General features: G+C 43.3%; 4 protein-coding genes and 2 pseudogenes across 13 annotated transcripts; 4 read left to right on the top strand and 2 right to left on the bottom strand.

Moving 5' to 3' along the window:
* The first annotated feature begins 22,861 nt into the window (after window positions 1-22,861).
* LOC118604467 lies at window positions 22,862-22,955 on the top strand (annotated as a pseudogene).
* Window positions 22,956-44,566: 21,611 nt separating this feature from the next.
* CHST3 (carbohydrate sulfotransferase 3) lies at window positions 44,567-81,978 on the top strand. 4 transcript variants are annotated; one of them, XM_016162315.2, is made up of 4 exons: window positions 44,567-45,157; window positions 48,993-49,081; window positions 74,246-74,469; window positions 75,666-81,978. In XM_016162315.2, exons 3-4 carry the CDS (start codon window positions 74,330-74,332, stop codon window positions 76,942-76,944), a joined length of 1,419 nt encoding a protein of 472 aa, XP_016017801.1. In that variant the 5' UTR covers window positions 44,567-45,157; window positions 48,993-49,081; window positions 74,246-74,329; the 3' UTR covers window positions 76,945-81,978. The 4 variants fall into 4 exon arrangements, with proteins under 4 accessions (XP_016017801.1, XP_016017803.1, XP_016017805.1 ...); XM_016162317.2 differs by lacking the exon at window positions 48,993-49,081; XM_016162319.2 differs by lacking the exons at window positions 44,567-45,157; window positions 48,993-49,081 and adding an exon at window positions 67,870-68,378.
* Window positions 81,979-118,593: 36,615 nt separating this feature from the next.
* SPOCK2 (SPARC (osteonectin), cwcv and kazal like domains proteoglycan 2) lies at window positions 118,594-144,975 on the bottom strand. The gene is made up of 11 exons (XM_016162311.2): window positions 144,497-144,975; window positions 130,678-130,686; window positions 130,257-130,302; window positions 129,883-129,997; window positions 128,284-128,398; window positions 126,477-126,591; window positions 125,976-126,095; window positions 125,298-125,516; window positions 123,795-123,857; window positions 122,199-122,336; window positions 118,594-122,053 (listed from the first exon to the last, which is right to left on the bottom strand). The coding sequence occupies exons 1-11, from the start codon at window positions 144,683-144,685 to the stop codon at window positions 121,908-121,910; spliced, it is 1,275 nt and encodes a 424-aa protein (XP_016017797.1). The 5' UTR covers window positions 144,686-144,975; the 3' UTR covers window positions 118,594-121,907.
* A 6,593-nt stretch (window positions 144,976-151,568) lies between these two features.
* On the bottom strand, window positions 151,569-237,317 carry ASCC1 (activating signal cointegrator 1 complex subunit 1). Of its 6 annotated transcripts, none has more exons than XM_016162297.2 (10): window positions 233,248-233,338; window positions 231,589-231,730; window positions 230,338-230,437; window positions 226,660-226,757; window positions 222,174-222,352; window positions 201,487-201,623; window positions 194,341-194,460; window positions 175,025-175,149; window positions 170,918-171,003; window positions 151,569-152,091 (listed from the first exon to the last, which is right to left on the bottom strand). In XM_016162297.2, the coding sequence occupies exons 2-10, from the start codon at window positions 231,698-231,700 to the stop codon at window positions 151,975-151,977; spliced, it is 1,074 nt and encodes a 357-aa protein (XP_016017783.2). In that variant the 5' UTR covers window positions 231,701-231,730; window positions 233,248-233,338; the 3' UTR covers window positions 151,569-151,974. The 6 variants fall into 6 exon arrangements, with proteins under 6 accessions (XP_016017783.2, XP_016017785.2, XP_016017787.2 ...); XM_016162299.2 differs by lacking the exon at window positions 233,248-233,338 and adding an exon at window positions 233,033-233,138; XM_016162301.2 differs by lacking the exon at window positions 233,248-233,338 and adding an exon at window positions 232,947-233,043.
* Window positions 219,603-219,721, top strand: LOC118604763 (annotated as a pseudogene).
* On the top strand, window positions 233,077-243,585 carry ANAPC16 (anaphase promoting complex subunit 16). Of its 2 annotated transcripts, XM_016162305.2 has the most exons (5): window positions 233,108-233,179; window positions 233,527-233,576; window positions 237,237-237,405; window positions 241,983-242,057; window positions 242,755-243,585. In XM_016162305.2, the coding sequence occupies exons 3-5, from the start codon at window positions 237,264-237,266 to the stop codon at window positions 242,868-242,870; spliced, it is 333 nt and encodes a 110-aa protein (XP_016017791.1). In that variant the 5' UTR covers window positions 233,108-233,179; window positions 233,527-233,576; window positions 237,237-237,263; the 3' UTR covers window positions 242,871-243,585. The 2 variants fall into 2 exon arrangements, with proteins under 2 accessions (XP_016017789.1, XP_016017791.1); XM_016162303.2 differs by lacking the exon at window positions 233,527-233,576 and having other exon boundaries at window positions 233,077-233,179.
* Window positions 243,586-258,808: the final 15,223 nt, after the last annotated feature.

The following is a 258,808-nucleotide window of genomic DNA, read 5'->3' as shown; positions in this document are numbered from 1 at the left end:
AGGGTAAATGAACTCATTAGGCTTCAGCTAGAAAAAAAAAAGGTACTTATTCCAGGGTCTTAGGGTTTGCAAACCATAAATACAACTAGGCAATATCAGAGTATTTCAAACAAGAAAGAAAAGCTGAGCATACATAATAAAAATTATGTCTTTGAGAAGAATCAGTCTTGACATCTTAGCTTCTAGATTAGTCTGAGATAGTAATCCCCTAGAAAACCAATGGTCTGGATGATGGGTATCTAGTCCTTAAGGGCATAATTAGAGGGCTATCTGGAGGTTTGATGTATATTTAGGCATTGACACAGGACTGGAAAGTCCAGTATTTTAAGTTCCCAGGCTACTTACAAAAATAGAATTGTTTCCTCATACCTCAACTTGCTTGATTTCAGTAATTTAGCAGCTTAGCTATAATGACTCCATTTTATTTCTTCAGTCTATTCCTCACAATAATCAAAGCCTCGCCACCTCCCGACACCCCTACTTCAAGGTTTGGCAGCATGTCACCTCCTGGGAAGACTCCCTGCTTCCCCTAGCTTCAAGCATCTTTTCCTTCCTCCAACTTCTAGAGCACTCTCAAGCCCTTGGCCAAGCCTGGAGGGTAAACAATAAAGAAGATGATATTGGACCAAATAGTTCCTGAAACCCGAAAGGAAAACAAAAACTGGGTTATAAGCAAGTTAATCACATTAGCAAAGCTTCCTTATGGGCTTGGAATTTAGGGGAGGGATAGATAGAAGAATCGAAAAGGCAAACTAGCATCGTATAGTAATAACAACAACAATAACAATGACGATTGGCATTAATGGACTGCCTGTTGTATGCCAGGCTCTCTGCTGTTTAATCTACAAACATGATCTGAAATTTTTAAATCAAAGATCGATTATTCCCATTTTACAGGTAATGAAACTGAGTCTCAGGGAAGTTGGCTTGCCTAGGATAGTCCTGATCCTGGCAGAACCAGGATTTAAGCCCTAGACAGCTTGGGGCCAATATCTACCCCACCCTGCCTCCATTTAGGATGGCCAGAATTGCTCATGGGTGCCCTGGCTGGGACACTCACCCTGATGCCCAAGGCAGGCAAATGTTAACTATGAAGATGCACCACAGCCATCAGGGCCTGATGCCATCAAACAATCATGGTCTGTGTTCAAGTTCCGCTTGCCCTGATTGCAGGGGGGAAATGCACTTTTGGTTAGGCATATTATTCTGTCCATGGGACAGGGCTTTTCCACAAGGTAAAGACTGTTGGTGTGGTTCATGTATTGGACTGTTAAGTGTGGTGGCTGAAAAATGACTGCTAGAAATTTATTGTTTGCAGGCAATTATTGCTTGGCTATAGCCCATGGGAACAAAGCTATCGCCATGGGAATGTAGGCTATCACCCATAGGAACATAACATTCTAACAATAAGCTTTCTGCTCCTGTACCCTTGCTTACACACCCGACCTGTGTGTCGACAGGTAGTGAATAGAAGAAAAATAGACCTTTGTGTTCAGACAGAATGAAGAATGGGATTTGGGGCTTAAAAACCCTGTACCTCTACATTTCGGGGCTGCTTAATTTGGGGTCTGTGTACCCCTGGCAGAGCCAGTTGGCTGAATGAAGAGTGTGTTTCCTACAACTCACTGAGTTCTGGTGGTCTGTGTGTCTTTCAGGCTGGCGGCTACGACAAAGTTTGTTCTTGAATCTCATCCACTCTAGGCTCTGAAAACATTAAACTTCTCACTCAGCCAGGTGGACTAAGACCCTTGGACCACCATAACATCATCAAGATTTTGACAGCCTATGAAGCCAACTGGAAAGAGCTGTGTCCATGGAAGAAATCGTTGTGACCCTTGGAGACATAAGCCTATTTCAAGGTCAAATTTGCCCATTCAATCACAAATTCAACAAAACCATATTTGTGGCCAGCCCTGGGCCAGGCACTGGGTATATTATGGCACGAATGTCTTTCTGTCCCCAGGAAGTCACAGTCTGGGTGGGGATCCAGATAAGTGAACACTTGCCTTTTCTGAAAGGAGACAATGGCTGAAGATTTCTGAGCACTCTGTTTTCCCTTCTTCTCCATGGAGGATTATAAAGGTACGATCCTCAAGACACTTTCAAATTTGAGATCCAAATCCTTCACCCAGGGGACCCATGCAATGCATGACTCCTTCAGGGGCTCTCCAAGGGCACAACATATAAAACTCAGCCTTATACTACCCAAAACAATCTATAGATTCAATCTCTATCAAAATACCAATGGCATTTTTCAGAGATCTAGAACAAATAATCCTAAAACTTGTATGGAACCATAAAAGACCCCGGATAGCCACAGCAATCCTGAGAAAGAACAACAAAGTTGGAGGTATCACAGTACCTGATATCAAACTATACTACAAGGTTACAGTGATCAAAACAGCATGGTACTGGCATAAAAACAGATACATTGATCAATGAAACAGAAATAAAGCCATGCCTATATGCTCACTTAATACATGACAAAGGAGGCAAGAATATATAATGGGGTAAAGACAGTTTCTTCAATAAAAGGTGCTGAGAAAATTGGACAAATACATATGTAAAAAAAGAAACCAGACCACCTTCTTACACTGTATACAAGAATAGACTTGAAATGGATTAAAGAGTCAAATGTTAAGCCCTGAAACCATAAAACTTCTAGAAGAAAACAGGCAGTAATCTCTCTGATATTATTTTCAGACATATTTCCTTGGGCAAGGGAAACAAAAGCAAAAATAAATGGGACTACATCAAACAAAAAATTTTTGCACAGCAAAGGAAACCATCAACAAAATGAAAAGAGAACCTATGGAATGGGAGAAAATATTTGCTTATGATACATCTGATAAAAGGTTAATATCCAAAATATATAAGGACCGCATACAACTCAAGAACAAAAAAACAATCCAATTAAAAAATGGGCAGAAGACCTAAACAGATATTTCTCCAAAGAGGAAATAGAGATGGCCAACAGACATATGAAAAAATGTTCAAGGTCACTAAAAATCAGAGAAATGCAAATTAAAACCACAATGAGATATCACCTCATACCTGTCAGAATGGCTATCATCAATAAATCAAAGAAAAAGTGTTGTTGAGGATGTGAAGAAAAGGGAACCCTCATACACTGTTGGTGGGATTGCAAATTGGTACAGCCACTGTGGAAAACAATATGGAGAGTTCTCAAAAAATTAAAAATAGATATACCTTTTGACTCAGCAATTGCACTTCTGAGTATTCATGCAAAGAAAACCAAAACAATAATTCATAAACATCTGTGCATCCCTACCTTAATGGCAGTACAATTTACAATAGCCAAGATACGAAAGCAACCTAAATGCCCATCAGCAGATGATTGGATAAAGAAGTTATGGTTCATATATGCAATGAAATATTACTCAGTCATTAAAAAAATGAAATCCTACAATTTTCAATGACATGGATGGGCCTAGAGATTATTATGCTGAGTGAAATAAGTCAGACAGAGAAGGATAAATGCCATACGATTTCACTTATATGTAGAATCTAAGAAACAAAAAAAAACAAACTAATCAAAAACAGACTCACAAATATAGAAGACAATCTGGTGATGGCCAGAGGGAAGAGGGACTGGGCGGCTGGGAGAATGGGGTGAAGGCTTAAAGAAGTACAAATTAGTAGTTGATAGATGGTCACAGGGATGGGGAGCGAGGCAGAAGGAACGCAGTCAGCATTAATATGTTGGCTAGGTGGAGGGCCAGGGGATGGAGGGAGCAATTGGGGGGGATCATTTTATAAACTATATAAATGTCTAACCAATGTACTATATACTCAAAACTGAAAAACAAACAAACAAACAAACTTCAATCTTGCCCAAAATCTCTGAGAGTACACTACTGCTTCTAAGGCCCTGTACTTCCCCAGTCCATAGATGATTTCCTTTAAATAAAGGGCATCAAACTCATTACTAAATTGTATTCATTTTTTCATTTGACAATTCTCAACGGACCCCTGCCCCACAGCCTTTGAGTGGGTGCCAGCCCTTCCTTAGAGCTGGGAACATTGGGTGAACGGGACCATCTTCCCCCTTTAAACCCGGTCACACAAAACTAGAGGAACAGTCAAAAGATCAGTCATGGCCACAGGGTGGAACTGGAATAGAGAGATGCATAGCACAGAGGGTTTTTAGGGCAGTGAAACTATTCTGTATAATATTGTAATGGTGAATACAAGACCTTAAGGGAGTTTGGAACTGGCCTCCCCAAGACTTGCTACTTTGACATGTGGAGTATTTTGAGCCAAAGGCAACAGAGACCCTGTAGGCTTAAAATAAATTTTTATCACTCCCTTAAAGAATTTAAATTGGGGCCCTTGCCCATAATAAGAGTTATCAACAGAAATAACTTTTTAAGACCCGTCTAGAGGGCAGAGTAAACATCTAATTACTGAAAGTCTGTTCTCATCATTCTGAGAGTGGCCTTCTTCCCCTCTGAAGCCTCAGGCGCCTTGCCTCTCATCCTTAGCTCAGAATGCCATATACAGCTCATTTTAACTTTCTGTCTCTGAACCTCTCGTGTATGTGGGGTCTCAGACTCATGTCTGTGGGGTTCCCACACATACATATGTTATTAAACTTGGTTATTTTCTCTCATTAATCTGCCTCATGTCGATTTTGTTATTATACCCATTGAGAGAAACTCAAGGGTAAAGGGAAGATTTTTTCTCCTCCACAACATCTGCATTTGTCAAAACTACAACACAAAGAATGAACCCTAATGTAAATTATGGACTTTAGCTAATAATAGTATATCAAAACAGGTTCATTAAATGTAACAAATATACTACAGTAAAGCAAGATGGTAATAATAGGGAAAGTGGGGAGAGGAGGGAAGGGCACATGGGAACTCCATCGCCTATTCAATTTTCTGTAAAAATTCAACTGCTCTAAAAAATAAATTCTGTTAATTAAAACAAAACACCCAGCCCCAGAAACCAGACCTTAAAAGGCCTCCAGGATTCGGGTGCCACTGATGCCCGATTTGCCCCGGAAGTAAATAAAAACATTGTGACTCTGCAGACACACTGAGGCCTCCAGTGGCTCTTACAACACTAAAGCCATGTTAAAATATGTGACAATATAAAGGGGGAAATCAAAGTACAGAGATATATTATATCTCTGTATTATATTATATGCTCCATTTGTGTTAAAAGAAAAAAACACTTGTACATATTTTACTATAATTGCATAGAATATCTCTGGAATGATTTAGGGCAGGTAGAAGGAAAATTTTTTTACTAAACTTCCTTTAGAATTTACTTAGAAACCATGTAAAGGCATTTCCCATTTTAAAAAAATAAAGAAGGTTAAAACTATTATAAAGTGGCCAATATCATTAATTATCAGATGAGAGGATCAACATCATTGGTTACAAGGGAAATGCAAATAAAAATCACAATGAGAGACCCTTTCACACCCACTAGAATGGCTATTACCAAAAAGACAGATAATAACAAGAATTGGCAAGGATGTGAATAAACTGGACCCCTTTTACACTGTTGGTAGGAATGTAAAATGGTGCAGCCATTGTGGAAAACAGGCAGGCAATTCATCAAAGGTTAAACATAGAGTTACCATAAGATCCTAGGTATATACTCATTGGAATTGGAATTGTAAACATACATCCACGTGAAAATGTGTACATGAATGTTTATAGCAGCATTATTCATAGTAGCCCCAAAGTAGAAACGACCCAGATGTCCACTACCTGATGAACAGATGAACAAATGTGGTATACCCATACAATATTATTTAGCAATACAAAGGACTGAAATACAGACACATGTTACAACATGGGTGAACTTTGAGAACATTTTGTTAAGTGAAAGAAACAAGCTAAAAAAAAAAGCCATATATTGTATGGTTCCATTTATATGAAACATCCAGAATAGGAAAATCCATAGAAAATAATGATTGCCAGAGGCTGAAGGGGATGGAAGATTTAGGGGTAACAGCCAAGGAGTGCAGGGTCTCTTTGTGGGAAAAGGTAATGATGTCCTAAAGTTGTTCTCAAGTTGGTTGTGGTGATTGTTGTATAATTCTGTAAATGTACTAAAAGCCAGTGAATTATACACTATAAATATGTAAGGTGTACGGTATGTGAAAGAAAGCTAGTCTATCTTTTAAAAAATATTTTTTAAAATAGTTTTCTTCAAAAAGATTTTTTTTTTTTTAAGAAAAAAGGAACGCCTAAACAATCTAGGCCCTAAAATGTCTAGAGGAAGAGCTACCAGGGTCCAAATCCCAGGTCTATTGCTTGCTGTACAAACTTTGAGCTCTTGAACATCTTACCAAGCCTCAGCGTCCTCCTCCAGAAAATGAGGAGAATAAATGGACCTTCGTGGTCCAGCATTGTGAGATTTAGAGGGGATCAGACATGTGAGGCGCCCAGCACAGGCCCCGTGCCTGTTAGTCAGCACTGCGTAGACAGGAACCATGATCATGAGACATCATCGGTGAAGGATAGTGTGAGTTTTTTGCTTCCCTCTTATTTATTAAGACTAGGAGAAGGTTTCACCAAGTGGTCAAAGAAAGTGGGGAAATTGCCCTCGAGGCTGCGTGTTTCAGGGGACAGCTGTTCTCCTACCCCTTCTACCCTCCCCGGGCCTATATCTGTTCCACAATTTTGGATTCTCTCTGCAGCTAGAGCCACAATCCCCCCAAAAAATGTAACCATCCTTCAGTCCCATCACCACGGTTACCTCATCCCCTTGGTGGCGGCAGGGCGAGGGGCTCTGCAGTGGCTAGAGTGGCAGTAATGTCAATGCTGGGGAAGGAGAGAGATCCCAGCCCAATGCCACTAACCCTCCCACACCAGCTGCTGGAGGGCTTGCTCTGCCAGGTGTGGTCTGGGGCTTTTGCTTCCTCTGGTCTCCCCACAACTGACAGGTGCTCTTGCAGCCCCCCAATCAAGCCAGCAAGTACTAAGAGAGTGTGACAACATCCGGAGTCAAGATCGTGGGAGCCTGCCCCTGCTTCCTCAAGGGGTTTCACTTGGCCTAGGAGGTTGTGGCCCACAGAAACGGCCTTGATAGGAGTCAGGGAGTCTGGTTCCTGCTTCCTTTTCCTCACAATTGAACAACGGGACTTTGGGGAAGGTACTGCGCCTCTCCAGCTGTGCTGGCCCCACCACCGATGGGATGAGGAGAGGCTGGGTGCAGGCTGTTCAGGCCCTATCCAGCTCTCAACACCCATGGTGACATAGTGGTTCAGAGGCCCTGGGCACCCTGGATAGTTGTGTTTCCGGTGTCACTGGGCCACCTGAGCCATCTCTGACCCTGGAAAGAGTAAAGGGAAGGGCTGTGACCCTACTGTGTGCTGGGCTTTGAGCCCTCTGCACGCTCCATCTCATTGAAACTTCCCTGGCATGGGAGCCAAGTGTAACTAGGAAGGCACGCTCATCCAGGCCCTGAGGTGGGAGAGCCTGGGTTCATATCCCAGCTCCACTATGGACTAGCTCAGTGACCTGGGAGCGGTATTTAAGCTGTCTGTGCCTTGTTTCTTCATTGGTAAAATGGGACTAATGATAGTACCTTCTTAGTAGAGTTGTTGTGAGGGTTAAATAATACACGTAGTGCGATTAAAACAGTGACTGGCACATGTTAAATGCACAATGCGATTGACCTATTTCCATTTTGTAAGGAACCCGGGGCTCAGAGAAGCGAGGTAACTTGACCAAGGACATACAGCTAGGAAATGGTGGGGCCAGGCTTTTAGCACAGGTCTGTCTGACTCTGAAGCCTGTGTTCTTTCTACCACCCAGTACTTGGCTCCTTATAAAAATCCTGAGATGAGCAGAGTGGTGGATGCTGCTGGCTTCAGGAATGGCATTAAAAATAATAATAATAACAGGCTTCCCCCTGCCCCATTACCAAAACAGTATATATATAGTCACTGTCAACTAATGAGAGTAGAATGCGGAAAAGCAAAAAAAGAGGGAGGTAAAAATCCTTTTTCCTCTAGGGCTTTAAAAAAATCTTATCTCCCGAGAACTGTGAAAAAAAACCTTCACTCACCTTAAGCAAGGCCTCAATTAGAGGGGCTCAGAGGAGATATTGCCAGTGCCTACACTTCTCGGGGCAAATACAGGCCCTCCTGGGCCCTCTTCCACTCACACCCAGGGCCTTCGAGTCCTCACCTGGGATCACAGCCTCGAGGAAGTATACTGCAAGTCACAGCCTGCAGCTGCCTGGGTCACACACTCCTTTCCTAGAAGTCAGATGGCCAAGAAGACCTGGAGTCATATGCTGAGCCACGAATACAAACCCAAAATGTCTCCATGCCAAAAATCACTTTCAGAATATGAGTAATAATTAAAACTACCCTCATGCTTGGTTTCTGGTCTTAGGCCATCAGCTTCTCACTGGAGCCCTGGCTGGGGCCCTCGTGTAGCAAGCACAGTACAGGGCTAAGGAGACCCTGAGACACCAACACCAGTTAAAATCGAATTTACTGTCCCTTAGAGAGGCCCCTAGGCCTTCTGGTACAGAAAGTGAAACTGATGCTCCAAGTGGTGAGGGATTCCTCCGAGGTCACCCAGCAAGGAGCTAGAATGGGGGCAGAACCCGTTTCCTGACTCCCTAGACAACACTTTTTCCACTGCTTTGGCCTTTTGTCCTAGAGATAACCTGCTACGAAGATTGATTTGGGGTTTCGTTTAATCTCTAAGGCCTAAGGAAGGTTGCCCAAGGAAAGAGGAGGAATGACCGTGAAGTTTGGTTTTGGACAAGGCCTCAGAGCAGGGCAAGAAGACGACGCGTGGCAGTAGCAGCTGGAATTTCTGGGAAAGGCTTAATCTGCACAGGCAAGTCAGGGCCTGCAGGCGTGTTGGAGGTGGGTGCCCCAAGAGTCAGCTGATTTGGCTTTACCTCTCAATTTCCCTTCCCCATTCAGGACGAAGCTGGATTCTGGCCTTCTGTGGGCCTTCAGAGAGGTAAGATGTGGCTAGGTCCTACAACCTACAGTAGAAACACCATCTAATTTGTCATTCTGACCAGCACACTTTTGATCAGAGATTTCTGTCCACCCCACCTATCTAGATTCCTGAGCTTCATGTTGGGTTAGAGGATCAGTCTGCGTCGGGGTTAAGGACTCACTGGGCATGAGGTCCACACCTGATGGGATATAGAAGCTGCTGTGAAATCTCGGGCCCAGTGCAGAGTACCGCACAGCCATGAAACCTAGAAAAGTGGAACCGAAACAATCAAAGCTGAAAGGGCTTTTCAAGATTGCTCTCTAGACCAATCGGGTTATTGCCCTTATCATGCAAATGGGGAACCAGTGGCTCAAAGAGGCCAAGGGCCTTGCCCAAGGTCACTTCCCAGAAGATCAGGGATTCAGACCCAGATTCCCAACTCAACCCACTGTGCACTAGGCTATCCAGATCCCCTGCACCCGAAACCCTCTTTTGTCCCCATCCCCACAATGCATGCCTGTCCAGAAGCTGTTGCACAGCAGGTATAGGCACTGGCAATAGTGTGGCATTGGGAGCCCCAACGAGGTCGTTCCATGCATCATGGGGGATGTGCTCACCTGTGGATTGAGGAAGATTTCATTAAAGGAGGGTGATGTTGAAGCTGTGTGGCAAAAGATGGGTAAGGAGTTTGTCAGGCTGGGAAAAGAGTACAGCCGTTGCAGGCATTCATATCCATATTTCTTTGGTCCTTCATTTATTCACTCAGCCATTCCTCAGATAATGCTTATCTGTGGCCCAAACCAGATCCAAACTGTCCCCACTTCTCCTGTGTTTCTGGAGAATGTTTCCAGAGCACCTGTTATGTGCCAGGCCCTGACCTAGACAGCTGGAGATACAGCAAGATGAGCCCTGCCTTTCACACACTGACATTCAATAGGCTAGACAGGAAGTACACATATGTTAGAAGGTCAGGGATAATGCCAAGGGCAAAACGGCAACAGGGTGACAGATAGGGTGGTAGTGGAAGCCATTTCGGTTGCTGTGGCTGGGGAGGAGACACCAGAAGGAATATCTGGGGGAGGAACTAAGGGCAACAGGAATGAGCTGGGTGCATTTGAGGAGGAGTGGGGAAAAAAAATGCCCCTGGAAATTTTTGAGCATGCCAACAGTGTAATACGATCAACATTTCAAAAGCTAACTTCAATAAGAAAATGATCTTCACATTTTTTTCCACGGGCAACCTTTAAAACATATTTAAAAATTTTTGATCATAAATTTAAACTTGCAAATAATGCATTCTGTGTTTTGCTGTATGTAGTAGATGTTTTTAAAATATTTTGTCACCTAAACTTGGAGCTGCAGAGTTAGTTCTTTTGATTTAAAAAGAATGTCTGCCACATCATGCTCAGTCACTGCAGTCAGCCAAGACAGATTTGCTTTATTGTCAGAAAGCATCTGACTTCACTTTTTAAATTCAAATAAGCATGTGTCACCATGACAACTTTTTCGTGTCTGAGCTCTAAATACTGTGAGATTGTAGGAAAATTAGTTTTTTCGAGGCTCAGCGAGCACTGCCCTCATTCCTGCCCTCACTGATGTTTCCTCTCAAACTGCCCCTTTGTTGGGTACAGAGAAGTTTCATGGGGCGATGCCCACAGAGGACTTGGGAGTGTGAGAGGTGTGCCTTTCCTGAGTGGCGTGGGAGAAAACATCCAGGAACAGGACGGAGGGACCTCAGCTGCATAAACGTTTCTATGTATCTGAGGTGTGTGGGTGTGGACGACTTTAAGAGAGAGTTTTGTGAAGTCTGCACTGATGCACCCACATTCCTGACATGAAGGATGGAGAAGTGAGTGGACTGAGACCATCCTGTAGGACAAGTGAATGGATTGAGACCATCCTGTAGGATGCGAGGTGGCCTGGGTGAGGTGGTAGCGGTGGGGGTGATGTGAGGTGGCTTTGTTGAGGAAATATTTGGCTGCCCCTGTGTTCTGGAGTCTGGCACATTTCTTTGGAAAGGTGACTGCACCCAGGCCTGGTGCAAAGAGCAAAGGTCTAGGAACTTAAGGCCCAATCCCACTACTAAGTGGCTAAGTGACCTTGACAAGTCACTGAACCTCTTTGGGGCTTATTTGTCAAGTTATCCTGGCCTAGCCTGTCAAGGAGCCGTAAAGGTGAGCTGGTGAGGGGACAGCTTTGGAGGGGCCAGCATACTGGGCTCCTGGTAAACCGCCATCCAGCTGCAGGGTGTAGAGTCCTGTAGGCTCACGTGTGGAGAATCAAGGACTCAGGAGTTCAGCTTGGCTGCCTGTCACTCCCGGCACTGTCTGAGCTTCTCACGGCCCAAGCTTCCCACTCAAGGGCATTTCCTTAACCAGTAATATTGCTTGATTATGATCAAATGACCCAATTTATAGGTTCAGAGGAGAGGCAGAAAGCAAAAGCTGCCAACAGGCACCACAAGCCATGGCACAGCCCTAGTCAACCTGTTTCTCCCTCACAGTAGCACCTCTGGCCTCAGTTTCCCCTCTTGAAGCCCTGCTATGTGCCAGGCTGACCTCCGAAGGCATGGTGTTGAGGTTCTCATGAGGAGAATTTAGACCTACTAGATACCTAAGGCCCTACTGTGTGCAGAGCCTACCTGCCCACGGGGGCTGCAGGTCTGGGAAGTCAAACACACACACACACACACACACATGCACGCACGCACGCACGCATGCGCGCATGCACACACACACAAGAGGCACATAGCAGCCAGGGTAAGAAATAAAATTTAAAACCCAATGTCCTGTAATTCTGTGTCCCATAGTCAGCTCTGGGCAACTTAACACCTCACCTTTACTCAGTCTCCAGAAACTCACCTTCACCTCTGGATTCATAACAGGATGGAACAGGGACCTTTGGGGACAGGACTCTAGAAAGACAGAGTAGAGTAGAAACAGTTCTATCTAGTTTTGGCCACAGATAAGTGTTATCAGTCCTTGAAAGGCCCTGAGGTGGCTGACTCCCTGAGCAGTCAGGTAGGTGTCACCCAGTGAACTTCTGGAAGGAAACTCCAGGATGGGTCCTAAGGCCAGAAGGAGGCCAATCTTTGCCCGGGCCTGTGCTTCTATCTGCAACAATCCTCTCACTATCTGGAAGCCACTGGGTTTAGGGACACAACTCACTGGGAGAGCGAGACCTGGTGCCCCAAGATCCGTGTGGGCCCACAACAGTGTCTAGCATGAAGGAGCTCAACATTTTTTGGTTCAATGATGAGACTTGGCAAAATTAGAAAGATTTGCCTGAACAGAAAGTCGTAGAGACAGGATTTGAACCCAGGTCTCCAGGCTGATTGTACAGAGCTGGGCCCACCATACTTCATACCACCACACTCAGCTGCCTTGTTGTAGCTCAGTAATTTTCTCTGTCCCCAGGACCAACAGTCAACGCTTGATTTTCCTCCCTTCATCTCTCATTGTTCTCCACTTTTTGCCCCTGTGCCCACAACCTGCAATACCTATCTTTCTCTCCAACCTCCCTGTTCACCTGCTCCATTCAGCCAAGCTCAGACATTCACACATAATCATGCCGTGCTCCCATCTCATCTCTGCTCACGCCATCTCTCACCGGGGGGCCTTTCCTCCCTCTGCTCATCTTGAGTCTTGCTCAGTCTGCAAAGCCCATTCTTACCCCCGCCTCTTCCAGGAAATCTCTTCTCATCATTGCAGCCCCACTGGGCTCCTACAGCATGCTCAAGGTCTATCTACACTTTCAGAGGCTTTCATTTCGAAACACCTGCTGCTCTTATGCCCTCTACCTTGTCCCCCAGTATTTATTGAGCACCTATTATATGCTGAGAATTGTTTTGGATAAAATGCATACAAGGCTCAGTAAGACAGACACCATCTCTGCCCTTGAGAGGCTGCAGTTTGATAAGACAACTTATAAGAGAAGGGGCAAAGCCCGTGACGGGCATGTGGTCAGATTTAAAGAGATGGGCTGCCTCAGAAACATGTAGGATCACCCAGTCCAGAAAAGGACAGTCCTGAAAGGCTTCTGGGAGAAGGCAGATCTAAGCTGGGAACCAAGGATAAGTAAAAATTAGCCTGGCGAAGGGTCTACCAAGCAAAGTTTCCAAGAACACCAGGTGGAAGGAGGGGGAGGGCTCCAGGCAGAGGTGGCAGATCATACAGAGTTCTACAGGCTGAGGCCATCGGGACTTGAATGAAAGGAACCTGGGAGGCTAGGATAGTCCTACTGCCTCCCTCAACGTGGGACTCTGCAAGGCAGAAACCAGGGCCTGGACTTCTCTGTTCCTTGTCGTTTCTCAGAGTGCACCAGGCCAGGCATGCTGTTAACCTCAGTTGAAAATGTAACTAAATGTATAATCTAATAAACAAATGCATGCACACATACATGAGCGAATGAACTCTTGAATTCTAGTGCTGTTTCCTTGAGCCGTCAGTAAGGACCTTTTTGGTTGCTGGGTAGGCCAAGGAAGAGGAAGGTCATTTGCACCTTCCCTATATTGATTTGCAAGAAAGGGAGAAACAGAACTGTCTCTAAGCCATCAAGCCCCTGCTCTTTCCCCTGGAAGAGGATGGCCTGGAGAGAAGCACCCAGGAATGGAAGATAGGGCACCTTCCTCTCAGTGTAAGGCAATGGCCAGTGGAGCTAGGGAAGGCACCAGGACACTTCTCTTACAAAGCAAGAGAGCATTTCCCACCAGATCCAGGAGGAAATGTAGAAGAAAAGGTTTGGTGCTATCCTAGAGAAGAAAGAAAATAATAGTACCAAACCATGCCTGACCTCTGGAAGCCATGGTCAGGTACATCATCTTTTGAGCAACATGAGAAGGAAGGCAGGAACTAGAGAAGGAAAATGGAGGCCCAGGGAAGTCAAGAGATTCTCCCCAAGCCATACAGCCAGTCACGGGGCCAGCCATGATTTGAACCCACAGTATCCTGCTCTGTCCACTAAAGCATAAGAGGGAGGACAGAAGAGGGAAAAATTGAGTCTATTTGCAAGGAGAAGATTCAGAAAAGGGACTGGCCTTATTAGAAAAATGAAATGGGAAGTTACCTCTCAAGGACAAGTCCTGCACAGCCAGTTTTAGTGGAGACAGGCTCTATTCTTTCAGAGAGCAATTTGCAAGAAGTGCCAGGGACTTAAAAGTATTCCTACTCTTTAACCCAGTAATTTTCCTACTACTGGGAATGCAGCCTAAGACCTCAGGTCAAGAAAGCATTATGTATAAAGATGCTTATCACAGCATCAGGCGCAATAGTAGCAGGTCAGAGCTGTTCCAAATATCTGACAACAAGAAAAGTATTTTAAAAATCGAAGCAATACTTACATTAGATGTAAGGTGGAGAAAAAAGAGGATGTGAAATTATTTATACCGAGTGACAACAGCTTTCTAAACAAGGCAAAGGAGAAAAACTGGAAGCGAATGAGCCAAAATGGCACTGCAGCGGCCTTTGTGGGATAGAAGCAAAGGGGATGTGGGTTCTTTATTCTGCTTTTCTGTATTTCCCCTAATAAATATGTATTACTTATAATTTTTTCTTTTAAAAAATGGAAAATATTTTAAACTTTTTATTATAAAACTAATACGTTCTGATAGTAAAAAGATTTTTTTAACAGCATGTGTATGAAAGTAAAAAGTGATCATAGATACAGAGAATGAATTGATGATTGCCAGATGGGAAGGGGGTTGAGGGAATGGGTGAAAAAGACGAAAAGGATTATAAATTACCAGTTATAAAAATAGTCACCAAGTGGGGTGGCTCCATAGTGTAGTGGTTAGCACATCTGCTTTACACGCAGAAGATTCTGGGTTCATGCCCCAGGTGGAGCCATGGACCATACTCCGGGTGCACCAGGCCCCTCGAGTATGCTAGGGGTGCCAGGCTCCAGGGGCGCCAGGCCCCATAGGCCAAGGGTGGAATTGGGGGGTGGTTAAAAGGAGATGGGAAAAGAATAGTCACCAGGTTATAAAGTACAACATAGGGAATATATAGTCAATAACGATTTAATAACTATATTTGGTGTCAGACTAGACTTATTGGGGTGATCACATTGTAAGGTATATAAAGTCTAATTACTTTGTCGTACACCTGATACTAATATAACATTGTATGGCAACTGTAATCAAAATTAAATTTTAAAAAATTTTAAAGAAAGTAAAAAGTGAAAAACCTCTGTAATTCCACTGCCTAAAGATATCCAGTGTTAGTAGTTAATATCCTCTTGGTCATAGACACACACATAAATACAAACACACAAACATATACATATACGTACATATAGCATACATGCACACACATATACAGACATACACACATGTACATATACACATATATACCTACATACAGACATACGCATGCATGCATGTGTATTCATTCGCAAATATACATGCATAGTTACTTTTATGCAAAAATGGGACCATATCCAAACACTGTTTTGGAACTTGCTTTTTTTCATGTAATATATCCATTTCTCCATATCGATGCACTTAGATCAGCTCCATCCTTTTTGATGGATGCTTAATATTCCATGATGGGTTGCAGAACTGTTTTTGTTTGTTTGTTTGTTTCTTTAGTGAACAAATCCTTTATCTCTGGATCTTTATGCTATTTCCGATTATTTTAATCATAACAAATAACTGCAATGACCCCATTTTACATATATCTTGGCACCTGCATTTTTTATAGAAGAGGATTTGCTGGAGCAAACAGAATACATTTTTTAAATGCTTTTGATTGATATTACCAAATTCCTTCTAGAAGACTGTATAGGTACCAATTTAAAAGGGGTACCTATTTCCAAACATTCTGGTGGCATTAAGCATCTCGTTTTTGCCAATGGTATGGGTGGGGAGATGTTTCATTGTTGGTTTAGTTTGTGCCTCTTAAAATTTTGGTGAGATTCCTTCATACACATTTGCCCATCTTTTGGATTTCATCTTTTGTGAAGTGCCTATTTATTTATATCTTTTGATTATTTATATATTAGAGATATGTTTCCTTAATAACTGCAACAGTAGTATAAATCTTAATTTGAGAACAAGAAAACATATCCTTTTTTATCCCATGATCTTCGAATTCAAAGGCAGAGAAACTTGTAAAAGGCTGTACACTAGAAGAGTAGCCTGAGGGGCAGAGCCTGGGAGTAGGCAGCTAGAGTCCAGAGTCATCCACCCTCCCACAGGGCAATCCTAACCTGCTGTGAGCGCTCATGGAGTGCACCCACTCAGGGTTCTCCCAGCCTCCACATCCTCCTTCAGGGTCAGTGGCTTTCAAAATCTTAAAGTGAAACTGCCCCCCTGACCCCATGACCACACAGTACTTCTCAATCCTGGCTGTACTTTAGAAAAATCTGAGGAACTTTTAAAAAAATGCTCATTCCCAGTGCCTACCCCAGAGGTCTTAATTCAATGTTTTAAAAAGCTGTCGAGTGACTCTTATGTGCAGCCAGGGGTGAGGACACAAAGCAGGGCTGCTCTGACTAAACTGAGACAGAGCCACAAACTCTGCTCAGTGCCCACCCTAGTCAAGGCAGCTCCCGTGGGGCCTCCAAGAATCTGCGGCGGAGTCTTTGAGGCATCAACTCCACAACTGTAGAATGGAACACTATGTTGCTATCAAGAATAACAAGATAGCCTACGTATATCAATTGGGAAAATTTCCAGCCAGAATTTTTAAGTGAGAAAGATAAGTTACTAAACAGTGTGTGTTGTGTATGGTCCCTGTGTTTTAAAAAGGCCTATTTACATGCAGTTTACAAAATTATATGCACGTTTGCACATGCATGCAAAAATTCTTTATGTACATCAAACTTCAGTACACTTATCAAAATTTATGCTTATGCATTTATTTGTTTTCCCACTTATTTGTCAACCTCCCTTCAACTGGACAATAAGCTCCTGGGAAGCAGGAACTTCATTTTTCATTAACAGAACTTTAGAGTCCAGAACATTTCTTAGCACAGGGTGGGTACTCAGGAAACATTTGTTAAAAGAAAGACCAACAGAGAAAGATAAAGGAGAGAGGAAAAAGAAAAATAAAGAGGAAAAAAGAAACAAGGAAAACTTCTTGGAAGAACAGAAGGAAAGGGGAAATGAGTTGGAATTTATCTTCTATGACTTTGTTGACTAAAAAATACTATTACTGTAAAATAAAGCAAAGAGACAGAAAACTTTATGGTTCCAAAGTATGGCTTAACTAATTACTACCAGGTGACACCAGGGAGACCAAACTATCCTCCATAAGCAGCACTCTTGGCCCGACTCTTACTCTTAAGCGCACAAAGATTGTGTTAACAGCAAATCTGCCGTTGGGGCCGGAAGGAGGTATTGGGAGCTCTCAGTGATGCTTCTCCCGCCGTCCAGGCCTACTTCCCTCCGCTGACACCCACCTTCCCTACGCATCTTGCCCAAGAGCAGTCGGGCCCTATGGCAAAAGTCCTCATCCGCTTTCGAAATGCAATTTTATGCAACCCTTGGCAGAGAGAGCTTCAGGCCTCCCAAGAAAGAGAAGCGACAGAGGATCAGAAACCGTGCGCTGAGTGATTTCGGGCGCAGGGGCGTCCATCTGGAAGGAGGCTGGGGCGGCCCCGGGCCTAGCAGAGCGGGGGCGGGGGTGCAGAGGCTGCCCCGGCCGGCAGACCCCGCCGCTGAGGTGACTCGGTGGGCGCGTCCCCGGTGGGGTTGAGCTGAGCGCGCACGGACGGTGGAGCCGGAGCTCCCTGTACCTGCACGCGTCCACACGGGGTGCCAACGAGTCCCGGGGTGGCGGGGTGCTAGGAAAGCTCTGAGAGTGGTCCCCTTGGGGATGGGTGCGGGAGTCTAAATGGAAGGGGAGTCAGTAGGAAGAATCGGTTTTCACTTTCCCCTTTCTAGAATGTTTGTTGGTTGCTTTTAAGATCACACACACACCTCCTCTCTGTCCTCCTTTGGGGCCACCTCCTCCAAGAAGCCTCCTCTCTCTCCCAGTTCAACAGGAATTCCCTCGCCTCAGACCTTCTACCTCCGAAGCAGTATCAACCATAACATGCTGCTGCTGCCTGGGAAACCCTGGGAAAGTGCTCCCTTATCCTGGGCCTCATTTGTCAGAAGGGTACAGAACTGGGAATGCTGAGGGCTGAGACCTCTCCTGGCACGTTGGCAACATCTTCCACCTGAGAGAAGAAAGAGCGTAGAGGCCTGGATTCCACCCCAACCTCTGCCTTTCCCCCTATCAGGCCTGCCACCGACCTGCTGATCCTCTGGGCAAGTCACCCTTTTATGGGGTCTCTTTCCTCAGCCCTAAAAGGAGTTAGAGAAGCTCAGGAATGCTACGCTAATGATGTCAGTAATGATAAATGAGACCTGCCCCAGGTTTCTGACCACATTTGAAGGAAGCAGCTTTGTTTCCAAGCCCCAGCTCCTCCCCTGCTCCCCCTATGCCCAGTCTCCTCCCTCCCTCTTTACCCTTGCCCCCAATCCAGTCCTCCTATTGGAAAGTATCTCCTAGGACAGTTCCTTTGGTGGGGGGGACTGAGGGAGATTTCTAAATTAAGAGGAAGTCAGTTAGTCAGCTGGAGCTCCAGACCTGCAGCCACTGAGTCTTTCTCCTGAAGGATGGATTTGACCTGCACGCTTTTAAAGGAATTATGTTTGGTTTTCATAAATAATTTCAATTAGCAACATTTACGATAATGAAATTACACATAGATTTCGTGGTGATTTCCTGTGGGGTCCCAGTCACTCAGCTGAGCCCTTGGATGTGTCCACATCCAGCCCTATGTGAGTCCCTATGGGCCTTTGAAACCAGGATTTCTCCTTGAAGGGAAAAAAATGCACAGTATTGTAGCATAGGTTAGCACAGTAGAGGAAGGATTTTGGAGTCAGGAACCTGGAGATTCTGCAGACAAAAAATCCTACAAAGGCAAAGGTTAGTCTTGCCCAGAAACTGTCACATTGGACTCCTTCTTTCTCCATCATTACAATGGTCGAGCAGACTAGTTTGAGGATCCCTGTGGACCTAGCATTTTAGACATTTTAGGGCCGTGTACTTCATGTATGATGATTTCTTGTTTGGTCCTCGCATGGAGGGTGCACTCCTCAGGCAGGTGGTCTGTGCCCATTATCCTGGAGTCCTTAGGGCCCTGCCCTGCATCCTGACTCCCTCTCTTTGGCCCTCTTCCTTCCTTCCCTCCTGAACCTGTCCCTGCCTCTGCAATCCATTTCTCCCTCCTCCAGTAGCTCCGTCTCTTGCCTTGGTAACCCCTGCCCCCGCTCTGTATACCAACCCCACGGACCCCACTTCCTTCAGGGGCGGCTTTTCACACAACTTCTCTTTCTTCACACTGGCTGGGCGCCACACGTGGCAACACTGGGCCTTGTCCCTCTTGGGGTGGAGGTGAGGCCTGCATTCTGCCACCTGAGCCTCCCACAGCCCCCTAAACTTTATGGCCTTGTTCTCTGAGCTGCCCCTGCCATGTCCCATAGCTCGTCTCCTCCTGGTTTATCCCCCACCAAAATTTCTTTCCAGATCCACTGGGATCACCCACACCTTCTGACATACTCCATTCACTGGCCTCATCCATCAGTTTCCTGAATATGATTAATCACCATCACTGGCCCTGTGTTAGGCCTATGAGGACTCAAGAGAAAGCAAGAGCTGTCCTGCCCTCTGTGAGCTCACAGCTCTATTGGAATGTAAAATGGTGCAGTGGCAGTGGAGAAAAGTCTGGCAGTTTCTCAAACTGCTGAAGACAGAGTTAAGAAGAAACAAAGGCATACATCCACCATAAAAATCTATTCACAAATGTTCATAGCAGCATTATTCATAATAGCCCAAAGTAGAAACAGCCCAAATGTCCTCCAACCCACGAATGCCTAAATAAAATGAAATGTATGATGATAGCCATACAATGTAATATGGTTTTGCAATAAAAAGCAATGAGAGACCGATACATGCTACAACATTGATAAACCTTAAAAACATGTGCTAAGGGACAGAAGCCAGTCACAGAACACCATATACTGTGTAATTCCATGTATATGAAATATCTAAGACAAACAAATCTATGGAGACAGAAATCAGGTTAGTGGTTTGCCTAGGGATGGGGTGGTGGGAAATGGGGGAGTAACAGTTAAGGGATGAAGGTTTCTTTTTGGAGTCATCAAAGTATTCTAAAATTAGGTTGCAGTGATGGTCGCATAACTCTATGAATATACTGAAAATATCAAATTGTATGTTTTTAATGGGTGAAGTATACGGTATATGAATTATAGTCCAATAAAGCTGTTTTAAAATAATCTACAGTATTTTTTAAAAACTGGGTTTGGATGGGTAAAGTACTGGGTGGGATAGTGTTGAGAACCCTGCCCTCTGTTGGCCACTTCCAGCATAGCATCAGGGAGGCAAGGAAGCTGGTACTGGCTAACCTGAAACTGACCACGAGAGGGCAGAAGAACACAAAATTTGTTGCACTGACCCTTGTGGCTACCCTGCTCATCTTCTGAAGCCTCACATCCAGCCAGGTACCCAGGAACTGGAGCAGGGGCCAAGGAAGAAGAGCCAGGCTGGGACAGGAATAACCTTATAGAGTTTCCCACAGTAATGATTCCCAAAGTGCCCTTATTAGCAGACTAAACTATCTTCTCTGGCTTCCTCATAAGCCCATAGCAGCCTTAGGGAGGAGCACCTCAAATCCCTAAACCCGGAGGAGCTGAGGAGGATGTAGAACTGGGCATTTGCAACCCAGAAAGTTGTTGGATGCCAACTCTGACCACTGCTGTGCTTGGCTCTAGGAAAACATTACGTATATAAAACTTTTAGTCCCTAGCTAGGTGCTTAATAAAACTATTCACTCATTTAGTCAAGAAAAGATGTTTGAACACCTACAACATGCTAGGCACTGTACTAGTCACTGAGACGGCAGTGATGAGAAAGAGAGGTCCAGGCCTTGCTCACATGGGCCTTCTAATCTAGTGGAGGAGCTGGACAAGGAACAAAACTTCACACACACACACACACACACACACACACCAAACTTTGTTTGGGATGGTGAAAGAGCACTTGAGAAAGGGGTCTTATTTATCCTGAGAATGAAGAAAGCAATATAAAGGTGTAGGAGCCTATCTGGGGATCGCGGGGGAAGGGGAGTTTCAGGCCAAAGAAACAACCTGTGCAAAAGTCTGGAGGTAGGATAAGGCTTGGTGACCTCCAGGAACTGAATGAGGCCAGTTTGTTTGGAATATTATTCAGCCATAAAGAGGAATGAAGCACCCATACATGCTACAACATGGATGAAGCTCAAAAAAATTATGCCAAGTGAAAGAAGTCAGTCACAAAAGGTTACATACTGTATGACTTCGTTTATATGAAATATCCAGGGTAGGCAAATCCATAAAAAAAGAAAGTAGATTAGTAGTTGTCAGGGGCTGGGGGAGGAAGACATTATATAAATCATAGACTGAGTGCCCTTTGGGTTCCCCACGTCTTTGAGTACCTCTTAGCCTTCCTATTGCTTCTTATCTGATGTATCATGCCACGTCAACATGCTCCTATTGCTATCTTTCTTACAGAGGGATGTACAGAACTGAACCCAACTTTCCCAGTATGGCCTGAGACGAGGGCCAGAGAGCGTCTGTCACTTCCTTTATTCTTTGCTCTGTGCTCCTGTTAATGCTGCCAGCATACCCATCTGGAAGACACATCACACTGCTAACTGGTCAGAGCTGACACTAATTCAAGCCCTTAAACCCTTTCTTCTCATATTTGCAGTCAACCCTATCAGCCCTGTCCTGCTGAGCTGATTTTATGAAGATTTTGGACCTACTTTGTTCACCCTGGGCCAGTGAAGAGCAGATGGTCTAGTTCTAGAATGGGTCTGACCCTCACCTGTGTGATCTTGGACAAATAACTGATGCCTTCTGGGATGGCCAAATAACCACCAAGTTCAGAGGGCCTGAGTTAAAGTCCAACTCAGCCTCTCACTTGCTATGTGACTTTGGGCAAATGACTTCATCTTCCTGAACCTCAGTTTCCCCATCTGTAAAACACAATATAATAGTGCTCACCCCACTAGTGTCAGGAGTGAATGAAATACTGGGTGTAAGTCGAGCACACATGCCCACAGGGAACTGGAATCCAGTTCTACTCCTGGCTCAGTGATTTTGAATGACCTTGGGTAAGCTGAGTCACTGCTCAGAGTCAGATGATGGATAAAGATCATGCGTGCATTCAACAAACACTTCTGGGGATCCCACTGTGGCCCAGGCCTGGGTAGGTACGCCAAGAGCAGGACTTGGGATCTGTCTTAAGGTTTCCCGTCTGACGGTGAGTCTGGACACACACATGGACAGGTGGTTATGCTGTCACCACCTGAGGGATCTAGAAAGGCTCAGAAACCAAATCCTGAGGACCCAGCTGCAAACTCTTTGGTTGCCAGTTCTTTCTCAAGGCCATAATCTACTGCTGAGGCCAGAGCAGGTGGACGGCATTGTCCAGCAAGCCTGGGGAGGAAGGAGACTGCACAGATGCCCTCCACTCATGGCCATCCCTGCAGGTGGCTCTGGGAACAAATCCCCCTAATACTTTTGAAATTATTGTCATTTGCTCCTTTTTCTTGAATATGACCACGAGGGGGAACTATGTGTCTGTTGCAAATTGGCATACTTGACCCTCCCCCCCACCCCACTTCTCCCTTCCCTTTCTCCCTCTTCCTCTCTCCCTTTCATTTGCAGAACTCTTCATGCATTTCTTTCCAAAGCAGCAACCCTATGAATTAGTTAGCTTGGGTCAGGCAGGTGAAAAACCACAATATTGATTCAGTGTTCATTGTTGGAAACAAGAAAAGAAGGAAAGAAATGCCACCATACTCCTGCTTCTCAGAGAGAATCACTGAGCATATTTTTGAAGATACCCTTCTAGATCCTTTTGCAGTTCATAAGCATGATGACTGTGTGTTCACACTCCTGTGTGAGATGTGTCTCCCTCAGCACATTAGCACATTACCCGTCGGATGTAAAAAATATATACATCCTTCTAGTTTTTTTCTTCGTATGTGTTTCATTTTTGAAATTGATATATATCTTTATGCAATGGGGTCATATTGTATATACTGTTCTATAATATTACCTTTGCAATCCATGTCATTCCCATGTAAAGATAGAGAAACTGAGGCAGAGTGTCCATCCAGTGACTGCCAGGGGGCAGAGTGGGGCACGGATCCTCTGTTCTTGTCCAGGACTCTTAACTTTGAGGACCATGTGGACCATGCTCCATGGGGGCCTTGGAGCAGTTTCTAGGCCCAGCTGGAGAGGAACGGGCAGAGGAAGGCCTGGTTTCCCTCTGGATGGCCTCCCACAGCCGCTCTCCAGAGTGTGCAGGACCCAGAGTCCTGGGCCAGCCTTGCAGAGTAGCCAAGATCTAGGTCCCCTGGGAGAACCTCCTAGGCCCACACTCACCCCTTCCTAGACACATGCCCTCTCAGGCTGCTAATGGGGGCCTGGACAAAATGCAAAGTGAGATTACTTATTTGAGATTTTTCTTATTTCTTGAGGTAGGACTGTATTGCTATAAATTTCCCTCTTAGGACTGCTTTCACTGTGCCCATAGATTTTGAGTTATTGTGTTTTCATTTTCATTTGTCTCAAGGTATCTTTTGATTTATTCCTTGATCTCATTGCTAATCCATTCATTGTCTAGCAGCATTACACTAAGGCAAGCAGCGGTCTTCCTCAGGCCTGCAGACACTGTTATTTGTTCTAGAACAACTGCAGCTCAGGCAGTGCTGGTTACTCATCACTGGAATTGTTGCCGGAGGTGCTGTGAGCCCAGCCCTACTGATTGTTGCTAAAAGAACCTCCTGCTGGGAGAGCCGGCTGGGGCTGGTTACCCAGACGCTAATATGCCTTCAGCAATTCGAGAGTTGGCTGGGGTCGGGTAAAGCTAGCAGATTTCACCAGGCCCATACAGATCAGATTTGGTGCCAGTGCTAAGCCTGCAGCCCTGAGCAAAACTCTCAAATCACAGGAAGGCTAGCCACTGCTTGCCTTGGGCATGCAGATACCCCTCATGATTTGTTCAAGAGATACTCCTGCTCTCACCTTGAAGCCACACAACTCAACCTTTTCCTGTATGTCTCTGGCACCTCCCAAGCTGCTGTCCCTCCACTGGAGTCTAGGGTGAGCCCCTGCAAGAGAATGAGTCTGTGCTTGGGCATTTTAAGAGGACGGCTGGATTTCCAGCTTCTTTCCGTCTTACCTGGACTGTCGGAATCCCCACTGATTTTCACAGCCAGATTTTGTGGGGACTCCTCTTCCTGGCTACAAGGCTATAGTAATCAAAACAGCATGGTACTAGCATAAAAACAGATGCATAGATCAATGGAACAGAATAGAGAGCACAGAAATAAATCCACACTTATTTGGTCACTTAATCTATGACAAAGGAGGCAAGAATATACAATGGGGTAAGTCTCTTCAATAAATGATGTTGGGAAAAATGGACAGATGCTTGCAAAAAAATGAAACTAGACCACCTTATTACAGCACATACAGGAATAAACTCAAAATGGATTAAAGACTTAAATGTAAGACTCCGAACATTAAAACTCTTAGAAGAAAATATAGACATTGCTCTTGGTAATATTTTTTCTGATATATTTTCTTGGACAAGAGAAATGAAAGAAAAAAAAATGGGACTATATCTGTTGTGACGTGTTTAAATCTAAGACCCACGGAGCCAATTGAGATTAATTATGAGTCTTTATTAGCCAGCCTGGCCGGCAACTGACTCTCCCCACTAGAGAATCAGCCCCAAGCTTCCAGAGGAGGCAGCTTATTGTAATGGCTGAAAAATGACTGCTAGAAATTTATTACTTGCAGGGAAATTACTGCTTGGCTATGCCCATGGGAACATAGCTATGTCCATGGGAACATAAGCTGTCACCCATAGGAACATAACATTCTAAACAAGCTTTCTGCTTCTGTACCCCAGCTTGCGCACCTGACCTGTAAGTTGACAGGTAGTGAATAGAAGAAAGATAGCCCTCTGTGTTTAGACAGAACGAAGAATGGGATTTGGGGCTTAAAAACCCTGTACCTCTACATTTCGGGGCTGCTTAATTTGGGGTTTGCGTACCCCTGGCAGACCCAGCTGGCCGAATAAAGAGTGTTTCCTATAACTCACTGAGTTCCGGTGGTCCGTGTGTCTTCCGGGGGGGCTGGCGGCTACAATATCATAAAGCCCAAAACTACATTAAACAAGCAAGGAGGTTTACAGAAGCAGAAGTTAGCCATTAGCATATCTTTGCACAGGATAACTACACCCTTAACATTAGCATATCTTTGCACAGGATAGCTCCTAGAGCTACACCTTGGTTAAACATTAAACGAGCAAGCAGAAGTTGGCTACTTGAAAAATTTCCCCCCTTAACATATCAAAATAGAAAGCTTTGCAAGCAAAGAAAACCATCAACAAAACAAAACAAAAAAATCCAATTTAAATATGAGCAGAAGACCTGAATAGGTATATCTCTAAAGAGGACATACAGATGGCCAATAGACATATGAAAAGATGCTCAGGGTCGCTAATCATCAGAGAAATTCAAATTAAGACCACAGTGAGATATCACCTCACACCTGTCAGAATGCCTGTCATCAAAAAACCAAAAAAACAACAAATGTTGACAAGGATGTGGAGAAGAGGGAACCCTCATGAGCTCTTGGTGGGATTGCAAATTAATACAACCACTATGGAAAACAGATTGGAAATTCCACATAAAATTAAAAATAGAACTACCACATGACCCAGCAATTGCACTTCTGGGTATTTATTCAAAGAAAATCAGAACACTAAATCGAAAAGATATATGCACCCCTATGTTCACTGCAGTGCCATTTACAATAGCCAAGATATGGAAGCAACCTAAGTGCCATCAATAGATGATTGGATAAAGAAAATGTGGGTACATATATATATTGGAAATTACTCAGCCATAAAACATGAAATCTTACCATTTGCAATGACACTGACAGACCTAGAGAGTATTATGCTAAGTGAAATAAGTCAGACAGAAAAAGACAAATACCATGTGTGGAATCTAAAAGACAAAATAAATGAGCAAACAAAATGAAAACAGACTTATAGATACAGAGAACTGGTGATTGCTAGATGGGCGGGAGCTGGGGAGTAAGGCTGAGTGAAAAAGGTGAAGAAATTAAGAAGCACAAATTGGTAGTTACAAAATAGTCATGGGGATGTGAAGTACAGCACAGAGAATATAGTCGAAAATATTGTAATAACTTTATTAGTGTCAGGTGGGTACTAATCACTTTGTAAATTATATAAATGTCTGATTGCCATGCTCTATACCTGAAACTAATATAAAATAATATTAAAAAAAGAAAATTAACAAATTTCGTGACAGAGTTTAAGAAAAGAAAATATGTTCACACACACACACAAATTTTTTTTGAGGGTATCTTGTGTACATTACCAGTTCTTTCTTGGAATACATTCCTAACAATGGGATTATTGGGTATAAGGCATGCCTCTATGCCCCGCCCCATTTTTATTTTTTGCATTTTCTGAGTCTCTACCATAAGCAAAAGCAAAAATAAAAGTTTTCCACCACTTGTGGCCCAGCCACCCAGTTCTCCTTCCTGGAGGCAAATAATGTTTACAGTTTCTGGGAAATTCTTTCCCGGAGCAATCATGCTTCTGTATAAAGAAATCGGTATTCCTCCCCAGCCAATTTTTCACACAAATGATAGCCTACTACGCACACTATTCTGCCCTCCTAGCACATTTTAAAAGCCAAGATCCTTAAGAAAAATAAAACAACACACTATAAGTCTACAAACAAGCCTCAAAATATTGTCACAAATTTTTTTTTTTAAATCAGACCCCAAAGATGGAAGAAAAGTAAAATAACTAGTATTAGAGTTTTAAAGACTCTTTCTTGCCCAAATTGTCTCTGAACATGTGGTTCTCAGCCAGCTAGACAGTAAAGACCAGCAGTTGCTGCAGAGCTGGGGTGCAAAGGCCTCCCTTGGTAGGGCCAGCCCTCTGGCTAACTCTGCAGAGGGCGTGGCTTCCTGGTATGCTGTTTGGCTGCAGAGCTACTATATGCAGAAGGGAGTGTGGCCCTGCCAAGACCACGTCTATAGTTGTCCCAGTTCTCCCAGAGGAGATGCCACCCCTCCCTCCCGACCTCGGCCTAGGAATATTTTTATCCATCCCAATCGCTAGTTAGCAGGGTAGCCATGTAATTTGGGAGCTGGCCACTACTAGATTATAATTCCAGCAGACAGTCAGACCTCAGGATGGCCCCTTCGACTTGTACTTTGGTGATGCTTTGTGGCCGGAAGTCTCTTCTGCAAGCTATGGTCAGGACTTTGTGCAGTGGAATCAAAAGTGGGGCGTGGAAGAAGCTGGGGTCTCTGCACTTTCCGCACCCTCCTCAATTTCACCATTAAGTCGGTCTTGGCCATCTTGGAAATACATGTGTGCCTTCTCTTCTCAAAAGAGATGGGCTGGTGCTGAGTATGGGGCTGGCTTTACAGGCAAGGCTGGAAGAGCCACACTGCAGGGTCACTCTGGTGTGGAGTGGCCTTTGATAAAGTGCATCCCATCCCAGCCTGGTGTACATTCCCTTGTAGGTGTTCTGACTTTCCTCGCCATCAGTGACGTGGTCGCATTCTCTCCTGCCTCAAAGAAGACTCCAGGGGCCCTCTGTGTGCCTGTCACGTTACTTTGCTAAAACTCTACCTGCATCATGCCATTCCAAAGGTGTCCACAAAAGAAACTCAACTCCTCAGGAAGAAGGAATGTGATGTTATTGAGGGCTTAGAGAGGACCCGACACAGTTAAGGTAGTTTTGCATGGGGTAGATTTTCATTTATTTAATGAGTATTTATGCATCAATATGCACAGAAACCTTAACAAACGGAATAAAAAAAAAAGATTTCATAATAAAATAAAATCAGAAACTGGATGAACTCACTTGTACTCCTTCCCTGACACACATCATTGGCAATGAGTCTTTGGCTAAGAAACAGGTCATTTTCCCCGGCATCATTTACTCTGGATGGTTAAGGTTTTTGCAGCATTATCTGATCCTCACAGCTTCCTTGGGAGGTGGACATGCTTCATTCCAAGTCATAGATAAGGAAACTGAGGCTCATATTTGGGCCAGGAGCTTTGCTCAGGCCAGCGTCCCTTCTCCGAGCACGTATTTTATAGTATTTGCCCACGAGAATCCTTTGCTATCCCTTGCCCTGGATTGTATTCCTTCATAGCACTAAGCTCTACCTGATATGCTTACATGGCACACCATACCACACTCCATTGCATTCCATTATGTTATTTGATTGTTCATGGCCTGTGTCTCTCACTAGACTAAAGGCCCTTGAGAACAAGGAGCTGGTCTGTTTCGATCACAGCTGCGGCTCAGCCTCTAGAACAGGGATGGCCCATTGGGGGTGCTCAACAAGTTTGGCAGAATAAATTCAGGGGCAAAGCCCAGAGTCAGTCCCAGGTCTAGCTAATTCCAAAGTGGGTGCTTTTTCCATGCCACCATCCCGCCAAAAGCTCAGCGAGTGAGGTTCCATGATGGACAGAGCCAGCTGGAGGCTGAGCTCAGAGTTTGAACCCAGGTGTTCCAGTCACATGCTGTCTTCTTGCCAACCACCCATTCTCCTTCCTCCCACCTCCTGCCTAGAAAGTTTCAAGCAAAGGGATTTGAGGGGATGGTGAGTACCTGGAGTATTTCTGAGCATGGCAGCAGAGCCTGTTCAAAGTGCTCCATCAAGGAGGAGTTATTAATCTAGCCACCCCCAGTATAACATATCCCCCTACACACAGCCAACGAGGCAGACCCTTGGCCAACTTGGATCCAAGGCAGGTGTCCTGCTGCCAGACCTATAATAAGAGTCAAACGGGCCTTTGTGTTCTTCAGCAGCCCCTGGCGGGAATTCTGGTCACCATGGAAACCAATGCCTTTGGCTTCCTTCTGATGACATCTTTGGACAGCGTCCCATCAGCTCACAAGCCCCTGATGCCCAAGCTTGCTCTGGGGAGAGATTCCAAATGGGCTGAGGCCTCCAGGACTTCAAGGCTGACCTGTTGACTTAGTTTCTGGTCAAGATCCCAAGAAAGGAGAACAGGCATCGACTCATTTGGCAGAGAGGTGTGGGTAGCTGGACCCCTTAAGGCTGAGAAACAGAGTCCTGCAGCATTGTTGGTCCAGAGCACAAGGGGGCTCCAGCATCAGCTGGTCCAATACATCCTTATTGTCCAGACAGAGAGAATGAGGCTCAAAAAAGAAAAGGAACTTGCCCAAGGTCACGCAGGAGGTGTGTCAAGGTAGGAAGCGGCAGGCCTTGGAGATGGTCTTAGGTTAGATTCCCTTACGTGGGCCTGAGTTTAGGATTCGCGTAACTTGTAGTTATTTGGGATTGGTATCCCGGGAAAGCTAGCCAGGTGGGGGAGGGGGAACAGAAGCCAAGCAAGAGAGTGATGGCAAACCTAGTACCACAGGAAGTGGGGGGACCCAGTCCTGCATGGATCTGTGATGTGGGTCACACCTCACAGTTGTCCCAATCAGTCAGAGTCTACGGCTCCACCGGTGCCAGCTGTTGTTGAAGGACTGCCCTGGGAGGATGTGAATTCCCAGGCACTGCCAGGGCTCCTGTGTGAGCAGGGGCCAGGCAGGCTCTGGCAGCCCAGGGCATCCTTCGAGGGAAGCACACCAGGAGAGGATGTGCCCAGAAAGGAAAAGGGATCGGGGGTGGGGAAGGAGGAGGAGAGAGGAGGATCTTTCTTGTCTGCTCCAGGGAAGAAAACTGATGCTCAGAGAAAGCAAGTGACTCAAGGTCACATAGCTACTGTGTGGCAGAGCCAGGGCTGGGACCAATTCCCCTGGCTCCAAGTCCAGTGAGTTTTCCACTTAACCAGATGTTTCTCCCACCTCAAACTGTTGGGAAAAAAGATATCAAAGTCAGAGACGGGGGAGAGGAGAGAGACTGAACGCTAAGAGAAGGTGGGCAGTGTCTGGACAAGTCATTGGCATGTGTGGCTCCCACTGCTGGACTGGCCTTGCACACAGGAGGCCCTCTAGATGTGCACCTCTGAGATCGTTGCTAGAAGGCTGGGGGTGGAGGCTTCATCTACGTACATCAGACCACTGGGTACACAGGAGTCAGGGGGGCAGGAGGAAGGGGAGTGGAGCCCTGCACTGTCAGCTCCTTCCCTGTTTCACATCCCCAGAGCTGGGAAGGTGCCCAGGGTCATGGCACCCACGCCCCTGATCTGCAAAAAGGGAAACTGAGGCCTCGAGAGTTAGTGGACACTCAAAGCTACAGAGATCACGAGAGAGCCTGGCCTGCAGAGTCCAATTAGGTCACCCTTCCCTGTGGCCCCCAACACTGGACACTCGCTGGTTATTTGTCAAAGTAGTTAATACGAGTCAAAGAGAGTTACCTGCTCCTCCCCTTCCCCCTGTCCACCAGGCCCTGCCGAGGCTCAGGCTTGTTCATCTCTCTTTTGGCCAGCACAGAGCCCAAGGGCCTTCTAGCATCCAGTCCAGCCCCTTCCCTGCCCACGGAATGACTGCGACCCTCTCACTGAACTCTTCACTGGCTCCTTTTAGCACACACGCCCCTCCTTAGGGCACGCGGCCGTCTGTCTCTCAGGCACACCCCATCACGCTGCCCCCTCCGAGGAGTGACCGAATGCCCACTAGGCTGTTAGCTGCAAAGCCCCTTCTCTTCCCTGTCTTACTTTCAGTTTCTCTCCACCTCATAGTCCAATGCTTGGCACCTAGAAGATACTGGTCAAATATGTGATGACTACAGGGCCAGCTTCATGGGTGTGTGTTCTGTGCAGCCTCATAGAACCTGCGGCTTAGAAGTGCCCTGTAACTGGCTTAATGTTCTGCTGCTGCTCTCGACAGTCTTACTAATTTGTGAACAAGTGCTGCCGCATTTTTATTTTTCACTGAGCACCGCAAATTATGTAGTCAGTCTTGGATGGATAAATAAACAAGTGCCTCAGGGCCTTTGCACATGCTATTTCCTCTGTCCCAAAGGTCCTGCCCCCTCTTCACCAAAGACGCCTACTCAAACCTTGTTTAGTCAGGGTCCTGGCAATCTTAGCGGGCTTTTGTAGGAAGACAGAGGATTAGGAGGGTAGGAGTGTAGGGTAGGATTAGAAGAGCCAGCATGGGGAAGCACCCAAAGACTGGCATAGGCAGGAAACTTTGAGAGCTCAGGGACAAGAAGAAGAGGCGGTGCTACTGGAGCCAGTGAGAGCTAGAACCAGGGAGGAGAGGCCACCAGTGGGACTGCAGCGGTAAAGCATCCACCAATATCTCTCCTCCCAAGTTTGAGTTTCCATCTCCTGCCAGTGGCTCCCATAGGTTGAGCCCAACTCCTAGTCAATAGAGGTCCACCTCTTGGGGCACAGAGCAAGCTGAGAAGGGCAGAGAATGAATGGGGGGTGGGGGAGGAGGGGGCAAATGGAATCACCATAAAACATGTTAAGCATCTTTCCCCTGAAAAATCTTTCGTGACAACCCGATGATAAAGGGATATTCCCTCCTCTGTCTCTCTCACATAATAATAGTAGTAATAAGTACTACCATACTGTGCCAGGCACTATGCTAAGTACCTATGCCACAGAGTCTGCTATTGGCCCATCTTACAGACGAGGAAACTAAGACTCAGAAAGGTCACACGGCCAGCAGGTGGCACAGCTGGCATCTGAGCTATCTCGCCTCGTTCTGTTATCTTGCTCTGGAATATTTTCTCCATGTCTGTCTTCCCACTAACATGCAAGCTCCCCAGGGACGGTATATCGGTTTTACCCCTGTCTCCCCAGCACCGAGGACAGGGCTGGACATGTAACGGGTGCCTGGCAAATACTTGTTGAATAATGAATGAATGGTTAATTAAAAATTGCAAAGCTGTTTTCCAATATAGATTATTTCTTTTCTCTCCTTTTTTCCTACCCTTGACTTCTCCCTCGTAATTAAGCCTATCTCAGTTGCCCTATTTCCCTCACACCCCCAAAGGTTTTGGAATCCCTGGGCCCACTAAGGATGGAGGTACAGGGTCATTGCTCCCAGAAGGCAGCTTAATATAATAGCTAAGAATGCACTCTTCAGAACTAGAAACCATGGGTTCGAATCCTGGCTCTGCTGTTAATTAGTTGAGCGACCTCTGTATCAATTTTCTTACTTGTAAAATGGGGATAATAATGTTGATGGTGATGGTGATATTAATGATGATCGTGTATCAAACACCCCTTAGGCATGCCTCCAGATGCTCTTGGCCTCTGCTATTATTCATTCTCACCACTGTGGTGGCAACTAGCTCTGGGTAGACTACGACCAGCTTCGCTAGTGTACGACCTCATAGCACATGGCCTCCAGTCCTGGGGCTTCTCTGAGATCATCAAAGTACAGGATGCCACAGGGCCCTGCTTGGTATCTACTCCTGCATAACCAAGAAGTGGGGAAAGGGGTGGCTAAGGCCCCTTGGGGTGGACATTGGCCAATGGGAGACAGGAGCTGATGGATAAATTCTTCCTCCTTTCCCTCCCTGGTTCAACTGTCCTGAGGTGCATTTTCAGTCTCTATTTCATATCCCCAGAGGACAGAGCATTCATTCAACTGCACCCGGTGGAGGCCTGTTGGACTGCATACCTGCCTTCCCTGCTTCACTCCTTTTCCCTCCCTCCCGTCCCGTGGGGTCACTCTTCCTAATCAAGCAGTAAGCATCAGCCCTTGGCCTCTGGCGTTGCTTTTCACAAAACCAAGCAACGTAACCATTATCCTCATCTAGGTGTTCGTGAGAAGGTGAAATAAGCCCCTTAATGTAAAGTGCTTAGATTCGGGTCTGGCACCAGTGGGCCTTCTGTCTTATCACTTCTGGGCTCCTCCATCTCTCTCTTGCCCCCCATCCAATCAATCAGGCCCCAGTCACTCTGTCTCCTAAATAAACCTTGGCTAACTAGGTCCACCTCTGTCCATCCCCACCACCACTACCTCATCCAGGCCACCACCAGCTCCTCGCCTGGCCCCTGACTGGGTGCTAACTCCAGGCTTCCCCCTGCCAACCCTTCCTCTAGTCGGCCTCTACAGCGACCTTCTTAAAGTGCAAATCTGGCCGTGCCACTCTCCTGCTCTAAACCCTGCCACATCTCCCCACTGCTCCTTAAGGTGTGTTTGAACTCAGTGTGGCAGAGACACATCTCTCCAGGATCTAATCTGACCATGCCCACCCACCACCTCAAAGCAGCAGCTCTTCCTTCCCCTCAGTTCTTCTGCATCATCTCTCTACCTGGAATGGTCTCTGCCTTCCTGTCAATCACATACAAAATAGAATGAATAGTATAAATAAGTCCAATGTACCCATCACCCAGCTTCGACGATTATCAATACCTAGACAATCATGTTTCATCTACACTCCCACCCACTCCTTCCTCCTCTTCAGATTATTTAGAAGGAAACCCCAATCATCATGCATATCATTTCGTCTATAACTACTTTACTACGTACCTTTACAAGATAAGAACTCTTTTTAAAAAAAAAAACAAAAAAGTACACAATACCATTATCACATCTATATAGTTTCTTAAATCACCAAATGTGTCATCAGAGTTCACATTTCACCAGCTATAATTTTTAAAAAATAAGTTTCGTTTGGATCAGGGTCCACATAAAGTCCACACATTGTGTTTGAGTAATATGCCTTAAATTTCTTTCTTTTTCTTCAATTTTTTAAAATTTATGTTTTCTTTCCATCTCTTTTTTCCTTACAATTTTTATTTGGTTGTTTTTGAAAAGCTTGAGTCTTTTGCTCGGAGAATTTTCCATAGTTTGGATTATGTTGTATCTCCTTAAATTAGTAGTTAGATTAGAGGCTTGAACAAATTCAAGTTTATTTTCCCCACCCCGACCTCTTCTCCTGCTTCTTCTTTTTAGCAAAACTCTTTAATAGGTGATATTTTATTCTTCCATCAGGAGATGCACAATGTCCAAAGATCCCTTTTTTTGTGATATTAGCAGCCACAGATGATCATTGCCTGATTTTTTTTAACTCACTATGGATGCAAAATGGTGCTATTTTAATTCTACGATTTCTCCTTTGTGTATTAGCTGGGATATTTCACAAGACTTCATGTCAATAATTCACCAATCTTCTTGGTTTTCTGAAATCTGTTATCGAGAATGGGTTCAAGGGAACAATATTTCTAGGGTTTTTCCATGTTCATAACAGTTTGACTTTTATACTTGAAAGTCAGTTTCACTCGGTATAACATTCTTGGTTTACAGTTCCTGAAATATGTCATTATATTATCGTAGGGCACAAAGTATTGCTGTTGAAAAGTCAGATGACAATTTGTTCTGCCTTCCTTATAAGTGATTTGGTCTTTTTACTTGAATTATTTCTTCTTCTTCTTCTTCTTCTTCTTCTTCTTCTTCTTCTTCTTCTTCTTCTTCTTCTTCTTCTTCTTCTTTTTTTTTTTTAAATTCAATAGTTTTCCTAGACTTAAGTCTCAGGGTTTATTTACCTCTTTAATATGAAATTTCAGGCCATTCTCTCTGTGAGAAACATTCCCTTGAATTATAGTTTTGGGTATTTGTTCTATTCCATGGTTTTGGTTTTCTTCAGGGTTCTTCATGGATTTCTATTACATGTGTGTTGAATCTTCCTTTGGATCTATCATTTACTCCTAAATCTTTTTATCTCTTTATTTTATTTCTATGTGTTAAAATACTCTCATTCCCATTTTATGTTTCTCTTAAATATTACCTGTGTGGTTATTCTCTCTTCTGTTCCTTCTCATCTTCATTTCTGAAATGGTTTCTCATTCTTTCACATTTAGTTATTTTCTGACTTTTATCATCACTCTTTTCAAAACTTCCCTCCCCCCACCATCACCTCACTTCTGAGTTTACCTAATTTTTATTTATGTTGCTTCATAACTTCTATTAGTTTTTAAATTTCTCTCATTTTGTTTTGAAATATCTTGTTACAGTTTACATCTCTTGTGGACATAACTTCTGGCATGCTATTATTATATGTAGGAATGTTATTTTTCTACTTATTTTCCCTTTTCTTATAATTTGATGTAGGATTCAGCCTTGATACTTTTCTGGTGCTTCTTTTTAAAGTAAGATGAATTTTCCAGTACTCTAGGAGACAGGGTGAGTAAGGATAGTTTTCTAGCTTCATGGATCTTGGGCTCCTGATTATGTTGAGTCTACACAGTGATTGTTCTAATTCTATTGCTACATAACAAATCACCCCACATATAACACATAAAACAACAGTCATTTTATTGTTTTCACAGATTTTGTAGGTCGGACATCCTAAAAGAACACAATGAAGATGGCATATCACAATGCTTGGTTCCTTAGCTGGAAGGCTGAGTGCAGGTGATGACAGCTAAGGGTTGGGGTCATCTGAAGGCTTGTATATCTGGTGAAGGATGCTGGCTGTCTGATAGAACACCTGCATGTGATCTCTCCATGTAGCTTATCAGGCTTCCTCACAGCATGGTGATCGATTTCCAAGAGCAAGCATCTTTTTAAAAAAAGTGGGTATACATGGCATTTGAACAGTCTTGGAGGTCACATGGCCTTTATTTCTACTATACTCTATTGGTTAAACCAATCACAAAGTTCCAATATTTAAAGGGACAAACATCAAGGCCACATTGTAAAAAAAGCATGTGAGTAAAGTAGTAGGTTACAAAATAAATACTCAGAAGTCAGTGGAATTTTTATACACCAATGATGAACTTTCAGAAAGAGAAATTAAGAAAACAATCCCATTTACAATTGCATTGAAAACTATAAAATACCTGGGAATCAAATTAACCAAGAAGGTAAAAGCCTTGTTTTCAGAAAATTAAAGTTATTTAAAAAAAGAAATTAAAGAAGATACAAATAAATGGAAGTATATGCCTTGTTCACAGGTAGGAAGAATCAACGTCATTAACATGACCATACTACCCAAAGCGATCTATGGATTCAATGGAATTCCTATCAAAATACCAATGGCATTTTTCAGAGAGCTAGAACAAATAATCTTAAAATTTATATGGAACCATAAAAGACCCTGGATAGCCATGGCAATCTTGAGAAAGAAGACCAAAGTTGGAGGTATCACACTACCTGATATCAAACTATACTACAAGCCTATATTAATCAAAACAGCATGGTATTGGCATAAAAACAGATACACTGATCAATGGAACAGAATAGAGAACCCAGAAATAAATCCATGCCTATATGCTCACTTAATATATGACAAAGAGGTAAGAATATACAATGCAGTAAAGACAGTCTCTTCAATAAATAGCATTGGGAAAATTGGATAGATACATGCAAAGAAGAAGAAGGAAGAGGAGAAGGAGGAGGAGGAGAAGGAGGAGGAGGAGAAGAGGAGGAGGAGGAGGAGGAGGAGGAGGAGGGGAGGAGAAGAAGAAGAAGAAGAAGAAGAAAGAAGAAGAAGAAGAAGAAGAAGGAGAAGGAGAAGGAGAAGGAGAAGGAGAAGGAGAAGGAGAAGGAGAAGGAGAAGGAGAAGCAGCAGCAGCAGCAGCAGCAGCTGGACTATCTTCTTACACTGTATATAAGAATAGCCTCAAAATAGATTAAAGACTTAAATATAAGACCCAAAATCAGAAAACTTTTAGAAGAAAACATAAGCAGTTAACTCTCTGATATTACTAACAGGAATTTCTTTTGAGATATATCTCCCCGGGCAAGGGAAACAAAAGAAAAAATAAACACATGGGACTCCATCAAACTAAAAAGTTTTTGTACAGCAAAGAAAACCATCAACAAAACAAAAAGACAACAGACAGATTGGGAGAAGATATTCACAAATAACACATCTGATAAGGGGTTAATATCCAAAATATATAAAGAAGTCATACAACTCAACAACAACAACAACAAATAAACAATCCAATTAAAAAAGAGGCAGAAGACCTGAACAGATACTTCTCCAATGAGGAAATACAGATGGCTAATAAACATATGAAAAGATGCTCAAGGTCACTAATCATCAGAGAAATGCAAATTAAAACCACAGTGAGATATCACCTCATACCTGTCAGAATGGCTACTATGGATAAATCAAAAAATAAATGTTGGTGAGGATGCGGAGAAAAGGGAACCCTAATACACTGTTGGTGGGATTGCAAATTGGTACAGCCACTATGGAAAACAGTATAAAGTTTCACAAAAACTTAAAAATGGATATACCTTTTGACCCAGCAATTGCACTTCTGGGTATTTATCCAAAGAAAACCAAAACAATAATTCATAAAGATCTATGCACTCCAATATTCATGGTAGCACAATTTACAATAGTCAAGATATGAAAGCAACCTAAATGCCTATCAACAGATGATTGGATAAAGAAGTTATGGTTCATATATACAATGGAATATTACTCAGTCATTAAAAAAAAATGAAATCCTACTATTTGCAAAGACATGGATGGGCCTAGAGGTTATTATGCTGAGTGAAATAAGTCAGACAGAGAAAGATAAGTACTATATGATTTCACTTATATGCAATATCTAAGGAACAAAAAGAACAAACTAATCAAAAATGGACTCACAAATATAGTGGACAATTTGGGGACAGCCAGAGGGGAGGAGGCTTGGGAGGCAGGGAGAATGGGGTGAAGGCTTAAAGAAATACAAGGCAGTAGTTGATAGATGGTTACAGGGATGGGGAGCACAGCATAAGGAATGCAGTTAGCATTAATATGTTGGCTAGGTGGAGGGCCAGGGGAAGGAGGGAACAATTGGGGGATAGTTTTATGAACTATATAGATGTCTAAACAATGTACTGTATACTTGAAATTAATTAAAATAAATTTAAATATAAAAGAGCATGTGAGATGAAGAGACAATTTCTTTTCTCCTCTTTAATCCCCCCCACCCCACTTCCACCCCTGACCCATGGGTATTGCCATTTACCCTTAAGTACTGGATTTCTGAAGCAGGGTATACACTCCTATATGCTCGCGGGGTACACCCGGTGCTAGGTGAACCCGGGAACTGGTGCACCTGGGGCCTGGCATACCCGGGGTATAATCCATGACTCCACTTGGGGCTCAAACTCAGGACCTTCTGTGTGCAAAGCAGATTTTCTGACCACTACACTATAGAGTCACCTTTGAAGAGATCATTTTTACAGCCATCTTTGCAAAATTAAATCTTCATTAATGATTATATATATTTACATAGATATACATGTGCATATGTAATACATGTGTACACATGCACACACACACACACACACACACAGACATGGCTTTGTACTTGCTGAGATTCCTTGATTCTTCATGCTACAACCCCACTTTTATCTAGAGCTTCTCTTTATCCCTAGTATGCCTCTTATGATCAGTTTGGACTCTATTTTCGAATTCTCAGTGTGAGACTTTGTCAGGAAAGGGAGCATCAGTCTATTAATTTCAAGAATTTATAGGAAAAGCAGAAGTGTGTTTATAGGGCCCAGATGGCTCCAGCACCATCAGACTTCATTGCACAGTGGTCCCTTGTCACTCACATGCAAATTGGATTTTGAAAAAATTCTTTTCTAGATTCAGCTGCCATTGCATTGGCCTGCCGTACTTTTGAGTACTAGTTGGTGATTGGGGGAGGGAGGGGGTTACCTGTTGTCAGGACTATCAGAAGTCCAGTCGTCTTCCTTCTACCTCCTCCCACACAGATACTGCTATCACATGAGTCTAGTAACTGCCTGTGGTTTGTCCCCAACTCATCTGTATTTTGGGCTTGCGGGTTTAACTTGTCATCCAGTTTTGCTGTAGATGTTATCTGTGGATCTTCTGATTTTTTCTTATCCTAGTTGTTTTGTCGTTGGTGTCGTTTTGGAGGTAGGGGAGTATTAGTCTATTAGAGCTGTCATAACAAAATACCACTGGCTGAGTGGCTTAAACACCAGAAATTTATTTTCTCACAGTTTGAGGGGCTGGAAGTCCAAGATTAAGGTGCTGTCAGGGTTGTTTTGGGGTGAGAACTTTCTTCCTGGTTTGCAAACAGCCACCTTCTCACTGTGTCCTCACAGGGCCTTTCCTCTGTGAGCACACAGAGAGCGAGCGAGATCTCTGATTTCTCTTCCCCTTCTAAAGACACCAAGCTTGTTGGATTAGGGCCCCATGCCTCATTAAACCTAAATTACATTCTTAAAGGCCCTGTCTCTAACTACAGTCACTTTGGGGGTTATGCCTTCAACATACGAATTTTGGGAGGACACAGTTTAGTCCATAATAGGGGAGCTTGGGGAAGAGGCAAAAACTACAGTCTGCCATCTCCCCAGAATAAGAGAGGCTTTGGCTGCAGTCCACAAAAGCCAGTTACCCAGGACAGGGAGCAGAGTGCAGACGGGTGAGAAGTGCTCTGGGGAGGTGAGGGGAAGATACCTAGCACATGACAAAGGCCCTCTGTGGCTGGGCTCCTGCCTACATCTCACCAATTCCCTCTGACATCCGACGCCTTCCCCATCACACTCTGGGGACAACAGATTCTCAATTTCCCTGAACATATCATCCTGTTTCTGGTCTCTGCCTTTGCTCACACAGTTGTAAGTACCTATAATGTCCTTCCTGGCTTCCCTACCCACCTCCTCTGTTTCAATCAACAATGCCTATGTATTTTATCCTTTAGCATTTACCTCAGCAATCTCAATTTCTAGAAAGTCTGCAGGGAGCCACCTCTATTTTCCCATAGTGTGCATGAGTGCACACGCACACACCCATGCCATACACCTACACATCCTCATTGCACTTACTGTACTGCATTGTAATTCTGTGATTATGAGTCCCCCTACTAGACTGTGAGCACCCTGAAGGCAAGTCCTGTGCCCCATCACCTGTGGCAGACTGGATGCCCTGCTCTTAATTCTTCCTTCCCCTTGTCACAGAATTCGCTGTCTATGCCATTGCCATGGCTTCATGGTGGGTAGAATAGACTTCTCTGCCTTAATGCCTCTAGGTTTGGCATGGAATTTGCTTTGGTCAGTGCTGTCGACAGAGGTTTTAAATGTGCTTGGGTGGTTTGACTTGTCTCTTATACTCCTGTAATCTACCTTGAGAAGAAGGTGTCCCAGGTAGCCACTGGTCCAAGTAGAATATGGGGATGTGAAGAGTAGACCTGAACCCAACCCTAAGGCTGGATGAAAGCCCAGCCAACCTGTGGCTTGAAACAGAATCCTTGCTGACCCACCAACCTGTGAATGAGGGAAATAAATACTTGTTGTTTTAGGCCACTAAGACTTGGAGGATGTTTGTTTTGCAGCATTATCGTAGCAACAGCTGACTATGACATCATTCATCCTTGTGTTCCCAAGCCCAGCACAGTCCTGGGCCAAAAAATGTTTGTTGAACAAAGGAGCAAATAAATTTTTTGGTTCAATACTTTTGAAATATGAGTCTGTTCACATTGCCATACCTCTTGAGACCTCTGCTACCTCCTCTTTTCAAAGGGGACAATAATGGTTTTTTTGCAGGGTTAAATGAAATAAGATGAGTAAAACTCTTGATACTTTGTGCTAAGTGACATTTTTCTTTCCCCCTCTCCACCCCTTGACATCTTAAGCGAGCTCTTAGGTTAAAATGATCAGAGGGCAGAGGAAGCTGAGATGGTGTGGGGCAATAGGGAGAGGGAGGAGCTTATTCTAGGCTCTTGAGCCTCTGGGCTCTTTAACTCCAGCTGAGGGAACCTCTTTATATTCTTCCTCTTCTCTTCCTCCTTTGCCCCCAGGATTCTTCCCTGAGTTATTGCCAACCAGTTCTTCCTGGCCCAGAACAGAGGATTTGCCTCAGACCCCAAGAATGCCCAGCATGCAGCTGGACTGCCTTAAGAGGATACACAGCTTACACTTTTTCTTGGAAGCCAGCCGCTCTGTAAGAAATCTGACTGCTCTGAAACTACCATGCTGTGAGGAAGCCAAACTAGCCACATGGGGAGAGTAAGGCCGTGTTGAGTTAGGAAGCACGAAGGTACCTCACATGGGAGTAAAGTCTTCTAGGACTTTCCCGCCTAGCCCAATTGCCAGCTGAAGGCAGCACAGTCAGTGGCTGACGCCACATGGAACAGAGGAGTCTTCCAGATGAGTGCAGTCAATCCACAAAATTGTGAGAAATAATACAGTTTTGTTGTTTTAAGTCATTAAGTTTTGAGGTGGTTTGTTATATAACAGATAAACTAATAGATAAGTGAAACTTACATATTACATATAATATGTATATTTTCTATTATTTCTGAACCATTTGAGAGTAAGTGGCAGAAATTATGACTGTAAATATTCAACGTTTATCTCTAATGAACCAACATCATCTTACAAAACAGTACAGTTACCAAATTCAGGAAATTTAAATGACACAATATTATTATTCATTCGGTCTCTATATTTTGTCACTTATCTAAATAATATCTTTCACAGTAATATTTTCTTTAGCTCCAGGACCTAGTTCAGGATTATACATTGTATTTAGTGGTTGTATTCGTTCTATGTAGCTGCATAACAAGTCACCCCAAAACTTAGTGGCTCGAAACAACCTTTATCATCTCACAGTTCCTGTGGGTCAGAATCTGGATGTGGCTTAACTGGGCTCTTTGACTTATGGTCCCCTAAAGCCGCAATTGAGATGTTGGCCAGGGCAACAGTGATCTCAAGTTCAAATGGAGCAGGATCTGCAGTCAGGCTCACTCAGTGATCGTTGGCTGGATCTGAATTACCGCAGACTATTGTTTTGGCCTAAGGGCCTCAGTTTCCTGCTGGTCGTTCGTTAGAAGTCTCCCTTCCTCAGTTCCTTGAAAAATGGCTCTTTCCAGAGTGCAGTTCATAATTTAACAATTTATTTAGTCAGACTAAGAGGGTTGAGAAGAGCCAGAGAAAGAATGCTAGCAAGATAGAAGTCACAGTCTTCTGTAACCTAAATTAGTATTTCGTAACCTCAAAAGTGACATCCTATCATCTCTACCGTATTATTTATTACAAGCAGGTCACCAGGTCCAGGCTCACTCCAAAGGAAGGGATTACACAGGATGTGAACACCAGGAGTGGGGGTGTCACTGAGGACCATTTTAGAGTCTGCCTACCATAGCACTCAGGTCTCTTTAGTCTCTTCTAATTTAAAATGGCCTTTTTCTTTGTCTTCCATGTCATCGACATTTTAAATGTTGTAGGCCAATTATTTTGTAAATGTCCCTTAGTTTGTCTGATATTTTCTCATGATTAGATTCAGGTGATGTATTTAGGGGCAGGAATACTCAACATTGTGTCCTTCTCAGCGTATTACATTAGAAGGCACATAATGAAGTTGTATTCTATTCTTAGTGAACTTAACTTGGATGGCTTGATTAAAATGGTGCTCGGGCTCCTACATTCTTAACCGCTCTGCAATTCTGACTCTGGACTGCAAAGTTCTTTCAATTTTTCAAACAGGGTAAAAACAAACAAACTGAGACCTATTCTCTTGGCAGAGCAATTGTGGGGAAACTATTTTAGGATAAAAATTACCAATGTCTTGGACCAGACCTTTACCCTATGCCTCTCAGAGACACTCGCTGAAGGCCCAAGTATTGGCTGTCATGCCAGCCTGAAGCTTTCATACCCTTTTCTTTCAATTGTTCATCCCTTCACCTAGAAAAGCCCTATTTGACCTCTATTATCTTTTCTACCTGCAGAACTCAGCTCACTTCATATACCCAGGCCTGGAGTCTTCAGCTCCAGAAGTAAGGCCGCAGCATTGCACAATTCCAGGGGCCAAGAGTCACATCACATTCCATGTGCCTGGTGCTCCCCGGAGTTGTGCAAGCCTATGGTCTTGTTCTGGAGACGCCCACTCCATCTCAGTGCCCAGCCCCAGCCTCATCTCACACAGCACATTGTACTACAATTTATTTAGACATAGGTCTATCTTCTCCAGACAGAAGGTAGAAATAAGACTTGTTTACCTCTGTGGGCCCCAGTGCTCAACATGTGTCCAACAAGTATTTGGTGAACACGGGAATTTCCTAGTGACCACTTGTGATCCTCCTTCCCACACCCACCTCAGTAGCAGAGAGTCACAATCTCTGTAATCTGATGGAGATACAGAGTTCTAGGTTTTGGCCTTTGTATACCCTGAGATATGTCACCAAGTTCTGGCAATAAGATCCAAGATTCCACATGTCCCACAGGATGGTCTCCCTTATAAGGCCAGCAGGTACAGTTATTTAACTGTAAATGTAGCTTTGTGACAGATTTGTGACACTGAATAATAGACTCTCCCTTCTGAGAAAAGGTGATGGAGTCTGGAGAAACCCATGTGTGAAGATACTGGCTTTGAAAACCTGTTGAAGGGCATGCAGACTGATTACAGTGCAGAGGCCAGCCTCCTGTTGATGAGAAGCGAGGGTTGCCGGGAGATTCAGAAGAGGCAGAGAGGGGATTCAGGTGAGCTGGGGTCTGAATTCTCACTAAATCTCTAGTTGCCTGTAGCAGGTCACAGAACTGTTAATAATAGAACAGAAGCACTCAGTCAGGTTTTTCTGCTACGAGACCCAAGGTCTCACCTTACAAGCTGGATCACTTGGCTCAGGCTCCCTCCAGTCCACCGCCTAGTGGAAGCTTGGGCTGGTCTGGACCCAGATGACCAGGGACCTCTGACTTGCCCAAACTGTGAATGAAGATCAGCTCCGGGGAAGGCAGAAATCATGCTAAATTCTATTTGGGTTTCTCATGGACAAATGTGGAGAATGACAGCAGGGGGCCAAGTGCAAATGATGAATTTTTGCTTTTTTGTATTTTCCTGTTTCTCCTTTACAGAAAATGACTTATTGTGTCTAAACCTGATTCCCATTAAATGTCAGGACCACTGTCTCAGAGAGGTCTGAATTAGCTCACACTACTAAGTGCTGAGGGACTCAGGAGAAAAGCATGGCAAGCCGGAAATCTAACCCTAGGTGTGGCATCTCTGGGATTCAGGCAAGTAAGAGGAAGGCTCCAATTTCGAATGCTTTATTGTGCTCCTGGCAAAGCCAGCCTCGTACCCCAAAGCCCAGCTGGGCACTGCCCCAAGCGCGGGAGGCAACTGTGTCCCCACTCAACCAACAGCCCCCTGGCCCAAGGTGCTAGCTGCCGGGGAGGGTCCAGCTGGTCCACGTGAACCCTACTTCCTTCTCACTTCCCTGGTCTTGCATTCCAGGAGCCCTGGACTGGCCATGCGAGGAGCAAAAGGGCCAGCCAGTGGTGACCTGTGACTGCCCAGAGAGGGGGTGTTGTAGTCTTTGTAAGCCTGGGTGACCATCATCCGGACCACCAGTCCCCCTTTGGGGGGAGGATTTCCCCCACCCCCGGGGCAGAGATGGCGGAGAACACAACCAGAGGGGTGTGCCTAAGGAGGAACAAGATGAGAGGCCAGTAACTGCCCTAGGGGCTCCAACAGAGTGATGCTGCGACCGTCTCCACGCGGCATCTCCCCTACCTACCCACCCAGGGCCCAGGAGCTCCTCCCAGACTCTCTGCGGGGAGGGGGGAATCCGAGTGGCCCCAAGTGAGATCCCGGGGAGGGGCGGGCAGAGGTGTAGCGCCCGGAACAAAGGCCCATAGAGGGGTCCCGGAGAGCACGGCTCCCCGGGGGCGGCCGCCTCCCCCTCCCCCTCAGCTCCTCCCTCTCCTCCCCTCCCTTCACCCGGAGGCCGGGCCGGCGCGTATCCCGCGCTGCACCAAGTTTGCCAACGGTTCCCAAGTTACGGGCGCGCAGGGGTGGGAGCTGGGTGGGGTGAGGAAGAAGAAGAGGAGGAGGAAGAGGAGGAGGAGGAGGAGGAGGAAGACTCCCCGGGCGTTTTGGACACCGCTCAGGAATCCACAGCCGCCGCGAGCCGCTCGCCGGCTCGGGCCCGAACGGGGACGGCGCCAGGCAGCACCGAGTGCTCGCTCGCCCGCTGCGCAGGACTGCGCCCGCCTGGCGCCTCTTCCCGCCCGGCGTGCGAACCCGCTGGGCCGGCCCGCGCCTCCCTCCCTCTACTCTCCCCGCCGCCGTCCCCGGGGAGGGCGCAGAGCCGGGCCGTGAGGGAGCTGGTTCTGCCGAGAGGAAGGCAAAGTTGTGAGCGGATGCTGCCGGCGCGGCACCCGAGCAGCGGAGAGTCGGATCCGCCCCCGCCGGAGGAGGCTCGGCGCCTGGGGTAAGTTGGGCGCTGTCGTCCTGGAATCGCCTCCGGGACCCGGAGGAGGCCGCCCAGCTGTGCGTCTCCACCTTCCCTGTCCCGGCGCACGCACCAAACTTTGGAGGAAGAGGGGGCGAAACGCAGGGAGGGAGGGAGAGATCCTGGCTCGGGGGAAACTCCACGCAGGCACCCACAACCCCCAGACCCACTGCACCCAGAGTCACAACTGCCAGGTACACACGCAGCTCATCATCACTCAAGCCACAGACACAGCGCACGCTCTCTGAGAACGCGCCACTCAGCCCAGGCACACGCTGAAGACCGAAATTTACAATCCCAAGCGCGGGGACGTGGATCTTTACGCCAAACGTGTCCTCCTGCCCTTAAATAAATCCAGGTCTTTGTCTGCTGCCTCTGCAGACCTCCAGTGAGGAGCCCCCAAAGAGTGACGGGCAGGTGAGGGGGCTGGCTGCCTTGTCTTTGGGAAATCGTGGCCAAGACCCCGAGGCCGAAAAGTGGGGAGGGGAATGTAGACATTGCAGTCGGTTCTCGGGGTTCATCAGGAGCAAGTCTGGTGTGGAAAATCGGTGTCTGGGTGATGTGTCTGGGTGTTCGCAGCCCTTCCGGAGGCGAGGCCGGGAGAGAGGAGGGAGTGATTCATAAACTCAGACCTGGCATGCTGGGGTCTATGAGCAGAGTGGAAAAGGCTGGCAGGCCGGTGCTGAGCTGGACAGCTGGGAGGTGGCAGTGACAGGGCCTGTGAGGGAAGCAGAGACCCTTCCCCCAGCGGATGTGCTTCCTCAGAGCGACTTCCAGGGGGACTAGCTGAGGAGATTCCAGGCCTGGGTGTGGAAGTGTAAAACGGGGTGGGGGAGGTTTAAGATTCCAAGGTCGCAGAGAAACCACAGTGATTCTGAAGCCTTAGCGTTATTTTCATTGTATCTGAAGTTGTGTTTGGGGAAGTGGCCCATGCAGCTTGCTCCGATGTGCCCTGTGGGCTGGCATCTGGGACTTGAGTTTCATCATTGGCCTCTGCTCCCCTAAGAAAGGCAGCAGAAAAGTAGAAAAGTCTCCATTTTTGCAGCTGGCTCAGTTAGGGGTGGTGTGGGGCGTTTTTTCCTGGCTTCTGCTGGCCTGGCTGGAGATGGGTCTTGTGAAGGGTCTGGAAGCTGTATTCTCCAGCAGGGGCTTGGCACCATAGGCAGCAGGTGAAGGGGCAGTCGCATTCCCTGCACTGAACATGGAGTGGGGGTGGGGGGGGGGAGGGCTCCGTGCCACTTGGCATGAGCTTTCCAGAAGAGCAACACCATCTCATGTTCTTGGAGCTGGGATTGCAAGCAGACTTGAGAATGACTCCCTACTGGCATGAGATTGGGAACATGCAAGATGTGGGGGCCGTGTAATTGCAAAGAAGTGGGTCATTTCCCACCCTGTCCCTTTGTGACTAGGTTTAGTGTGCAATTCAAACTTCTAAATTATCTTCATGCTGAAATTAGCAAAGCATGTGGGCAGCACCCAGGCCTGTGGTCCCAAATGAGAGAGGGAATGATCTGAGCTTGGCTACCGCCAAGTTCAGGTGGAATGCTACAGCCAGTACTTTCTCAATATCACTTTTCACTTTAATTATGTCTTCTGTGACTCGAGAGCTCTACCTACATTTTCTCATTAAGCCCTTACATACCTATGAGGTTACCATTTTATAAATTAGGAAGCCGAGGCTCAGGAAAGTTAAATAGTATAACTTTTTCAAGGTCATATGCCTGGTGAGGGACAAAGCCAAGATCTGAACCCAGATGTCAGACTCTGGACCCAGATGTCAGACTCTGGACCCATGCTGCCTTCACTATGTCAGGCTGTCTCTAAGGTCTCTACTGGTTCTCCATGGCAACGAGGAGGCGACCCTGATGCACTTACTAATGTGGTCCTAGGGCCTCTGACTACAGTCCTCTTTTTCCACATACTGTTCCCAGCCTGGGTTACCATGGGCCATGGGAATCAAAGGCTGGGTGGCACCAGGCTGCTGGAGTCTTCCATGTGGACTGAAGTCAGGAAGCGGGGAGTTTGGGAACGATTACAGGGAGATGTTGCAGTAATTCCAGTGAGAGATGATTTGCTGCTTATCTGAGAAGTGGGGACAAAGCTGCCACTTGTGACCCTATAAGTCACAAGTTTGGATTTGGGAGAAATTGCCAAGTAAACATCCTCAAATGGATGACTGTAACCCTTTCCCTTTTCGGCCCTCTCCAGGATAGAAATCTATTATGTAGGAAAATCAACACCTGCTACCTCCTGTCATCACTTACCTGGTGAAATTAAAGGGACATGTAATGGCTGTCCTTCCCACCCCTGCACCACGTGCCCTGGAAAGCTGGACTCCTCTTCGGTGTCAGATCCTCAGGAGAGCTGGGGCAGAGGGGTGGGAAGGATGATAACCACAAGGCTCACCTGGTCCCCAGCTTATGCTTTTTCACACATGCCTCACAGAGGGACAGTGGTTATCATCTCTACAGATGAGGAAATGAGGCTCAGAGAGGTGCAGTGGATGCCCAAGGTCCTGAAGCTAAGGAATTGCAAGGACACTCCTGCAGGCACTTAGGGGCAGCCAGCCGTGTTTTCAGTCTAGTTGGTATTCTATACCCCTGAAGGGCTGAGAGAGATTGCCCCTGTTGAATCAGGGTCCTCACTACTCTGCCCACTCCCACCTCAGCTCCAAGAACCTCTGATATACATGTCCATAGTACGGGAAGAGTTGGCAACCTGAAACGAAGAACAGTACCCAGAAGGCCCAGCCTGCCTTCCACAGGAAGCCCATCTGGGTGTGTCTTAGTGCCCAAGTTCCTCTCCCCGCTCCAGTGCAGAGTGAACATGCTGTCCAGGATGGAAGTTGGGAGACTAAGTATGGAGAGAAGCTGCCCCCGCCCAAGGGACAATGGCTATTCATCTTTGTGTATATTTATATACCTGTCTCCATCCTGATATCTGACACATGGGAGTACTAGAGAATGTTGGCAGATGGTGGGTGAAGGCCAGGGATGGGCAGCTTTGAGTCCCTCTGCTGGGAAGTCACAAAACAGGGAACATTAGCCATGAGGAAACATTCAGAGAGGTCTCTGCCCTTCGTGAAGTCACACAGGAGGAAAGGAAAACAGTTCTCCTTTTCATTCCTTCAACAGAAATATAGGTCTTTTTTTTCCTCTTCTGATGCCTAAACAAATGATAAAATGCTGCTTGTCTTGCCCTGAGCATGTGGATTTCACAGCTGAGTGTGGCGTGGTCCCTGCCTGACTGGACAGTTTGTTCTGTGCTTGGAGGTGAACATACTCAGCCTTCGTCTCCATTGCCTCAAATTTGGCTGGTTGCTCCTGCAACCCCTTCTCCTAGCATGGAGTGGGGGACAGGGAGACCGTGGGAGCCCTGACCACCAGCAACTTCATGTATCCATCCTCCCTAACCCTCCCTCTCTATGCCTCTCCTCTCCCTTCATGCCCCTGCACCCTGCCTCCCTCCCACAAAGATGGCTGTGCGCTGAGGGACTGTGGGATTTTTGGGGCCCTGGGAAATTTATCTCTGGGGTTCTGAGAACTCTCTGAAAAGGATTTGGAGGAAAAGTGTGGAAAATAAATAAGCCAATTCCCAGCTCAGCGTCTCTTGAATACCACAAATAAACAACCATCTCAGAGGCCAGCCTGGAAGCTCTGTTTTGGCCTCCCCTCCCATGGCTACACCTGGCTCACTGGCCGCCTTCTCTAGCTCCCTCCTTCCCGCCCCCTCCTAGTCCAGCCCCTTCTCCTTGACTTTGAGAGCTTCAAAAGGCAGGAAACACACCCACCATTGGTCTGTCCTTGTGCTGCAGGACACTGGCACCCTAACTAACGGCTGGGGCAGAGGAGCCTGTGGGAGAAAAGACCTCCGGGGGTTGCAGCTCAGCTCCGTTCCATCTGAGTAAGTCTCTTAGCCTTGCCCTGCTCAGCAAGACAGAGGGTAGTCTCTAGGTTGGTGAGTTTGACTTTAATGACGGAGAATGGTGGAGGCTTTTCCCGGTTTTGTGGCATCTGACGAAGCTTTGCATCTTAAACACCGCTGTAGAGTGGATGAACCAAAGTTAATTTTTTCCTGTCGTGTCCCTCCAAGGTGGGGCTAACATGGGAAGAAACCCACAAAAACCATACATTTACATTGTATGGCTTTCTGGACTAACTAGAATGTCAAGGTTCTTTGCTTTTGACCAGAGTCAGATCAGCTTAGGCCTCATCAGCTTAGGGCACAGGGGTGTGAGTTCAAGAAGCTTGAACATTATGTCTATTGGGTTAGAAGCAAATTCATGATAACTTAATAACTTCAATTAATTTAGTTGACCCACTCTAAAACCCAGCACCCCATGAGAAGGGAAGAACAAGGGCTCTGGGGTGGGGGCAGTTCCCCGGCAGGGTCGGGAGATGAGGGTCTCTCTCCCTGACCCAGGGAGTGGTTGAGAGGCCTTCTTATTGTATGTGGCTGTGCCAAGCTGGGTCAGCAAACTGAAACTTCTCAGATCTGGGGAGTGGGCACTGCCAGAATGCTCTGGATGCTGCCTCCTGGTGGGGAGTCCCTTTGGCTTGCTGCTGTCAGGCAGCTTAGAGGGAACTTAGTGGGTGAGCCCCATAGCTTGGGAGAGAGGCGGTCCACCCACATACTCACAGGTCATCACATACATTGTCATGGGCCGAAATGCATACACACTCAGATATATCCCACAGCCACATTACACACTGAAACATTTGTAGGCACAAGTACATGCACACATACAGATATACAAACATGGGGACACACTCATTCTGAAAGGCAAATTATGTAATGATTAAGAGCACAGAATGCCCACAGTACTGCTTAGTGGCTGTATGACCTTGGGTGAGTTACTTAACCTTTCTGAGCTTTAGTTTCCTAATCGATAAGAGGGGGGTGGTAATAGGTCATACATGATAGGGCTGTAAATGAATTGATATCTGTGACCTTAGATGATGTATCCGTACATAGTGAGAGCTAACCTTCCAACAGAAGCTCTGTTTCCTAAGAAGCCTCCACAACGTAGATGGTTGAAAGCCCCTTCTACAGGTTGATCTGCTTTCCATTCGCCCTGTGCGCGCATGTCTGTTCACACGTGCAGTGCTCGTGCCTGTGCCTGCAAGTCCACTCAGCTACCTGAGATTTAGCCCCTGGGCCTCTCCTACTCTCCTCCTTCCCTCTTCTCCCTTCCTCTCCAGCTGCCTTACCATCTGCAGGATTCTGGAAAGTGCTAAAGTGTCTGAGCCAAAGCAATGCTATCTGAGGAAATATTTTGAAAACAAACCGAGCCACCCCTTGGCTGAGACGGCACCGATTTTCAGCAAAGAATTTCACAACTCTGACCACGCAGGCGGGGCTTTGGGGTGGCCCATGGCCCTTCTCTGGAAAAGGCCTGTTGCTACAGGGTTAAGGATAGATATGCCTGAAGAGGCCTGAGATTAGAACCTAGAATCTGTGAGTTAGAGTCAGGAAGGGGTAGTTCTCCTCTCAGGGAACCAAGAACCGAAACACCTCAACCACAAAGGTCAGACACCCTGTCTTATTTTTATTCTGAAAGATGCTATTTCTCTTTTACTTTTCCTCATCCTCTTGCATCTGGTGCAGGTGCCTGGGGGTAGGGTACACAGGAAATAATGGTGATAACAACCAGCAGGCACAGTATCATACTTCACACCTTTCCTGCCTGTGCTCATTGAGTTCTCACAGAAAGTTCCTGAGGTAGGTATTGCTGTTATTACCATTTTACAGATGGGCACACAGAACCAGACAGGCAAAATAGTTGCCAGCTTCCCACAGCCAATAAGTGCAAAGCCAAGTCTGAGCCCTGCAGCCCCGCTCCAGAGTCAGTAATCTTAACTGTGCCACGATACTACCTGTGTGTGTCTTTCCTACTGTGGCTGCAGCCCAAGATGCTAAATGGGACACAAGAACTTTTTTATTTTTGTTTTTTATTTCATAACTGTGGCCAGGGCATGCCACTAGTTCGGGCCAGGAAGTTCTGGGGAGACAGGCTTCAGGTGAAGCCACAGCCCCTGTGGGTACTGCGAGTGGATGTTTGAGCCTCGCCTTTCCCAGGCTGACCTAAGAAGGGTATTTCTGAGGGTGCAGCAGCCTCTTTTGCAAGGCCATCTGCTGACTGCCCTTCCCCCTTGGCAATGACTCGGTCTCGGGAAGTGGCGTAGATGGCAGCAGAAAGGATTTAAATTAACAAGAAGGAACTGGGAGATTGGGGACTCTGTCTCCCTGACGGCCATTCCAGTAAGACAGAAACCCCACCCTGGAGTAAGCACTGAGTTCTTCGGGACACCTAATGTCTTCTATGGGCCCTGTGATCTTCCAGTGAATTTTATTCCCCAGCCTCCTCTTTCACCAGCCCTCACCTTGTACTAGGTGTTCCGAGTTTCAAATTGTCCTCATGTCCCATCTGTACGTGTCCTGCTCCCTGTAGCCTTTCCAGCTGCTGAGAACACTCTCTGCTTCCGTCTTTTCTTGTGGCCAGCTCCCATTCATCCTCAGGCCTCAGCTTGGATGTCACCTTCTGGTAGCCTAGGTCAGCGGCCCTCCCGTGGCTGCCTGCTGGGAGTGATCTGTGCCTGGGCAGAGGTAGTAGCAGTCATGGTGAGTGGGAGGAGACAGCTGGCCTGTGGATGCTGAGCTAGAAGCCTGAGGATGGGCCTGAAACTCTGAGAGGCCCCTGTGAATTAGGCGGGCTGGTGGGTGGTTACACCATGGGCCCCACTACTCAACCCCACCAGCAAGTCCTTGTCAGTTCTGTTGCCTGGGCGGATGGACAAATATTCAGCCTCTCCAGAGTTGGCCTTGACCCCCAGGCGATGGAGGCCTCCTGTGCCCGGGCCCTTTCCCCTAAGCAGAGACAAAGAAGTCCAGCTGTCAGGCTGCCTCCACGGGGACAGTTCCAGCTGCAGCCCTTGAGCCGTCCTCGCAGAAGTAGTGGGGCCCTGAGTGCTGCATTCTTCTCCACTCCACCTGGGGCGCACGCATGAGGGTGCCCTGGCCAGGGCATCGTCTGTCCAGGCACTGTGTACCTGCTCATGCCTGACACTGCAGGGTGGGCTGGGGGTAGCAGAAGGCACCTCCAGGCTGGAAGAGGAGAGGAGACCAGCGCAGATAACTACCTTGGATTCAACAGTGATGAGCCCACAAAGGTGGACATGAGGGAGGGAAAGACTTCATGGGCAGGTGGATATTCCAGCGCAAGAGGGAACCTAGGCAAAAGCACAGGGATGGGCAAGTTCGGATCAAGTGCAGAGATGAGGAGGAGTCCAATTAGAACGAACTATAATTTATAGGATGCACAGAGAGAGAGAGATGAGGCAGGAAGGGTCGTGGTTACATATGCGGGCTCTAGAGCCCGGCTGCCTGCATGGAAACACTGCTCCCCACTTACTGACTGTGTGACCATGACCAAATTGCTTAACCTCTCTGTGCCTAACTTTTCTCATCTGTAATATGGAGCTACTAATAGTACCCAACACATGAGGTTGATGGGAGAATAAAATGTGTTTCTATACAAGTGTTTAGAGCAGTGCCTTGTACACAGTGAACATCAAGAAGAGAGAGTAAGTAAACTGAGGTCAGATCGTAGAGGCCCTTGAATGTTGTACTGTCCATTTGCTAAGCACCTACTATGTGCCAAGTGCTTTACAGACATTCTCAGTAAGCCCCACACAACCCAGCAAGATTGTTAGCAATGCATCTGTTTTACGGATGAGGAAACTGAGGCTCAGAGAGGCAGAGCAACCCGCCTAAGGTCACTCAGCCAAGAGGACTCAGGGGTAGTAATAAAACCCAGGTCTGTCTGGAACTTAGGTCTTCCCCCAGTGTGGAGATTGGACACGACAGAGGCAGCATGGGGATGTGCCCTGGGCTGGGGTCACAGTGAGGAGCAGAGCATGAATGCTGCAGCCATGGTTCCCTGGGACGGGGAGGCAGGAGGTGACAGGAGGAGAGGTGCTGGGCAAGCCTGGAGGGCAAGGAGACGGGAGGCTCTGCGGCCACAGCGCACAGCTCACCATTCACAGCCCAGGCGCAAGCCACTGAGTCATTCTGGGAAAACATGACATCACCGAGCCTTGCTGTCTGCTGCCTACCTGTCGGTCTGCCCTCTGTAGTTCTGTTGGTGATCTGGTGCCCAAAGTCCTACAAGGGCACTCCCCAGGTGACAAGGCCAGATCTGCTCCCCGGCTTCCTGTCTTGGGTTCTCCTCCCCAACCGCCGTCTCCCACTGTCCTTCCCTTCCCCACCCAACCTGGGGCCCCCCACTTCACCCCAACACATAAACCCTTCTGAGGCAAGAGCTTCCAGGAGTGGTGATGAGCACAGAGATCTTCCAGAGGCCTCCACACCAGGCCTCTGACTGGAATTCCGGGCGGGGAGGGGACAGCTTTGAGAATGATGCCTGTTATTCTCTTGGAATCATTTTTAAAAAGGAAAGCCTGTTTGAGCTGTGTACCCAGCACTAGGCCTCTGCCTTTCTGGAAGGCACTGTTTAATATCTGAGAGCTCTTTATGTACTAAGCATTCACAGGCTGAGTGATTTATGTGCATCAATCTGATGGCATGAGGTAGCCCCATTTTTCAGATGCCAACACTGAGGCCCAGAGAGGTTAGGTGACTTTTCCAAGGTCACACAGCCTTTGAATTCAAACCCTTGGCTGTTCAATGCCAGACATATCTATGCTCTTAACCACTCTACCATCCAGTTGAAATGAAACTACCCGAGACTTACAGGAGGTGGAGTGTACTGAACCTGTGCCTGCCAGATGGTGTGCTGTAGACAGGAACTGCCAGAAAGTTTTCATCTTAGAGTGTGGGTCACTTACCAGAACCTTTGGAGATTATGGTTCCATTAGGAGGTGGCAGAGAGAGCTCAGTTCCTTGGCCATGCAAATCCAGCTCTTATGGCCTTTAGAGTGAGACTCTCCCCTGCAGAAGGAACACAGGGGCTCAGGGGGCGCCTGTCCTGCTTTTGGTGGGCCAGACCTGGAAAAAGGAGTGTGAGTCAAGCAAGGGGCCGAGTGCCAGCTTCCTCAGCCCAGTCTGTTGGCACAGGATGCCAGTCTGCCTCAGCTACGGCCGCAGCTCCCCTCCCTCCTGTGCTGTCCACCCCGCAGCAGCCCAGAGAAGGGCCCAGTGACCAGGCCTACACTGAGTCTCTGGGCGTGATTATCCCCATTTTTCAAGTGAGGATACTGAGGCTTACTTAGGTTTTCTGGCTCTCCTGAACTCCCTGGACCGGAAAGGGGAGGAACTGAGACTCACATCTTTCGTCTTTCCGTCTTTCCGCAGAGAGACAGGAGGGTGGAGTTAGCCTGCCCTCTGACCTCTAGTGGTGCGGGCTGGCTCTGTTTTCAGACTTGCATTTCTGATTCAGTCTACTCTCATGAGTCCCTGTTTTCCCTGGCAAGTGACCCTCTGGGGTGAGAGAAAAACTGATTTCCATTGGGCCATGAGTCATCATTTTTCGAGGAGCAGTTCTGATGCCATAGGGGCCCTACCCAGGCTTCAGTTGGGGGTTGCAGGACATGTTTCTTCTCCACCCCCCTCTTCCTGCTTGAGTGCCAATGCCACCCTGATCCTGGAAGGGCCTGGAAACAAAGGGCCTCCACGAGATGCCTGGCCTCTGTGATTACCCAGATGTGACAGATCACCTTGCTCTCAGTGGACAGGTGCCAGACTCCCAGAGGTCTGCAGGGTCTGCAGCCTTCGTGGGTCCCTCATCCCCTTTAATGCCCAGGTTCACGTGGTTAACATGATTCCAGTTGCCCTCCCCAGAATATCTAAGAATAACCTAGGATTCCACGGTCTGCAGGGCAGCTCCCCCTCACACTGCCCGCCTTAGCCCACATGTCCCCTCGGGCTTTGGGGGTCGCCTTTTCTCCCTCCACAGTAGGGTGTGGACCCGAACCAGTTACTACCCACCTCATCAGTCCCAGGCCCAGTCACTACAGTAATAATTTCTATAGAATTGTTGCTTTTCTCTCAGAGAAAGTAGACAGTTAAATTTGGCTGTATGATCATTTTTGCTTTTCATTGCCCCTAAATTTTCTTTTCTGGCTTTGCCTCTGCTTAAATTCGGAGGCTTATTAAAATGACTTGTCCAAAATGGGAGAGTCTCACCTCAAAAGAACTGGCACCTGCATCTATTTTATTAGTTTAAGTTTTGTAAAATAAGTAATACATACCCATAGTATAAAATTAGAAAGGTACAAAAGATACATGGTAAAATCTCTTTCTCACACCTGCCCCAGACACCCAGGTCTCTCCACAAAGGCAACTAGTGTTATTCGTTTTTTGTATTTAACCTGCTTTTAAATTGTCCAGTTTTAAAACAACTAAAATCACACTTGCTGAGCTTCCTGTTTTACCACTTGTCAAACTGAGGCACGACTGGAAAACAGCGGCATAGGAAATGACACAGGCTCCCTGCAGAGTCTAGCTCTGCCCAGGATGGTTAGTGTACCCACTGCCGGGTCATTGCTGAGTGTTGCTCTCCCCAGGTTTTGCCAGCTACTCTCATCCCAGCCCCTACCTTCAGCAGTCACCGTTGACTCCACCCACATGACAAAGAGGACACAACCAGGGCCCCCACATCCCTCCTGCCCTGTAGTCCCAGCAGGCTCCTCAGCTACCATGCGTAGCATTCTCCAGGCTCTTGGTTAACCCTGTGCTCCTGACTGCTCCTGCATTTCCCCCTCTTGTCTGGCTGGGCAGGTGCCTTCATCTGGGGACTGTGGTGTCGGCCTGGCCACGGTGATCTGACCAGACAATACTGCGTCTTGGCCAGTATTCAGGGTCTTCTGAGTGTGACCAGAGGCCTCCCCTGCTCCCCTCCTCTTTCTTCCTCCTCCCTTTCCTCCCCTCCCCACCTCTCCTTGCCTCTCTTCCTTCTTGCATCCTTCCCTCCTTCCTACTTTCTTTATAAATTTGGTGCTGTACATACAGCAAACATTAACTCTGATACAAAGTGGAAAGTGATAAGAATGGCCTAAGGTAGAAAAACAAATAGTGCCAGGAGAACAACGTGCTTGAGATTTGGCATCAGCAGATGCTGCACTTCAAGTCTCAGCTTGCGTCTCTAGCGGGTGACCTTGGGCAAGTGGCTTAGCTTCTTGGAACCTCCCTTTCTCAACTGTATAATGACAAGGAGGGTGATGGTAAGGATCCAGGCTGCAAACAGGGCTGGCGTGAGAACCTGGAGGTACAAAAGGGCTAAGGAGGAGTGGGTGACGGGTGTGTGGGGGTAGAGCGGGTGGGAGACGGTGGTGCTGTTCCTTTGGGGGATTATGTCTGTGGACACTTGATCAAAGATGACTCTGAGGACATGGGGGATCTGCCCTCATCCTTAGGTAGAATGCCTTCCCTTTTCTGTATTTCCACAGAGATAGACCTTTAGCTTTGTATTTTTTGAAGTAGCGACTTTACTGTTTTTATAATAATGATAGACTTCATTCAAAATTCAAAGAAATGGTCAAAAACAGAGAAGAAAGCAACAAAACACTCTTTTGTCCCATCACTCAGATACAACCGGTTAGTCGTTTGGTCCACATACAACCCTATGTATATATACATAGAGTTGGGGGTAGCAGTAGAGGAGCAGAAGGTTTTATAAATGTGGAGAAAATGCACAGTTTAACTTTAGGCAAACATTGTAAAGAGGCTGTCTGCCCCCAAAGTAGATCCTCACATCTGTTCGCCGCCTACATGAGTACATCGCAGGGGCAAGGGAACTCTCACACCATGACCCTTAAAAGCTCCTGATTCAGACACATTACAGAAGAGGAGTTTGTTGAAATTAGTACATTCCAGCTTGAGAACAGTGGCTTTCAATCTTTTTGTATTGTTTAATCAAAACCTCAGACAGAGACACATAACTGAAACAAAAGTCTTATGAAACCCATATGTGTCCTTAATACACATGATGCACTCTGATATTTTCTGTTTTACACAATTGTGTTCTATTCTTTTACAAAAGCTTGTCCAACCTACCAAATGGTTGTACAACCTGAAGTTTGAAAAATATCGCTCTAGAACAGTGATTTTCAAACTTTAGCATGCATCGGACTCACCTGCAAGCCTGTTGTGCCCACTCCCAGAGACTTATTGATGTCGGGGGAGAGGCCTGAGAATGTGTATTTCTAGTTCCCAGGTGCTGCTGCTGGCCCAGGACCCTACTTTGAGATCTCACCCTCCTCGAACATTTTAAAAGTAATGTACTCCTTTGGCAGAGACTACCAGAGGATCGCTTTATTCAACAGATGAGAATTGTTGATGGCTAGCATAAGTGTGGATTTCTGACATTTTTGAGGATTCTGGTCAGGCACTGTTTTGGGAATCTTAGACCCAACCCTCCTGAAATCCAGCTCACACTATTAATATCAAGTGCTTAATGTAGAAAAAGTCTGCTAAGCAAAGAGACATTGATGCCCGGCCCTGGTTGAATTACCTGCCTCTTAAACCCCAAATCCACAAAACATAAAACTCTCCCAGTCCTTTTGAAAGCACTGTTCTTCCATAGGCAATGAAAGTGCCATTTACCACATGGATTTCACCTTAGTGTTTTTTAAAGGGAAGAAGGTAGATCAAGCGTGATCACCCCATGGGGAAAGCTGTCCGCCTGGCTCTGGTTGGGGTCCGGTGCGTTTCATTGGCTGTTTCTGGATTCCCAGCTTTAACTGGAACCTCTTCCAGGCATTGTAGCTGAGTGCTCATATCAGCACCCCCAGCTTTCCAGCCTGCTAACTTATGTTCTAAGCTTCCTCTGCGCCTCCAACCAGCCCCCACCCCTTATCCTCCCCCTTCATAGCCTGGGGGCCCCCACGGCCCCCTCCCCAGCCTCATAGTGCTCCAGAAGCCAGCCCTCAGCTGGGAGCAGCCTCATGAGGGAGGGAAGTGTTAAATGGGCACAGAGCCCCTCTGTTCCATTAACAATGGCCCGTTGATGACTGGATTCTGCCCAGTCGGCCCCCTTGACTGGACTTTGGGGAGGAGGAAGGACTCCAGCCCCCTAGGCAGCCATTTCTGGGTGTGAGGTTGATTTGGAGGCCTCAGCCTCTGTGTGCCCACAGAACCTCATTCTTCAGGCCCTGATGCAGCAGTGAGAAACCCTCTCGACCGTCCCACCCCACCCCAGGGGCAGTTTGGGGCCCCAAGAGTGATTCAGTTCAGTCTAATCCAACAAACATCTATTGAGCAGCTCCTGGGCACTGAGGTTCAGTGCTAAGTAGCTGTGGGGAATAAGAATAATTGCCAACATGAATTCAGTGCCGATTACAGTCAACCCCACCTGTGGCTGCCCAACAGAGTCACTAGGGAGCTTGTAAAAATTCCAATGCATAGACATCCCCAACCCCCTGAATCTTCAGGAGTGAGCCTCAGGAACTGATATTTTATAAACTCTCTCAAAGAGACTGTCATGCCCAGCTGCAATTAAGCATTCCCTGGCCTCCCGTCAGTTAGATACCTCGCTAAGCATTCGCCTGTAGTATTCCACTTCATGAGGTGGGTGCCTGTGGGAGGCTGAACAGCGGCCCTCCAAAGATGTCCATATATGAACCCCCTACACCTGCAGATATGTTATCTCACACAATAGAAGGGAGTTTGCAGTGTGATGAAGGATTTTGAGATAAAGTTACTCTGGATTAACCAGTGGGCCCAAGGTAATCACAAGGGTCCTTGTAAGAGAGAGATTTACTACAGAAGAGGTCAGAGTAATAATACATCAAGAAAAAGACTCAATCAGTCATTGCTGACTTCAAAGATGGAGGAAGGGGTCATGAGCCATGGAAAGCAGGCAGCCTCTAGAAGCTGGAAAAGGCAAGGAAGCAGATTCTCCCCTAGAGCCTTTAGAAGGAGCACAGGCCTTTCGACACCTTGGTTTTAGGTCAACGAGACTGATCTTGGACTTCTAACATTCAGAACTATAAGATAATGTTCTTTTAAGCCATGGAGTTTACGGTAATGTGTGACAACAGCCTTAGGAAACTAATGTGGGGCTACTAATAATCCTGTTTTACAGATGAGGCACAGAGAGGTTGGGCAGTCGCCTGGGGTCACACAGCTAGCAAGTGGTAGAGCTAGAACAGGAAGAACTTGGGTGTGTCTGACCCATTAATCAGTGCTCTCTCCGCCTCACTGCTCTGCCCCGCCTTGCAGCCAGACAGATGTCAGTTCAAATCCCAGCCCCGTTACATTCTCTCTTGTTCTTTGCAGGGTAGGAGCTAAGGAGACCAACTGGAAAGCTAGGGTGGTCAGATTGTCCCCAGCTGGAATGCCACTTGGAGGAGTTTGAACTTGATTCTGGAGGAAGGGAGCCCACAGGGTGCTGGCCTGTTCTCCTCCCCTGAGTTTCATGGTGCTGTCTTTCAGGCCCGCGCAGTCTCTGGGATCTGGCCTACTGCAGCAACCCAGCTGCCCTGCGGAACTGCAGGGTTGGGGCCAAGAGCAGCATTCTACTCCCTGTCTTCCACAGCCAGTGACAGCTGCTTATCTGAGACAGGCAATGGGCTTTTATTTCTTATCTAGGGCAGGCAGTGGGCAGCGGCCTTGTGCCTCCAAAGCATGTTTCTTTAAGACACTCCAAAAACCTTGTATTTGAGGCCATGTGTGTCTCCTAGAGTGTGAGACAAAGAGGTCTAGAAAGTTGTCCAAAGTTGTACAGCAAGCTGGTGACAGACAGATCCTTGCAGACCAGTTTCTGGCCAGAACTCTGTGCTGCCCACTGCTGTACAGCTCCCACCTTTTGGCTAAATCTGCTTGCTCAGTGATACAACATAGTGGTTGAATTCATGAATTCTGGAGCCAGACTGCCTGCATTCAAACCCCAATTCTACCTCCTAACTGAAGACGATTTGTTTGGCCTCTGCTTGCCTTATATGGCAGTGTCGGTTATTATCTGTTATTATCTGTACCTTCCTCACGGGGTTGTTCTAAGGACTGAATACATGTATGTGTGTTTGGAACAGTGCCTGGTTCATTATAAGTGTTAACTTCTGTTATTACTCAGTTTCCTTAGGGCAGAGGCTGTGTCTTTCCCTCCCTCTATTCCCGGTGCCTCTTCCCATGCTTGGCCCAGAGCAAGGGCTCAGCAAATGAATTTGCTTGTTCAATGTGAGCTTTTATCATCCAGAGATTCACTAGGTACTTTCTCAAATGTTTTCACTTTTTAAAAACTCCGCCTAAGTGCTTCAAACCCTTCTTCTTCCTGCCGGGGAGCTGCAGAATTTCTACCAAGCACACTGAAGCTTGCTTTGCCTCCTGGTAGGTCCATGAGCACTTCAAATATGGCCCCAGGTCTCACCGACCCATGAATGCCAATGTTGGCAGTTAACATAGCTGCCTAGGTCACCTCCACTCCACGACTATGCCTGACTGACCTGCTGAGGTCTCTCAGGGATTTCTGGGCAGCTCTGCTTGGGCACCGAGTCTTGTGTGGCCTCACGTGGACTCCATGGCTGCTCCCAGCTACTCTCTGACTGGAGGTCCCACCAGGTCTTCCAGCTAAGGGTTCAGATATCTTGTCATTCCCTCCAGGATCCTGTCCCCTCTTTCTCTTTCCCCTACTGTAAGGATGGGGCTTTTTCATCAAGTTCTGCTTCCCCAGTTAGCCTCCCCATTCAAAAAGCCTCCAAGCCTATCCTTATACATAGACCCCAGGAAAGTCACCAGTCCATGTTTCTACAAAACACCAAACTCAGTTCCAGTTTTTATTCAACTAGTTCACTCTTTTGCCCTAGGAAGACCATTTTGCTCACCTCTAGCTCCATTTTCCAAAGATGTCTTTAAACCCTACCTATTGTTGTGGAGGGCAGTTTTTTTTTTCTTTCAAATTAACCTTTTTTATTGTTGTTTCAAGATTATTACAGATATACATGCAGTTTTAAGAAATAATACAAAGAGATCCCATGAACCCATTACTCAGCTTCCCCGGCGATAACATCTTACAAACTCTAGTACAATATCACAATCAGGATATTGATATTGACACTGATACATTCAAGATATACCATTTCCAGCACCACAAAGATCTCTCATACTGCCCTTTTATAGCTATATCCACTACCGTCCTGCCTTACCCTTTCCTTAACTCTTGTGATACTGATCTTTTTCTCAGAATTTGGTCATTTCAAGAATGTTATAAAAGTGGAATCATGTAGTATATAACCTTTTGAGACTTTTTTTTTTTAATCACTCAACTTCATATCCCCGAAATTCATCCAAGTTGCTGTGTGCATCAACGACTCGTGCCTTTTTAACTGCTGGGTAGTATCCCATATTGTGAAATACCTGTTCCTGTCAGAGCTCCTACAACCCCTGTGATTTCCTAAGTGATAAGAGGACTGGGCACATCTCTCATTCTAATGAAGGGACGCTGGGTGGGCTCCTGGAATGGGGGGCGCACTGGTCACCAGAAATATCAAGCCATGATTAGAAGCTTGGAATTTTCAGTGTCCCCTGGCTTCTCCAGAGAGAGGAGAGGGACTGGAAATGGACTTAATAATTGATCATGCCTACACGGGGAAGCCACCATAAAATCCCAATAGTATGGAATTCAGAGAACTTCCAGGTGGATGAACACGTCCACATTGGGAGGGTGGTGCACCCCAACTCCAAGAGACAGAAGCTTCTGTGCTCAGGGCCCTCCCAAACCTCGCCATATGTATCTTTTCATCTGGCTGTTCATCATATCCTTTAATAAACAGGTAAACATAAGTAATTGTTTCCCTGAGTTGTGAGTACTATAGCAGATTAGTCAAACGTGAGAAGGTCGTTGGAACCTCTCCAATCCCTGGGATCTAATGGCTAGTTTGTCAGAAGCACAGTTGCTAACCTGAGCTTGTGACTGACCCCTTCAGTGGGGGAAGGGCAGTTTTATGGGACTCAACCCTAAACCTGTGTCTGACATTCTCTCTGGGTAGTACCAAAATTGCATCAAAGCCTAGGACACCCTACAATTTGTTGGAGACTTACTTGTTATTGGGGAAAAGCCCCATTACTTGGTGACCAGAAGTAGTGTTCTGTGAAAAGTAAAGGAGACACACAGGAAAGAAACACACAGTGGGGAAGAACTGAGTTTTTCCCTACACAGGAAGGAAAACAACTGATTTTTTTTTTTCCTTTACACCACGGTACAGGGGAGCAAGTTTTAAATGGACTGCTCAAATACGGGCCTAGAAACTCCCCAAGCACTTATGTCCCGAGTAAAACAAGGAACACAGACCTGTTCATCCGGCATATCTGTCCTCCTGTGGGTGGAGCTAGTATCCACACAGGCACACTCCCGCTCTCAGAGAGACCCTCAGGCACTGCTTGTTAAAGAAACTAGGTGCTGTAAGGCAGGGCTCCTATCTTTGCCAATTCTACTTAGAATTACCTGGGGAGATTTAAACAATCATACCCAAGCCATACCCAGACCAATTCAGTCATAATCTTTGAGGGTGGGACCCAGGCCTCAGTAATTTCTGAAACTCCCTAGGTGATTCTCACATGCTGTCAGGATAGAAAAGCTGACTCAGCAAATGCACCACACCCACACTACCCCTCTAGCATTGGCAGACATCACCCACCAGGCAATCACGACGTTCTTCCTCTGGATATCCACCTTTCCAAATACAACGCTACAGACAGTCACTTCCAATTGATCAGCCTTGGCCTAGGCTGGGAACCCTGAAGCTTTGGCATTGGCCATGTCCAGGCCACAGTTTGACCTCAGTTCTCATCATAGTGCTCCAGGCTACCAATACCAATCTATTGGTTTTGGCCCATGGGATGAAAATTATTTGTTGTCCTCAGCTTAACAGCATTTTTTTGGTACAAATCTGGTATAGCCACCATCTTTGTCAAGTTCTCTCTTGCTTATGTTGGGTTAAGTTCATCACAAAGCTTCTTAGACTCGTCATTAAAGTAAATATTAAGCCCTAACTGCACAGTTAAGTCCTCACTTAACATTGTCAATAGGTTCTTGGAAGCTGCAACTTTAAGCAAAATGACATAACAAAATTGATTTCACCATAGGTTAATTGATATAAACAAGAGTTAAATTAAAAAAAAAAATGAATTAAGTGCCTACAGCATCTCTCTGGTCACAATAACATCACCAAACTTCTAAATAAAGACCCAAAACACTTCTAATATTAAACATTGGAATAAATGTGAGCTATCCGTATGTTTAAGAAAGATACATAAAAACAAATAAGATAATTATTTTCCAACCTGCTTATGCCAGTTCAGGGTCACGGGTGGTAGCGCCTATCCCCTGAGCTCAGGGTACAAGGCCGGGCCCCACCCTGGATAAGACACGCTTTGTCATGGGGTGTATTCACACCCACACACCCACACTCAGACTGGGCAACTGAGACACACTAGCTCACCCCACGTGTGCATCTCTGGCATATGGGAGGAAACTGGAGGACTCAGAGAAAACCCATAGACTTGGGAAGAACATGCAAACTCCACACAGTGGCCCCGCCAGGAATTGTTTTTTTTCTTTCTTCTTAATATTATGACAAAAAGATGTTGGATGAAATGACATTATTCAAGAACCTGCTGTACAGGGCAGCGAACTGGGACACGACTCCACGCACTCTTTTTCCAGTTTATTTTATAACCACTTCCTTTTATTTGGAAAAGGTTATAGATAAACATGGTAACAAATTCAAATGATACAAGAGGGTATTAGTGAAAAGTGGGTCCCTTTCTCCACCCGTTTCCCACTTCCCTCAACTACTCTTACCAATTTCTTATTTCTCTCTCTAGAAAGACTCTAAGTGTGCCCAGCATTCGTGTGTATCCACCCTGATTTTTACGCAGATGGCAGTACACCACACGCACTCTTGCCCGTTGCTTGTATCACTCATATCTTGAACCATATTTAATATTGTCCCACCGTATAGTGCTGTCTCTTTCTTTTTAACCATTGCAGAGTATTACACCGATAAACGTACCATCATCTAACTAGTGTTTTCCTTCTTTTTTTTTTTTTTTTTGCCTATTCACGGATGTTAAGGTTATTTTTAGTCTTTTACAATTATAAACCGTTTACTGTTATATGTTTCCTTGTAACGGTGTAAGTGTATCTGCAAGATTAATTCCTAGAATTAGATTTCTAGAGTCTCCATGGGGTCAAAGAGTGTGCATATTTAAAATTCTGATGGTTTTGCCAAGTTGTCCTTCAAAATGGACCCTCCCATCAACATAATGAGAAACCTGTGTATTGGGCCAGAACAGGTTATCCTGCAGTAACAATTCAACCCCTACGTTTCAGTGGCTTAGCACAACAAAGGCTTGTTTTATGCTTGCATCCCTTCTGATGCAGGTTGGGTGGCTCTTGAAGCAGCAGCTCAGGATCTGGGCTGCTTCCTTCTTGTACTAGCCAGTTGGCACACATGGCCTCCAGCGTTGCCGCAGTAAGAGAAGAGAGAGCCAGAGGAATGTGTAGGATCATTTTAAGGACCAGGCCGTGAAGTGGCTTACATCACTTTAAGGTATATCCCACTGATCAGAACCTGGTCATTCCCAACCTAACTGCAAGGAAGCCTGGAGAAGGTGGAGGGCATGTGGGCACTTGAGCACCAAGTCTCTGCCAGTTGTTTCCCTATACTTCCCTACACAGTATAGCATAGAACATTTTGTTCTTCAATCTAATATGTGGGAAAATGGCACCACATATGGTTCCGATTTGTCCTTATATGCTTTCTTTAGGCAGTTGGCCTCAACCTTTTTCTGCTCCAATACCCATAGCAGTTTGTGTTCACACTCAAGACACACTCCAGTGTACTTGCCCAAATTTTCCCAAAACCCAAAAAAACATTTTGCGGGGAAGCCTGAAGACTTTAAATTTTGGCTGTTGTTCATAAAAACACATAAAGGCATGTGAGTAATAATATAAAATTAGCCATGTGAAGATCTTTGCCAGCTGTGGTGTGGAATGGATTGGCAGGAGTTCTGTGTAATTTCCTAGGCTCTCTGCAACTCCACCTTCACTCTCGTTCCTGAAAGCACAAGCCAAGCGAGGGAGAAAGGTGGGATTGTAAGAACCTTGAGTTCATAGCAGGTCTCTTCAAAAAGAATATCCCTTCAGCAAATTTCGATGCTTTAACTATGCTTAGTAACCTCACTACTATTATAAGCTGTGGTGTTTTGTTCGGTAAAGGGCTTTATGGGCTAAATTAAAGGCTTGGAGAATGGATGTACATGGCATATGTGCTTAAATGGAGGGTTTATGTAAGAGGAGACTTGGAATTTGGGCTGACATTGAGTGGTAGTAACAGAGGTTAGAATGCCAAACTAGGGGTGGTGAGCCACTAAGGATCCTGTAAAGTTGGGAGGGCAAATCAGTTTTCTCTCACATGCCAACTCTAATGGATCGGCACTGCACTGAGAAGGCTTATGAGGCTACATCTAGTCTCAGCTGAAGAAAGGAGGATGATTGATTAGTGATGTCTGCTTCAGGCACAGAACTGCTGAGTGGTGAAATGCGTGCCATGTATTTGCCATTCCTGTGCTGAAGGTTGATGAGTGAGGGAAGCTATGAGAGTCAGGGTGATAAAGCTGGACAGAGCCATTACTGATCTGGGAGACAGGAGGCCTTTGAGTGTTGTCACCACCCAGTCGTATGCCATTGCCCTCCTCTCTGAGTCTGGATTTCTATAGATGAAAAATGAGGAAGGATGGATTAGAAAATTTCCAAGCCCTTTCCAGTCCTGACATTCTGCAGTTTTAGGGCAAGAGCCACGATTTTCATGATTAATGGGGAGATGTACAGGACAGATTTCTCCTGGACCTTTTGGAAAGGAATACCCCCTCGGACTTACACAGTCTGAGGCAAGTTCAATTAAAGTTGGAAAGCCAAGCTGCTTTGCATGAGGCTACTGGCCTGAGCCACTGCTGTCAACATGATTTTGTCCTGGGAGCAAAATCCACCAGTCCCCTGGCATTCTGCTTGTCCTCAGACTGACAGTTCTGAAGCCTCAGTACACATCCTTCACAACAGTCAGAGTAGAGAAGGCCACTCTGCAAGGGTCCATTGTGGGCCCATGTGAAATTTGTGAGCAGCTCTGGCCTGCAGGGAAGTTGGAGAGAGTGCATTTTTGAAGGTTCTGCCTGTGGTGTTCATGTCTCCATCTCTCTCTGGCTGCTGCGCTGCCTCAGGAATACAGGTGGTTGCAGTGCCTGAGACAAGGAAAGTCTGAGTGTCTATCTCCAGATAAGGCTAAGAGTCCAGGATGAGATGCCCAGGGCCAAATTCCATCCATAAATGTGTGTGGTTCCTCTGCCTGAGGGACATTCTCAGCTGGTGGTCAGGTTAGGTTATCACTTTTCCTTCTTAGTATTTTTAGGGGACTGACACCCTCCCCCCATTCCAACACTCAGCACAAGTGTACAAGCCACAGATTTCGCTGGATCTGTAAAGACAGGGCCATCCGTTTCTTTCTAGTCCCTACTCACCACATCTTCAACTTGGATTAAGCACTTCACTGGCACTGCCTCCTTGAATTCCTTGTGACCACTGAGTTTATAATAAATGCCATAAATGTTCCCATTTGCAGATGAGGAAATCACTCAGGTTTAAGTTCTTTTCCCAGCGTCACAGGGCTTCAAAGACAATAAATAAAAGCAAGGAAGTCAAGTACCCACAGCTGCAGAGAGAATCACTATTAACTTATTTGGACTTTTCCAGAGTGTCTCTCTGTCTCTCTCTGTCTCTCTGTCTCTGTCTCTGTCTCTCTCTCTCTATATATATGTATATATAATGTGCGTGTATGTATGTATGTACGTGTGTGTGTGTACATGCACATTTTTTGACTAAATGGAATTCTAGGTTAGATATGGGTGTGTCCTTTTTCAGAGAGGCATCGTATTGTGAACGTCTTTCTGTGCAAGAAATTAAATTTATGCCAACATTTTTTTATTAATAGCGAATTAATTAAGCACCTTCTATGTATCCAATAAAACACTAGCACTGGGGAAGAGATGACCAACCTATAGGAAACCACCGCAAACTCTTCTACACAGTGTATGAATTCATTCACTTCACAAATATTATTGAGCTCTGCCATGTGCCAGGCGCTGTGCCAGGCACTGTGGGCACAGTGGAGAATAAAACTGCTGTCCAAGAGAAGACTCAGGGATCCTCCTAGAGTCTTCTGTTCCCCTACTTCCCCCATCCATTAGGCACCGTTTATATTTTTTACTATGGAAAACATACATATCATAAAATTTACTATTTTAACCATTTTTAAGAGTACAGTTCAGTGACTTAAGTACATTTATATCGTGCAACCATCGCTACCATCCATCTCCAGAACTTTTTCTTCTTTCCAAACTGACACTCTGTCCCTATTAAAATCTAATGCCCCCTGCCCCCTCCCCCTCCCCCACCCCAGGCAACTACCCTCTACTTTCTGTCTCTATAAATTTGGCTCCCCTAGGCACCTCATGTAAGTGGAATCATATAGTATTTGTCCTTTTGTGCCTTGCTTATGTCACTTGGGGTGCTGCCCTCAAGGCTTATGCCTGTTGTGTATGTCATAGGCATTGAATTGGCTTTCTTAACGTCTTACATGTCTATCCTTCCACTTTGCCTCTCTGCTACCACTTACTCAGGACGCTTTCTCTCTCCTGGACCACTGCAGAAAGAACTGACAGGTCTCCCAGCCTCCAGTCCTGCCCTAATCCAATGCCTTTTCTACACCATTTCCAAAGTGATCTTAGATTTCTATGTTTCAGATTAGATTTTAAAACTTATTAAAGTGATACATGTGCATGGTCATTAAAAATTCATACAAGTATGAAAAGGCATAAAATGAAAAAAAAATCATCACTTAATAGTTCATTTTTGTAGCTGTGCAGCATTTTTAACCCCTGTGTGATTCGTATTCATTGTTCCCATGCACTGCAATTACTCAGCCAGCCCTATCTAGTGGGACACTTGAGTTGCTTCTCACACTTGGATTTCCAGGGCTGGGTGCACATCTTTGGACATAAATCTTGGCCCACATCCAGGTCAGTTCCGAATGAGCCAGCAGTCTCCTCACCGGGCTGCCCAGCTTCATGGTTATGGCCGTCATGGACACCAGCTCCCATTGCAGCGCCTGACCAGTCAGGTGTGTAGCAAAGCCCAGAGTGGTGGGTCAGCTCCGGACTAGCCCAGAGCCTGGGATTCAGCGTCAGAGGCATGGTAAGTGCCTTTGCTGACTGGGAGGCCTGAAATTGTTCTCTTGGGCCCCATATTCTGTACAGCTGTCAGCTTTGGGATTTACACAGGATGTGTTGTTCACACAGCTGAGCTGGCCCTGATAAAGAAACTGTGTCAAATAGGGGTAGAGGGTGTGTTCCCCCACATCTCTGTACAGTAAAACAGGGCTGAGGAGCAGCTGGGGTCCCTCCTGGCCAGGACTAGCTCCCTGAGAGTCTCTGGTAACCCCATCCCCACCAGGCTGGCCCTCAGCCCCAAGGTCCACTGCTGCACAGGTAACACACACCTTCGCCTTTGGCTGTTTCTATTCTATCTTGGCTAAGGTTGGACAGGTGTCCATAGGAAGGTGCAGATGAGTTTGTTCTGAGAGAGGAAGCTGGAGCCCTGGGGTGTGAAGGTGCTTGGGGAGGAATGACGCTGAGCTGCACAGGGGAGCATCAGCCAGGCATTCATTCACTTCCTCATTCCATTCCTTCTCTTCTTCCTTTATTCACTGGTTTATCCAACATCCTCTAAGCATTTACTCTCCTGTCAGATACTCAGCCCAAGATATTGGAGGCTTTGGTCCTTTCCAAGCTCTGGATATTGCCACGTGAAATAGAACTTAGCCTGACAGGCTACTGGACAGACTTCTGCATTTCCCAAGCAAAGATCATCTACATCAAAGGCAGGCCCAGAATTTGAGTTCCTTCTTCCTGCCCTGCCTGTCTCTATTATCCAGAGGATTCAGAGACAACTCACGGAAACCCTCCTGAGCTCTCTCCTCCTTGGTGTTTGGTTACATGGCATGATTGGGGCAGCCTCCGGGCCACACAGGGCTATAGCCCATGGGTTGGTTCAGAGTTTTTGCACCATGGGCTTCCCTGCTGCCATCTCTGCCCAGGGAGCCTCCTCCCTCTCAACTCTGGCCCGCCCTCAGCCCCTCTTCTCTCGGTGGCTCCTCCTCCTGCCTGGTGGAAAGACTGTGTGAGCAGGGCCTGCAACAGCTGAGGCCCCAGTCTCCTCTAAGCTCTTGGCCCTGAGCAAGTGAGGGGAGTGGAGTTTTGCAGCCTGATGCAATGTCTGGCAGGGCCCATCCCTTATCAGAGCTCCATTCACAGCAGACTCTGGGACCTCGTCTCCCCCAGGCAGAAGCAGAGGTGGGCTGCAGTCCATTTAGGGCCTCAGTGGAAGGCCTGGGGAAGCAGAGGGCCTGGCTGGGAGCCATCCAAGTAGAAAACTGTTGTCTTGTGAGGGCCCCTTGCCAGGTCATGAGGGAGGCCTGATCAGAAAGGCGCCCCCTGAGGGGATAGCAAGGTAGGATGCCTGTGCTTGGCGTTTAGGGCCTCAGCTCACAGCCCACTTTCTTTCTAGTGTTCTCTCACTAAGATTTGGCTGAGGTGCCTTTGGCTGTCTTCTGTTCTCCCGGTTGTTAGCACACAGCTGTAGAGGCTTGGGCTGAAAGCCCCAAAGCTCAGTTTCTTCATCCTCAAACCGGCACCCAAGATTGTTATAATTCAAGAGACTGATGTATGTGAAGCCCCAAGCATGACGTTTTGCCCATAGTACACATTCACAGCATACACCCATAGTAAATGCCTATAGTACACATTCAGTACATGCTTATATTACACACTCAGGCATATACTCATAATACACGCCCGTAGCACATGCTCACAGCACACACACACACACACACACATGGTTCCCTCATATAAGGAACAACTGCTTTTTTTCTTCATATTTTCCACGAACTTAGAATTATAAAGTATCTCACACTGGGCTAAATGCTTTGAGAAAGACATCCTTCAATTCATCCAACAAGTACTACGGCGCACCTGCTCTGTGCCTGGTGTACAGAGTAGGGGACTAGGATTCTGGGCGCAGAATATAAAGGTAAAGGGGATTGACGACACTGTCCTCTCCTGGAGCTGCCATTCCAGTGGCTGAAATAACAGTGGCAATAAACAAGTACCTTTCTAACAAGGAAGGAACTAAAGCGGGGTGCCCAGAGGGAAAATGACGGAGGAGGATAGATGGTCAGCGTTAGGTCAGTGGAGACAAAACTCCAGAGGAAAGGCCATTTGAGCTGAGCGCTGGGTGTAAGTAGGCCAACGGCAGCTGTCCCACCACCTGCTACATCTAGGCAGAGCTGCACTGGCGTGTGCCCCTGGCTTTCCTCACGCATCGGCCCAGGCACGCTGGAAATATGACCTCCTCTGGCATCCTGGCAGGGGGATGCCACTTTTTTCCTTTGGCTGTCACGTCATTGCTGGGTGTTGGGGGGGAGGACAGGTATCGAGTACTCCCCTGGGAAGTGGCATCCACCAAGAGGAGGAAGAGATTTTTCATTTTTCCCATGAGCTAAGCAAGGGGGAAGGACTGGCCTGTGCACCATGGGTTTTGGGAGGGGGGTAGTATAAAGCATATGTGAAGGTAATATGAAGGCACCCCGGACACCATTTGTGTCACAGACGTCACAGACCCACTTCTTGCAGAGGGCCTCATGTAGGGCAGGTTCTGCCTGAAAGTTTGCTGGGTTACCCCCATCCCAGCCCTGTCTTCCTCCCTCATGATCCTTTGACCTCCTGGCACCTGTGACCCTCTCTTGGTGACCTCTCCCATTCCGCCCGGGACCTCTAAACCTCCCTCATCTGCTGCCCACCCACCCCCACCCACTGGGCTTCCAAAGCTAAACCTAGGGGCATCCTGCCTGGGGCAAACCGAAGGAGCCAACAGCCTGCCTGTGTTTCCTGTCACGGAGTTTTCACTTGCTTCTTCCTTTTAGGGTAATGCCAGGAGAGTTCTTAGGAATCCTGTATGATGGAGGGTGGTGGGGGAAAGGGGTGAAGCTGGGAGGGCAGCTTAAAAATAAAACAGTGCCTGGAAGGGAGAGGAGAAGGTTTAGGAGCTTTGTCATCAGGGCAACCAAACTTCTAAATCTTACCAAAGATGTTATTCCCTGAAGGGAGAGGACAGCAAAGGCAACTTCCTGCACCCAGCCCTGCCTTTTTTTCTCCTCTCTAGTATTTAATGAATGCTTACCATGCACCAGATACTGTTCCTCACAGCAATCTTATGCAGTAGGTACTATCTTTTTCATGCTACAGGTGAAGAAATTGAGGCCCAGAGAAGTTAAGTCATTTATGCAGGGTTACACAGCATGGTAGACACTCAGGAAGGACTAGAACCCAGGACTTTTGGTCCCAGCTTCTGGTCTCTTCTTCCCTCACACCATCAGACCAAGGCAAATCTCAGCCAACTGCCCAGAGGGTAGAAAGTCAGGATTTCAACTCTTGTGTTCTGCAGACTCAGAGTTGGATCTCACCCTTCCGCCAGGACAGGCGGCTTTGCACCCCACCATGGGCTAAACGAGGTGCGTAAGGAACGTGGTCCTGTCCATTATTCTACAAACTCATGCCAACAGCCAGCCAGGCACTGAACCAGACATCAGCTTTGAGAGGTTCACTCACCAGTGATTTGTTGGGCAGCTGGTATATGCTGGGTGTTATTCTAGATGCTAGTCCCGACATTGAGGGGGGGGGGGGGACTTGCAGTCCAGGAAAGAAAGACAGACAGACCATCAGCTGGAAAGCCCTACCATATGTGCTACAGTGGGGGTCATTGGGGAGCATTAAGAGGCTAGAATGTTTTGGATCTGGGCCCCTGCTAGAGGAACCTTGGGCAAGTTACTTAACCTCTCTGAGCTTCCTTTTCCTGTTGTGTAAATGGAGGTGGTTGCTACCTAATAGGGTTTTTGTGAGGAATCGATGAGGAAATGCAAATCAAGTGCTAGCGTAGCACCTGGCACAGAGTAGTAAGCACTCAATAAACTTCAGCTACCCGTATCATTCCAGTTGGCCCTTCCAACCAGAGTGTAAACCCCAAGGGCAAGGACCAGGTCTGCCTGTTCAATGCTGTATCCCCAGTGCCTAGATAAGAGGCTGGCACACAGTAGCCTCTCAGGAAATATTTGTTGAATTAGTGCATGGGAAAAGGCCCGGAAGAAATTGAAAGAAAGAAAGCAAGAAAATTCCAGTTGCCCTAGCGCTGGCCTTGCAGTCCTGTTCCCTCCTGGGCCCCTCTTCACCAACTTACACTCAGGAAGCACCCCTAGTATCCCATCAGGGAAAGCTACCTACTGCCCCACCTCCTCTCTGCCCTGCACAGCTGGGGACTTCCATTTGGCTGCCAGGCTATATATCTCCTCACATGTGGAAACTCTGCCTCACTACTTTCCCCTAAAGACAGATTTTCTGGCTGTCCCTGAAGCTAATTCCATTGTGTGACAATGGTGCAGCATTGAGACACAACTTCTTGCTCTCCTATTTCCCCATATCAACACTAGCTGCTTTCCTTAGGAAAACCTATCTTTTCCAGAGAGAGGGATGGTTCTGGGTGCCTTGCACAAAGCCACAATAAGATTTTTCCAAACTTGGAGCAGATTCTGTCCCATGTGTGAGGGTCCTTATGGAGAAAGGGACAGATTTGCAGAAGAGGCGGAAGAGGGATTTATGCTGGAATCTGGGGCTCATGGTGCAGGACAGGTGTGTGACAGAAAGAAATGGTGATTCAGGCTCCATTGGGTGATGTATTTGCTCCAGCTTTTAAAAATATACACACCCTCCATTGAGGGTCATTTATTCCTTTACTCATTCTGTCAGTTAGCAACCATGCATGAGTGTCTCCTGTGTGCCTGGGCCAGTGCTAAAGGATAATGAGGGTCCCAAACTCCCCATCCTCCATGAAGAGATGATCAGCACTAAACAAATCATTTCAAGGAGGTTTGTTTTATGATAAAGTCTCAGGTGCTAATGGGAATCTTTGTACAGTGATGGGGCTGGTGAGCCCTAACCTGTCTCGAGGGAGGCTGCCCCAGGAACCTGAGACCTGAAAGTCAAGGCCATGTGAAGGATTTTGTTAGAATATATGTGCTATGATGGATTTTTTTCCTTAATTATTTTTTAAAAAATTAACGCATGGTAAAATTTCTAACAGTGCACAGTGTTACACAACAAATACAAGACTCACCCCACTCTTCTCTCCTAATTTCCTGGCCCTTTATTACAAGGCCTTGTGTTTCCCCGCAGTCACAGTCCTTTGTATTACATATCTATATTTTTCTCTCACTGAAAAAATTTTTTTCAAATGGGATCATACTACATCAGAGGTTCTCAACCTGGGGTGATTTTGCACCTGTCCAGGGGACATTTGACAATGTCTAGAGATATTTTTGATTGTCACATCTCAGCAGAGGGGATGCTAGTGGCATCTAATGAGTAGAGGTCAAAGATGCTGTCAAAGATCCTACAATGACAGGACAGCTTCCACAACACAGAATTATCTGGTCCAAAATGTCAATAGTGTTGAGATTAAGAAACCCTGTCCTATGTAAGCACACTGTGTCTGCAGCTTGTTTTACATACATAATTGCTATTTACAAATAGAAAGATAGATGATGATGATGATTATGATGATGATACATGATAGATAGATGATAGATAGACGACAGACAGACAGACATGATAGATTATTCACATCAGCATTTATAGACCCTCCTCCATGATTTTTTATTTAGGTGTTTGCAGTCTTTTCCTATTGCAAACATCTGTACTGCAAGGAACATTCCTCTCCCTTGAGTCAAGTGTGAGGTCAAAGGATAAATTGATGGAAGTGGCATGGATGAATCAGAGGGTCATTAGCATTTTAAATGACCTGATTTCAAGTCTCTTTGTTTTAGAGTCCATTATGGTAGTGGGTATGGGATTCTGGCTGCTAAGCTAGACCAGGATCCTCAAAGGTCTGGTGGGAAAGCTCCTCTTTGTTCTCATCTACAAACAAGGATGTCCTGACTCCCCATCTCTCCACAGGAGAGGGTGTCCCCCACCTGAAGACAACCAGCCAGGTCCTGAGTGATGTCCCCAAGCTGAGTGCCCACGGCCCCACCCTTCCCCATGGAGAAAGGACTCGCTTTGCCCCAGGAGTGCCGGGACTTTCTGCACAGCCTAAGGATGAGGAGCAAATATGCCCTTTTCCTGGTTTTCGTGGTGGTGGTTTTTGTCTTCATTGAAAAGGAAAATAAAATCATCTCGAGGTGAGGGATGCAAGCACGAGTCTTCCTTATGAAGGAGGTATGGGAAGCAGAGAAGCAGCTGTATGGCTGTCTGGACCTGCAAAGGCAATCTTTCAACCAGTGATCATCTATGCATATGTCCTCAGTGATGAGATTTGGGCCCTGGACTCAGGCAACCGTAGTTCTGACCCTTTCTAGCTGTGATAGCTTAGGCATATCACTTCACTTTTCTGTCTTAAGTTCCTCGTTCCTAAAATGTGGCTAATGATGGGGCCTTCCTTATAAAGGTTAACTAAGAAGATGCAAAAGCTTTTAGCCCAGTGCTTTGGCACATAGTTGGTGTCCAGTGCTTGCTGGCTGTGGTTAATATTATTAATTAACGTCCTGGCCTAAAATGATGCCTCAACTTAATAGCACATCCTGTATGCCAATCCAAAGTCATGGATGAGGGTGAGCCCATGGAAAGGCAGGGCCCCTGATACAGATACCCTGGTGGGCAGGGATGCCATGTGCAAGTTGCATATTACTCAACTCCGAGGGTGTACACTCACGTAAGCTACTGGGAATACTACCCTCTAGAGCTGGCAGTGTATGGCTGTGTGCAGTAGCCCTACTAGTGGGCCAGCTACACACAGAAAGATTTCTTAGACCTGCTTTCTCAGGCACAACGCCTGCAAGAAAGCATCAGCCAAGATGGATAGGACTTGGGCTGTGTAGCAGGCATCGAGTCAGTGCCCTTCCTGGGTTCCTTAGCATGGACTGTTCCTGTTTGTGCCTATGGGATCCTACTGCAAGTCCCTGCCACTATCCACTTAACAGTGTACTCTCCACCTGCACATTGGCAAGCCACAGTACAGAGGAGTAAATGCCTATGGGAGCAGCCCTCAGCCAAGGCCAGCTGGGCTCTACCCTTAGCAGGAGAAAATCCTGAGATGTGTTCTACACGTCTCCCAGGGTCCCGAAGTCGGAGTGATTTGCCCACGGGGATAGCTTGCTCATCCCTCATGAACTTCTTTTCCTCTACACCTCACTTCCTATCCTTTTACCAGCTCTTCCTATGATCATTTCCCAAATCAACTACTTACCCTCAAATCTTTGCCTCAGAGTCATCTGGTGGAACCCAACTGAGACAGGCTTTGGGTGATCAGCCTGTGAGGCTGCACAGAGGATGGAGTCCCCAGCCAGTCACTGAACCTGGTCTCCCTTTGTCATCACAGGGTCTCAGACAAGCTGAAGCAGATCCCTCAGTCCCTGGTAGATGTCAATAGCACCGACCCAGCCCTGGACTTGGCGGAGAACGCATCCCTCTTGTCCCTGAGTGAGCTTGATTCAGCCTTCACGCAGCTGCAGAGGCGCCTGCGAAATGTCAGTCTGCAGCTGGGCATGGAGCCAGAGGAGGAGGCCGAGCAGGAGAAGGAGGAGCAGCCACCGCCACCAGCTAAGGCCGGGCCCCGGCGCCACGTGCTCCTCATGGCCACCACCCGTACGGGCTCCTCGTTTGTGGGCGAGTTCTTCAACCAGCAGGGCAACATCTTCTACCTCTTCGAGCCGCTGTGGCACATTGAGCGCATGGTGTCCTTCGAGCCAGGAGGCGCCAATGCAGCAGCCTCGGCCCTGGTCTACCGGGACGTGCTCAAGCAGCTCTTCCTGTGCGACCTGTATGTCTTGGAGCCTTTCATCAGCCCGGTGCCCGAGGACCACCTGACCCAGTTTATGTTCCGCCGGGGCTCCAGCCGCTCCCTCTGTGAGGATCCCGTGTGCACGCCCTTCGTCAAGAAGGTCTTTGAGAAGTACCACTGCAAGAACCGCCGCTGCGGCCCCCTCAACGTGACGCTGGCTGCCGAGGCCTGCCGTCGCAAGGAGCACATGGCCCTCAAGGCCGTCCGCATCCGGCAGCTGGAGTTCCTGCAACCGCTGGCGGAGGACCCCCGGCTGGACCTGCGCGTCATCCAACTGGTGCGTGACCCCCGGGCCGTGCTGGCATCCCGCATGGTGGCCTTCGCCGGCAAGTATGAGACCTGGAAGAAGTGGCTAGCGGAAGGACAGGACCAGCTGAGAGAAGAGGAGGTGCAGCGACTGAGGGGCAACTGTGAGAGCATCCGCCTGTCTGCGGAGCTGGGCCTGCAGCAGCCGGCCTGGCTGCGGGGCCGCTACTTGCTGGTGCGCTATGAAGACGTGGCCCGCAGGCCCCTGCAGAAGGCCCGGGAGATGTACCACTTCGCAGGCATCCCCCTGACCCCGCAGGTGGAGGACTGGATCCAGAAGAACACCCAGGCGGCCCGGGACGGCAGCGGTATCTACTCCACGCAGAAGAACTCCTCAGAGCAGTTCGAGAAGTGGCGCTTCAGCATGCCCTTCAAGCTGGCGCAGGTGGTGCAGGCCGCCTGCGGCCCCGCCATGCACCTCTTTGGCTACAAATTGGCACGGGATGCCGCCTCGCTCACCAATCGCTCTGTCAGCCTGCTGGAGGAGCGTGGCACCTTCTGGGTCACGTAGGGAGCCCGGGTCACGTGCACCCCTCCTCGTGAAAGTCCCGCCCTGCCTTCCTCACACCCAGGCCAGCGGTGCGGCTGCGGCCCTCGCAGAGGAAGGTGGGAAGCCGTGCAGTGAGCAGGCCGCCCCTCCGCTGTAGAAGTAGCCCCCAGCCACATAGCTTCCCCACCGCAGCTGTGGGCTGGGGTTTCTTGCTGAGAACAGGACAGTGCCCTGTCCCTTTAAGAGCCATCAAAACCAGACATAGGGAGCAGCAGTTTCCTGAGCAGGCCCAGGCCTGTCCTGGCCTAGTGACAGCGCCCCTCCCCCCCTTTCTCTTTCTCTGTCTGTCTCTCTCTCTCTGTCTCTCACTCTCTGTCTCTGTCTCTGTCTCTCTCTCTCTGTGTGTGTGTGTGTCTCTCTCTGTCTCTCTCTGTCTCTCTCTCTCTCTCACACACATACACACACACACACTTGAAACACACATAAATGCCCATAAACCCTGTGGGACAGAGTCCAAATATTTAAAAATCAGAAGGATCTGTGGACATCAACTAGTCACAGTTGCATCTCCCACAGTGCTTCAGTGTTAACCTTTCAGTCTCCGGATTTCTACACAATCTAGTGTGGATTCTGGTTGGGTCCCTGGGGGAGGACTAGGACAGCCCAGGGTGTTAGAGGATGGCAGCTGAGGCTTACCAACCAAGAACAATAGAATAGTTTTATAAATGGCATAACTGTGCTAGTTGCTGATGAAATCAGCTCCATATAGAACTACAGAACACAAAGGTATAAAGACAAATTTCTATATGTACACTACACACACTGAAAAACATCATAAACACACAACTCCACATACATGCATATAAATACACAGACAAGCTCCCTCATTGCTTTATGCCCACAGGGTTTACAGGTTTTCTCTTTATCATGCACCTTATGAGGAGTCTTTAATTATTTGGGGGCAGAGGAAGAAAACAGTCATAGGCCACAACCTCGTTGCCCAACCAGGTTTAGGATGAATGGTGGACACAGAACTTCCGAGTCCTACGCTTCTGCCTGTCTTGGAGTCACATGACTACCTCCTCTGGCCCATTTATATCCTCACTGTTGGCAGGCAGGATGTTTTGAAATGGCGTGGCCCACCCTCACGTGTCTGCAGCGCAAAGGCCCCATCCCAGTTTGGCTGGTGTCCTAGAGCATGTCTATATTTGAAGGCTGCCTGGGGCCTGATGGGCAGAAGCAGCTGTGGTCCCTGGAAGCAAAAGGCAGTGCATGGGTCCTGCACTTGCAGCCAGGCCTCTGTGGGGCAGGTCCTGGAAGACATTCCAGAGTGCTCTTTGGGGAGAAGGAAGTCACATCAGGATAGCCCCTCCCCTGAGAAGACAGGGGAACGAGATCGGCCTCCTGGTTGGTCACTACGGTTATGTGGTTAGTGTCTGGAATTCCTCCTTTAGGGCTCTGGGAAGAGAATTGCTCAACTCAGGATGGACTGGGTGTTTTATTTGTTGTTGTTGTTTTTTAGGTTATTTATGATTTGGTGTTTTGTGGCTGTGTTTTCGGTTTTGTTTCTGCAGGAGTGCAGCTTGGAAGCAATCTGTGCTTGAGGGGCTGAGGGGGTTCTGGGAGGACCAGCAGGGAGCTCTCTGCTAAAGGGAGAGGAGGAAAAGGAAGAGCCTTACCCCAGAAGAATCAGAGCCTAGGTGGCCATGTGGCAACCCACATGCCCCATGGGCTTTTCTGTTTGAACCCCATGTGGAACAAATCTCAGCAACCACCAATGTTCTTTGCTGCGTGTCCAGAAACAGCATAGATTAGCAGCCCTCCCCTGAGACGAGGCCGGATTTGAACATTTCTCCCAGGCCCAATCACATTTTCTGGGGGCCCATGGGCCTATAACCAAGCAGCAAATTGTACCCAAAATAGAAGTCTTTCCCCACTCCCAGCCCAACCCAGGGAGCAAAACTCAGTACCACCTTAGAACTTGCAGGGAGCTGTCACAGTTCACTAAGGCTGTTTCTGATTTCCTGGACAACCTCTCTGTCAGATCCGTCCCATTGTCAAACCCGGAGGGCTGAGTTTTGGTTTGAGTAATGTGGACACAAGGGAAATATGGGATCTAAACCCAGCTGGTGTTGCTATGGGGAAGGAAGGGGTGTGCCCTGGCTGGAAACCACCTTTTGAAAAGGTGAGGATGGTAGCCATCTTGTGGGGTCTATTATAATCACTGTATTTGAGCTGCCGGGTCTCCATCACCATGGATTTCAGCCATTCGAGGAGGTCTCCACTTTGTTTTTCAGTTCAAGAATAAGTTATGCAGGGGGTTGGCTCTAAGTTGGGGTCTAAAGGAATTCCAGCTCTGAAAACTGGACTCTGGGGCAGAGTGGGGCCAGGATTTTTCTGGCAGGCCCAGAAGTGTTGGCAGTTCTTCCCCAGCCCCTGCCCTGCTCCCTGTACTATTCCCCATGTGGCTACCCTATCCAGGGTTCTTCCTGGAGCCTTCTGAGTATGGACAGCAGACTTCTGCCTTCCATCCTATGTCCAGAGCCAAGGCCTCCATCCCTGAGCTCTGAGGACTGTACCAAGAATGGACCTTTGGGACCTCTCAGGACATTGACAATTTGTATATTGCAAGCTGACTTAATTTATTTATTTTATGAAAAAGAAGAGACAGAAAATACCTTATTATTTGCAGGGACTCAAAGCTGTACCCAAATCAAGAAAGACAAACATAATAATAGAAACCATTCACTCACTCCACACACACAAGGATACTCCCAAGATGACTCAGAATACAAGAGGGGACTAAACCAAGAGCTCTGGAGTTGAGATGGCCCCAAGCTATTGTTTAAGGAATCTCCTTCCTTTCCTCTTGTTGGTTTGAAGATGCAAAAGTAAGGCCTTTTCTTCTGTGTGATCTTTACCCACATATCTGAAGGAGGACCCAAGTTAAGTGAGTCTTGCCTCAGGGCTCAGCAATACTCGGGTTTAGAGGACAGGGTAGGGGTGACTACTGACTTTACACCCTGTAGGACCGGGTTGGAGTCATCTTTGGGATTTTCAGCATGGAGCTGGGCTGGGAAAAATGGTCCAGCTGGGGACTAATGCCGCCTTTTCCAGCAAGGCCAGCCCTGGTTTCTCTGCTGCTGCTGCTGCTGCTGCTGCTGGTGCACCAGGAGCCTTCCCCTCCACAGCACCCACCTGCCTCGAGACAGAGGGAGCAGTTGATGCCTCAGCTCCACAGCTGCCAGCTTCCCCGGAACAAGAGGGCCATTCAGCAATGAGTGTTTACTCATTTTCTTCTTGAAGAAGACCTCTCTAGCCCAGCCTGTATAAATAGTTCAGAACATTCCAGGCACTGGCGAGACAGGGCAGTGTCTAACACCCACAGGCTGTCGCCACTACCGCCCATTTCTGGATTCTCCTGCACCTTGTTTGGAAACCTTGGAATGGATGAGGGCGCGGGGCAGGGGGGTCTTTGGGAGTCGTTGATGGGGACAGGATTCCTGAGTCCCCATGGAGAGGGTAAAGGAAGAAGCAGATGTGCAGCTCTGTCACACGCCCCCTGCAGGTTCTCACCGAGTTATTACTAAGGTTGAGAGACAGGAGCAAATTCTAGCCTTTATCCCTTTATGTGATGCACACACTTGAAAATAAATAACTAAACGAATAGAAAAAAAAATGCTTAATGAAGAGTTTACTCCATGTCTGCCAGCACCTTCAGCCAGAAACTGGGGCAGCTGCTAACCAAGCCACCAAGAGCAGAGGGCACTCATTCAGTCCATTTCAGTGACCTCTTTCCCTGCTATCTCTGCCATCCGTCTGGTGATGAAGTGAGTTCCAGCAGAAGGTCAAGGGATTCCTGTTCCAAAAGATGGATGCTTGACCTGGACAGCAGACAGGAGATTAAAGCATCGGATGGTCTGGTTCTGCCCCGAAAGTCTCTTCCGTCCCTGGCTGACCCTCAACCACACTGGGGTCTGTTTTAATTGACTCTAGGGCCTATCCCTTGATAGGCCCTGGATTATGAGGAGCAAGAGCAGAAGACTGGGTGGCTGCATCCCCAAGGCAGTCACCTCACTCCCATCCCCAAAGGCTGAAAGCAAAGGCAGGTCTCAGAGGGATAGGTCCTCAGCAGGAAGAACTAGGGGGGAAGAAGGGATGGGTGGAGGAATAGGTGCCCGCAGAGAACAAGTGGGTCTTGTCAATCTGTACAAACTGAAAGAAGGAGCATCCCCTAAAATCCAAGGGCCCCAGGTTGCTGAGTTTGCTTGTGAAGATTCCCAGGACATGTCCAACTAGGCAGGAGGGAGAAGACCTGAAAGCAGCCACACTGCTTCTCAACTACCCATGGTTTCAGGAACGGTGGAAGCTGCTCTTTACCTCAAAAAGACAAAGCAGAATTGGCAACTTCAGATGTCTCAAGAGCTTCAAGATCCTTTGGTCTTGTGTCCTTTGTCATTTCATGACTGTGCCTGGGGAATGAATAAGTTACGCATTTCCAAAAATACAGACATGATGCCAACCTCATTGGCCTAGCTCATATTATAGATCAGGTATTTTGTTTGGGAAACAAAACGACCCACGTATCCTGCTTTCTCTAACACTGAGCTTGACCTGACACCCCCTGAAGCCTTCATCTCATCAGTATGTTCTAGGCCAAGTCTGCCTGGCTCCTCTGTTGCCTCCTGGATCCTGAAAACTCTGTCTTTTTGCCAAGACCTTGGCCCTGTGTCATGTTTCATGGCCACATAGTACAGGACACTTTCTTCATGTTCATGTGTGGCCATGGTGTATACATATGTGTCCACACATATGTATGTGTAGCACGCAGCTCATTCTGCTCAGCCACATTGCTCCTGGCCCCCTTGCCATCAGCGTCTCAGATGTCCTTGCTGTGGTTACAATCTGCTGTCTCCTGGAAATGCAGGGGCTGCCCTTCAGAGACCTGGTGGCCACCCCTGGTCAGGGTCTGCTTTGCAGAACAGAATGTGAACCCATCACTTGATGGCTTACTTGACTTATTTAATTAAAGATGGAAACATGCAATGAGCAAAACCTGAAGTGTCTCTGCCTTGTGCATTTGGTCTCAGCAGCAATCATAAAAATTAACAGGGAAAAAGATAGCAGCTGTAGTAATGGGGCGACTTCTAGCATGAAGCAGGGCACAGGAAACCCACTACCCACTCCTGAGGAGTGAAAGGCGCAAAGGCTAAGTGCAGAGGGCATCATGAATGTTCTATATGTTGCCAGGATGCCAGAGCTGGTGGTGACTGCTTGCAGCTGGCTGCAAGAATGAGGTCTGAGAGACAAATGCCCAGGCATTATGGAGCAGGGACAGGAGCATCGGCCACAGGTCAGGGGACCTGGAGACAAGTCCAAGCTTTACCACTGTCTGGCCCTGTGACCTTGAACAAGCCACTTACCTTATCCGAGCCCCAGTTTTCTTTAGAATGAGGAATGTAATCAGTGGTTTACAACCTTTGATTCAAAAGTCAGCCCCCTCACCCTCAGCAACTGCATGTTGATTGGCTTCACATGCTGAAATAGCACCGAAGGTTTCATTTGGCCTTCAGTAAAATCTCACAATATAATGGAATCCTTTCAAATTGCAATTGCATTACTCTGTCCTAACAACTTCAGTGTGAATTAGATTTCTACCCTTATGTCTCCTCACAGCCACCTGGAGGGAATGGGCATTTCACCAGGGAGAAAAGATTCATTTTAAAACACAGAAAGTCAGAGCCAGTCGAGCTTTGTGGGTTTGGGGGGCACAAGGGAGGCAGAAACAGCAGCAGCCGTCCACCCAGAGGCAGAGAAGAGCTGAGTCTGGGGACAGTGGTGCCCAGAGTGAGAGGGTGATGACAAGGTGAGGCATGATGTAAGGGAATAGGACCCCTTCCCCTCTGTCTCTGCCATTTCACCCAGACCAGGCCTTGGAATTGCAAACCATTTGCCTCCCAACCCTTAAAATATAGGAGTCAGTGCAGTGACATCCCACCCTGAGTGAAGTCACCGCCCTGCCCCCAGCCAGGTGCCATTGCTACCTCCGCTCCTCTGGGGACTGGATATATTTAGTTTCATTTCTGGGCTGGGCTTCTTACCACAAACGGCCCACTGGAGAAACAAATTGCCCTAATCATAGAGCAGAGAGACCGGGACACCTCCCCACCCACTTATCCCCTCAGCCACCAACCCAGGCCAGAAGCTATTTTTCCTCCCAAATCCCAAACCTCTTCGGGCTCCTGAATCTTCCTCCACTGTAACCTAAGTTACCCAACCCTGAGAAGGAGTCTAACACCACATGGGGTCTCTGAGGAAGTGACCATCAGCTGGACCCACACCAACAGGCAGTTTGATTACCAGCCGGGTCTCGGGACCTGTGCCATTTGCTCCCAGAGCCCTGCCAGGCAGGCCCAGCCTAGCGTCTGCAGCAGCGTTCCCGAGCGTATTTGGAGGAATCATGGCCACCTAACCGCTCTTAGGAAGTTACTGTGCACATTAGCATAATCAAGACTCTGAGAAGTCCTGCTTTCCTTTGACCCAGAATCATTTTTATGGGTGGAATTCTTTTATCATAAAAACTTTTTCTTGTCACTCTGGCATTCCACAGGACAGCTGGTAGCAACCAGAAACCTGCAAGTACAAGCCTAGAGCAATAAAAGCCACGATAGGAAGACGAGAAAGTGATGGGTGAAAAGACTGGGGAGAAAAAAGTTCAGGGTCAGGTTTCAGGTCCCCATGCCACCTCCCTGAGAAGCAGGCCAAGAGGGAGAGTTGGCCTATGGAGATTGTTGCACACTCAGGGTCACTGTGGGTTCACTGCCCCAAGGCATCCACGCTGCTGTTATAAAACTTGCTGGTAACCTGAAGACCTTGGTCCTTGGCTTCCTCAACTCAGCCACACCTGTGGGGCCTCTGTGGCATTACCCAAAAGATGTGGTGACCCCCACAGAGACTAAGGACCTTGGAGAACTAGGCCGACCATAAACACCACAGGACACTATTGATCTGGGAAACTGGAGCTCAGGGTACTTCTTAAAGGAGCCATTTCTGAAACAGCTGGACAAAGGTTACCAACAGTAAACAGGTTCTTTGGAGATATAATCCTCTAGTAGCTAGTAAATCCCTTGCTAAATGCCGCTGTGCAGTTTATTAGAAGAACAAGCAAGTAGTAAAGGCTCAGCGGGGATAGGCTTGCCCAAGAAAATCAGAATGAGAGAGAGGAAAGGAAAGGAAGGAGGGATGAAGGCAGGAAAAAAGGGAGGGAGGGAGAATGACAACAAGGAAGGGGCATTCTCATGAGATGCAGGAAGACAGAGAAGCTACTGAAAAGAACACCCATGACTAAAGCCACAGCCATGATGTCCAAGAATTTAAGGGACGTGTATGGTTAGGCCAGGCCCAGGTGCACACCCAGCCCTGCACACCACTAGCCATGGACCAACGCTCCCCTGTGGGTGTGTGGCCCACACAGTGTCTGGTTTTGTTTTTTCACAATTGGCATTAGAGGCCAACACTTAAAAATTAAGGAGTTTTATATAAAAACCAGATTTCTGTTTTCTCCTGAAAATCAGGTGTCTTGGTTTGAGTTATACCAGAGGGTGATGTGGAGACAGGGTTTGAAAGCAAATGGTTTATTTGGGAGCTGCAGACATCCTGGCAGGGGAAGAGGGAAGGGAGACAGCCAACAAAGGGTACACTGGAAGGCCAGCTGCCACCCCGGGCAAATGGAGCAGAATCCCCCCAAAACGCCTGAACGTTGAAATTATCGAGTTGAGGAAGCCTAAAGTACTTCCACACTGATCCTTGTCAGTCTTTGCCTGGAAGCTACTCTTGGGAGTATTAATTCCTCAGCACTGTCCTGCTGGCAGAATAGCATTCCAGAATTCTGGAAAAAGCATCAGGCCTGGAGATGAAGATTACAGGCAGCTGGAAGTTTCCAGAGCACACTGTAAGTTTTCAGAGTCAGGTGTGAGACACGGGGAGGAATTGGACAGCACATGCTGCTTGGGGCGATAGGTCACATGGGGCTCTCATGCACACAGGAACGATGGGCTGCAGCTGGGAGAAGGGCGGACCCCGTATCTCTTCTGGTCTCTCCGAATTTAAAGCCACATTTATCGTAGCACTTGTACTGGTGTTTTACCTCCAACAGAGACATCTTCTCTATGAATCCATGTCTGTCCAAAGTGAGAAAGCAACAAGCCAAGAGGGCCACAGTTGCAACTTCATTCATTACCATAGTGCCCCAGGCCCTGTAGGCAGCCGAGTTTTCAAACCGCAGCTTTTAAAGTCCTCATGGTATGTTGGGGTCTTGGTTGGTCTTCCCAACCCCATGCTCAGCCCTGGCTCCTTAATGCTTAGACCAGCAATAGTCATTAGTCTGGAAACCTAGGTTGGCCTGGTCAGGACACCATGGAACTCAACCACCGATCACCATCTCTCGCAACACCCACCTGAATATCTCTGCCCACTGCTACCCCAGAGCAGCTGCCAAATAAGCAGTGAGGAAAAGGACAGGTGGTTTTGCCCACCTGGAGTGTGGATGGAGCCAGGTCTGCGTCCAATCCATACCAGAGCTGCCCTCTTTGGAAAGTTTTCAACTTTCTGCTCTAATGCACATAGTGGGGGATGCTTACCCGTGGGGCATGACAGGTCCCTTAGGTGTGCTCTTGCAATGATTAGTATGGCAATCCCTAGTTCCTGAGTTTAAATACTATCCTGTTCTCACCCACGAGGAAGGCTCAATAGAGTGATGGAGGAGACAGTGTGCGCAAAGGCCTGGAGGATGAAGAGGACTTGGAGAGTTTGGAGACCAAGAAATTGTTTGTTCTGGCTGAGTGATCAGACAAGAGCCTAGAGAGGAGAGCTAGGGCCTGAATGTGCAAGAGCCAAACTAAAAAGAGATTATACCTGATCCTAGGATCAATAGGGAGCCATTGAAAGGCAGTCTGAAGCAGAGTGGCCTGGTCTAATCAATTATATCCCATTTTGCAGACAAAAAGAGTGAGGCACAGAGAGCTAACCAGCAGTGTCAGGATGTGAATCCACATTCCTCATCCTTCCAGATTCTTCTGTCCCATCTTTTGCCATGAGCTTCCCACTTGGATCTCTTAAGAACTCGCAGTCTGTGTAAATGCCATGGAGGCACAAGCCCAGGACCAAAGGCTTCCCTTTAAGGTCATACAGAACAAGCCTGAACCCTCCCCTAAACGCCAGCCTTTCAAAGTCAGCCCGAGTCTGCTCTTCTCCAGGCTCAAATAGCAGGAATGTGTCTCAGCTATAGGACCTAAGAGCAGTGAATTGGCCTCTCTGAGCCTCGGGTTGCTCGTGTGTAAAACGGGGATAATATCAATGTGAGGGATGGCATGAATGCAGTGAACCTGGCTCATGGTGAGCCCTGAATAAACAGTGGCTGCTTTTACTGGAAGACAGTCAGAGGCCCTTCGCCCCACGTTCCCCCTCTTCTGGGAGCCTCTCAGTTAGTCAGTGAATCGACAAATGTTTTAAAGACTTGAAGGAAGGCCCAAATAAAGCTTATAACAGAACCCAAACAGAATGAGTCCCTCAGCACCTGCCCCAGGCAGTCAGGCCGCGGCGGCAGGACAAATCCTAAAAACCAGAGCTGAGCTTCCAGGGACAGACCCTGCGATGTCCCACAGAGCAACTCCCAGGGTTGAATGACTGAGTAGAGGTCAAATCTCTGCTTTCCTTTTGGAAGTTTTCTTTAATTCCACTTTTGTGTTTTAACATTCTCCTTCCCCTTACTTGATGCTGATTTCTTTACGCAGTCTCCCTCCCAGGAAAAAGCGCTCTCTGCCTTCTGTCTATATGAGTGGAGAGACTGACACTTGAGAACCAAGAAGACCTGCATGTAAATCAACTCATTTAAAACATTGCCGGACGGTCAGTGCTTCTCCCCGCTGCCCTGGCCCCAGAGGGATCTTGCTGGCCCAAAATAGAGGTGTATTCACATTTGGCCTAGAGTCCACTGCCTCCTGACTCATATCTTGCTTGGTTGGGGAGCAGAGGACCAGTTGAGAAAACATGTGTCAAGACTTGCCCGTGGAAGTAGGAATCCAAGGAGAATACGGGCAAATCCTCCTGATGTCTCGCTTCTAGATGTAGCGCCTCTTTCTCTTTCTCTTTCACAGGCGATTAGGCCTCAGTGAAAACCTTCAGCGTTCACGCTGTCTCTCACCGTGCCTGACGCCGCAAAAGTAGTGGCCGAATGAATGAACGAATGATGATGATGATGAAGTTTAAGAAGCACTTGGAATAAGCACTTTCATTTTGTTGTCGTTGTTGTGGCAAAATACGTATGACATAAAATTTGCTACTAGTGACATTTAGTACCTTCATAATGTGCAACCATATCATCACTACCTAGTTCCAGAAATTTTTCATAACCCCAGAAGGAAATCCCCATAACCCCTGGCAACCACTAATCTGCTTTCCGTCTCTACTGCCACACCTATTCTGAACATTTCATGTAAATGAAACCATATGACATTCATTCTCTTGTGTCTAGCCTCTTCTACTCAGCATGTTTTCAACATTCATCCATGTCGTAGGATATATCACAGTTTCATTCTTTGTTAAGGCTGAATAATATTCCATTCAGGAATATACCATATTTTGTTTATCCATTTATCAGTTAATGAACATTGGATTGTTTCCATTTTTTTCAGCTGTATTTTAATTTAATAAACATTTCTTGAGCACCTACTATGTATGACCCAAGCACTATGCTGGGAACTTGCTCATTATTTTTTGTTGAACCCTCAGAACTGCTCTCAGTTGGGTGGAAATTATTTCCCCACTTCACAGATAACGGAACTGAGGCTCAGCAAGGTTTAAGGAACTTGCCGAGATAAGTAGCAGAAACAGTTCAGCTCAACAAATGTTGGCTGTGTGCCTGCAGGATGCCAGACTCCATGTCAGACTGCAGGGTACAGAAGTGAAAAGCTCAGTTCTTGTCTGCCCAGTACCAGACATCCCATGTCAGACTCTAGGCAGACTCAGTGCTATTACTTACTTTTATACTTTCCAATAAAAGAAATTCATTAACGATTATAAGGTGGCTTAATTTATAATCATCTGTGCCAATAAATTTCCAGTCAGGGAAAAATAAAACCCACCGTCAGGCCCCATGTCTGTGTCAGTCCCTCCCTGTATGTGACTGATTGGATTGTCCAGTTTGAAGTGGTTTGGGCTTCACTGGTTCAAGCGTAACTTACTAGCTCCTTTTTGCACTTGACAGTGCCAAGTTGCTTCATCCATATCTGTAGCAACAGCTCTCTACAGGAGCTTTATCCGTCTCCTCGAGAGGTCCAGGACCTCTACTGCAGTATACTTTATCCTGGACATAGATGCAGGGTGGCCCGATCCCAGTTCTGCGGCCGGCTCACTGATTTCTCACCATTGCTCTAGGAGAGCCCTGTGATCCTGTGGCCATAGGAGCAGAGTTCTGAGGATATAAGCAGGAGATGGCTCACTGGGGGACCCTACCGAAACGTCTGGTCATTGAACTTCCCCGGAGGGAATGCAGCCTGGAGGCAGAAAGCAGTAGGGCCTGGATGGCTCAGAGTCCACACCTCTGTATCTTTTCTCAGAGGCTGCAGGAGGGTCAGGACCTACCCTAGCAGTTGATGATAGGACCCTGGCAGTGTCACGTGGGACCTCTTAGAAGGTAAACAGAATTTAAGTGTGAGTAGGCATTTTTTCTTAGATACATGAAGATGCTGCCATCTTTGCAAATGTCAGAATTTGTATACCATGAAGGATAAGAGTGTGGAACCTAGAACCAATCTGCCTGTTCTCAAATCCTGGCTCTGCTATGTGACCTTGGGCAAAGTACTTAACCTGTCTGTGCCACGGTTTCCTCATCTGTAAAGTGGGGATACAAATGATACCTTCCTCATGAGCTTGTTGTAAGGATTAAATAAATTATTGTGTATAAGGGGCTTGGGATATAGTAAGTGCTCATAAATGTTAACTATTTTGTTAAGAATCTGGTGAGAGGTGGGAGCAGAGTAAAACCGAGTTCTAATGCTTTTGCTTCCCAGAAACGACAAGATTGGTTGTATATCCATGAACATTTTAAGCAAATGTATATTCATAATATTGTTTCTCACTCAAAATGCTTCTCTCAAAACCCCTAGATATTCACAATTGGTCAATAATCATAATGATGATTTATTTTGCACGTACCATCTGCTAGGCACCGTGCCCAGTGCCTTCCATGCATTATCTCAGTCCTGTAAAATGGGCACTTGATTATCACCCACTTTATTGATGAGGAAACTAAGGCTTGGAGAGGTGGAGTGAGGGCAGATCCAGGTGGCAAACCCAGGTCTTTCTGCCACCAGAGCTTGACCTCAGGACAGCTGTGATACACCAGAGTGGGGATGCGCATGTGCTCAAGACCTTTGGCACTCTTGTCCTCTCCTTGGTGACAGAACAAATAAAAGGCACTTATTTATATTCAGCCCAGGTGTCTGGGATCTTGGGCCATCCTTGCAGATGTTGTCTGCTTCTATGAACAATGCTCATAGGTTCTTGACCTGGCTAAGAAAGAGACAGCAGGATCTGAGACTCTCTTTTGAACTTGGCTTTCAGTGGTAATGATGCAGAACTAAGGTAGGGAAACATCACGTGCAGAACTTTGAAAAAAAGGTCTTCCATTGCCCTCCAGATACCAGCCCACAATAAACAGGAATAAAGCTCAACCTCAGCAGAGAGCCAAGAAATGCAAACCAAAATAACAATGACCTCTTAAATTGACAATCTTTTTTTTTTTTTTTTTTTTTTTTAAGTACTAAAATCCAGTGCTGGTGAAGATGTGGAGAATCATTCATTCATCTGATGAGAGACTTTTGGAGCAAAGTTTGGTAGTATATTTCAAATGCTTTAACATTTTTCATACTCTTTCATTTATGAAATCCAGTATAGGAATTTATTCTAAGGAAATAATTGTAGCTGAGTGTTAAAATTTAATGTTCTTAAATATTAAACATGGTTTATAATCGTGAAAAAACAAAAAACCACTTAAGTGTTGAATAATATGGGATTAGTCAAATAAATTATAGTTACACATATGATAGGATATTCTGCAGCCATTAAAGTGATCATGCAGAAGACTTTTTATGACAGTTACTGATGTTTAAGATATATTAGATGACAAAAGTAGCCTATAAAACAAGTACCATATGACTCCATTTATATAAAATAAAGTATTCTCTATAATGTGAATATATTTACACAGAGAAATGACTGTAAAGACATAAACCAAACTGTTGGTAATAAATAACTTATCTGAATTTTTAAGTTTCTTTAACGAACGTGTATTCTTTGCATCCATCACACAGCATTTAAGAGTGTAGCTTCTGCAGCAACTGCCTGAGTTCAAATCCCAATCTTATCATTTATTCATGGAAACCTCTCTAAAGTTCAGTTTTCAAGTACAAATGGGGATGATAATGACGCCAAAGCCTTCACTCAGGGAGTGTTGGGAGGCTAGAAAGGAAATAACGTATGAAGTTCCTAGTACCATTCTCTCCTGCGACTTATCATTACCATTGCTATGATTACTGTGACTAATCATTGTGATGATTATTAATACAACTCTTGAAATTAGAAAGGAGAAAATCCTGAGTGTTTGCCTACTTCCTCTGTCCACCTAACTGGAAAGCCATTACTGCCAGCCTTCCCCCAGCAAGGCTAGTCCTCGTTCTACAATGTCCTCGAGGCCTTCGGCTCACACTTGCCAGGACCCTGCTCTTCCGTTCTCCTCACCTCTGTCCACAGAGAGGACTTGGAAGATTGGTCTGCTGGCCTCAAAGTGAGATGTGGAAGTTTACAAAAATGCATAAGCAAATGTTTGATTTGGGAGGAAAGATGGAACAGAGCCTGCACCAAGAAAGGAGACTTTTCAGTGAGGCCAGGAAGACTGTTCTTCACCGCTGGGCCTCCTTGTGTTACCTGTTTGTTTCTTCTCTTCGTCTTGACCAACTCATTGGCTATGAAGCATCTGGCCCCCAACATGAGGCTAATTTTAATAAATCTGAGACACCTCCCTTAGCCCAGCAGACTTGGAAGAAGCCAAGGAGAAACCCCACAGTGTTGCCAGCAGGAGCCCAGAGAGGCAGGATGGGAAAGAGGAGGGTGATTGAAAACCTCGTGAGGACCAGGGTGCTTCTGGGGGTTAAGGCATGTACACGTGACTGCCGTGTTCAGAAATTGGAAGAGGTGGACCAGAGACAGATGTGCCCACTGCAGCCAACAGCAGCCTCTGACAAACACCCACCTGCCCTGGGTTTCTATCCTCTCTTGTGGCCCCGCACTAGGCAGGAGCTGCCTGATTTGGGTCACAGACTTCACCGGATGTGAGAGGAAATATGAGATTGAGCTGTTTCTCCTACGCGGTTGTTGTTAAATGACACTGAGTCAGACCTGATGCCTGGCGACCAAGAGAATGAATGATATCCACACTGTCCTGCCCTCGACATCTCTACTCAGCTCCTACAGACTCACGCCTATGGCTTCTTTTATGGACCTCACTTTTGGTCTTTCTCTTTTCCTGCTGCCTTCTATTTTTCCCAGTATTACTGTATTTTCCAAAGAACCCTGCCTTCTCATGATGTGCCCAGAGGAGAACAGCTTCAGCTTTGTCATTTTTGCCTCCAGTGACGTTTTAGGTTTAATTGGCTCTAGGACCCACTTGTTTGTCCAGAATATCTGTAGAGCTCACCTCCAACATCTTATTTCCCCTATATAAACACAGCCACAAAGACACAAATGGATACACATACATACACAGACCCTCTACACACACACACACACACGCACGCACGCACGCACGCACACACACACACCTCCTTCCAGAGATAAAAGCAGACGGGCTACAGAGTTCCAGCCAGACTCTATCCTCCCAAGTGGTTTAACTACAAAAGATATTACGGTCTCCACTGATTGAAAATACCAATGCAGATATTAATTTCTGGTGACTCAAGACAAAGCAGAGTAACTGTTGCTGGATGACATCAGAAGAAGGCAGACAAGAACATCAGACTGAAAATGGAGAAAGAAGCAAAATGGAAAAAAAGCTGTGATTCCTAGAAATTCCCATTCCACCCACTTCCCACAACTATTCTATTACTCCAAAATAAGACGTTAATTCCTCCAGGATTAGTATTGTGAAAATGTGCCAAAACCCAGGAAAAGGCTTTATGCTTGCAGGGCGTGGACTTGGATTAAATGGAACTCACAAAGGGAGCTGGGCTTGACTTCTTTGCATTTCAGTAAGAGTCTCAGAATACAGTTTGTCAGGATGTCTTGAGCAGGCATTGGACTGGCTTCTTCTGTTATTGATGTTGGTGAAAAAAAGGGTGGGCAGGAATATTAATTGTGACAATGATTTTTGTCTTGTCATCACTTAATGTTTGTAGAAGATGTTCAAATAGTGGGAAGGTCACTGTCCCTTTCCCCCTACAGTAAGTAAAGCCAGCTGCCCTCATCCTGAACTCTGAACTTCATTAGGGAAGGGATAAGCCACTACTGAAGAAGTCACTAAACGCTATCCCTTTTACTCTTATTTTTTTAAAAGGAAAAAAAAAAAAAAAAAGACTCCCTAAAGTAACTCAGTGGTTTTCAACTCTGGACACACATTAAAATCACCCACTGGCTCTCCAACTGTGTATCAGAATTTCCTATGGGACTTGTTAAAACGCAGATTTCTGAGCCCCACCCCAGAGTTTGTGATTTAGTAGTCAGGGTGGGGCCTGAGGATTTGCATTTTAATAAGTGCCCCGGTGCTACTGGTCCCTGGTCCACATTTTGAGAGCCACTGCCCTGCTCTTGAGCTAAGAAACCAATTTGATTGGTCTGGAGTGGGAGCTGGACATTGTTATTTAAAAGTGCCAGGGGATCCTGGAAGAATCACCACTGCATTTGCAGGCCCATTACAGTGGGGTCTACTACAAGAGCACATTATAAAAGTAAGTACAAATATCCAGTTATCAGTTAAGTACTTACTAAAATCCAGCTGTCCTCAATCACAGCCTTATCTAATTCCTATTCCTTGTTTACATCAAAGAGAAATCTTGACATCTTTTTCTGACTACAGCTTCCCAGAGGCCATTTTCTGCACGTCTCTGCTTTGCTCCTGGTTCTGGCTAGGCTTTAGGGCATCAGTGCTTGGTTACAGCTCTTAGCTCTCCCTTTGAATGTTCATAGGTGTATTAATGCTCTCCCTCTTCCCTTTGTTCTCAGAGAAACGTTCCCTCTCCTTGCACATGGCGTAGAGATCCCCTATGTCTTGCCTTCCTCATGAATGAGCACAAGAAAGCTGACTCGCCTTGATTTATGCACAAGCAAAGGGCTTGTGAGCTCAAGTCCTCTTCCTGGGCAGGCAGCTCTGAGCCTGACAGAGGGGGAGCTTTGGGCCGAGGCTCTGGGAAGATTTACAAAACAAAGAGCAGATGCTTCTAACAATGACTTCACCACAGAACGGGGCCCAACACATTCACAGGAGGGGAAGGGTCAGTGGATGCTGGCCAAGTCCTCCTCAGAGGAGCCTTAAAGAGAGACCGGCAGGCAAGCACATTAACCCACAGTAACAAGAAACAGGGGGAGGAAAATAAACACACTCCTGCCTCCCCTGGGCCAAGCATTTACAAGCAGTTTCTTATTTAATCCCTACAACAACTCCACAGTAGGTGCTGTCATTGATCTTATTTTGAAAATGAGAAAATGGAGGCTCATATATCCTAGTCACATACCCTGCCTATAGTCACACAACTGGTATGATAGCTAACTTACTGTATACTACTTACTAACTGACGTACTGAGTCCTTACTCTATCTAGGCACTACTCTACTTGCTTTACGCATATTGACCTATTTAATTCCCACGACAATTCTCAACAATCGTAGTGGTAATGTGTTAGTCAGCATAGGCTAGGTTGTGCTTGGTAACAAACAATTCCCAAATTCTCAGCACAACGAAGGTTTATTTCCTACAGAAAGTCTGCTGTAGGTCCACAAGACTCCCTAGGGCAACTTTCCTTTATGCAGTGACCCAACAAGCCAGGCAGTCTTGATTTTGTGACTCAGTCAACTGAACAAGAGACCACCTTGGTGCTGAAAAAGAGGAAAAGACAGCTGGCATGTCATATGCTGGCTCTTTTATGCTTTGTCCCAGAAGTGACTCATGTTACTTCAGCCTACTGAAAACTGACCAGTGCTAGTCATATGGCACCTACCCAATTGCAGTGAGGGACAAGAAATGTAAGGCAACAAGTAGAATGTTTGGTGACCATCACTGTCTCTGCTGTGAGGAGGTACTATTGTTACCCCCATTTTACAGATAAGAAAACTGAGACAGATGAGGGGACTTGCTGTTTTACTTTGCTAGGGCTGTCAGAACAAAGGACCACAACTATGTCACTTAAACAACAGACATTTATTGTCCCACAGTCTGGAGGCCGGCAGTCTGAGACGAAGGCATCAGCAGGCTTGGTTCCTTCTGCGGGCTGCGAAGGAGAATCTATTCCAGGCCTGTCTCCTAGTTTCTGGCAGTTCGCTGCCATCCTCGCTGTTCCTTGGCTTGTGGCAGCATCACCCCAATCTCTGCCTTCATCCTCACATGGTGTTCTCCCATGTGCCTGTCTGTGTCCAAGTTTCCCCTGTTTATAAAAACACCAGTCATATAGGGAGGGTTAGGGGCCCACCTTACTCCAGTATGACTTTATCTTAATTCATTTCACTGCAACAACTCTATTTCCAAATAAGGTGGCATATGAATTTTGGAGGACATAATTCAACCCTTCATACTTGCTCAAGGTCACACACAGCTAATAAGTAAAATAACTTGAACCCCTATCTAATTTTGGCTCTCTATACAAGATGATAGTTACTTCCTCTGCGAGGAGAGGTCTACAAATCATTTGGAGCTATGTTGATAATGAGAAGAAATTGTGCTGATCTCGTCAGCTCCCCAAAGTCAGGAATCATACTTCATTAAACCATTCTTATACTGTCCTTAAACACAAAAATTCATTTAAAATTTTAAACAAGGATGTCGAAAACCTCTGAGAAATTAAAATTCTTCTCCCTCCCTACTTCCCTCCACCCTAATAGGATGCAGTGTTCTCCTTAGAACAGAGGGCCATGGGGGTCTCCTCTCGTGGTCCCACCCATAGGTCTGGTCTAGAAGGAAGGCACCTCTGCCTTTCCCATCTTTCCCATGCAGACAGTGAACTGGCTCCCACAGTGTGAGTGGGTATTGCAGCCAATCTCTACCTGGAAGGTATGACCGCTGACCTACTCTGCCTCCCTGTGTCTGATATTAAGCCATAAGTGAAAAGTCTGTGTGTGTGCGTGTGTGTGTGTGTGTGTGTGTGTGTGTGTGTGTGTTGATTCACATGCCTTCTGTCCTCTCCCCCCAGGTTCTTACTCCATACTCCCCCCAGCTCCACTGCACACAGACGCCATCTTTATTTTCTTAAATCTTCATCTTTGCTTGTCGCTACCCCTAAGTGACCTCCTGTCAGATTGGTGCAGGAGTACCCTTAGACTAGATAGGAAGAAAATAAAGTCTTGGTGTTACTAGTCATGTGTGTTATTTTATAACCGACCCATCTAGCGCCCCCAAGCAAGCCCCTTTGCCTCTCTGAACCTCAATTTCGCCATATATAAAATGCAGGCGATGAGGGGTTGAGGAGGGCTTCTGGTCAAGTTAGTTTTATGTTCATGCATTGAGGACCTCATGGTTCCAGAAACATAGTAATAGTGGACAAAAGAGTTTTGAAAAAGTTAAAAAGTTCCTCTGTCCTTTCTCCAAAAAGACAGGGTCACAGTCAAACACACAATAACCGTTTTTGTGGTAAAGAAATGGAAGGAAACCCCCAAGCCGTGAAAGGGGCAGAAGCCCCGGGCTCTGTATCCTTGGGAAGTCTCCACAGCTGGTGAGAAGCTGCACATCAGGGGACAGGAAACAGCAGGACACAAGCAGGAGTTCTCCACTGGGGCCCAGGGTGTCCCCTCTCTGCTCATGAACCTGAGTCTGTTTTCTCCAGTATGGGTCTGGAGCAGGCCCGGGGGCAGGGCCAGGAACCAAGGAATCTATCACCCTCAAAGGCAGAAACAGCTCATTGCTGTTGTTACTACAAAGAAAAGCAATCTTCAGTATCTAAGCCCACCCCCTGCAGACAGACCCGCCACAGACTCTCCTGGGTTCTCAGGACGCACATCCTGAGGGACGACCCTCCTCTTAGCCCCACATCTCCCCTCGGGGCACTTTCCATCCTGGCACTAGTTCCCCAACGCTTGTTAGCAATAGAACCCTCCCTCTTGATATCTCACATGGGGCTTTACTGGAAAAATAAAATAAAATAAACCTAAAACGAAAAGTACAGATGTTACGCTTCAAGCTCTGTCCTCTGATCCAGTTTTAAATAATTAATAACAACAATGGCTATCATTATTGTGCTTCGTTGGAAGGACATCAACCAAATTCAATACTTACAATATCCTCAGGGGTAGGGATTATTATTATCCCCATTTCACAGATAGGGAAACTGAGTCACAGAGAAGTTTAGCCACTTGCCCAAGGTGGCATCGATCAGAGCGAGGATTGTATGAAGACCCCCTGAGCAGCCCCACCCCGACTGCTGAGACTTTCTGTGCCCTCTTCTTTCTTGGGCTATGCGAGGGCATCTTAGTATCCACGCCTTGCCCCAGAGTCTCCACTCTCGGCACTGGCCACAGAGAGCCCTCCAGCTGGCCACAAGCAGCAGCATTCTCAGCAAAATGCCAAGCCTCATCTAGACAATCCTACCCCAGACAGGGAGCCTGAGCATCCGCAGCGGGCTGCCTTCCCATGTTTACCCCGAGGCCACCATGCCAGACAAAGGCTCCTTGTCCAGTCCCAGGTGGTGGCAAGTTTTTAAGGACATGGGTTTGGTACCAGGGCTGTCTATTACCAACACTGGGCTTCCTCTTTCAGAGGTGAAATGGCTGCCATCACAGATTATGTGGAGGTCGATGCCGTCCTCGTCACCTCCTCCGCTGCTGCCCGGCCCAGCTCCCTGCCTGGAATACAGTTCCACCTGACAACTTGCCACATACATACACATGCACATGCACATGCTCATACCTGCAAATGCACACATGTACACACATGCAGAGCCTTCCAGGAAGCGAGGGAAAGCAAAAGGGGTCTTTCTTCAATCTTTGAATGAACTCATGAGATTCCTGCACATCCAAAGTAATTTGCGAAATTGTGGTGTGTGTGCCTATGCTTGCGTGTAAAGTGCAGCACAGGCAGGGTATAATTTGTGGGGCCTGATGAATATTAAAAATGTGGAACCCATTGTTCTAAAAGTATTAATAATTTCACGATGACAATAAGAATACATTAAACCAAGCACAATTCCATTTGAGCCCAAGCCCCACGTGACTACACAGACTATACACCCAGGAAGTGGGCCCTGCTCACGTGTGTGCGTTATGGGTTTACACTGCAGGTATTTTTCTGATTAGAAGCTTAAGGGCTTTTGTTAGAATCTCAAAGGAGTCCATAACTCTTTAAAGATTAAAAACCATTTGGTAGCAGAAGACCAGGGACAGACAAGACTGGGTTTGAGTCCCGGAGTTATCACTTATTAGCCGTGAGACCAAGTTCCTTAACCTCTCTGAGCCTGTTTCCTCACTGGTAAAGTGGGTGTTGTAATAATACCTACTTACAGGGTATTGTGAAGACAAGAGAGATGGGATAGAGCTTAGCACAGAGCCTGGCACATTAGCACCCCATAAGTGGTTAGTTAATTAACTCTTAGTTAATTCTGCTCTGCTTCTTATGTTTGGTGTCACATCTTTCTGCCTGCCTGACTTCAGCAAGCTGTGCCCCCTTTGGATGTCCCCAGCAGGCCCCGTGCAGAGCCTGGGAGGAGCTCTCAGGGACATGAGCTGGCATTTCCGTCAAAGGCCTAGCATCTTGGCTAGCCTTACCCCAAGGTCTTAACCTGTTGGCTGACCCGACTTGTTTGGTCTGCAATGCCTGGGCTACGAGAATATGTGACAGGTAGCAGCCACCTAAGAGGCCTCAGGGCTGGTAGACAGATTCTAGTTTGAGTTCAAGGAGACTACCCTCCCCAAGAGGACATCACAGTTTTTGAACCCAGTGTCACTGTTGACGAAGCCACTTTCCAAAGCGTAGCATCCAGGAGAGGGTTCTTAGGAAACCTGGGGCCCAGCGGCCCTCGGTGACCCGTGTTTCCCCTCTGGCACCCACGTGGTGGCTCCTCCGGGGCCTCTGCGCTGCCTCGCCGGTCGCCTCCTCAGGGCCTGCCAGCATCTCAAAAAGAGACCCCATGACCCGGTCACCTCCCCTCCTTTCCCCCAGCCTGGCATCTAATCCCTCCTCGCCTCTCCCATGGTCGCGACTCCTGGTGGGGGGGGGGGGGAAGGGGACACAGCAGGGACAGAGACTGGCCATGCCACCACCAGTGTGATCTTAGGAAAGTCTGCAGCCTCCGGGGTCTCCATTCCCCTATTTGTAATATCAGGGCGAAGAACCTTCACTTCTTCACTGGAGAAGCCTCACACGTATACCCAAAAAGGCTGTTCAGCATGTACAGTGTGCATCTTTGCACTGATGAAAGGGGAAGCAACCAAATGTCCATCCAGAGGGAAACGGTAAATCGCTGGCAGTTAGTCATATTATGAACGCCATCTAGCAGTTCTTAAAACTGGGTCAACTCAGGAAGCTGTCTGGGATGTATCTTTAAGTGAAAAATGAACATTGCAAAATAACATTCGTAGTGTAAATTATTTAGGCAAAAATAAACTATACATTTTCTAAACATATTTATGCACAGGGGAAGGTCTGGAAAGATATGTTTCAAATTGACCACAGAGGCTGCCTCTGAGGAGAGGAGAGAATTGAAACAGTGATCAAGGACTTAAACTGCACCTTCTGGAGCCCATGTCCCAGGCCCTGCAAGCCTGTTCCAGCTCCCAGACCCCCCAGACAGGATGGAATTCCTCACCCCAGGGCCAAGAACATGCTGCACTGCTGGCATGTAGGTGGGAATTCTGAGTCGCTTGTGAATAACCAACTTCCCATCCACTGATAGTAAAATTGTTCCAAACATCATTTATTAACTCCCACCAAGGGCCAGGCACAGCCTGGCATCCCACCCTCCCAGCAACAAGGTGGGTATTAGAACCAGGCCATGGACTGCCAAGAATCGTGGGGGGTCTGAGATTTTTTTTTTCTCTGCTTGCAAGCTGGCAGTCAGCCTTCCAGGTTCATGAATGCTGGCAGAAGACACAAGGCTTCTGAGAAGAAACAAAGGACTTATTACTCCAGGCATAACGGGCGACCTGAGCTCCATGTCCATGCCCTTGCTCCTGTGTAACTGTTTTTATTACCCTGGGAAACCAGAAAAATCTGCCCCCCGGCCTAGAAAAAGAAACTATGTTCCAAGAAAAATTGCTAAGTAAACATCCTTGCAAAGATATTCCAGAACAAAAGCTGTCACAAGACTTGCAGAAATTTCAGAGGCCCTACGAGAATTATCTCCCAACGTTGACAGACTGGGGAAGTGAGGCACTGAGAAGTTGAGTCACTAACAAAAGGTCACACAGCTAGGAAACAACAAAGCTGGGATTACACCAGGTCATCTGATTCCAAAGCCCTTGCTTTTTCCTCCTGGCCTTCAAAATGGGCTGCTTGTCTAGCCAGGGAGCCAAAGATAGTATTGTTTCAAAAGGAAAACTCACTCAGAGTTCCCAAGATGGATCTATAGAATTGTAGGAACAGAGCCTGTCTGCTGCTTGGGGACCAAGTGCTGCCCACCCATGCCCGGCCCGACACCACCCCATCCCCATCTCAGGGGATGGAAAGAGGAAATTCCTCCCATGTCCCCCGGATAATGTTAGAGAGGAGCTGAAAATAAGGAACAGACTTCTGGAGACGGATAAATGCTCTTTTCTTTTGCAGAAGGAAAAAAATGTCACATCAGTTTATATTTACTTAAATGTGAAATTTATTTATGGTGCAAAAAGAGTTGGTGTTGGCTTTCAGCGCCCAACCAGGAAATGGTCTAGGCTCGTTTTCATCTCCTCCAGCACCCTGTCCCCCAGTGACCTACTCTGGTATTTCAGAGTCCAAGTCTGGATCCTGGCCCCTAGCTCTCAGGCTTCCCCTGACCCACCTCCTTACCTCTGGAGCTCACTCCTCCTGCCTGGAGAATGGGCAGAGAGGGGCCAAGTTTGTCATTGGGGCTCCTCTATGGCTTACACTCCTCCTCTGTAAAATGGGGACGCATATGCCTGTTTTCATCTCCCTCATCAATAAAAAGCAACTAATAGTAATAGTAACAATAATAGTAATAGCTTCTAACTTGGTGAATTGCTAATACATGCATTCATGAGATATTGGGATTCTTACTTACAGATAGGGAAACTGGGGTTCAAGGACATTGGCAAAATCAGCCATTCTCGCGTAGACACACCTGAAGAATGTCTGTTTCCTGTCACGTTGCCCCTCCCAAATTCCTCATGGTCACCAAGGAAGACACATCTCCAACATCTGCTGCTTTGAGCTCTGAAGTGGCACAAAGTTCATCGACACCCAGAAGCTGGAGCAGGGCTGAGGCTGGGATCTCCTCCTACAGACAGGAAGGCCCCTTCCCCAAGAGCTGCTCTGTATGGGGCCATTTAATGTCATTTATCCTCATTTCAGCCTCATGGCAGCCCTGACAGAAAGAGAGCTTCATCTCGATTTGACAGATGGGGAAACTGAGGTTCTGAGAGTCTTGCATGGCCAGGCCTCCTGGCTGCAGGGTTCAGGGCTGGGACTGGTGCACAGCTCCCATCCACTGCCCAGGCCTGGCTTCTCGTCTCCACACCGTAAAGCCTCTGAACCAGCACGCTGTGACATGTTCCCCCTCTGCAGCATGGGGATAATACTCGGCTCCTTGCCATCTGAGATGCTCACGATGTTCTTCGTTTCCTTCATTCGAACTCTGTGCTTTTAGTTTGAAAGGGCCCAGAAAGATTCAGTAACGGCTAGGGTCGTGCAGTGAGCCACAGCAGGGCCGGGATGAGATCTGAATGCCCTGCCTTCAAGCCAGTGTCCTGTCATCTACCCCTCGTGGCACAGGCTCCTGCAGGGAGGTGATGGTGGTGGGTGGGCCAAGGCCCTGTCTCGGGCAGGGCACAGGACTGTGTTCTCCCTATGAGTGAGACCAGTCCCCAGTAAGTCTCGAATAAGCATTCATGGCAGACAGGGAAATTACAGGGTAGGGTGATGTGGAGGCCAGGGCAGGGCTGGAGGACAGAAGAACAGGAAGAAGTAGTCCTGAGGCCCACACTGCCCTGCCCAGGGGTGACTGGCAGCTGTGAAGACAGATACTTACAGCAAGGTGTGCCTGGGGCCTATAGGAAAGACTGGGCCCCTGCAGGGGGAAAATCCTACCTGAGCCCAGGCTGGCAAGCGGTGGCCAAGGGGTGGGTTGGGGATGGACTCAGGGATGTCCCCACCCCTCAAGGCAGGGTGATGAGCTGGAATTCTTCCTGCCCACTCCCCCTGCAGTTCTCAGTGTCACCTTCTCAGGAAGGACGCCCTGACTTGACTGTGTAGAGCAGCCCCCTCCCCGACTCCTACCTGCTGGGTGTTCTTGGGGACTGGTGACTGTTGGTTATTTGCTTTATTTTGGAGTCATCATCCCAGACCACCAACTTAAGAGCCCCCCAGAGTCTATGCCTTGTCTGGTTCTACTTCACTCCACCTCTACACCAGCACAGGTTCGCGTGCAGGGGGTGCTTGGTCCCTATGAATGGGGCCCAGAATTGTCATCAGGATTCACTTGCTCATTCAATAGCATAACGGGAGAGTGAGACAGACTTGTCATGTGGTCCCAAAGCAGAGGACCTCCAAGGGGGCTGGGGGGCAGCTTTTAAGAGAACCCAGTTGGGACCAGACACCTCCCTTGGAGCCCCCCAGGCCAGCCGAACCAACCCCACCCCAGCAGCCCCCGCCCTCACTCAATCACAAGCAAAGCATGAAAGGATAATCCTTTGAGGGGAAAGAGAGCAGGTGACGGACGAGCAGCTATTTCCACTTAGCCCCATGGTGGGAAAGTGGCTCACCCAGTCACCACTCCTAGCCAAGTGTCGGGGAGACTCTTGGAATTCTGTGTGGAGACTGGGGCTCCCTACAAGAGAGAGGGACTGCCATCTGGTGACCCAGAAGTACAAGCAGAGTTCTCAGGAGAGTTTGGCCTGTGTCCCCCTCAAGTTTGAGGTGCTGGAGAAAGGAGAAGCTGGTTCCTGAAGGCAGGAGCCCCATAGCTGCAGCAGAAGGTCCCGAACGACATGCAGGTTAAGTCAGAGCCCTGTGCAACATGAACACGGGGGGCTCCTGTGCCAAGATTATCAACCAGGTTAACATCAACAGGGCTAAGTCATGTCGATACCATAAACCTTTAATATGGTGTGATGAGAAGGGCACTTCACTGCTATGTTCTCCCCGACCCCACGAGGGAGCCCCCTCCAGCCCCCCTCCCCTTAGGTATCTATAAAGCAGGAATTAAGATGAGGAAAGCCAGTGGCCAATAAAATTTTGAAAAGATGCTCAGCATCATCAGAGTTTAGGAAAATGCAAATTAAAGCAACAATGAGATACTATTTTTTCACCCCCACAGGGGCAGGAACCTAAAACAAACAATAATTCTCCGTGGTACTGGGGATATCCGGAAACACCCAGCCACACTTTGTTGTAAGCACGTTGCATCACCCTTTGGAAAATCATCTGACATTTTTTTTCTAAAATAAGAAACACGCACTTACTTCAGCCCAGCAGTCCTAACGTTAACAAGTTTCCTACAGGAATAAGAATGCCCACCAAAAGGGTATATTAAAGGAGTGGTTTTGTGACATTGTTTAAAATAGAGAGGAGAAAAAATCCCTAGGTATTTGAATAGCCGTTTCTCTACATGAGAAATGGTTGGAAAAGCATTGGAAGATTCATACCGTTGCATGTTATGCACGTGCTAAATGACAAGAACAGATTAGGTGTAGTTCTACTCTCTGAATGGCGGTGTACTGATTGCTAAATTTAGAAAGTGTGTTGCAGAGTTGGGACACAATGGGAACTGTAAGCAGGACAATTTGATGTGAAAACTGTCCCACACATTGCAGGACATTTAGCCTCCCCCCAGTCATTGTCAAAAAAAGAAAAACAAAAAGGCTTTAACGCGTTTCCAAATATTCCAGGCCAAGAACCACTGTGATGGTGAGACCTAGTACGTGTGTTTGTTTGTTTGCTTGCTTGCTTGCTTGCTTTAAATAAACAGTAGCAAGACACTATCTGTTTTGGATGTTTGGACCTGGGACTTGGGGAGGCACGGAAGAGCTGATGTGGAGATAGGGGTGGGGAGAGCCTTGTGCTCTTTCTCCATCTTTGTATGGATTCACCAGGTACATGACCACATGCTGCTTTTGTAATTACTAAAATTAATGAAGACAAAAAATCTTCTAAAAGGAAAAACAATGAAAGAACAAAAAGAAAAAAGATGGAAGGAAGGAAGGAAGGAAAAGCTCTGGAGACCAAAGCCCCTAACCTCAGTTACTACATAAAGCCCCCGAACCCCCAGGGCAGCAATGTGGGAGCAACCTGGGAGCAACACCTGCTGGCCACCTCCTTGGCCACACAGCGCTGGCATCCTCCCTCTGGTCCAGAAGCAGTCCCTCTGCTCACCACAAAGGCCCCTTTTTCTGCTGGCTGTTTGCGTTGAGCCCCGGGCTCCTCCATGGGCAGCCTCTGGCCATGCTGATGGCTCCAGGACAGGCAGGCCCCTGCCCGCTGCTGAAGGCTTGCTTTATGCACATCAAGATTTGCAGGCCGGTGCACCAGGCTCTTGCAAGTGGCCGTTTCCACCCTCCTTCCACATTCTCACCCCATTCCCCCTACCCCTAGCTCTGCCCAGCCTGGCTCCAAGAGGGAACACACAACCCCTGTTCTTTCTTGGGCCGTGACATAAATCACTGCTCCTCGGGCTGGGCAGCACAGCCAGGTCCCTCGAAGCCTCCCTCACAGGCGTCCCTGACACCCAGCACTGGAAACCTCTCCTCCACTGGCCCTCACCGAGTCCTGGGTGATGCTGAGCCAGGAACCCCGGGCAGCACCCCACGGCCACAGTGGGGTTTCTGCCAACTCATGTATTTTTCATTTTTAAAACATTGCACAATTTTAAACATGTCCTGCCTTGTTCCAGAGAAGATATAAAACAGCCACAAGGACACACGACCTGCGTAAATTAAGACTGGGACAAGATGCTCATAATGATTTTGCTACGGAGATTTTTAGTATAGTTTAAAACAGTGGAACATTATTAGCCATCTGAATATCCAAGGACAGGAGATTGGTAAAGTAAATTATAACATAGTCATACAATTAAATATTATACAGCCATAAAAATTGAAATGACAGCTACAGAACTTATTTTATTTATAAATATTTATTTATTTATAGAACCTAATTGATAAATATTTATTTATTTATAGAAAACCAAATTTGCATGTCTATGCCTAAGGGTATTTTTCTAAAAAAAAGGAGACTAGAAGTCTCATAAGCTTCTTGAGATAGCTTTGGCCCTCAAGAAATTAATGAGTCACTGCCCTGTAGAAGGATATATAATGCGTGACAAGATATTTTTGTTGTTCACAAACTCTATGTGTTATAAACTCCCCACTTCTATGTTTGTGTATCATTTGGGAGGCTATACCACCAAATCCAGTCTCCTTATCTCAGTAATAGAATTGTAACCGATTTTCTCCCTTTGTTTTTCTACCTGTGTGATCACTCTTATCATGGCAAGCCGCAACTTTGGCTGTACATTTCCCAGCAACCAAAGGAAAAACAAATATGTGCTCAGTTATTAATTTCTGGTGTCCATAGAAGAAAAGTAAGTGACTGCTTTGGTATTAAGAAGGGTAGAGTTCTCTGGAGAGGTGGGCGGTGTGGGAGGGAGGTTGGTTTATAAGAGAATGTGATGTTCCCCGAGGACAGGGTGCTTGACAGCCTGGATGTGGGGCTGAGGGGTCTGCAAACGTCAGATGGTCTGTCCAGGGAACACTTTACAGCCCCCTCTGTTGGCCCCATTCAGGAAAGGAGTTGACTCAGTTCCTCCCAGTGTGGTCAGAAACTTTCTTTGTTCACCTCTCACAGGAGAGGCAGGCACACAGCCCAGACAGCCAGGCATTCACGGTGGACTTTCTAACACAGGTAAGAGTGTTTGGAGCTTACTGAAATCAGAACACACAGAAAGCCATTTACTGCACCCAAGGCTAGGAGGCTCTTATTCCCCACCCTCAGAGGAGCAGGGGACACTCTGCCAAGGGAGCAGGTATCACTAGCAGACAAGAGGCCCCAGTTGTCAACAATAAATAAATATTTAAACAGTGAGGTGTTCCTGACAGGCGCTAAGAGGTTCCCGGCACATTGGAGGTAGAGTTTGATGCAGAGAGGGAGGCTGCCAGTTTCTGTTGAGACTCTCCAGTAGATGCAAACTGAAATTACAGTAATCAATAACACAACAACAGTAACAAAAATAATATGCTATGATAATTGTCAAAACCAATAACATGGTTATCTATTGTCGAGTAATAAATCTCCCCCAACTTGGTGGCCTAAATCAATTGCTTTATTCTCCCTCATGATTTCTGTGGGCCAGGAAATCAAGGACAGCTCATTTGGGTGGTTCTGGCTCAGGATCTCATGAGGCCGAAGTCAGATGGCGGTTGCTGCTGGGACAGCACGAGACTGGGGCGGCTGGAAACGGCCGAGCATCACTCTCTCTTCACACAGTCTCAGGGGCTCTCTGTGTGATCTCTTCACGTGTGATAGTTCAGGCTTCCTGACGGCATGGTGGCCTCAGGACAGTCAGCCTACTTACCTGGCAGCTCAGGCTTCCAGCCCGAATGTTCCAGCTAACCAAGTGGAAGCTGCATCATGTTTTATGGCTCAGTGTTAGAAGTTATCGGTGTTACTTCTGTTGTATTTCATTGGCTATGAGCAAGCCACAGGCCCATCAGATTCAAGGAGAGAGGACACAGACCTTGTCTCTCAATGAGAGGAGTGTCAAGGTCACGCAATAGCATGTAGACTGGGAAATGTTGCTGCGACTGTATTTAAAACATATTATTTTCCACGCAGAGCCATCACCAATATCCAGGGCAGGCAAGACAAACTGAGGCAGATGGAAGCCTGACCTTTGAGCCTTGTACTTTTGACATTGATATTTGTAGACTATTTTTTGTCTACACAAAATTCAGCCATTTCAAGCTTCAGCCAACCCACAAACACTCTGGGCCGTGATGGCACAGCGGCACCGAGTATCAGCCACCGCGTGGTCTTTGGCGGTGCCCATCTTCGCCTGAGTTTTGGGCAATTATTTGAATACACTGTTGAGTTTTACCCACGTTATCTGATTTTTAAAACATAAGCGGGAAACAGAAAAAGTGAACCTCCTAGTGAGAATGGAGAAAAAGGTGTGGGCTCCCATCCCTAAATCAGTGGAGGCCGAGACAGTCAAAAATGGCTCTCGCTGGCCTGAGTTGAATGGTGATTGGTCTTGGGCTCTCTTGTACAGAAGAAGAACAACAAAAGAACAAAATAAGCGTACTACTAAAGTATTTTTGGATGAAATGACACAATGTATGAGATATTCCAGCAAACAAACAAATGAAAAGTGCATATTGTCACGGGGGGCAGGAGCAGGTTGGTCAAGAGTTGCTAATTGTTGAAGCATGGAGGTTCATTATACTATTCTTTCCATTTTTGTGAATGTTTAAATATTTCAATAATAAAAAGTACAAAAATTATATTAAACATTGGAATACTGTACATTGTTAAGCTTTGACTCTAAAAGTCAAACTGTGATTAGGTGTAATTAAGTTCCTGGAAACATCCCCTCCTTAAAGCTATTATATGCTCATCCTGGGATTTCTATAAGAATTATCAGGGTCATATTTATACAGAAGACAGTAACCATCTGTACAGATATATCTAATTCTATTGTTCAAAAAATACAGAATTTTACTTGCAGAACAGTATATTATATATGTGCAACAACAAAAAATAATCTCAATCTTTGAATTCAGAGCTTTTGAAGCAATGAGGAAGTGTTCACAGAGATACTTGGCATGAGAGCAGGAATATTTATATGGTTTAAAATATTTTGCCCTGTGCATGTATCAGTTTTTTAAATTAATTAATTAATTTAGAATTTTTAGAAGTTGTTAAATTATTGGCTTTTCCTCTCTTATTCCTGCAGTATATCTTCACTGTTTTTGGACTAGTTTTGTCTGCCAAGGGAGAGCGTATCACTAGCGAAGAAGAGGTAGCAGACATCAAAGATTGAAATGATGATGGAAGAGAAAGTTTAAAATGCAGTGAACTCTGGCCATTAGCTTAATATCACTCTCCCGCCCCCTTTCACCCTGCCTCCAACTTGAAAACCCCCCACTGCTGGATTTCAGCTCCTGGACATCTCCCAGTCCTGGATGGAAGAGGCCTGCCTAACGCAATTACTGGCGCGCCATCTGGTGGTGTCTTCTGGAAGTGCACAGGCTGTGGAAGCTCACGGAAGCTAAGTTTGAGCTTCCTCCAGAAGAAGCTCCTGTGGTGCTCAAAAGGCCAAACCTGACTTACAGATGTTCTGTCTGTAAATGTACAGATGTATGGATCACAATGCTTAAAAAACATTCTGAATATGTGACCAATATTTAAAAATCTGGAAGCTTTACTTAAAAATCCAGATCTTTGGCTTCTTTTGAAAACTGTACTGATAATGGCTGGGGCTAGGGCCTGTGCTCCCTAGCTACCCATCTGGCCTCTACTGCGGCCTCTTCAGTGTGTGTTCAGTTTGTCCTACACAGGATCCCTGTAGTGTGTTTTAAAATGTCTCTTAAATATTCCTGTTCACCCCGCACCTCAAGATGGACTGTATTTGAAAATAAGGTCTTTGTGGGTGTAACGAGTTAAGGATCTTGAGATAAAATCATCCTGGATTTAGGGTAAGCCCTAAATCCAATGCCTGGTGTCCTTATAAGAAGGGGAGAGGGCACAGAAAAACACAGATAAGCCTCTGGAGGTAACTAACCTCATTGACACTGTAAGTTTGGACTTTTGGTCTCCAGAATTGTAGATCACGTTTCTGTTGTTTAACCCATTTGCCCCACAAATACTCACCAGAGGTGGCTGCAGTGTTTACCCCAAGATAACAAATCAAAATTATTAAATACTGATCATCTATAAATTTCTGTCATATTAGGATTAGAGACAAGTTATGTGTAGAAATAACTCAAAGAACAGTTTTTATATTTTGTTTTCACATTGAAAACCAGCCAGGTTTGCTTCAGACTCAAAGAGTACATTTATGTAAAATTAAATTCACACTGGCAGTGAGCTAGACTCTTTTTCCTAAATGAGAAATGGGTTAAGCTTCTCAGTTTGTGGTCATTTGTTATGGCAGCCCTAGGAGACTAATAGACAAATCCCAAGAAGTCCTTACCTTTCCACAACATCCCCCAAACAGGTCTCTGCTCCAAAACTTCAGGGACAGAGAGCTCACTACCTCCCATCTGAATGATGGATTAATTGTTGGAAAGTTCTTTCTGCTAAACCAATATATAACACGAACAATATAAAATCAGATTATAGTCTATAAAGAGAGGAGGAAACCAAGGCCTAAAAAGGAACAAATCTTTGATGGTTAGTGGGATCGGGGAAGACTTCATGGAGGAGGCAGCACTTGAACTGGGTCTTTAAGGATGGATATGATCAAAACAAGCAGAAACAGGTGTGGTAGTAGGCGTGTTCCAGGTGACAGAACAGTGGAAGACCCAGAAGTAGGAAAATGTGGACTATATAGAAACATTCATTCTTCCCTTCTATGAATATTTATTCTCTGAGCAGCAAGTAGTGAGCTTAGTTAGAATGGCAGTGTACAGCTGGGTGGGATCAGTAGGTTGGAATTAATAGTGAAGAGCTTAAATTTTTAAAAATCTTGGGCTCTCAAGCATGTTAAGTAGAGTATATGACATTTATCCACATGCCTGGGTTTTTTTTCTTTAAGCTAAACTACTCCATTCTCCTCTTGTATAGAGAGCTGTTGCTTTTGTATCTTTCCAGGAAGCTTCCGTGTGTCCCTTCCTCTAGTAACAGACCCATGTATTGGTGCGAGGATGGTCATGTGATCCAAGCATGGCCAATCACAGAGCTCCATCTACCTGGCAGCTGTAAGTGGTCTAGTTGGCATCCTTCCCTAGGAGTGATATATAGACTGGGAGCAAGTAGCTCTCCCTCTGCTGAGGCAGCTTGTTCACATAGAAAAGGCCCAACAGGAGTCATAGAGAATGAGGCCGACAGGTGGAAAGAAACAGAGTAAAGTGGAGAAGAAACATGGCCAACACAGGCAGAATCCTAGGGGTATTAACATCACAGTGGCCGTCCCCAAGGCTTGGTTCCTAGACTTCTTCCTTCATTTCCAAGTGCTGTCCCAACATCCTCCCTCCTTCTAAGAGCCAATAAATTTCTCTCCATCTAGGCCAGGCCAAATTGGGTTTCTTCTGCTTGTAACCTAAGGGTCCTGGATGACATCAATCTGCTACCAAACTTCTCCCTGCAAAAACAGCCAAATAGAGCAAAGGAGGACAGTGCCCACCCAAGCCAGCAGCCCTGTCTCTACTTCAGAGAGGTCGTTCCTCTGCATTTCTGGTGAGCATGGGAGCACTTAGTGCTGATAAGGTGACACTGAACAGGCACAGGGATGTGGATCCAAGTAAACTGCAGATAAGAGCAGAGAAGATAACAAAAGAAAGCCTCTCTGTGATATTTCTACCTCAAATGACACACACTTCCACTCTTAGAGAGTCACTCCTTTAGGTTGAAGCTCCTCTTAAAATATAAGCTGGGAGAGAAGTTTGGGAGGCAGAAAGTAGGCCAATTTGCCAAAAAAAATAAATATGCCTTAGATGATGCAGCAATTTACTAAAATAACAAAATTACCAAAAACTTGTTTAACTAAATATAAAGTTTTCAGCAATCATATACAATATTGACATTCTGGTTTCCAACAAGAAACAGTTGGGATCTGTTGGCTTGGAAGCAATTTGCAGAAAGGTTCTACAGGAAAGGGTAAAATTGTTCAAACAACTGAAGAGAAGTGAAACTCTAATGGTGATAAACAGCACCAGGAGTGAGGATAAGTATTTCGCACAAGGGTGCTGTTAAGGCTGAACTGGGACAAGATATCAGGATTCCAGTAGACAGGTGTGACAAGAGATGATCTGTGCCCATAAGGAGAAACCCTGTCCTAGGACATAGGCCTGCACAAGGCCGGTGGGGAACAGAGGTAGTTTGATCCTCTCTGCCTAAGGAAATGGTAGGGAGACATGAGGTTTGAGCTGGGTTTCTAAGGAAGTGTAGGAGTTCACTGGTAAAGGAAAATTTTCAGGTGGGGGTACAGCCTAAGCTAAGGCTCTGAGGCATAGAAAGTGGAAAGGAAAGAGAAAGGCCGCTGGTGAAAAGTACGGGGCCAAATCACCAGACTTTGAAAAAGCTAGTCAAAAGGAGCTTAACTTTCACCCTGTGGGCGGTAGGGAGCCACTGAGGGTTTTATGCAGACGCAGGAAATTATCCTGTCTCCACGGCTGTTGTGACAAATATGAACCAAGAATGCTGGAAAGGGGGTAGGAGGGAAGTGGTGGAGCTAGAAGACCAGGTCGGAGGCTGATACACTCGTCTAAGTGATAGATGAACAGGCTAAGTTGGAATTCATTCATTCGACATGTAATTATTGATCTCCACCTGACTAGAGACAGGTGTTAGCCCAGGCGATCACTGCTGGGGATTCAACAGTGGGTAGAAGTTGGGTGGCCACGAGTGAGGCAGAGGAAGAGTATTCCAGACAGAATATGGGGGTCCTGAAGTAGGAAAAAGGCTCTTTTCAGGCATAGAAGGAAGAAGACCAGTGTGGCTAGAACCTCATAACTGAGAGGCTGGGAGAGGCTGAAACCAAGGCTGCAGTGGAGCTGAGGCCAGTCCTGCAGGTTGTTGCCCTTCCACATTTATCTCTGTCCTTCAAGGCAAATGCCACTTCCACCAGGAAGCCTCCCCTGATCACTGACAGATTCCCCTCTAGCCTCTCCCAGTTCCTTGCCACTGTTACCAGGATGACTGCTGGAGCAGTTTCTGGCCCAGAGTGGACACTGCATAAACACTTATTGAGTGAATGACTGTTTGAAAGAAGGAGACAATTGGTGTAAGGAAGGGGGAGTAGGGTGGAGTAGCAGAGAAGCTGGAAAGCTGGTGGCCTGAGGGGACCAGAGTCAGCCTGGGCAATAGTCCAGATGGTATTTTTATGACTTCAGGTCACAATTTGGTGAGCACACAACCAGCATTTTAAAAGAAACTAAATAGAATTAAAATAGTAGAATGCAGATTGCCTAATGTTAGTATTGCTTCATGAAGCCTTGTTCTAGTTACACGCACACAACACAAGGTAAAGTCTAATTCTTTCGGTGGTCATGGCAAGAAAGCTTGAGACCTTCGAGTTAGGATATAGATTTGGCTCTTGTATCAGAGACCAAAAATAACAAGGGCTTGAACAAAACAAACGTCTATGTCTCTCTCCTTAACAGTCAGGCCTGGGCAGCCCCAAGCTGGAACATGACTCCCAAGCAGGTGGGGCCCGGCTTCCTTCCTCCTGGTCCTGCATCAAAAAGACAGAGCCGCTGTGTCCGTGTTCGGCTGCGGGAAGGGGGAATTCTGGCAGAAGGAGCGGGGAGGGCACAGCCTCTTCTCTTGAAGGCCACACAGGGAGTGGAATCAATCACTTCTGCTCCCATCCTACTGTTCACCAGGGAGTCACACAGCTGTGTGGAGCTGCAAGTGATCTGGGAAGTGTGGCCTTTGTCTGGGTAGTCAAGTGACCAGCTAGAAATGGGGGGTTCCGTTGCTCTAGAAGGGGAAAGTGGACATGGGGCCCTCCAGTGGCTTCTACTCCAGCTTGTGTTTGAAGCACTGCTAGGAATCCATGGGCTTTGGGATCTGTTGCCTGGGCACACAGGCCCTGGAGGCCACATGCCAGGCCTCCCTCCCCAGGGTAGGAAGACCCTCGTCCACACCCTGTGTCATCTCTCTGGACACCAATGGCTCTGAGAGCTCCCCATGCTCTTTAGACTCTGTGAGCAGTGAATGAGATGAGCCAAGTGGGTGTGGCCCACAGCACAGGGCCTGGCACAGAGCAAGCCCTCAGTGGACTAGGCCATCTGCACCATGGATTCCCCTCCACACCTGCTCCTCCCCCTTACTTAGCCTAGTTAACTGTCTCACCAACCCCAGGAGCCCAGACTAGAAGTTCCCAACACCCAACAATACACAAATACTCTTCATTTTGCACCCAAGGGAGCTCTCTCTTTTGCAGGATCCTAAGAAAGATGAGATTAACCATGCCACTTACTGACCTAAGAGGTTCCTGTGTGGCTTCCCCAAGACCACCCCCGGCTTCAATGATTTGCTGGGACATTCACAGGAGCCCACATAATAGTCACGCCCACAACTGATATCTATTATAGTAAAAGGATAATGAACAAAATTGACACAAGGAAAGGATAGAGGAAACTAGGCACAGGCTTCCAAGAGTCCTCTCCCAGTGGAGTTACACAGGACACACTTCATTCCTCTAGCCGAGGCAACACATGAAACATTTTCTACTAGGGAAGCTCGTTAGAGACCCAGCACCAGGGTGCTTATTGGGGCTGGTTGTCTAGGCACTCCCTGCCTAGTACATACCAAAATTCCAGACTCCATGAAGGACAGCAGGTGTTCAACATCAGCCATAGAATTTACACTGATGATTTGGGTACAGTGAGCCCCACTTCTCAGGGAACCATGGGAACCCCCCTGAAATCCAAGTCCCAGGACTCCAGCCAAGGGCCAAGCTTGAAAGCAGGCCTTTCGAAGAAGGATGGTTGTCTCTGGCCTGCTGTGCTAAATCTGCTCTCCGTGGTTCCCAAAGAAGGTGGCATTTGACCTGGGCCTTGAAAATCAGGAACAACATTGAAAAGACAAAACCCTGACAGATTGACCCCAACTACTTTTTTAGCCTTCATCTGAACCTTTTCCTGACTCCTAGTCATGATACACACCAGATCTGAGTAGCAGCAGCCCCCTTTGCACAAGACACGTCCCTGCCAGAGCGGCATGTTTCTCAGCCCTCCCTATTGTCCCAAGGCCCTGTCACTCTTCACAGTGAGTTTGCAACCCTGGGAGAGCCCATTTCTGTACCAGCCAGAATCACACTTAGATGTGTGTGCTCATGAGACCATCTTATCAGTTAGTCTGTGGGGTCCTAAGGCAGGCTGGATCTCATTTCTCTCTGCTTCCTCTTTCCCACCACCCAACTCCCTTTCTCCATGCCCTGATAAGCAGAAAGCCTTGCATCTAAAAGGGGTTCAATAATCTCAACTGTGTGGAACTTCCCATCGCCATGGGTCAAGGATGGTGTAGCTCTGAAGAAGAAGCAGACTGGACGAGTTCTGACACCCCTGGGATTTGATGATTCCTGGATTCTCTGAGTCCAAGAATCTCAGATTCAGCATGTCTACCTGAGTCCTGAACAAGGTTGGCTCTGGAGCCTGGCACACGGGCAGAGGGGATGGACAAGGAGCAAAATCAAAGAGACCCAGTTAGGTGGAGTCTGGAGCCTGCAGGCGATGGGTTGCAGGAGAGAACAATGAGGAGCCCAGCATCACTCTCGACACCTGCTTGCTGCTCAGGACCTCAGCTGGGCTGCAAGTAAACAGGAGCCCTCAGCCCTGGCCCGGGGATCTTGCTTGGTGGATGCTGGCCTTCTGGCTGATTCTGAGGCTTCTTGGGCAGATATACTTCACGTTTAGTGGCTACACATTGCCAGGCCCTGGGCTGGCCCCACCCCACGGCAAGGCAAGTTTTGGAGGAGCCAGCTGGGACCAGCTGCCTGGCATGGGTTTGGGGAGGAGGCTGGGGGTGGGATGGAGGAAAGGCTGCCCAGCTCGGGGTAAAGTCTCCAGTGGTATCTGTCACTGACCGTAAACGTGATTGAGTGCAAGGAGGGGTTCTCCTCCCCTGCCGGGATCCAGGAAGCAAATGTTTAAGACAAACATCCCACCCTCTCACTACGTGCCAGGAATCAGGAAGGGATAGGAGGGGGAAGCAAGAGCCTGAGCCTGTGGGTCAGCCCAGCCTTCTCTAGAGGCCTACCCACCCCAGAGGGAGAGTGCGGAGGCTGCCCAGGCTCCCAGAGACGCAGCACAAAGAGTCATAGAAGCTCTTCCCGTAAGCAGCCTGAGGCGAACTCTGAAAATGGTTTGCTTTTCACTTGACCCAGAAAACAGCACAACATCATGCAAATTGGAAGGTTCAAATCTTCGTGCTCACTTTAAGAATACTTGTGAAACTGCCAAAGCCATTAAGGGCATATCCAAAAAGCCACCAAATATCTGAAGGACGTCACTTTCAGGCCAGATAGTGGGGCTGGATGCAGGGTCGGTGGCCCAAAAACAGTGCTGAATTTTTACTGCACAGGCTTAAAAACGCAGAGTAGTGCTGAACTGACGGGTTTAGATGTAGACTCTTCGGTCGTTGAGCACAGCCAGGAGAGCAAAGCCTCCAGGAGGCAGCGCAGAAAGTACAGAGCTCATGGGCGCATGAAGCCCCCGCCACTGAAAATGAGCAGGTTGCTCCCAAACCAGCAGAAACTGAAAAAACAAAACCTCATGCCCCGGGAATAAATTCAGCACAAAATAAATGCAATTAAAAGTTTTTTAACGAGTTACGTCAGGTGGTAGCTCAGAGCATGCCCCTTGGTGTCTGTAGCCTAGGTTCAGGTCCCAGCTCGGCCACTTGCTCAGTTGTGTTCTCTTTGCCACCCATGCCCTCAACCTCGCCATCCATAAAGGGGGAACAAACAGTGAGAGGGCTTGTCACAGGCGGTCGGTTGCGTGACTGGTTTCCTCATCCATAAGATGATGAGGGTTGTTGCAAGGCTCAGATGAAATCACGTGTGGGCAGCCTCTGGCCTGGCCAGGCCTGAGGTCAATGTCTGCCCCAGCCACTTGCGTTAGTGACAAGACCCCTTGACCTTGGTCCCCTTGGCCCCCCACATGGCAACATGCTCAGGCTAAAGGCGATGGTGCTTGCCTCGTTCAGCCTGTTTCTCCAACTTTAGGAAGCACCATGCTCCACAATCTGGCCACAGCCTCCAAAAATTCCAAGCATCCCCCTGCCTGGACATTTTGCACCTCCAAATGTCCCAAACAGAAGCACTTGGTTGTTTGACCTTCAGAAAGATGGCTCCTGTTGCTCACATTCCTTCTCCAGTGTTCTCTTTAAAGCAGTTAATTTTCTTTGCAAATGTGTGAGCCCTTGGGGTTAATTAGAGCAACTGTGGAATGTTAAAGGAGAAGGAAATCCTGAACCCGACAGAGACTGACTCCTGGATTCACAAAACTGTGTGATCTAGTCCAATCCACTGGTTGTACAGGCTGGGAAACTGAGGCTCACAGAGCAGTGCCGACCCGAGTCTGGAGGCGGAGCTGGGCAAATCCAGATGCCTGCCCTTTTTCCAGGCTCTTCCCCCACACTTGTGCTCCCATCCACGTTCCCTGGTGACTTGTTTGTGAAGGCGCAGATTCTGTGTGGTATTTACTCTCTCACTGTGGGAATAACACCAGGAGTGGCAGCAGAATGTGGGGGCTGACGCTGGAGTCAGCCAGACCTGGGTGACACTGTGGCTCCTCCAAGTTCAACCAGTACAACTGCAGGAAGCAAGGTCATCCCCCGGAGGCGTAGACGTCTTCTGCATGACTGAGGGCGGGTGGGTAATAATACCTGCCTCATGGAGTTAAGAGGATTAAACAACATAACGTAAAAGGTATGTAGGATGTTGATGGGAACATACATCATTTGTGCTTTCCTTCTCTTCCTCACCTATTTTGCGCAAAAATGAATTTTAAAAAGTTGTTTTGAAAATTTTGAGTTTTATTGTTGTTTGCTTCTTTATTCTTGATCAAACCCGCCACCTCTCCAAGCCCCCGCTGAATGCGTGAGGTCGGCCTTGGCGTGGGGCCCGGGTGGCAGGTAGGGGAAGGTTGGTTCTGGTCCTCTGTGCCCTTGTGGGTTTGCATGCAATTTGCCTTTTATGTTTGTTCTCAGGCCCCAGTTATTCCCCTGAGAGCAGTAAATACATAGTGCCTGTCCCCAGGAGGCAAAATCCTGAGGAAAAACAAGGTGCCAGAATGAGGTGGCACCCACAGCACAGGAAGAGGGCGGGAGGCCGGTGCTGAGGGACCACTTCCGGGGCAGCAGTGGACAGTGGTGCTTCCCGAACGGCTGTCAGCACACAGGCTTGTCCCCGGCAATGTGCTCTCTTTGCCGCTGGCCCTGGGAACCAAGGATGCCAGATTTGGTGGCAATGGATGTATTGTTCCAGAAGCCGGGCCCTGCCTGGCCTCTAATTCCCTATCACCTGAACAAATGTTGACGCTGAGTGTAAACTCCAACGTTTCCCTGCAGGTTGAGGATGCTCACTCAAAGGCTTCCAGGCTGCAGTCTCCTCAGGAACTGATACTCAGGCCTGGTTTGGTGATTGACAAGATGCTGGATGAAAAAATAAAACGGGAGCCCTCCTGCCTGGGAACTGCTGGAGCTTCCTGCTCCCGCTCTTGGACTGGCCTGCAGGCCTCATAATGCCCCTACCCAGAGATAAAGGCCCAGTCCTGGCTCATCACAGGCTCATTCCTGCCTTGGCCTCTCACACGTCCTGTCTTCACGGGAGGGACACACACTGCTTCTGTCTGTATAGCATGATGGCACACATATGGCTGCACTTTAGCATCACCTGGTCACAAATACACTGATGCCCAGCCCCAATCCGGAACAGCGAAATCAGAATCTCTGAGGGTGGAGCATGGGGGCCTAGACTCCCCAAAATGATTCTAACGTGCAGCCAGAATTGAGCCACTAGATCATTCCCACCCACCTAGGACACCTAGGCTTTCTCCAGGAAGCCTTCCTAAACTTACCCCATACAGGTGACCCTCCTCTGAGTGCCTGTGGGCCATATGAGAGCACAATAACTGGGCACTGATGGCAGCCTGCTTTGTGTCAGATGGCAGACAGGGAGCAGAATCCAGACTTCGCCCCTTGCTAGCTGTATACCCTGGGTCAAGTTACTGAAACTCTGAGACTCAGTTTCACCTGCAAAATGGGCATTAATAATAGTACCTCATAGGCTGGTATGCTTCCACTGACCGAATCCAACCTCAAGCCCACCCCTACCCCCAGGGGTCCTCCATTACCAAAACCATAGGCTCCCGCAAGACCAGCAAATGAACTGTCCCCACTCACTTTCTCCTTCATCCTGTGTGCTGGGAGCAACTCCTCAGCAAGATGCATCCTTCCTCACACTTCCTTCCAGAGAGACTCCTGAGCCTCCAAGTCTGACCTTGCAGGTGGCCATGAGAAGGACAAAAGGCAGAAAACCACCCTGCACTGCCTCCCACCGCCACAGCAGGCCCTCCCTCCCTCAGGATCTGTTCTGGCAGACGGGCAGAGCCCGCCCCGGCTACGGGCTGGCACGGGGGCACAACGAGAATCTTGTTCAGGGCTTCCACTGTTCAGAAAGCACTTACACAGGGTATTAGACGTGTTCCTTGTGAGATGGGCTCTTCTCCCCATCTGCCAGATGACTGGTCCAAGGTCATGGTTAGCTCTAGGGCTAGAGTTGAAAGTGTCAAGAAATTGGAAACGATAGAAATGTCCAAAAACAGAGGAAATGATTAAGTTCATCAGAGCACATCGTATTGTGGAATATTATGCAACTATTCAAGTCATGTCTTCAAATGACTGTAATAACATGGGGAAAGGTTCATAGTAGGTTAAATGAAAAAAAAGCAGGACATGGAGTTTTATTTCTGCTTTGTGATATAGATGTATTTACTGGTGAATATATAGACAAATATAGATTATATATATATTTGCAATAATACCAAAAATAACTGTAAGTTGCTCCTCCTGATCCTCCCTCAGTAGGTCAGGCCCCTTCTCCCAGCCCCGCCCTACCCACATCTCCTGTGTGAAGGTGATTAAGAGGCACCTGCCGACTAGGAGTCTCTACTCTGGGACCTTGTCTGTGAATGCCATTTCTGTGAAAAATGATACCAAGGGGGAAAAGAATCAGAGTATTGCCAGTAGGTGGTGTTTATAAAGTTTTTATTTTCCATTTTCTTAAAAATAACATTTGATTTCCTTTATGCATGTGTGGAGTGTACTGGTTTCCTTAGGCTGAGTAATAGGCAGATAAAGACAACAGGAGGCAGGGTCCCCAAGTGGAGGCGGGGCTGGGGTGTGAGGGGTGGGGGGCACAGGGGAAAGGGAGAGGGTGGGGTGACCCATGGACGCTTGAGTGCCCATCAATGCACACACACGGTCTAACACTTTTTTCGATTTTTTTTAAAGACATCTAAAATTACTGAGAGATACAATTTCAGCACTTAAAATATACAGGCGGAAATCCAAGCACTTGAACACAATTCTTAACTCTAAGCTCAGTTATTGCACATGACACAGTTTAAGTAGCTTCAGGCTATAAAGCAGTTTGCTCTGCTTGGGACTTCCTTGGGATGTCTCGAGTCCCCTTTTGCACCCCTAGTGGCTCTTCCCTTTGATCCCTGCCAGCCCACAGCCTCATGATGATGCCAGGTGTCAATGGATTAGCCATTCATTCTCCCCAAGGGCTGAAGGTGAGGCTTTGGTGAAATGGAGGGTTTCCATGTTGATCCCAATGGACCCACCCACTCATAGGCGATTGGAAGCAGATGGATCTCATGAAAGGCTGAGTAGGTGGCCTGCCCACTAAAACCAGGCAGGCTGGCATGAGGAGGGAAGGAAGACCACTGACCCCATGTGGTCACAGCCCCAGCAGTCATGACGGATGCCCCATCACTCTCATCAGCATCACCTCCTTCTCCTTCCTTCCTGAGCTCCACACCACATCTCCTCCCCCATCATCCTTGGACACTCTCTGAGTGGTCTCTCAAGGCACATTTGTTCTCTCCAGCTCCAACCTGCCCCATCTCAGACACACCCATCTCTCCCAGCACCCATGGGTAAGGAGGTCTTGGGCAGCTCCAGAGCCAGGCAAGAAACTGTTCTTTTAAATTTTTGGTTGAGCTCTTTTCAATGCAGCCCTAATATGGCTGTCTGTCTAAGCCAGGGGAATGGGGGCAGGATGGAGAGAGGACATCTGAGTAGAGGGGCATGGGAGGGGCTGGGTGACAGGCAGCTTAGTGAAGGGCACACATCTGAGGAGCTGAGGAAGGACCACCCTGTAACCCTGCTCACGAGGAAGCCTGCGGCTTCTCTGATGAGAAGTCGCTTAGAGGCCTTCAGCCTGCTGGGTACAAGCTGCTTTATCTGGTTTGGGGGAACCTCTGTCTCAAAGAGTCGGATGAAAAGCAATGTGGGGGCTTCAGAGGCAGGGCAAGGCTGGAGCCCTGAGTCCCACCAGGGTCCAGTTCAAGGCCTTTTGCTTTCTTTCTACAACATATTTACAAGGTCATTAAAACGTGCACCCTCGGGAGAGGAGGGTAACAGTGAGAGGCGAGGGGTGCCCCTTCCTCCCTGTCCTCCCACCCTGGAACGGAATGCCCCAGGATCCTCAGCTGCCACCCCAGGAGGACATTCCAGAAGTCTGAGCTGGGGCAGAGGGAGGAGACAGATTTCAATCCTAGCAAGAGCAGGGAGTTAGTTTCAAGTAGCTCCGAGTGAGAGAAGCGGCTGCTCAGAGAGCAGAGGGCTGACGTGAACGACATTTCCCTGAACTGAACTGAACTGAACTGAGCTGGAGACCAGAGGGCGGAGGCGGGAGGACAGGGAAGGGGAGCGTGGGGAGGCGGGACGCAGGGGATCTGGAACAGCGCGTCACCTTAATGGTCAAGATTGTGCTGCAGAATGAGAAGCAGTTTATGGAGCTAACTGGAGTTTCGTTAGTTCCTCCAACAGAGGAAGTGGAAGCTGTGGATTCCAGAGTGGAGTTAAGGGGCGGACTAGGCGAGGTTCTTCCACAAAGTTCAACAGACACAGCGGATGCTGCAGAAGCCAGGGAGAGCTAGGCCGGAGCCTTGCGCAGGAACCTCGCCACGTGGACCCCACACCCTGCCAACACAGAGTGCCGCTCCAACCATCCCAGGCCCCCAGGGATGGCTTCTAGGCTCACACTCAAGTGCACGCACATACACACACACACACACACACACACACACACACACACACACTGAACTCAACATGTGCCAAAGGGCAGCTGTGGCCCGAGTCTGTGCAAGAAATGCTTCACCAGTGCTGTTAAGGTATTTGCTTCAACAGGGAGAACTGGACAGATTGGCGTGGGGGTGGGGAAGCATGGGCACCTTTTCATCCACCCTGGCTTCCGCCTGGTAAAGAGATTTGGGAAACAGTGAGGTGTGGGCTCCGGGGCTGGCTGCCCCAGTCCTATCCCCTCTGACTTTTCACAACTCCAGAATACTTCAGAGCATAGAGAAGCCCCTCCACTACAGCAGCCCTAGGGGACCCTCGGAAGAGACAAAGAAAACCCCAGGGGCTGAGGGGAGTGGCGCTGGAAATGGCCCATGGCACAAAAGTGCCTCTCCCTGGAGGAGAGATGGAGAAAGGTCAGGACTCCGAGGTCAGGAAGGTTTCAGGTTTCCACTGCTCCTCCTCTACAAGGTCTAAGGGACAACCATTTCCATAGGCCTGGGTGGAGCATTTATTAAGCATTGGAGCATTTATTAAGGGGTCAGGGAGGAGGTGGGCACACACACACACCCTGCTGCCGAATCCTCAGGCTCCCAGAGTGGACCAGAGGACTCCAGCAGGGGAGAAAGGCAGGTGTGGCACCCCATGTGGCCAGGCAGAGATCACTTGCATAACTACCCACTGCCTCCAAGAGAACAGCCCCACCTGAGACCCACAGAAAGAGGCTAGTCGCTGGTCTGGCATTCAGGGCTGCCCTGCCTCCACCCCTAAGAGCTCTACCTAGATTTGCAATGGCAGACTCTCCTCCACACTCCATTCCACACCCAGGTGGCGTGGCAAGGCCTTCCCCTGCTTCTCAGCTTGTGCCCCGAGCTCCCTCTTGGCCATCGCCAGTCACACTGGTGTATATTAGGAGAGTTTCTCCAGCAGCTGGGGAGTCCAGCAAAGAAAAAGGGCTTTCTGTGGTGGGTATGCACGCCCATCTCGCCTGAGGCTGGTGGGCCTTTCATAACCAAATCAGCCCAGCTTTGGGAGGGTCCCCAGCCAGCAGACAGCTACTTGCCCTTCTCTGAGATAGGGATGCGCCCACAGGCCAGAGCTTGACCCCAGAAGAGGAAGAAAGAAGGGCAGGCAGGAGAAGGAAGAGGCAAGGCTGGCTGAAGGTAGCAAATCAGGACAGGGGTATTAAAGCAGGCCTGGATGCAGTTAGGGGAAGTGGCTAGGGGGGCATCTCATTTCATCAATTTTGACCTTGCAGCGAATATATGTGTGTGAACCTGTGTATTTTAAAACCAACAAACGGAAAGAAAACAACTACAAGAAGGCCAAAGGGGCCCTTGAGTGACTCACTCTGCTAAGGGCAGTGTGGACCAAGGACATGTTTGTCAGAGCATGCTACGCACGCGCGCGCGCGCGCACACACACACACACACACACACACACTCCTGGCCACACAAGTGCCATGCACACACACACTTCCAGTCCTCCCTGTTGGAGCCAGGGTCCTTTCAACTATTTTCTGAATCCATTCATAAGCTGCCTGCTTCTGTCCAGGTCTCTGCTGGCCCATCCCCCGGCTGCAGCCCCCTGGGCTGGCATGGCCCCCCGAGGGCCGTCTACCAGATGTAGCCTCCGTCGTCCGCCTCGCCTGCCTCGCCCTCCTCCTCCTCAGCCTCCTCACCCGCTTCCTCTGTCTCCTTCTCCTCCTCGTCCTCCCAGCCGACTCCACTCCCAAAGTCCCCTGAGAAGCCCACGATGTCGTCTGTGAGGTAAACAAGCCAAGGGCAGGTTAGGACCCTGCTGGCCACCTGCCAGCTGCCAGCCGAGAATCCTGCCCACCAAGTGATTCCCCACTCAGGCCCTCCCAGGTGCAGGCCAGAGCCCCCATGCTGCTGCCCGGCCCTTACCACAGTCGGGGCTCCCGTGTGTGCGGGTGCCGGTCAGCTCCAGGCCCAGCTGGTCCACACACCAGCAGTCACCACTGCTCTGGTCACACTGCATCTTCCGGTAGTAGCCATCCTCGTCACAGCTCGGGATGAAGACTCCTGGATGGGACAGGGCCCGGCAGGGTCAGAGCAGGGGCCTTCAGGTGTGGGCTCTTTGGAGAGGCAACCCTGGAGCCTTGGACACGAGCAGAGGTCCAGACCCCGCCATTCTGGGTACCAACTACCCAAGAAGCCTGGATGCTGGTGTTTCTTCCAGCTCCACTGACCGGAGATGAGAAAACCCACCTTCCTAAATGACCTGCTCCAGCCCCGTGATGGCTCCTATCCACCTCCACCACTTCCTCGACCCCATGGCCCGAGTCTTGCAGGCCGGGCAATCCGATCTCATTGTGCTCGATGCCTTCCATCCACAGCTGCTCCTCCCGCCTGGCTGCCCTCCGCAGGCAAAGCCCAGGCTTCTTCTCTCTGCCCCTCTGACTCTGACCTGCCTTCAGGACCTACCCACTTTCCCTCAGGCTCCAGAACGGCTGCTCCTTTGTCCACTCAACAGACATCTTCTGAAATCACCACTCTGGGGGACCCAGAGGTGGACTCTGTCCACTTGGGGGGCAGGGTATTGAGACACACATAGAAATACCAGGCACCACATGATGGGTGCCCAAAGGCCCACAAGCGTGCTTGGGATACAGACCAGAGAGGCCTGTGGTGGCTTTCTGGAAGAAGCAGCACTGAAGTTGACCTCTGAAGGCCACTGAGCTTGGTCAATATGGCTTTGAGGTTCAGTTCCAGCGTTTGGTTTCACATGTGCTCGTCTCATCGGCCCAGTCAAATGCCAAGCTGCTCTCCAGGATCTGCCTCTCAGACCTCTGTCCCCTCAACCATAATGCTCCAGCCACATGGGACCCTTCTTTCTGCTCCCTCAAGAACTTCAAGTGTTTTCCTGCCCTCAGCTCTGCACCTGGCTGGCTCGTTCTCAAGTCTTCCCTTAAACGCCAGCTCCCTAGAGAGGCCTTTGCTGAACCCCAGGCTAACTTCCGTCCGCCTCTACGTCCCTCACACCATAATATATGCAAGCTGCAGTAGGTAGTTCCGTCTCTTTTGGTGCGTCATTTTCCCCCAAGTAGCCTGTGTGCTTTATGAGGCCAGGGGCCAAGTCTGTCTTGCCCATCGGTTTTGACCTGGACTGGGTTAGTTTTTTCTTTCCAGCCCTGACTCTCAAGTATTTGCTGAGTAGTGAGTGAGGGGCCTCACTCGAGCTTTACACTGGGCCTTGCTGAACTGAACTGAATGGAGGGTGCTAGGAACCTTCTGTATCCCAATCTCCAGTTTTAGCATGGACAGACGGAAATTGGTGCTTAAAACACATGTATTGGGGGGCTGGTTGGGAGACCCTGCCCCACCACAGTGATGAAAACAAGAAAGGAGTTTCCCATTCCTGTCTTCCTAAGCCAGGTCTCCTCTGGGCTCAGCGTCCTCCCTAATGCCCAGTGGCTGGAGCCTCCAGTCTCAAAGGGACCCCGGGGCACCCCTCCCTGCCTCCTCCTCTGAGCCGCTCACCTGGCTTCTTCTTAGCAGCCTCCTGGATCTGGATGCGCTCTAGTTCCATCAGGCAGGGGGGCTCTACGGGGAGAGAAGCAGCCTCTGATGGGGGCTGTCCTGTGGTGCTGGCAGGACTCACTGGGCCCCCCACCTCCCACTCCAAGGCTTAGAAACCCAGGCAGGGGACACTGCGAGATGAAAATACCCGGCTCGGATACAGGGTCACCCTACAGCGGTGGGGGGATGCACTGATCCCTCTCGGGTCTCAAATGCTGACACAGGGACTCTATGAGATAAAAACACTCAGGCTCCAATTGAGAGAGGCCATTCCATGGCTGTGGGGCAGGCTGAGGTCCCCAAGAAGCTCTGGGCTCCCTGAGGGTGTGGGAGACCCATGGGATGAGTAAACAGGATTCAAAAGAAGAGGGAACACACACAGTCTGTAGAGGGAGAGGCCCCAGGGAGAATATTAAACCAGAGGGGATTTTTGATGACAGCCTGAAAATAACTGGCAACCAACTCTAACTTGTCTGTGACCTTGAGAAGTCCTCTAGCCCTTCCCAGCTGGAGGCCTGGCTGAAGGTAAAGTGAGCTCCATTCCCAGGCTCCTGCCCAAGGGGCTGCTGTAGAGAATCGACAGAATGAGCTTCAGAGTAAAAGTGCAGCAGCGACGCAGACAGCGGAAGGCTAGGCACATAGCGGCAATAAAACCGACCAAAAGACCTTGCTTGGCACAGGGATTTGTCCTTTACGTGGTGCTCTGTACCCAGATTTTCTCGGTTCACCCTCAGAAGTGTCTCTGAGGTGGGTATTGTTGTCTCCTGATTCAGATGAAGAAACAGAACTAGGAAAGGTTCAGTGACCTGCCCAGGGTCCTGAGCCAGCATGTGCAGAGCCCCAGCAGAAGCCTGAGCCTCGGGCCAGAGATGATGTTCCACTTCTGCCCCATGACCACTGTGGAGCCAGGCAGGCGCCAGGGCCTACCCCAAGCCCCGGGCCAGTCAGCTGACCCTCAGAACCTGCTTCCTCATCATGACAGTTGCCCAGATGATCTCTAAGCACATGTCCAGCTGTGGTTCAGGGTATATAAAGCTAGCACATGATGCTGTACCTCTAAGGCTAACGATCACCTACATGATCACATCTTTGGGGCAAATAATGTGAAATGCGCCCAGAAGTGGAATCATCGAGAAGCCAATGTAGCTTTAGCTTCAGGACCCCTCATCCTAAGTCCTCAAGGGTCCGTAGTATGTTCCATTTGTATTTTTAACACTCTTTCCTAAAGAAGGCCTCCAAAAGTGCATAAGCTTCAGGACCCACATAATCTGGATCTGCTTTGGAGCCTGACAAGTAAAGGAGTTACAGTGTTGGCTTCGCTGACAGAGTATAGGAAGTGGGTGAACGGGGAAAGTTCTGGAACTAGGGAGGTGGCCTGATGGGCCACTCTGACTCTCAAAGAGAACCTGGAGCAAGGGGCAGAGCCCGGGAGGGCCAGAGGCCCTGCTGAGGGGCCACACTCACTCTCCCTCCAGAAGCAGAAGCACCACTCAGCGGTGGAGACACGGCCGTCCTTGTAGGTGTCACAGGAGTTGAAGAAAGGGCGGATGCAGACCTCGTACTTGTCCAGATTGATGGCAGCCAGCTCTGTCTGGTCCAGGAAGAGATCGGCACTGGTGTCCAGCTTGGAGAACATCCAGCCAATAGAGTCCTTGCAGCTGGCCCCCAGGCTCTTGTCCAGGCCTGGGGAGAAGGCCAAAGTTCCGACATGCTCAAGGTAAAGTACTCCATCCATCTGTCATCCACCCCTCCACCTCTCCATCATCCCCAGCCCTCTGTTCAGGGTCAGGGCAGCTTGGAATCTAAGCGTGGGCGTGAGAAACTCAAGAATGGGCAAAGGTCCATCCCTCTGCCTCTACCTAGGACTGCACCTAAGCCATTCAAAACCCTGTTTGAAAGACCTTTGGGAAAAATAACTCCTTACCTTCCCTTGGCTACCAATTTCAGGGCTTAAGAAGTTCTTCCTACTACCCAGCCCAAATCCTTCCTGTCTGGTGGAAGCCTGCTGCCCCTCATTCTAGGGTTTAGGCTCTTGTAAAGGCTCAGAGTCTGGTAGCAGGGAGCACAAGGTTGGCTGGCCCCAGTGTGCACCTGTCTTCCCATCTCCCACCCTCCTCCCAGCAGAGCAACTGGCTCTGGTACCACTGGCAGGGCTGGCTCCACTGCTGGCTGAGCCGTTCTGCTTGGAGTTCTCATGGAGGAGTTGGAACCAGTCCCGCAGCCGATCCCCCAGGTCAGCCAGGTCCTGACCTGTGCAGGTCTCTGCAGAACAGGGGGTAGAAAGTGAAAGTGAGCGAAGCAGCAAGCATGACCTCAGCTTAGGATGCTGCCCTACAGGCCAGGAGGCCAGGCAGAGGTCAGGGATGCTGTAGGGAAGGGAGTTAGAAATCAGAGGCTCCCCCTCTCACCCTCTCCCCTCCTCTTCCTCCTCGTCACTCGCCAGCACTAAAAACAAGCACAGGCTCCCTGTGGCTGAGGCCAAAGCCCTCTGCTGTGTTCACCAGGCTCCCACAACCCCGCAGGTCCCTCAAGCCTGTCTCCACTTTCACTCCTTCTCCCTGGCCACTCTGAGAACCAATCTTACCATCCCAGAGCCCTGGCAGTGAGACCCCCACCTGGCTATAGTCCTGCACTCCTCATTACCTGGTTTGCCATCGGTGGTAGAGGTGACAGCCTGTTCTGTGGGGCAGGGGCAGGGGCCCTCACATTTCACCATCAGCTGCTTGCTGCTCAGGCATGCCTGCTGCTCCAGCTTACACTGCATGAGAAGAAAGGTCACGCTGGGTGATGGGGACCTTGCACCTGGGAGCACCTACCATGGCAGCCACACCTGCCTTCCCCACTGGATACAGGAGGACAGCGCCCATGGATGGCCTGGAGGGGTCCACCTGGCTCCTCCTGAGGCCGCGAGTACACAGTGTAAGGGGCGGCAGGCCCAGGAAGAGGGTCCTAGCAAACAAAGGCTCCCATGAACTGTACTCTGTGACAGCCTGCCCTTTCTGCACATTTATCTTTCCTGGCATACCTATCTCCCCACTCCCTCACCTCCAGACCCACCTCCCATGTTTGGCTATTGCCCACCTCCCTCCTTGTCCTCATGGCCTCTCTTCTTGCTCACTACAGTCCCTGAATAACTGGCTGCCGGCCTCCTCCTTCGACGGCCTTCCCACCATGCTTAGCTCTCTTGATAACAAACAGCTACCGGCTATTGTACATCTGCTAATTCCCAGGCCTTTACTAAAAACACTCGGTTGCAGTTGTCAGCTACACCTAGCTGCTGAGAGGGGCTCCTCCATTCCTTGCCCTTAAAGCATTTTCCCTTGGTGGCATCTGGTTTCTCCCTGTGGGGTGACCGCTAATGAGAAGCGGGCTGTAGCATTTTACAGCATTATCTCACTTGGTCCCCGTCAGCTCTGCGAGAGAGGAATTGTGTTTCTTGTGCTCAGCAGAGAACATGGAGCTCAAATAGAGACTTGCCCAAAGCCACAGGGTTGGGACGGAAGCCAGACCTCTCAACGCCCTCTACCTCCCCACCGGGCAGTGCCATGACCCTCAGACCACAGCTTCCTGCCCAAACCTTGTTGTGCCCTTGGGCGTGTGATGCGGCAGTCTCCTCCTCATCAGGCCGCCTGTCTCCTTTGTATCCCTCCTGCCTACTCAGTGCAGCTCCCCCCTCAGCCACCTGCTTATAGTCTCTTTCCCCTCCCTTTCTTCTCTGCTTCATCTCCTCCCCAGTTTCAATCATCACTCACAGTGGGGAGGTGGGGAGACTTTCCTCAAATCTGCATTTCACCCCCAGAGGGTTCTTAAGCCCTAGAACTCAACCCAAGCTAACAGTCAGTGCCCTCCGAACGCCAAGCAATTCCCAACTCCCTGTCGCTAGCAGAGGCATTCACAATTAGCACTTGTACTTCCACGGCACTCCAAAGTTTATAAGATGCTTTCACAAATATCGTCTCATTTAATCCTCACAAAAATTTCATAAGGTAGGAATCTCTTCCCTCAACCACTGTTCCTTCTCACATCATCTCACGGAAGGTCATTTATTCCTTTCCCGGAACACTCAGTGCCTGCTGGTGAACACCGCCCCCTCCGTGTGGAATCTGCCTGTGGAAAGCTCTGTCCTTCACCTCCATCCACTGGAAGACAGAGCTACTTCCTTCCATAGCCCCAGTACTTTCTTCATTCATTCTGATTTGTAGTTACCTGCCTACATTCATTTTCCAGGCCCTACCCCCTATCTGTACCTGCCCAAGGTCAGGGGCAAGGGTCTGGCTCGGACTTTCAGGTGGCCTGAGCCCAGGGATGCACTGACTGAGCCCTTCTGACCCCACATCAGCACTGGGAGTCCCTGAGGGCCCCCCTGTGCCTGCACTGCGTAGTCCTCTTGGCTCCCTGTGGCCTCCAGGCCTAGGCCTCCCTCACCCCACCTGGGGCCAGGGTTCCTCACCGTGGAGCTGTAAGTGTGGCCATCGGAGCCACAGACTGAGGCCAGATGAGCCATGTGACAGGGCTTGCAGATGGTGTCCCTGCTTCCATGGAGTTTCAGGGCAGGCTGCTTGATCCTACAGGAGAGGGATGGAGAAGAGACAGGGACAGAGATGAAAATGAGAGAGGGCCAAGGAGAGAGAAGGTTCAGGAGACAAATGTCAACAAGTAGCTGGACCCAGCAATCTATAGCAGATGCAGCCACCTCCCTGCCCCCGCCACCTTCCCCCACCACCCACAGCCAGACCCTCCTCCAGCTCATAAGGGTAGAACCAACTGGGCAGGGTACAGACTGCCAGCTCTCCCTTTTCCAGGGGTCACTGAGTCCAGCAGGGCCTTCAGGAAGCAACTCCAGGTCTGACTGTATGATGTAAAAAGGAGTCGCACTTCGCTTAAAAGGGCCAGATCAAATCAGAGGCAATGAAGGGATAGCCACATCTGGCCTGTAGACTCATTTTGTTTAGGCACCAAGGGTTTTTGTTCTTAATTGAGTTATTCACCAACATTTACAAAATGGAAGAGTTCACATAAAAACCTGGATTCCTGGCCTTTCTTTGTAAAACAGAAGATGCTCCCTTTCCACGGGACCTGGGCTCAGCAGAGGGGTCTGTCAGTGAGCTCTCTTCACATATCACATTACCTGCCAGGCCCCTGCAAGCAGCTAAGATTATGATCCTAAGTCTCTGGTCTCTGTTTTTGATTCAGAAAAGAGGGAAGGAAACTGGAACCTTTTCTAGGGGTTTTGGCACCAGGCAGGGTCTCATCCTTGGGCTGAAGCTAAGTCCTCAAAGGCTCCTCACCCATTCCCTCCTCTGAGAGCCTCAGAAGCTACAGCCCTAACTACTTCATGAAGTCATTGCATATCGGAGTTGGAAAGAACCTCAAACCATCTGGGCCAACCTATTTGTCTTACGGATATGGACAGCAAGGCCCAGAGGAGAGCTGTGACTTTCCCGGAGTCCCACATATTTGGTGACTGATCCCACATAGTGTGATGGTTTTAAAATATATCTGAAAATTCTCTGACATTCCTCCCTTCGAAAGACGGAGCCGAACCCCTCTTCTCTGGAGTGTGGCAGTACTTATGACTTGCTCCTATCAAATAGAAGTGGCAGAAGTAACGATGTGATTTCCAAGACTAAGGCATAAATGAAATGTGGCTTCCTCCTTGCTCTCTCTCCTTTGGATGACTCGCCTTAATGGAAGTCAACTTCCCAATGTTGTAAGGATATTCAAGCATCCATGGAGAGGCCCATGTGACTAGGAACTGAGGCCACCAGCCAACAGCTAAGTGAGAAGCTTTCAGATGGTACAGCCCCAGCCAATATCTTGGTTGTAACCTCATGACAGACCCTAAGCGAGAACGAACCTACAGAACTACTCCTGGATTCCTGATCCTCAGAAACTGTGTGAGATAATATACATCTGTTGTTTTAAGCCACTAAGTTTTAGGGTACTTTGTTTTGCAGCAAAAGGTAACCAATGCATAGGAGAGAGTTAATCGAGCCCTTACTCTTTAAGCAAACTTCATCCAGGGCTGCTGGCTCCCCAAGCCCCTCACCTGTGCTCCAGCTTCTTGCGGCTGATGCACATGGCCCGCTGGTAACCCTGGGCAATGCACACCTTGTGATGGCTGCACTTCACCTTCTGGCAGGGGTCCTTGGTGGTGTCCAGGGCTGCAGGGACATACAATCAGGATGCAGGTCATCTGGGAATCAGTGCCATAGAGCCCAGGAGTCCCCAGTCCCACTTCTGAGCTGGGAAGCCCCTCTCCTCAGTGACCCTTGATAACCAGAGCTCCTCAGCTCAGACGTCCCACCCTCACAGGCGCATGGCTGCCCAAGGAGCCCCCAAGGCCAGGGTCAGGACTTGCTTTCTAGCCTTAAGTCTTCATGGATGTCAGTCGCTTTCCCCCTCCTGGGAAGGACATATTACCTTCATCTCCTTGCTGATTGTCCTCCCAGCTCTTGATGTAGTCGTCCTAGGGAAGGACAGAGAGGGCCAGGGGAAAAGGAACAGGCTAAGATGCACATCTCAGAAGAGAGGTTCAGCTCCAAGGTGAGGAAGAATAAAAGCCTGGGCCACTGCTTTTACATGCAAATTGCCACCAGCCTGAGTGGCTACCCAGATGACCCCTGTCTACCCAAGCCCTGCTAGCTGCCTCCCCTTTCCATCTACTCCTTCCCTCTAAACCCATGTCCAGAATCCCTTCCAGCTTCTCCCTTAAGGTCTTTATTCCTCCCTCCATCCCACACCGGATGCTGCAGGGAAGAAGTTGGGGTGAGGATGCAGAGGGAGAGAAGAGAGAGCATCCGCGGAGCGGACCACATGCAGCGGAACTCCAAGCAGTACTCACCTCCACCTCCTGGGATCAGGAAGCAGGAGCAGGCCACGGGAAATGGAGCAGGAGGAGAAAGGAAGAGATGGGTGATTTCAGTGTGAGGTCTACTCTCAGACCGTGTGGTCCCAAAGCTCCCCTGGCCTCATCACATGGCCATGGGCGCTGAGCATTGGTCTTTGATTGCTATGGTCCTCTGACCCCTAGAGCCTCTAATTGGAGGACAGTATTCCTATATCTTCATCACAGAAAGCTGAAGACCTGGGCCCACTTAGGGCCAGCCTGAGGCGCAATAGAGGTGAGGCCCATGGCATTGAGATGGTGAGGCCCCATCCTTCTCCACCAGGCCCCGAATCTGTTCCCAATGGCCCAGCCCTGGCCCCACCATTAGGACAGATGTCTGAGGGCCCATATTACCTTGGAAGAATGATTCTCACACCTGTGTCCTGGGCGTCCCAGAAACACCACTGTTTTCCTTTGTTAGGGTCCCTCCCTTGGCATTCCTCTCCCCTGAAATTTGCCCATCATGAGAGTGAGGCGGAAGGAGGACCTCTCTTCCAGGCTGCATAGGGACTGTTTTTTACTCTATATCTGACTTTCCTGCGGAATTCAGATGGTGCAGTAAAAGAAAAAAGGGCCACAGTCCCTCCCAATATTGAAGGCTTCCTCAGTTACCACAGTCCAGCTGCAAATCCTCAGATTCAGAGTATCCTGAAAAGGCCCTCTGAGGTCGTCTGGCTCAGGAGAGGCCAGGAAGTTCAGAGACAGGACATTTACCTTACCCAGGTCCCACTATCACAGAGCCCAGGTCTCCCGAGGCCCAACCCAGGCCTCTCTTCTGGTTACAACACACAGTTTCCAAGACCTAAGGCACATGGGAGATCACTCCTCACCCTGCTCTGGCCACGAGAGCCTCCTCTGGGCCCACGGACCTCACAGTGACCAGAGGCAGAGCAGCTATCACCCAGTCTAGCTCACTGGCACAAAGCCCCCAACTCATTCTGGTTTCCCCACTTCCGCCTATGGTGGAAGTGGTTGAAAACCGACAAACAGCTCCCAGGGCACTCCTCGTGAAAGCTCTGCCAGCCAGAAAAGAGGGCTTCTCAGGACTGGAGGCTGGCGGTGCCAAGGAGCAGCAACGGTCGGTCTCCTCCGAACGGAGGTAGAAGGGCATGAGGAGCCCCACACAACTGCCCCCTGATCCTGAGCCCTGCCCGCCCAAGGATCAGAGTTGTACAGGGATGAAGGACAGAGGCCACGCTGTGGGGCTGTAGGGGTGAGGGTGAGGTGGTGGAGGGGGGAGGAGCCAGACACCTGTCGGGCCTGAGGGGAAGGGCATGGGGCTCCTACACCAGAGAGCAGCCTCATGGGGGCAGCAGGCAGCATAAAGGAGGGCATCCACAGCTGCTTTGAAAGCCCCCTGGAAGCCTCCTCTGGGAGATGACTAGCATCAGAGGAACAGGCAGGGGCGTGGGCCTCACCAACGTGTCCTCCTAGGCAAAGGTCAGAGAGGGGTCAGGGCAGAGCAGGCAGTTGGCATCAGCACCCAGGTAGAGAACACTGTGGTCAGATGCGTACTGAGTGTGAGCTTCTGCAGATGTGTGTGCACGCATGCATGCAGGCCCTGGGTGCATACAGGCACGCTCACAGACATGTGTTCTGAAGCAATATATATGTACAGGTCCTCATCTATGAGCATGTGTACATGAGTAAGCAACAGTAGTAAATAAGGACACTTGGAGGCAACTCACCCACAGCCAGATGGGTTTTATCTAGAAACGAAGTAACAAAGCACACGTCTGAGAGCAGCCTCCAGTTTTCACGCTTGAGGACTGAGGCTCTCCCTCCAGCTTGGTCTTCCTGCCTCTTCCACATGGAGAGAGGGTGAGGCAGGGATGGGTATGGAGGGGAGGTGGCAAGAAAGCAGCAGACCTTTCCCCTATGAGGAGGGTCTGGCTTGTACCAGCTTTGCTCTCTCTCTGTCTTGCTTTCATGTGTGTCTTTGTCCGAATGTCTCTGTGTCTCTCCCCTCTTTCTCTCTTTTTTCTCATTCCCCTTTCACTCTGCCTGCACCTGCCCCCCCACCCCGCCACATATATCTAAGCAGCCAAGTGTCCTGCAGTCCTCGAACTCAAGAGTAGGAAGGAAGAAGGCCCCAGGAAGAGATTCAAGGGAGCCTGGCCTGGGCACGCCCTGGGCACTTAACTGATCAGCCCAGGCTCTAAGCTCAGGCACCCACCCAGTTCCATAGGACATGGCCTGAGCCCTCTTGAGCCCCTGTGCAAGCTTCTAAGAAGACCACACGGCAGCTGACAGGGAACTGAGCACAATTTCTCTCACTTGCTAGGGCCAAAGAAAGCCAGCCCAGACCTGGCCCTTCTTCCCTCGGAACTCGTCGGGGATAGGTATCCACAGATGGGAAATGGAGGCTAAGAGTGGCCAAGTGGCTGAAGCTAGGGTTACGAGGTTGGGGCAAAAGTAGGGACTGGCCTCCATCAAGCTGGAGTCTTCCCGTCTGTTCCACCATTCCCTGAGAGGGGACTGGGCATAAGGCTGTGAAGAGGACAGGGGACGTGGCTGGTGTGAGTCCCAGGCCCCCAACCAACAAGGCCTGTGTGCCCAGAACCCACCCGCACCTGAACTGGTAGGGAGGGGGCTAGGCTGTCAGCCAAGGGCCTCCACGCCTGCTCACTCCCACACTCTCGCCCTACTCTGCTGCAATCTCCGACTAGGCTGCCAGCAGAAGCCTTTGGAACTCTCTACAAAGTGGGTTTTCGAAGGTCACGACCAAGAATTTTTGACTAGAACCCCAGGGGAAAGTGGGGTGGGGTGGGGGGAAAGGGAGTTTTAAGAAAGGAGTTTTCTATCCAGCTCGTTAGTTAGAGCCCTGGTATGGAGCCAACTCCTCCCCCTGATTCAGCCTACAGCAATTGAGCCCCTTCTGTATACAAGTGCTGTCCTCGGTTCTAGCTAAGCTCCCTGTCTGCACCGTGTTGAGTGGGTAAAGGGAGCCCTGAGTGGTTCTGGATCCCAGGACCTTTGCTTCCAGGAGGACAGGAGCAGCTGAACAGAGAGGGGTGAGGAGAGAGGCCATGGCGTCACACAGAACCCCCATGCTCCCCTTGTCAGCTCGCCTTGAGCAAGCGAGCACCTTGAGACCCTTAGGAGCTCAGCACCCATCTTCTAGGACTACTCAGAGATGAAAAGAGATTGCGTCTGTGGGGTGCCTGGTGTCCAGAAAACACTCAACGAATAAAAGCTGTTAGAGCAGGAGAGATCATGGAGCGTGGGCGAAGAAAACGGTGAAGCATCAGAAAATGGGCAAGGAGAGGCCACATGAGAAGCCCCTGAAGCGGAGAAGAGAGAGGCCACTGCAGGGAGAGGTGGAGTATGAGGAGAGCTGCCCCCAAGGGGCCTCAGGGGGGAGGGGTGGCGGGGAAGTCCTGAGGGGCAGCATGGGGGCAGAGCCCAGGGCCACACTTCGGCCCCCTGAGGCAGGGTGTGGGCTGGCCCATCTATAAGCTGAAAAAGAGGTGTTTGTTGGCAAGTGCGAATAGCGCCTTTGAATTTATCAGTGTCTATTTATGGTACCCAGTGGGCTCATTAGCACTTGTGAGCAATGGTCCAATAAAGGCACCAGGTCTTCTCAGGAGAAGGAGGCCCGATTCTGCCCTGGCCGATTCTGCCCTAGCTCTGCTGCCTCTGCTGCCACAGATGGAGTTTTCCCCTGAGAAAGGGGGATTTGCTCTGGAGTGAGGGCCAGGCCAGTGGAGAGATGGGCCATAGGTCGAGATCCAAAGTTCTGGGAAAAGGATAGCACATCTTATTTCACTTGGTTCTTTCACCTGATTGGTCCGGCCACCAGTGACCACCTCTGCTCAGGACAGAGCTGGCACGTGGAAAAACATTGGGAATGTACAAGCGCACCGTGGCTTGTGCTTCATGGTGCTTTAAAATTAAGTCCTCTCTGAATATGTTTATGTCTGTCTTCCTTTTACCCTCATAACCCTGTGAAGTAAGCAGGACCATTAGAAGCAACTCCAAAACTGAGGAAACTGAGGCTCAGAGAGGCAGAACAACTGGCCAAGAGTCACAAAACAGGTGAGGAATCGAGCCAAGACTCCCGGACTGGACTCGACAGGACTGATCCTACACCCCACCTTATAGGTAGGTGGGGTCTCTCATTAAGAGAGGAGCAGAGTCTGGCAGTGAGAAGGGGGCAGGGAAAGAGGCAATGAAGACTTTGGACCCGGAATCTGCTTTAAACTCGCCTCGTAGTGTAGCCTCAGGAAGTCACTTCCCCTCAGGGTTAAGAGTCCTCCTCTGTGCCACGTGGGTACCTCTCAGCTACAGCTGCACATCAGAATCACCCTTGGAGCTTCTTAAACCATCCACTGCCCAAGTCCCACCTGAGCCCACTGCAATCTCCTGGCTGGCTGGCTCTGGAGACCTCCCACTAGGGCTAAGCAGGCAGTTGAGAGAGCCCACGGCACCGGCTCTCAGGTCTAAGGGCCGTTCGGCTCCACATCTTGTCTAATGCTCTTCTTATCTTCTCTGTGTCTTCATCTCTCACATGGGGCCTCAGAGATGAAAAAGAGCAGCTATTCTCTCCCTCTAACAGCACCGTGCGCAAAGCAGATGCTCAGTGTCGGAGGATGAGGCCAGCTCACCAGAACCCAGCCTCCTGACTCTCAACTCCAGGCTTTTCCTTCGGAGCATATATCATGTAGCTCTTTCCAATCTTACAATGTCAAGCCAGACTCTTCCCAGTCCTTATCTTCCCTGCCCTGTCTACTCCACTTCCTCCTCTTTCTAGCCTGCCCTCTCCTCACCACGCCCACTGCTCCTACCTTCCCAACGCTGACCTCAATCACTGTATTGTTTCCTCAGGGGTCTCCCTTCGTCTGTCCGCCAGTCTTCCACACTGCTGCAGCTACACGGATCTTTCTAGAACACAATTATTATCATGTCTCTCCCTCCTTAAAACTTTTCACTGAATATACAGTTTCCTCTCATTCTGGAAAATGTTTTAACAGGTGAGTAGGTAAAAAGGATTTATACCAATAGTAGTTTCCTCTGGGGGCGTGGGTAGGAATACAGAGAATTTGGGCATGTATTTGCCTTTTTCCAAGTTTTCAAATTTCCTATAATGTGAATATGTTTTACTCTTTTAATAAAAGCAAAAACACCATATTTTAAAATCCTCACTGGACTCTGCTACCTACAGAAGAAAGTTCATCTACCCTTGATCTGTTTCTAGCCACCCCAGCCCTATGTCCTTCCAGCGGATACTCTGACGAGGCCAGACCATGGCACAGCCTTTTCCTCCATCTGGAACGTGTGTTTGCATCCAACCCAAGAGCTTCTATTCATCTTTCAAAACGCAGCTCGGTCATCATCTTCCCTAACCTGCCCAGCTTTCTTTCAGGCCAAAGGTGCCTGGTAGTAGTTTATTATTGCTCTGGTTACACCAAACAATGTTATTGCTTCTGCCCTATTTAGATGGTCAGTTTCTTGAAGACAAGGACCATATAAAGTTCATCTGTCTATGCCAGCACTTAGCAAACACCTTTTCAGCAATTACCATGTAGGAGGCATTGTGCTAAGCACTTTATATTCATCAGCTCATTTACTCATCATAACAACCCAAAGAGAAAATTACTATTATTATACCCATTTCTCAAGTGATAAAGTTGAGGCTTGAACAGCTCAAAGGGACTCATTCAGGATCACACATCAATTGCACAGCAGAAGAGTATTTGCATACCCAGAACTATGATTCCAGAATCCGTACCCCTAACCAGGATGCTGGACTGCTCCATACACATTACAGGTGAAAAAAGTCCCAGGCCTGGGGCTGGACAGAGCCCAATCCCAGCACATGGTGGTTTCTCCCACCACACCGGCTCTGCTTTCCCCCAGGCTGGAGGGCCTGGCAGTGGTGGGGAAGACAACTGGGGGCCCCCCCGCTTCTCCAGGGACTTTCCAAAAAATCCCCTTCACTCAATGCTGGTTTGGCTGGTTTGGAGCTAACCCATCTCCAGCTTTGATCTCTGTGGCTCAGCTCAGTTGCCATGGAGACAGGGCCCACTGTGCCAAGCTGGGGGAGAAATGGTGGTGAGTGTGCAGGCCTAGCTGGGCTTAGGGGCACATGCTGGGTGTTTCCAAGCACTGTTTACTTCCTGTCATTTTAATTAGCACCAAAATCACCCGCTCACTTCACAGCTTGAATTAACCCAATCTCTCCCAGCCTCTCCATCTGGTGGGGAGGATAAGACGCAGCAGTGAATAGAGCAAAAGAACAGCCTCCCCAAGGACTCGATTTATTGGGCTAAAATCCACCTGAGCAAATCTCCACCTGCCTCGCAGCGCAGTGTGATGAGGAGCCTCCCCCACCACCCCACCACCAATATGGAATCAGCGCACTGGGTTTCCTCTCCGCCTTACCTCTGACTGCTAGCAAGACTGCGGGCTAGAGAGGCCTGCCCTCGCTGGTCCCACTTCCTCGTCTATAAAATGGAAAGACGCCCTTTCCTTCCTCCCTGAGCTGCAGAGGGACCCAGTACGATAATGACTGAGATAGTGCTTTGTAAACTGGGAAGCTCTGTACTTTCAAAAACCACAAAACAGGACCATTAAAGCCGATTTCTTTGGCACACAAGGTGGGAACCTGGAGAAGGGAGTGAGCAAGATGCACTTTTGGTCACAATAAGCCTCGAATATAGACTTTTGATATTGTTTCTAACTGAAGATCTACACCGATGAGACCGAAAGATGTTTATCATGAGACTTTAAATAAACCACAAGGTTTTTAACCCTGTTATGGCATTTCTTCATTTTTTAATAGATCAAGAACCTCTAGAAATGGAAGTGAGCCAGGCCTCTCTCAACCTCTGAAAGGCCCTGTCCCCAGGTTTATTTCTGCTGCATTCCTCAGGTGAGGGAGCCTCCAGTGGAGCCAGTGCACTACAGAAGGCCCAGGAGTGGGGGGGACTTGCGTCCAGGGCCTCCGTCTGCTCATTCCTGTAAACAGAGTGAGGGACCCTGGAGGAATGAGGAGGACCATGTGGAGGCTGCCTCGGTTCCTTCTCAGCAAAGGGCTGACACCCTCATCACATGCCAGGAAGAAGGCAACTTGAGGGGGCTGGGAACTGGAGCAGTCATTAAATATTTGCTCCTCTCTCAGAGGGAGCGGCAGAGGCTGTTAGGCCTGGACAAACAGGAGGAGACAGGCATCTGGCAGACTCCCTGCCTCCCACCTCCTCTCCTCCGAGGAATTTCCTTGGAGGGCAAAAATGTGCTTATCACTCCCTGCATGCCAGGAGCTCTACCTGGTCTCAGGTATGCCTACACCAACACACTCCCTATACTTCCCGGGCCTGACCTCTCCACTAATTCAAGGGACATCTGAGGCCACTCGCCAGTCCTTTCTACTCCAGGCAGCAGTCCCAGAGGTCTGTGAAGGGCAGAGAACAGGGTAGCTGCCTCCAGACCTCAGTTTCCCTTTTGGAACATGAGTGGAAGGCAGGATTTCAATCTCAGAGGTTCTGAGGAAGACCCAGAGATGGGAGCTGAGGAAACACAGACATGGTGTGGAGAGAGGACAGATGGGTTCTCACGTGCCTGCCCCTCTCTGGGTGTGTCTCCACCTATATAATGTGGGGGCTAAGTGCTTTGTGCTTAATGCTGCTGAGGTTCCATGGTTCTGCTTCCTCATTCTTCCAAAATGAGAACTTTGAGAAGAGGGGAAAAGGAGCCCGAACAAGACCAGATTTTTACACGTCCTTCGACTTGTGCAAAGTAACATGGGATCAGGGAAGGAGCAAGAAGGCTGCATCCAGGCAGAGGTAAGACACCATCGAGGCCTGACTTATCCTTCCTGCTGAGTGCAGCGTTGACCTCTTTTCAGATGTCCAGGAAGAGAGTAGGCGTGTCAGGATGCCCTGCCTTGGGCAACCTATTCTCCTGAGGGAACACAGGTCTGATGGGTGTGGTTGGCCTGCTCTGCAGGCATCCGAGGTTGGGGATGGAGGTCTCAGAGGCTCCCACCCCCCAGGAGAAAGGGGGAAGCTGGCTGCAATCAGGCCCAGGCCCACCAACATAGGGGCTAAGGGAGAATCTTCCTCCACAGCGTCACTCACTCCCTTATCCTACAAATGAATCGCTGGAGAGTCAGAGTGCCAGCATTCTCGTAGTGACTGTTCCAACCTTTTGAGGTCCAGAAAGAGGGAGAGAGCTCCCCAAATAGCCAGTATGTTTCAGCCCAGAGCCACAACTTCCCCTTGGCGCTCTGCTGTCTGAATCCACAGTGTCACTACCTAAAGAGGACAGGGAAAGTCTCAGAGATGGGTGAGTTGAGATCCCTTCTGGCTCTCACATTCCACAGTGCATAATTTATTTTGAGCACCTACTGTGTGTACAAACACCCTGCGCAGTGCTCGAGGATAGCATGGTAAGGTGGTAAGGTATGCCAAGCAGTCTATTCCCAGACCTTGTCCTCAGGGGCTTACCTTGGGAGGTACGTGATAAACACACATTAAAAATAACAGCAGGAGGACTCTTGAGATACAAGCCCACAGTGTGAGGCCACGAGGCAGCACCAACATGAGCCAAATGCATTTAAGGCCAATAAATACTACAGGAACCCTGAGTTAAGAGCTATACCTGTAACTGAACACTAGCTGAGACCTCAGGGGGTCAGAGGCTGTTCCATTTCAAGAACCACATCACCCTACAGCCCGCGGCTGGGCCTCAGTTTGCCCATAGGGTTAGACAGTGGTGTCCAGCTCTGTATATAGGCCTATGCCTGGCCATACATTTCCCTTGTTTCCAAAGACGACCCATGTTACACCTGCAATAAACAAATACAGGAATGGTACACCCATCCTCAGCCAGCTGTTTGCCCAAAGATGATATTAGGCCCCATTTCTCAGGTTTCTCAGTCTCTGGCTAATATGTACCCTACCTAATATGGTCACAGATACTTCCTCAGGAGCAAAAGGGAAATCCCTTCCCTAAAACCTAAGACTTAGTGCCAGTTTGTGGCAGGGAAAGGATGGGATGGGTGGGCCATGTCTGTGGGTGAAGGGACTATTGACGGGCTCTAGTGCCATCTTCCTGGAGCCGTAGAATGATAAGAGCTCTGTAGATTACTCGGTTTAGCCTGCTCATTAAAGTAATGGGAAAATCAAGAGCCAAAAATCTGAAATGGCTCCTTCAAAGCCACAGTGCTAGTTCTGTCCTCTCACAAGAAAGAGAAGCTGAGTGCTCTCCCTAGTCCCTCGGTGCTTAGGGTAGAATAGAGCTCTTCCACTCCTCCAGCCTGCTTCCTGACCTTCTGGAGAATGGGAGGGGGTGTTGTTGGCTTTCCATCCTCTTCGGACTGGCTGGAAGACAAGAGGAGCATATGACATCCTCTCCAGGAAGAGAGCTCTTCTCTCCCTCTCTTCCCAAGGCTTAGAGCCCCGCTGGGTGTTCAAGAGTCCCTCACCATGCTGACACCGCTCTGGAAGATGCCACCCTGCTCAGTGTGAGAGAGGATTCAAAACCAGGGTGGAGGAGGGGGATAAGGAAGGACTCACCCTCCTACTCCAAACCCCAATTATGGACTCCATTCCGACCCAGTTTGGGGTTCTTCTCACATACCCATACTTATCTACAAACATCTGTGCAGTTCACCCCTACACTTGCATTGGTTTAGGTTTGTGGGGTAGGGAGGGGGAGAGGGGGGAATAAGGAAGCCCCTTTTTGGCTAAAAACTTGCTACTGGCCTACTTGGTGACTCTAAAAACATGAGAATCCTGACTATCCAGTGGGTAATATTTCCCTGGGCCAGAGCCCAAGATCATGGTGAAGCCCTGGCATATGGGAGTTGCTCGGATCTGCAGCAAATGAATGAGTTAGTGAATATAGTCAACATCATTCTCATGGAGACCGGGGCATGGTGTGGGCTAGCCCCAGAAATGATGATCCATCTGGTAGTTTCCTATGGGACTGAAGAGTATTGCCTGAAACTGAAGCTCAGAGAGGTTATGTGACATACCTGGCATCACACGCCCGGCCAGTGGCAGGGCCAGAACCTGAACTCAGGCCTTCCGACTCCCAGGCCAGAGCTCTCCCAGCACCCTGCACTCCTGCTTCTCCTGGGTGGAGAGCTGCCTTTGGAGTGTCACTGGGCCAGGGGGTGGGAAGCAGGCTGGAGGCAGGCTGACGCGGGTACTGAGGGTTTTGGCCCACCTTCCTAGGAGGTGCTGCTCCTGCCCAGGGCATCCTTGAGACTCGAAGGGCACGAGCCACGCTAGACTTTGTTCTTCAGCATAGGCTCTTCTTTTCTATTTTCACTAAGGGGTAGGCCTAGAGTTTCCTGAAATGCAGAGTTGGATTAGATTACCTGGGTTCAAATCCCAGCTCTGCCTCTTACTAGTTATTTGACCCTTGGGTAATAACTTCTCTGTGCCTCCATGTCTTCGACCACAAAATAGGTGGACTATAAAGTAATGATAACTATCTCACAGGTTGTTGAGGGGCACGAGAGGCAATGCATATGAAAGGCTTACGCAGGGAATAGCAGATGAAAGCACTCACTGGAATCAGCGGTTCAACACATACTAACTGTGTGCCTCCTGGGTGCCAAGCACAGTGCTAGACACTCGTAAATATTACAATTTAATGGAAGTACAAAGTAGAAAAGAGTCAGGAAGAAAAAGAACAGTCAGTGCTGCCTAGCCAGGCTCTTGGAACCTACCAGAAGAATGCTGTGTAATGGGCCTGTCTCCTCTCAAATGTGCATCTCTATCTCTGAGACTCTGGATGCTTTGGTTCTGCAGGGAGTGAATCCAGAGATGGTAGCACTGGGGAGCAGGGCTCTGAGAGTCCAGGCCTGCTCAGGGAAGGACACAGCTGGATCACAACCTCCCCATCTCCTCTGACATGAAATTCCCTCCTCCTCAGCTGCAGGGCACGGAGCATTAGATGAGATCTGCCCAGGCACAGGATATGAGAGCCCTGTGCCCACTGGAGGGGAAGATTACTCTGCTGGTAAATCCTGCCTCCTCTATAATCCTAGTGCTCAGAGAAAGAATGCTAAACTGAATTCCCCACTAACCAGCTCGGACCAATTTCACGTTGGAACAACTATCCAAGCTTTCTTCCTCTTCTTCATTTTCCTCACCTCTTTGGCATGATTCCCTCAATCTTCTCCCTCAATTCAGTCAACATCATTTAATGAGAAATGTGCCCCACCCATACTACTAATTCCTCAATCCTATCTCCTGAGAATATTCCACTCCTGCTTGCCTTCCACCAAGGTGAACTGGGGACCCTGCACCATTTCATGATTGATTATAAACAAGGTTCTAGCTTGACCTGGCAATGCCTTAGAGGTTCAACGGAAACTCCTTTGAAGAACCAAGGAGTATATTTTCATGAAAGCTAGGCTGATGAAATGAATATAAAGCCTGATGCTACTGTGTGCAGCTAGAGGGCCTTCAGCCTTTAGGGTAGGAATTGGGGCCTCTACTAACAAGAGGGATGAGAAGAGTCTGTAGTGCTGGCAGAGCCCCTTTGTACAGTCTGTGCACTGCACAACTCCAGGGGTGCCATTCACATGTGCCGTCCCTAATGTTATGCAATGCAGTGGCTCTGAGCTAGAAGCTTCCTGACTTTCTGCAGATACTGCCAACAGATCCCCAGAGCCAGACCCTCTTGCCCAGCCTTCCTTGTCCTTCTCTCTCTGATCCTGTCCCACAGTCAGGACTACCTTAAATGGGGCTTTAGAGGCCAACCAAAGTGATACATGCCCTAAAGCTTTCCATGGATCCTATGGGGGCAAGTCCTGCAGAATTTCAAATCTGGTACCTTTCTCCTTATGAACATGTCAGGAAGGCAGAAGTGGTTGGCACCAATCCAGGGAGACAGGTGGGCAGCCCTGTGCCAAGGGTCAAACAGCCAATCATTTATCCTCACCCACAGAGTTGGCTATTGGAAGCAGGTGGAAGAAGGGAGGTGGGGAGGCATCTTTTATTTTTAAACCTTTACTGTTCTGATTAAGCATTTCTTTTCCCTCTGACCTTCACTGGTCCCATTTTGGAAGATAAAAACAGCCAGTAAGTCTGAGGGAGGCCTGGACCAGTGACACATGGATTCTGGATGGGCCGACCTGCTGCCACCCCTTGCTGCTATGGCCAGCCTGCTTCGCAGGCAGCGGCAGGCGACTGCAGCTTATGTGTGCTGGGCCTGCAGGGACGGCGGAAAAGGCTTGGCTGGAGCTCCACGCTGCCTTGGCTGGCCCCACTCTGGGGCCAAGGCCACTCACCAGAGGACCTGGCAGCAGGCGATTCCTTCTGATGAATTACAGCCTACCAGTATGCCTTTGGAGAGAAACAGTCGCTTCTCTCCTGATAACAAAAAAATCCATATCTCTGTGTCCTCCCTACATTTGGCTGAATATCATATGAAGCATGTATGTTTTAAACACATTTCTAAGGAACTTCTGGATGTACACAGTTTAAGAGAAGATGAGAAAGGTCACAGTGTGGCCGGTGTTGTACTAGGAAGCTGCGATGAGAGAATATGGGGAATGAGGGGCAAGAACTGGGGTCCTAGAAGAGGCCTTCGGGGCACTGGCGTCTGAGAGCACTGGGTCGCGCGGACCAGCAGTTGTCTCCTCTGACGCATCCGGGCCCATCTTCCACCTCACACACCCTCCCATCTCCGGGGCCTAGCCACGCCCTCTGCCCTCCCCTCCTCACTCTCACTTCCCTCGCTGGGAACACCACCTCCGGTTTCCCCTCTCATCTACAGGTGCCCGTAAACAAAGTGGTGCAGCGAGGCTGGCTCCTCCGCAGCCACCTTCCCAACCCCCACCCCGCGAAGTTCCGCCCAAGGTTAAGCCAGGGTGCCGGCGGCCATCAGCGGAGGGCCCCCAGACCCTGCGGGGCTGCCCCGTCTGCTTTTCAAGCCCAGGGGGCTGTGGAGTCTTTCCGCTGTATTGGAACCTTTCCTTCAGCTCGAGGCTGGGCTCCCCTGTTAAAGGTTGCTCCAGGAAAACCAGCCTCCCTTCTTCGTGCTCACACCACTCTGCATGGGCACCCCAGACCTGCCCTGGAGGCCACCCGGGGATGGCCTCAGATATTTTCACCGCCATCACGCGCTCCTCCTCCCTCCATCATGGACACGCCTTTCACCATCTCTCCTTAGGAGGATGGCTAGGACCCTCCCCATCCCCTAACTGGGCCAAAGGCCCAGTCCCCTCTGTGCCCATTTCCCCTAAAGCCCAAGGTGGGAACAGAGGGGACTCACACAAGACGACGCTATCTTCTCCACCAGCCCCACCCAGACTTGCCCCTTCTGCAGTGCCCCGTATGTGGAACCTGCAGCATCCACCCCGCTGGGTGCACTCCTGGGGGAGGCTCACCAAAAAAGGGGGGAGTCAGAAGCCCAGCCTCAGCCAGGCCCCCCCACCTCCCGCCCTGCACCCCACCTGCATCCTGCACTCCTCTCCGCGCCCCGTCTGCGAGAGAGACCCTGTAGCGAGTGCGCGCCCCCTAAGCGACTCCTTGCCTGGGCGCGAGTGGGACTTTGGGGGTCTCAAGTCCGCCAGCTCCCAGGCCAGCGGAACCCCAGGAGCGGGCACCAAGCTGAGAGGGCGATGACTAGCCAGAGCCTGGTGGGTTCGCGTTGTTTACTCGCAGTGCAATTACTCGCAGGCTGGGTTACAGCAGCCTCTGGCTGCGATGTGCACCCGCCGCTCCCTGCGCGGTGGTCTCCACTCCAAAGCTCCCTCCCCAAACCCGTGTCCCCGGCCCGGCCCTCGGCCCTCGTAGCCCTGCAGACTCACATCTCGGAAGCGGTTCCAGTGCTTGATCTTGCCGCTGTACTGAGAGATGGACGACAGCCATTGCTCGTCCTCCATGAAATTGCCGGGGGTCTCGCTCTCTTTGAGCCCTTTGGCGTCGCCTTCAGCCAGGGCGGCCGCGGCGAGGAGCAGCAGCGGCAGTGCCAGCGGTCCGCAGCCTGGGGCGTGCATCCTGGTCTGGGTTCGACCTGGGGGGTCTTGACTTCTGCAGTATTTTAATGTCCTTCCTCCCACGCCACAGTTGGCAAAGCAAACGCTGTCGTCTTCCTCAGCCCTCCTCCTTCGGTCTGACTCCGGTGACAGACGGATGGATAGTGGGTCGCGGCTGAAATGTGACCTGGTTAGGAGATGCACTTGTCTGAAAAAGCCCAGCGCTGGACAGGGAGAGAGAGAATCAGAGAGGCTGCGCCAGCAGGGGCCGTGTCTGTGACTGTAGCATCAGCATCACGTTTGACATCATCATACCTGGTTAAAAAAAAAAAAAAAAAAAAAAAGGAGGGGGTAGGTTTCAAAGGGAAGCGCTAGATCTGAGTGCCCAATGCCAGCCAGCCGCAGCAGAGCCCAGCCCAGCCCAGCACTCTGGGAGTTGCAAACCAAGGAATCCAAATCCAGGGCAGCCCTGTTGTCTTTCCAAGGGTGAAGAGCAAGAACAGCGCAGGAGGCTCCCCAGGGAGGATGGGAGTGGAGGAAGACACAAAATTCTCCAGTTACAAAGCCAGCCAGGCTCAGGTGTCTAAAAGGGGACTTAGCCTCAGACCCACTTCCTCTCCCCTTGCCTCCCACCCAGAGGGGTCTGAGCCACAGCCCTGACAGCTGGCTTCCTGCGAGTTATGGCTCTACAGTAATGGGTGGCTTCGCAAAGACAAAAGCCATATAACACCTGGCTGCCTCAGAACTATTGCTCCCTAGCCTCATAAGCTCTTTTCAAGGGAAGCCCTGAGCACTGAATAGCTGGTATAGTAGGCATATGTCCTCCTCCCTAAGCAGCTGTTTAAGGGCTGTCACCCCTTTTGTTACCTCTTCCTAGAGCAACCCTAAAAGGCAAATGTCTGACCATTCATCTACCTTGAAGCTGCAAATTTGGAAAATGCACATTTGCTCATGGTTTTGACAAGCTGATTTTAATAAGCTACTGGGGAAGATCGGGGCTGGTTTTGTTCGAGGTGGTTAGGTTTTTGTTAAAATTGTGCCCTTATCATTGCCTGTAGAAATGTGTTGACACATCAGCTGGGAATGCTGTGCTCAGTTTCAGGATCAGAGCAGAAATAAGGTGAGGTTTACATTACAAATAAATTGAAGAGGAAACAGAATTTGACAGGACAAAACACTGAACTTTTGGGACTCAAGCCCCAGATTGTGTTTTTATTAAAAAACAAAACACAAAAACTTGGTTACTGCAATCTTAAAAAAAAAAAAAAATCAAAGGCAATGAAAAACATGATCTTAATCAGTAGGAAAAACACAGGTTATAAGGTTTATATTACTCTGAGTCGGGCCTTGGAATTCTAAATGCATCAATGGCTTGGGCTGGAGTCCCCTTGGGGAAACAGGAAACAATAGCTTCCTTTCCGTGTTTTCTTTGTCCTTTGCAGTTGGACTTGGAGGTGGTGCTGCAATGAGGCTCTGGCCATTAACACCTTCATTTCACAGAAAATAAAGCAGTCTTGCTGGGAGGTATAGCAGCACTGTATAGAAGAAGGGCACAGTTTGTTGTCACATAGACTTGGGGTGGAATTGGACTTAATAGCTGGGTTTTGGGCAAATTACCTAATCTATTTTCTATCTCTAAATCAGTGATAATATCACCTACGTCAGAAGATTGCTGTGAAACTGATGCAAAATTAGATACTAATTGCCTGAGCATAGTTGGCATTTTAAGATTTCTTCTTCCCTCAGGTTGAGAAGAGAAGGCTATGATGTCCCATAGTCCTGAAGATGTACTAAAAGCTGACATCTTTTCCCACCATCTCAGTTCCAGTCTTTTAGCAAAGCTAATTACGGGTCTCCAAGGCACTGAGGAGGTAGATTCTAGATAGAGCTCTCCCATTCCAGCACTACCTTATGAAGTCTCTGGTCTTCTACAATTAAAAAAGTTGCCCAAAAAGTTTGGAAAGGCATTGGCAAGATGCCCATCAAAAAGACAATAGCTGTTTCCAGACCTTTGAAAGTCAAAATATTTCCCACACTCCTGGGCAGCAACTCCAGTGGGACTTGCCTTTTAGCAGCATCGTAAAGCTGGGTCACACAGCCCTGTGCTGAAAGCAAATCACCAACAGTCTATGACTGTTAGTTAAACCAAGACTAAAGCTATTTAGGAAAGAGAATCCAAATTTCCAGATGACGGATAAAAGAGTTGTAGAAAATGGGCAATAATTATAGTTTATAACGAAGAAAAGGTTTTCCTAAATTTTGAGAGTACTAGCAGGTCAGCCTTTCAAACCAATGGGTCCAAACACTGTTGGGTATATTTGTCAAATGGTGCAAATGCTTTATGCATTTTTCTGTTTGTGTTTCATATTTAGCAATACACAATGGAGAAATCTTAGTTTCCAAATAAGAAACTTATATTTAACCACATCTTCAAAACCATTTAATCCCTTTTCCAGATGATCTCACAGGCATAAATGACAAATGCACAAAAATATTCAAACCAGAATTGTTGAATAGCCAAACCTGGAGACCAGCACACTGTCTATTAGTCAGGGACCAAATAATGAAATCACAATAGATACACACAATGGACTATTGTGCAGACATTAAAAAATGATGTAGAGCAGAATCTATTGACAGCTAATGTGATCCACTATGAGTTGCTTGTTGATAAAAGCTCATTACATAGGTCAGGCATAATATCATTTCTTGAAAGAAAGTACAGTGTAGCAGTTCTCAGGAGTCCTGTACACTTAAAAATTATTGAGGGCCCGTAAGAACTTTTGTTTATGTGAGATATAGATAGAACTATAGTTTATTGTACTTGAAAATAAAACTAAGGCTTCCTCTCAATTTTGCTGTGAACCTAAAACTACTCTAAAAAAATCAAATCTTTTTTAAAAAACTAAGAATTTAAAAAATTTATTAAAAAAAATAACAATAAACGCATCACATATTAACAAAGCAATACATTTTATGAAAAACAACCACATTTCCCCCAAAAAAGATTCGTGAGAGAGGTAATATTGTTTTACATTTTTCAAATCCCTTTAATGTTTGTCTCAAAAGAAGTCAGGTAGATTAGCTTCTGCATTATAGCGAGTGCCTTAGTTTGCCAGGGCTGCCATAACAAAACACCTGAGTGGCTTACACAACAGAAATTTATTTCCTCACAGTCATGGAGGCTAGAAGTCCAAGATTAAGGTGTTGGCAGGTGTGTTTTCTCCTGAGGTTTCCCTTCCTGGCTTGAAGATGGCCACCTTCTCGCTGTGTCACACATGGTCTTTCCTCTTTGTCCATGCGCATGTCTGATATTTCTGTGTATGTACAAATTTCCTCTTCTTATAAGGACATCAGTCAGACTAAATTAGGGCCCACCCAACAACAGCCTTAGCCTCATTTTAATTTCATTACCTCCTTAAAGGCTTGATCTCCAAAATACAGCCACATTGTGGGCACTGGGTATAAGGGATTCAACATATAAATTCTCAGGGGACACAAACCAGCCCATAACAACAGGTAAAACTTTAAATAGCTAGTAAGAGCACAGTAGAAATACTGAAAGCAAACTGAGTTAATCTCTAAAACTACATATTTATACCCTAAACCTTCCAACTCACAAAATCCTAGAAAAGACAAAAATATACAAGCACATATGGCAATTAACCATCAAGAGTGATTATGTCACCATGTCATGTAGCCTGTGGAAAACTCCACTGTAGACTCAAGAGAGAATAAGACCAAAAAAACCAAATCACACTTTACTAGTTGTATGAAAACAGTGTGGACCTCACACATACCTTTAAAAGGTTCTAAGGGGCTCCCAGGGGTCCACAGATCACATTTTAAGAACCACTGGTACAAGCTGTATGACTTCAGGCAAGTTTCTTAATTTTGTTAAGCCTCAGTTTGTAAAATGAGGATAATGATAATAGCAACTGAAGTGGGCTACTGTGAAGATTAAATGAGTTATATACAAATAAATGACAAATCCTAGTGTTCAGCTAATTTTAGCTGTTATTTGTGAAAAATTACTTAACAATATGATGTGTTTAAATGCATGGGGAGTAGTAACCTCTGAGTGATGAAATTTATTTTTTAAACAAATATTTAAATTGAAGTATAACATACACATTGGAAAAAAGTGTATAGACTGATTTTTCACAAAGTGAACTAATTTTATCTCTCTTTAAAAGAACACTTTATTAACAACAGAATATACTATTAATAAAAACAACCATTGACAGCAGCCCCTTTTCTCACCTATAGCATCCCTGGGATTGGATATCCATGTTCCCTGTAGGCATCAAGGTGGAATCAGAGGTGTTTTTCAACTCAATGGCCTCTGGTGCCATCATGTTCCCTTAGGCTCCAGGGAAAGAACACAGTGCAAGTGCAAATCTGAATAAAGTTTTCTGTCATTATAAAGCTGGATTCTCATCAATGTCCTAGGAAGTAAACTCTGAAGCTCACTTAAAAAATAACTCTCGTAAGCAATGTTTCATGTCTCTATCATGGGTATAAAGTCCATCTGTGCCGCCTCAAAAAAAATCAAAATTATTCTCCATGACAAAATGCCTAATATGACAACACAGATCTTGCGTAATAATTGTGGTGGTGAGAGAGTCTTTTTCCCCTCTTCCTCTTCCAAGAATTGAGGGCTTAGTCAGTGCCTAAAAAAATGGCTGGAGTTATGTTAAACACAATTTAACTCTATTTCAATGCAGAATGATTTGCAAAGTGGTAATATTAAGGGAGATCTGATTATAAACATAGTAGCAAATCTTCCCATACTTACCCTATTAATTGGTGAGAGGGTACCCTGAATCTTAAAAAATTCTTATAGCTCCACCCAAAATTATTTTCTTTCTGCCATTCTTGCTCTTTCATAAAGGTTCTGTATCAAAATTGTTATTTTCTCTTCTACAACAGCAGTTAAAACTGTATTTTCTTTAGAGTTATAGCATCTCAAAAATTTGTCTGTGGACTTCTAAATAAAAAATTTTAAAGATAAATTAATTTTTTCCCCAATTCTTCCAATACCTACCAATTTACAAAATTCTAGAAAACATAAAAAAATATATAAGCACACACTCCATGAACCATCAGCGAGAGAATGTCACTATGTCACACAGATGTGGGAAAAATCCACTGTACAGTCATGAGAGAATGAGAATGAAAAAGGCAAATTACCTGTGAAAAATTACTTAATATAATACGTCCTTAAATGCAGTTACCTCTGAATTCTAAATAACTGACTTTCCAATTCTTTTTTAAGAATTTAGTATTTGATATATGAAGTTACAGTTTCCAAAGACAAAACTTTAAAAAAAATTATTAAAAACATGGAGTCATAAATCTCTGACATCCAAAAGACGTCTTTACCTCCTGGCCAAGACTACCTAGTGGCAGTTGTCAGAAAGAATCCGGTAGGAGAGAAGTAGCACCAAGATGAGAGAAGGGCCCCCCGCCCCACCCCCACCAGTTGACTTCCCCATTCAATCATTCAATACGGGGCCTGGGAGCACTCGCTCCCATGTGCCATCTAACAGAGGTAAGTGAGATAAAATCTCAAATTAAAAATGAGTATTACTAGTAGAAAGTTTTCTGGAAAAAAAACAATCCTGCAGGCACCAGTACATAGATTCTGGAATAATGATATAGCTATGCCAGTGAATATGTGATGGCAACAATGTATCCCAAACATACACTAAGGGTGTCAAACTATAAAATTACATAATATTAAAAGAAAAACACGGTTACTTTGAAAATTCATTTATTCACAAATGCTCTGTGCAGTCACAATAATAAACAAATCTGAGTTACATACAGCTCTCACTATGTAGTGACCTTAATACACAGGGTGAGATTCAAACTTCTTAAACAGAAAGTAAGAATCAAGAAAAGAACAAGGAATGAAGGAGAGAGAAAGAGAGAGAGGATGTGGAGGGAGAAAGGAGGGGGAGATGAAAGGTGACAGCGAGGCTGGAGCTCCCTGGAAGCGGCAGGACTGGTGGGTGGGGCAAAGCTGTACCAGAAGCTCTTTTCCTCTGTTGGTCAGCGGAGAGGAAGGAGAGGACCTTCTGCAGCTGACATTTTCCCAGGGAACTATGCACATATCATCATTGTTTCTACTCTGCTGCCCTGAGAAGTAAACATAAAAGGGCTACAATACTGCAACTACATCAGTGGCATGGGAAGGGAGGGTTAGGGTAGGCTGAAGGAACAAGAATCTAACAAACATAAAGAGTTACCAACTTAAGAAGAAAAAGGACAGAGCAAAATAAAAGGTAAAATTTTTAACAGTTATTTTTCTGAAGATAAAATCCTGAGTAGTAAAGGAATTGAAAGCAGGGTCTCAAAAAAGATATCTGTACATTCGCGTTCCATAGAGCACTTCATGATAGCCAAGAGGTCAAGAAACCCAAGTATCCCTTGATGGATGAATGAATAAAAAAAAATGTGGTATATACATAGAACGGAATATTATTCGGATGTAAAAAAGAAAGGAAATCTTGTCACATGCTACAACATGGATGAATCTTGAAGACTATGTTAAATGAAATTAGCCAGTCATAAAATGGAAAATACTGTTATGATTCCACTTATATGAAGTTTCTGTAGTAGTCAAATTCATAGAAACAGAAAGTAGAAGGGTGGTTACCAGGGGCTGGAAGAGAGGGAAATGAGTTTCAAATTTACAAAATGAGAAAGTTCTGGAGATATTTTCAACAATGTGAATATATTTACCACTACTGAACTGTACATTTAAAAATGGTTATGATGGTAAGTTTTACGTATTTTTCACCACAGTAAAAAAAATAAATTCTGGGTCATGATTAAAATTTAGGGTATAAGGGGTAGGAGAAAAAAATCAAACCTTCTAAAAATTGCACATATTTGATATAGGTGGAGAGATTAATAAAACCGTATGTCTTTAATTCTCTTTTAAAGTACCAATACAAAAGACTTCAATGACTGGAGCAAAATCAGTAGGTTTATAAGAATAATGCGAATCTGAATTCCAATGGGCTTCAGAGGTCCGTTTCCAGAGAAGAGCTTTGGAAAGAAAGGTAGACTCTGCAAAAGATGAACAAACCGAGGGTTACAGGCACAGTTCTCTTTGTGCTCACAACCATCCTGGCTGATAGTCTAATGACTGAGGACAACAATTAGTGATCAAGTGTCCATGCGGAACCATTCATGACAGTCCATCCAAATTTCTGCATCTCTCCTTGGCAATTAAAAATGAAGATACTATACTCTCCCTCGGCACCTTGTCAGGATGTTCAATTTCTAGTGCTTTCACCTCAGGAGAAGTCAATTTGTCCACAGGAGGCATAATTTCCAAAGCTGTCTACTGTGAATCTCTGAGAGATGTGTATTGAATTGAGCTTTAGGGTACCAAAATAAAAGTTCTCAAATAGCTGAAAAGGAAAAAGAAAAACACAGAATGAATATAAAAAAAAAAATTACAAATGAAAATATTAAACATCAGGTTCTCTTATAAAAACACCACAACAATCAAAACAAATTTGTTTTTTCTTTTCAGCATTTATTCTGAAAAATGATCCTAGAGAGGTGGGATAGGAGTGGGAGTGAGAAAAGAATAGCAGCATTTCTCTCTGATTAATTTTAAAGCTTCCTCTGGCAAAATGCACTAGAGAAAGAGATCTGAAAAGTCAATTCCAAAATTTATTTATTGAGCTAATATGACCAAGAACCTGAAACAAACGTCATGGGCCATATCCTAACTCACAGGGCCAAACAAAGCTGCTTCTACACCTTTCAGTTACCATGTAGAATCTTAGTTTTGTTACAGCCCAGATAAACTTTGATATAATACATTCTTCTACCTAGTCCACGACATTTATTAGAAGCACTGACTAAAATAGAAGGTTCCTGACCCACAAATGATTCTGACGACCCAGAGTTTTATACACACAAAACAGCCAGAGCAACACTTTTATTGTACATAACACGTATAAATGATAATATTTATTGAAAACCTTTCATTAGACTTGGATTCAAGCCAGCATCTTAAAGTAAATGCTCTTTACACAATTCTTCACTTTAAAAGCTTTCAAGTATGTCAGAGGGAGGGATAAGCCAAACTCTGAGAGAGACCTGCTCTTGTGATTAGCACATTTATAACAGAGACTCTAAAGTGACATCAGAATTCATCCCAGGAAAAGGAGTTGCTCTTTCTTAAACTGTCAGTAAGATCTCAAGAAAGCCTTTCGATTATTCATACCAACAATGTCTGAGTAGAACCTAAGTGTAGGACCCTTTGCACATTAGCAAGTGGCTGTCTCTTCTCTTATTTTTATACTACCTCCACAGCCATGAACTTCAGCCACTGTCACCTTTCCTCTTCCTGCAATTAATGGCTTAGCAAAATGCCTGGGGTTCATTAAAGGCTAACTTTATAAAAGCCCAGTAAATATTGATTCTTCAACATGACATCGACTTGACCCCAAAGATCTATTTAGAGGTTGTGTGCTGCATTGTCTTGTCTTTCAGAAAGGTGATCAGCTCTTGTCTGCATTGATTTAAACAATTAACTCCTCTTCCTGGCTTTGGTAGCCTGTTCAAACTATATCCACCTTTTTGTGTAAAGAAATACTGCCCGAAAAGGTTATCTGCTAATCCCTTTGCTGAATGTTAAATTGAAATGAAAGCCATGTCAATAAGACTGGCAGATTTACAACTTTGCAAACTGAAGCCTTCTTGGTACAAAGAAGACATAACCAAAGAAACAATAGATGAGACAAAAACAAACTAAACGGGAACTCATACTTCCTACAGATTACTCTAAAGATTATCAGTCTATAGGTCCTTTACCTTCCTCTCTTTTGTTTGTTCTGAGTTTCCAAGTGACAGAGACACCACAGCTAGAGCTGGAAAGTGACCTACCTCTGACTTTACTTGGCAAGTACAATGTAAGACTTAGCAAAGAGGAGGAGGAAGGGCAGCATGAAGACAGAAATGGGCAAGGAGACCAGGTTAAGATGTTTGAAGGGTTCCTAAAAGCAGTGAGAAAGACTAAGGCTAGAGACAAAAGGAGGGTAAATTAGATTAAGGGGTACTAAGAATCAGGTTCAGAAGTTAGACTTCATTCTAGATAGCGGGGGACCAGTAAAAGCTTCTGGGAAGGTTGGAGGTCCAAGATGAAAACCCCATTTTAGGGAAATTAATCTAGGTATGGCACTGACTGGAGAAAGGAACAAGAAAAAGAAAGAAAAGGAAACCAGAACAGCCGTTTAGTCATGCGCTAGTGACTCTTGACTAAAGTAGTAATGGGCCTGGAAAGATTGGAGCAGATGTGAAATACCATGAATGAAACAAAAAAGATTCAGTGGCTTTCTGAATGAGAGGAAGGAGATAAGAAAAGGAGATGAGAAGAATCATGGATGACTGGGTAAATGGCATATAAGAAGGTACCATTAATAGCAACAGAACAATTCTGAGAAGGAGCTATTGTTACCAACCCAGGAGTCCTTGCATCTCAGAAACCAAGAGGATGGACAAAACAGTTTTGCAAAGAGAAAAGTTCATTAAAGCAAAAGTTTAATGTACCAAGGGGTCACACTATGAAAGAGAATGGATGTAACTTCCAAAGGTTTACAGGTATAGCATATTTACAGGCACTCTGAGGGTAGGGGTCATCCCTCATCTTCCTTCCCTCCCTCCTCAACAATGTAGTGGTGGTTCCTTTTTAGCATATGCGTAGTATGCTACATACTACTTCATGTGTTGCATGTTTCATTCGCATCTTAAATCTCCACCCCTGGGCATGATTTAAATTAGAGAAAGGTCCTTAAGGACACTCTCTGGTTTTACTGCGCATGGGTGGTGATACTGAACATCCCTTGGTGATGGTGTGCCTCCTCCCAGCTCCTTAATGCCACTGGTGTTACCCTAGGGTTGATATTCTTGTGAAACTTAATCAGGCTTCAGCTGACCTTTCTGACTAACTCAATAGCAGGAAGTTGCACTCCTACCTATTTTATGCGGAAAAACAAAGACGAAATTCAGGTACGTTTACACACTCATGGCTCTAAATTTAGTTGCATGTGTCCTAAGCCCTTCTCCAACCTAGAGTTTTCCTGGTATGCTCTAAGAATAAATATTAAACACATGAAATCTGTCTTATTAATATCCATTTTAAAACTGAGGTACCTTTGTCTGTTATAAACTGCAAATATATTTTCCCACAGTATGTCATTCGTTTTTTGACTTTGCTTTTCACCACATCAACTTAAAATTTTATGAACTCATATGTATATCATAACAGAAGATTTTTAATTCAAAGTTACCTACTATCAATATTGTTAGAGGTTAAGAGATCAAGGTAAATAATACATATGTAAGTACCGACAACAACACTAATAATGATCGTAACGGTCAAAATTTATGGAGCCAGTATGTGTGCCAGGCATTATGCTGTGGGATCTATGTGATTATCTCCCTGCATCCTTACAATCCCAAGAAGCAGATACTATTATTAATCCCTAGTTTATAGTTGAATCTGAGGTTTAAAAGGTTTAAGTAACTTGCCCAAGGATACACAAGTAAAAGTGTGAAAAATTGAGATTCATAAAGCTGAAGAAGAAAGAAAATTGAGATTCAAACCCAAGAAGCCTAACTAGAGTCTGAGATCTTTAACCCCTGCAATCTCCGGCTCCTTCCTGTACGTGGTGCCCCTTAAGTGTGGCCCTGTTTAAGCCACAGAGAGTAAGCTTGACCCACACAACTCCCAAAGACTGAAATGAACATATTTCTTTCACTTGTTATTCTTACTTTCACTGCCACCTGGACCTGGTTTAACAATGGAATGGCTCCAGTTCAGCTGGAGGAATTTTAATTGAATTCTCGATGAAAATAAGCACAAATCAACTAAATGACTCCATTTAATTAGGGAGCTGAATGGGGAAGGAGAAAAAACCTTAAACTACAAATTTAAAATAAGAAAAAAGAAACTTGGTTGCTCTTTCTAGCCTCACGTAGCTCACAAGGAGCAAAGTGGTCTATTGTTTAGAAAATAAAAGCCCTAACAGGAACAATTTAAATTAAAAAAGAATCACGTAAATCATGTTGATTCTTTTCTCAGTTGTTTTATAACAATTTCCTTGGGAATTTTGAAACCTAGACCATTTTCTTCCTGAAAACATTTCTCTCTGACACACACACGCACATAAAGCTCTGTTGTGTTGGAAGCCAGCATTTAAAAAAGCCTGCTGTAAAGGAACATAACAATGAATAGCTACACAAAACTACCAAATATTTGATAAGAAAACAAAAATAGAATTTAAGACTGTCAATATTTGTGATATGACTTGTAACTAATGTTAAAAAGTAAGCAACAGGCCCAAAATGGAGTCATTTGTCCCCATGACAACAAACCAAGACTTAACTGCAGTTTTGACCTGTCCCAGGAATGTGACCACAGAGCAGTGAATCTGAAACTTTCTGATTAGCACTAGTGAGGTAATCTGCAAGATAAGACTTCTACTGTTCCCTTCTCCCCCAAAAATTATGTCCTGGTCTCAGACAATTCTTTCTTTTCTTTTGCTAATAACTTCCTTGCCCCTCTCTCCTCCTACCTATAAAAACCTTTCATGTTGTACAGCTTCTCCAAACCCCTACTCGTCAAAGGCATGCTTCCCTAAGCATAAATGACTTACAAAAGTCAATTAGATCTTAAATTGACTTGACTGAATTTTCACTTTTAACAGTACTAGTAAGTACTGACTTAGACAATTTAAGAAGAAAAATTTAAATCTAAGGAAGTATGACATTTGAAAACCGTTATGCACTGCTATCCTTTACTGAATACTCACAGCATCTTTAGAAAATTAAACAAACTTTACCAATGATCAAGTGAAGAGAGAAATATGGATCATCAAAATAAGAGGTTTTGGTCAAAACCAAGGCTTCCCTGACAGAAAATTACAAGATAAAATCCAACCATCCTGCTGTCTGTCCCCTGCTCACATAATCTCTGAAGCCTACCATTTTTAGTTTGTACATTTTTGTTTCCTAGGGAGAACACAGAGGGAATTATTGATTTCTAGTAATGTAGTGGTATACACTGAAGGAAAACAAACAGCTAGATTTAAAGGCTAACTGTGGTCATTTTTCCTTGTATCCATTTCAGAGCTTCTACTCCTTCCTCACAGGCCCTGTGACAATCATCGAAGACCAGAAATAACGCCACGTGTGACTAGGCTGCAAAAATGAGACTGAAAATCTCAGACAGAGGTGAAGAGGAGGGTGGAGAAGAACCTTCTCATATCTGTGACTTCAAGCCACAAAACTGAATGAAAGGCCAATCTTCAACAGCATAATGATGGAGATCTCTGCCCTCTTGACCTCCCAAATGAGGCTTGCTCTCTTTCTTCAATCTTAGACAAAGTAGTGGTTACTCTCTTCAAAGATCTTTCTTTTAAGGAAATCTACTTCTTGTGCTAGGCAGCCTCAGTGAACTATTTTCTGTCCAATATGACTTCGATAAGGAGAAATGCAGTTTTAAGTCCAAAATGAAAATTCAAAATCTGTAAGTCTCATGAAATTTATAGCCATTCCTGGTATAATTCAGTTAAACTAACCCTTAGAACATAAATTTGGTTTAACTGAAAATAGTAACAAAGTAGAATAAACATGAATAGCAAATGCATGCTACTTTAAAGTTTTCCCAGTGTTTTTCTTCCATAATCTGTTTTATCAACTTCTACTTCTCAATTACTCCCTGATTACAGTTAAAAGTAACAGTAATAACACTATTTTGTACTTAATAATAATGCTCACCCACCTACTGCCCTACCAGGGATGGTATGAGAATGAATGGAAGATAGTCTGACAAGCCCTTTGAGCTCTTTGAGAAGGCACTCCCAGAAAGAACTCTTGCTGTGGTTAAGTAACACCTTTCATCTAAGGATCTAAAAGTATCTCAGAAAGCCCAGCTCATTAACCCTTCAAAAAATTACTGTGATATAAACCAGAGCTAAGCATTATTATCCTCATTTAAAAGATAAAAAACAGAGACAGGCTAGGACCACTAACACTGTGATATAAATTTAAGAGTTCTTGGGACTGGGCCCAGAACACAGTCCAGAAGAAGGCTATGTCCACAAGGCCTCACAATTTGAATAATAAATCTGTATCAAAGAATCTCAAGTAGGGATTAGGTTCCACTCCTCATCTATACATATGCAATAGAACAGTGAAGAAAGTGTACACGTGGTTTTATGGACAAGAGTGAGAAATAAATGATGTGAAAAACTACAATTACATCCCTTGAAAGATCCTAATTGAAAAACAACAAAACAAATAATGGTTTATTCCAGAAACATTCTTCATGAAATTGGCCTCTAGGTACGGGATTAGTAAGACTTTAGGACTTATTAAACAGAAAGACTAAACTAAACTAGACTAAAAACATAACAGTTGAAAAACATCACAACTCTTCATATGTCTTGTTACTAATCTCACTTAGAATTAGGATCACTAATAAGGGCTTTTCCCCCACAAATAAGTTTTGTTTCAAAGTTTTATCTGTTCTATGGCTATGCTACCCTGAACAAGCCGGATCTTGTCTGATCTCGGAAACTAAGCAAGGACAGGCCTGGTCAGTACTTGGAAGACCACCTAGGAAGACCAGGTGATGTAAGCATAAAAATAAAAAACAAGGGATTGTAAGCTGACAAAGTTTTATTTGTTAAAATTCTCTAACCCCAAAAAAAGGATTCTGAATTTTTGCAAGGTACCATGTAATTCAAATTTTCAAGCCTTTCCGTACCTTGCATTTTTCTTCTGCCTATGTGTAAGATAACTTCTGAGAAGAGAACACATGGGAGATATGAAGAAGCAAGAGGAAAAATGAAGATCCAATCATCCAAGAGTTTATTACAAAAACCTTCCATCTACTTCTAAAATATTCACTTAGGCTGCACTCCTATAAATTCTTTCTAAATATCATCACAAAAGAATACAATTGATCTTATTCACATGAAGCCAAGCCACGCTCCTCTACACACACACAACTTCACCTGGAAACCAAAGACAGAAACTTCTTTTCTATTCAAGTGAGAGGTCAAACGCTTCTTAGGGTAAAACTAGACTTTAATGCTTTCCTATCATAACCACATAGCCACTCTTTCTTCCAATTTCTCCATCTTTGAACAGGACAATGCTTTATAAGGATGTTCTGCAGTTACAGTAAGATAAATTATAAGATGGAATTCTGAGTTCTGATTATCGTCACTCACCAACTGTAACTATCAACGCATCATTACAAGAACCAAAAAGCAGAATTTCCTTAAAAGAAAAAAGAAAAGGCTTAATAGGAACTCTGACAGCTTATAGTCTCTGCAGTCATAATCTGGTTTCATAGGGCTATGATGTTCTTAAAGACTGGAATAGGAACGTCTACTTCAGAATAAAAGACAATGTGCTTGGCAGGTACTTACTATCCTAGAGTCATCTCCAAATATAGCCCTAGCTCTGCCCAAGATGACATTTTGAATCTGAAACCTCAAACTGCAGTGATCAGTGGTGACATAACCAATGATAATAGCTAATAATAGCCAATAAGAAAAAAAGAGAATACACTGTACTTCCAGAAAGCCTGGGACACCTCAGATCTAAGAAGCAAGGTTAATGCCTGTCTGCAGTACTAGTTCTTAACATCATCAGTTGCCTCCATAAGGAAAACAGCAAGAAGGCTGTAAATTGTAGAATACCTGTGATTTTTCAACCCAATGTCATGTCACTCCTACTTTGCACATCTCCATTCAAAGAGTACCAAAAAGCTTGCATGCCACTAAAGCACAGGTTCCATCTCCACTTACCGAAATTAATGGCACATGAACATTATCAGGCTCCTTGTGCACAATGGGACATGAACACAAACTTCCCTCATTCATTCTACTCTTCCAAACCACCTGGCTGTCTTGGCTACAGTGAGCATGAGGAATGTTAACCGCCTAACTGAAGGAGGCGCCAGGCAGAAGCCAGACAAACAGAGCAACGGAATGAAGGCTTTAAAAATTCCTTCAAATAATCACTCAGGGTTGCACTTTTGGATGTTTGGCCTCAGCCTCACTGCTGATGTAAGGATTATCAAGTTTAAGACTCTGCTGGTAAGGCCAAATGACCTATTAGAGAGTGAATTAAAACTGCTATACACAAACAGGATGCCAGGCAGTTCTGCTGAGCACCTTAATACTCAAAATGCCAAGGGACTTGCCCTCCCTGCAGAGCCTTTCAATTTTAAAAAGTAGCAAGAAAAAATGTGGGATGGAGGTAGGAAGGAGGAGAGAGGCTGTGCTGACACAGCTGAAGGTCCTAGACCTAATTTCGGAACACACCAGCACGCTCTGCCCATATCCACAGCAGCATGTAAAATTAGCATCAGAAAAGGGCCACTGGGAATTCAGTTTGGTGCAAAATTTCTTCCAGGAAAAGTTTTGCCTCAAGGTAGAAATATTACTGCTTTTACCAGGACAAAACTTCCCCTGGTGGCTGCTGGGAAGCTGAGACTCTTCAATAACTTAAGCCTGTGACCACCAGCCCTAAAGGTCAGTGTCCTTTTGGAACTAATCCAGGTAGTATTTCTGCAAATCAATCCTTTTCCTTAGAAGAATGCCTCTTAATGTTCATTCAAATATGTTACCACTTTTATTTTTGGTTGGTCATCTTCCCTCAGGTATTTTTCATAATTATTCCTTAAACAACTACAATAGAAGATAAGTGTTTGATCTGTGTATTACATATTAGAAAGGAAGTGCAAGTCAGCAGAAAGAAATCCCTGAAGGGGAGTACTAGGGACAGCAGCAGAGATGATTTTTTCTTGGCCTAGGGGGCTCTAGGCAAGTGGCTTTAGGAGACTGGGCATAAAGGGGTTAGCTGACTATTGTGCCAAGCAACAAATTCAGAAAAAGAACAAAGTGAGAGAGGAGAAAACAAGGTCATCAGGCTCAGCCCATCTCTATTCCAACTTCAACAGGAGAATAGAATCCAAACATTAAAGAGCAAATCAGATTCCCCTCAGCAATGTCAAGCAACAGCAATAGCATATACGCATATAAAAAAGTTGTCCAAATAATAGTTGGGTTTGTTTGTAATGGTTCCTTGGAAGTTGGGAGAGGCTGATACATGTTATCTTGGATTTTCAACTAAGTCATCTTATTAAGCAAGAAATGAAATACTTCACCGTCCATCAGGACCATTGGAAACCTGCCTTCAGTAGCACCACTGGAGCATTATATATTATAACACACACTCACTTGTTTATCATTCAGTTCAGATGGCCTCCTTTTCCTCTGCAAAGGTGTGGGGTAAAGTCAAATAAGCAAAAGGCCTTGGCAGTGGAACAGGATTATCATCGCCTCCTTTTCCTCTGCAAAGGTGTGGGGTAAAGTCAAATAAGCAAAAGGCCTTGGCAGTGGAACAGGATTATCATCTCTGCACACACCTCAGGTGCTGTGAGACCTCTACAATTTCAGAAGCTAGTATCGTTTTAACCAACAACTGAGAGAGTAAACTGAATTGGAGCTCTGGTTGACATATCCTGTTTTTTTTTCACTTTTTAATTTGTAATAATGCTGACACCTGAGCATTAATTCTAAAACTGTTTCATCACTGGTATATGGGAAAGAGGATATCATTTCTTAAGAAGTCATCACAGTTTTGTGGCATAGTAGGCTTCACTCTTGTTTCTTTTATTTCTTTCCACTAATGTCCTTTAACATTTGGAGCAACACCTAGACATTATCGGCACCGTGCCACCCAATCTAACATGGTTTCATGTTAGAAGACCATGGGTCTGGTCTTTAAAAAGTCTGCTTCAAAGACAACAGTGCCCTGTCACCATCTTTGGGTACAGATTTATATTCTGCTACTGGTTTGTTTACACTATAGCTAAAAGCACACAATGGTGTATATACATACAACAGAATATTATTCAGCCTTTAAAAGAAATAAAATCCTGATTCATGCTACAACATGAACTCTGAAAATATGTAACTGAAATAACTGAGAAACAAAAGGACAAATATTGTCTGATTCCACTTATATGTGGTGCCTAGAGTAGTCAAATTCATAAAGATGGAAAGTAGAATGGTGGTTGCCAAGGGCTGAGCAGAGGGGAGAATAAGGAGTTATTGTTAAATGGGTACAGAGGTTCAATTTGTGTGACGGTTGCATGACAATGTGATTAATGTACTTAATGCCAATGAAATCTACATTTAAAAATGATTAAAATGGTAAATCTTATGTATATTTTATCAGAACTAAAAAAACCCACAACCGACCCAAAGCGAACCATAACCCTACTCACTTTGTGAATTACACCTAAAGTGATATGACTGCACCCTTGAAAGTGAATGCCTAAAAGAGATAAATATTTCCCACAGTAAGAACAGATACCTTGTTCAAAGGAGTTCATCAGAATGGGATCAGAGGAACCAAAGACAACTGAATATTTATTCTCTCTCTCCCAAATACACCAAGCATCTAGCCTGGTGTTTTATATTTAGTAGGTAGTTAATAAAATATTTATTTTTCATCCTGATAAAAACCAGAAATAATTTTTTTTTGGTATATGTCAATACTTTATTTTGGTATAAAGACAGGAAGCTGGAAAATATATTGTTATTTAAAATCTTGGTTCCCCTCATCCTGAGAACCAGAAATAATTTTAAGTAATTTTAATTTCTTAATTTTTTTCTATTCTCATTGCCTTTGCCAAACCATGGCCTATTTCTTGTCATTGTGTAGGTTAGAACCTTCCAACCCATCCTTAACCTGTCTAAGCCAAAAAACACAAGGAAATATTCCAGGCCACTGCAAAGATGAATAACCAATACACATAAATTCAAAAGATAAGAAAGGGAGAAAAAAACATAGTGTATGAACAGACAATAAGAGACCAGGAATGGTGCATCTTTTAGAACAGATGTTGGTTTGGCTTTGTCAAAAATCAGCCAACTGCTCATTTTCCAGTTTCATTTTTTTCCCCCCAGTTTCATTTTAATGATGGTTCCACCTCACTGCAGTTATAGCTTTGGTGGCCCTCATTAGTGTGTTAACACTTCACTTTCCAGGCAAAGTGAAACATAAATTCTGAGAAAAAGTTTTGGTAAAATGGTACTTGAATTTGAATCTTCCTTCCACCCCTACTCCAACCCGACAGTCTAAAATAAGAATGTGCAAAACCAAACTAAGGCATTTCAAACTGAACTTTTCTTTATGTATCTGATGTAGTAAGAAATTGGCCAATCACCTGTCAGAAGTTTTTCAGACCTTTTAACATATAGTATGGTGTTTCTATTACTAGAAAAATATGAAAAGCCCCTAATAATGTCCTAATAATAATTTTCATGAGTTTTTTTTTTTAAGTATCAAGAATAGAGGCAGAGCCATATTTTATCACAAACAGCAAAATAACACCAGCCATATCTTGGCAAGATGTTTTCTTACCAGTTTCCTTCCTAAACCCCATATTTTTTCTGATATTCATGCTAATTACAAAAATTGGCACAATACACTTACAAGTTCAGAAATAATTTTTCATTTAATAATTTTTATTAATACATTCTATAATAAGGCCTAAATGAAACTTCAAAAGAAATCATTGTTCATGTTTCAAGTTAATTAGTGTACACAGAGAAGAATAAAATTAGTTTTGGAGGTATCTTAAAATGAAAGAAAGTTAAACATAAATTCAAGCTGATTATTATCCATATCAGCTGAGATTGGTATGTAGAATAATAAAATTACGATCAAATTTAATTGAAAAATCAACTTCATTAATTAATGCAAGATTATGAATATGAGCTATTGGTATAGTGAATTTGGAGTTTTCTTTTTCTTGACTTTAGTAAACTCATTTTTTAAAAAAAACTTGCTGGAAAATATTTAAGTAAATAGAAATTCAATAAGATTGACTGTGGTTAACTATTTATGACATAATTAGTATATCTTAAGAATCTATTAAATATGAGCATCGTATTTAATCATAAAGCAGGAAATTGTGTTGGGTGAAATAAAAGAAAATTAAACTAAACTCTAACCTTTAAGGAAGGGTCAGGAAACTTTTCCACAAAAGGCCAGGTAGCCATATGATCTCTTGTCACAACTACTCAACTCTGGCACTACAGCACAAAAGCTGTCAGTGTACAAACAAACAAGGATAGCTGTGTTTCAATAAAATGTTACTTATGGACCCCGATACTTCAATTTCATATAATTTTTACATGTCATGAAATATTGCTCATCTTTTAATTTTTTTCAACCTTTAAAAAATATAAAAACCATTCATAGTTTGAAGGCCCTACACAAAATAGGTAGCAGGTCATTTTGGCCCCCAGATGGTATTTTGATGGCCCCTGGTCTTAGAACTTACAAGTACTGGGCAAAAAATATCCTCTTTGGCAAAAAGAAAATCTCTCTTCTCCTCTTCCAAAATCTGACTTCTATGGAAAACAGTTTTAATCAGCCGGAAAGGCTTTCTCAGTGTTTGCCCATGCGAGACACACTACTAAGCACTGAGGTCTCTGCAAAACCAAAGTAAGGAGAGGGAAAGAGCTGAGAGGGAGAAGAGTAGCACTGACTGGGATGGTCCTTACCATTATGGAGAGGTCATATCTGTATTAGACATTGAAGAATGAGTTGCATTTGGACAAGAGTGGAGTAGAAGAAAAACACAGAGATAAGGACAAAACCTTTGAGAGTAGCCATATAAGGCAGTGAATTTTCAAAAAGTAGATCCAGAAATGGAAAAAATCCAGGAGAGCCAACTGCCACTGAAGCCAAGAGAAGAGAGCATGTGAAGAAAAGGGCTTAATGCTCTCAATGTGGTTACTGGGAAAAAGTAAAAGTAGGCCAATGCACTGAACAAATAGGAACGTATCAGTGTTTTTTTACTGTGCTGTTGCAGGACAATGACAGAGGTGAGGGACAGGTTTCAGGGAATTTAACAGGGAATGGTTTGAAAGGGATGATGGTAGGAGTAACAGCTTTACAGAGAAATGGACTCTCATTTCTCATAACAAAACAAAAAATACTCTAATGAAAGATGCATCTAACTTCTTAATGACTTGCTCTAATATGAAACATTCTAATCAGAAGGTTGTTTCTCATATTAATTTTTTTTTACCCTTTGAAATCAAATGACAAAATTTTTATGGTGATCAGCAGTTAATAACTTGCATCTGTCCTAAACATTGGAAGAAAACAGAGCCAAGACTTCAACAGACTTCTATAGAAAGTGATTTAAAAAAAAATAAACACACACACGAGAAAGTGTCCTATTCCCCTCTTAAGGTCTGGCTTTCTTTCAATTTTTTAAAAAACAATTTTGACAAAGTTTCAGACTTACAAAAAAATTACAAGAATAGTAAAAAAATTCCTGCCTAGATTTTATCCTATTTTTAATAACCTACTTGAAGAAAAGCATTCTTTAGCTGAATTTGTTTTCTGTTCTTTGTAATGTGCATACCGCCAACAAGTAGTTTAGTTAATGTTGTCCATGATTCACTCATAAGCTGCAGGAAAGAAAAGTACAATACAAGCTCATTTAACTGGACTCCTGTTTAGAATTCATTTAGCTTCTTTAATCTGTAGAACTATGTCTTTCATCAGCTCTGCGCCATTCTCTCTTTTCTCTTTCCGAGACTCCAAGTGAATGTATGTTAGATCCTTTCGCTCTATCCTCTATGTCTCTCATCTGTCATTTTTATTCCCTCTGTGCATGCCACATTCTGGGTAATTTCTTTTGAAATAACTTCCAGCTAACTATTTCCCTCTTGAGCTATGCCTAATTTGCTGCTAACCCCAACCATGGAAGCTCTTAATTTCAGTTACTGTATTTTACAGTTCCAGCATTTCTATTTGATTTTTCTTCAAAACTGCTATATCACTTTTCTTTTGTAATAATTCCCAATTACCTGATAAGAACTTTAAACTTGGCTTTTATTTCTTTGAACATGATAAGCAAACCTGTTTTTAACCTAACTCGGTTAAGTCTCATGTCTTTATAAGTTTTGGCTGTTTCTCTGCTAGGGGGAATGGTTTCCACATATATCTAGTTATCTCTGACTGTGTACTAGCTATTTGAGGGGGAATATTTCTAGGTACAGAATGATGAAACTTTCTCCCAAAGAGAATTTTTCTTTGCTACTGCTCAGTACCTGGGAACACTACCAGTCCAGAGCTCCTTTCATGCAAGTTTAAGAGCTTAAGGTCTATTTTCTACTTTTAGATCCCTAATAGTTAATTTTTACAATGCATAAGGATCCTCTTTGTCACATTTTCCCCTCATATTTTCTAGCTCTTCACCTTTGCCAGAGGTTTCCTTAACTTTATCTTCCTAATTGAATATATGTGTTAATGTCTATGTAGAATTTCCAAGGGCTCTCTTATTCTCTATTTTACCTTTTCGACATCTTATTTTTATTTTCCAAGTGAAATTCTTCTGAAAGTTGTACATTAGCTTCTCCAACAAGCTGCATACTTCACATGGTTGTCAAGAATAGTATGACTGCTTTCATGCTATAGATAAAAGCTATTACAAAATATTATTATGTCCAAGAGAACTGAATTTAATAAGTATCAACCATGTATAAACATAAATAGCTTAGAGAGGAAGTGATATTTGCTTTGATTTTACTTAAGATTACAATTTCAAGTTATAGAAATATCAGGTAGTAAAAATGACACCATAGCTATAATGGTAATGAGAGATAATAATTTATTTTACATTCCATTTGCTGTTATTTATCCTGATATAACAGTGTAATAAAATATTTAATGAGACTCTCAAGGAAAGACTGTCTGAAAAAGTCAGGTTTTGAAAATAAAGTCTAAAGAAGAACCATGTGATTAAGAAGTTATTTTCAGTAACAGTATATACTATGGCTGAATATTGAATCTGATAGTAAAAAACATAACTTTTCTTCATTAGAAATAAGATACTTCCTTTGAAGTCATTAATCTTTTCTTAAAAATTACTATGTAGTTCTCAATCTCATCTCTGTTCCCTTAGAAAAAAATTAAAATGAATCTATCTTTTCAATAGTCTTCCAATATTTTGAAACAAAGCAATCATTCAAATCAAGCCTCTTCACTGAGACTGTTTAAGAACTTAATTTGCCTTTGTTACCTTAGGACAAACAAAGAGTTGGCTAGGGAGAGAAAGGGGGGGCATGTCCCACTTTTTGACCTTCGTAGTAGTTACATTGTTCACTGTGTGATTACTTGTTAAACAATCCACTTTTCTATATATACACGCTTCACCAAAAAAGAATAAATAGTATGTATTTTTAAATAGCTTCCTTTATAGAAACTTCTCTAAGTAAAGCAAGCTAAATAAAGATCTAATTTAAATTTATTCATTCTAACTGTCCTTTTAAATACTTTAAGGGGCAGAGATGGAATAAAAGAAAAAATGAATGAAATACTTGGGTTACTCTCATTTACATCTTTCAAAAAAAGTCTCAATGTGGCTAGACAGATTTAAAACATATTTTTGGGTAAAGCAATGAAATTAATATAGTTAGTTGAAAACTGCAAATTCCTTTTTCTAAATTTAAAGATTCTTACATATAAAAATGGAAAAAGCACAAATTCATCTCCTTTTTACTTAGCTTACATTTCCCTTTTAAGTATCTAAAAAAATGGCACTTCCATAGTTCCCTGTGATTTTGGACATATAGTACTTTCTATTCCTTCCCGAATATATTACTGTGCCTTTATTTGTACCAAATCACCTTCTCTGGTGGGTACAACATAAAGCTCTACCGTCTCCTCTTCACTCTGCAGTTAGAAGCTTTGCTTTTTAACAGTTAGTACTGTACCCCTGTTCAATCTGCTGAAAGCACACTCTTGGAATATTGACTCTATTGCTTAAGACCATTTCATAAGTCCCCCAAAGAGTGCCATTAAGATCACTTCTCTTTCCAGAAGCTGGCAGTTAATGACCATTCTACTTCTAGCTCACAAGGGAGCAGTTATTTCCTGGCAGTATGCCTTTAGGTCAGCATAATTTCTCCAGCTGCAAGTATATCACTGCTCATGGATAAACAAATAGCATCTTGGTTCATATCTTAGATTAGAAATGGAAACACTCTGAGGGGACACTATCTTATTAATTTGGCCTAGGTCTTTTTCACTCATATGTCCTCCTTTCATAGTTATATAAAAAGTGTTCTATAAAAAACCACCATAACTAAATATGTTTGTTTCTTTTCTGGCCTGAAAAACACAGGACAATGATTCTTTAGCTTTCAGTTCTTCTATCAAAGTCCTTCTTAGGGTAAGAGAAGTCTTATTTTAACTAGGAATAACCAGATAATGGTCTATTACACCTGTAACAACTCTCAAAACAGCTGTACAAAAATAAAATTTTTTTTTAAAATGTGGCTTCCACCTCCAAAAGTCATTAGAGCTTTTTCTTATTAAGGCACCCAGAACACATAATTTTACACCAAGCCAAGAGGACAAATTCTCCTCATGGAGGAGAAAAGCAATTGGCCGTTACTCATTAAATTCTTACAATGAGCAATGACTTGCTTCTCATTTTGTTTCTCTGTGAATAGGAGATGAAGTTGATTCTTTTCCAAGGCTGCTTCCCATCACCAGCATTCCTGACCTGTGACCTATGTAGCTGTTAATATGCTGCACACATATCCTTAACAACCTTAACAACCAATGCAGTTAACCTTTGTGCTTACTCCAAGTCAGTTCCTATCTTGTTAGTGAAATTGATTTTTCTCACTTTCTAAACATAAAAATTTTATCTAGGACAACAACTATATATAATCCACTGGTTTTCTGAATCTTTTTTTTTCTCCAAGGGTTTGAGGAGCCATGGGTTCTCATATTCTATTTAAGAAAGATATGTGTATTTGTGGTAATTCCAAAAGGTAGGCTGGTATAACTACTTCACGAAAATAGTTATTACCTCTTACGTGTTTGGGGGGTAATTTGGGGGTTATATATCACCTTTATTCTCAAAGAAAAGTTAATTTTTTTGACTGAACATAGATGAAAGATTATATTTTCCAGACCTAATGATTATAAAGTAAAATATTGTAAACTATACCAAAAGGTACTTTGTTATAAATATCTGTATTCAAAGATACTTCTCTATACTCATAACTTGCCCCATCATTTTGTATTGTAATTGCCTATTAACCATCTGCACCCCTCAAAGACAGGAAGCTCCTAAAAGGTAGGGATGCACTATAATGACTGTTTTATCTGCAAGGCACATGGTCTGGCAGATGGTATACAATAAGTATTTCTGTTGGTTTTAGTATTAAAATCAGCTCAAAAAAGTCTAATACTTAATTAACCACAGTTTTAGACTAACTGGCACACCCACTGCCCCAACATTTATTAAATAAGTTTTAATAAGACATTATCGCAGTTCAAATAGATATGCCCGATTTCAAATATCTAATGATCTCTGCCTAAACACTGAGTATCTTTATGGGAAGCAGAAATAATTTTCATTTGTGAGTTTTGAATTTCTGTTTTGATCGGTCTCTGCTACTTACTAGGAGTGACCTTTGGCAAGTCACTTTAAACACATTGGATCTTGGGTCCTTAGAGGTCAAAGTATAGAACAGGATTAAAGAAACGGTCTCCAAGTACCCCAGCTGAGCCCAGCTAAGCATAACCAGTAAGGTACTGTTGCTATAGCAAGCCCTTGTCAACACTAGAGGGAGCCACATACATGTCATCACTGGGGTGGTCAGGGAAATTTCAAGGCAAAGTATCTTTAAATAGAAAACTAACTTTACAGAACAAGACAAATTAAATATCAAGTGAAAGATCCATATTGTTCATACAGATACCCCACAGGCTCTCCGCTGTCATCTCCCTCTTACAGATATCAAAGCACCTCATACTTGACTTTCATCGATACATCTTCTGGGCTTTAATTCTAATTCCCAAAGAACCAAATTGGTTTGAGTCATTCCTTCAGATTTCTTTTCCCATTCTATTTTCGTCCTTAATCAAATTAACAACAACGAAAAAGCAAAGTAATTAATGATACTGTTGGAAAAGCCCCAAGGAAATGAGATAGAGGAGAAAGATTCCTATCACACTGAAGCTGTGGCCTGGGAAAATCAGCAAAGTTAACTGCAACTGAATTCATTGGCAGCCTGTCACTCAAACCCAAAGCTACTATAACTACTTTGAAAACAGGAAAACTATTCAAAACAGGGAAGAAATAAGGGAAAGAAGGAATCAACAAAACTCTCAACGTGGGAGCTGGAACGTCTGCCTAAGTGAACGCTGTCATTGCCCTGTGTGAATGTTGTGGGCTCTGTGGGAAGAAGCTTGCAGCTGCTGAGTGATCTCATTAAGTAGAGGCAACAGGGTCACATCATGCATTTGGCAAGAAAACTGTCAAGTGACAAGGAATTGGAGGATGTGGTAGGAAAGGAAAAAGAAAAGCATTTCCAAAGCTAAAGCTTATTCTGAAATTATATGCATATTCTCTCTCTCATCCAGCTCCAAAAAACACCCATGGCTGTGCAAATGTATGACCCAAACCATTACATAACAAGTGAAATGAAGACTCAAAAACCTCTCTACTGGTCTCAACTTATGTTTCTCTTTGCCCAGAAACACAATAGCATGTTAACCCGATAGAGAGGGCATACACTGTGGATAGTAAAGAATGTGGTCTATAAGAGAAAGATAAATGCAATCCTGATTTTACTTAAATTTCATACATTAATTTAACACTGAGAAAGTAAAGCCTCAAGAGTCAGAACTGGACTACCTACTTTTTAGGGCATGGGCTATTCCTGAGTAAAAATACAGATTACTAAGCAACTTTGGGGAGTCACTTTATGGGAGGAAAGAAAAACTACTAGAACAAGACAAACAATTCCTTTTTAACTAAAAAAAAAATGCAAACTCAGACCTCCAAAGGTAAAATACAGAATAAAACTCGCCAGGTTAAAATCAACTTATTCCTATGGACCCAAGTAGTTGGTACTTGTTTCTTAAATCATCGATTTCAAATACCCTAGAAATACCACAGCCATAACAGAGTCAAAAAGATTTCTCTTTTCTTTTAGGACATTAGAAAAAAAATTCTAAACAGCCCTTTTAGTTAATGAGCCTCACGGGAAGCATGAGAAAAATATACTGTTGAAAGAATGACTTATTTTCCTCCCTTATTTAGAACAGATGCCAATGGATTTCCAATTCACTCTGTTTCATACTGACCTTTAAAATGTTTCTGCCATCAAATGATTCTCTTTCCTTGAAGATATATTTGCCATCCGCTGTGTAGAGATTGTACCTGCCTTCAGCTGTAAATATTGCAAAGGTAATGTTAAAAGAGAAGCTTAGATTATGTTTTCTCTTAGATTTCTATAGGTACATCTTCATGTACTACCCAAAGGGGCATAATATGGAGGGGAAAACATCAGGCTATGAGTCAAGAGACCCAGTTTCTAGTCTCAGCTCTGTCATCAACTCATTCAATATACATTTATTCATTCAACATTGTCCAAGTACTCACTGTACATTAACTATGTGATGAGGCAAATTATGTCTCCTCTACAGACCTCAATCCCTCAAAGTTAGAGGTTAAGATTAGATGATCTCTAAAGGTTCCTTGCAGGTTAAAAACACAAGATTCTATAAAAGCTGAACATATTTTTCAATATGTAAAAAAAACCCCACAAAAGTTCACACATTAACTAGTTACAAATGCTGGCTACCATGCTTTGGGTTGATTTAAGGACACCCCCAACTGAGAAAGACCCCTTTAGTTGCACACAAAGGTATCCTTACAGACGCAACACAGAGAAATGAAGCAAATCTATGACCTTAGCCTCATCAGAGCTGTGCTCTAAATCCCTGAGTTAATTTAGCTTGCTTATCTCAAAAAATGTCCTTAAAGCACAACAAGAAAAGGATGTCAAAGGAAAAGGATAACAGGAAAGAAAATGTGGAACACCATATTCTATGTCCCTTTCAAGTAAAAATTCAACACAGAGAGGAACCCAAGGCAGAGAAAATTTAAAGCATCCTCAAGAATTATTTAACTCTCAGAATATTTTCTGAATTATCAACTTTTTCCTGCCCACAACAGACTCTCAAAAATATTACTTCCACTTTTGAGTATGGTCTTTTACTGTATATAGTAATGGAGAATACCAAGTCAAAATTGGTCTACTATATCCAGAGTGCTAACTCCATGAACATAATATACCTTAGTTAGCCCATTAGAATTATACATGGGTAACTATGGCACCATTCTCTAATGAGAAGAAATCTCTTAATCAAAGATTACAATTCTGATGACATTTCACAACTTAAAAATAGGTCTCCTGTTTTGAAGAGATGTGAAATTTTAAAGTAAATCATACTAAATAAATATCAATTAAAAAAAAAGCAGTAATCATTATGTAACATTAAAGACAGATTCAAGAACTGTAAGTTGCTTTTAGCCATTAGGAAGATGCAAATCAAAACCACAAAGAGATACCACTACACCCCCACATGATGGCAATAATCAAAGACAGATAATATTAAGTGTTGGCAAATATATAGAGAAATTTAAACCCTCATTAACTGTTGATGGAAATGTAAAATGGTGGTCACTTTGGAAAACAGCCTGGCAGTTCCTCAAAAAGTTAAACACAGAGTTATTATATGACCCAGCAATTTCACTCCTAAGTATATACCCAAAAGAAATGAAAACATATGCCCACACGAAAACTTGTACATAATAACTGCTCATACTAGCATTATTCATAACAGCCAAAAAGTGGAAACAACACAAATGCTCATCAATTGATGAATGGATATATAAGATGTGGTATATCCATAAATATCCAATAACGGAATAGTATGTGGCAATAAAAAGGGATGAAGTATGACACATGATATAAAAAGAATGAACCTTGCAAATATTAAGAGGCTAGTCACAGAAGATCACATATTACATAATCTTATTTATATGACATATCTAGAAAAAAAAATTATAGACCAGAAAGTAAATTGGTGGTGCTCAGGACTAGAGGGTTAGGGGAAAACAAGGTCACTGTGAATGGGTATAGGATTCCTTTTGGGGGTGATGAAAATGTTCTAAAATTGATTGTGATAATGGTTGCACAACTCTGAATATACTAAGAATCACTGGATTATATATCTTAAATGGGAAAATTATATAGTATGTGAATTATATGTCAATGCTGTTATATTTTAAATATCTGTAAGTAGGGAAGGGTAACTGTGAACACAGAACATTTTCTTATACAAAGCTCTAGTGCTAACTTGATATAAATCTAGAACCACACAATTTAGAAGATACTGATTCATACAAAATTCAACTCTTTTATGTCAAGAAGTTAGTTAATAATAGGCATGGTGTAAGTATAAGGGCTCTGAACTAAGATTTAAGGACCAGGACAGATGCAGAATGTACTATTGGTAATATTAAATGTCTAATAAAATACTGTCTATACCCACACTGTCTAAAACAGTAGCCACTAGCCACACATGATTATTTAAATTTAAATTAATTTAAATTAAAAGTAAAAGTTCACTTTCTCAGTCTCACTAGCTATCTTCAGGTGCTCGATAACCACATGTGGATAGTGGCTACCATACTGAACATCACAGATATAGAATCTTTCTATTATCAGAGAAAGTTCTATTCGATGGTGCTGAATACAATGTATTTTTTGAAACGATTAATTTAGAGTATACTCTAGAGTTCTGAAACTCTGTCTTTATATAATGGTGTTAAAATGTACATCCTCTGGGGATCTGTGTTTTCCGAAATTAAAACTGACTGTCCAGAAGAAGACAAATACCATAAATCCCTTTAAATGTTACCAATGGAAAAGCTACAATATATCAAATATTTCAGAAAATGTTTTTTTCTGGAATTGCAAACATGCTTCTGCGATACTACTATCCAAATGAAAGAAATGTAATCCATCAGAACGATAACAAGTACAAAGCTTTGGATTCTATTAGCTACCTAAAAAAGAGTCTATAGGCTTTGACTGAGCCATCTGAACCATTTTTGATCTCAGTGCTCCCTAAGGTAAAATACTGATTTATTTAGAAAAGTCTTAAATAAAATACAATCTAGCACTACAGAACATTAACACTAGAACTAAAAATTGGATAGCTACATATCTCTTAGTACTACAGTGGATCAACCAAATGGGGTTAATATTAAATGACTTCCAGTTGGGATCTTTGATCTCAGATTCCATGAAGGAAAAAAAATATTACTCTCAACCTTGGTGCTATCAACATTTCAGGCTGAACATTCTTTGTTATGGGGGCTGTCCTATGTGTCACATAGAGGATTTCAACCCACTAGATGCCTGCAGAAATCTACTCCCAGCCCGTGACTGTGCCAACAAAAAATGTCTCCAAATAATCCCAAATGTCCTCTGGGAGGCAAAACTGTCCCTTGTTGAAAACCACTGGTCTAACATTTATTTTTACCAGCTAATCTTCCTTTCTTCTTTTCAAAATAAGCCACCAAGTACTGCATAGGGCATACTTATACTAAAATAATTATTCATTGTTTACCCAAAATTGACCTTGATGTCCTTTGCTAAATATGACAACCCTATGTGTGACAGAAATAAAAGATTTGGAATGTCATGGTACCATGCTAGCTATGTCCCTACACACTTATGTTGTGCTCATCAAAACAAGCTAACATCTAAAAAAGAAGATATATCAGAAATGCTTTGATAGCCCATTCTATTCAAACCCGAGATTTCACATAGCCTTACTGATCACAAATGGTGCTACAATATCCGAAAAGATATTTGCACACCGATGTCCTAGTAGCATTATTTACAGTGGCCTACGATAATTTGATAAAGAAGCTATGGTACATATATACAATAGAATATTACTCAGCCATAAGAAGAGATGAAATATTGCTAACATGGATGGACCTCGAGACAATCATGTTAAGCAAAATAAACCAGACAGAAAAAGTTGAAAATCACATGATATATCACTTATATGTGGGATATAAACCTAAAAGCAACAAATGAACAAGACAAACAAACAGAGCCTCATGGACATGGACAACAGACTAATGGTTACCAGAGAATGGGGAGAGGAGGAAGGGAAGAGGCAGACAAAGTAAAAGGGATCAAATATGTGGTGAGAGGAAAAAATCTAACTATGGGAAGTGAACACACAATGTAAATATGTATATGCCTTACTGTTAAAAGTGTACAGCTGAAACTTATTGGATATCATTAACTAATGTCACCATTAAAAAAATAATAATTAATTTTTTAAAAAAAGAACTGTACTACAGTTCTATGGAGGACTTACCATTGGGGTCTTTCCTGAATAGAGTATTCATGACTGTAGCGTGTAGTTTCACACTATTCCACTCTTTCACTATTAATCCAGATGCCTGAAAACGTTCCAGCACTCGATCAACTAATTCCTGCAGCCTAGAGAAATTGATGAAAGAAGTACAGAAATCTTAGTAAATTCCTGAATCCCCGATTACTAATTCAACAACGTTTATGGAGGATCTGCTCTGGGCCAATCACAGTACATTTTGGGAACAGAACTCAAGAAGCCAGGCTCAACAGAGTTGCCTAAAATGAAATGCTTTATTGGTTCATCCAGTCGCAAACCAAAAGTTACTATGGTTTCTGCCAGGATCAAATGAGGTCTGGTACGACTCTAATAAGACATTTGCTCACTGGGAAGGGGCATGCACTATGAAGATCTCAGTAGCATTGGACACTGTACCAGTATTTAAACAAGGTGGAAATATAGTACCAATAAAAACAACTACATATAAGAAAATCCACAGGCTGCATAACATTCTGTGTATGGACTCCAGGTAATTCTAAGCACTACAAGTTCTATAGTGGGTGAGCTCTATCACAATGAAAGCCACTCATTCTAATATCTTCACTAGTATCAATTCCTGTACAGGATGTTTTTGTTCTGTTCAAGTGTTTTGCATAACAGCTTGAAGAATTCTCTTTGACATTTCTTGTAAGGTCAGTCTAGTGGTAATGAACCTCAGGTTTTGTCTGACAAACTCTTTATCTCTCCATTAATTCTGAAGAATAACTTTGCCAGTTGTGCTGAAAAAAAAAAAAGGATCATTATCCCAGCAAGTATGTGGTGGAGCAGATCTTGGTCCTAGGCCTAAGGAAGCAGCCATCTTCTGTGACTACACACTCATCTGAGGGTAAAATTCAGATTGTAGCTTTTAGATATTGTGCCAAAACATCCACCCTGAACCTGGAGAAGCTCTCACTGAACGTTACCACTGATGAGGAGGTCCGCATCAAATGATGGAGCAGTGTACCTACCTGGTGACAATTGCAGGGAGGAGCCTGTACCTTTCAACATTTCCACTGGCTTTTTTAAAGATATGTGCTGCATGCTAATTGACTTCTTCCCTGGCTCAAAATAATCTTTTATTAGTCACTAATGTACTAATGAACAATGGAGTTCACATTTCTTAGATTTTACATTTTTAGATGTACTAGTGATATTTGTGTCAAATATCACCTCTTTTCTTGGATACAAGTAGCTCTGAGATATTTATAGAGCTCACGAATCTTCTACTGCTTCTTGCGCCATGGCCCTGTGGTAAGCAGTGAGCAGCTCCTCCTTGAGATGGGTTTGTTTTTACTAGAGACATGGGCCAAATTCACCTTGTGGCAGCCTACCTCTGGCAATTGTTCTGGCTGCAGCAGATGAGTTGCTTGAGACTTATCTCCAAGTGGACAACAGCCTCTAGTACCTCAATCTCCCAGTTATCTTTCGCCCATTTAGACATGGACAAAACAACCCTTTGCTATATGTACTGCATACTGCAGCAAGAGGGAGTTGTTCTCCCCTCAAGACTGACTCAGGAGCACAAACAATTCTTTTAACTTTATGGTTTTCAGCCTCCAAAGCTCCAAATTAATCTCAAAATTCTAATTTATCTTACTTGTTTTTATGAAATAGTGCCTATTAACCAAAAAACATTTATAACATGAGTAATCCATAATTAATAATAAAACAAACACCCATGCCCTCTCTACCAAACTTCAGAAATAGAACATAAGACTGGGACAAGAGTGAGGCAAGTGAGGCACTTGCTTTGAACACAAAATTTAAGGGGCTACGCCAAAACGCAGTAACCAAGATAAATCATGTTTTAGTGCAATATTTTTAAAAATCAAAATTAACTTTGAAAAAATCTACAATGAACAGAATATCAAAATTTGGAATGAAGATGGGATCAGTATTACTGAGTTTTCCTTTTGCCTCAGACTCCAGTACAGTTTGGCATGGGATAGATCATTACAACATACCCGTTCCTCAGGATGTTCCCTGCTCTAGAGACCCCAGTGACTTCTTTTTGCTTGCTCCAACATCTATTAGAGCAGCCTCATAATACCAGCACTCCTCAACATGCATATTTTCTCACCAGGCTTCCTCCACTTAACTACTTGACAGCTGCCACCTCTGTGCCTCCTGTTCCCTGGTACACAGTAGCCACCCCCTCCCTCCACCTATGCAAATCATACCATCCTTCTGGACCCAACCCAAACCCCACTTTTCTATGAAGCCTAACTATCTTAACACCCTTCTCTGAAATGCTGCCCTGTTTATAAGGTGTGCTCTTCTTAGCATTCTTAGAGATGGTCCCTTAATATTTCAAGTTTGTCTATCTTGTTCCCCTACTAGATTACATGCTCCTTAAAAGCATGTTATATTTGTCTTGTATCTGGCAGAGCACCATTATACTTAGCTTTCAGAAGCTATTGCCTGTGATTGGTTAACTGATGAACCTGACTGATTAAAAAGTAAGACCCGAATGTAAAATAAAATAAAATAAATAAAATAAAATAAACATGGTCTTAAAGGATCATTAAAGATTCCCAAATAAAATCAGGAAAGGAAGAACTTGACTTCAAGCAGAAGAATAGCCTGCAACCATCACAGCTTATTTGGAAAACTGCCAATTATTTAATATAGCTATAACAGTGAGAAAAAAGGGACAGTGGAGATGAGGTAGATATACGTAGTAGTCAGACCATGGGAAGCCACAGAAATTTTTTTAAAGGAAATGATATGGTCAGCTGTCCATTTTTGAAAGCTGACTCTGTGGCAGAGTAGAGAATGCTTTAGAAAGGATAGGGATCAGTGGTATAGAAGTCAGCTAGGTGGTACTATATAACAGTACACATAACAACAAATAATGTGTCAGGTACTATTCTAAGCACTTTATATAGGTGAAATCATTTGATCCTCAAATACATTACCATCTCTATTTTACCAATGAGGAAACAGAGGCGTAGGGATGTTATGAAACTTGACCAATTAACAAGTGGAACATCCAAAATTAGAACAATTTCAGTCTGGCTTCAGAGTACATGAAGGACAGCACTATAAAAGAGAAAAGGATGAAGATCTAAACATGGCAGGGACAATTCAAAACAAGAGAATAGATTCTAAAGAACAATATGAGTGAGCAGTACCCTCAGATATGGCAGTGCTAAGGCAAAGGAAGCAGTTGAGAGTGACTCCTCAGAGTATATCTTAAAGGACCAGGTGGGTCTCTGGCCAAGGTGCGGACTTGCAGAGAAGGAATTGCTATTGTTGTGTTGTTCTGTGGGGAGGGTTTATATTGTATATGCTTTCGAACATGTGGCACAGGATACCAAGTAGGATATGTTTGAGACAGAGATGGAAATACAAGTCTGAAGCTCAAGAGAAAAATCTGGGCAAAAGATACAGATTTGGAAGTCATTAGCGCACAAACAGAAGTTGAAAGCATAGGACAGATATAGTCATAGGAGAAAAGAGGATCCAGAGCAAGCCAAGAAGAGAAAGGAAAGAGCCCTATGGGATATTCATATGTAAGGGGCAGAGAAGGAACCAGCAAAGACAATCAATAAGGATGAGGAATAAGAAAAGTAAGACTTCGGAAAGGCCGAAAGGAGAATTACAAGGGGGAAAACAAGGAATAATCAGCATAGTACAATGCTACAGTAAATTAAAGTAATAAAAGGAACAAAAAGTGCCTACTTATTTATCACAATTAGAACATTTTGCTGGCACACTGGAGATGAAAACCTTGTTACAGAGGACCAAGGGAGAAACCAGAAGGGGAGTGGGGTTAGTGAACATAAACGCTTTCAAGAAACTTGAAAGGAATGTGACAACTAATGCCTTGATAATTAAAAGGTACGGAGTTGAGGGAAGGTTGATTGTGTTTTGTTTTCAATGAGAAGAAAGAGTTGAAAATGCTTACTGACAACAAGAAATTATCCAACAGATAAGGAAGATGAAACTTTAGGCAACAGAAACAACATAACAAGATCTCAAAAGAGAGAAGAAGGGCCAATGTGCTCATAGGTGACGGGAATATTGAGGTGAAGAAAAAAACAAGTCCCAGCCCTTAGGCAGCTTATATTCTAGTGGTAGGAGACAGCTGGACAGTGAACATACACATATATTACATCAGGTGGTGCTAAGTGCTCTGAAGAAAATGAAATGGAAAAGAGATAAAAAAAAAAATGCAATTGGGAGTAGGTGTACTATTTAGATGAGGTAATCAGGGAAGACCTCCCTGATAAAGTGACATTTGAACAGATACCTGAGGGAACAGCATTTCTGAGAAAGGAAACAGTAAGTACACACATCTGAGGCAGCATATGAACAGTATGATTAAGAATAGTAAGCCAATATATGCAGTGAAATCAGGGAGGGAGGTGATGAGGTTGGAGAGGTAGAGGAGACTAGGTCACATGGGGTTTGCATAGGGCTCATATACCCTCGTAAGGGCTTTGGCTTATCTCTGAGTGGGATGGGGAGCTTTTGGAGGGTTTTCGACAGAAGAATAACACGATCTGACTGACATTTTAAAAGAAAACCTCTGACTTCCATGTGGAGGACAGACTGGTAGAGGAAAGAATGGAAGCAGGAAGGCCATTAGGAAGCTGTCATAGGTGGCTAGGGTGGTAGCAGGGTGGCAGCAGTAGAGGTGGTGAGAAGAGGCAGCTTTTCTGATATACTGGAATCAAGAGTTAAAGATAATTTTAAAAGAATCTTTGTCCTAAACAACTGAAAGACTGAACATCAAAGAACATAACACATCCAAGAATTTATGAGAAATTCTGTAGAGAGGAAAGGGCAGCAATTAAATGGAAAGGCAGGCTAAAGCCATGTTGTGATGGCTCCTGTGGGCGAGACAGTGTTGAAATCTTATTTGGTAGGCATAGGAAATCAATGAGGGTTTGTAAGAAGCAAGCTACACAGGGGAAAACTAAAAGCAGGAAGACAGTTAAGAGATGTTGTGCTTTCTTACATAGTTATCTTAATTTTTTTCTGATTACAAATATATGTTTATTATAGAAAAAATGGAAAATTCAGAAAAGCACTGAAAGGAAAGCATAACCTCACCATCCACACATAAACACTTAACTTCTGTAATATAATGTTTAAGACTTTTCTACAGATATATATCAATTTATTTAAAAAACCATTTTTCTATAACTTGCTTACTTCACTTAAAATTGCTTGAATATTTATCCATGCATGAAATAGTTTTCTAAAATATCATTTCTATACCTTTTAGAGGAGTTTGAACCAGCAATGAGACATGATTAACCAATAAAATATTGGTAAGGATGGAGAAAGAGGGCTGATTTAACAAAACAACTTTGTTCCTACATTCCTAAGGGGAAAATAAAATATATTCAGTCTGGATATAACTCTGACTGTCACTAACTGATTTAATTAATTGTGCATGTGGATCTCCAAATAAAGACCTACAGTAAATTGGATCTAAAATTTTTGATTGGACGTGGTTCCATAGTGTAACAGTGAGCACATCTGCTTTACTTTACATGCAGAAGGTCCTGGGTTCATGCCCCAGTGGACCCACAGTCCATGGTCTATGGCCATGCCCGATGAACAAGCCCGATGTCTGATCTCGGTAGCTAAGCAGGGTCGGGCTTGGTTAGTACTTGGATGGGAGGTCACCTAGGAAGACCAAGTGCTGTAGGTATAAATAATAATAAATAAATATATATATAGTAAAATTTCTGATTAACACATCACAGAGCCATAAAGTTTTGAAATATTTCTAAATATTGCAACATAGTTTAAGTCTGAACATAATCAAGCACCGCAAAATCCACCAAATTACAAATCACAACAAAGTGGTGCCTCTCTTTTCTCTCTCCTCTATTAAAGAAAAAGAAGTAGATAGGGAGTTCAGCTCCTTATCAAACAGAAACAGGGAACAAGAAATACTAGAGGAAGGAAATTATATAGACTAAGTGAAAGAAACCAGTTTCCAGCTTTGACTTTCTGGAAAATTAAGATTTCTGTCTAATTTACAGACTTAGAACTTTGAAGTGACTAAAGACCTTTAAAATTTTCTTGTCTAACCTGATCATTTTACACAAGAAGAAACAAAGCACAGACAGGTTGACTTGCTCAAAGTCGAGGCAAAGAGACCCGAATCCCCAAGCCTCCTAGCAGCCGTTTTGCTCTGTTATCACTGTGCACTCCACAAAAGTTGGCTCCTTATCTTATCTGCTGCTTTATGCTGGCACCTAAATTAGTGCCTAATGCTCAATAAATAGTTGTTGGATGCATGTATGCATGCATGAATTCATAGATGACAAATACTTTGACATTCTATTAAAAAAACTTAAGGATACTCGGTACAATCACTAAATTTCAGGTTGATGTCATGGTTAATACATTTGACAATAAGTCAGTATATTTCTAACAGAATAGTCTTTCGAATCTTACTTCACTGATCCTTTCCTGTTAAACTATGAATAAGTCACAAAGCTTCTCTATGCCTTTGCTTCCTTATAATTGAATTAAAAATAACAGAGGGTTGCTATGAGAAAAATAACAAATTATTCTTCAGCAGCTTTACCATTTAGATCAGGGGCCCCCAACACCCTGGCCATGGACCAGTACTGGTCCGTGGCTGTTTAGGAACCAGGCCACACAGCAGGAGGTGAACAGCAGGCAAGCAAGTGAAGCTTCATCTGTAGTTGCAGCAGCTCCCCAGGGCTACCATCACTGCCTCAGATCATCGGGCATTAGATTCTCGTAGGAGCACTGATCCCTGGTGCCAAAAAAGGTTGGGGACCACTGATTTAGACAGTGCTTGGATTTGAAAACAGACTCCAGTTATTATGTTTTAAATTAAAGTTTTTAATTTAAAGGCCTGTCAGTCTGTAAGTGCTACAAAGCATTCCAGAGCCATCTTTACAGATATGGACTTGAGCTGAAAAATGACCACTGACTCCCTAGAAAATGCAAACTCCAGGCTTTTGTTTGGGCTTTTTTTGTCCTGAATTTAATTGTTTTATCCAATTAATATTTCCTGAGTACTTACTGTATACAAGCATTATGCTAAGTGACCATAGTCCTTGTTATTAGGAGCTTACAATCTATTAAGATAACTATAAATAAGACTTTGGTAATGACACAAACAATACAGGGTGCTTTGGGTAATTTAAACATGGAAGAAATTATGGGTGGGGACAAGAATAGGCTACTAGAAGAATGGGTTTAGAACAAGCTAACTGTACTCAAATAATCCTTGAAATAAAACAAATATTCACTGAACATCTACTATGAGCCATGAATTATAAAAGGCACTGAATATACAATGCTGAATAAGATATCCTCCTTGCTCCCCAAAATCTTACAGTCTGTGTGAGAAAAAGAAGAAAGGATAGCAAGAAGAAAAGATAGCATTTGGACACACACAAAAAATGAAGAGTAACATGAGAGAAATTTAAGTCTCTAGAAACAAGATTAACAGACACAGAGGATCATCGATAAGCAGTGAAGCTGGCTAGGACTTAGGGCAAGTACTAGACAGTGGAAGATCAAGTTGAAATATTAAGTTGGTTTCATACTGGAAGATCTTGAATGCTAGACTGAGGAATATGAATAAATTCAAAAGATGATGTGAAAGTATAGATTTTTAAGCAAGTAAGTTCTATGGCATACAAGCTATGGCTTAGGAAGACTCATGTAGCAGTATTTCATAGGATCTAATACTCTGACATAAAAGTAATGTCTAAGTAATCTAAATAAAAGTAATATCATGAGAAGAGTAAACTATAGAACAACATATGTAATGTGATTCCATTTGTGTAAAATAATATGCATAGACAAGGACTCTCAGCAGTGTTTGCTCTGTTTACAATCTACTGGGAACAAAAACTGGGAGAGTTAGAATGGGGGAAGAGAACTATTTAATTTTCACTTTACCAATCTGTAAGGCTTTATTTTTATAAGAAAAAACAATGTAAAAAGAAGCAGCTTGGCTATGAAAGGAAGATGGCAAACTGAAAGATGGCACAGCGATGCTGGGCTGCACAGCTGTAGAACTTAACTCTTATTATACATACACATAACACCTCTCATCGTCTTTTCACCAAACTTCTCAAAAGAGTAGTCTGTCTCCGATAATTCTTATTCTCCTCCATCTGCCCCATCATAAGCACAGGCTCTATAGTGAAACAGAGCTAGGCCAAACCATAATTCTACCACTTACAAACACATACCAATTACTACTGACCTTGACCTGACCAAGTATACCTAAATAAATATAACTTGCCTGTTATAAAGTTTTTAAAAACAATCAAATAAGCTAAAAGAAAAAAAATTACTATCCAGAAATAGCCACTGGTGAGATTTTTATGTATTCAGATTAACTGCTTTACTTCGCTCTTGCTCTCTCTTCCCACCTTTGATGGGAAAAATAATAAATGTATATATATAAACTGATTTGTAATCTGTTTTCATCACATAGTCTATAATGAATATTTTCCATTTTTCTGAGACACTTTTTATTCAGATCCATACTATTCTCTATTCTACAAATGTTCTCGTTTTTTCCCCCACCATTTGATTTTGAGGACTATTTAGACTCTTTCTGGTATTTATTGTTCTACAACAATACTGTAATAAGTATCTCCATATATAGATATTTGTCTGCGTATCTGATTGATTCCACTGGAGAAATTCCTATTCAGAGATTTAGCAAGTCCAAGAAGTATAAAACTTTGGAATAAAGTGCCAGCTTGATTTCTGAAAAGTTTGTACTAATTTATACTCTTACCAGCAGTGACTTTCTCATGTTACTTATTAAACACCTACTAGTTTTTTTCTACTTTTAAAATTGTGTTTTAATAATTCAATTCTTAAGAAGATGTAGGGTCTTTATGGAAAAGGTCATTTTATCCATTTTTGTGTCCCTTATGGTGTCTAAAAGAGTGCCTTGTACCTTGTTAGTACTAAGCTATTTATTTTGGGGTATTTATCTTTTGTCTAATCACTTGTTAGCTCTTTTACTGATCTGTCAATTTTAGAGCTTTTCTTAGTAGACTTTATCCACAAAAAATAACAATTTTTGTCATCCTTTCGATTCTCTGTTTTATAGCTTAAGTATTATTAGCTTTAAGTTTCAAAATGATGTGTTTAAGATTAATGGTTTAGGCAACCATTGTGTTATTTCTGATTAGAATGGGAATAAGTTCAGTAAAAATTACCATTTAATATGACTGTTGTTTTTGCTTTAAAACAGATATTTATCATATTAGGCAGCATCTTTCTATTCCTATTTTCTGGAAATTTTAATGAAAAAATTTGAATTTCATTAAAAGCCTTCTACGCATTATTTAGATATTTTAAGTTTGCTCTATTAATCAGGATATTATTAGATATCCTGGTCTTAATTCATCTTTGCATTCCTGAGATAAACCAGCTTAGTCATAATAATAAATCATATCATCTGACCTGTACACTTCACTTTCAGAAAATTGCCAAATTAAGCAGATTTTACTATTCTTGCACTGATGTATCTAATCTCATTGTTACTGTTCTACTTCAAGTCTTCTTTCCTTCTCATCTGAATTATTGTAATGGTTTTTAAATATTTCCTCTCCTGTTCCTGGCTCTTCATTTCAATTATATACATAGTATATAACTGCATTAAATTTATAGAGAATCATTTGGGAAGAAGTGACATCTTTACGAAACTAAGTCTATCATTGAATATGGGCATCTCTCAATTTATTTAGAATTTCCTGCAAAAGGATCCTGCACGTACTTTGTTATATTTATTCCTAAGAACCTTATAGTCACTGTTGCTACTGTGAATGGATGGTGTCTTTTTTAAAAGATGTTTACAATGTATAGAAAAGCACTTGATTTTATTATACTAATATTATAGCCAATCACTTTGCTAAACTCTCTTGTTATTTCTAATAACTTGATTGATAATTATAAATAACCTGGTTTCATTTCCGGTCCATAAAATGTGATTTGTAAGATACCAACTCCTTGAAATTTATTAATCCTTACTTTATGAATCTACTTTGTAATCTATTTGTTTTAACTATTTCATGTGCCTGAACAGAAAATGAATTTTTTAATACTGGGTATATAATTCCAGAGATAACTATTACATTAAATTTGTTAATTGCTAAAATCTCTGTATCTTTACTGATTTTACAGCTACTTGACTTATAATAACTGGTCAATATCGGGGCTTTTCTCCAATAATTGGAAGATATGTGGTAATCTCCTCCTATGATGATGGCTTTCTTGATTTCTCCCCTATAAAATATTAATTATACAAATTTGGCTTAACTACTTTGAGGCTGTTCTGTTACGTTCATACAAGTTTACATCTTCCTGGTAAACTGAACCTTTTATTACCAAGTAATAGTCCTCTCTTATTACTAATAAGTAATAGTCCTCTCTTATTGCATTTTTCTTTAAGCCTATCATGTTTGATATTCATTCTGTTATGCTTTCTTTTGATATTTGACTAGTATATCATTTTCCTTTCTATTATTTCAACTGTAGCGGGGAGAAAAAACTTTCCTCTACCCTTCAAGGTTCTTTTCCACTAATAATTAAATATACATGAGACAGATTAACAAGATAAAATAATCAAATTTAATTACATATATACGTAAGGAAACCCCACATACATGAGAGGTCCAAAAACAGAAAAGAAAATGAAGTATATATGACATTCTGAAGTAGGATAAGGTAAGGCAACTTGGGGACTTCAGAGGAGAAAAAGGTCATTCGCAGGATGATAAGAAGAGCAGATATTCAGTAATTAGAAGCTTGTCCTACTATATAGATAGGTCACAAAAAGTTATTTCTGCAGGGGGATCACTTTATAAATTATGTAAATGTCTAACCATTGTGCTGTAAACTTGAAACCAATATAAAAAAAATTTTTTTAATGTAAAATAAAGAAGTTATTTTTGGTGACAACTCTTATTATGGGTAAGACCCCTAATTTAAATTCGTTAAGGAAGAGGTGAAAGTTTCTCGTGAGCCTACAGGATCTCAACTGCCTTCAGATCAAAATAGTTTGCATGCCAAATGGCACATTTTGGAGAGGCCTGCACTGAATTCCTTCACAACCTTATGCTGTGGATGTATCTCTTATAAGAAGCATATAACTAAATTTTGTTCATATCTAACCTTTTTGTTCATATTATACCTTTCTTAACTGGTTTATTTCATTACTATATGAGTATTATATGTGTGTACTTCTTCCTATCATCTTAGTTTTTAATTTTTACTCATTCCACTTTTTTCCTACCCTTCTTGCCTCTCTTTGGATTGAATTTATATTTGTTCCTTTCCTTTTTCTATTTGTTTAGAATTTATTCTCACAGTTGTTAGACTTACTTTTAAAACTGTACTATGCTGCACATTTAGCTTAAGAAATTTAAATATCTTAATACCCTCTCCTAAATAATAAAAAACTTTAAAATACTTCAACTCCAGAATTCCCCTTAGTCCCAACTTGCATGCTGTTAGTTAACATTTATGTTAGCTGAACAATGTTAATCATTTTTAAAAATAGTATATAAAGACAAATGTCTTTTTATATAAACATTTCTTACTGCAACTCATACTATCTTTCTTGCATCTCAGACTTTCAGAATTCATTTTCCTTTTCCTGAAATATATCCTTTAGAAGTTCCTTTTCTGCAGATATCTCATGGTGATAAATTCTGAGTTTTTTTCATGTATAAAAGTCTTTATTTCAACTTTGTTCTTTAAAGATTTTTTTTTTCTGAGTACACAATTCCAGGTTGACTATTATTTTCCCTAGAAAATATTCTGCTGTTTTTGGCTTTTGTTGTTGATACTGGGAAGTCCACTGTTCTTATAATTGTCAATCCTTGAAAATGACTTTTCTTAAGATCTTCTCTTTGTCTTTAGTATTCTGCCATTCCATTATGATTTATCCTAATATGAATTTATTTTTATTTATTCTACTTGTATTTCACCTTTTTTCTCTTATCTATTGCCACTGCTCCAATCCTTGCCCCTTTAATTTCTTCACATGGCCATCTCATGTCATTCTAACCCTCTCTCATTATACCTCACACATATCTGGGATTTACTAGGCTTTTTCTTGCCTCAGGGCTTTTGCTCTGCATTTTCTTTTGCCTAAAACAAAAGGTGAGAAGAGCTTTCCCATCTTTTTTAGATCTCGATTCAATATAGATTCCTTAGGGAACTTTTTGTTGACCCCGCCCACCCCCAATCTAAAATGCCAAGATATTCTCTCTGTTTAGTAGAGCACCATATTTCCCCTGCTTTATATTTATCACACTTTACAATTATATATTTGTCATTTGTTAACACCTATTTTTTCAATTAGTCTGTAAACTACATGGGACAATGACTGTCTGGCTTTACTCACCATTCTATATTCAAAGCCTAGCACAGTACCTGGCACACACTGGGCAATCAATAAATTTTTGTTGAACAAACAAATGATCAAATAAAAATCCAACTTCCTTTACATGGCACATAATAGTGCTTCTAGATCTGCATTTGCTATTTATTCTTTTCCTAAAATGCTACTGCATCAGCCTGCAAACTTCTTATTCACCCAAGAAATCAAGAAACCTCCTCTCTGAAGCCTTTTTTTTTTTAAATAAAATTTGTCTACATAAGGACATAATTTTGCTGCTAACCTTCAACCTCTAGAACCTCAATCATAACCTTAATCACTCCAGAGTAACCTAATTACTGACATCTGCATCTACCTTCAGACAGAGCCCTAGGGTCTACTGCATCTCATACACTGGACATGTGAAAAATATCTGAGGGAAAAAGGTACTGGAAATGCCCTATAGAGTAAAATAGCTGATGAGGTTAGGTCTTTGAGGAGATAAGAAGGAAGGGGGAGGGGTCATGAGCAGAAGTAAAGGGATCAGCCTCATCAGAGATAATGTATGCCATTCTGCAGAAAGAGTAAAATTGAGTGGGGTGTGTATGATGAAAATAGGTAGATTGTAAAGGAAAAAGTAAGGAAGTTGATAAATTGGCTTAATGTGCTTAGTAAAATATAAGATAGCCATTCTTCTGAGAGGGGCTGAGGGTGGAGTCCTGAGAGAGTAACAAACAGAACAGAATATCCACTGTGTTCAACACTCAGTCTTAGCAATAGCTGACTACTAATTAATGATTAAAAGGTTGAACACAAATTCCTTAACCAATCATGCTTTACCAAACCTAAGGATGCATCAATAAGTGTAGCTACAATGTCCCAGCTCTGTTTGCTGAAGGAAAAAAAATATATGACCTAAGTGGCTCCATCCTTTTAAAGGTCAAGTACTTCACAAACATTTTAAGGCAATATTTGATTTAAAATATATAACATCACACAAAGAAATTTGAGTGTTTGTATTTTTATTACAACATGGCATCTCCCCCATGCCACTTGTACTGAGTCATGTCTCTTCACATAAAGAAATGCAAAAGATCAAATGTTCCTTAAAAAGAGGGCCATGTCTTACTCGATTCTGTATCAATTTATACAGCCTTGCAAAATACTTTGCACAAAGGAGACATTAAATAGTTTTAATGTTGAATTCAGGAAGAGGTATACAAGTCTCTCAGACACTGTAGATTTGGGAAGGGAATTTACAAATCTTTTTGAAGTCATGCAAATATGACTCTTGTGAAGGAGAAATGGGCTACAGAAAAAATAGATTCCTAACAGAGATAGGAATTACTCAAAAATGTGCTTGGTTGAGAATGCTAGTGGATTCAGTGGATACTGTGAGGCAGGACAGACAGTTCAGGGATGCCCCCACCTTCTTCAAAATATGGCTCTGAACCTGGCAAGAGGAGATGAACCCAAACCAGTCTTTTCCAATTTAGATGCCATCACTGGATAAGGGATGACCTTTGACTAAATATCATTATAATCTCATCTGCATTACAAATATGCCAGCTCCTATCATGCACCTGAAACCATGGCACTTCCAGAAACTCCAAACAAGGAAGAAAGAGGCGGGAAACTAAGCTCCCTGCCTACTGAGAGGAGACAATGAGGTTACCTCAGTACCACATTTCCAGGCTCTGGGCCCAAGCAGAACAAAAACCTGGAGTTGAAACATCCTCATGTGACTCCCTCTCTAAATAAGGCCGCACTCCCTCTCTTGACTGTATACTTTTGCTTTAATAAACCTTGTGCTTTTCTGCTTGCTATCTGTCTTGCCCTTGAATTCTTTCTCACGGCATAAGACAAGAACTGATTACTAAAGCTCAAAGCTCTCCAGCAACAACTTCACATGACCTTTTTCAACTTACAAAGCCTTGACAACAGGAATATGCAAAACTTTAAAGGCTGGATCTATGGGATAAAGGGTACTTTCAACCTTCTGAGCCCTTATCCTTCCATTAATGTGGGTACAAATTATGCCTGAGCACTGACTTCAAAAGACAACTAGCTTCTATTGCTTTTATTTTTTTTCCAATCTGTAAAAATTAATGTAAACGGAGCCACTTTAAAATGGAGTGGGAGCTGCCATAACCCCAAAAGGAATTGCCTTGAGCATCTAACTCCTCAAACCCTTGGAACATTAAAACTGCAAAATAACCTTCAGGCTGAGCCTAAAGCAACATTGTATCCAAAACAACTGTTTGCAAAGATAACAGGAAAACAGATAATTATGACTATTCTAAAACATTCTTTAGAATAAGCATCACTATGTTAGCGTATCTGCACCTACAGAAATGCCTTTCTTTGACTGATGTAATTGATAAGGTAATTGATGTAACTGTTACCTTTTCTTTGCCTTCCTAATCCGGAAAATTATTTGGATTTCTGCCTTATTCAGTGCTTCCCAAATATTCTTTTAGATCTCAAAAAAAAAATGCCTGTTGCCTCTCACTTTGGTATCTTACTTTTATTTTAGGTTAACAAATCTCAAAAATCTATTTTTCTCTATACTTGAAGACCTATAAAACTAAGAGTTTAACCATTAAAGCAAAAGGGAAACATATCCTCTGGCACACTCAAGGTAATAATTTTATCATACTTTCTCACTGGCCACTCTTTCCCTTTGGATACCACCAAGAACAGGGTAAATCAAAACTGTGAAGTCTATGACATACATATGTTAAAAAAGACTTGAAGCCCTTTTGCTAACTCGGATGCAAGGTCTGGTTCCCGCACAAAGGTAAGGGAGAAGTCTGGTTCCCACACTATGGGAGAGAAGGGATAGGGCCCTCCTGGACTGAACAGTAATCCCAAATTTTCACATAGTCTCACATTAACCACATGTCTGTAAGAATATCACAGATATCAGTCTTACAACAGTAAGATTTACAGTAGTTCGCACAAAAATTAAGTAAATACCATAACAGAGGATAAGTTAACAAATTAACAGAAGTCAGGCGGAGCGGCTGTGGTGTTCTGTCACATTACAAAGTTAATCAAGGAAATTAAAATTACTTCTTTAATACATTTAAAAAGTGAGTCAGCCCAAAATAATGGAAAACAGCTCTCTTCACAACAGCCAAAAGTTAGAAACAACTCAAATGTCCATCAACTGATGAATGGATAAACAAAATGTAGTATCTCCATACAATGGAATATTATTCATCCATCATAAAAAGGAATGCTACATCCATGCTACAACATGGACGAACCTTGAAAACATTATGCGGAAGAAAACCAGACACAAAAGGCCACATACTGTATGGCTCCATTCATAGGAAATATCTAGAATAGGAAAACCTATATAGTTAGTAAGTAGATCAGTAGTTGCCAGTGTGGATGGAAAAAAGGGTTTCTATGGAAAGTAATCTCACAAGGTGACCTGATCATAAATTCCTAACTGGGCAGATCATGGTGGGTAGTCATGCCCCAGGTCAATAATTTTAGTGAAAGGTTTTAAGCCAGCCCTGTCCACTGTTATTGCGCATCTAGGTTAATACATCTTTGAAATACCAGAAGTAATATCCCTCTGAGGGGGTATTAACTCTCAAGAGAACACAAAATCTTGTTAACTATCCCATAATCCAATCCCCTCAATGCATAAAAGTAGCTAAAAAACTCTTATTCTCTGGAGCATTTAAGATCATGCTCCTTGGCACATGTCATCAGTTTGGCTCAAATAAACTCATAAAAACTCTCTACAGGTTTGGATGTTCTTCTTATGTTGACACCCTGAATTCTATACTTTAAAATGGATAAAATGGTGAATTTTTTTTATGTTATGTGAATTTTACCACTTTCCAAAAATGTGGGTCACAATTCTCCATTTTACTCTAGGAATGAAAATCGGAACATAGTCTATCCTACTCAGCCTAGTATACATACACTGAAAAGTTTTATTATGGCATAGGGGTTCGGAGCTATCTATATAGGTTCCTTAATCAAGTTACTTAAGCTCTCTGAACCTCCCTGATTGATAAAATGGGCATAATAACAGTATCTATCTTATACAGAAGTGAAGATAAAATGGAGATAATAGTCTAAACACAATGCCAGGCAAGAGTAATAACTGAACAAAAGTTAGCTATAATTTCCCCAGAAACAATACAACCTTAAATTTTAGAAATAAAATCTTACTTAGATCACAGTCTGGTCTATGAACCTTTGATGACTCTTTTAGGGGGTCCAGGAGGTCAAAACTATTTTTGTAATAGTCATATGACATTATTTGCCTTTTTCATCACAATGACATTTGCACTGATGGTACAAAGGCAATGGTAGGCAAAACTGATGGCACCTTACCACAAATTAAGACAATTATCATCAAACTACTACTAGTATATTTTTTACTAAGCAGTCACAGTTTTAAAATCAAGAGCCAGTTTTATTTATCCTTAATGAAATAGTAAAAGTAACTTTATTAAATCTAAGCCCTTGAATGCATGTCTTTTTAATCTTTTGTGTGATGAAATTGGCAATATAGTATAAAGTACTTGGGCTGTGTATTAAAACAGACAGCTATCTAGAGTAAAAGCACTTGTGGGATTGTCAGAGTTGTGAGCTGAACTAGCCTCTTTGTCCGTGAAACAAAACTTTTACTTGAAAGAACAACTGCCAGAAAAATTATGGTTATTTGGACTTGGCTATTTTGCAGACATTAAAAAAAAAAAAAACTTCAAGGGAAAAATTACCAGTATTTTCTGCCAATAAAAAAATTTAAGCTTTCAGATGAAAATCTGAATTTCAAAAAACATGTATCTGCCACTATAAGCTTGACAGCTCCTCAATAATGAAAGATTTTTTGATGAAATTAGTAGTGATATTAACATGTATTTTTAATATTGCATAATGAAATGTGTCAACATTTGGATCTGCATAACTCAGTGAAACAATATTTTCTAAATGACCAATGTTACAAAATTATGCATGAGTTATAGATCCAGGCAAGGTACAAGATGGATCAATGGATTTTAATGTAACAGTGTGAAATGTTCATTGATGTAATTTCAGATTTCACACTGTAACTGACATTTAAGAAACTCTTACCTGTCAAATTTTATCAACAATTATCTGAAAAGGCCATTATTCAATTTTCCAACTACATCTTTGAGTGAGGCCTGATTTTCTTATATACTTCAATCATAACAACACATCAAAATAAATTGAACAGAGAAGCAGATATGAGAATTCAGCCGTCTTCTATAAACACGAAAATGTAAAACAATGTCTATATTCTCACTTAATTTTTTTGTTTGGAAAATAGAGTGATTTTTCATGAAAATGGTGTTTATATATAAAAAATATTTTATTATCATTTTTGATAAGTTAACAAATCTTAAATTTCTCAGTTTTAATTTCTACTCAAGTAAATATTTATAGGTATAACCCATATAAACAAAAGCTTTTTGTGGTATTCAATAATCTTCAAGAAATTAAGAGATTATAAAACCAAAAAGTTTCAGAACTATCTTCATTGTTTCTGTTCACAAAGTTCAAAAGTAATCTAACCCACATGTAGTAATTTTACAACACGGTGAAGGTATTTGGATAGTTATGACTTTAAACACAAAGTAAATGATCCATACAGGCATCAAATTTTAACCTGGTAAAAATGTTTTGGGATATCCTAGTATATGATACTCTGTTAAGTAACAATGTGTCCCTAGTTTTTAGGGTGAGGTTATTAGTATGCCCTTTAGGCATATGCCAGGTATCTAGGAAAACAAAAATCTGGTCCAGAACACACAAAAAAACTGATTCAATACCATTTTTTCCTCCCTTTCCCTCAAAATTCACTTCCAGCTAAACTTAGAGATAATTGAGATAATCAATTCAAAGTGAGATAAGAGAGACCTTACAAGAGATCCTCTGGGAAAGCAAATCAATTGGGGCCTGCTTGGAAACACGAATTTTCTCTAAAGGTTTCTGGATGAATATGAGCTCTGTTCCATTCTGCCCTAATGAAAAGACCACATAAAAAGAAACTTCTAATTTAGGTTGGGTTCCTCGACTCACCAAAGAAATACAAATTAGTAGTTACAAAATAGTCTCGGGGACTTAGAGTATAGCATAGGAAATATCGTCGATAGTATTGTAATGGCTGTGTGCAGAGCCAGATGGATGTGAGAGTAACTGAGGGGATCGCTTCATAAATTATATAAATGTCTACCATTGTACTGTATACCTGAAACTAATATTAAAATTTTTAATTTTTAATTCTCACACACACACACACAGGTCTCAAGTGGATCAACAAATGGTATTAACACTGAAAATAGTTCTAGAGGCCTAGACTAGTTTTGGAAATGGCCTGGGTTGCAGATTGAGAATCTCTAAAATAGATATGCTAATAAACAAAAATAAAAAATAGTAGACATTTTCTGATGTATGTTCTGATGATGTTAGTATGTGCCAAGCTCTATTCTACACATTTTATATAGATTAATTTAATCCTAATAAGCTTAGTAAGTGTGTATAGTCATCATCACCATTTTGTCCACATAGTCACTAGATCTGCATTATTTCACTTTTGAAACCATCATTCTAAAATGCCATCCTTCCTGCCTCCTATTATCCTGGAAAATATTAAGGAAGTACTGAGTTCCATAGAAACTAGATTGCTACTCTCAATATCTTCCATCCAAGTAACTCGATAATTATCAGACTAAAAGTCTAATATTGTTTCATACAACAAATTCCTCTTTCAAGGTACCAGCTTACTATTTAAAAATAGAAAGAACTGACATACTCTTTATAATTCTAAGGTCTCAAATAGAAGGAATCAAAACCGGCTGAACTTCCAGGAATGCTTTTGGGCATCTCTTGATTAAAACAAGGACATATTCCAGCAACATACCTGTTGGAACCATCTTTCATATGGACTTTGGCATAAAGAACATCCACCATGCCAGGATCATCGTTCATGTATTCTATCCCTTCCATTTCTACTTCCAGGGGTTTGCCCCCAGAAATGTCACTGCAAAGAAAAAAAACAGATTTTTATACTTATTTAAGCTAAGAGGGCTATTATATTTTAAAACATGGTTAATATACATAGTCAAACTTTTTTGTTTGGGTTTTTTTACTAATAACATTATCTAATCATCCTTCCAATTTCAAAATTAATACGTGTTGAATACACACAAACTAGAGACACTAGTATTTCCAAAATCACACTAGCACTGAGAAAAAGCCAAGCAATGACATGAAGGTTCTGACTGACAGAGACAACTTCTGAGTGGCCCATCTCTGAGGTTTTACATCATTATTTCTATAAGTTGCAAGCTGTATTCACTCTATAACAATAGTGGAGGTGTAAGTTGATATAATATCTTTAAGAACAGTCTGACAATATTTATAAAAAGCCTTCAAGAAGAGAAATCCTTTACCCAGACAATTAAATGTCTAGGAGCTAACCTTAGGGAAATAATTATGAATTCGGCTACATATCCAAGGGTAGCTGATAAAGGAAAGTTCTTTACAGAAGAATTCCAAGTGATAAATGCAGAACTAATGACAGAATCAGAATATCACCATTTTGCAACCCCTGATAAAATAATGGATCTAGGCAAGCTTACTAATGGCTGCTGCAACTTAGGCAAAAAGCTAAAGAAAATATAAAGAGATCCCTACAAGGGAGAGCTCTATAAACATATGATCTCACTTATATGTAGAATTGAAAGAACAAAACAAATGAGCAAACAAAACAGAAATAGACTTATAGATCCAGGGAAGAAGCTGACAGTTGCCAAATGAAAGAGGAGTTAGGAGACTGAGTTAAAAAAGTGAAAGGATTAAGAAGTACAAATTGGGAGTTATGAAACAGTCATAGGGATGTAAAGTACAACATAAGAAATATAGTCAATCATATGGTAATAACTATGTATAGTGCTAGGTGGGTACTAGACTAGTCACAGGGATCACTTTGTAAATTATATGTATGTCTAACCACTATGCTGTATACCTGAAACTAATAAAAAATAATACTGAATGTCAACTATAATTGAAAAAAATTTTTTAAGGTGGAGGAAGAGGAATAAGAGATTCAGATTTCCAGAAATCAGTCAGTCATGGGGATGTAAAGTACAGCATAGGGAATATAGTTAATAATATTGTAATAGCATTGTATGGTGTCAGATGGTTGCTAGACTTACAGTGATCGCTTCTTTAGGTATATAAACATTGAATAACCATGGTGTACACTTAAAACTAATATAATACTATATGTTAGCTATATTTTAATAAAAATCTTTTTAAAAGACTATTCGAAGGTAAAAAGCAAAACAAACAAACAAACAAACAAAACAATGGATTAGGGTGACCACTCCCAAACCCCACTGATGATGCTTATCACACACATACACACAAAACAACCAAACAATATGTGCCTCCTGCTATGATGCAACAAGGTCTGACTGAGGCATTGTTTGGAGTAGCAAAAGATTAGCAACAGACTAGATGTCCAATAACAAAGGACTGATTGAATAAATTGAAGTATTATGAGCAATAAATATGCTATACATGACTAAGGAAGCTTCTCAGGTACCGATAAGTAATGATCATCTTTTAAGTTTAAAAAATAAAGGTGCACAACAATGTGCATTATAATATTACTATTTATGCAAAAGATGGAGGTAAGAAAATTTTTTTATACATATATTTGCTTGTACATGTATAAAATCTCTGAAAGGATACAAAAACACTATTAATATCTGTTACTTTTAGAAAGAAGAATAGGGTGCTTGATGGGAGAGCAGTGGGAAGGAAACTCTTCTCTGCATATCCTTTGTACCTTTAATTTTTGAACCATGTAAATGTATTATTCATTAAAAAACTAAAATTGTTTTAAATATGCAAAAGAAGCCAAACACGGAAGTGTATATACTGAATGCTTAGATACATATGACATTAACGAACAAGCTAAATTAATCTATGGTAAAAGAAACAGAACAGTATTTATTTCTCAAGTAAGTGAATTTACTAAAGAGGGTATGAAGGAACTTCATAAGGTGAGGACAATGTTCTACATTTTGGCAAATGCATATATGGGTGTATGCATTTGCCAAAACTCATCAACTACACTGAAGATCTGTGCATTTCACTCTAAGTAAATTATATCTCAAAAAAAATATTTTTACATATGCATATTAAAAAGTATGGGAGCACATATTCCAAAGTATTAATGGTAATTATCTTTAGATGGTAAGATAACTGGTGATATTGTTGTTTATCTGCAATTTGTAGCTTTTCTAAAGTTAACATATACTACTTTTATGTTATGTAAAACCCACCATCCTACTTTCTTCCCAGACACGTTAAATAGACTTATACTTCAACCAGAAAAGAGTTTGCTGTGCCAGGCTGAAACCCAACTAAAAATTGGTCACCACACACAGCCTTCTCCAAGTCCATGAGGCCTGGGACTCTATTCATCTTGATCACTCCTATATCCCCAGCACCTGGCACAGTGCCTTATATAAAATAGGAACTCCATAAATCTCTGGGAAACACTGACTGGATGTTCTGCTATAAAGGGAGATGCTGTTCTGGACAATTCTGAGAAGAATGTGGATACACGTCTATATTGTTATTAAATAAAATAAGATTTTATCAGCTCAAAGACATAAAGATGCTAGTATACACCAAAGACAATTCCAAAAAAACCTCTCTTGATATTAAACTAAGGCCATAAAAGATGCTTTGAAGCTTTAGAACCCTAATGGAAAACATTTGCTTCAAACTTCAAGGTCATGTTATTGCACAAGACCAGAATTTTTCTCAGTAAGAAACTAAATAACTGAACTATTTTATATTTTAGATAGACATTTGATCAAAAAAAAAATTATAACCTTGATCATAAGTATCCCTGTAGCCACTTCTAATAAGTGGGATATTCCAAAAACACAAGCCAAGCTCTGAACTATTATCTGAGACCTGTAGCTTCTTCAATCAACAATACACTTTATCTCCATTCTAATAGCCAAAGAATTCATATGAACAACTGCCATTTGATATTATCAAAGTGCAGTCAATAAAACTTATTTGAAATAAAAAGCTCATTACTAACCAAACATTCCTCTCCTCTACATTTTCAGCTCTATCCCTGCATAGTTAGATCACCAGAGAGCAGCATACCATTTGTTTAGTGTCCCACTAAAATGTTTTTAACTGAGTTAATATTGAATGTTACACCTTCAATTTCTAGAGATCACTGCAGAAAGAGCCATGTGAACAATGTTTTTGTATCTTCTACAAAACTCTTGTTGAAGACACTGCTCATCATTCTGGGTTACTTAAGATTTATGCAACAAGTTTTTCTTAGATTGAAAACCAGAATAAGATTCTCTCCTAAAAAATATTATGCTCCTTTTGATCATATAAGAACTATAATAACTGCTGTTTCTTTTTGAAATTTAGTTCAAGTACACTGGTGTTCGAAAACGGTACTAAATTTTAATGATCAAGTACAATGATCTTACCTAACTTTTCAGGTAGAATTTTCTCCCCATTATATCTTTACAGTTTCTGGGCTCTCTGACTTTAATATTTCTTTTGTATGTATGTCCTCACTATAAACTACCTCAAATCCTTGGAATTAGCTGGGGTGCCAAGAACATAAAAATTGAAACAATGAAACAGGATCCACAGCCTGTCTAATAAGCAGAAACAGAAACTCTTTCAACCTATTCCTAGAATTTATCAAGAGGGAGATTAAAGAGCAGAAGAGAAATCCAACGGTTTGCCTGATAAATGCTTTTTGTCTTGGTGACCAAACTATTCCCCACCTGGGATACCAGTGAGCATATTTTTCAATTGAGTGACATCTGAGTAACAATTAGGAACTAATATTATCCATGGGTATTTTTCTCTCTTCTTCTCTTCTCCTTCTTGTCCCTTTGTTAACTTATTTGGTTTAACCTCAGACCTACTGGGAACACTTAGGTATAAGCAGAGCGATACTGGAGCTATGGAAGTAAGGCATATTTATCAGACTATATACTCAGAGCCACTGAGCTGTTCATGTTCTACATATCACAAAGAAAAGTCACAAGGGACACATTCAGAGCCTTAGCATTTACTGAACACTGTGAATAATTTACTTGAAATCTATATAGCTACAGTATTTAGCCTACAAATTGCAACTAAAGTTGTTTCTCATCATACTTAAATTTAAAAACCACCCCAAAATTTAAAAAATATATATTCAACTATGCATTTCTTTTAAAATAGCGATACAGCACCCCAGTTTTAATTAAATTCCAAAATAGCCACATTAATACTTTCATTTAAAAAGCTATCAAATTAAACCATAGCATATTATGTACTAAGATTCATTTTCAATGTTTTCATTTTTTTATATTTTAATTTGAGATTAAGTCATAAAAAGTTCAGGTCAGAAATGCCATTGTTTATTGAAGTACATCAAGTACAAACACTAAGATCAAAGAGCAAGAATAAAGAAAAAAGTTGGATGACACATTTTATTCACCAGAGCTATAAGTATCTATCTTCCTTCCTTCCTTCCTTCCTTCCTTCCTTCCTTCCTTCCTTCCTTCCTTCCTTCCTTCCTTCTTTCCTTCCTTCCTTCCTTCCTCTCCTTTCCTCTCCTTTCCCTTCCTTCCTTCCTTCCTTCCTTCCTTCCTTCCTTCCTTCCTTCCTTCCTTCCTTTCTTCCTCCCTCCCTCCTTCCCTCCCTCCCTTCCCTTCCTTTCCCTTCCTTCCTTTTTTTTGGGGAAACATCTCTTCCTTTTAGGGAAACAAGGCACTTCTAACCAATCCAAAGAGCCAAGTCTGATTCTCTCATCCTCCTTCTCAGAAATAAATTAATTTTACATTATACAGTTTTAAAACAAGTATGTAGCAAAAGAGAAGGTGAGAGAAGAGGGTTGGGAGGCTTGTTTTAATGGTTTCAGATCTTCCCAACTTTTTTTAAAAAGTATGTTAAAAAAAAATTTGCCTGCACTGCAGATTTCTGGCAGGGTAACTTCATCCTATTTCAAAAGCTTTGCTGAATTTCAAAAACTACAATTACTGTCAAAAATTCTTAAGAACAATTAAGGCTGCTCTTCATTGCCTATGCACACCAACTCTGACATGCTTAAAAGGCTCAGATTGGGTATTTGGTCACAAAAAGCACCAAGAGACATAAAAGAGAGACTAAATCCCCACACAGATCATGATAAACCTTCAGTGATTAAAAACTGAGACCTGATTTTCATAAGGTAAAAAAAATAATAAAAGTTTCTCTAAATTTATCTACCTTTAAATTTTTCCTTAGCAGGATTATCTCAATGGCAGCCAAGAAAATGAAGTTGCTTTCAGTTTCATTTAGCAAAAAGGGATTTGGGAACAAGTTAAAGTATCAGAAATGATTCTTAAACCAGGTAAAACTGCTCTACTTTGTAAGGTAAAGCATAAAGTTTTCTTTTATGTAAGGAAAATTGTATGTATCTTATTACAAACACCAAATTATTTTAAATTTCAGGTAAAATTGAGAGAAAACAGTCATAGCCATCATTAAGCGAACAAGACAAAGAAGAATTCTTTGCCGTTTGAGATTTAGAAAGAATAGGCAGACTACAAACCCAAGTGGCTCATGATTCTGCTCAAGAAAAATATGTTCAAAACAATTTATGGAAAAGGGAGACGTGGTCCACAAATTAGTCATCACATGACACAGTTTCAAATACAACATAAGTAGAGAGAAAAAAATTTTAATCTTTTTATCTTATTTTACCCAATGAACCAAGTAACTCATTTCTACAAGACCATGTTAGAATAGTATGGGACTTAAAAATTATAACTGAATTTTTAAAAAAATTATTCAAGTGAGTCGGTTTTAAAATATCTCTTATTCTTTATCAATCCTGAAAAGAGTAAAGGGAGAGAAAGGAAGAGAAAATTCTTCGATATAAAGCTGTTAAGTTAGATGTATGTATAAATTTAAATTTTACAGTAAAAAGAATAACTCTGTCCCCAGAACAGCAATGTTTTCCCTGAGCCGAAACAGATTGCTTGGATAGTTTTCAGTGTCCTCACAATGACTCACACAAAATTGCCTATATTAAAAAACAAAAAAAGGAAGAAGAAGAAGAAAAAGAAAATCAATGTCCACATTTCTGAAAAACAATGAAGATTTTCCTAGGGAATCATTTTACAATGTTTGAGTTATTGTGGTAAGCAGAATAATGGCTCTCCAAAAACGCCCACGTCCTACTCTATGGAATTTGTAAATGTGCTACCTTACATGACAGAGAGACTTTTGCACAAGAGTGATTAAGATTAAGGAGTTTGGGATGAGGAGATTACCCTAGATTATCTGGGTATATTCAATCAAATCACAAGAGTCCTTAAAAGCAGAGAACCTTTCCCTGCTATGGCCAGAGAGAGAGACGTGACAAAAGAAGGGTCAGAAAGATGCAACGGAGCTAGTGTTGAAGACAGAGGAAACGGGCCACTAGCCAAGGAATATGAGTAGCTTCTAGACACTGCACTTTAAAGACAAAGAAATAGATTCTTCCCTAGAATCCCCAGAAAGGAACACAACCCTGCCAACACCTTACTTTTAGCTCAGAAAAACCCATATCAGACTTCTACCTCACAGAACTATAAAATAATAAATTTGTATTGTTTTAAGCCAGCAGTATCTTGCAGTAATGTGTTAAAAGCAGCACAGAAAACTAATACAGCAGCCTATATTCTTCAATAGATAATGAAGAAAATTTCCCTTTGGAGAAAATAATGGGATGTCCTGGTAAAGAACAAAATTTGCCTACTGAACTGATATAATGTAAGGTAGAGGCTTCCCCCCAAAAATTTATAAATATATGCTTTAAATTCATTTTAAACCTTTCAGACAATGGTTCAATGTTAAGTGTTACAAATGGATGAGTCAGGAAACCTTGTTTCCATGTCACCCAGCTATCTAGTCCTAAAACAAGTTTGTGATACCAAAAAGAAGCCAGTATGGGTGATCACCCTTCCCCACTCTTGTGGATACTCACTCAATGAATTCCTTTTTACACTGCTGTAGCATCTCACATGTCTGCTGAATCTCTTGCTCACTCAAAAGCACCAACATCCCTATAGTTAGATGAAGTTTCTTGGGATTCTGGAAAATGCTGCTATCAACCCCATGATCCTGTATCAAAAGGAGAAAAACAAGAAACTCAGTTCATACAAAAGTAAACAGTCGGAAGAGAATTTAGAGTCCAGAGATAAACCCACACATTTATGACCAATTGATTTTCAACTAGGGTGCCAAAACAACTTAATGGAGAAAGAAGAGTCTCTTCAACAAATGATGCTGGGAATAAAGTTGGACCCCTACCTCATACTATATATAGAAATTATATCAAAATATATCAGTGACCTAAATATAAAAGCTAAAACCATAAAACTCTTAGAAGAAAAATAGGAGGAATCTTTACGACCTTGGACTTGGCAATAGATTCTTAGCTATAACACCAATAGTAAGGGCAACAAAAGACAAATAAATAAGTTAGGCTTTATCAAAATTAAAAACTTTTGTATATCAAAGGACACTATCAAGAAAGTGAAAAGACAACCTACAGAATGGAATATTTAAGTCATATATCTGATAAAAGTCTAGTATACATATATAAAGGACATTTACGATTCAGCAACTAAAAGACAAAGAACCCAATTTAAAAAATAGAAAAGACTTACGTAGACATTTCTCCAAAGAAGAAACACAAGATGGCCAAAAAATACATGAAGATGTTCAATTTCATTAATCATTTAGAGGAATGCAAATCAAAGCCACAATGAAGTTCAACTTCATACCCCTTAGGCTGGTTACAATAAAAAATTTGGAAAATAACACGTGCTAACAGGGATGTGCTTAATGGGTACAGGATTTCCTTTTGGGTGATTAATATGTTTTGGAACAATATAGAGCTGGTAGCTGTACAATACTATAAATGCACTAAATGCCACTGAATCATTCACCTGAAAAGTTAATTTTGTCATGTAAATTTCATCTACATTAAAAAAACAAAACGAAACAACAAAAAAAAAACTAGTAGCCATACAGAATGGCAAGCCAGGGAAAAAAGAATACCATCTAAATACAGGTTCTAAGATATCTTTTGCTCCTTATCAGCTATGTTAGTTCCAAGCAACTGGACCTCTTATGGGCTTCCCCAAAGAATAAACTCTTCATAATACTCTTTAAAAACATGATTTCTATCTTTGCAGACACTGCAGTATTTTCAGGTAAAATATTTTGTGTTAAGAATAAATTCTTCCAAGCAAAGAGATAAGTGAAAAATGAATCTGGAGAGTTATCCAGACACTGAGTTTCCACATCATCCTTTTCTGGCATCATCATTCCTTGCACTTTAAAACTTTTGTCTCTGGAAAGCAAAAATATATATATATTCAGAAATATACTCATATTCCCTTTTTAAAATGGAGGTGAAATTCATTTAAGTTAACCATTTTAAACTGTACAATTTGATGGTATTTACAGTATTCACAATGTTGTGCTCATTTTAGTTTCAAAACTTTTTTCATCACCCCATAAAAACACTCCAGAATCATTAAGTAATATCACTCCCCATTCCCCACCTCCATCTCCCACCCCCTGGTAACTTTTAATTTGCTTTCTGTTTCTTTGGATTTTCCTATTCTGGATATAGCATATAAAAGGAAGCATACAATACATGATCTTTTGGTTTGGCTTCTTTCATTTAGCACATTTTCAAAGTTTAGCCAAATTGTATCATGTACTGGTATTGCAGTCCTTATTATAGCTGAATAATATTCCATGGCATGTATATAACACGACTTGTTTATCCATCCATCTTTTGATGGGCAGTTGAGTTGTTTCCATCTTTTGGCTATTATGATTAATGCTGCTCTAAAACATCCATGTATAACTTTCTGTGTTGACGTATGTTTTCAATTCTTTGGAGTATATACTTAAGAGTGGAATTGCTGGATCATGTAGTAATTCTATCTTTAACATTTTGAGCAACCATCAAACTGTTTTCCACAGCAGCTGAACCATTTTACATTCCTAGCAACAATTTGTCTACATCTTTGCCAACACTTATCACTTTCCTTTTAAATTTTATTATAGCCATGCTAGTGGGTGCAAAGTGGTATCTCATACAGGTTTTGATTTACATTTCCCTATTGACTTGTGATGCTGAACATCTTCTCACGTCCTTGCTAAAACATTTGTACATCTCCTTTAAACAGAAATATCTGTTTAAATCCTTTGCCTGTTTTTCTGTCTTTTAATTGAGTTATAAGAATTCCTTACATATTCTGATACCAGATCATGAATCCCTTTTGAAGGTAAGTAGATCTCAAATTCCATTACATTTATTCTGCAAATAAAAATTTTAAAAAGTTGAGAATATTCTCCTTCAACAGGAGCGAAGCAGGAATTTTATCTTTGAATTCCAAGTTCTTATCCCCTAATCTGATCCTTGGACTAAGAAACCACCCCAAAGGCAGAGAAATGTATTTATCAAATGCAGATAACTCACATAGTATACTTGTTTTGCCTGGGATTGCCCAATTTTTGCCCTGGCAACAGAAGTTAAGAGATAATTCATTTTTTAAGTGTTAATGGAGGTTGAGCTATTTTTACAACTGGAGAAGAGTTATGTTATTCTATGTATCAGCTCAAACTGCCTCATTTAATGAAAGCGACTTTAAGGGACAATCAGCTTTAAATGTGTCAAGAAAAGCTAAATCCAGTAAAACCGGTATCCTTATAAAAAGAGGAAGAGATACCAGGAGCAAATGCACACAGAGAAAAGGCCATGTGAGGACACAGCAAGAAGGCAGTTGTTTGGTAGCCAGGAAAAAAAATGGTCTCACCAGAAACCAACCCTGCCAGCACCTTGATCTTGGACTTCCAGCCTCCACCACTGTAAAAAAATAAATCTCTGTTGTATAAGCCACTCGGTCTGTAGTATATTCTGTGATAGCAGCCCAAGCAGTCTAACAGATGGAGCAATCCTACTTCTAGGAACTTATCCTGAAGACACATTTTCAATAATATAAAATAAATGCACACAAGGTTAGTGTCTACAGCATTATTGCAAAATATTGGAAAATACCTAAAGGTCCAAGTACAGAAGACTGGCTGAAAACTATGTGTAAACTGACTTGGAGTGGTATTTCAGGACATAATGGTAAATGAAAAAAAACCCAGTGCAGGAGAGCGTATAGTCTGCTACCATTAGTATAAGAAAAAAGAGAAAATAAGAAAATATACATGTACTCATTCGTCTTTACAAATAGGAACATGGGACAAATAAACCAGAAAGCAATGAAGGTGGTTACCTAGAAGGGGTGAGGGGGACACGGTGGAAGGGACTCAGGTACGTGCGACGCTTTTCTGAATATGCCCTTTTGTACAGTTTTGACTTTTGGAAGTATGTTGATGTTCTCCACATTCAAATTAAATTAAATCGACAAGAATGTGAAGAGGGAAAAAATGAAATGTTAAAAGCAAACTGGAAATGAACCCGGTACATTTAAAATGAATACCAAATCTACACTACAGGGGATTTAAAAAGGAAGAACTAATTCAAGCAACTTATAAACACAATATCTGACTTCATATCTCAGGTTTTTCTTAGGGGAGGGGAACTGCAAACAAATCCTGAATTCTTTTTAGTAGGTTTCTTTCATTTTCTTTTTTAATTTAATTATATAGTACATTGGTTAGACATCTATATAGTTCATAAAACAATCCCGATTGCTCCCTCCCTCCCCTGACCCTTCACCTAGCCAACATATTAATGCTAACTGCATTCCCTAGGCCATGCTCCCTACCCTTGTGACTATTCATCAGCTACTAATTTCTACTTCTTTAACTCTTCACCTCATTCTCCCAGCCCCCCAAACCCTCCTCCCCTCTGTCCATCACCAAATTGTCCACTATATTTGTGAGTCTGTTTTTCATTAGTATGTTTTTATTCCTTAGATTCCGCATATAAGTGAAATCATATAGTGTTTATCTTTTTCTAACTTAAATACCTTCTAGGCAATATCTTTTTCCATCCCCTTCCTTTTAGTTTGTGCGTGTCTTTTAATCTGAATTGAGTCTCTTGTAGGCAGCATGTAGGGGTCTTGTTTTCTTATCCTATTAGTCACTGTCTTTTGGTTGGAACACTTAATTCTTTTCCACTTGACATACTTGTTGATAGGAATGTAGTGTTACCATTCTTTATTCCTGTTTTTGATACATGTTTTTTTCTTCTTAAAATAGTCCCTCTAACATATCCTGTATTACTGGCTCGGTGATAATACATACCTTAGCTTATTTTTGTCTGGGAAGCTCTTTATCTGTCCTTCAACTCTAAATGATAGCTTTACTGGATAAAGAATTCTTGGTTGTAGAACCCAGGTTTTCATCATGTCGAATATTTTGTGCCAAGCCCTCTGTCCTGCATAATTTCTTTTGAAGAATCAGCTGCCAGTCTTATGGGTGCTGCCTTGTAGGTCAATATCTGCTTATCCCTGGCTGCTTTTAAGATTCTCTCTTTATATTTAACTTTTGGCATTTTAATGTGTCTTGGTGTGGGCCTCTTTGGGTTCTTGGTTTTTGGGACTCTCTGAGCTTCCTGGGGTTTTATGTCTATTTCCTTTACCAGGTTAATGAAGTTTCCCATCATTGTTTCTTCAATATCTTGTATTCCCTCGGTACCCTGATGACACGGATATTTTGACCTTTAATAGTGTTCCATATGCTCCTTAAATTATTTTTATAGTCTTGGCATCTTATCTCTTGCCATTCTGATTTTGTGTCCTTGGCTTTCCAGTCCTCTAGATAGGTCATTTGATCTTCTTCTTTATTCACTTTGTGTATTCCTTTGAATATACTTCTCATCTCAGATAATGTGTTCATTTCTGACTGATTCTCTTTTATAATTTCCATTTCCATTTTTGTTTTTTTATTCCTTTGTTGAAGTTATCACTGAATTTATCTACACTTTAAAGTTCATTGAGCATCTTTATAACCAGTGTTTTAAACTCTGCATCTGTTAGAGTGCTTGACTCCATTATTTCTGGATCTCTGTTCTGTCCTCTCTTATGGTTTCTGTTTCTTTGTCTTCCCATTTTGGCTGCCTTTCCATGTCTGTTTCTATGTACTAAGCAAAGCTCCTATGTTTCCTGGTATTATTAGTGTGGATTTGTGAAGTAGGTGTTCAGTGGCACAGCCCTAAGAAGAATTCAGCTACAGGCCAAATTTAACCCAAGCCTCTGCCCCTAAGGGGCCACCTGTTAAGATTCAGCAAGCAATCCACAGATGCTGTGCTTCTAGATGCCTCAAAAGGCCACAACGGAAACTGAGGCTAGCTGCCTCCAGTGTGAGTCTAGGCGCTGCTCAGCAAAGAGCACCTGACTCACTGAGGATATACCTGGAATGTGACTTGGGTGGGGTCATGAGTTGGGAGAGGCAGAGTTTCAGGAAATCCTCTGGGAGGAGTAACCTCTGTTATCCAGTGTGATGAGAACTTGGCTATGGGCGGTACTGTGCACACTGGAGCAGGGAGGGCTCAATGGGAAACAATGGATACTGCCAGCACTTCTGTACAGAGCAAGTCATGCCTCGGCCCTCACTCTGACAATGTCTCCCTGTAAGTCCCTGGTGCTCCCTACGCGCAACCAAAATTGGCACTGGTGCTCAGAGCAAGCAGGTCCATCACCGCGAAAAGCCACTCGCAGATGCAGCCCCTTTAAGAGGCGTCTGCCGCTGTTGCTGCAGCCTCTGGCTCACTCAGCTGCTCCAGACCTGGTGGCCTCACATCCTCATCCCGTCCTACCTTCTGCTGTTGTAGGGTGATTTTGGATTTCTCACTAGTTGTATGGCTTGTTCATCTAGATTCCAGCAGATTTTCCTTTGCTGTTTGCTCCTTGTTTCTGTCACGACTTTGATTTGGTTGCCAGAGGGATGAACAGAGCCTCTATCCTCTATGCCATTTTCTTCCCAAGTTTAGTAGATTTATTTCTTATAAACATATAAACAAAGCAAATCAAAACTATTTTAGATGTATTACAGGACTGAGAGAATGAAAAAGGTGTTGATACTGGAAGCCAGGATTCTTGCTATGGAAGGACATAAAAATATGGAATGGGGGAGGGGTGGTCAAGAAAGAACCCTGTGGGGATGAACTGCAATCAAGAGTATCTTTGTAAACTCCTGATTTCTAAAATATATACAGTCAGCCCTCTGTATCTGTGGGTGTCACACTTGTAGATCAACCACTGCAGATCAAAAATATTTGGGTGAAAAAAAATTTCAAAAAGTCCCAAAAAGCAAAATTTGTATTTGTCACATACCAAGCACTAGGCTGAATTTGTGCAGATGAAGTCATATGCAGACGTACCCTGCTGTAGCCTGTATGCAAATATAGGTTATATACAAATACTATGCCATTTTACATGAGACTTGAACATCCTTAGATTTTAGGTATCTGCAGGGGGTCCAAGAACCAATCCCCTGAGGATATCAAAGGACAGCTGTATATGCATGAATATGTATGTATGTACATGTGTTACATATGTGTGTGCATGTGTATGTGTGTGTGTGTATGCATATATTTTCTAGCTCTGTCCACAGAAAAAGGTCTAGAAGCAAAGATATCCTGAGCGTATCTAGCACCATATACCACTTTCCACTAAAAGGAACCAGGGCTCTTACAGGAATGGGTGATTCTAGGGCTGGGACAGAGAAGCATAAGATAACCCTGGAACATCTTATTATGCCAGAAAGTATGGAAATAATTGGGGGGTGGGGGTGAAAAGAAGGCACGTCACCAACACAGGAACCAGCCTGAAGGCCCCCCAACACTGGTTAAGTCAGGGTTAATTTGAGCACTAAAATAATTAAGAAGAATAATTTATAAACTATTCAAAAAATAGGAATGTGTGATTCTGTACTAGTAACAGATGAGAAAAGAAGAATATTGAATGTCAACTGATAAATAAAAAGAAAACATGAAAGTTGGAAAAACATAAACATGCAACCATCATTGTAAAGGTTGGTTTAGGGAAGAATCATCAAAGGATGCTAAATCAAAGAAGAAATTTGGTTGAGATTTAGAATATTTGCATAGTCTTAAAATGTCTCTTTACAGATTGCTTACTGGTTGTAAGGAAAAATAATAGTAACTATACAGTGAAGAAATTAATCAACACCTTAACTGGATAGAGTAAAAATTAGCATTACCAATGAATGGCATTGTATCTAGATGAGATAATCTGAGAGAGATATATCATCGCTTATGCAATGTCCTAGCATAAATGCATAACCTCAGTCTACTTATGAGGAAACGTCAAAAAGACCCTAAATAAGCATTTTTTGTTTTAAAATTTATTTATTAAAGAAGCATTCTTTTCTTTTAAGTCAATGTCAAGAAAGGCAAAGAAAGGCGGTAGAAATGTTCCAGATTCAAGGAGACTAAAGAGACATAACAACTAAACACAACATCTAATCCTAGACCAGATTCTATACCAGAGGGGGGAAAAAATGCTATAATTGACAAAATTAGAATGGTATGGTAAAATATAGATAAAAGTATCAATGTTAAATTTATCAAAGTTGAAAATTATACTGTTATGTTTTTAAAAATTCTGATTTCATAGAAAATATATGTTTAAGTATTTAGGAGTAAAGGGCCGTGACTTATGCAATGCACTCTAAAGTAGTTAAGAAAGAAAGAAGAGAGAACGATAAAACGAATGGAGTAAATATTAACACTAGGTGAATATGAGTAAAGGGTACTATCTGTAGTCTTACAACTTCTCTGTGAGTTTTAAATTATTAGTATCCTACTGCTGCTACAACAAATTACACACAAACTTAGTGGTTTAAAATTATACAAATTCATTATCTTATTATTTAGAAAAAAGAAGCTCTAGAACTTTTCTTTCTTAACTCTTTGGGAGCCTACCACTTTTGTCAACTTGAGTTCACTTACCAAGAAAACACTGAATAGTGGGAAATATAACATAGAGAACACAAAAGAGCAGGAAAATGCTATATAATTTGAAGTCTTCTAGGGACTTCTGAGTCATAGAGTTCAAACAATCTTTACCAGTATTGGAAATTATATAAGTTATATGTGACCCAATTGGACAGCCTTTTAATAAATGTAGAAACACCCTAAATTTTACCCTGCTTAGCAATGCCATCTACTAAGAAAACTTTTCTCTTACCAAATTATCTAAATTTAATGTAAAACCAAACAATCTTCAATGCAATGGCATAAATCTCTAGAGCCACTATTTTTCTTTGCTCAGAATATATCATATTCCCACCCACAAGCCTCTTCATTGAAATGAAGAAAGACAAACATCGAATTCTTTACTCTAGGGGTTTAATTACACTGGGCCCTGCTCCAAGTTCACCATTACTCAGAGTTAGAACTATTTTACTCCATTAGGTTGGCCAACCAGGCTGGCGCCTGAAAATTCTAATGGTGGTGACCTTCAACCCAGCAAGGTGAAGCAAAGGGTGAAGTAACAGAAATCCCCTGCAACAGTTTTGTCTGGATGGAAAAAAAAAGGTTTCTTTATGGCTAAGTCATATCAATAAGTCTCAGTTTCTTCATTTGTTAAATAAGGTCTTATCCAAGGGGGGAAAAAAAAAATGCATGCAAAAGCTACCTCCGCAGAAAGCTTACGTGCAGGCCTAAACCCCAGCTCAGAGTTTAAAGTCATGTCATAACTCAGCAGTCCCAGGGGCAAGACCTTAAGTCTCTCATTCAAACTGCTGCTCCATGATTTACCACTAACGATCACCACATCATCACTGGCCCGTCACTGATTTCACTTTTAATCCAGCACTCAGGCTCCACTGGGGCAGTAATGCTATCAGCATGAACAATTAACAAAGGTATAGTGAAATCTAAACATGTCAAACTTGGAAAAAGGCCAGTAAAGAGAAGTATGGATTAGCCCACTATGGACCAGTATCTTTGCTTCCTTAAAGCCCTAGTTAAAATTCAACCATCCTTTCCACACAGATGGGATAGAACGCAGGTACAGCTGCCAGAGCCTCTCTTCAGTCTCAGACCTCAAAGATAATGTACCACTATATGAGACTTTAGAAAAGAATGCTTATGAATTTGATCCTAATGTGCACCATACAGAACATAAAAAAATTATAGTATTCCACCTTGACAGCACATGCTGAAAGCCAGAAGCAAAAAAAAATAATCTTCAAATTATATTCACATATATTATCTTCTAGGAAATCCAGGCATAACAAAGGTTTGTGATTTAGCAATAAAAGGCCTTTAACCTGGAATACAGAGTCTAGGGTTCTAATTGCAACACTGTTGCAAACCAGTTGTAACTAGGCAAGCATAGTTTACCTCTAAGTCAAAGATCCTATAAAATCTTTACATGCTCCCACAAAATCTATAAATAAGTACAAAATAGGCACTTGTGAGGGATCTAGCAATTAACTTCCTGATATTCTATGTAAGGCAAAAAAAAAAAAAAAAATAAGCATGGAAGCCTTCTCTTATGTTCATTATATTTTCTATTTTTCATGGCCAAATTCCATAAAATCACTTCTGGGCAGACCACATAAACCTCATTCACATAGGAAAGTTATTCAAATAAGGCACATTGGTGACAAGAGCTTTTGGCTTTGCAACCAGACAGGACTATGTTCAAATTCTAATTCTGTGCCCTATCAACAATGTGACCTAACATGAGTTATTCGGTCACTCTGAAACTCAATTTCATCATCCATAAAAGAAACATTTCCTTCTCAGAGTTTTTCTGAGGGTTAAATAAAATATATGTGGAGCCTCTGGAATATAGTAGTATGGAATAAATACAGCCTTCCCTCTCTTCTTTTCACATGACCTTGCAACACTCTAAACATATTTCATCTTTGCTCTCCTTTTTAAAACACCATCAAGAGCTAAATTAGGCTCTGCTGATTCATTTCTATTTTTCATTAAGAACATTCCCCAAAGCTGACTTATATTTGAGAGTCTCTATATGCTATTAATAAAATACCTTAAGTTAAATAAGCTTCAGAAAATAGGGTTTTAATTCTTCTGGCTTATAAATTTTATCCAGACATAATTATGGAAAAGTGGAGAGGTTCTTAAAAACAAAGGACAAATATTCAAATGTCGGGTTTTAACACTGACCAGAAAAAAGGACTGCATTATCTAAATATCCTTGCCCATTAAAAAGGAGCAAAGAGCATCTCCCCTTTACTGAAGTATTGTCCCTTTTCCTTTAGTGAGCACAATAGTTAAAAATACTTTTCTAAAAGCTTATCTATTCCTCAATGTTACCTGCAACCTACATTTATTCCCAAAGATAGACAGGGTCACATTCAAATGTTAGTGATGGGTTAATGGTACACCACCTATTCAAGTCAGAACCTCACCTGCTTCTTGATGCCACACTTTCCCTCATGTTCCATACGATAATCAGTGGTATACGATAACAGCTAACACATACAGTACTAGCTATGTGCCATGCTCTGCTATAAACACCTTAAATTTATTAACTCATGTACTCTTCATATCAACACTAAAGGTAGGTACTATTATTATCGCCACTTTAGAGAAGACCTCTGAAACATCTCTGGAATATATTCCCTCCTGAATACGCTACATACCCTAGCCTTTTTTTTCAACAGATTTTATCAATAGTATCTAACTGGTACCTTACTCCTTAATTCTCAAACTAAGCTCCACACTGCCTTCAGGATTATTTCTCTACAATGTTGTTAAAAGTTAATCATATTAGTCTCTACTTAAAATCTTTACTAGTTCCTGAATACCTATACAATATATTCAAAATCCTTAACTCACACCAGATCTTTCACAACCATTCACAACCAAAAGGATACCATTCACCTTTCAACTCTTGACACCTATTTCTTCCCTACCCTACCCACTTTCTAAGGGTTCAGTCTGAACATACTCCTCACTCTCCCATGAACACAGCAGAATTGTATACCTCCAGTCCTTACAAGTGCCATTCTTCTGCCCAAAATGTTCATCTTCTCCTTACGAGCTTGGCAAAACTCTTGTTCTTCCTTTAAGACTCTGTCACCTCCCTTATTAAGCCTTTTCTGACCACTGGAGAACCTCTTCTCTGGGTACCCACTACACTCCCCTCTAATAGCACTTATCATACAGTACTATAACTATTTCTGTAAGCAGCTAAATCCTATATTAAATACTCAGGCTTAGGAAGCTGAAGCACAGGGATAATGGTAATAATGTCTATTGTCAAAGAACATTTTTTATATAATTGATCAGCACAAAGGAAGGTGATTTGAGGAAATGCTATTCTAAAAGGTAAATTCAGTTTCCTTGGAGAGTCTAGGGTGAGGTCAAGGACAAACATGCTAACAAACAGAAAAAAAAGAGGTCGACTATTTTAAAGGAAGAGTGAGGGAAGAACAAAATAAGACCTGGAAGTAGAAAAGCTGTCTGTTGTATCAAAAATGTGACCTTCACAACAATGTTTAAAAATGAAAATTAATAGCTGTGGTAGGCAGAATTCTAAAAATGACCCTCATCCTTGTATAATCCCCTCTTTTGACTATGGGTGGAAACAGTGGATGTGACGAGACATCACTGCTGTGATTATACTATGTTATATGGCACAGTCAACCTTAAGATAGGGAGATTATCCCAGTGAGCCTGACCTATACACATAAGCTCTTTACAAAGGAGAGTTTTCTCTGGCTAGTGACAGAAGTCAGAGATCCAAAGCACAAGAAGGATTTAACAGAAGCTAGAGGGGCCATATGTCAAGGAAATGTGAACTAGACTTATCACCACAAGGAACTGAATTCTGTCCACAATCTGAATGGACCTGCAAGGGATTCTTCCCCAGGGCCTTCAGATAAAAGACCAGTCTGGCCAGCATCTTGATTTCAGCCTCATGAGACCCTAAGCAGAGAACTCGGTTGAGCCGACCAGGTCTTCTGCTCTAAAGTACTGTGAGATGATAAATGGGTGTTATTTTAAGTGCTAAGATTGAGGTAATTTACTATCAGCAATAGAAAACTAATACAACAGGGTAGGGTGTGAAGGTAAACTAATAAACTCAAATTTCAATAGTACCTTTCACCCCAAAGATCCCAAAAGGACTTGATATATTTGACATAAACTATAAAGGAGGATAAATTCACCTTCTCAAAAAAAAAAAATAATAATAATAATAAAATTAATAATTTTTTTAGAAGATAAAGACTCTCACCTCTTTCGGTACGATTCAGGACTGAAGATGGATAATGCCTAATAAACAAAAGTCCTTGGAGGATATAAGATCCATATCTTTTTTTAACAATTAGGAAATAAGATATAATTTGGAGTTGAAAACCCGAGCACAACTGGGAAGACTCTGTTGCTCTTCTTCTAAATCCTCAATACTGTGCAAATTACTACCCAATTCTAGTCAAGGCTGGTCCCAATGAAAATACCTACTGAAAGAGTGGTGCAATTGGTTAACAGAGAAGCAACCATCAAAATATCTTCAGTTTAAACAGGATTTTTTTTAAATTCAAGTGAGTTTCCATAGTGATGCCCAGAACTTATTTATACACACACACACACACACACACACACACACACACACACATAGATGTATATATGTGTATATATACACACACATATATACGTATACATATATACATACACACACACACATTCATTCATTCTACTGCACTATATAAATTAGAGCAGTTACTAGGTCCTACAAAACTTTGTATCATCCACTCTACTGAGCATGGTGGCACCTACTAGCTGTGGTACCTTGGGCAAGTTACCCTCTCCAAACTTCTATTTCTGCATCAGTAAAATGGAATACCATTATCTAGCTCACACAGATGAACTGCAGATTAAACAGAAAAAACATAGGACACACTCAGAACACTGTCAAGCACAATGCAAAAGCTCTATAATTAGTTGCTATTTTATATATCATTTAGTGTTGACTGAGTAAATAAAAATACTGATAAATTCAGGCCTGTTTACAATATTACAAATTATTAAAAGAAAAAAATGTATGAATAGCAGTATTATTCATAACAGCCCCAAAGTGGAAATAACCCAAATGTTCATCAAGTGAATGAATAAATAAAATGTGGCATATCTAAATAAAAGAATATTGGGCCATAAAAGGAAATGTAGTGTTACATGATAAAACATGGATAAACTTAGACTGCATTATGAGTGACAGATACCAGACATAAAAGGTCACATATCGTATGATTCCATTTATATGAAATATTCAGAATAAGAAATACCAGAGACAGAAATTAAATTAGTGGTTGTTGGGACAGAGGGACAAGGGCAACAAGGAGTAACAGCTTCTTTTTGGGGCTGGTAAAAATATTCTGGAATTTAGATAGCGGCAATGATTGCACAATATAATGAACGTACTAAAACCACTGAATTGTGTATTTTATAAATGGGAATTTTATGTTATATGAATTTAAAAATGTATGCGAATGTCTTCTTTTGCCCATGAAGAGTTAACTTTATAGGACTTGCCCTCCTGCCATCAATAACTAGAAAACTAGATAAAATATATTTTTAAAACATGTTTTCAGACATTGGATAACAGACAGTGATGGACTATGATCCCTAAAGAAAGAGAAACAAAACAACTAAGCACCATGCTGGTTTTCTGACTAGAGACAGTTTCCAGACATTGGCATAGAGTGGGGCACCCAAAAAGAGCCCAGTGTTCCCTATGAATGGAGGTGACAAAAACTGGAATTCAGGAATGCCAAGGCAAAATTTGCAGGGCCAAGCACTGAAGAGCAGGAACCTATGTTAAAAACAAAAGAAACAAACAAACAAAAAACTACAATCTGCTCATGCACAAGGTAATAAGCCAAACAATACCCAAAGTTCAAACAGCAGAGAAACACTCAAGTTCTCAGCCAGAATGGAGAGACCACACTTGAATATAGAGAGCAATGAACAGAGGTTCCAGAAGGAACACACCTTCATAATGAAGCTAACTTAGCCCTAGATTAAATAATCCTCTAGATCTGCCCTTAAAAGGCTTAAAAACAAGCTTTGGGATGTTTACGCTGATCCACAAATGACTATCTTCCGGAATAAAGTTTAAGACTTTCTAGTGGGAAAAAACAAAATGTGCTCTCAACAAAATAAATTCACAATGTTCACCATCCAATAAGATATAACCAGATGTGCAAGAAGCAAAAATATGTGACCCATAAGAAAGTAAAAAATTGGTCAATAGAAAGAGATCAAGAATACCACTACACTAAGAGAATTAGCAGACAGTGACTTTAAAATAGCTATTACAAATAAGCTCATCTGTTTTAAAGAAAACATAAAGATATATTAAAGAGTGAAAAAGATAATATAAAAAAATGTAACTTCAAGGAACGTTATAAAAAAGAGCAAAAATGTAAATTCTATGTTATGGAATTAACAACTGAGTAGGCCCTATAAAAAAGAATTAGTGTACTTGAAAACACAGCTACAAAAACTATCCAAACTGAAACAGGGAGAGAAAATGAAGTCTGGAAAACAAATGAACAAAGCTTCAGTAACCTGTGCAGTAACCAATATTAACTTGTCTAATGTATGTGGATTCAGAGTTCCAGAAGGAGAAGAAAAAAAGGAAACAGAAAAGATATTTAAGAAATAATGCTGGAAAATTATCCAAACTGAAAACAACATCAACATGATGGCAAACTAAGAATATCCAGACCTTCATTCTCCCAGAAAATACCAAATAAACAACAACATACAGATCAAAGTAGCTTCAGGAGAACTCTAGAAACCAGTTAAGAAGCTGCAACAACCAAGCAAATGCCTAACCAAGAGAAAACTGCACTCAGAATGGTAGGAAATTTTGTTTTCTCTCCATGCTGAATAGCATGATGAAATCTCAAGCTGTCCAAACTGAGTCACGATTCATCCCTTTGTCTAGCTTATCCATGCTGTATACACTACCTGCCTATTAGTCACTTAGTAGCCATCTGATTATCAGATTGATTGTTGCAGTATCTCAGTGTTTATGTTTAAATAACTCTTATTTTACTTGATAATGGCCCCAAAACGCAAGATTAATAATGCTGGCAACTCAGCTGTGCCAAAGAGAAGCTGTAAAGTGTATGCGTGTATAGGAAAGAACATAGTATACATATAGTTCAGTACTATCTGTAGTTTCAGGCATCCATGGGGGGGGCTGGTCTTAGAACATACCTCTGCAGATAAGTAGGTACTACTGTTAATATTAAAACCACAAGGGGTGGTTCCATAGAGTAGTGGTCAGCGTGTCTGCTTTACATGCAGAAGGTCCTGAGTTCAAGCCCTGGCGGAGCCACAGCACATACCCCAGGTGTACCAGGCCTCGCAGTGTGCCAGGCCCCAGGTGTGCCAGGCCCCGGGTATGTGCCGTGAGCTCATGGGTGGAGACGCCCTGCCTTCAGAGATCAAGTTCTTAAGGGGGAGACGGCAACATCTGTAGGTCAGGGGTGGAAGTCGGGGGTGGAAGTGGGGGTGGGGGGAAATTAAAATAAATAAATAAAAATAAATAAAACCACGAGATACCACAGCATGCCTACCAGAGTGGCCAAAAGCAAAATAAGACACCACCAAATGCTGGCAAGAATGTGGAGCAACCTAAACACTCCTACATCATTGTGGTAGAACAGGCACAACCTCTTTGAAAAAAGATCTAACAGTTTCCTTATAAAACCAAATATATATCTGTACTTGATCCAACAATTATACTCTTAAATATTTGCTCAAGAGGAATAAACACCTATATTTAATACAAAGATTTCTTCACAAATGATATGTAATAACTTTATTTATAATAGACTAGAAGACTAGAAACCATCCAAATGTCCATCAACAGTTGAATGGATAAACAAATTTTGGTATATTCAAGCAAAGGAATATTATTCAGCAATAAAAAGAAATTACTGTAACATACCCCAACATAAATGACTCTCAAAAATATGATGCTGAACAACAACACAAAAGCCATATAAAAGATTATATACTGTATTTATACAAAACTCTAGTAAAGAAAAATCTAATGGTGGCAACAGGTAAGTGGTTGCCTGAAATTACTGGTAGATGAGATGACAGGGAGTGAAACTGACTGCAAAGAAATACAAGAGAACTTTTTGGGGTGATGTAAATGTTCTGTATCTTATTTGAGATGGCTGTTACATGACCATGTCAAGACTCTATCAGAAACTCTATCTGAAACATCAGATGAGTTTCTAAGGAACCAAAACAAGACTGAATGCCACAGTCTTTCGGGAAACAACTACTACCTCAGTAAACAGGTATATGTTCTTCGAAGCTACTAGATGGGAACTTCCTAAGTTGCCATAATACAGACTTTGATAGCCAAGTGCCTGTCGTTCTTTTACCAGAACGAAATTCACTAAAAATTTCTTCCATTACTCTTTTCTGTTAGGCTTGTTTCCCTGCTGTCATCAGGACCTAATTTAAAAGCAGGAAGAAGGCAATGTCAGTATGAAGTCTCCATAGAAGCAGGAAGGAAGTACTTTGGACTGATTAAGGCCAGCATGACAGTCTCAGTGGCCAATCTCACTTCAGCCAAGTGAAAATAATTATTCAAATATTTGTTCCCTGTCAGCCCATGATATGAGGAGCCAAAAGGAAAGTGAGAAAGCATACACGAACACACACGCACAGAGAAAAAAGGCTAATCTATTATAATCTGCTTTTTGCATACCAGGTATTTATAACATTCCAAAAAATAAATAATTACAAGATAAATTATTTCAAAATTTACCACCCCCCAACTTTACCAGCCCATATTAAAGCTTTGGTGTTCCTGACCTTCTCATACCACACCTCCCACTTGCTCTGAAAATGAAATCATCTTGCTATAAAATGTTGAGGAAAGTAGACATTCTGATGGTTCACTAAAGATAATTAGTAATATTCTGATGGTAAATTTTCTATATAGTATTTGAGTATTTGACTTATAGATAGGCCCTTGTTCAAGCACATAAATGCCAAATTAGTCACTTCAAAATGGGTTACACAGTGCTATACTGCCTGCTAATACTTGCCCAGTCTGAATCTACTCACCTTCATAGTCTCCTTCTTAGAAAATTAATTTGATCAATTCTCAGCTCCTACCCCACAAACATACTTGGATTATAATACTTCTTTATCTGTGTATCTATATCTCACCATATTTTAACACCTAAGACCCAGCTTGACTAATATAGACTGGACAGGAGAAAGGAAGGGAAAAGAGAAAAAGAGAAAAGGGAAGAAAAGAAAGAAAGGATCTTGTAGAGATTTTCACCCAAAATATTTTCACTGACCTTGCCCACAATTATCAGAGACAGCCCTCATCTACTCTTAACACTCTAAGTAATACTAATAACTTTAACCAACCAGCCATAAAAACAGTAAGAGGAGCCAATACCATTTATTAAATGCTTATTATGTATCAAGTGCCATCCCGAGTACTTTATGTTATCTCATTTAATCCTTCCTGCAACTCTCCAAAGCAAGCTGTACAGATTTGAAGAGGTTTGCTGCCCAAGTCTACACAGAACAAGGAACCCAGAATCAGACCTAGGTCCATTGTTTCCAGAAATAAAGATATCAATCATAGATCTTTTTTATTCCACATGCTTTTATTCTTCACTTTACAACAAGATTGAGAAAATAACATAAATATCCATATGTAAAAAAATGAACTTCAACCTAAATTTCACACCTAATAAAAAAAATTAACTGGATCCTAGATCTAAATATAAAAAAGCAAAAGTATGAATTCTAACAGAAAACCTTTGTGACTTAGGATTAGGCAAAGAGTTCTTAGACATGACATAAAAAGTACAATCGATTAAAAAAAGTAATAAATTAGACTTCATAAAAATTTAAAACATTTCTCAGCAATGACGCTAATAGAAGACAAGTTACATCCTGGGAGTAAATATTTGGAACTTACATATCCTAAAAAGAACTTGTATCCAGAATATATATGAAAGAATTCTCAAAACTCAACAGTAAGAAAATAATTTTTAAATAGGCAAAAGATGTGGATACCTCACTGAAGAGTATATAAGAATGGTTAAAAAAAAGAGATCTACAGCCATGCCACCCTGAATGTGCCCAATCTCCTCTGATTTCAGAAGCTAAGCAGGGTTGGGCCTGGTTAGTACTTGAATGGTAGACCACCTAGGAAGACTTGGTGCTGTAGGCATAAAAAACAAACAAACAAACAGAAAACACTCAGAGGAAAATGAGCCAAGACATGAAGAAACAAGAGTTAAACATATGAAAAAGTCTTATCTCACCAATAATCAAATGAACAGTAAAGCAATGAGCTAATCTTTTATCCACTAGATTACAAAAAAAACTTAAAAGAATTCTAACTCTGAGCATTGGTAAGGGTGGGAAAAGAAAGCTATAATTTGTAGTATAAAGTGCTACATTTCCTGAAGGTAATTTGAATCTACATATCAAAAACCAATACACACATACTCTCTACCACTTTCAGGAATTTACTGAGAAACGAATTAGACTAGTGCAGAAAAACATATGTAGAAAAATATTCATAACATCATTATTCATGATAATAAAAATAGAAAATTAAAGAAATTATTATACAGCCATATAACAGAATAGTAAGCAGCCATTAAAAATAATGTCATCTTGTTAAGTAGTTAGGGCATGAGCACAGGGGCAAAGGCCCAGCTCTGTAACCATAGAAACTTCCCTTAAAGACCTTCTTTAAAGACCTCCCAGAAATACCTTCCTTTTAGGGTTATAAATTACCCCAAATCCTAGAGCACAAAGGCCATAAAAGCTGCTGGCTAAACCATCCACAGATGCCTGTGTAGAAGGTACCACCCTAAATTACCCACGATTTAAGCTTCATTATAATATCATGTTTATGCCTAGAAGTTCACGATTCCAATTATAAGACTAAATTCTGGGTAAGCACATGCATAGTAGGCAAGTGTTATACAGCAGTCAACTGTCAGTCAAGGTAACCTCACATACAGATCATCTAGAACCTCCCATCATGACCCAAATATAAACAGACCTTGCCATTTCTGAGTTGTTACAGCTCTCCTTGCTGAAAACCCGCTCCTCCCTTGGAGTGGTACTCTGTCTTATTTCTTCACCTTCCTAATTCCACAGGGCTGCAGCCTTCCTTAGCATGGCCCGTATCCGTCTAAAATGCACTTTCAATAAAACTTACTTTTTCTAAATCTTGCCGACCTGTAACTCTTTGCTGTGTTGGCAGGGAAGAACCAAGGGACAACACACAACATACCACCATCCTCCTCCTACATGCCACTGGGGCAATGCCAGATTTCACCCAGAAGTAACAATCTGAACGGTTATTGAAATCAGATGATGTTTTAGTAATCACTACTGTAATTTCCTTTCTGGTCTCTAAAATCAGGGTAAAAGATTTAGGTTTTTGTTCAATAACAAAACAATGATCATGGTATAATGCTAAATTTCAAAGAAAACATAATATAAAACCTATATAAGACATATTTTTTAAATATGTGTGTATATACACGCGCAAATATGCCACAATATTATCTCTCAACAGTGAGATTTTGGGTAACTTTTTATTAATCTTTTCTGTATTTTCTAAATTTTCTATAAGTATATACTACTTTCAGAATTTTTTTATGGAAGCAACCTAAATGCCCATCAACAGACGATTAAAGAAATTATGGTTCATATATACAATGGTATATCAGTTGTTAAAAAAAAAATGAAATTCTACCATTTGTAATGACATGGATGGACCTAGAGGTTATTATGCTGAGTGAAATAAGTCAGACAGAGAAAGATAAATACCATATGATTTCACTTATATGTGGAATTTAAAGAATAAAAAGAACAAACTAATCAAAAACCATCATAGTAGGCAAGTGTTCAGAATATAGTGGACAATTTGGTGATGGACAGAGGGGAGAGGGGATGGGGGATGGGAGAATGGGGTGAAGGGTTAAAGAAGTACAAATTAGTAGTTGATAGTTGGTCAAAGGGATGAGGAGCCTAGCGGAGGAGGGAATGCAGTTAGCATTAATATGATGGCTAGGTGGAGGGCCAAGGAAGGGGGAGAACAATTGGAGGGATTGTTTTATGAACTATATAGATGTCTAACCAATGTACAATATACTTGAAATGAATTTCAATAAATAAATATATATAAATAAATAATAAATTACCTGAAATCATATCCAAAAAGTTTTAAAACTTGTTTTCTAATCTAAATTATCTGCTATTATCCTGGTCATAAGCATTTCAGTGTTACATAAGTATGAATATTCCATATGCAAATTTGTTTTTTTATTTACTAACCCCAATAAGCCAAGACTGCCTAGGGGCAGATCTACAGATAATGGCACCTCATTAACACTGCCACCCACAAGGTACAAAATGGTGTGTATATTTAGATGATGATCTTTTTGTGCCTTGAAAATTTTAACGAATATTTCAGTCATATATAGAGATTCATGTACTGATGTCTATATAAATTTTTTTAGCTCAGAATTAAAAGAAACCATCAGAAATAATTACCTTTTTTTAGTGGGAGTAGCATTTATCTGTAGTGCTTGACTTATGAACCATTTTTTTACTCTTCATTATTCTTTTAAACTTTTTTTGTTTCATTTGCTGCTTACCATAGAGCACTTCTCCAGTACTTCCTCCTGGAACTTTAAGAATCGTTCCTGAACTTCAACTTCATTGAGGAAAAAGGCAAGAAAGTGAGTAAAGGGCTGCTTTCTTCTAAAAGTCAGCAAAAGAACATCAATCCGAGTTCGGGCTGAAATTACACCACTTCGATGCTGGCCAGTGATTACTATAAACAAAAAACAAAAATGTTAAATGCTTAAGGATCATCTAATGCTTGTAAGATAGGTGACTTCTTGATACTGTGGGGAGCCAAAACGGTCCTGAATGTATACATAATTCTGAACAGGGGACAGTACCAAAGGTAAGAAAGTTACTAATGAATTCAATCTAAACAGAATGAGGTCTAAAAACAGAATATCCTTAAGACCAGCTGATGAGAAAAATGAGTTTAAAAGATCCAAAGCAAAGCCTCATCTTATATCTTGTTAGGGGAATGTAAAATGGTGACCCGCTATGGAAAAGTTTGGCAGTTCTTTAAAAAGTTAAAAACAGAATTACCCTATGACCCAGCAACTCCACTCCTAGATAGAAACCAAAAGAAGTAAAAACAGGTGTTCAAAAAAACTCATATAAAAATATTAATAGACGCTCTACTCACAAAACAAAAAGGTAGAAATAACACAAATGTCCATCACCTGATGAATGGATAAACAAAATGTGGTATCACAATGGAATATTACTCAGCCAGAGAAAGAAATGAAGTACTGATAACATGTCAGACACAAAAGGCCACATATTCTATGTTTCCATTTATAGGAAAAATCCAGAAGAGGCAAATTCATAGAGACAAAAAGCATATTAGTGGGTAGCCAAGAACTGAGGGTAGGAAAGAATGGAGAGTGACAGCTTAATGGATAAGGGGTTTCCTTTTGGGATGACAAAAATGTTCTACAACTTGATAGCGGTGATGGTTGCACAACATTGTAAAGGTACTAAATGTCACTGAATTCAACACTTTGAAATGGTCAAAGTGGTAAATTTTATGTTGAGTATATTTTACTACAATTTTTAAAAAGTGAGAACAATACGTCACATGGAAATTCATATAACAATAAAAAATTAAGAGCAAAAATTGAATTTTGTCATGTGAATTTTAAAAATAAATTTAAAATTTTTTTTGAAATACTGTGGCAAAAATTATTAGTGATTCATTATAGTAAAGGAGCAAAGGAGAGTCTACTACAATATATATAATCCTATCCTATATTTATAAAAATAGAAAGTTAAATTGTTTATCTACATCTGTATTATAGTATGGATACCAAATGTCTATGTTTTGGTATAATCTGACCTTCTTTGATCTGGGCTATGTCATTATGTACATATAAATGAAAGCAGGAGGGGAAAAAAGTCACAAGGCATAAACCACTGTCTGCAAAGGAACAAAACCATTTAGGGATTACACAGTCTCTGTTTAAGCAGAGATTAAACCTATAGGTTTCAGAACTGGCAGAGTCTGGTTCAAAACAGAAAGTAAGGAAAGGTGCAGAAGATATGAACAACAAACAAAACTGGCATTTCAACAGACTGTTAAAGAGTAAGAGACAGATTTCTGAATATGATAAAAACACTTAAGTATTAACTATAATAGTAGCGAAATGTGCTATGTGCTTTAAAGACCACAAAGCTCGTTTCTTCCAGACAGCTGCAGAAGTTAAAGAAATAATTCCATTTATTTGTCTTAATACTTTCCATTAAAGCACCTGAAATTTTCTATAAGAACCTTTCTATTTCTTAAGAAGAATGAAAGTATCATACTCGTTTTGTTGTAGAGAAATAAGACGGAAATTTCTAGGAAAAAAAGTTAATTATGAATGAATGGATTAACGGAAAGCCTGAGAACTATTTGACTAAATAAAAAACTGACATAATTACCAAAAATTGTAAGAGGGAGAGATAAGGTGTTTCCTAATGACATTATTTATATTATCAGATAGAAACTTTGAAAATCTAAGACTTAAATGCCTAGTGAAGGGAAGTATCCACAACTGACACTCAAATACTGTGCTAGAGGAATACTGATAAAGGAGGGTTCAAAGGTAAACTGGGACAAAATTAAAGTAGAAATTATAATTAGCTCTGCCAGAGACTGAAATATGAGGACAAACTAAAAGGAAAAGGAATAGAACGAAGGGAAACTTAAAACCCATGTTTATGTTTTATTTCTGTAAAAGTTTTGTACAAAATGCTAAATCTGTTCTTTTTCATTAAGTTTCATAGAGAATAAGGCTAATAAGGTGTTTTCATTTTTATAACACAGTAAGCTGAAAAGGTCACTTGAAAGGTACTCTGACTGATTTCTGGAAAAGATGCAAAGTTGATCCAATAATGACAAAAAAGCAAATATGATAAGGTTAGAAATATTCCACAACTACAAATATCTGAGAGGACTAGAATTTACAAGCATGGGTCTAAAGAGAAAAATAGATATGCAGGAAGAAAATAATTAAAGGCACTGAAGTTAAACTTTAAAAAACTATTCTCTAATTACAATAATATCATTTTAAAGCTTCTTCCGCTATCCCATTGCCTGGAACAGATCCTTGCCTAGAGGACAAATTAAAACCTACTAAATCATTTCCTTCTCTAATTGAAAAGAGGCAAAAGAAAAGGACTAAATGATAGCAAATACCACACCAAAGTAACTGCAGCCTTGATTTCACATCACAACTCAATTTACTCTAACCAATAAATTTGATTTTCCATAAACTTTACTTCCCTACAAGACCAATAAGCCAGTTTATCCTCTTGTTTTTCAATTAAATTAGTTCCACTAAATTCTTACATTTAATGATTAGACACAATCGTTTTACAATGAAATATCTATGCCTTCTAAGTCAAAATCGAATCTTTATAACTTGCCTACCATTTTCTATATAAATTTTGGAATGATTCAGTATCTTAAAATAGCTAAGGCCTCAACGTTTATACCATATGATAAAAATTATTATATGTTACTATATGGATAGAAAAAAATGAAGAACATATTTAACCATTAATAGCGATTATGTCTGGGGTTTATATTATAAGAGACTCTCTTTTATACCTAATACATAATTTCTGCAAGCTTTCCTTTTTTTTGAAAACATGTATTAATTTTATAATCAGAAAAAACTAGAGAATTAAGCTTAAATGCAATTATAAAATTATTTTAATATTCGTAACTTGAACTTTAAAGCGTAAAGGCCCTTTTTCTATTTGTAATTCTAATGAACTGAGTATTTATTTTAATAAAAGTCTTTCAAAAATGTCATTCAAGTTCTTATGCTAGAGCTTACCGAAGTTACCAAGGGGCTGGGGAACTCTGGTACTGCACTGGCAATACAAGAGCCCAGATGGAGCTAGTTAAATTAAAAGTTAAAATTAGAATTAAATAGAATTAAAAATTCATTTCTTCAGTCACATTGGCCCACTTCAAGTACTCATATAGTCACATGTGGCTAGTGGCTCCTCTATCTGATAGTGCAGATATAGAACATACTCATCATCACAGAAAGTTCTTCTGGACAACACTGTTCTAAAGTTAATTGCTACTTATCTGTTACAGTGATTATTCTTATCTAGCACAAAATAAGAACAGTACTTGTAACTTTTTCTCTTAAAACTTAATACTGTCTATGGGTGTTTATGGAAAATGGATTATTGGAGGCTGTTGCACTTGACTTTGAGAAAATCCTATAGTTTTAAAACTTGTCCCTATGGTGTCCCTCACATGAAGCCATTTTACAGCATGAGCCTGTGCACTTGGTTCACATTGATGCTTGGTACAGTCGTTTTCTTTTTTCCCTCACATCTGCAATTATTCTATTATTAATTATTGCTGTTAATTTCTTACTGTACCTAACTTATAAATGAAATTTTATCATAGCTAAGTATGCATAAGAAAAAACAGTACATACAGGATTTGGTACTATCCAAAGTTTCAGGCATCCAATAGGAGTTTTGGAACATCTCCCCCTGCAGATAAGGAGGGACTAGGTACAGTCACTCTCGGACTTGACTTATATTGCCAAACTATTTGTCCTCACCTAAGCGGTTATTTATATCAGGTTGTTAATTTAATCATGACTCTTATCATTTCCTTCATGGTCTACAAAGCAAGGTAAAAACAGGAGAACACTTATGGAAAGGGCTGGACTTTATTTCAAACTGGGAAATCTCATTGGTTTTCTCTAATTCTAACTTGAAACAATTCACAAACTCCATCATTAAAGCATAAAAGAAACCTAATACACAATGAAATCTGGAAACTTTATCCCATCAGTGCATGGTAAATGAAGGCCCAGGTAGTCAATCAAGGTATAACTACATCTTTCCTCATTTGGGAGATTGATACTGATATATCACAAAAAGGCCAATAGCTGCAGAACCCCATAAAGAATATAGTCACTAAACAATAGCTCAGTTGGGTTATATCATTCCATACACACGCAGAAGTGATTGCAAATACAACTTATATATACCGGGTCTCACCAATTTCTCCTTCTTGTCCAGGCTTAGGAATACTAATAGAAGTTTTGGTCTCCACTTCTAGCTTCTTCCTGGTGTCCCCTCTCTTTCCAACTATATGCCTATAATATAAAGAAAAATTAATTAATGAAAGGAAATTAAGCAACAATGTACCAAAATAAGAATTCCGTCATGTTTAAATCACATGTAGCCAGAGATACTCCCTTACAGAAAAGTGCTTCCATAAAAGTTCAAATTTAGAGAGGAACTTACAAGTCATTCAGCTTTACAGAACTTGTTGCATTAAACTTAACTGACAAAATTATGTCCTAAAGCTAATTCAATGTAAATTCAATGTATAGGCAGAATATCTATACGCAACACCTGTTTGCTTCTCAAAATTAGATTAAAATCTGGATCTGCAGTTCAAGTGAAAGGAAAGCTGGCATAGTCTCAAAGGCAATTCCAGCAACCAATGGTACTACAGTTTGAGGGGGGTAGAACCTTGTCCTTTTGGAGACTAAATTAACTATGGGTTCATTCTAAGAGAAATATCCTTGATTGATTAAAGAGCAGGGTTCACCAGGATAGATTCAAAAGCACAGAGTAAACAGGTAACCCTCAGGAGGCTGAATTCATATAGACATGTTTTATTTGGGTGATTTCACCTAAAAATTTAGATTTCCGGGTTCTTTAGATAAATTAGATGATTCGACAAATGGCAACAACAGGCTGAGGCCTACTCTCGTCCCTAAAATAGAACATGAGCTCATCACAATTCCCATTACTCCTTACCACCTTTCACCTACTCCACTTCAATCTATTGATTCATTTACATTACCTGCCTAGCCCTCCTAGTATAAATAACTCTGTCAATCAAAGTTATCTTCTGAAACCCAAAGTAATTAGATGCGTTAGTGAATGAGACTACTGGATCCCAGGAGAAAAGTTCCAGAATCTATAAAGCACTAAAAGACCGTCACAGGACTATAAAGTTAAGATAAAAAAATTCCCCATCATCAACAGTATTTTGGCTTTTATGATTTCGATTACAGTACCCAATAGCATGGGTGACTATGTCTAAAACTATGCATTTGCTTTTAGATAGGCTTACCAAGCTCAATTATTTCCATTAAGATCTATTGTAGTAAGCCAGTTTTTTTAAAAAACAAGACGTTTAGAGGATTAGAACTTCATAATTCCCGTGTGGTTTTCTTCTGTGTTAGGCTATTGTATCGACTCTGCCAGGACTTTGTCTTTGCAGGCCTTATCAATAAAGGGTGGCTTTCAACTATGCTCTTATTTGATAGCATGTTCTTAGTGGACAAATGTGTCACAAAAAGCAGTTGACTCAAAGAGTTATTAACAGTTTACACATTTTCAAAAGGGAAGTGGTTGAGGTGAGGTTAAAGAGGCTTCAGAATCAAACCAACTTAGAGCAAGTCATTTAACCACTATAAGCCTATTTCCTCACTTATGAAAATGGAGTGAATAATACCTAAGCATCATAAGGTTGTTGTAAGGACTAAATGCGATCATACATAAAAGGGCTTCCCAGTAACTGGCACATAGCTTACCATGCTATCCTCATTAAGCCCATAATGGCATCCTTCCAGTTAAGAATATAGCCAGACTCAAAATACGTTTACGTGGAAAGTCTAAGACATTCACTATAACAATACGAATATGCAGTAAATGGGTAACTGTATTATTAAATATATAAGTGGAAATTTCCTACCATATGGAGTGGTTCTCAATCTTAGCTAACAATGGAATCACCTGGGGTACCTCAAAAACTGAATATTGACTTAGTTGGTCTGAGGTACACCCAGGTATCAGGAGTTTTAAAAGGTGAGTCTAATGTGCACTTAAGGCTGAAAACCACAATATCAGAGCTAATCCACAGACAGATGTTACCAACATTAGACTTTGATTATAAATTAGTTTAGCCAGGTAATTTCTATTTTGTCTATGAATTAGTATTTAGCAGAACCAATATCTAATCTAATATGCAAGTCATCTGGAACATAATGAATATTTAGAATATACTCAAAAAAAATCAAATTAAGTGAATCTAAAATCTAAGGAACTTTTACACACCTTAGCAGTAGCAGATACACCCATTAAATAAAACATGTTACATTGCTTTTATCAGGAAACTGAGCTATTTCCTCAAATCATGTTTCTTAGAAGAAAATGTCACTGGAACCTGAGAGGAAAGTGAGCTGTCAGGGTTTCCAGAATAATTTCATCCTTAATAGGCATTTCAAAATACACTCAAAGTTCAGAATGCTCTCAAAGTTCAGAATACTATTGCCTCTTGAAGCTTTGGATTTTGTATTTGTAGATTCCCTCTCCCAGAGGAGCTTGGAAAGACCTAATTCGTCTGGTACAACACAGAAAAAGAATTTATGGACTTTCTAGACCAGCCAATCCCTCAGAGGTATAAGCCCAAAAGAAGCCTGTTAGACACGTACACTAACTATATTAGTGGTTAATATGGGACAGAATGTGGGCATGCAAACACAGGCTGAATTGATCACAAAGTTTCCACACAAATAATAAAGGTGATCCTGGAAAAAGGATACCAGTCTTTGATAAACACTGGGAATTAATGTAACAGACACATGCCTGCCTTCAAGACCCTTCACATCTAGTGGAGGAGATGTCAAATAACATAGAAATAAATATAAACACAAGACTGAGAAATGCTACAAAAGAAAACTAGAGGGTGTTATGAAAACACTTAGTAGCACAATGAATGAGGTTGGTGGGGATGATGATGTCAAAGTAAGCTTCCCTAAGGATGAAGAATATAATTGGGTAAGGAAGAAAAGAGATTATAAGGCAAAGGGAACAGCATATGCTAAAGCTCTAAGGCAGGAAGGACACACCACATTTGAGGAATTGAAGAAAACCAATGGAGCTTAAGCACAAAGCCAGGGAAAGAATGGTGTGGGCTAAGACTGAAAAATGCAGGCCCTGCTAAGTCGTGTTCAAGGCTTTGACCATTAATCTAACAAAACAGAATTCTATCTTCAATGAAAGATGTTGATGAATGTTAAACAGAGGCAATAAAATAATCAGATTTGCTTTTCAAAAAGATCGCTCCACCCTCAATGTGAAGAAGTGATTAGGAGAGCAAGAATCAATGTGGAAAGACCAGTAAGCAGGCTATTTGAAGTAATCCACAGAAGAGGCAGCAGGGTGGCAGCAAAGAAAGAGATAACCGCTGGATCTGAAAGATATATGAGGCAAAATCAACAAAACTGGGTAATATACATGGAACAATGAAACTGATCTGTAATCAGTCCTTAGATTCTAGGACATAAAACATTAAACTATTTTGTCATTAATAATCAAGCACTGGACGTGGTCCCATAGTGTAATGGTGAGCACATCTGCTTTACATGCAGAAGGTCCTGGGTTCACGCCCCAGTGGAGCCACAGTCCATGGTGTATGGCTATGCTACCCTGAATAAGCCCGATGTCTGATCCCGGAAGCTAAGCAGGGTCAGGCCTGGTTAGTACTTGTGATGAGAGACCACCTAGGAAGACCAGGTGCTATAGGCATAAATAATAAAAATAATAATAATAATAATAATCAAGCATTGAAATTATGTGTGGAAGGGAGAAGAGTCAGCTTCCAGCTGAGTTTCCTGGGAAATGCCTCCCCATGAAACTGCAGGGGGCCTCACTCACTTGTAAAGCAGGCTGGGGGCCTTCACAGTACACTGGAAACCTTGCTGGGTCTGTATCACCTCGTAGCCATCACAGGGCTCTTCAGCACACTCCGTGAAGCCTGTATGGAAATCAGAACATCTTGTGCAAATCTGCTGCTGGTCTATGAACATGTTCTCCCCAGCAGTCAACCACTCTCAAGGTTTTAAAAAAAAACAATACACACACACACACAAAAAAAGAACAGCCTGACACTTTACATTGCAGAATACTGATGTTCCTTCTGACCTGCTTAGAAGAAAAATAAAGAACATATGACTATTTTAAATCTTCCAGTCTTGGAACCTTGGAAAAGTAGTATATACATACTACTGTTTCTCCCAAATGTTTCCTCCTAGAAAACTAAGGCACAATTTAAAAAATTTTACTATTTTTTATGCAGATATAATTCATATGACATAAAATTCATCCTCTTAAAAAATGTACCACTCAGTTGTTTTTAGTATTAAGATTCACGATTATTCTAGTGAATGAAGTAGTAGTGATATTGGGAGAACTTTCTCCATAGTAAGTTACAGCAGAAACAAAGAGAAAAGAGAAGGATGAAATAAAGGAGCTCAAAGGCCCAAGGCTGAAGGGAAACAATGGGGAGCATCAGGAGGGAGACTAACCTCCAAGACTTAGGGCCCGATGAAAAAACTTTTAAAGCAAAAGGAAAAGAAAGCAAAGAACCTGAGAGGCCTTGTCTGTTTATATATTAAACTCAAACCTAAATTAATTAGCCCAAAAATGTTTACAATCCATTTTGACTGTTTATTTATTAAAATTATCCCTACATAATAAAGTTATGTTAATTGTGTATTTGGAACTGCCTATATATATGACTGCAAAGAAGAGAAAAATAACAGCAATAATAATAACAGCTAACATTATTGGACACTGGATAAAATACTTTACATATGTTCATTTCAATGATTTACATATATATTACCTCAAAACTTTACAGATGAAGTTCACAGTTAACTAAAATTACCCCTCGATACATTTAATCCTCTGTTCAAAGATGAAACATAATTTACAAATGCAATTGAGAACACCTCATCAAACTCAAACTAATGAGTCCCCTTAGACATCATCACAAATGGATCTATGAGGACAAACACCTCAAATTTCAGTATTCACTCAGAAATACACTGAAACGAAACAAAGAACAGCTTCTACAATACAGAGAACATTTTACTTCTAATATGACCAAGGAGCGACTAGGATTACCTTGATAAAAGTCTTCATCCTCTTCTTCATGTTGATAAGCCTGTTCTTGAATAGGATTCTTCCTATAAATCCGTCCACCAATTCTAATAAGCTGTGGGCGCAGAACTTCCATATTTTCTTCAAATAATATTCCAGTGAAATCCTGAAAAATAAATGATCACCTTACCTTTTGTTTTAATCAGAAATAAAAACCCTATCTCTACTATATAGACTATTACATATGCCTAAAAGAACATAATTGGGCATCAGTTCACAGTACCTCCTAAGCAAAGGCAGCAGTTTCCATTAGACTTCCCATAAGCTGTTTTAAGTCTATCACTGTATTTTCCACTACACTACTCCATTCCTGGCTCACTCTAGACAGTGATTTGTACACTATTCAGCACTCAAAAAAAAAAAAAAAAAAAAGTGAGCCTTTTATATAGTCTGTCCATAATTTTGAGAAAATAGAGGTCTGTTTATTACTTTAACCTAAAAGGAATAAAATACGACCTTCTGTGTTTAAGCACTTATGAAGTGTTTCACCCTTTCTATTCAGCATAATTAAGATAATTAGGAATATTTAATACACTTACCCTTCAGGGGAAAAGAAGCCCCTAAGTAGTTTATAAATATTTTCACAGGTACTTGAAATATACACAATTAGATCAGACTGCCTATGAAAATAGTTAAAATATGACTTAACCAACATGGTTCTTCAAACGAAAACATTGCTGAGAGGAACAATTCAACTCAACAAACTGTACAACACTCACTGAGAAGCCAAGGTCCTAGTCACTACTTAATGAATCGATAATTCAAGAAAAAAGGATTGCTTATGAGCTGATTATGTTTAAGTTCAATTGATGTTTCCAGCACATAGGCTGGATAGTCTTGAAACCCAAAGTACATAAAGAATTCCAAAGAAAACAGATCGATCCTTAAATAAACTTGATCCAAGTGGTTTACTCAGCAAGTAAGCCACTTTAACTGGTAGTTTGTGTACAGAACTAAAGAGAGATTTTCATGTTGAGAAGTAACACAGAAAGCAGACTTGAATGGAGGAAGAGGGAGCATAATTAGCAAGTTTAAGGGCAGTACACCCTAGTACCCCATTCCCCACAACCTCAAAAAAGATTTTAATGTCAAAGTCAGGCTCTCAGACCACGAGCTTTGAAAGAAGAGGGGGTTGCCTCAGAGGCAGCAAACTCATCTGCCTTCCCTACCGGCCGTGGGCTACAAGACTGCTCAGAGGAAGGAAAGGGGCCAATTTAACCATGCTTCTTGGTGGTTTGGAGGAGAGGAAAGCTGAAGGCCTGCAATGTCGTGGGGGAAACTAAAGCCCCGAATCATAAAAGCGAGCAAAAAAAACCAAGTACCCCAAAACGAGTAAAGAAAAGAGGAACTCTGCTGCTATAGGTACACCGAAGTAGGGAGAGGCGACAAAGGACTCCGGCGTCCTCACCGCGAGCACGTTCCTCACGCCTCCCCAGCCTGGCCACGCCCACCGCAACACGCGCGCGAGCACGTCGCCGTCCCTGTCGTAGTCTGCGCGGCCGCTCCGACCGGCCCTGGGGGCGGGGCTGTTGAAGAAAGTGCCAAAACCGTTGAGGTAAGTGGCCAAAGGCTCAGGGACCCTTGGGAGCTTGGTTGAAAGGGAGTTGATCCCCGGGATCCTACCTGCAGGGACTAGTAAAATGGAGAAGATGGGTGGGAAACCGGAGCCTACAGCAGAGGGCGTGTAAGGAAATTTCCTCAGGCCGCGCTGGACTGACTGCGCATGCGGGCCGAGGTGTGGTGGTGCATGCGCAGTGGGACGGCGCCTATGGCTTCTTCCCCTTGGAACCCAGCGCAGAGGAGGGGGGCAGCGCAGAGATGGGGGTAGCGGGGAGAGGCGGGAGGAGTGCGGCTTGGCGTTAGCTTGGGAATCGTTGTCATTCTGAACCCTTCTTTCAACAGCCCCGTTCTCTCCATCCCACCTGGCGTTAGCTGCAGAATCTGTTTGAATGGTAATCCAGCTATTTAAGTGGAACGCGGTGGAATGATTTGTTGATGAAATTTAATGATTGTTTATAATTTGCCATTGTACCCAGGGTACCTCTTTCAGCGTCTTTTGGATAGGCTTTTTCAAAAAGAAAGATTCTTTTTAACAAAATAGGTATGTGTCTGCTAGGAAGGAAAGTCGTTTATGAATATGAGGACATCCCTGTTGTATGCAAAGTAAATATTTAACCATCTTAGTGTGTATGTAGTCATTCTATGTCGCCCAAAATAGCAATGCTCTCCTATGCGATCTCTAGTAACAGTAGTCCTAGATTCCCTGATCTGGCCAAACCCAAGGTTACTTCATCAATCAATATTTATTCATTCAACAAAATCTTACCTAACCACCTACCTTGGGCTTGGCAGCCTAGTGGGAGAGAGTTGTGTAACCTGATCTGCAGAATCAGGAAAAAAAGTAAACAGTAATGGACCAATCCTCATGACATGAAGCTTCTCTATCCCCTGTATAACAGTTGCCAAGTGGCTAGCCCTGTGTTCTGTCTGTCATTTGTTCATCATTCATTCAGGAAATGATGTCCAGGTTCTGTGCTAGGCCTTGAGAATAGAAAGACAACTTCTCCCTTTCCTAGATATAAGAATTCTTCGTAAGGTCATGAACCTTAAAATGAAATTGTTAAGAGCATTAATAGAAGGACATTTTCCCTCTTCCTGAGCAGACCCTTTCCCCTTTAGGAGCTTGCTGACTCAGAGTCAAATGGAGAGAATTAGAACATTTTTCATGGGCGTACTAGGACTTATAAAGTATGAAAAAGTGGGATCTACATAGGAGAAAGAGTCAAGGGGTCAAGGGTAAAATATGCATTAGTGATTTCAGATAGGTGATATTAAGTGTTTACTGCGCCTGTAACTATTTCAAGTGCTTTAGTTATATTAATCTTCATGACACCTCTGAGGTAGGTACTATTATATTCCCCATTTTAGAAGTGAGGCAGCTGAAGAACAGAGAGGTTAAGTGATTTGTCCAGAGTTATATATCAAGTTAAGTAACAAAACCAGGACGTGAGCACAGGTCCAGAGGCTTCAGAGTATGAGCTCTTTACTATGCTGTTTCACCTCTCACGTGGCACATGATATGCTAACAGAGCCATTGTTTGAAAAATGTCACAGCAAATAAGCCTCTACACCTCAATTTTATTTTGTCATCTGTAAAATGAGAGAGTTGAATTAGATGACCTTTAAGGAACCTTGTGGTTCTTGTGAAATGTTTAATTCATGTAGCAAACATTTATTTAAATCAACAGCTATTTAGTATAGACTAAGCAGTTATGTTTGGTGCTGGTGATCAGAATGCCTGCCTTCCATAGAGCAGTTACAAATTAGGGTTTATTGTTAGTTTAACTCCTGTTACCATCTGCCGATAGCATTAAAAATTTAACCTAAACCTTTAAAGCTAGAAATAATTTAGGTGTATCTTTCCACCTCAGCAGGAGACTGCTTATTTACGTTAAAGTTAGCTTTGTGATACTTCTGCACTCCAGTTTTCAACCCTGGCTGTTTTGTGTATTTAATTTAGTAGTTCTGAATTTGAAAGAAAATAAGATGAAAGGGAATTTCTTTGATTATATTCAGTTTAGAAGTCACACAGTGTCTAGTCTTTTAAGCTGTCCTCACTCTGGCAGTAGCTTAAGTACTCTGCTGAGCAACTTGATTTCAAAATACAAAGTATCCCTTACATTTGCAACTGAATAAGCATATATCAAGGTATAGGAAAAATATTAGAGTTTTAAATCTTAGGTGAGAGATATAAACAGTTCACAGTGGGTTATATTCTGAACTGATGGGGAAAAAGACCGAGCTACTCTCTAAAAGATAGCTAAATTGTCTGTATACTTTATTTAGATCCCAACAGGAATCTACTGAGAAATTTGGACATGGTACATTACTCCTTAAGCAGTTTTTTAATAAAAGAGCATTTAGAAACTTGTCAAGCTATATTTTGAGTTAGTGTGGTCCAAAGGATGGGATATGAATCTAACTTAAAAAGTTATTGCCTCCATGAATATGACTACAATTTGGAAAGTTACAGAGCTCAGAGAAAAAAAGGAAAGGTGATCTAATACAAGATTAAAAATGTCATTAGTCAATTTGCATTTTTAAATAGGCTGACATTCTAATTATAGAAGTTGCCTTTCTGTTCCCATATCCCACTTCGGTATTAATCAGTATTACTTATAAACATAAGATTAAATCAGAAACTAAGCACTGCTGCTCTCACAGCTTTAAATCATCACAAAATTAAGGAAACAGAATAGCTAGATTTTCAGAAATGCACAGTATATCATTTTCTTTGCTAGGGAACTGGATTATGTATATATGAGATTTCTATCTGCAAAGCATTGCCTCATTTTTTCTAGTTCTTCAAAAATAAGTTTCAACTTTTAATAACATTTGCATTTTGCAACTAGCAAAAAAAAAAAATTTTCAGCCAAAATTCTCTCTGGCCGTTAAAGAGGGAAATTCATTTTTAAAATCCGCTTAAAGTCATTTTTATCTTTTTTTTTTTAATTGAGTTTAAAATTCACCTAACATAAATTAGCCATTTTAAAGTGTACAATCCAATGTAGTCATATTTTAGTCTAAATGCTGAGCTGCACTGTCCAATACAGTAACCACTAGCCACATGTGGCTATTTAAATTTCAATTAACAACAAATAAAATTTAAAATACAATTCTTCAATCACGCAAGTTTACTAACCACATGAGGCTAGTGGCTATCATGTTGGACAGCACAGAAATACAACATTAGAACATCTCCATAATTCTATTAGCACAGTGCTAGACCATCTTTTTAAGAAAACAATATACTTATTTAGAATCTTATAAATGTGTGGTATAACCTATGATAAAGTGAGGGTTTTGGGTTTGAACTTTTGTAAGAACCATGTATTCAATGTTGATTTTCTCATCTACATTTGCACTTTTTAATTATTTATTTAATTATTTTGATATGACAGGATTAAATACCACAGCTGCTCTATTCCTAATAGGCCATGAAATCAGATCATTGCCTGCACTGTTTTGTTCCAGTTTTGGGACGCCACCAAGTGATCAACTTGTATATTACATTTAGATGAAAATTTTTTTTAATTTTTTTAATAAAAGGGCCAATATGTATTTCTTAACTAATTCCCCTTCCTTGGGAACAGAACACAGTGTTATTCTGGAGTTTTATTTGGAAAATTTTATAAGTGAATTTTTGGTGTGGCTTGGTCAGGATGTATCCAAGACAAACTGTACTATGAGGCATGGTTGTTTTATCCTCATATAATTTATTTCCTCAGTCAAATTGCTACCTTGGCACTGTCCTGTCACCCCTTTGTAATCCATAAATCACCACTGGTCAATCCCAAGCAACATAAACAGTTCGCTAATGGTAGAAAGTAATGTTTTAAGTAGAAAAACTAAGAATAAACAGATCTTCACTTAAAATCCTGAGTGACATTTTGGCCTGAGGCATCAATAAAAGATAGCGGGAGTAGAGAGGGTAGAAAAAAAGGGGAGCTAATTCTTTCCTAAACTTATGCTGGCTTTTATGGCAGCTAGAATGAAATGTTGTCAGTCTCACTCCCATAAACTTACCAGTTGCTGTTTTTCTTTCTCCATAGTGAAGTGAGAATTCTCTTAGAAAGGAAATGGCTGCTTCTTCATCATCCTCCTCAGCTGGCGGGGTCAGTGGAAGTTCCGTCACTGGATCTGGTTTCAGTGTCTCAGACCTTGCCCCACCACGGAAAGCTCTTTTCACCTACCCCAAAGGAGCTGGGGAGATGTTAGAAGGTAATCTCATGCTGCTCTTTGCTGAAAAATTGGATTCAGACCTGCAATGAATGTTAATTGTAAAGAAACTATTAAGTGAATTAGAGATAAATTTGCCCTGATTTCAGCTCCACATTCATCTTTTGTCCCCATTTTAAAATAATATCTTTAAAACAATCCGAATGTTGGAGCTGAAAATAACTTTGGAAATCAGGAGGTCACCTAGAGTTATTTAGACCCAGAAAAGTTAAAGTAATTTGACCATGTTAAAGACAAAGTTAACACTGGAACCAGAAATTCTCTTGACCTCCTGTTCCAGTTTGCTTTATCCTGACAGCAGCCTATCTCTCTGTGATTGATAGGGTTCTTTTTTCGTATATAGTTAACCTACAGATAAGTAAGCCCCTCAAAGAGATTCTGAAAAGAAAAACTAATATACTACTCTCATATGTGAAGATGACAGTGCTGGCCCACTGCAGGACAATACTATGTGGTTTTTCTATGACGCTGAATTTTGCGTCATACTATCCACCATCTTATTCAGCACACATTTGCAAACTGGCTGGGCAAGATCAGGGCACAGCCTATAAGCATGGAACAGCATTGGTACCTGAAATTCATCAGATTCATGTCACTTTAGGTGCTACATTAATAAATTCTTAATAGGGAGCATAAAAATCACCTGAAGAGCTTATTTAAATGCACATTTCAGGCCCACCTTAGAGGTTCTGAATTCGTCTAGGGCGCAGTACAGGAATCTTCATTTTAACTAATATCCAGGGGACTCTCATGAAAATGGTTCTTAGCTATTAAACTATTCGTCATATTTTGAAAGAAATCAGCAAAGAACCTATTACAGATTCAAAATCTACTTGATTGTAGCACTTTTGTGCTTATTTATAGATCTTTTTTGCCTTTAATATTGCAAATATTAGCAAGTATATTTAATCTGGAAATGTCTCCGAGAAGAGTACAAACTATAGTCAGGAGTCAGCATCTGGGGGTGATCTTTATTCACGTTTATCAGGTATAATAAAAAGCAGGTTTGGGTTAAGCCAGGGCAAACAGAAGCAGCATTTTGATAGGAAAACATGGAAAGATTAAAACCATAAGGCTTTCTAGAATGGATTCAGATCATAATTAGTGAAGTAGATGACCAAGTACCGTAGCTAATGATACATCTGAGGTATATGTACTTCTGTCTTTGCCTGTTCATTTCCTCAGTTGTTTTAACTAAATACTCAAGTTAGTATCACCGAGTTGGAGGCAGTGAACAATTGGGGCCTTGTTTACTATATTCGCACTAAAAGTATATTACGACTTTAATTATATGCAACAGAGACCTAGTATTAAAAAGTTTCCCACAAAACAAGTTGGAGGCATTTAAATTGCTCAATGAGTTTTATAGCAGCAGAAGAGGAATCACTATTTAATAATGGACTCTAAGGTCGAAGTTATTTAAATTCTAGCTACAGGAAGAACTTAATACTGAAGGTACCTCCTTAATCTCAAAGCTATAAGCATTCTTTGTCAGTATACACCAGATTACTTAGAAACATTAAAAGAAGAAAGATTTCTGAGATTAGTCTGAATGTTGATGTTCTAACAAGTTATATAGTTCTATCCATTTTTATTCCATACCATTATGCTTTATGAAGGAATGTGTTGGCTTTCTAGTATAGGATGAATTTATATCAACTTTAAATTCACAGTGCATAGTTTTGATTCTTTATCTTAGGTTTAAATTTTCACCCATATTTAAAGATGCTTACACTTTAAAGACAGACTGAAAAACTAGAGGTGGCAATCCATGAACTATCCTGGTCAAATCAATAATGTTAAGTTGAAAAGAGTACTCCTAAGTGTGAGTTAATAAGGATATTAGATTTGGAAGCATCTTCTACCATGTTAATAGGTGATATTACTATGCAATTAACACACCACGTACATGACCATTTTTCTTACAGTAGTTTAATTGAATATGAAAATGGAGTAGGAAGAGTTGTCTATCAAGAATAAGGAACAAAAATGATCAGGAATCAAGGTTGGATGCTGTTGATAATTTTAACAGATTCAGCTTGATCTTACATCCTCCTAAATCTAAGATAAAATAAACCCAAATAACCTCTAGTTATCCTGAATTAACTTTTTTGTGCACCTACTTACTCAATGATAACAGATGCCTCACAAAAGCAGAATACAGCAGTTTTCAGTATTCTGTCCTTGGCTAAGATCATCCTTACCCAATTAGTAGTGAGCAGATTAGACAGACACTGCTTTGTAGCACAGAAGTAGCTAGATTTTAGTGACAGTGTATAAATTATCTGGCAATGTCTAATTTCTTATGAGGTAATATTCTCTTAAATGAATTTGTTAGCGTCCTGTTTATTGGTGTTACAATAATGTTATGTTTGGGCAATTTACTGAACTTTTTACTATTTATAACCTTTGCTTGTCCCTAAAGAGGAAAGCTGATGTATTGCTACTTGGTGTGTTACAAAGGGTTCGATTACAATTTCTAAGTGGAAGACAGATTCCCCCAGGCTGACTCCTCTCTGAAGAAATTCCAGGCTTTATATTGGTACAGATAACACATTTAATAGGATGTGGCTAAGAAGCAGTGAGCTTCATGGTTAATAAAGAGCTGCAAATCAGCAAAAGTGTGTTCCATAGGTATATCGCGTGGCAAAGTGATAGTGGCAAAGGCATATAGAAAGGCGTATAGAGTGCCATTTTTAAAGATTAGCTTACATCCTTTTGCTTTGAGGTTAATTACCAAAGGAAATATGCAAATGTTATAATTTTTATGCATTTTATCCTTATAGCACCTGTGATTGAATGTAAGTGGAAGGTAGCACTTCTAACCACTTCCAAATACATCTTGTCCTGATCCTTATAGTCAATAATCCCCACTGCCTTATGTGAGATCCTAAAGTTCAGGTTAGTTCAGGCTGAAACCACCCGAGAAGTGAGCTCTAATTCTCTGTGGTTTGCTCTTTCTAAAATAAAATGTGATTTATAATTTGACTCTTTAAGCTAGTGTATGAATAGGATCATGAATACTGACATATCTACGTAGAAAAACCATAATCGCATCATTGGTGTCAAATGTTAATGTAGCCCTTCTTCTCATAGTGGACTTCATAGTTATTTGCTGCCCAGTTATCTGAAAAACTCAGTGATACCATTAGCTTACTTAGATCTTTAAATGCATAAAGATCAGTATAATGCTCAATTAATTAAAAATATTTTTTTATGCTCAGTTTAGAAGATCTGCTCATAAATTACTTACACTCAGCCAGAGGAATGGGAGTGGGAGGGGGAGATAGGATCATATTCCATATAGCACAATATGTAGAAAAGAGGTTGAATTTAAAGACTGTAACACTATCCCTAAAATGTACATCACTTTCTGAAATAAATTATATTTTGAAATAATACATAAGATGTATGAAAATATATATATATATATACATTGCACCAATTTTGAAGATAATATTGGACAGAAGCCCCCTTGGTTATGTATTCAAGCCATTTAGACACAATATCTGTAGTTTTTCTTACTGTTTACCGTGAATTCTGAAATAAGGTCTGCTTTGTGTGAAAATCGGCATGAAGCCAGAATGTGTTAGTCCTAACTCATTATCACTTAATACCTGGCTGACACACCAATACATGATGGGTGAGTGCTTGACACCTAATAGTGCTGGCATGAACTCCTAACTAAAAAAAAGACAGCCGTGTCCTCTCCCTCCATTTGTTTCAGGATTTTTGCAATCAAGTGCCTTCTCCAAATGGTTTGAGCTGCCCTTCTAAATGTCACATTTCCTACATGAGCTTGATGTCTTTAGGGGTATGTTTTGCTGTATCAGCCATTGCCAGACAAGGAATAACATGAGCTAGTCTATATTTCACAATCATCTTCAGTGCTGTGATGACTGATTTAACTACCTTCCTGTTGCCAGTTCTCAGCACCAGTACAATGCTAGGTTTTGCAATTGCACTATACTCATATTGCCATCCAAATTGCAGTGTTTTGGTTCAGTTGGAAAATCAAGGTTACAATTTGCGTTTACTGAAATTTCCCAGCAGTGTTTTGTCATGGTCATAGTGATGTAATTTGATATACTAAAAATCAACAAGAACTATTTTTCCCTCAGCATCACTTTTTAAAATGAAAATGATTTAGAGTTTTGGTGTACCTTTGTATTTTGATAGCACAGGGTCATAGGGCCAAACGTGTTGGCTTTCAATGTTTGCCTAACATACAGAATAGGAGAACATTAAGAAACTATTGGGTTGGGAGGTGGGGAAGTGTTGACCAGGACATCAGACTGAGGTTTCTTGTTTTTGTTTTTTTAAACACTATTTTTAAACTCTTAAACAAGTAGAGGGACTATATTAATATTCTAGGTATAGAAGAAGTAGCTTTTATAACAGAGCAGTGTTAGTTCTAAATGAAACAGAAGCCTTCTTTGTAAACACTGAAAAGTAGACCCTGAATGCAAAAGCAGGGAAAAGAATTGGCATGTTAACTTGGTTTACTGAAGCCATTAAACCCTTAGAGCAGATTAAAACTTTTTCTCTTTTGTTTGTAGATGGCTCTGAGAGATTCCTCTGTGAATCAGTTTTCAGCTATCAAGTAGCATCTACACTTAAACAAGTGAAACATGGTAAGCACATGAATGTTGTGTACCTAACTATGAGAATGAATTTACTGTAGGGTGGGGAGTGGAAGCAAAGACGGGGATTCAGAAAGGTCAAACTCCTGAAATTCAGCAAGGTAGACTTTCTGATTACTTGCAGACAAGAACATTCTATAGCCTTAATCCAGACATAATGTCTGAATAAAGGCTTAAAATTGAAGTCAAAGGGATAGCTTTCTAGAGCAATTAATGCTTTCTGCTTTTCTTATGTTGCTTTTTCCTCTCCTTTCTGAAACCTTTAACTGTTTTCCTCCACTGGTTACCATCATCATCTTCATCTTCGAGTATTTATGTAATACCTCATGTTCTACTTGGACTCTAAGATCCTGGTAGCACCTTTTCTGTCCCATCATGCCTCACCAGTCCTTCATTTATGCATCAGGGCACTATGTTCCCCCACCATTTTTCCATTGAAGGCATAATGAGCGGTAGGGGACTGCAATTGCCTGTAACCCTAGGATCTTAGTACACATCACTGTAACATGGAGAATAAGTACTACTTTTTTTTTAAGATTAAGTCTTCTGATCAACATAGAGTAAGACCCCATTGTTAGAATATTGAGGAAAAAAATTCCTAGAGATTATTTTTAAACCAATCATCATGTTGGCAACTGTCTTGTGGGAAATAAGTTGTATTATATATTACCTCTTTAACTCTTTACAGATCAGCAAGTTGCTCGGATGGAAAAACTAGCTGGTTTGGTAGAAGAGCTGGAGGCAGATGAGTGGCGGTTTAAACCCATCGAGCAACTGCTGGGGTTCACACCCTCTTCAGGTTGACCTTGCCTGGATAGTCACCTCTGGTGTGCATAGCAAGTGTAGAGCCAGCGAAGGCCTTTCCTTACATCTTGCATAGTCATCCAGAGATTCACGGCTCCATTGCTGAATTATTAATTCTCATCCATACTTGATTTCTCTCTATTTATCCACAAGCAACAAATATTTAAATGTGTGATGTTGCAGGAAAAAAATTTGTTCATTTGTTTATAAAAGCCTTGAGAGTTAGATTGAGACAATCGGTGTCAGGGAACCAGGAGGCTTGGGTTTGAGAGATTTATAAAACTTTGCAAACCAGGTAGGAGACATGCCAGAATTGACCAACTGAATGGCGTCTCTCCTGACATTCATACACTGCACGGAAGCCTCACCAGTCAAGTCCGAGGTCAGGATCTGTAGTTATACAATTCAGAATTTCTGACCTAAAACAGTTCTCTTTGCAGAGGAATGTGATTTCAACTCAGGACCTGTCCAAATGAGGAATTTTTAAATGTTCGGATTTTTTTTTCTATTTTTAGACGTCTAATTCTATAGATTCTAACTCTTTTTCTGACCTCTTCTAGACATGCCAAATACTGGCAAAAAGAATTGCTTTTTGAATGTTGAAGCACTTGTAAAAGCAGTGAGCAAAATCCTTTAAACACAGAAATCCTGAGTTCATCTTGTTGGTGGGCTCAAGCAATTCTGTAGCAAATAAATCCTTTGAAAGAGTTCCAAATTGGTTTCTTTATCCTTTCAAAGTCTCAGGGATTTGGGATAGAGGGAAGAGGTCAAATTACTTTTTATAAGAAGGGAATCTGAAAACCATTTCTCTTAAGCAACAGGGATATTTATCTTTACAGAAATATATGAATTTATCTTAACAATATCTGAGTAGGTTTTTATATTATAATAGGGAAAAACCTGGAAGGCTGAGAGGTATCCTTTGTTCTCCCTCATGGGACTCCAGGGTCCACACTGCACAGTTAGGAGTATCATTTATTAGATTTTATGCAAATTTTGCCTCAGACAGCATTTGCCTTTCTCCTCAATAACTTGTACCTGACCTGCTTAGAGTTGCTTAACTATGAATGAATATATTGCCAGTAGCAATTGGCCTTAATCTCAGTTCAAAATATTTAACACATACTACCTGACAGGGAGATGGTGACCTCATTTAGTCAGTAAGGAATCTGAGCACAGAGAAGTCAAAAACCTACCCATGGTCACACAGCCCAGGCAAGAAAATCTTGGAATTTGGAATAGATTGTAGTTAATTGATAATTCAGCCCACTATCCTTTTCTCTAAAGTACATCAGAGCACAAAAATTACTAGCTTGTAAACTCACCTATTTCCTTATTACTTCTCAACCCAAACAAGTTCCATATTTGAAAACCACTGAGTTTCCTAACATTGTGCTTTTTAGCATCAACCATGTGGATTATTACCAAAGGGAAAATTTAAAATACCTAAACTATGGTAAACCTTTAAATCATATTTTTAGTGACAATTTAGAAGCAGTCACTAATTTTTTCTCATGTGTTCCTTTTGTATAACTACAACACAGACACTATTACCTTATCTTTATCCTTTGGTATTTGAACTTACCTTATAATTTTTTTCTCTTTAAATTGGACATTTCTTTTTATGACTTTAGAAATTGAAGAGAGCCTAGGGTTGAACAGAAATGCTTTCTAAAGCACCTTGCACAGTGATCATTCAGCTGCCAGGAAAAAGACCCTCACTATTTTTTGTAGATGACCCCTCCATCCCTTTACTCTTCTGTTGGTTATTATGGTTCATCATCCACACAATTCTTATGACCATGTTTTAGTCTTGAAGATGGACCTTGTTACTCATCTGGCATCTCTACACTCATTATGTGCCAGTCATTCAGGCATTAATTACAGTCATTTTAATGACACTGCAAGAGATATCATACCCCCTGATACAGAAGAGGAACTTGAAGCTCAGAGCAAGCATTACTTGCCAAGGCTGCATAGCTAAGTAAAAGGACAGGTCTGAATTTGAGCTCAAAGTCTGCTAGACTCCAAAGCTGAGATTATTTTAGATGCATGATACTGCATCCCACTGAGCCCATTCGAGTATCTTGCATAAAGGAAAAGCCTAAAATTTTTTATAATAAAATGAAACAACTATCTGGAGGAAATAAGCCTTGTCACTACCCTCCCTTCTTCCTTCCAGTGCTTAGTAATAAGAGGTATCAAGCACAATGAAGGAATAGCCTCTTGCTTTAGGAACTGACAGGAGTTAGCTATGTGTTAGTGTCTATATATCCTTTTAAGATTTAGTATAGTGAAAATGTAGCTAGGTCCTTGGACACCTAAGCGAGCAAGGAGAAAGGCAAGGGGGCGGAAGGCAGCTAAATACCAGGACTGCAAAGGCCGCCATCCTAAGAAATTGTGCCTCTGCATAAGACATTTTGCAGTATGTCATATCTTGATTCTCACATCAACCCTGTGAGATAAATGAGGCAAGTATTATTTTACACTTGAGAAAACAGGCATAGAGTAGCTACAGTACCAAGATTATAGTTAATAGGCAAGGGGGCTGGGTCTTTCAAATCTGTTTTTCTATGCCTTCTAATTCCTTATATACTAGATAATTTGAAGGCAGAATTTGCTGTTAATAAAGAACTATTCATGTCAATTTGATATATAATTTCATATAACTTTTGTCTCATGGTAATGAGACAAATAAACCTGGTTTTACATAATCCAACAAAAATTTTACTTTTTGATTTCCCATTAATCATCCAGGATCAGCATTAAAGTCCTGATTTTTCACTGATACACTTATCAGTGCTATCCCATGGCCGATAACTCACCTGTAATGACAGGGGTCTGGAACTCTGAATCAAGTTCCTGACTCAAGAACCTCTCTTTGCTCTGTAGCCTATGACTTCCCTTTCCCCACATGATTGAGAATCCTTGAATCCCTCCTTCCCAATTGGAACACCAATACTGAAGTGGTAGAAATTTTGGGCCTTAAGGCCAACTCAGAGGTGGAAGAAAGGAGATAGGACCAGGGTATGCCCATCAGCCAGAAGACAGAGGAGGAACCTGCCCGATGATGTGGTGCCCTTTCAGGCAAACTTAAGAGACACAGTTAGAGGAGGAGGCTACTCTGCCTCTCCCTATTTTGCCAAAACACCTGACTTTACCTAAAGTATCTTTCCAGGCCTCCTTGTAATTTCCTGAAGTTCCAACCCAGACAAAGCCTTTCCACACACACAAAAAAAGAGAAAAAAGGCTTAAATAACAGGTCTTCGGAAGAGTTAAATCTTGGGTTGCAGGCAGAGTACAAACGATACCAGATCTCGTATTTCCGAGAGCTGAGTTTGAGTTGGAGATGGCACCAAGGGAGAAGAACCGGAGAAGGCACCAGGAGCATGTTTTGCCACTAGCCTGCCTTGTTTATTTGCATCTGGTTAGAGGGAGTCTCAGAATTTTAGAGCTGGAAGAGACCTCAGAGATCAACTAGTTCATCCCCTGGTATGTCAAGACCTTGTCTGTCTTACTCACTGCCACATACTCAGTACCTAGAATACTACCTGGCACATAGTAGGTGTGTTATAGGTGTTTATGAGGTAAACGAATGTATTTTAGGTGTGCTAGCTATTTTCGGCGCAGCGTCCGTAGTGGAGTAATGCCTAAAGTAATTGAGAATAGGTAGTGGGCAGGGCCAAAACAATAATGCAGGATCTCAGCCCGGAGTTCTCTAAAATACTGTACTGACAGGTGGAAGTTGTGGAACAAATGGAAACTGCTAAAGCAGCCATGCCACATGATTCCATCTATGTGAGGAACCAAGGCAAATGGTGCTGGTGGCTCCTGCCCTCCTCATGGGCTCCTGCACATGGGTCTGGTGTCAGCATCCACGAGCTCTTCTCTACCTCTCAAGGTACATGAATTTCTCCAGTCTGTCAAGTTTCCCTAGAGGAGCCGTTTTCCAGAATCGACTTATTTCATTTTTATAATATAAGCGCTTTAGGGCAGGTAATGAAGCAGCATGTGGTTTATTACCAGCAACAATACAGGGGATGTTCCTGTCCAAATGTCTTTTATTCATTCAACAGACGATTACTGAGCACTTACTATGTATCTAGCACGTGCTAGATGCAGAAGGTATGCTATCAAACAAGACGCAGTCACTAACCTTGAATTTATAAATATATTAAGATTTTTAAGAGAGACAAAAAGGTAATTTTAAGTGTAAAAACTGTCTAATAGGAGAAAGCATGAGATACTATAAAATCAGATGGCTGATAGAACTCAGCCAGAGAAGCCTTCCTGGAAGGATGATGTTCAGGCTGAAGAACAAGGAAGGTAGGACAAAAGGACTTTCTAGGTGGAAGGAATAAAATAGGTAAAGTCCCAAGGATGAGAAAGGGCATCATGCTTTTGTGGGGCTGCAGGTGCTTTGTTATGGCTGGTTCATAGAGTGTAGGGCAAGGGATGAGACAGAGGATTGGACCTCATAGGTTTTTCTAAGGAATCTGAACTTCAACCCAAGGACAGTGGGGAACAATTAAAGGGTTTTGAAGTAGAGGAATGACAAAATCTGGTTTCACTTCAGAAAATTTAGTTGGAGAGAATGGTGGCAAATAAGTGGCGTTAAGATCCAGCCCTGTAGGAAGCTCTCGTGGAAATCCAAGTGAGAGATAATTACGACTTGAATTAAAGATGTGGACACAGGATTTGATTTGAGAGTTACTCAAGAAATATACAGGGCTTGATAACTGGTCAAACTTGGAGAATTCAGGAAGGACATGCAGTTTCTTATGTCAGGAGCTGGTGGTACTATTCACTGAGATAGGGGTACAGAAAGAGGAGCAGGTTCAAGGAGATGTCCAATAGGTGGGTGACTATAGGTCTATACCTCAGGAGAGTGAGCTGAGCCAGAATTAGATTTGGGACTCACCAGCCCAGAGATGTTCATTAAATCAAAGGTGTGCATGGGTGGAATTGCCTAGGGAGAGAGCCCATGGAGTGAGAAGACAATTGGACCAAGGAAGGGTCGGATCCCTGAGGAACACTAACGTGTAAGAGACAGGCAGAAGAGCAGGAGCCCAGGAAAGCAACTGGCAGAAGATCTTCAGAGAGAAAGCCTGAAAACCAGGAGTATGGTATCAGGGAAACCAAGGGAAAAGGATGTTTTGATCAGGAGGCTGCAAACAGCATTATCTGATGTAGCCAAGCAATTAAGTGAGGTAAGGAATTGAGGAGGTCTTTGGATTTTATCAAGGAGATTGTAGGTGACCTTGTCTCAAGAGCAGCCATCTTAGTGGTGTGGTGGAGGCAAAGTCAGACTTCTATGGATGGGTCAGTGAGTGAAGGTGAAAACGTGGGGCCAAGTCTAGGCAACACTTTTAAGAAGTTCAACAGGAAGGGGAGGCAAAAATGAGGGACAGAGAGGGTGACAGTTAAAAGGGGACACATAATCAAGACATTTGTTTTTTATTTTACGATGGGAGAGATCAAAGAGAAAGAGGATAATTGGGAGTGTAAGTTCTCTGAGGAAGTGGGAAGGGATGGGATCCAGAGCTCAATTGGAGTGATTACTCTTATAGGGAGGGAGGGCAAAAAGGATAGTGCCGATGTGGGTAAATGTGTAGGTGAGGTGACAGGAGGTTGAAGGAGTTCCCATCAGATGACTTCTGTCTTCTCTGTGAAGAAGACAAGTTGGTCTGCTGCCTGTGGTAAGGGGCAGGGAAAAGTGGGAATAGTGGAGGTTGAGAATAGTCTCTGTGAAGCATGGGAGAGAACTGACCAGGGTCAGAGGATTGCCAAGCACATTTAGGGACTTGTTGCAGTTAAGATTCCCTGAATTTGCAATGGCACCAATCTTTGGGGAAGTATACCAGCAGCTCCTAGCAGCCTGGCAGTAGGAATGGAAAAAATGAACAGTTAGTGGTTACAGTTTTGTATGGTAAGGGCAAGAGGGTAAGCAAATTGTTAGTCTAGGGCTAGCAAGGGAAGGAAGTGAAAATAAGAGGTTACCAGAAAGAAACTAGAAGGGTCAAACATTTATTGAGGGCCTACTATGTCTCTAGTAATATGTAGGAAACAGAAATACAATGATAGGGTAATAGTTTCCAAACCTGGCTATGCCTCAGAATCAAGCTTAATACAAATATAGACTCCCTGGCCTCATTTCTGGGGTCCAATAAGTCTCAGGTTGGGGGTCTCATGTGACTTCTGTAGCCAGGTTTGGAAACCACTTGGACCAATGGCAAAAGCAGACAAGTAAGCAGATAAATGGAATATATACAGTGCTATAACTCCATGCTGTGGAAGCCAAGAAGTCTTGGAGGTGGGAATGAAGAGGGAATGACAAGGAAATTTTTCTAGAGAAGAGAGCCTGTGCCTGAGCGTGTTTAGTGAATCGGCTGAGCAAAGAGGGGACGATGCCGAATAAGCATTCCAAGTACAGGGAACAGCATGTGCAAAAGCAGAGCCGCATTTGTGGAACTCCAAGTCACTTGGTGTGGCTGGAGCAAAGTGTGTAAACAGGGGAGTGGTGAGCTCTCTCAGGAGAAGGCAAGAACAAGATTGTTTTAAGGCCTGTTCACTGTGCTCCACTTGCCATCAAAACAGCATTTCTCTGACACAGCCAGGGTACACCTAAGAAAGAGGCCAAGAATCCTTATTTTCACAATAAATAACTTAGAAAGCAGTCTCCTCTGGGCCTGGAAGGGTTAGACCCATAGGCTAGTATAATACAGCAGATGTGATCTTTGCAGGCCACTAGGTGGTGAACAGTATTTTTGCTCTGACTACAAACTAAACATTTACAGATTCATATTTATTCGCTTTGAGAGTAAGGCAGATGTCCTAAGCTCAGAGAGAATTACTGAAGGAGCCTCCCTTCTGGGCTTTGAGCCAAAAAACAGGAAAGAGGCAGCCTAACGTGACTGAATGTAAAGTACATGGACACTGTGGGGAGATGTTTTCCCTGCTAAATGGTTTCTCCTCCTCCTTTCCCTGGCCCTGAAAGCCTCCCACGCCCTCTCTCCCCTCCTTGTTCTCAGAAATCTCCAGGCATATACTTCATGATAAACCACACAAGTATGGGCATTTCCTTTGTTTAGCAAATCCAAAGGTCATGTTTGGGAGCTACTGAAATCAAGCTCTACCCACTTAACTTTCTGCAGAGTCTCCAAAATATAGTCAATCTGAAATATTCTGTGAAGTCAGGGCAACTTAGCTCTCAAACAAACACATACTTCCTGCAGGACAACCTAGGATTTTGCTATCCTGGACCAGAGTCATCACCCAGAGAAGATGCAAGGCTCATTCTGTGAACCCACTTCAACCAGCTCAAGGCTAGAATGCTTTTTGAAAGCGCTCGTGATAATGAAAAGGAAAATTAGACTCTCCTGGCCAGCCAGTATTGCAGCTGGAGTACCAGGCACACTCGCCTTCAGAGACCTATGGACTCAGGAGCCAGGAACAAAACAGGACGTGGTCCACACAGTACAAAGGAGTATTCATTCCCAGAGCTAGAAAAGAAGCCAAAGCGGGGATGGAGGATCAAGGGAAAAGGCAATGCCTTGCTGTCTGAAAACACAAGCCCTGACCCCACCTGTAGTTAAGCCTGATCCAGTATACTGCCAGCCAAGGGGTGTCCTCATTAGGCAAATAGGAAAACAGAGGCTTAGCTTCAGAGTTCTGCAGCTCTGCGTGACCCTGGGGATCATCAAGGACAGAGAAATAATCTCCCTTTCTGAGCCTCTGCAGTCTCTTCTAGTCCTACTGGCTCTGTGGCAAATGAATTTTCCATTAAAAAGAGTTAGGCTCCTGGAAGGTGCCAATTTAATAATCTTAGATTTAAAAGCCACCGACGAAGATGGGAAAGTCTTCCGTAATAAAGGCCCGAGTGATCATGAGGGCCTGGTCTCAGAATCCAAACCTCTCATTTTGGCACAGAGGGTCTCGGTAGGTATGAGTTGTAGCCAGGCACTGAGAACTCTAAGAATGTTCATCATAGTTAATATATAGTGAGAATTTACTATAGGTAGGGCATTGTGCTAAGCACTTCTCACACTCGATGTCATTTACTCACTGCAAGAGGGTAAGAAAAAGGCCATGTGGGACAGAGGAAACCGCCAAAGCAGGGAAGGATCCTATAGCCCAAGAGCTGAAGGGGCCCTAGCAACTGTATTAGTTTGTGCTAGGGCCGCCATAACAAAGTACCACAGACTGAGTGGCATAAACAACAGAAACTTAATTGTCTCAGTGTTGTGAAGGCTGGAAGTTCAAAATCAAGATGTCAACGTGGTTGGTTCCTTCTGACAGCTGTGAAGGAAGGGCTCTTTTCCAGGCCTTAGTACTCGGTTTATAGATGACCATCTCCTCTCTACGTATGTCTCTGTGTCAAAATTTGCCCTTTTTATCTGCACACAATTATATTGGATTAGGACTCAACCTACTAACCTCGTTTTAATGTGATAACCTCTATCAAGATCTATCTCCAGATAAGGTCATATTCTAAGGTACTGGGATTAGGACTTTAACATCTAAATTTTAAGAAGGGACAGAATTCCACCTATAACAGCAGATGTCTAACCAAACCTTTTATTAATGAAGACATTGAAGCCTCGAGTGGGAAGTGACTTGCACAAGGTCACACAGCAAATTGAAAAAACTAACACTAGAACCCTGTGGGGCCACAGACTTGAGCAGACTTCCCCAGGACAAGCAGCTTGGCCTGCCTTTGGAAGCCTTTTCTCTAAGAAGGAAAACCCTGAGCCTGGACAAGTCTGGGAGACACCCTATAGAATCTCCTTACAGGCCTGGGGTAAGGATACCCTAAAACTCTTAACAAACCAGTATTTGGAAAAAAAACAGAAATGCCTGAGTGGAAGGAGCTTAATTAATGGAGTTTAATATAATCACTGGGGTTTATTTTCCATGGCCAGGCCCCTCGTTAAGGAGGCAGATATGTAGTGTGTCACCCAGAGATTTGCTCCTTACTTGCAGCCCTCCAACTGCGCAGGTAGCCAGAACATGGCTGGGTGCTGCTGGCGTCTCCCATTGTTTGCTCTCTTTGGGCCCTCCTCTGCCTAGAGGCTGGGATCTGGCCTCCATACCTGGCCGGATAGCTAGTAGGTCTCCATTTTGCAATCTGTGTTGAGAACTTATTGCAACTTGTAAGAGCAATACAGGTTTAAGAGCCTGGCTCCTGCAGTTTCAAAAACAAGGAGACAAAAATTGAGATTGAATATAGCACAGAAGTGTGGGTGACACCAAACCACAGATGAGTTGATAGGCTGTGGGGAAGGAAGTGAAAAGTTCACCTTGTCCTTCCCTGTAATAGAGGGTTGTTGGTTTTGCAGAAGTTTGCTTTTGAAAAATTTTTTCATTCAATAAAAATAGCCCGGTGGGACAACATATTCTAGCATTCGTGGAAATAAAAACTCGGAACCACATCACAGGATGTTCTGCTCCAAACTTGGCCTTCATTCCCCAGGCAGCTCCCAGTTTCTTCTGATTTATGCAGCAGCAGTGGAGGTCCTCACCCTATCCCAGGTGGGGTCTGGCCTTCAGGGAGGAAGGGAGGAGGTGGTTCAGAGGCATCAGCTGTTTCCCTGCATCTGAGCCAAGACCCTCACCTCAGCTAGCAACTCAGCTTTGTCCCCAGTGTCGCCTTCCGCACTGTGGAAAGTTTCCATCACAAAGGGTCGATTCAGGAAGCCAAGGTTAGAGGCAAACAGTCTTATTTGAAAATGGTGAAGGCCAGGGAGGCCTTGGGCTTCCTGTATTGATTGCTTTCTGGGGGCCTGAGACCCACCCAGAGGGGTGGGGTGGGCAGCTCTGCAGGTTACAGGATGTGAAAGTGGGGACTGAGGTTAGGAAAAAGAATAAAAGGCTGGGACCAGAACACACCCAGCAGAAGGCCATGTGCAGTTCTCCTCTTTAGGGTTTCCTGTGGGTACACTGAGAACATTGTGTTCTGGCTGGGAACTTACCCAGCTGAACGGGCTCTGGACGCCGCCCCTGGGTCCTAGTGCTGCCTCTCACCCACCCTCAGCCTTAGCTCTCCTGTACCTGCGTGAAGCCCATTGTTGGATCCTAGGGAGGCCATTTCCATCATGTCCTGCCTACTGGGTGAGGCCCCCAGTGACCAGACTGTGAGCACTTACCTTCCTATTCTTCCTGCATTTCCAAAGCATCCTTGGTGTGCTTGGCACTGTCATACAGTAGCATCTCATGTCCCTCATGACAAAACATCCTTCAGATAACAAAACCAAGGCTCTAGGAAATTGGGAGGAACAATCAAAGTCAGTATTCAAGGTTTTCGGACCTGGGTCTCCTGACACTTTAAGGATAACTGATTCTGAGACATCACTTCAAACCCTTGAAATGAACATGAACCCTTGCCTTCAAAGTGCCTCTCCAGATGAATTTGAGAATAAGGTACTTTCTTAATAAATTCTTCAAAATAGCTAAAAGCTCAGCCATGTGATACAGAGCTGTCTAGAGGAGACACAGCCTGAGCCCTGCCCTGCCCAGAGCCCAGTGAGTCCTAGAGATGGTGTCTGCCCTATGCACGAGCTCCCTGGATCTGCTGCCACCAGGGACCTTTGTGCATCACCACACCAGGCCATAGACCGTCCTGTGCCCGTGGAGAGTCTTGGAATTCAGAGTCATATGATCGGCCCTAGCCCAAGTAGCAAAGAATCAATGGGCCAGCAGAGAGGGAGAGGCAACTTAGGAGGAGATGGAGGCTTTCTGGTTAGAAGATTTTTGCAGTTTCTAAAGTAGGTTCTATATTATAAATTCTTCTAATAAGCCCCCTTTTCCAAGTCATCTTTATATTCTCTGTGTGTACTGGTCTCTGGTAAGCAGTTGTTAGATGACCTGAAAGAAAGTCACTCATTGAAAGGCCTTGCCTACAGCTATAGTTCACAAGGTTATTCAAAAACTGCACATTGAGCACCTACTGTGTACTAAGCAGTGCTTGAGATAATGGGCATGCAGATGCTAAAAAGAAAAACAGGAAAGACAGCCATGGTGGCTGCCCCTCCTAGAGATCATAGTCCAGTGAAAAGAAAGATATTCACTAAGCAAGAACAATCCCAAGGTCCATGGTCTCCCTAGAGGAAGTCCAGGGTGCTGTGGGTGAGCCCAGATCAGGAAGACCTAATGTAGGCTGAAGGCCCAGGAAAGTCCTTGAAGAAGAGACCTTTAAGCTGAAACCCAAGAGGAACTAGCCAGACAAAGGAGGTTGGGAAAGGAAAGTTCAGGCAGGGATAATGGTGCTTGTGAAAACCTGGAATTTAGAAAGCAGGTGGCTCATTGAAAGAACTGAGAAAAGTCTTCTAAGTCTTCCTGAACTCCACCAACAGGAAATTGAGTTCTCACTCCAGGGGAGAGCCCAGGCATTGTTATTGTCAGTGAGAAAGGAATCCTGCTACTTTTCTGTGGCCTTCTATTAGGCCCTAGACTCCATTTCTGAGGGAAACCAGAGGAATCCTAAAAGATGACTGGGACCCATCCTGAGGCAGGAAGGCCATAGGTATGGCCAGATGGAGCAGGTACTTGTCCAGGCACTGAGACCTTGGACTGAGATACTGGGAAAATCACTTCTCACCTCTTTCTGGACCTCACACTTCATGTTTTATGTATTCTCAGTATTTAGCCTGACCCTCAGACCTTTCTGAATTAACGAATGACTACAGTTTCCATCTATAAAAAGATTCCTTCCAATGCTAAGATTCTGAGTCTAGACCTATAGTCAGTCCTTCCCAGGATTCTTTTGGCAACAAGTGCCATGAAAGGAAGTAACATAGAGCCCTGCACACCCGCAACAAATGTTTGTTGAATAAATGAACGAGTGAGTGAATTCTCTCTTCGAAGTCACTCTAAAAGCTTTGGGGGATCATTACTTCTCTCAGCAGCTGCTTTGGTCTCCATCATGCCTATCCCTGTGCAGTCATTATCACTCAGCCTCTTCATAGACAGACAGTGATGAAAATGAATGCTAATTCTTGCCTTAACACTCCTTCCTAAAGGAAGAAGATATAAGACGACTACACAGAAGTGAGGGGCAGTATAAAGAAGAAAAAGAAAGGACTAATATGTGCAGAGTATGAAAATTAGTGCACATTCTCACGCAATACCCCCTGCTTTATGATCCCCAAACCTGCCAATGCTCTGCCCCACCCTTGTGAACAGCTAGAACTCAGAGCTTGCTGGACAGATGGGCAAGTGCTCCCTGAGCTACCATATTCCCTGCTTGACCTGAATCAAGCACTATAGTGGGGGCAAGAGTTCCCAGCTGGGCATACCCTCCCCTGTGGGTTTCCAGGCTAGCCCACAGAAGCCTGATTCATCCGCAACCACACTAAAACATAGAATTAATTCCAGCTATACCCTGGGTGAGCTAGGCCATTATGGCAACCAAACCACCACTTACAGCATTATTTTGGTGGGAAAACGTGTTCTGAGCTCCAAGCAACCAAATTGTAAGTGGGACACAGGCACACCCAGGTTCGAATCCCAGTTTTAACACTTCCTAACCATATGGTCATGGGCAATGCACCATCCTTCCTAGCCTCCCTTTCCTGCTTTGTAAAAGAATACCTTCTTTAGAAAGTTATAGTGCAGACTAAATGGACACCTGTAAAAGTGCCCCCATGGCACATGGCAGAAATTTCCCTCCTTCCTTTCATAAGGACTTTGTGGAGAAACCTGGAGACGGATTCCAAGCACAGTCCCTGGGGAGACGGTTCTTATCCAGCTTGCATGGGGCCAGTCTTACCACTAGACTCAGACTCAGAGCAAGTGTTTATGAAATAAATGAGCTGCTGTCTTAAAAATCACAGAACATTCCTCATCTTTGACCTTCTCCAGGCTTTTACTAGCCTATCCGAGTCAAGAAACTTCTCCTGCCCCTACACAGCTCCCTTTCCACCAATCTCTCCATGAACAGCATTGTTCTGGCTTCCTTTGCTCCTGGTCCTGGGAAGGGGCTTCGCCTCCGGCAGAGGCCAGAAGCCCTGGCCTTTCACCCCAGTCCTGGATTTCAGCCCAGAAGAGCAAGCAGGAGGAGGGCTGAGACCCAGGCGGTGAACCACCACCTTTGCCTAAGGAAGGCAGACCTCCTCTGGCTGTGGCTTTGGCCCCTCCTTTTTCTGTTTCCTTACAGCAGCCATAACGGTCTGTACCCAAAGGAAGGTGAAATGGCCAAGGTATCCATAGGGTCCTAAAGGTCCACCTTCTTTTCTTTGCCCTTGTTCACAAAAGGCAAGGTTCCTGGTCTTGGGCTCTTTGTCCTCTGACCAGGGTCACCGGCACAGTGGAGGTCAGTCACCTTGAATGAGCCTCCCTACACTGCACTGTGTTCCCCACATGTCGTCTCCATGTGGTGCCACCATCTCCACAGTAATCCCACTTTTCCCCATTTGGAACCACAGAGCCTCCTCAGACCCTTCCCTCCATCTTTCCAGGTCTTGTCAGTCCCCTTAACTCTGCAGTCCTTCTCATTGGGTCTCCACTGCTCTGGCCCCACCCCACCTCTACCCATCCCCCAGTCCTACAATAGCAAAAACAAAAACAAAAACAAAAACTCTTGTGAAAGTAATATGAGCTCATGGTAAAAACCCAACAGTACAGAAGGTATGAAATGAAAGAGTACATGCTCCCCTCCCCTCCATCCCTCAGAGATAACCTCTAGGAATAGGTTTCCAGTATCCTTCTAGATGTTTTCTCTGCACATTTAAGTATGTGTCAGCAGGGGAATAGCCTCTGTTTTTTCTTCAGAATGAGATTATAGTATACAAATTATTGTGCAACTTGTGCCTTTTACCTGACAATGTATCTTGGACATCTTTCTAAAATCTACCTCACTCTTTTTAACACTCACATAAAAGTCCACTATTTGGATCCACTATAATTTATTTCACCGTTCTCCTACCATAGACACTTATGTGGTTCTCAGTTTTTACAATTACTGTCTAATCAGTTCCCTGCCTCAAGTCTCAAACCTCCAATCTGCCCTCCACACCACTGGTCAGTGCTAACACCCAATCTGACTGTCATTCCCAGCTCAACCATTTCCTTGTGTTGGGGTTATTCACTAGATGTCTTTTTTCCCTCCTAGATCTCAAGCTCCTCAAGACAGGGTGTTTGCCTAGGAACTCCTGGCAAGGAGCACTCTAGGCCTATCAACTCTGCAGTTTTTCAGCAAATCTCAGTGCTGCCCTAGGGAAATGTAAGGAGGTTCTCAGGCCACACGGATACTCATTCTTTCTTCTTACATATACTTACTGGGAATTCTGTGGACCTAATTTGGTACAGGGAGCTCCAGATACAGACCTTGGCCCCCTGGAGCTTACAGTGAGTAGGAAAGGCAGCCACTGGATAGTCATAGAAATAAACACATGTATAAATACATATAGCATGAGTGTTTTGAAAGGAAACAACAGAGAAGGAAGGATGGGGCCAGCGGACAAAGCCTCTCTGAAGAGGTAATGAGGTACAATGGAGAGAAGGCCAGGGCAAGCCAGCAGACCATGGGATCTAGTTCCCATTCTTAGGCCACTCTGGATACTTCCCCTTCAGTCTTCTCATCTGACAAGAAGGGAAATCCCCCTTTCGGTTTTAACTTTCTGTGACAATAATAAATGCTATTGGAGTTCAGGGGAAGCAAAGTTCCCCACTGCCTGGGAGGAGTAAAGGAGACTTTTCAGTGATTTTGCATTGACTTGGTTCATACATGGGCTCTAGTTCCATTCAGTTCTGGGCCAAGTAGTTGTTGAGCATACACCATATGTATCTAACATATAGAGGTGTGTGTGTGCACACACGTTTGTGCACGTGCATTGGGAGTTTGGTGGTGGTAGTGGTGGTGGTGGTGGTTATGGGTGCCTAAAGATTTAAAATATGTGATTTCTGAAGGAATTTATAGTCTCATGGTGCATCAGACCCAGAATAGGATCATTTGAATATATTATGTCAAGTGAGAAGAGAGCAACTCATCCACAGCTATGTGAACTGAGCACTGGCTTCAAAGTTAAGCAGGTCTGGGCTGGCCTCCCTGCCCTGCACTCCCCTGCAGAAGAACATGGAGCTTCCCGAGTGTGTTGAAAGAGGGCTCCTGGTGGGCCCTGTGCTTCAGACAAGTGTAGAGTGTGAGTCAGAGCTAGTAGGAGCTAGTAAGGCATCTGGGAAGATGCTGTGAAGATGGGAGCAAGCTGAAGGGGAAGACATTTAAGACCATGAAGGAAAGGCATCCTACAGGTAGGGGTCCCCAACCTCCAGGCTATGAACAGGTACTGGTCCCTGGTCTGTTAGAAACAGGGACACAGAGCAGAAGGTGAGCTACGGGTAAGCAATGAAACTTCATCTGTATTTGCAGCCGCTCCCCAATGCTAGCTAGCATCGCTTCAGTGCCACTTCAGATCATCAAGCATTAGATTCTTATAGGAGCACTGGTCCCTGGTGCCAGAAAGGTTGGAAACCACTGCTACAGGCCACAGGGAACCTGGTTGAAGTTAATTATACATGTTGAAAGAAAAATCCAAGCAAAAAAGAGCTGTTTAAGGAATGCAAGCATCCTCCATTCTCCACCCAGAGTCAAGTATTTCATGCCCCAGAGAGGACACCAGACAGGAGAGGACAGGAATCTGCTGTTACCTCTGCAAGTCTCACTTCCGGGTCTATGTGTCTGTTTCTCTTTAACGTGATTAAAAATACTGTAAATTATATCCTTATACTTTGTTGATGTCCTATTTATGATCCACTGGACATGGCTGTATATATTTTACACATCTATATACATATTACTATGCACAGTTGTATACACAAAGCTATGCATACAGTACTTTATGGAAAATTTAAGAGTGGTTCAGAGGTAATTAGAACCGTATGTGATTTTCCCCTCCTGGCTCCTCCCTCCTGTGGGAGGGCGATGAATCTAGAGATAGGCAAGG

The sequence above is a fragment of the Rousettus aegyptiacus genome, unplaced genomic scaffold (assembly GCF_014176215.1).
Source record: "Rousettus aegyptiacus isolate mRouAeg1 unplaced genomic scaffold, mRouAeg1.p scaffold_m13_p_6, whole genome shotgun sequence".
Classification (NCBI taxonomy): Eukaryota; Metazoa; Chordata; class Mammalia; order Chiroptera; family Pteropodidae; genus Rousettus; species Rousettus aegyptiacus.
Note: the sequence above shows the minus strand (reverse complement) of the source record. Positions and strands in the feature narration are given on the sequence as shown.

Excerpts from the sequence above, each read along its gene's own strand:
- ASCC1 (XM_016162297.2), bottom strand. The coding sequence starts at position 231,700 with ATGGAAGTTCTGCGCCCACAGCTTATTAGAATTGGTGGACGGATTTAT. Across the intron at positions 201,624-222,173 it reads TACTGGAGAAGTGCTCTATG|GATCATGGGGTTGATAGCAG; the intron begins GTAAGCAGCAAA and ends CTTTTGATACAG. Across the intron at positions 171,004-175,024 it reads ATTCAGGAAAGACCCCAATG|CTGAAGGCAGGTACAATCTC; the intron begins GTAAGTCCTCCA and ends CAATATTTACAG.
- SPOCK2 (XM_016162311.2), bottom strand. The coding sequence starts at position 144,685 with ATGCACGCCCCAGGCTGCGGACCGCTGGCACTGCCGCTGCTGCTCCTC. Across the intron at positions 128,399-129,882 it reads CGCAAGAAGCTGGAGCACAG|GATCAAGCAGCCTGCCCTGA; the intron begins GTGAGGGGCTTG and ends CCTCTCCTGTAG. Across the intron at positions 122,337-123,794 it reads GGCTGCTAAGAAGAAGCCAG|GAGTCTTCATCCCGAGCTGT; the intron begins GTGAGCGGCTCA and ends TGTCCCATCCAG.
- ANAPC16 (XM_016162303.2), top strand. The coding sequence starts at position 237,264 with ATGGCTGCTTCTTCATCATCCTCCTCAGCTGGCGGGGTCAGTGGAAGT. Across the intron at positions 237,406-241,982 it reads AGCTGGGGAGATGTTAGAAG|ATGGCTCTGAGAGATTCCTC; the intron begins GTAATCTCATGC and ends TTTTGTTTGTAG. Across the intron at positions 242,058-242,754 it reads ACTTAAACAAGTGAAACATG|ATCAGCAAGTTGCTCGGATG; the intron begins GTAAGCACATGA and ends AACTCTTTACAG.
- CHST3 (XM_016162317.2), top strand. The coding sequence starts at position 74,330 with ATGGAGAAAGGACTCGCTTTGCCCCAGGAGTGCCGGGACTTTCTGCAC. Across the intron at positions 74,470-75,665 it reads GAAAATAAAATCATCTCGAG|GGTCTCAGACAAGCTGAAGC; the intron begins GTGAGGGATGCA and ends TTGTCATCACAG.